At 40.6% G+C, this 215,979-nt stretch overlaps 11 protein-coding genes and 3 long non-coding RNA genes across 27 annotated transcripts; 9 read left to right on the top strand and 5 right to left on the bottom strand.

The window, feature by feature from the left end:
- The first annotated feature begins 8,755 nt into the window (after positions 1-8,755).
- Positions 8,756-20,447, top strand: nexn (nexilin (F actin binding protein)). 4 transcript variants are annotated; one of them, XM_034700171.1, is made up of 15 exons: positions 8,757-8,945; positions 10,697-11,146; positions 11,259-11,456; positions 13,406-13,490; positions 13,599-13,747; positions 16,291-16,491; positions 16,626-16,799; positions 16,935-17,123; positions 17,251-17,442; positions 17,881-17,925; positions 18,246-18,440; positions 18,558-18,779; positions 18,896-19,084; positions 19,205-19,568; positions 19,719-20,447. In XM_034700171.1, the coding sequence occupies exons 2-15, from the start codon at positions 10,745-10,747 to the stop codon at positions 19,730-19,732; spliced, it is 2,619 nt and encodes an 872-aa protein (XP_034556062.1). In that variant the 5' UTR covers positions 8,757-8,945; positions 10,697-10,744; the 3' UTR covers positions 19,733-20,447. The 4 variants fall into 4 exon arrangements, with proteins under 4 accessions (XP_034556055.1, XP_034556062.1, XP_034556069.1 ...); XM_034700164.1 differs by having other exon boundaries at positions 8,756-8,945; positions 19,205-20,447; XM_034700186.1 differs by lacking the exon at positions 17,881-17,925 and having other exon boundaries at positions 8,763-8,945; positions 11,259-11,527.
- A 1,862-nt stretch (positions 20,448-22,309) lies between these two features.
- mindy4 (MINDY lysine 48 deubiquitinase 4) lies at positions 22,310-32,717 on the top strand. Its single transcript, XM_034712314.1, is given in 20 exon segments — positions 22,310-22,402; positions 22,613-22,732; positions 22,838-23,061; positions 23,135-23,408; positions 24,737-24,827; positions 24,830-24,989; positions 25,094-25,152; positions 25,248-25,361; positions 25,458-25,519; positions 25,521-25,571; positions 25,673-25,763; positions 25,967-26,069; positions 26,315-26,378; positions 26,734-26,799; positions 26,901-26,968; positions 27,080-27,143; positions 28,512-28,673; positions 31,989-32,169; positions 32,353-32,431; positions 32,562-32,717. Coding segments are annotated over 20 exon segments (2,175 nt in total). The 3' UTR covers positions 32,611-32,717.
- Positions 32,718-35,018: 2,301 nt separating this feature from the next.
- On the top strand, positions 35,019-36,910 carry LOC117832990. Its single transcript, XR_004635303.1, has 3 exons — positions 35,019-35,353; positions 36,087-36,177; positions 36,288-36,910. It is a non-coding gene; the product is annotated as an uncharacterized LOC117832990 (long non-coding RNA).
- A 1,134-nt stretch (positions 36,911-38,044) lies between these two features.
- On the bottom strand, positions 38,045-47,186 carry LOC117808160. The gene is made up of 4 exons (XR_004630171.1): positions 47,131-47,186; positions 46,420-46,503; positions 41,874-41,968; positions 38,045-38,537 (listed from the first exon to the last, which is right to left on the bottom strand). It is a non-coding gene; the product is annotated as an uncharacterized LOC117808160 (long non-coding RNA).
- Positions 47,187-51,057: 3,871 nt separating this feature from the next.
- zgc:153738 (uncharacterized protein LOC558115 homolog) lies at positions 51,058-57,095 on the top strand. Its single transcript, XM_034677695.1, is given in 24 exon segments — positions 51,058-51,250; positions 51,592-51,919; positions 52,075-52,194; positions 52,430-52,612; positions 52,714-52,785; positions 53,056-53,261; positions 53,378-53,462; positions 53,739-53,852; positions 54,028-54,103; positions 54,298-54,404; positions 54,585-54,668; positions 54,741-54,768; positions 54,771-54,801; positions 54,875-54,957; positions 55,303-55,410; positions 55,496-55,690; positions 56,024-56,071; positions 56,074-56,129; positions 56,218-56,272; positions 56,275-56,352; positions 56,355-56,393; positions 56,497-56,705; positions 56,707-56,733; positions 56,871-57,095. Coding segments are annotated over 24 exon segments (2,457 nt in total). The 5' UTR covers positions 51,058-51,239; the 3' UTR covers positions 56,985-57,095.
- A 3,216-nt stretch (positions 57,096-60,311) lies between these two features.
- Positions 60,312-104,225, top strand: obscna (obscurin, cytoskeletal calmodulin and titin-interacting RhoGEF a). The gene is given in 84 exon segments (XM_034706163.1): positions 60,312-60,351; positions 60,449-60,715; positions 62,004-62,165; positions 62,562-62,623; positions 62,625-62,673; positions 62,676-62,828; positions 63,056-63,324; positions 63,519-63,783; positions 63,872-64,135; positions 64,242-64,508; positions 64,602-64,871; positions 64,995-65,261; positions 65,360-65,626; positions 66,676-66,948; positions 67,033-67,296; positions 67,452-67,718; positions 68,110-68,376; positions 68,471-68,740; positions 68,983-69,249; positions 69,385-69,660; positions 70,008-70,274; positions 70,391-70,417; positions 71,202-71,432; positions 71,992-72,258; positions 72,356-72,622; positions 72,820-73,086; positions 73,168-73,434; positions 73,563-73,829; positions 75,613-75,882; positions 76,041-76,319; positions 76,440-76,697; positions 76,800-77,066; positions 77,150-77,416; positions 77,590-77,856; positions 78,071-78,337; positions 78,505-78,771; positions 79,001-79,267; positions 79,512-79,778; positions 79,989-80,255; positions 80,502-80,768; positions 81,002-81,268; positions 81,953-82,219; positions 82,469-82,735; positions 82,816-85,197; positions 85,636-85,705; positions 85,812-85,909; positions 86,009-86,121; positions 86,219-86,419; positions 86,583-86,665; positions 86,867-87,040; positions 87,131-87,290; positions 87,382-87,483; positions 87,741-87,905; positions 88,243-88,383; positions 88,575-88,752; positions 88,945-89,058; positions 89,228-89,395; positions 90,497-90,599; positions 90,685-90,814; positions 90,911-91,016; positions 92,572-92,701; positions 93,443-93,573; positions 93,669-93,781; positions 93,888-94,056; positions 94,269-94,356; positions 94,440-94,640; positions 94,750-94,810; positions 94,904-94,981; positions 95,068-95,240; positions 95,333-95,359; positions 95,444-95,596; positions 96,393-96,438; positions 96,530-96,607; positions 96,749-98,498; positions 98,659-98,787; positions 99,342-99,464; positions 99,922-100,089; positions 100,284-100,389; positions 100,600-100,839; positions 101,575-101,798; positions 101,907-101,921; positions 102,171-102,267; positions 102,954-103,103; positions 103,260-104,225. Coding segments are annotated over 84 exon segments (19,476 nt in total). The 3' UTR covers positions 103,441-104,225.
- Positions 103,960-109,253, bottom strand: guk1b (guanylate kinase 1b). Its single transcript, XM_034677394.1, has 8 exons — positions 109,206-109,253; positions 107,892-108,012; positions 107,624-107,665; positions 105,926-106,022; positions 105,212-105,350; positions 104,901-104,985; positions 104,731-104,816; positions 103,960-104,651 (listed from the first exon to the last, which is right to left on the bottom strand). The coding sequence occupies exons 2-8, from the start codon at positions 108,001-108,003 to the stop codon at positions 104,619-104,621; spliced, it is 594 nt and encodes a 197-aa protein (XP_034533285.1). The 5' UTR covers positions 108,004-108,012; positions 109,206-109,253; the 3' UTR covers positions 103,960-104,618.
- A 1,012-nt stretch (positions 109,254-110,265) lies between these two features.
- On the bottom strand, positions 110,266-143,962 carry rnf220b (ring finger protein 220b). Of its 4 annotated transcripts, XM_034700713.1 has the most exons (18): positions 143,932-143,962; positions 143,796-143,861; positions 141,014-141,209; positions 139,200-139,811; positions 121,349-121,475; positions 120,403-120,445; positions 120,210-120,302; positions 119,322-119,364; positions 118,906-118,995; positions 115,160-115,203; positions 114,717-114,804; positions 114,191-114,287; positions 113,798-113,857; positions 113,642-113,703; positions 113,475-113,559; positions 112,742-112,850; positions 111,030-111,104; positions 110,266-110,925 (listed from the first exon to the last, which is right to left on the bottom strand). In XM_034700713.1, exons 4-18 carry the CDS (start codon positions 139,789-139,791, stop codon positions 110,854-110,856), a joined length of 1,680 nt encoding a protein of 559 aa, XP_034556604.1. In that variant the 5' UTR covers positions 139,792-139,811; positions 141,014-141,209; positions 143,796-143,861; positions 143,932-143,962; the 3' UTR covers positions 110,266-110,853. The 4 variants fall into 4 exon arrangements, with proteins under 4 accessions (XP_034556604.1, XP_034556596.1, XP_034556609.1 ...); XM_034700705.1 differs by lacking the exons at positions 143,796-143,861; positions 143,932-143,962 and having other exon boundaries at positions 141,014-141,320; XM_034700718.1 differs by lacking the exons at positions 143,796-143,861; positions 143,932-143,962 and having other exon boundaries at positions 113,642-113,700; positions 141,014-141,320.
- A 15,708-nt stretch (positions 143,963-159,670) lies between these two features.
- On the top strand, positions 159,671-161,127 carry LOC117828800 (serine/threonine-protein kinase pim-1-like). Its single transcript, XM_034706121.1, is given in 4 exon segments — positions 159,671-159,827; positions 159,973-160,150; positions 160,152-160,570; positions 160,573-161,127. Coding segments are annotated over 4 exon segments (1,044 nt in total). The 3' UTR covers positions 160,863-161,127.
- A 7,232-nt stretch (positions 161,128-168,359) lies between these two features.
- On the top strand, positions 168,360-170,227 carry LOC117825066 (transcription factor Sox-9-like). The gene has a single exon (XM_034700693.1). It carries the CDS (start codon positions 168,413-168,415, stop codon positions 169,904-169,906), a length of 1,494 nt encoding a protein of 497 aa, XP_034556584.1. The 5' UTR covers positions 168,360-168,412; the 3' UTR covers positions 169,907-170,227.
- Positions 170,228-184,138: 13,911 nt separating this feature from the next.
- dmap1 (DNA methyltransferase 1 associated protein 1) lies at positions 184,139-190,377 on the bottom strand. Its single transcript, XM_034709090.1, has 10 exons — positions 189,923-190,377; positions 189,059-189,150; positions 188,762-188,957; positions 188,401-188,559; positions 188,109-188,276; positions 187,679-187,864; positions 187,421-187,492; positions 186,697-186,769; positions 185,901-186,253; positions 184,139-184,887 (listed from the first exon to the last, which is right to left on the bottom strand). The coding sequence occupies exons 1-10, from the start codon at positions 190,016-190,018 to the stop codon at positions 184,828-184,830; spliced, it is 1,455 nt and encodes a 484-aa protein (XP_034564981.1). The 5' UTR covers positions 190,019-190,377; the 3' UTR covers positions 184,139-184,827.
- Positions 190,378-192,360: 1,983 nt separating this feature from the next.
- Positions 192,361-199,541, top strand: hnrnpm (heterogeneous nuclear ribonucleoprotein M). 7 transcript variants are annotated; one of them, XM_034704857.1, is made up of 16 exons: positions 192,361-192,632; positions 193,395-193,576; positions 195,198-195,250; positions 195,971-195,978; positions 196,134-196,227; positions 196,319-196,552; positions 196,683-196,836; positions 196,953-197,002; positions 197,083-197,140; positions 197,426-197,545; positions 197,627-197,683; positions 197,995-198,066; positions 198,162-198,263; positions 198,383-198,966; positions 199,057-199,108; positions 199,197-199,541. In XM_034704857.1, exons 1-16 carry the CDS (start codon positions 192,544-192,546, stop codon positions 199,358-199,360), a joined length of 2,073 nt encoding a protein of 690 aa, XP_034560748.1. In that variant the 5' UTR covers positions 192,361-192,543; the 3' UTR covers positions 199,361-199,541. The 7 variants fall into 7 exon arrangements, with proteins under 7 accessions (XP_034560748.1, XP_034560738.1, XP_034560756.1 ...); XM_034704847.1 differs by having other exon boundaries at positions 197,627-197,692; XM_034704865.1 differs by lacking the exon at positions 197,627-197,683.
- A 441-nt stretch (positions 199,542-199,982) lies between these two features.
- Positions 199,983-210,064, top strand: timm44 (translocase of inner mitochondrial membrane 44 homolog (yeast)). 2 transcript variants are annotated; one of them, XM_034673640.1, is made up of 13 exons: positions 199,983-200,106; positions 200,560-200,664; positions 202,127-202,330; positions 202,424-202,504; positions 202,616-202,765; positions 202,893-203,029; positions 203,261-203,346; positions 204,916-205,008; positions 205,293-205,417; positions 205,687-205,737; positions 205,953-206,042; positions 206,591-206,701; positions 209,243-210,064. In XM_034673640.1, the coding sequence occupies exons 1-13, from the start codon at positions 200,077-200,079 to the stop codon at positions 209,360-209,362; spliced, it is 1,383 nt and encodes a 460-aa protein (XP_034529531.1). In that variant the 5' UTR covers positions 199,983-200,076; the 3' UTR covers positions 209,363-210,064. The 2 variants fall into 2 exon arrangements, with proteins under 2 accessions (XP_034529531.1, XP_034529540.1); XM_034673649.1 differs by lacking the exon at positions 199,983-200,106 and adding an exon at positions 200,136-200,295.
- A 1,935-nt stretch (positions 210,065-211,999) lies between these two features.
- On the bottom strand, positions 212,000-215,414 carry LOC117806314. Its single transcript, XR_004629642.1, has 2 exons — positions 215,371-215,414; positions 212,000-212,706 (listed from the first exon to the last, which is right to left on the bottom strand). It is a non-coding gene; the product is annotated as an uncharacterized LOC117806314 (long non-coding RNA).
- Between the last annotated feature and the right edge of the window lie 565 nt (positions 215,415-215,979).

The raw sequence follows: 215,979 nt of genomic DNA, 5'->3' as shown, positions 1-215,979 counted from the left end.
TGAAAACATTAGAAGACTCAATAAAACAAGCGCTAAGGAAACAATGGAGGTACTATAAAAATGTTAAAAATGTAAATAGAAAGCTAAGACAAATAAATTCAGGCAATAAATAAGATAATTAATCAAGACAACTCACAAGATAAAAGTTAAATAAGTAAATAATACACTTTTTAAACAAAAATATTAAATACCATAGTAATAAGATTAAAATAAGACAGTGTGTGAGGCAGTAAAACACACTCAAATGTAAACTGAATAAAAGTAATACAACAGGCACATAAGATCAATTAAACTTTGTTAAAATAGAGAATAAAGAGGTAGGTCATGAGTTTACATTTATAAATGTTTATATATCCTCTTAATCATCTCCTATGTTTTTCAGGATAGGCCTGGTTGTTAGGATGGAATATAAAACATATAAAACGCAAAAGTAGAAATCATCTGACCTCACCTGTAATTCAAGTTAATCATTTCCAGTTAAGATGCATAAACACTCACGTGTTTAACATCAAACTAACTTACCACAATAAATGTCCCCAACAATGCCATGTGTCATATGCCATAAACTTCACATGCTCATGTTAGCCAACAGTCTGAATTAGTAACAGTAGAGATCATTCATCTGTTCTAAATTATTTTGGCATGACTTGATAATTGGGTCTGGCATGCTGACATGAACTTATAATCATAATGATAAAAGTTGAGAGAAACCCATCAAAGTATTATGGAAGATGTAGTGTTAACACCATAGACTGTATTTTGTATTTTGATTTTTATATTTCTATCTCCAGTCAAAGGTTATCGCTCAACCTCTACCTCTTTAGTTTATTATTTAAAACAATATAGAACCAGAAAACAATCAAGGATCTAACCCTGGTACAGCTTTTAGCTGCAATGGGGGGTCAACAAGACATACAGTATGATTGAATCTTCAACTTTGGTTGTCAAGTCAGGATTTTTGTCAGAGGCATTTGTGAGTGTTCTTTTCACTAGAGGGCAGTGAGAGATCCTTGTATTCTGCAGAAAAACAATTTCCCTCTCAATCACAGGAAGGAACTTGGATTAGATTTTTTCAAGGAAAATGTGCATAATGGTTTAAGTACTGTGCTTATAACCATTAAGAACACACAACACAGGTATATTTCTTTATCACTGAGAAAGATATGGTTGTTGGTGGTGTTGGTTCAGAGAACAAATTATCTTGCATGCACATTAAACACAACATCCAGTTCTGTTTCAACAGTTAATTTGGTTTACTGTCAACACGTAGACATGGTGGATGATTTTATCTATGTATGTACTAAACAATAGGAAAAGAGAGGAATGCTGAAATGAATAGACAATGTTAAATAATGATAATATGGATATAGCTTGTTAGTATTATAAAACGTACATTATTCATGCATCCAATTCTGACTTCCTTTCTCTCAAACAATAGGGTGAACATGATAGGAATCTAGCAAAGTGCAGATAAAACAATGACTATTGAAAATAATACTCATTGTTTAGTATTGATATGGAAATTCATTGTATGTCATCTAAACAGAATAAGTTGAAATGAAATGTTAATTTAATACTCACAGATATGTTCTCTTCGTTCTCTGTCTACAAAGCCACATACAAGTTTTGGTTCATAGTGAAAGAGAAACAAATGTGTGCATTATGTTGAACTCGGCAAGCCCTGTTGATATTTTTGCATACACTTTGTCATTATGTCTCCAACTCTTGCTTCATAATTTGCAAGCAAGGCCTGCACCATGTCGCCAGTCCACCAGTCTACTCCCGCCCAAATGCAGGGTCAGGGTAAAATTAAAAAATAATCACTGCAGCATGCAGTTGCAGTCTTTTAAACATGCCAGGTACAATGAAAACACTTAAGAGTACCAGATTGATCAGAAACATTCAGCTTTCAGACCCTGCCCCCAAAAGTTCCCGGACCTGTGGAAAGTATTACAGCCCAGGCAGGGCCTTTTCCAGGGGTTGATGAATTACAGCAGATCTAAATGAAGACCTAGGTTCCTATGGGTCAAAAATATAGACTGTATAAATAATGGACGTAGTATCTGTGACGTCACCCATCTGTTCCTGAGCGCTGTTTTGATGCCTATCGTCGGCGGAAGCCATATTGGAAATGCGGAACTCAACCAGGCATAGTGTGATGTAAAGAGGAGGGGTTTGAGCATCCTAGCCAACCGCTATGTGTTCCCGTCGGAGAGTCAAGTCAGTCATGTCCTTGTTTGGGCAAAAACTCGCAATCTTAATATCTTCTGAACCGTCGCGTTCGATAGAGAAATTAGTTACGCAGAGCCAAGCTGTTTTTTGAACCAGGCTGTAAACATGTTTATTAATACTACAAAGATCGTCTTTTTTGAATTGCTGTCGATGTGGTTTCCGGTGTTTCTGCAGCCAGCTTCAAGCGGATTCTCGATGAATTGCAGTTTATAACACTTCTGCATGGGCTTTATATTTTGAGACCGGAGGTTACCGCTTGGTCGAAAAGCACATAGTTTCTCCCTAGTTCCTGGGTAAAGTTCCTGCAGTCAAAAAGCACCATAAAGCCTTAGAATAGGCTCTTACATTGTTTGGGGAGTGGCTTGGTCAGGGGTGGCATAGTGAAGTGTGATGGTGCAGGAAGAATGGAGACTTGTTATAATAATTTAATCCATAAAGTCTATGACTGATGACTGCAACACTGTGATCGTTAACAATTCAGTTAGGAGAGTGTGCTTAATAAAGGATAACAACACTGCTGAAAATGTGTTGGGTTATCAGCAATCCATTGTAGTAGTGTATTCTGATTAAGCTAATGATTGTTAGCTGACAAGAAAAAAGTTTTGGACTTACTGCAAAGTGAAAAGACTCAAGCATGAAATAGGAGAAGTTCCGACAGCGCCCACTCTGGACCAAGTGTGCTATTTTAATTTATGAGTTTTATTGTAATTCACCGTTAAGAAAGTATTGATGCATTCATGTCATTTATAGCTCATTGCCTCTAAACAAGAAATATTGGATATCAGAACACCTATTAATGTGAATGCTGTCATTTCTAGCTGAATTGAGGCATGATTATACCTCCAACAGCACATGCCTTATGATCCACATTACACCTGGAATCCAGGTAGCCTGTAATAAAATGTTTATGTTGAATTCTATTATGAGCTTTTAGTTATATTGTGTGTGTCTGTTTTGTTGTTGACACTTTGTGTTGTTGCCATATGTGGCTAGAGTCTCTGATCTCAGTGGGACTAACCTGGCTAAAAAAACAACAACCTACAGTTGAATATTGCTTCTCTGGTTTGAAGTCTGCAATTATTCACTTGTTTCAGCAGCTGATCTAACCTTGACAAAAACTGTAAAATTATTGATAACCCAAACATATCACCACACCACATCCCCTACTTTTACCTCCCTACCTCTAAATATAAAGAGAAAGAAAATAATTTAAAAACTTAAATAATTTGTAAGCTCCTGAACAGATATGTGAACTTCACCAAATTTAGTAGTGAAATCACCACTTAGGCAACATCACTTCATTTAAACACTCTTATTGAACTCAATCAACGGGTCGAAGCGCCCTCTGGTGGCCAAACAATCAAAATTTCAACACGTGCGCAGACACATTCAAATGGCTACAGAATGAGCAGGTGGAAACAAGACCTGAGGGGAAAGTGAGAAGCACGACCGGTGTCCAAGCTCAAGTTAAAAACATGGTTACAAGGTAAATGTATGTCTGTGTGTTATAAATGGGACTTACCAATGTTTAGTTCAGCTGGAGATTTTAAAAGTTTAAAACTGCAACTGCAGCTGTACAATTTTACCTAATGTTAGGTCGTGGAATTTTGATCATTCTAAATGTGTGATTTATTTTATGTAAAGCGACTTTTGAGTATTATGAAAAGCGCTATATAAATCCTATGAATTATTATTATTATTATTATTATTATTATTATTATTATTATTATTATTATTATTATTATGTGGTTTTGTGGAATCGTCTGATAATTGGGAGTATCAAGGTAAAGTAGAACATATAATTGTTGATTATTTATTTTATCACAGTCAGTTCTATGTATATCTCATGCCTGGAGTGTAACAAACCGATTTAAAACCAGTGAATCAAAAAAAGTTCTGTGATCTGTGGAAGTTGGATGAAAATTGCATTAAGCTGTTGTCCAGATCTTTGTGATAATCCAAACATTTCTCCTTTTATTTGCAGACTATGTCTAATAATGTGATTTCAATGCAATCCGTCAGTGTCTTAGAGCAACTCAGAACAGAGGGCTGACAGAGCCCCACTCTTCCTGGATGCTTAAAGCGAAGAGCTACGAGGTACACATGTTGAACTTTTGATATGGTTCAGTCAAGTTGGCTATCTGTCTGACACTGAGGATCTCAGAGTGACGCAAGTGTGAAGTTGGTGACGGTTGTAGAGACTTCCAAAGGCCAGACGGAAGGTGGGACAATATCATCAGGTGATAGATACTATGCAGACCTTCATTCCCATAGGGGCTGTGATTCGAGGAATGCCTTTCTGTAGTTGTTGAAATGTTTTATGATATTTATTGCTTTTCCTTCTTCCTTCTCGTGTGATGGTGTGAAATTATCTGGTTTCTCTTGGTGAAGTGGCCATTCTCCTTGTCAGCTTATCAAATTGGATACTTTGGAGCAGATAGGTTGGATCATAGGACATGCAGGATGTAAAATGTCAAGGTCAAAGAAAAAAAAGCTTAACTGGCTTGCCACTGTTCAGTCCTGTCCTCACATATCTTTCACCATTCTTTCCATGAAAAAAATATCCTCCACTATAGCTCAAACTACCCTGTTCTAAAGTTAAAATAGACACTCAAATAGAGTACACCCTGGCGATCTGTCCAGGGTGTACCCTGTCTTCTGCCTGATGCCAGCTGGGATAGGCTCCACCCCGTGACCCCTATCGCTTATATATAAGCGGTCAAGATAATGGATGGATGGATAGACACTCAAATATTGAATAATTAATCCAATGGTATCAAACTTAATGTCACATTTGATTACTAAACAAAAGTATAGGACACAATTATAGTCAACAAACATTTTATTTAATAAACAAAAGGACAAGATGTACAAACAAAAAAGTACTTCACAAAGTCCCAAATCAAATGTCTGAAAGACAATCCAATAAAACTCTAGAGAAAGGAATGCACAAATAATAGGGAACATGCACAGGGAGCACTGGGAAGAAGACACAATGATCCAACACACAAAGGAGGAAACACAGAGACTAAATACACACTGGGTAACGAGCAACAGGTGTGAACACAGGACACAGGTGAAACTAATAGGTTCCAATCAAAGTGGATGGAAACACAGGAGGGCATGAGGTAAAACTAAGACACACTGCACACACACTGCACACATATACATACACATACACACGCACACACACACACACACACACAGAAATATATATAAAAATATATAATAAATAACAACAACTAAGTAACTCAATACTTGATGGCTGTGCTATTTGAGCCCTCAGGTGGCACTGCATTCAAATCAGTCAACTCTGTAGTGAAAATCACTGCATGGTTTAAAAATCACCAACAAAAAACTCTGTCTACAAATTCAATTAGTTACCACATCCATAAATGCAGAATTAAAAATTACCATGCAAATAGGAAGCAATACACAAACATGAGCCAGAAATACCTCCATGGATCAAAGCCCATTTAAGATGGACTTTGGCAAAGTGGAAAACTGTCCTGCCCTCCGACAAAGAAAAATGTGTCCTTCTTTCGGAAATCATGGCCACTGCCCTAAAGAGGAGAAGGACAACCTGACTTGTTAACAGCATACAATTGAAAGCTATCAACTGTGATTGTATGGGGATCCATAAGTGCACACAGCATGGGTAGCTTACTCATCTGTGAAGGCACCATTTATGCTGAACAATATATACTGGTTTTGGAGCAAAATATGCTTTCATCTAGACAATGCCATTTTTAGAAAATATTGCAGCAAGACAATGCTTATCACATTCTGCATGTATCAAAATGGCACGACGCCTTCTAGGTGCTAAATTATTTGCAAACCATCAAACTGTATTTATCAACATTTTACTCAGTGTCACAACTTTTTGGGAAATTGGTGTTGTATAAAAGTCAGAGATTTATGAGTAGGATTTTTAATCGATGTAGGGGCATATCCTCCTACCCTGTATGAATTGTTTACAATTTATGCAGGGTCAGCTCATTATGTGTCCTTACACTAACAGATTGTATAGTTTTGACCTGCTGAGCTAGTCTACTGCAGTTTCAGCAGGGGGGCATGGGTTGTACCACCACATAGACATTCAAGGGGGTGGCAGGGCTTAGCTGCAGCAGCTGTGGCTATAAGGCCCGGTCTGACTCAGGTTAGCTGTCCAAACTGTGTTGACAAGTTGCCACAACTGTGGGGCTATTTTAAGCAGTCCCCTTGTTGTCCCTAATGCCCCGCAGGACTCAGAACACAGGCAGGTGGAGCCCCTTTGCCCTTAGAGTTCACAGAACAGACCCCCATTTAACAAATGCCTGAATCGGGGCAGGAAGTGAATAAAGCACGGGTGAAAAACACCTTCCAGCTTTCTATAGGAAGAACAACATGCCATGCCAGCTTCTAGGGTATACTCTGAGCTTGAGGTACATTTGCATCATATGAACATTTATCTATTCCTATTTGAGCTTTGACCCAAGGGTTGCATTATGTGCAGTAGCATTTTTTTTTTTTTTTTACAAAGACCTTCTGTTTATCTCTTTGACCCTTCTCTTCCAATGACGCTCTTGCACTCGGGTTTCACTTCTCAGTACAGTATTAGCCCGAGCTTTGGCCTTACTGCTGGGGGAATCCCAAACCCTTGACAACGCCAACTGAAGACAGTGTGTGGTGCAGTTATGTAACAATTGCTATTCATCCTGACTTCTACCTTTAACCTGTCATTGAAACATGGTTTACAGTAAATGATGTATACTTTGATTTTTAAGTGAGCTACAAAGGCTTTTGTTTTCCACCTCCCAAAAATCTCTATAACATTCCTTGAATTGCAGAATGGGGACTTTGCTTGCTGGGTTTTCTTATGGGGTCTGTGCGTGGCTGTGAGTCAGCAGCTGTGCTTGGGGCCATTATGGTAGACAAAATGTGTCTGCTGCAGGGTTTCTATTTACATCCATTCACAGTGAGAAAACCACTTTCTTAGTTTAGTTTAAAGTAATACTCACCCATACAGTTGTGTTTCTGACTCGAGAGGGTATATTTCCAAAAATGGTTTCACCTCAAGGAGTTTAAAGTTGACCTAATATATGAATGGCTCTTTGAGTGTGTTCCAACTGACAGTGCATAGCCAGGTGACCTAAACATCTAGGTTAGGCGGGAATAACAAAGGACCAGCTGATGTTGCCCCTTACTGATAAGTCAGGAATCTTGGCTCTAAGAGGACAACAGGCAGATAATGATAATGTCTGTCTGCATTTAGACTTTAGGCCTCCGAAATGGTCCTAATGAGACAAGTGTCCTACACAACATCACTTTTCTTTTGTGTGTAAGCATTTATTGGTCTAGGTTCAGAAAACTGTTAGTAATAGTGTCAGGACTGTTAAATCATCAGAATTATAGCTGACTAACTAGTAACAAAGGCCCTGTGGGTCATGGATCAGATGAGCTCATCACCCCCCTGTTAGCCTCAAATTTACTAACATCTTTTATCCTTGGGGTCAATTTGACCCCAGCAATTTAAACCTAAAGAAACTCATTGTTACCCAGGTTTATGTGTCAGGTACTTAATGTTTCTTTGTTGACTACCTAATAGTCCTTTGAATAAAATATATTTCAAGCATAAACATTATTTAAAGCATTTAGAAGGACTTTATTTGTAAAACAGAACATCAAACTGCTGTGAGTTTGTCATGCTCTTGTCGGCCCTGCCTTGTTTCTATGTTATCAAAATGTACGACACAGGACACATCACTGAATGTCTTCAGAGACATGGTGGCTGGAAATATTACATGTCCGTCCAAAGGTTTGCGGTTCGATTCCAGCTCCTGCAGTCACACGTGGAAGTGTCCTTGGTTATAGTGACCTCAATATAACCCAAAACAACCAAAACAAATGTGTTTAAAATGTTGATATTTCTTATGTTATAAAGCTAAAACAAATCGGGGTCAAATCGACCCAAAAGAACACCGATGCGTCCTTTTTTTTTATAGGAAACTGGAACATATCAACATTTAAATTTTATGTTTTCCCAGTTGTCCCCACTAAAAAAGGAAAGGCCATGAAATATGAAGCCAAAAAAATGATAGCCATCAATTTAGAGACGTTAAACATTGAATGGGGTCCAATTGACCCCAAGGATAGGAGGGTTAACAACTACAGGACAAATGGGAGGGATCATTGAAAACTAACTGAAAGCCACGGCCATACATGTTAAATTATAATTTAATCTAAAAAACGGCAGGGACTCAACGAAACGTTGCATTAATAGTGAAGTGGCGACAGAATGATAAAGCAGTATTGTAAGTTGTAAAGTAGTACAGTTCAGGACGTTAAACCAATTTGATCCCCCTTTTCAATAAATAAAAACAAACAACCTTTGAAACAACAAAAATGTCTGTTATTATCGCTACATAAGTCTTTTGAGGCAATTATTAGCAGTTTCCTATTTATTTTTGCAGCTGTGGCTGCAGACGACCAAGATGAGACTGTGTGTGTGCGCGCGCACATGAGGCAACAGCTGAACCTTCGGCAGGCGCGTGCGGAATGCGGTATCCGGTAGAAAGTCACCACGGTACTTTTATGGAAACGGCAACCAGCAGACAGTCGAGTTTGTTCACCGAGTGGTCGCATCTCGGACGGTCCTGCGTTTTGCTTCTTGATTCATATCTACTAAAAGGATTTGTGACTCAATCGAAGGAGGACGACAGAGTGCTGAAGAGGTAAAATTCTGTTTTATTGGTTATGTGGGGCAATGAGGTCTGTGAAATCGTTAAATAGTCTGTCCAGTATCATTTAGCAAGGGCAAAGCTACACGAGTTTAAAGTTTCTTGCAGTTTAGATAACATCTTCATGTTCAAATCAGACATAAATTAATTCATTATCACAATACGGGAACAGGTGAATAAGATTGATTGAGAAGTTAGAATGATATATTCACACACAAGTCTGTGACAAACTCTTATTTCCTCAGACAAAAATTGGCTGAAGACATATATATATATATATTACAAGTGTTGATTTATCTGATGTGGTTTGTTTAGAAGAACTTTGACCTGATTCCAGATTAGCCTGCTAGATTATGGAAGATGGAAGTGCACAGGCTTCACGTAAAAAAATGTGAGAATGGCAGGTGAGCATCTAAAATAGGTGACAGTCGGCTTGTGAAGCTCCTGACATGCTTTTCCTTGTTTCAGAATTGGGATGAGGGAATCCTAAATGATGGTACTGATGTGCAGCCTTTGGTTTTTTAAATAAGCAATTTGTTGTCAAAATGGATTTCAGTATTTGATTAACTGAGGCTACTTATAAAAGAGCATATTTAATGTTATGAGTCAGAACAGACTGCCTCGTTTATTTGTGTGTGTATGAAATATAGTTTAATGCTAAATATCATCACACAGTGAATTGTTATTAGTATTCTTTCAGTTGTAGAAAGGAGCTTAAACAAGTGATGATTGAGTGTAAATTGAAAAATCTCTGTATTTGACTTTTGGCTAAGATACAAACAAACTGTGGCAGATTTATTTTCCTTTAGCATTGATTTGTTTGTATACATTTATTAAAAGCAGCATGTGGCTCTCTGTGGTCTTCATACCTTAATATAAAGGGAATTTAAGGAGACTGATAAACAGCGACAGTTTCAGTGTTTGATGACTAACAGTCCAAACAGCTCTGTCTCTCATCCAGTTGTCTAGCTCTCAGTCTCTCCATTTTGTCAAGGGTCTGTGGGGCGACATGTGGGTGCCAACCTGAGCTCTGTCCAACTGCCTATCACTCATCAGAAATAGCCATGATCACATGTCCCAGAAACGACAGGGTGGGATATAAATAGAGGTCAGCAATCCATGGCCCTCTTTCTCAACATACTGGAGCAGATTTCTTTGCCCCTAACTTTGTACTCAGTAGGGCCTGTAGAACTTTTAAAACCCATCACAAGACTAAAAAAAAGGTCAGGCAATGCAATAGAAACATCAAATCAAAGAAGTTGGTTGCTGGATATTCAACAGATAAAACAGGAAGATACAGAAGGGTCTATAAAAACATACAGATTCACCCACTGATCACTGAAAGACTTTCAAAAAGTTTGTTAAAAGAGGAGAATCATATTTTCCATTGTAATTGTTTAAAGGTGGTATATATTAAAGTATAGACTACAACACATTTCAGATACAAGTCAATAAAGGCAACTGTTACATCAATAAACACGTTAACACGACAGAATGTATCAGTGCCATTCATTTAAAAGCATGCGTTTAAAATATGCTTTGGTTTTAATTTTGGCAACATCTCGAAGGGGGCAATGATACTGTATTAAAAATAACCTTTAATTGAAAGTGTTTTTTCTTTCTTTCATATGATTACAGTTCTGATGCAAACTGATGTGAACTGATGTGATTTGTAAAAGTGATTAGGAGTCAATCAAGTGAACGCATTGCAACAAGACTAACAACCATTTCCCCTCACTTTGCAGGTCAAATTTATCAGAGCCTGTTGGTCAACTTGTCATTGTGGAGCAAATATGACTGAAGTGGCGCTGCATGCAACTGTAGACTTGGAGGATGTTGCAAATGAAAATGAACAAAACATGAGCGACGAAGAAGACAAGGAGGATGAGACGGTGCACAATGAGGATGATGAAGAAGTTTGTGATGACGACGAAGCGGAGGAGAAAAGTGACGAGAGGTCACAGGCGGAGGACAAAAAGCCTCGCCACACAACGGATAAAGACAGTGAGGAGACTGACAAGACACAGATGAACGGGGTGGATGACAAGGACAACAATGAAGACAACAATGAAGAAAACAAAGAAAACAAAAGATCAGGTGTTAATGGTGTAGCAAAGGACAATGAGAAGAAGGAGGATGCAGAACCTGACACAAATGAAGACCAGAACATTTCAGATTTTGCATTTAAGAAAGAGGTAAGTGTCATGATCCTAGTTGAAATGGACTTTCCCCCTCACTCGCACACTTGACAACTCCTGCAGGACATTTTTTAACTCATCTTCACACTATTAAACTTTTAAACCACAGAAACTCCTGCGGTCCAGAAAGCCGGTGGCCAGAAGCTACGTGCCCAAGCTGAACAAAGAGAAGGGAGAAGTGACAGGAAAGTTTGAAGCCATGCAGAAGGCTAGAGAGGAGCGCAGCAGGCAAAGGAACAAGGACGAGCAGGAGAAGAGGAAGGAGCAGTACGTCAAGGAGAGGGAGTGGAACCGCAGGAAGCAGCAGGTCAAAGACTGATAACATCACTAACCCTGACTGTGACCTGCATGGCATGATGAAGCATGACCAGTGACAAGGTTTGAGTGAGAGTTCACAATCCTCTATACACCACACAGGATTTTATCAAAATAATAAATCAATAATGACCATTCCCTTGCAATGTTTATTATGAAATGGGATTAAATTGATTTAAAAAAATTATAATGTTGCAATTTTAACAAAATGTATGTCCATAAGAAGAATCGATCCTCCTAGCTTGTTAAAATTTCATAATGCATGATTTGTAACTAAGCCTCGTTCAACTAACTTTATTTTAATTCTTAAAAATATGCGGACACAATTTACAGAATTATACTTTTCCTTTTTTAGTTATTAAGTGCTGATTAATTAATTCAGTTAAATCAAATGGTAAGTTTGCAGAAACTAACCTGCCAACTCCAGATTGTAACACTTTATACCTGATTAAATATTTTGGGGACACTACTTTAATATACGAAAAACATTTTTTAACCCTCCTGTTATGTTCGTTTCTCTGGAACAGCAATAATGTTCCTGGGTGAATTTGACCCGGGGCATATTCAATTATTCAAAAGTGTCAGAACCCCCAAAAAATCCCAATACACATTGTTTTAATCTAATTTTTTACTCCATTAATTACCATTTAAATTAAGATTTAGTCCATTGATGTACTTTAATTCTCACAGATCATAGTTCATTGAGGATAACTCACTTGTTTTTCATTAAAATGAATGTTAAAACTTTTTTCAGTGTACATTGGAAAGACCTAAATATAAATACAATAGTTTTACATGACAGAGATTTTTGTTTATTTTATTTTAAATTTAGAATTTTTTAATTTTTTATGAAGTGATGTTGATAAATTAAAATAACATCTTTGTCACATGCTGCCCAGGTTTGTATGCCGCATTTAGCTGGTTTGGAAGGCAAATATTGCCTAAAATAGACTTTAAAAAGGGTCAATTTGACCCACAACATAACAGGAGGGTTAACAGCCGTTTGTGGTTAAAAACTTCTCCCAGGTGAGCTCTGCGTTATGGGTAATGTAGGCACCACATGGCAATAGTGTAGAACATCATAAATAGACAACAACCTTAGGAATCTTGTAGGCAGTATTTAAGGGTTAAAAATATGAGATAGTTATGCTTGCTGCTTTTTCAATGATAGGATTGTTTACTTATCTCGGTTAATGTCACTTAAACAATGCATTTGAGGACTCAAATAGGATTTATGTAACAAAACATCAAAAGAATGAAAATAAATAGAACATCAAGTGTCAATACGTTAAATTTAGAGAGCCAGTGTCTAAATAACAAACAAGCTAATTGTAAAACTTCTTTTTTCAAGCATTTTATGGAAGAGATATTTTTCCTTTTTATTCTCTTTATGTGGTTTTAGATTTATCAGTACTCAAATGACAACTATTAACAATATTATGAAAGATATTTTTGTAGTATATGACAAGCCATGTTAAAAGGATGAATTCCTTTTTAGTATTTGATCAGAAAACACCGATATATATACTTCATGTTTGGAGTAATTATTTTAGTGTTTCGGAGGCACATGGGAGGAAATAAAAAGGGAGAGCAAGAGATTAAGATTTTCAGGTTAAGACAGTTTATGTTGAAGATTGACGAGTTAAATAAACACAGTTGATACAGTGTTTTGTGAGTGGATTATCATTGATACTCAGACAGAACAACCTTCCCGTGTACAGCCATGCCATAGCTGGCCAGGTTTGGACACCTGCACTCATCTCCTTGCTGTGCAACAATACCCTGCCCCAATCAGAGACCAGCCTGTTAGTCACATGACCAGGCTATTAGCTGGGATTAGGCCCATGTTCTCGCTGGGGCCAGCATGGTGCCTGAGTGGCAAAAGAGATGATCCCAGCTAAACTGTAACCTCACCACGACTCTCCATTTGATCTGACACAGATAAAAGAACTGCTTGCTTCCAGTGATGAGGAGGAAGACGTGAAACCAGCAAAGGTGGAAAAATCCTACGTCCCCAAAATCACAGGTGAGACACGAATAGAGATGCAAACGGGGAAAAAAATGCTTGTTTGAGAAGAGATCAGGGAGGACGAGGAGGCTAAAAGGCTTTTGTTGTGATCCGTGAAATCCTCAGGTAGTGTGAAGGGGAAGTTTGCAGAGATGGAAAAACAAAGACAAGAAGGAGAGAGAAAAAAGACGGAAGGGGAGAGGAAGAGGAGGGAAGCCCAGGACTACATGGAAAAGACCAAAATAAAGAAAGAGTTGGCTAAGAAAGCAGCTGAGGTAAGTAAACATACGCTGAACTCCTTTTGCAATGTCTCACTAGAAAGTGGGACAGCTTGTCTAGATGCTTCAGTTCTGCATTTCAGATAAGAGCGGCTCACTTGTGTCTGTAATGATTCAGGTAATCCTCAGCTGCCACTTGGATAAGTTATTTTAAGTGGCATTCGAGATCCAAGCATTTGGCAGAGGCTGGATATAGGTCTTAAGCATACAGAAGCATTGTTTACATGACTAGTGTGCAAAGTCACATACTGCATATTTTATCTGACCCTCTGAGACTTGTGGTTGTCTGTAAAGTTATTAAGTGTAAATCTGTACAATACTTCCAATACAAGAGATCAGCAAGTAAAAAGGTTATGAGGACTTTAACATAGTCATAAAGTGCAGTTCTTGGGAATAATTATATAAGTATTCTTGAGCTAGAACAGCAATTACAGGCAATTACCTGCTACTTCTTTGCTGCTCTTGGACAGTGAAATCAGTCAAACTCATGGTTACAATGCTTAGTTAGTTTAACATACAGGACATTTTTAACACTTAACCAACAGCAGGGATTTTATTTAGGATGTATTAAGTCATTAATGCTAAGGTACACAGCTGCCACAGAAGTCATTTATTTTTGTGTATTCAGCAAATGGAAAATAAACACATGAAGTAATTATAAAGTGAGATACCATTTAGACTGATTTCACTGAAGGCTGATTTGTACCAGTAATCAGTATCCCACCAGTATTGTTACTTGTAGACTAAAGAGAGCTTTAGAAATGAGCTGTAAAGATGTATTGTATTCGTCCTAACTTTATCATGACTATGTAAAAATTGATAATGGAAAGAAAGCTATTAAAAAGATGTTCATATCAGTCAGTTGTCTTTAGAAGCTCTTATTCTCTACAAGCAATTATGAAGTTTCAGGGAATTTGCTTTACAGACATTTCTCAATTTAAATGAACCTCCAGCACTTGTACAATGTTAACTAAAGTCACACTACTGCGATTGCTCGAAAGCAGAAAAGAACCATAACCCCCCAGGACTGTGTAAAGGTTGACTCATTGATAGTAAAACTCCTTCAATTACATGAACTGGGGTGTTTTTATGTTATATTGTATTATGTATTTACTTTGTAACTGTTGCATGTAGCAGGTCCCCTTTATGTAATACTTCTTTTAAAAAATATTATTTATCCTTAAGATTTTGAGTTGAACTGGAGTTCTGTCTAATGTCTTCAGTGTTTCTGCTCCTGTTCTAGAAACAACTGGAACAGCACGTGTCTCAGGCTGCCAGGTGTAGACAGCATATGACTGGCAACTGTTTCCCACACCTCCCAGTGACTAAATTAGCCCCAGACCTCCTTACAGAGACCGATTTAGACTCTGCTATCTCAGTCTAACACCCATACTCTGACCCACTGCAAATGGTGATATTAGGCCAATATAGTCACCTCATGTCGTTACACATGCTCTTAGTACCAGCATGTTTGTGTGTGTTTAGTGAGGACTGGGATCAACCTGGATGTGTTTTTTTTCCCTGAGAAAAAAAAGGGTAATGTGTTAAACTTTGTTTATTGTGAGTTTTTGAGACTTCTATTGTAAAAAGTTACCAAATTGCCAACTGCAAAGTTTTACAGGGACTTTTCCCACACACAGACAGTTATCAACTCTACTATCAAGATCCCACTAGGCACAGTTTGGTTGGTAAATCTGATTTGTTAATAACAATATTAGTAATTGATGTTACTTTTGAGTCCAGGGGGGGCAGAAGTACCCACAGCCTGTTTTCAAGTAGAAGTACAGGAACTAGTAATAATAAAAAGACTGACTGGAAAATAATTATTCAAGTTCTTCACTGAAGTAAAACTGGAAAAGTACTGGCATCGAGGTGCACATCCAGTAAAAAAAAGTAACAACAAGCTTTGAGCTCTGAAGGATATTTGTAACAGCTTTTATTGCGCAAAAATAATTAAACCTGTTGTCACGTCATATGGTTCAATTGAACTCTCTTGTCTGTTATGCCTTGATACATCTAGATATGTATTTAGTGTTTGATGTGTCACATCTGTCATATTTGATTTGCACTAATGGACTTTTTTTATTTTTTTATTTCCCTGTTGTGGGACTAATAAAGGAATATCTTATATCGTATGCCAAGGATTAAAGTTTTTTCTGTGCCCCATCCAAAACATGTTGCTTGCAATGTTGCAAAATAATGAATATGTCTCTGCAAATGAATTATTGAACAGTAAATAGCCTGTTTTGAAAATGTACAATGTATTACAGACATTTGTGTTGAAAATTAGGGGGAAAATAAATGCAAAAATTAATAAGTATTGAGTTAAGTTCTGATACCTGATAACGATACATAAGTACAAAAACAAAGTCCTCCTATTCAGTAGTACTACTATGTACTACTTTGTTACCACTGTTGTCCAACTCTCACTTGTGCTTTCCGTCTGATTTTTCTAAAAACACTGAATATACTGGGGCTGTTCTCTGTCCCATCATAGTATCCTAGTCTTACATTATTATCAAACACCTTTAATCTTTCAGGAAGGAGATGACACCATACTGGTACGGGTGGTTCCAGCGAAGTCATCACGAAATCCGGGCAGAATCAAGATGAACTTTGAAGACATTGAGAAGAACCGAGACGAGGAACTGAAGAAGAAGGCAGAGGAAGAGAAGAAGAGACGATATGACGAAAACCGGCGCTCCTTCAGGGATGCCAAGAGATGCTCCGTTATCGAACAGGTAGAAAGAGATCAACATTTCTGTTAACATGCAGCTAAAATAAAAGGGTTGTGGGGGCTTTTTTAATTTCTGTAGAAAATGTAAAATTACTTCTGAAGAATAATCACTGCATTCTGGAACTCATTTGTATTTAGGATGATGAAGAGAAGCCAACAGAGAAGGCGCCGGTGACCCCTGGGAAGCTAAAGATGACATTTGAGGAGCTGGAAAAGGAAAGGCAGGAGCACAGAAAGAAGCAGGCTGAGGAAGAAGCTAAACGCCGTCTGCTGGACGAGAAGAAAGCTTTTGAGGAGGCCAGGCTGGAAATGGTACGTCGACAAAACTCTAGTACAACAGAAAGTGTCTCCCTTTTATCTTAAGACTAACAAGTAGCTGTCTACGAAAAATAAACTCCCTCATATGTAATTGTCAATCATTGTGGTAATTTTCTTGTGTGCTCTCAGGGAGAAGATGAGGGGGACACAAAGGCATCTCAAGATGACAAGGAGGAGGTCCGACCTGGGAGACTGAGGCTGAGCTTTGAAGAGCTAGAAAGGCAAAGGGTGGAAGAAGTACGCAAGAAAGCAGAGGAGGAGGCCAAGAGACGGATGGAGGAGGAGAGAAGAGCTTTCGCTGAAGCCAGGAAGAGCATGGTCATTATTCTCCCTATAAATCAATATTTGTTATAAGCGCAAAGATGTAATATAATTACATCTTTGCGCTGAGCCAAGAAGAGCCTCATTTTGACGTTGTGGCTTACCTTGCTTTGTTGCTCCTCAGCTTGTAGATGAGGATGATGAGGTTCTGATGGCCCTACTCAACCTGGAGGGCAGTAAACCCGGGAAGATATGTGCCAGTTTTGAGGACCTGGAACGCCAGAGAAGAGAGGAGGAGCAGAAGAAGGCGGAGGAAGAGGCCAAGAGGAGACTGGAGGAGGAGAAGAGGCTCTTTGCTGAGGCCCGCAAGAGCATGGTAAGTCACAGTAATGTATGACAAAAAATTATTCTTTGCTTGTGTTTTAACATACCATCAGCATGTTAGAAGAAGCTTGTTATTGTTGCTAAAGGCTTTGACTTCATTTGCGGCTGCTCAGCTGCTCAGCTTTGGCTTTCAAAAGAACAGATAAACCTGCACTAAAGAGGTCAACATAAAAACATCACTGCATGCAGCTGATACATTTATTCATTATAATGAAAAGATTCTAACTTCATGAATCAAAAAATATAAATGTGCATGTCAATTTTAAGAAATTTCACTTGACTAACACCAATATGAACTTTTCACACTGACCCGGTCCTCACTAAATTCTAATTGGAAGGAAATAAAAAAAAATTGTGCATGTTTTTTTGTAAAATTCTGATGGGCTCTACTGGTACACATGCATTGCTATTCCCTTGTCCAAATTATTAGAGCCCAGGCCTGGATCAGGAAAGATCTGCATATGGAGATGAAACAGTAAGATATTTTACTTTCAAAAGTATATCTGTCACAGAAAAAAAGGATACATTTTCTGATTCAGCACAATATAATAAAATATACACGAAATGTACACAGACAAAAACGTTCACAGGCTGTGATATAAGTGATGTATGTTGTTGTTTTTTCCTTGCATGTTGTCTTTATGTGCAATAAACAATAAGAACTGCTATTGCTTAGTCAATGCTGGTTGCATGACATAATGTAATGCCAGGTAAGTAGAAAGAGTTGAATTGTTTTGCTCCTTTATAAAGAATTTTATAAAATGAAGTGCCTTTGTGTTCACAAATTGTGCACAGGCAGTTGATGAGGATGAGGGGATGGTTAAGAGTGCATCTCAAGAAGCACTGCACCCCAGAAGACTGGAGATGAACTTTGAAGAGTTACTGAAAGAGAAGGAAGAGGCTGAGAGGAGGCGCAAGGCAGAGGAACGTAAAAAGAAAATGGAGCAGGAGAAGCAGGAATTTGAACAACTCAGACAAGAGATGGGGGAGGTGAGTCGGAATTAGACGAGTAGCACATGCCCAGATACAGAACTTGTTTCTAAAATTACAGTGTCACTTACATGATCTTATTGCTGTAATGATTATAACCTGACTATTATCTCGCAGGATGTAGTGAATGAAAGCTCAGATGTTGTTAACAAAGAGTATGAAGAACTGACCAAGCTAAAGAGGACTGGCTCCATCCAGGCCAAGAACCTCAAGTCCAAGTTCGAGAAGATCAAGCAGCTGTCCGAAGAGGAAATCCAGAAAAAGATTGAGATGGAGAGAGCGCGACGGAAGGCCGTCGATGACGAAATCAAAGAGAGAGAAGCTGAAAGGTTCCAGGAGGTAGGACAGGATAACAGTAGTTCAGGATAACACAAACAAAACGTGTAAGTTCTATTTGTTGAAGCCCTTACTTCTTTATTTACACAGATGAGTATCTTAATGTCACTGTGTTTCAGGAGGATGAAGAAGGAGAAATGACACAAGCAAAGGCAGAGGAGACACCCTTCAAACAGAAGGTGGATATGAAAGCCCGGTTTGAACAGATGGCCAAAGCCAGAGAGGATGAGGAGAAGAGGAGAATAGAGGAGCAGAAGCTGCAGAGGATGCAGTTTGAGCAGCAAGAGATTGATGCTGCCCTCCAAAAAGTAAATTCTCCATGTTTATGATCATATCAGCCTGATCATTCTTTGTGTTTGACAGCACAACAGGTGTATGTTGCTTTGACCCTTTGCAATAGTTATTTTATTTACATCCCCTGTTTGCAGAAAAAGGACGATGACGTGGAAGAAGAGGGTAGCATCATCAATGGCTCTGCTGCATTTGAAGATGAGGAGGATCACGCTAGATCGGGTGCACCTTGGTTTAAAAAGCCCCTTAAAAATCAGTCAGTGGTGGACTCAGAGCCTGTGCGGTTCACGGTTAAGATCACCGGGGAGCCAAAGCCAGAAGTGACCTGGTGGTTTGAGGGAGAGATGCTCCAGGACTGTGAGGACTATCAGTATATAGAGAGAGGAGAGACATACTGCCTCTACCTGCCAGAGACCTTCCCAGAGGATGAGGGGGAGTATATGTGCAAGGCTGTGAACAGCAGAGGCACAGCAGCAAGTACCTGTATCCTCACAATAGAAAGTAAGACCACCTTGGTGTGATTGCATGCCTGCATGATACCTCCAAACCGGATTTCAACCTCTCTCGCTCTCTCTTTGAAGTGGATCGCATGTTCCCCTTCCTGATGAAGATGCAGCTGTCTGTAACTGTTGTTCTGTCTCTCTCTTGCAGCTTATGACTACTGATGCCCTTCCATGCCCTGGAAACTTTCCCTGTTGTCTCTCGCTCCTTTTTTTAAAACTATGTCCCTCATGGTATGGTCAAACAGCAGAGGGAAGAAATAGCAGTATGCCTGGCATTCCTAAGGGAGGGATATACAACACATAAAAAAATGTTGAAAAAGATTTTGTTTACGTACTGTTTAATTGTAAAGCTGCACTCCCAGCTAGCGTAGGATGATACCTGTGCCAAAACCAGACATAATTCTTGTTTGTTCTTGTTTTAAATATATTTGCTGTGATGCCCTTGCAATATTTAAGATACCAGCAGTTTCTAAGTTTATAGTACTGTGTTGTAAATATCACACTTAATGGTCCATACATGGAAAACTCTTAGCTTGAGGCATTGAAATGAATGAAGAAGTAAGTGTGTACTGGTGACAATGAATGAAAAACACAGTACAGGAAAATCAACTCTTGGGTATGTATCACATTATAGTTCAATGCACTCTTTGCTATATTACTTAAAGGTGATGCAATACTTGCTTAGAATTATGTCAAATGCTATGGTAATCATTTCACCCAATATGCACAGTGAACAAGACATTGTGATGATAGCATATGTTATTGACACAACCATTTGAAATCACATGAGATCGTATTCATTTTCAATGAAACTCATTTGGAACTTTTCCAGTGTTTTGATTCTGCTGCATATAAAGAGTTAATTTATCATCTTCAACCCCTCTATTTCTTTTTGAGCTCAATCTAATTCTCATGTTTCAGTTTTGCTGGACAGTAGATCACTGTGTCATGGTTTGATAATGAATCATAGGCTAGCCTGAGTATTTGTCAAATATTACAAATGACCATGTTTTAATAAAATGACAAAAAATAAATAACCTGGTGTCATTTGTTGGTGGATTAGAAACACTTGAATCATTGTTACTTAGTGCTTGATCTGTTAGATGTTTTTCTTTTCACTTAAATGAACTGCTCCTTTACATTTCAAAGTGGATATAACTTATTTATGAAACAGTCTGACTTAAATTAAAAAACAAGTAGAACTTTCATAATTATACATTATTTTAATCATTACTTGCAACCTGACCTTATTTTACAATATAATAGAGCTTTATTTTAGACTTTTGGCTTACACTAGGTTCAAATTCTGCATTTTTTTTGTTATAAGTTCTTTATTCAAACTAAGTACCAGAAAGTTCTCCTAATTGGATATTATTAGTGCATAGTAGTCATGAGTGTTAAGAACTTAACGAGATAAAGGAGGTGTCAGAGTAAACTACTCGTTGCTCAGGGATAACTGGGTAAAATGGGCCCAGCTGTAAATGCTCTGCCTTGGCTCCAATGATGCTCTATGGATTTCATTATTGTATCATAGTTACAACTAAAGATTTCAAATTAGCAAGTCTAAAAAAGGGAAAAAACACAAAAGGTTGCGGTACTCGTCGAAGTATAGAATCAGAAATTGGGCACTATTTCATATAGATACCTTACATAGTGAAGCTGAAAACCAATGAACTACTGAGTTGCTGTTTCTGGTCTTTTTTTCTCTCCTCTTCCTTTTTCTTTTCCACTCTGCTCTATTATTTCTCCACTTGTTAATGCTTTTTGACAATCGATTGTATTGTGTTGTCCATTTTGTCTCTTGTGGTGTGAATGAGTGTGATTGAATGAGTTGAGCACTGCAAAAAGTCCACATCGTTTGAATTTTGAAGTTCAAGAGTTTATTTTTCTGTCTAACTCAACTCAACTCACCTTTATTTATATAGCACCTTTCATACATAAAAACATGCAGCCCAAAGTGCTTCACAGAATAACAGATACAGAAAACAACAGCAATGGTTATAAATTATAAAAGCCATGGTTATACATTTTTAAAAAATAAAATCAAATCAATACAATATTAATAAAATAAGTAATAGTGGAAAGAAAAGTAATAATTAATTACTAATTACTAATTTAATAAGTAAATAAGGTAGTGTTAACAAGATCAGATGAATACAATAAATCAATAGATAAATAAATAATTTAATAAGATAAATTATGTTAAAGCAATGATTCAAATAATAATGGTAAGAATAATAATACAAATAATAAAATAATAAAAATACTGACTGATCAAACAGTACCATATTTTTATCTTTAATATTTATTTATTTATTTTGTGACATCGTTTGTATTTATACAATAGCTAGAATACTACAGAAAAAGGCAAGCTAGCTAAACTGTGCTTCTTTAACAAAGTATTTATAGTCTTTGCAAAGTACCCGTGTTTTAGTTTAGGCTGCTAGTGAGCCACGGGCAACTGCGCGTGCGCGGAGCGAGCTACTGTATAAACTTCCGCCTTGTGAGCGCCGAGAGAAGAAACAAGCATCGCCATGGAAACGCATCTCACTGAACCACAACCATGAAGAAGAGAAGCGCAGTTACACTTTACTGTTTGCAAATACGGTCGGTCTCTGGAGATTCTACAGCCCCGGTCACTTATGCACAGATGTTCGTTTAGAGAAAGCACCATACAACCTGTCATAGTTAGCTGTAAGCTAACGCCACCAAAGGAGCTGTAAGAGGAGATACTTCTGGATGTAGGAAAAGGCCAGACACGTACCCGTCACTATGGATGTCTCTGTTGAAGAGGTTTCTTCATCGCTTGTGAGGGAATATTTGAGTCGAAAGGTGAGTTAAGAACGCTACACGGAGAAGTGGACTCTGTGTTGGCCTTACATGTGTGAACTGCACATCAGTAGCTAGCTAAATTTAGCCCCTGTTCACCAATTCAAAACATTGTCTTCTTACTTAAATGTTAAAGCGATGATGTTCAAAACTGTACAAGTATTTATGCAGTTAAGTTACAACTAGACGTAACCCTGCATCTATCTTGTTCAGGGACTCAGGAGAACGATTGCCTGTATGGATGAGGAGCACCCACGCACAGAGGCCAGCATCAACAACAGGTCTATTCTAAGGCAGATTCTCAACATAGAGGGTCTCTATAAGAAGAATAAGGTAAGAACCTTTACAAACAAGGTAAACCTTGCACATTGCAAACCGTGGTGCTGGGAAGTGGATGGCATAGTGAAAACAAGTAACATGATTTCTCTGTCATTGCAGCTTCAAAACTCCCCTCTAAAGACATTATTGGAAATAATTGTTAAGCATCACACCAGGGGCCTTAAGAATGACATAATTACCAGCAATGAGAGTGACCACACACAGTCTCCTTCGGATATTACTTCAATTGCTAATTCTCCAGTAGTAACACCAGCAGGGATGAATGGATCAAAGACAGAAGACGGCATCACAGCTTGTACTAGAAGCCAACAAATCAAATTAAGGTATGTCCCATTTTAAGTTCTTCATGCATTGTTTTGTGTTGTGTTATTCATATGTGACTTTTCTCTCTCATAGGTCTGATATAGAAGACAGTTTCTTGTCCCAGCCCATATGTACTTCCTCATTGCCTGAGATAGACATATTGTCAAGTCACACTTCAACTGGTTTCCAGGCTTATGAATCAGAAGACAAAGAAACACAGGCACTGTTTTCTTCCCTCCCAGAGAATGAGAGCGTCATTAGGAAAGACCTCGAAAAAAAGACCTCTGCTGCTGAGAGCACCCAGAGGAGTAGAAATAATCGAATTAGACGTGGTATGATGGCTGGTCCAGTAGCTAGCACACCTCAGGTACCAAACTTCTCACCCACCTCTTAAAAGGAACCCCGGCTACCAAAACGTATTTTCCTATATGATCAATGTTTGTATCAGCTATAAAAAAATGATAATAAAACCTCTCAAAATATCTTAGTTGTATAAAACTGGAAAAAATGTTTTCCGCTTGTAGGCCGCCATTGTTCTTTGCGTCGCAATGATGTTTGGGTAGTGACGTCATTTGGTTGCAACAGACTGTTCTTCATGCTTGTCAGCTGAAGCATGTGATTCCTGGGTGCTCTGTGAAGGCTCTGATGAACTTATGTTATATTTCGGATCAGACTGTCTGTACAGTGGCTGACTGCCCTCGCTGGAAAAAGTCATCATCTGAGAGGAAAAGATCCAGGGACTTCACAATTAGCAGCATAAACGTGGTCTTGAGTAATAAGTTGGTGCGCATCAGCTGGCCACTGTACCGCTGCATCAGATGTGTGTTTTTCCATCTGAGTTGCGACATCACTCTTATTTGGACAACACTGTACACTTACGGACTGCTGTGTTGACTGATCGGGGGAATCGTCGTCAGCTTCCTCCGTGATTGTGGTAGTGGTCGTGGTCATGATGGTGCCCGATGGTTCGCCATCAGAGGCTACATCTGCAGGTGCGGGATGTTGACATCCCTGCAGGAGCACATCCAGCGTCTCCTGCTTATGGCGTTTCCTCGAGTGGACTTCACTCTTTTCACATGGGCGTTTTGTCTGTTTATGAATGAAAACTGACGGCACAGCATTTGGCTTCAGTCTCTGTTTATAACTAGCAGCACCTGTGAGCTCTTTCACCAGCGTGGGTCGGCTAAATGCATCAAATGCATCTGGAGTGAAGTGGCGAGAACATAGCCGCCGGTCCTTTGGAAGTTGTGTACGTCCACAAGCAATTTCCCCTTGGAAAGCTGTGTAGACTTACATCAGTCCCCTTGTTTCCCTTCGACTGGAAATTACACCCAAACGCAGCACAGTGTGGCATTATTATGGTTTTTACGCTCCTGAAAGCCAGCGTGTAAACACGGTGAAAACCAGAGGCTTGGCAAGACGCAACCATTACACGTCATCAACCCAGCTTGCATTGCGCTGGTAAAACAATGCTGCACCCATAGGTTAGAATATGTGTTATAAATTTCGCTCTTTAAAGAAATAACAATTCTTCATGTCTATTTAACAAAGCATTCTAGTATGAGACAAACATTAAAGCAGATTTATACCTATTAGTCCCCACAGCCGGGGTTCCTTTTAAATATTATTAGCCCGTATTCTTCACAGTCCATAGTCCATATCTGTTTTAAAACTGAGATGTGTTTTTCTTTAAAGGAATCAAACAAAAAAAGGCAGAATCGAAGACAAGAGGTGCCACAGCTGCTCCTCAGAAAAGAAGAAGAAAACAGCCAGTCCAGGATGGACCTGTAGGGACTGACTCATATCAGAAAAGCTTAGAGCGTGGCCTCTGTAAAATCAGCCCAACTGACTGCAGAGATCGGCTAAGAGACTTGCAAAGCGCACCAGAGAGGCTGCAGAGGGAAAACAGCTTTGAAACATTGGGACAAGACATACTGAAGATAAAAAAGTAAATAATTTCAAGCTTCTAGCAGTAATATGTCTGTGACATCTCCACAGTTTTACTCTGTTTTTTTTCTTTGCCGATGTATTTAAATGATGTCTGTTTCTTAGAGTAAGGTCTTTGCTCAGGACAACTGTAGCTGATTTGGACATGTCTGAGATGGTTTTAGGTGAGTGCTATGTAAAAAAGAATAGGCTGCACTGATTGTCCTCATTTGTTTTGTTTCCATGTATTAAAGCTGATGATGTGTTACTACAATTACAGATGATATTGATGATGATGAAAATATGCAAGACCTACCCAAAGTACCATTTCAGAGAACCATCACAGAGCACACCTCTGCTGCCTGCCCCATGGACCAGCACACAGCTATGGTTTGTAGTTCACGTAATGTTTCTCAAGATTTTTTGGGAGATTTTCTGTGGTTGCCTTTGATCTCCACTTTTGTTTTCTGCTTTTGTGTCTTTCCAGGAGTTAAAAGCGGTTCTCTTGGTTCCAGCCAAAGTTATTTCAGTGTTGAGTGGAGGAATCAGGGTTTTCACTTTCTCAGAAACACACGACCTGAGATATGGAATTGTGCAGAAAAAGGTGACTTCTCTGCGATATCCTGCAAAAATTCATAAAGCCAATTATCTGGTTGTCAAATGATTTATTTGTTGTATTTTTTCCTCTGTGTATTTGTTTTCCAGGGTGGCCCTTGTGGAGTTCTAGCATCAGTCCAAGCCTTTGTTCTGAAGAATCTGCTGCATGAAAACATCCAAGCAGTGATTCTGGCCTTCAGTAAGTTATCCTATAATTGAAAACTTTGGCCCATACATCAACATCTGTGGCTCTGTTGTAGTCCCCTGGATACCTTTACAGCCATTCATTCACATCAATATGTGCTGTGTAACCTCTGTTAAGTACTGGCCTGTGTATTGTGGTATTAACTGTATTATTACCTAGTTGACCTGCCTTTTCACTTGAATGCCACTTGTTCTCAGGAGGTTAAGAACCTTCCAACACTACCAGAAGAAAGTGTCTCATTTCAGCTGTGGCTGAAATTCTGTGGAGGGCCGGTGAGGAAAAACAAGCAAAAGTTGCGATGTAATTCAACCTTTATTGGTTTAATTCTCCTCATCCACACACATTCACCTGTGCACATAACCTCATACACAGCTTTTTAAATGGGAGGAATGCATGTGAATGCCTGGCTCAGGTGTTGGTAGGAAAGCTGGTTGCGTATGTCGGTGTAATGTAATCTACATACAACACAGCATGCCCGATAAACCTGCTGGTTAGGCGGAGTATTGATTTCAACAGTTTGAGTATTGTGTTAATTATTTTAACAGAAATTCTGGAAGAAACCATTTTACCCCATCTGGACGCTACAAATCTGAAGGAGTGCTTGAAAAGGTTTGACTTACAAATGTGTACACCTGCTAAGGTTTTAGTGGTTACAGGATTATTGACTTCATTATTTTAAAGATCCTCAGTATTTTAGTCAGACATTGTATAATGTTATTTGTCTTAACTGTTATTGAAGAAGACATTTTGTTGTTATTATTAACATAAATTATCTAACACTATTAGTACAGCAAACCAAGTGTGCCATTGTTGTCACTGTCAGATCCAAAACAACATTTTTACTTCAAATCTGAAACTTTTCAGTTATTCTGCAATATGTGTTGTTTCGACCTATATCAATATGAGACTTTGGTTTTAACTTGCACTCCAGTGGGAGGTTTTAAACCATTGTCTTTTCTTTTAGATAACATGTGTCACTGTTAACACCTTGAAGGACCTGCAGTTGCTTCTGGAGCAGCATATAGAGCAGGTGAGGGACTTCATTTCAACTTCCTTTGCTTAATATTGACTCTAACTTTGCAAGAATTTTGTAACCCTTTAGACCTTAATGTTTATTTATTTTTTTTACAGTTTGAGACAGGGCAGTCAGGATGCATGCTGCTGACCATCTCTGCTGTCCTTTCTCGATCCATCGACAAGTACGTCATGCCTTTTCTATGTTCTGTATCTAACCAAGACGTGTTAATATAAAATCCCTATAAACTGAATGATGCAACATGACCTTTATTGTACTTTCTCTTTGTCTTTAGAGTAAGAGAGGATATGGATGTGCCCACTACTACACTTATTGGGGCCCATGGCTACTGCACTCAGGTTTGGATTAAAAGTAATCCAGATTCCTCCCACAGTCCTAAAACATGCTCTCTAGATTAATTTGTCACTCTGAATCAGCCATAGATATTACTGTGAGTGTGTGGTTACTTTTCTCTATATGTTAGTTCTGGGAGTGACTGTTAACCTCACCAATTGGCGACCCTGAACAGGATACGCTGTATAGATAACGGATGGATGGTAAAGGTTGTTGATCTTGATGACATTGGTTTAGGGACAATGATTCAAAGTCCTTTCAAAGCGTTCAAAGGTAATGCTTAAGATGGTATTAAAAACTGCCTTAAAATCAATGTCTGCTCTGAAAGTGATCAAGTATCTTCCACACCACACTTAAAAAAATGTACCCAGGAAGACATTGTTATGAATAAACAATTATTTTACAAGTAAATAAAAATATGAGAATAATATTTTTTAACAAGTGTAGAAAATATGAGTCAACACACTGCACACCCACATTTTATGACCTATATTGAGTAATACATGTTGAAACTAGAATATCAACTGTTACAAAGCTGTTTCATCAACACTCACAAGTATAAAACTGCTTTTTCAAAGTAATTATTTCTTTTTTCAAGCATGAATTTTTATTTTCAATGAAACAAAAGAAAAAATGTACTACTGTATATTAACAGTTGGAAACAGAACTGTAAACTGACACTTAATATTTAAACATTTAAAATTTCAGACCGTTTCAAACAGAAATAATTACATTCAGATAAGTTCTTCCAAATTACAAGGCAGAAAATCCTACATAATGAGAAATATATTCTTAACTTTTGTTTCCATCAGGAAAAGTAAATTAGTTTTTAGTATAACTTTGCTGGTTTCAAGAAATTTTCTTGTTCTGTGGCAGACAATTTTGCTTACTTTAAGTAATATACCCCCAATTTTTGTATATATTATTCTTGTTTTTCAAGGCTGGCTTTTTGCAGTGCAGTTATTTTGTTAAGTTTTTTAGACAATGTAAGAGTCGATTATTCTTTATAAGATTACAAGGTAAGAACGTTTTTGTTTGTTTTGTTTGTCTTCAATTAGACCTCACTGGGATGCCATCCCATTGACTGAAAGCAGAAGAGAGAGAACAGACTTAAACAATTTCCAACAACATGATGATTGGTCAAAAAGGAGTCGTGGCAAATCTGGTTGGATAGGCTCTTAAAAGAATGCCCACAATCAGCTGATCACCTTAGCATGAAAGAGAGGGAGCAACGTGAATGAATGAATGATGAATAAATGAATGAGACTTACCAGTCTTTTAATGTATACATTTCTTACTTTACATTTCTTACTTACTGTTTACATTTCTTTATATATTATGCCTGCTAACATTACTTCCTTTGTGATCACAAGGAGCTGGTCAACCTGTTGCTCTGTGGCAGAGCTGTTTCTAACGTCTTTGACAATGACATGGAGTTGGACTCTGGCAATGGCAGCATGACTCTACTCAAAGGGATCAAAGGGCACTGTGATGTCGGCCTGCTGTCCTTGTTTGAACATTATAACATCTGTAAGGTGAGTGACTATGCTACCTGACCAGATATTGGTCCGGATAAAGTAAAACAAAAGACTTCATTGGGCATCTTCACTATAATCAGTGGGCAGATGTAGCCCTAAAAGTCTATTATGGGATTTACTGTATATATTCCTATATCCAAATTTCACTTCAAGGATTTCACATTATCTGAAGCAAACAACATCATCTCCTTGTTCCCTACAGAGAGAGAACAAGGAGATGAAATGGTAGACTTGTATGGTTGGCAGAGTCAAACTACCTAGTAGAAGTGTATTTGTTATGAATAAAATAAAATGGTCAAGAAACACAAACTAAGTTAAATCAAATCATAACAAACAAGTGCAAAAGAATCTCAGAGGGTTTGGGAATGGGAGGCAGAGTACCTATTTAATGCAAATCATGGGGTAGAAGCATAGACTGTATAAATAATGGACGTAGTATCCGTGACGTCACCCATCTGTTCCTGAGCGCTGTTTTGAAGCCAATCGTTGGTGGGAGCCATATTGGAAGTGCAGAACTCATCCAAACTAGTGTGACGTAAAGGATGGAGTTTGAGCCTCCTAGCCAACAGCTATGTGTTCAAGTCATTCATGTCCTTACTTGTGCAAAAACTCGTAATCTTAATATCTTCTAAACCGGTGCGTTAGAAAAAAATTCACCCCCTGTACAGTGTGTGCTGATAGAGAAATTAGCTACTTAGACCTATACCATTTTTTGAACCAGGCTGTAAACATGTTTATTAATGCTGCAGGATCGTCTTTTTTGAATTGGTGTCTATGTAGTTTCCGGTGTTTCTGCAGCCAGCCTCAAGCAGAGTCTTGATGAATTGCAGTTTATAACACTTACGCATGGGCTTCATATTTTGAGACCAGAGGTTGCCGCTTGGGAAGTAGTAGTATATCATCTTCTTTTTCCTTTTTTCGGGGGGGGGGGGGGTTTGCCTTCAATGGATAGCTGAAGAGAGACAGGAAATGCGGGGGCAGAGAGCGGGAGAAGACATGCAGCAAATGGTCGAGGCCGGGAGTCGAACCTGCAAAGAGGGCTATAGTCTCTGTAAATGGGGTGCATGCTTAGGCCGCTAGGACAATGGCCCCCCCAGATGTATATCTTTTTAAAAAGTCTCATGGTAAAAGTTAATTTACAGGTTAAAAAGTTTTTCTCTCATTCATATAGTGAGTTCAAGTAGATTTTTCCTACTTGCTTTATGTCCCTCACTCTTACTTTATTCAAGAGGTGCATGTCAGCTGATTTTAACTTTCTTATTAGAGTTCTATCCAAAATATCTTCTTACCTCTTCTAAATGTTGGTGAGATAAGAAATTACATGCATCATGGGCATGAAATGCTTATGTAGGCATTTTTTTTCTAATGGTCTTTTTTACTTATTACTTCCAATCACCTCATTGTAAAAACAAAGAGGAGAGAGAGCATCACACTGCCTCCTTTCACCATTAATATTCTAGACACTACATCAAATGTTTTTTTCACTCTCGAAAATCCGGTTACAGTAAATGATTTGTAGCCATAAGCTACATTTCTTGTCTTATCTGAAGATCTCAAACATTAAAGGTCTACTCTAAATCAAAGTTCTTTGTATCAAATGTTAAAACCAGAGGCTCTTCATTTTGCTTTCAAGCATAAACCATAAAATTTATTGTTTTACCCAATGGTGTCTGCCAGACGCCTTCTTGGAAAAAATCCACACGGATCTGTGTGGATTATATCTTTAATAAAGGATTTGAATCTATTCGCTCTTACTGCTAGTATTATTTTATTTTCTGTGCTAAGCAGCGACATGAGAGCATATGAGCAACACTTCTGACGTCTTTTCATCTTTATAGCTGAGTGATTATACATCATTGCTGTGTCTGTGCCAGGGTTCCTGTTCCTAATGCGTTTTTGTACTTTGATTGTAAATTTGTCATTTCCTTGAGGTTATCCTGTGTTTGGTCCCTTTTGTTGAACAGTTTGATGTTATACATTTCTATGTCTTTGTAACCTGACATCATCTGTGTGTTTTATGAGCCAAAATTCTAGATTTTCGTCATTTTTACGTCGTCTAACGTCATAAAAGTAGTCATCTTATCTGCTATAAACTTATTATCTCAATTAGACACAGAATTTCCTTCCGATCTTGGTGAATCATTCTCCATGGTCATACAGGGACAGTCTCTGCATGCTCTCATCAAGATGCCTTCATTTTATTTTGCTCAGTGTGTTTGCATTAGAGTCTAGCTTTGGATTCACTATCAGATTTGCCTGTGGTGTTTAAGACAATATATTGTTTAAATCAGATTATGTTTTTTTCCTATTGTATTGTTGCTCTTACTGACGTCCACAGGAAGTTAACTTGACCGCATGTTTCCAGGCTTTGGGGAAATCTCACTGCTTTCCTCAATATTTGGGGTTTTGCAGATTGCAGTTCATGCTGCCTCGGCCATTGACCTCTTACCCGGATCCCTAAAAACAACGTGTCATTGGGAGCAGTGTTGCAGTAACAAATAAAACTGACCAGTTAAAAGAATACATACATGTATTTTAGCCCCCAGAACTACTTTCCCCGGAACTAAAAGGTTCCTGTGCCCCCATTGTCTGCGTTTCGTCTGCGGGCTGAAGTCCCAGGCGGATGTGCAAATCAGGCTAGTGACGTACGGGGAAAAAAATTATATAAAATAGTATTTTAAAATCTTAATAAAAAACGAAACTAGTATGCATTCCCGGGAACTCCATCTGTGTTTCAACAACTGTGTAAACTCCACAAACACCGTTACCTTCAGCCAAAAGTCCCAGGACCTTTGAAAAGTACTACCCCCCAAGCAGGAGCTTTTCAGGGGGGAGATTAACTACCCCTGAACTAAATTTAGACCCTGGTTCCTCCAGTCGAAATGCACGTAGTTCAGGGGTAAAGTCCCTAGTTCTGAGGTAAAGTCCCTGCGGTCGAAAAATGCCTTTCCCTCAAGATGCTGTGCAAAATTGGCATCCCTGCAGCTCAACCTGAAGAGAGCAAAAATGGTTCAGTCACTTTTGCAGTTGCCTGGGATTGAGTTGACTTCGGCCCTATGTTGCTCATCATTTCTTCTTTTCCTCTTCTTTTCTGTCTCTCATCAGCATTAACTATCAAATGAAAGGAAAAACTGACCAAAAATAACATCTGAAAATAAAAAAGGAGGTTGTGTTCAACGCATTTCAAAACCCTTAAAAAATATATTTTAAAATATAGCTGCTGGATTTCATTTTGCTGCTTTGGTTTCAAGGTCATGGTTTTAACTTCTCCTCCTCTCTATTGATTTTTACTTCTTTCTTCTTCTTTTGAAGGTGGGAGATTACTTGAAGACTCCCCATTTCCCCATCTGGGTAGTGTGCAGTGAAAGCCACTTCAGTGTGCTTTTTGGTCTCCAGAGGGAGCTGTTGACCTATCAGGACCAAGGTCTGGAGTTTGACCTCTACTATTATGACGGCCTGGCCAATCAAAACGAAGAGATTCGCCTCACCGTGTGTATGTAACATTATTTGTCCATCAAATCTCAGGACTCATCACCTTTTTTTTAGTAATTCTTATTTAAGTTATGTGTGTGTGATTTCTGTCAATGTGATGTAACTATTTTTAACAACAGTCATAGATCTGTGAACTTTCACGTTATTCTTTGTGCAGAGGTTATATATATGTTTGTTTTTTTAGCTGTTGCTACATTGGTCCAGAGCAGTCAAGATGTTGACACTGACCTCATACCACCGCTGGAGCTCTGCATTCGGACAAGGTGAGGATGTTTTGCAACGTAAATCAAAGACAGTTGTACTTATCACTGTAATATCTGCAGATCCTGACAATAACAAACCAAAATGTGTTGTCAAAATGTTCAGATTTATTTATTTATTTTATTCTTTCAGGTGGAAAGATGCATCTGTCAATTGGAACGACACAGAGCCTATTCTTTGACCGTCACGTGGCTTAATGTTATTTAAATCATGACAAGGAGCAGTGATCAACTATACTGTATCACCAGTACAGGTACTTTAATATCATGAGTTCTCCAGTTATCTCCATACGTGTCCTTAAATTCATTAGTCTCTCTTATCAGTGGGACATGATGTCCAGCCTTTTGTTTACATGACATGATAGTTTTGATGTTTCTGTATCACACAAAGTGCAGCTGAAAGGGTTTATATACACTATAGTGGTCAGCCATCAGTGCTTTTTTCCACAATATGATATTTAAAAGAAAAAATATTACTTTTTAGTTGAAAAATTTAGCAAAAAGAAAGATGCAACTCATTATGAGAATATAACTGGAGGGGAACTTATGATACATTGGTGCAAGATACACCACAGCGGCCTTTAACTCATTCATATATAAAACACTGCAATCCATATTTTACCTTAAATTATAATGTTTTTCATTACCAAAAATGTGATCTGATATTTGCAAATTATTTAAACCCTACTTATAACTGAAAATAGTGCAAAGACAACAAATCTAATGTTCACTGATTTATTTTTGTCTGTTTTATGAAGTATGTACTCATTTTAAATTTGCTTTCAGTAACACATTTCATAACATTTCGGCCAGGAGCATGTTAACCAATGTGTTGAATTATCTCTTCATGTTACATGTAACATCTTCAGGAATGAGGAGACCAGATTATGGAGTTTCAGTCAAATGCTTCCTGACTTTAGAAATTGTATGCAATGGTGTTGCACCGCCCGGTCACTGCCAAGTTGCTATGTTTGGTTCCACCTGTGGCTTCCTGTTTGCTGTTTTACATGCAGCAATCTCAGCAAAGATAGTAAGAGTGCAAGATGTCTCACTCCTCAGTTATTCAAATCTGGGTCTGATCTTATTTTGAGCGTGTTGGCAAATTGTTGCACCCCTAATATTAAGTGGTTTTTGGCCCATGATTTGTGATTTCCACTACAGAGTTATTCATGTATGATCAAAAGCAATGAAGCCTGAGAGAGTGATGATCATGGTCATCCACTGCTGGGTTTTTGGCCTTGTCCATGTAGTACAGTGATTTCTCCAAGTTCCCTGAATATTTTGATGATGTTGTTTACTGTAGGTCATGAAGTCCCGAAATTCTTTGCCATTTTACACTGACAAGATTACTCTAAGATTGTTGCACTCTTTGCTCATATCGTCTCTCACAGAGTGAACACAGTGAAGCTCTTCCCATTTTCACTTCTGAGAGACTCAGCCTCTCTGAAGTGCCTTTTTTATACTGGATCATGTCACTAACCTGTTGCAAATTAACCTAATTAGTTCTTCCAGGTTTTTTATTTTAATTTAGCATGACACAACTTTTTTGTTTCTGTGTCCCTGTCTCAACTTTTTTCCAAATGTGTTGCTGGCATCAAATTTGCACATGTAAATTAAAATGTTTCAGTGCTTGCTGATGGGATTTATTGATTTAGTTTTTTCTTCTTTTTCTACTTATGTTTTTTATGTTTGTTTTTAATTTACATTTCCAAAATAAAGACATCAAATCAAATCAAATTTAAAATGAGCATACATTTTCATAAAACTATAAAATGTCAGTTTCACCATTTGATGTATTTTCTTTGCATATTTAAGTTTTAAGTTATTTTTGGGGCTTTTACACCTTTATTTGATAGAGGAGAGGACAGTGGATAGTGTGGGAAACCGGGAGAGAGTGGGGGGTTGACATGCAGGAAGGAGACCGCAGGCTGGATTTGAACCCGGATCACTGCTACATGGGTGTGCAACTTAACCATTAGGCCAAGTCTGCGCCCTTCTTTGCACTACTTTTTATTAAATGTAGGGATAAAATGATTTGTAAACCATCATAATCTGTTTTTATCAACATTTCACACAGTGTAACAACTTTTTTTGAAATTAGGGTTGGAAATGAATATCAAGTTGTTAATTAAATTTTAGACACTAAAAAAAATGTGTCTTAACTGCTTTAAGCATCTAAAGGATGAATAAAGTACACAAATTCTGGTGTGCTACTGTCAGAAAATAAGATGAAATTAAAGCAGAATAGTCCATGCAAATAGATGCAATAGATCAAATACTGAATATAGCTAATTATTGCCTCGGTGAAATTCTACTTTTGTCTGACTTCACATTTGGAATGAAAGATAAAAAACGACGTGTACAGTAGAGTATTCTCTGTCTAGTCTTGGGCTTTGACAAAAAAAAATGCATTTTCAGTTTTCACAAACTACAGTTTGGTTTACCAAGAATGAAAAATAAATAAATACAGCTTGAAGAAAACGTTTCCTTTCTAAACTGACATTACAGATTACTATGGTGCATGGTGGATGGTGTTGCAGCTTGTGTGAGTCTATAATATGTGTTTTAAACTTATTAAATCATTATTTATCAAACTTGAAGCTAAATTTAATGAACTTGTTACTATGTGTCATGTCAGGTTGAAGAAGCAATCGGGCTTGAAGATGCCTTGCAGTTAATCAATGCGTTTGGTATTAGCCATGGCAGCGTCAGAGAGCACACAGTGTGGGGCATGCAGAGGGGGTGGAAGGGAGACCTCTGCCAACACCTCAAGCACACGGATCAAAGACACACAGCTGGCACAAAGGCAGAGCTGCAGCAACTCATTTCCCATTGATTTGTCTCATTCAACATGGACCTGAGTCCATTTAAAATCTTCTAGTACAACATGAGGGTCAACACATATCTAATCCCCCAAATGACACAGTGAGAGATAGAAGCTGCTTTATTCTGTTCGATCTGTAAAAGTCCATCACGTTTAAAGAATTTGGATTTTTTTTATACACAGGGAGTGCTGAAGAGGAATTGTTAGTGATGATGTTTATGATAATGACTTCATCTGTTAGCTGTCAAATTCCTAATGGACGTTGTGTTATTTGAACATATATTGTTGGTGACTCATATAGGGATTTATCTATCCTACAAAAGACATAAGAAGAGCCATGAATTAATCATGAGACATGGAGAGAATCGATGAGCCCTTTACAACATTTTTACAGCCATCAAGGCTACTGCAGTCACTATAAATAAGGTGGTTTGCTTGTATGAGGCCTTGGGGTCCAAGAAATTGGATTAAAGTGTTCACTTTTGCTATAAATTTTTTCTATGGATGGGGGGAGTTTGATATACGTCATAGGAGCCATGTTTAGGTTTTAGGTTATATGCTACTCATGATTTTCCCTGAATAGTTAGGGCTTGAATCATTTTGGTCAGTGCCAAAGGGCTAATGAAATAAAATGAATACATTCTGCTGAAGACAGGAAAAGGGCCAAATTATTCACTTGATGAGCTGGCATCAATCTTGAGCTGAAGTCTGCTGCAAGACTGATTTTATTAATGGTCCTAATCACAGCTGATAATCTGTGTTTCTCAAGACTGATGCATTGAAGGCAACTAACACATAGTTAAAACATCGGGGTGTTTCTTTTCTCTGCTATAGAGCTGTGGTGCAGCAGGGTGCAGCCTGACAGGAAGGACTTGGCCCGGCTTTGGTCTCTATTTACTATTTATCACAGCAACATTTCTCAAAGGTATCAGAGGAGGGATTTGGTGCTTGTGTGTAATTGTGTTAGAGCCCTCCCACATGCTGTCCCCAGTGCATCTTCTGTCTCCTCTCCTAATCTGTGCTGTTTGTCTCCAGATAAGTGATATCCTCCTCAGATCAGGATCCGGTGTCCCCCGCTCTGCCCACCCGGAGGGAAAGGGATCCCCAGTGCATCCCCAGGAGGTGCAAGCTTTATTTTTAGCAGCCTAATCCCTTTATAACTGGGGCAGAAAACATCACTCTTTCCATTAATTGTCCGAAGTAATCATTATATCATTCACCAGAAAGGAAGTGCTTGGTTTTGCCAATTTTTGGAATCATTAATTTCTTTTTGGACTCTTCTGTTTGTGAGGAAGCTGAGATTTATGGCAGCAGGAAACAGGTTGCATTGATTGAGATAACACTGACTTGATTTAAACATCTTCAAGAGAACCAGTCTTTCAATGCCGTTTCAGTTCACAACCTTTTGAACTGCCAGCTTCCGTGTATGACTTCTTAATGATCCCACAACAGGCCAAACTTTGTTGAGTAATACATGATCCATCGTAACAAACTGTTCTTGCTCAGTATAAAGAGACATGCTGGCGTGAGAACTGAGCTGTTGTAATCTTTGGCTTAGCATTTGTTTTCTTCAGAACCTTGTCTATCAGCATCCCAATGTGTGCCTGGCTCAATATTTATTTCACTACCCCAATAAAAACAGAAGACAATCACTGTAACTCCTCCCCAGGCGCATATCTCACTACACGATGATACAACATGACAGGAAGGAGAATGTTTGATCCTGTTTATTTAGTTAGGAATTTACAGCACTGTGTTTCTGTAAGGGTAGGTAATTTAAACCTCAAGCAGAAACACACAATGATTAAGAAGAGTTCATTCTAAAGGCAGCTCTAATGCCTTTATCTTATATTAGAAGTTATTTTTTGGGATTTTCAGCTCTGCTTGTTTTCATCTCTTCATGTTCTCATACATGTTTACTGTTTTCCATAAACACAGCCTTATAGGCAAATAAGCAGGGTCCTCTGAGAAAAAATACTCTTTTTTTTGTCTGGAATGAAGAAAAGTCAAGTTGGACATGACTTAATGTCCACTGATTGTCAGATTTTGTCCACTTCACTCAAAAACTTGGCCCCAGCTCCAGGGCTGTAATGCCAGGCACACTTCATTAATTGGATTACTCGGGTTGGGAACGAGTTTGTGACCTAAACTGCATTTGTCAACTGTACAAAAACCTTCGTCACAGCAATTTCCCAAGCCTTCTGATAGGCAAACGCTTGCTTTTCAAGAATTAATAAAATAAGGATCATCCAGCTACATCAAAATAAAGCCACAGAATTCAATTATCTTCCCAGGAAGCTGAGCAACATCTTGCACATGTGGGGGCACTAAGCTTCTTGATACTCTTATAAAAAGTATATTTGGTTCGGTTGAACTTGAGTTGCTGAACATCCTGTTGGGTCCAAGGATGCAAGATATCTGACAGGTATGATTGAGTGTGTAATAGCCGGAGATGCAAACTCGAAAAGCTGCCAAAGATCATGCAATGTTATCCGGTGATTGGAGGGGAATCAGCTATGGTAACACCTTTTCAAAGGAGCAGGGACATGAGCAGAGTGCTGAAAATCAAAACAGAAATGGAATCCAGTTTAGTTCAGTGTTGTTGTTTTTTTGCAATTTCAGATGACACCAAGGAGAGGACAAAAGTGTCAAGACTTGGCCTCTAACACTTTTTATTTTTTCAACAATGCGCAGGTCGCCACTCCTGAGCTTGTTTTTCAGTCAAACTGATCCAACCCTCAATCCTCTTTATTTCCCCTTTTCACCTTGTTTCCAATAATAGAAAAATATACTGTGCTTCAATATTCTTTATTGTTCAATACTGCAGTGCATCATCACCACTGTAGTCATTCCATATGTTCTCATTGTCAGCAATCACTCAAGTGCCAAATGAATCTAATGAAGACAACGACAGAGCATGACAAATCATTCAGAGCCTAGTGGGGGAGGAATCCTTATAGAAGAGGAAAAATAATAATAAAAAGCTTTCTCTCAGTTAGATATAACTTTAATAACCAAATAATCAGATTTTGAATGATTGTGAAATCATTATATACATAACCTTTCAATAAATAGGTGTTTTTAATATTAAATTAATGTTTTCATACAAATATATGGTACATACAGGTACATTGAAATAAAAAACAAACCATTCAAAACAAACCAAAAATGTCTATTGGCATTTTCAGGAATGACAAGAAAATAAAAAATACTATGAACAGAACGATGTTCATCTGACTGCTGCGGATTTGAAGGCACTTCTGATCCCTCTTTCATTTTTGGGACCTGAAATGAGACAAAAAAAACATTTATTAGAGTTTAACTTCTTCAGTCTCTGCAGGTTTTTTCAAGCTTTATTTCAAATACAAATTCTTCTGTCCAGTGTCGAGGAAGACATCTTGACATCCTGGCTTTTAAAGAGGAAGCCATGTTGTCGGCTTCTAAAGAGGGTCATTACTGACCTGCCATCACTGGTGTTCCTTGATGTTATGACTAAGCTCGTTCAAAAATGATCAGGAATAATGAATCACTTAACTACCCCTCAAAAAGCTCTCAGGTTGTGATATACCTTTGGCATATTTCTTAGAACTGTGCCGACAGGATCTATTTTCTGATTCACTTGAGAAACTGAATACCTAAGAATTAGTCTGCCGCTTCAGTTTGATCATCAGAAGTCCTATACCACGAAAAACTCAAATGAACTTAAGTGGCTACTTGTGAAGATGAACTCTCTTGCAGCCATCACTCACCACATCGACCTAATTGCATTCACTGCGAGCACGTACCGGACTAGACGACAGTGAACACATCAGACCTGCTGTCATCCAAGATCACATTAACAAAGGGATGTCTGACTTTGTGCAACATTAAAGCACTGATGACATTCTCATTCCATCTACGTCTTGAGAACAGCTATGTGTGTTAGAGGTTAGCTTAGCATAAAGAGTGATTTCAGGCTAGTAGTCCTTCCTAATGCAGTGAATCTAACTTCCTGTAAAGCAGAGTCAGTGATGTCAGGACTTTGAAAGAGCTTCTCAAATTTACATTTACCAGCAACAGTTTAGATACATCAAATCTCATAAAACCCCTTTATAAAAACAAACACAAATAATAACAAAGAGGTAGTGGAAAAAAACAAAAATAAGTATCTGTATCTGCCCTGATTTTGGTAACCAGGGCATCTCTCATAGAAATATGTGTAGAAGAGTCATGTTAGCTATTCCGTGCATCTTTTCACACAAGTCTATCCTTTGAAAGTTGTGACGTTTTCAAAAACAGTAACAGAGCTGTTTCACCCGTCAACATTGAAAAGCAACTTATAGGTCATTTTTCTATGGACAACCAGTGGAAGAGGACCAGCTGTACCAAGTGAGCAAGCTGAGCAAACTATTCTCAAAATGTGCTCTAAACATGTAGTAAACACAGTAATAACATTAATACTCTTCTCATGCTCACTCATGGAGCATTATTCTTTGTTTCAATGCTAACCGTTTCAACACTAACAGTTTTCATGCAATAAAACTGAAACACACTAAGTCCTCAAAGTCCTATTGTCATCTTGCCCTGAATGACTAATTCAATTTCCCATATTTGAATGGCAGCCATTTTGCTCTGACATCATGCTCAGGCTGGTAAGCTGAAATTCTGTAGGAGCAAAATACTATTGTGTTCGAGGTTATGAGTTTTATAGACACAATAATCGATCTGGGACTAAATTGAATTGGCATTCTGGCATTTACCGTAGTTCCTTCTATTGCTTACTAGAGAGTGGCTGAATGCTAATGTTACTGATGTAATGTGTTGGACAGCAAGATAGAAAAGCTGTTCACTTCTAGGCAACGGTAACAAAGAGGTTAAATGTTAACAATAGCCTGATGATAACGTGAGAGCTCATTTTAGCTGTTGCTTGGGTTAGCATACATATTGCTTTCCTTTAGAATTTGATGTCCTATCAGAATTTCAGTTGCTGATGAATACAAACATTTTAAAATTATTACAATTGTCACATATATTTGATTTATAGAATTTTAAACCTGAAAAAAGTTATTTTAGCTTACCACCCTTCAGACTACTGCTGCTGGCTGTTGTGAGAACATTTATTAGCAAATGTTGATGACCAAGGGGTATTATTTCAATTGAACATCAATAATTGTGTTGAGGTGCACTATAAAGTATTTTTGTGGGTAGTAAATATAATCCATACAAATTGGCTGAATTATGCTAAAAAAATGTAGGTCAGCAGGTGAACTGCATTATAAAGGGTATATATGACCTTCTTTACCTATTTTTAAACAATTTCTACAAGAAAAAAAACCTAAATAATATATACCCAAAGATATTGGGTGTGCACTGAAGGGTGCGCATACGTCATCACGTCTTCTTTGCTGAAGACAGTTTCGGTTGGCGGGACTCTCTGGTTGTGGCTTGGCATCATGGCGGAAGGTAGGATTGATATTAGGGTTGCCACCTTCCAAGCAGAAAAATAAAGGACACCCCCGTCAGCAGGGGGTGCCACTCTGCAGGGGCCTGACTACCAATGGCGTAATAGTGGGGTGGGGCACCAGTTGTGGTAAATCATAATAAAGACATTGTTTTAATAATGTGTTGCCTTAGCTGTTAGCTTGTTTGCTGGTCACATAGTGCCTGTAAGCTGATTGTATAATCAGGGTGGCTGTGGCTCAGTGGGTAGAGTTGGTTGTCTATCAATTGGTAGGCTAGTGGTTTGATCCCAGCTCCAGCATTCATTAGCTTATTTTGAAGTTGTGAAATGTATTTAAAAAAATATGAGTAGCTTTTACCTAAATCATTTTAGTATTTCATCCTAGTAAAATATAGATAGTCTCCAGGTTGTTTCTTATAGTGTGCAGGTTTGGTCTTGCGGTTGAGTCGCGCATTTAATGTACAGGGGGTATTGTACTCAAAGCAGCCATTCTGACCGTTAGGCCCTTTGCAACATGCCATTCCCAACTCTCTCCCATTTTCCTACTCCATACTTTGTCCTGTCCTCTTAATGAAGGCATAAAAGCCCACAAATTAACAAACAAAAAAAAAGCTTTTGCTCCTTATCAACTTAATAATCAACAAAAATAATCAAAAAATAAAAAGTTTGCAATATGCAAACAATGGCTCTTGCAGCTTGCAGCTATTCCAGTCTTTGATGTCCTTGAATCGGGATTGGTTGAAACATATTTATATTTGCCAAAAAGGAGTGAAATGCCTTGAAATGATCTCCTGATTGTAATGGAATAGATTTGTGTACTCGTGCCAACCAGCACTTAGTTTAAATAAAACCTGCAGTTCAGATTAAAGACTGAGAGCGTGTATTTGACAGTTAAATGCTTCAACATGTCCAACACCAAAAGAAAAATTTCTTCAAATATACAAATATTGAACAGATGCAAAACATATAACATATGTTTCTGATTAAATGAGCTTCACTTTTTATCCAATTTCAAATCAGGCATATTGGAAGAAATATGAACATATGCATCAAAGAGATATGTATCACTCAAAGCTAAAAAATATTAATTCAAACCCATATTAAAAAAATGTCTTGATGGACTCTTTCATGTGGAAAATATTAACTAGGATTCAAAGTAGTCATGTATGGACTGTACACACCTCAAGAGTAGAAAAACTTACATGCATTTTCTAGGATTGCATGCAGAGTGGACTCATCGCTAATCGTGTTAGCAATCTTGCACATCTTTTGTAATCTGTAAAAGAAAAACAGTGGGAAAAGGACATGAATAAGAATAATAACGTAAGCCTGCAAATTAAATTGTCCTCTTTACATAGCCGTATTCTTGAATATGAAAAAAAAAACAACCTTATATCATAACAGTCAAAGTAACATTGACCAGTTCTGCCTTAAATTATAACACAGGGTAGGTATTTTTTTATGTTTGGTGTCTAAAATAACAGGGTATTACTGCCAGGGCTTTCACAACATTGTATACAGTTTATTAAAATAATTGTAAACATGATTGATCAATCAAAGTGAGAAAGAAGAGAATGTTCACACCACTGAAAAAGACATTATTGGTAGTGCTGACATCAGAGGAGTCACATAAGCTTCTTTCTAACTGGGCATTTAAAGCTGCTATGCTCCTTCAACAGAGCCACTCTGCCTGCAAAGTTACCATCATGTTTACAAATACCACCCACAGCAAAAATAAACATGAGAAATGAACCCTAAATGTTGCAGTAAACAATACTCCCTGCGTCATCTGAATCAAACAGACAGATAAATGAAGCCTGCTGGTCCTCTGTCTGTTTCTGTCTTTCTTGCATTGCTGTCTGGTTTTAACTAAACTTCTTCCTGTGTATTAAAACAGGACATTAATTTATTGCTTTCAGTCCGGCTTCATGCTCACTTGAATTCATCATTGATGTAAATGGCAGCACAAACAGACTCTGTCCACAACAAAGGAGAGTCCTGCTAACCAGATATTTATCTGCAGCAGGAGAGCATCGTCTGGAATCACTCTCTGACGCCTTTTTGACGTCATCTTCCTAATTTCTTAATGTGAACTTCCCGAGGGGTCTTTTGCAGCACAAATTTAGTTTATATTCCTGTTCTTATCCTTTTAAAAGTTTCAAATATTGGATAAGCTTAATAATCTTATAAGGATACACAACTGTTTGGGAGAAGTCAATTTTAAATCAAAGAAATATACAAGCCCTCTCAAGGCTGGGGTGTGACATGTATTCCTCCTTTAGAGGGCCTTTTACCAAACAGTGTAAACCACTGATCCAAGCTTTGTCTTGTTATACATCCATATCAATTTAGAAAAAATAAAATATTGCTTTATAAGACGTTCTCAGAATATCTAACCCTGCAAAACATTTCAGCCTGCATGCTGTGGTATCATTTGAGAAACCTAAACATTTTAGTTATGAACATCAATCTGCAAATCAAAATACTTTTTTGTGATTATACCAAACTTTTGAGTAAGAAAGTTGAAGATTAGTAATTATGAAGTAAATTAAAAGTTAATATCTTCTTACAAATAAGTAAACAGAGTTCTGAATTCTACATATATTGCAAAACATGTAGGTGTGGGACTAGATATTTGTATCATAAGTGTCCTGGTTTCTTTTTGTAGTCTGGGTGGTATCATCTACTCCCATGTCAGCAGGCTTTGATATGCGGAATGAAAATAGTCCATATTGAGAGAAAAATGCCATAAAGCAATCTTTGAACCTTTTCATCTAACTTTGGGTTACTTAACGGAATCTGTGGTTCTTTGATAACAGAGTGAGGTGTTTCAGTATGGGAATCGCTTGAGCATGAGCTACCATGGAAGCTCCCATGACACCAAGGCTGTTTTCAAAACGGTCTGCTACATACTACCTACAAATGTAGTAGTCAGTAGGTATTGCCTACTACATACTGCGTTTGAATTTAGTATGTAGTATGACTGTTCTGTTTGATCTGTGTTGCAGTATGCTGAGCCAGACGTCACTGACTTTCCAGTTTCGGAAAGCGGAAGTAAACAACGACCAAGCCGATAGAGAAACTGCTTCGTTAGCATCACATATGATTTAAAAAGTTAAGAAGTGGTTTATATGTAATTTAATAACTTTCACAGCACCAAAAAACTGAGTTCCCCCGTCAAAAAAAGAAGAGAAAAGAAAAAATGGAACGAGCGCTATGCATTGTGAAACAGTATGCGAGGCAGACTGGTCCGATGCATACTGTGGAATTTTCCCAAATCAGTAGACATCCAGGGAGTTTTTGCGTACTGCAGATTTTGCTCTTGTTCATATACTACTTACTACATACTGAATTTTTGCCAAATCAGTACGTACTGCTAGTATAGTACGCAGTTTTGAAAAAGCAGCCCAAGTCTGTCAGTGACAGACGGGTCAGACTGTGCTAGGGCCACACCCCTCATAATAATACAGCTGACCCGAAACAAACAAAACAAACGGTTTCACCTTCCATAGTATGTCACACACAAGCGATTCCCTTTAATATTTACATTTAAACACAGATAAGGGAGAACGGCGTTGGTTGTCACACGGGTTGGTTGGAACACTCGTTATATCTTGCCACCAGAGGGCACTGTCTCTCAAATTGGGGTATGGACATTTCCAGAATTAGGATCAGAGCTCACCTACATAGTCTTCTCTGGAGTATGACAGCTGAACTTGAGGTGAGAGGACTTTTGTGTTTTTCATGTCAAATTGTAATATTCAGCTCTCAGTATTTTCTTCTAGTCTTTTAAACGATGGGTTTATAACAAAACAAGTGTTACCCTTACAAAGTGTGTGCAGAAAGCTATAGTTTAGATTTTTATTAGCTAGCTAACTAGTTGTTAGCTGGTAGTTAGCCTTGATGCTAGCAAAAAAATCCACTTGGGTTTGGTTGTCACATTCTCTTTGGGGTTGGTTGTCACAGGTAACAACCAACCCCTATGTTGGCAAAATCATGCATGGTGAAATTAGTTGGAGTGCGCAGACCCTACATTTGCCATCACTGTAACTCAGACAGTGACTGCATGTAGCCTAGTTGAGTAGGCCATTATTGTTAGGCCTATTTGTTTTGTTCTTTATGTTGTTATATAGGCTGGCCTAAAGATGTGTTTCCTGTTCATGTTCCTTTATCATTTTATGTTAAAATGCATTAAGTTATGTAGGCCTATCACTTGTCAGTGTAATTAAACTTTCAAATTTAGTTCTGCCTTCTTGCCTTTTTTAAAAGATTTTTCCCATTAAAATACCATTGTTACAACCAACCCCATAGTGTGTGACAACCAACACCATAGTGTGTGACAACCATCCCCGTGATGGGGTTGGTTGTCACAATGTGTCACAGTGTCATTGATAGTTAATTGCCTCTTTGTTACAATGAGTTGAAAATTGAGAGGGATACACATTTCAAGCCAACACCTTAAGCTTCAATTTAATGTAGGAAAGACTATTGAAAGATGTTTTGATGATAAGCAATCATCAAAACTGTAAAAAGTGTGACAACCAACCCCATTCTCCCCTACCAATAGCTTTAAGATTTTGTTTCTCAAGATCCACTTCATTCACACTTCTCGTGTTGCCGTAAGTGATGCAACACGTGAAAAGGGAAGTCCTGTCCAGAAGTCATTTATTGATATTTTTCTATTTTCATCCGAAGCCCTGAAAAATGTGCATGTATTGTCTTTAAGTGATCGATGGGTTCAGAGATTGGCACAAATGCTGTAAATTTCTCATCCAGTATATTCTGTCCTTGGTGGTTTTAAGTGGCAGTTGTGTCTCCATAGATTTGCTCTTGTTTTTGATGGTTCTTTGTCTGTAGTCATTAGTATTTTCTCTGTATGTATAGCAATGATAACAGTCCACCTCCAACTCGGCAGATAAAGAAGAAAACGCAAACTACTTCCTCCTTTCTCTGCACAATAACCACTGCTATAAAAGCTGATTGTAATACTTCCTAGAAATGCAGACTTGACATCCAACTTGAAATACCAAAAGTTACTGCCCATCCAAGGATTTTCAATTGCAGGCTGAATTACCATTATAGCTTTTCTGAAAATTCATTAAGAAAATTAATTATCCAATATTCCATGATCAAAGTTCAAATGTGAAAAAACAATAATCTAGCATTGCATGTGAGATCTGATTAGTTGGGACTATGTGGGTATGGGTTAAACAATTTTGTGGACAGCCAATAAATTGTCATTGGATTTCCAGGGGCTCAGCAGTTAAATCTTGTGCTCCGAGAACAGTGTCGTCAGTCGTAGGGGCAGCGGCCTGGGTTTGACTCCTAACTGTTGCTATTCGCCACGGTCACGCTATTTCCTAAACATCAGCGTGAAAAGCACAAAAATAGCTATAAAAAAGTCAATAAAAATGGCTAAATTCTGATTGCTTAGCAGTAGTATTGGACATCAAGTTTTCTGTTAAGCTCTGCTCATGCTCGTAACACCAGTAAAAGAGCACAAATAAAGAATAAACCAAAAAAAAAGAGAAAAAGAAAAATAGTTTTCTTAATTCAAATTTCCAACTTGTTGACAAACAGCAGCTGTTTCTCATGCTTGAACAAATTACACACAGTAAGAAGCAGATTGGAAACAGACTCGTATGAGTGTGCACAGCATTAAAAGTTGTGATGATTTAAGATGGCACCACAAAGCTTTACAAGAAAGGATAAAAGGAGCATACGTACATGCTGGTGTGGAACAATCCCTTGTGTTGTGATAAAGTCTATGAAAGTGTGTTCTGCACTCCGATGAGAACTTGACTGGTCCTGCTTAATGGAAAAATGTGAAATCAGGCAAGAAGAAAAAGATTTCAATTGCTTCATTATTTTACCTTTATCCATTTTGCTAACAAACATGCCTAAACACTGTGAGTTTTCAGATGTAGTATTCCAAAGTGAAAGTGAGCAGCACATGGTCCAGGAGTCAAGGTTCAACAGGACTTAGCACGGAACTTGAGTCTCAAAATATAATCACCTCAGAGGTTTTTTTAACCAACATTTAAAATTGCAGATTTTCACACCAATAATGAAGTGTACTCCTAAGTCCTGAGACAAATAATCAGCTTAACCTTGTACTGCCTTCAACTTAATTCTGTCAGCTTCAGACCATGTGCTGTTTCCCTGCAGCCTGGCCCTATAGCTAAGCCAGCAACACTCTCTTGGTCTACAGCAGTGCCTAAGTTCACAAAGCTTTCTAGGCTCCAGGCATACAGTATGCAGGATTAAAAATATGAAACATTATTTTCTCAAGGGGATAGAACTAGGAATTAAGTGCCAAACCTCCCTAAAAGACTTTTATGAAGTAAAACAGTTGTTCAATATTTGGGAAGGAACACAGAAAAATGTCAACAGTGCTTATTTTAGCTCCCATGATGTTTTTGATAACATTTTTCTTACCTGTGAAATGCTGAATGAATTTGCCTTTCATGTCTACATCTCTAGGAACAATTTCTGAAAAAGAAAAGCACTGTTAGTCTGCAAACTTTTTGCAAGTGGGTATTTTTAAAGACAAATAACCGTATTGATCTTAGTATTTTTGTTTCTGTGCATGTTATATAATCATGATTAAAATCACAGCATTCCAATGCACTTTATACACTGTGAATATTGCTTGTGTGTAGTGCAGCTAGTGTTGTATTTATGTGATAAATCTTAACATGTACATTATTCTCTGAGGGATCTGGGGCCAGCTGACATATTTCATACGCATACCCCTCGACTCATCCATGTATGTGTCTGATAACACTTTAGCCATAACAAGATAAAAGGATTACTGTATTTGAGCTTAATGCTCATCAGAATAAGTCCATGCTACTGGTCACTGGGCTAACATCACATTGGCCCCCAGACCCAAGAGTCTGCTGGAGTTGCAAAAGGAGTATGAAAGCTAAAACAATCTACCCCTTTCATGTTGATTGATAATTAACACACCCTTGTATTTGACTGTTTTAAGATGGTATCAAATATATAGGAGCAACCTCTGCCATTGGTCAGAACCAAGATGTAAAGAGCACAAATGGCAGCCTGGATTACACAAAGTCAGCTGATATAGTTGGGTAGCTTAAGGCCTGTGTACAACAATTCATCTGGTGTTAATAAAAGCATAGCAATACAAAATAATAATGAGAGAAATAAATATTCAAAATACATCAAAAAAACGCTTGTGCCACATAGACAAATAAATACCATAACTGACAGAATCAGTAGTAAATAACACTGTTCCCTCAACTCGTATCCTCTGGGCACAGCTGTATTTCAGAAGCACGCATAAATACAAGGACCACACATTAAACTGGCCGACAGATGTTTCTGTCTTCCTTGTCATTCCCAAAATCTATCCCTTGCGTGACCATGGATCTTTGGTAGTGTCACACGCACCAGTTGCTAATATGCTGCTTTTAATAACCTCAAAAGATAAATTCCACCCAGCCAGTGGTCTGAGAAAGGTACTTTTCCAATTGCATAAGCTTTGGCCCATACTTTGAGCTTTGTGAGGCCTGGTTTAACCTCGCAAAGACATGATCTAAATGATAGAGAAGTTATGAGTACCATTTGAATGAATGAACACATTGTGATTAGATAGCATTTGATTGATTATGGAGGAGTAGACTGTGGCACTCAAAGTTATTATTCTGTAACTTTAATTTCATGAAAAACAATTTCTAAGTAGAATGGCTCTGGCAAAACTTCTTGGATCTTCTCAGATTTGAAAAATTGAATGTATGTTTCACGGTCAGGGTTACTCTGATTCATCACTAACTCCTGTCATGACATAATGCTTATTTTTAAGCCAATAAACTGCACTTTCCACCTGTCAGAGGGACACTCTTGTCCATTTACCTCAGATAAAATGATCAATTTCAGTGAGAATATTAAAAAAAAAGAGAGATTATTTGTTCAGCAGTAAAACCAGGACGCTTCCAGTCTCAGATGAACAAAGCACAAGTTTTCTTGTTGTCTCCTCACTCCAAAATTACAGTGTAAAGAGTGTTTGACAATCACTGACTCCAGTGGGTAGCTGAAAATTACTCCACTGTGACACAACCCACCAGTCTTGCATGATATTAATTTGTGGAAATGCTCTCTGTGACAACATTGTGTGTTCATGAGCATGTATGCTCACCATCATTCATGTTTCAGACTCCACGATAATGAATGAATCATTCACAAATTTGGCAAGACACTCCTCCAGCATGAGTTACCTTTACACATATGTGTCCATCAGTCATTTACAGTTTGAATGAAAGACTTAAACTGTGTATCTAAAAAGTAGAGAAAGATGGCTCTTGGAAATAAAAAACGCACCTTCAGTAACACACCTTATTGTTGTCCACGAATGAAGCATGACTATATTAGTAACCACTCTACATTAAGTGTAATATTTGATGAGAACAGCTATGGACACTTTACCCTGTGTCTCAAGTTTGCATTGACCAACATCCTAATTTTCTTTTCTTTATAACTTATAAAAGACGCAGACACTTACTTCCATCAAGCCAAACTAAAGAAAGCTCATAAATAAGATGCACAGCTCATACCAGACTGATGACAGCTGTCTCACCCAGAGAAATGAGGATTATGCTTTCATGATCAGGACCTAAAATAAATCGTATCAGCTTACTACGAGTCTACTGTTATCCACCCTAGGAACATAGAAAGGCTTTTCCCGGGAGGAGAACTTCATGTCTTGGGCTGAAGTGAAGAGTCCACTGCTACAGCGTCTGGAGACGCCTTTGTCCCGGTACTGGCTGTCTCTGATAACCTGTAAGATTAGATCCAACAGGGTCCTTCTTCTTTCTGCTTCACATCCTTGCTGTTCATGCACTGGCCCGAGGTGATAAGCAAAAGAAGACAGACAACAGTATGTGCCATGTCCTCTCCACCTGCATGACTTCACTGTCTGAAACAGAAGAAACAAGTTGGTTACACATGTTTCAGTATTTATGTGATTCTAACAACCAAAAAGATAGTTGTTCACTTTGCAAAATGCTTAAAGTCAAAAGATTTATAAACAGAAGTCGCCATCTGAGATCCTTCACATCCATTAAAAATACTAAAAAGCTTCTCTATCGAATACACAGCCTTACAGAGTGGAATCACTCGCCAGAAATAGTTGGTGATGCATCACTTTACGCAGTGGAGAAATTACCCCCAGTGTAATCTAGGATACCATTTTTCTTTTTTCAAATTAACATTACACTTACCCAGTTTCAGGAGTAAATAAGCTTATGTACGTGGTGTGGACACGAGTTTTCCTGAGCAAATTCTTCCAGGCGTTTTTCTGTGGGTCGCGAGAGAAAGAGAGGAGAGAGGATACAGCCAGCAGATTCGTGCGCACCACACCGTCTTTCTTCAAATAATGCGTCCCTATTTATACGAGGAGCCACCTTCTTGAAGGTAATACAATCGATTTCGAGTGGGTGGTAAAGCAATGTTGACATCTTTGGTGCATTTCTTCCAGTGGCATTCGCTCACTTTGGCATGCGCCCCGCCTTTACGCACTCAAACATCATAACTTTTACTTTAACAGAATTATTCAAATCCAATTTTTTAAAAATCCATGCCAGACTGAGTAATGGTTTAAGATTACAAAAGTTTCCCACTGAAACTTCCGTTAACAATATAAACGTCTTGGAGCGTGGCGCGGTAGCGCGCATGAAAGTAGTTTTCCAAATGGATCAACTTGTTGGATGTTGGACGTAGAGAAGAGCGTGGCGAGGTGTTTGTCAACCGAGTTGTGTGGCCTAAGCGGTAGAGAATGCCTCCAGGAGCAGCAGTTTTCCACCCTTTTTGGGTAGACTTCTATAATTGTGATAAGCTTTTAGAAAAATAGGCTATGTAATTCAAGGGTGCATTTAAAAAACATAGCAAAGGGAGACCAAACAGTAAGCGAACCATTGGCAAAGCTATTTCAATTAGAAATCCACCTATATAAAAACCAAACACTGCAGGCTACACTGTAAAGTTTAAGACCCAAACTGTTTCTTTTTTACACTTGAATCCAAATGACGGCGTTAACATGGTGTTTCTCATTTGTTGTGCCTATCGTTAAAAGGCATTGTTATATTTTAATAAATATTCTTCTGAAAAAAATACAACAGCAAACGCAAACTGGCTTATTATTTATTATTATTATTATTATTATTATTATTATTATTATTATCCATCCATCCCCATTATCTTGACCGCTTATCCCGTTGGGGGGTTATATTATTATTATTATTATTATTATTATATTATTATTATTATTATTATTATTATTTGTACAAGATGTTACATGAGCACAGGTTCCATGATTTCCATTGATCAAACACAGTGGACAAAACCATGTGACTTACTTCCGGGATGACTGTTCCTATGGATACTCTAAACAAAGGAAGGCTGACCTCTTGTCTTGTACATTGACGTTTCGTTTGTTAAGTCTTAAAAGTTTAAACGGTGTTATACTTAATTGGTTATGTGAAGAGAAATGGAAGATATTCTCTTTTCTCCCTGAAGACAGAGACATGTCGCAAAGGTAAACTTTTTAACGTTAACTCTCGTTAGTGAAATAAACATTAGCCAGCTCGCCAACATCAGCTTGATTTAATGCAACCCCAGCAAAGTTGTAGCAAAGTTGTAGGCCCTACTTTCATTCTGTATGTTAACGTAGAAGAAATAAATACAGTCAAAGTACATTCCAGCAACAACTGAATTCCCCCTCAGGAGATCTTACAGTGTTTTCTTTTTTGTCTTAGCTTAAAATAAAAAAAATACACAACTTCTGATACATTTATTCTCGATTATCACATACTTACTGTCAATAATGCCATGTATCCTGCCATTTCTTTGCTCATCACATTGTTTACACTGTTGCAGGACTTACAACCAGCTGTGGGCAGATGCCCAGTCAGAGTTGAGCCGTCTGCTGGCTGAGGAGCTTCCTGCTGAGCCTCCTCGCCCAGAAACGGACAGGGTGGTGTTCTTCCAGCGCCTGGCCACGCTGTATGTGCGGTACATTCAGATTTTCAGACAGCTGGGGAAGGTCTATGACCAGGTTTTCCACCCTCAGAAGAGACGTTTCATCCGGGCCTTGGTTGATGGGGTGATGGGCAGGATTTTAGAGTTGAAGAATGAAATGGTGGAAAAGGAGTTTTCAGAGTACCACTACATGGATGATGTCCTTCATGACTTAAAGCTTTCACCTGTGAGTGTCATTTTGTTGCAGCAAATATGATGAAAATGGTATTGTTGAAATAACTTGATCAAAATTAAACTGACTCACTCAAGGGGAACAATTCACTGTGTGATGCTTGACCCTTTGAAATGAGATAAGAGTTGTTTTCTTTGTGTGCACTCTAGGCAGACCTTGAGATTCCTATCCCTCGCTATTTCATCAGTGATCGCAGCAGAGAACTCAATGAACGAAAGACGATGCTGATGGAAATTCTTAAAATGGTGCAGTCCACTGGATGCCCTAAAGTGAGTGAAAAAAGTTACCACCATCTAAGTTAAAGCATGTAATTGTCCAACTTGATTCTTTTAACTTTGGTTCTTAATTTAACTTATGATTAATTTAATGACATACAAATTCTTACACATATGAGGTGTGAGAAATACAACTGATAAAGTCGTATACAATTATTTGTTTTATACAATGATTCAGTGAGATGAAGAAAGCTAATACAAGTATTTTGTCTACATATGGTCTGTACAGCCTCCAATGACCAAGGACATGAGTCAAGAGGAGGCCATTAAGATCATTCAGATGTTGGAGAGGGCCCATCAAGGACGCCAGAGGGCAAAGTTGAATGAAGAAAGCACAAAGACGAACAGGATGTACAGAACCAAGGACCCTGGAACAGCTGAAATAGAGTTGGCTGCAGTCTGCATTCAAAAGGTTCTGTGTTGTCACATAACTCTGAACACCTATTCTACCTTATTTATGTTTGGCTTCTGTCATCTTCTGTGTTGTTGGACGTAATTGAATGTCATCTGCAGGTTTGGAGGGGCCACATACAGAGAGTGAGGGCAAAGATTGCCCGGGAGGAAGAAATGATTTTTCTGGGAATGGTGAGTAAAATGAATGTTGCAAATTTTCACAAGATATGTAAAAATGCATCCACAAACTTATCAAAAAACACCAAAGTGATATGAAGCCAGACACAACTTTATGAAAACTGTACTGCTCTTATTTGAATGTGTTCATATTACACTAATCCAAGTGATGTTTTCCCTTAAACTCTCCTTTTCCTTTGTAGTATTTTCCTTCTGATAGCTTGCAATGAATGATGGAATGCATATTTGTAACATTATAAAATATTTTCGTCACACCCATGATAGGCCATGGATCCAAAATACCAGGTACCCTGCCCTGCAGAAATCACAGCTGAGGCCAGTGAGGCTTGTTCCCGCATTAAACAGGAGGAGTACGAAGAAGACTATCTGAAGTCTCTTGCAGACATCACAAACCAGCTCAGGGATGTGGAGGGTCATGACATGAGCAAGACTATGAAAGAGCAAATCAGACAGTGGTTCATTGAATGCCGGTAAGGTGGCACAGATGTGTTTGTCATGCGTTTTTTTACTTCGGTGAATCATTTTCACATTCCTTGGACTTAATCATCATAGTTTTGTTCGCTGTATGTCTATTTTTTTAAAATAGTGACGCTACAGGATCATTTCCAGACTACCCAGATGAAGAGGACGGAGGCTCAGCTCTAATCTTTTCTGAAATGGACCCTCAGCAGGTAAAATACACTCTGTACCAAAATTGTAATTTATTGCGCCTTTGCTATACTTAGGTAAACTTGAGACACAGGATACAGTGTCCATACCAGTTTCTCATCAAATGTTACACTTAATGTATAGTGGTTACTAATATAGTCATGCTTCATTTGTGGAAAACTGTAAGGTGTGTTACTGAAGGTGCATTTTTATTTCCAAGAGCCATCTTTAGACACAGTTTCACTCTTTCATAGGTGTGCAGAAAATTAAAAAAGATTGATGTACAAACATGTATTCAGTTAAGGGAAGAAATTGCTGCAAAGGAGGAGGAGGAGGAGTCCAACAACAAACCAAAAGGAAAGGAGGAGAAGAAGGACAAGGGAAAGAAAGACATGGGGAAACATGAAGAAGAAGTAAGGACTGAGCTGTATTAAATTAACTCAATTGATGAATACAAAACACAATGATTGACAATAAAGTCAGCTTATATTAAGTTAATTCAAATATGGGGTAAATTAGATTTCAGTGTTTTTAAACTGATTCCTGTTGTTTCGGGTGATGAACACATGATTAATTTCTCCACTGCAGGAAGAGGAAGCCGGGTTGAAGATGCTTCCTTCAGCTTTTCTGTCAGACTTGGACATTGAAAGCAAAACATTTTCAGGTGTGTTTGAATTAAAAAAAGGTCAAGCTGTCCTGTGTTCACATTACATTTTTTGAATTGGTAACAATTTCGACAGACTGATGCTGAGATAATAAGTTTGCATTTATTTCAGTCAAAAAATATCCTGTATACAAAATGTGAAAATAGTTACTCATTCAAATAAAAAAGCCTAAAATGTGTTCTGTCATCCTCAGATTTTTGGAAAAACCGCGATGAGTCCCAGAATTTTAGCCAGAGACATGAGGTGGAGCTGCTCAAAGAACAAACAAGGAAAGATATTGAAGCAGAGATTCGGCTGAAGGTGGTGCAGACTTAAGCATACAACACTTTAAAGCATTAAATGTGCCAATCATCACATTCAAGGGATCCAACACGGGGACAGATTCTGTGATTTGAAAACTCAAGTTTCAGCCCTAAGTGTGTAAAACTGATGACAGCACCACCTGCAGCTGTACTCATTCCTCTGTTTTGTTTGTATCAGGTAGACGAGCAGATGAGACAAGAGCTGGCTGAATGGAAACTAGCTGTTAAAGACAAGGGTGGTAAAACTAAAGGAAATGCAAAGGTAAGAAGTGAAAGACAGCAAAAAAAACACACGCCTTGAGCTGTGACCTGACAACCGAATTTTACTTCACAGAAGAAGAAAGGATCTAAGAGTGGGAAGAAGAAAAAAAGGAGAAAGATTTGACGTCTGATAGGTGAGGTCACAGAGAGGATGCACTGATGAATGATCAGTCAGATTCAATAACATAATTTATCCATGTCGGCTAGGACTCTTGAGTCTCTTTGTCAGGAGCTGGTGGAACAGGGCTTGTTGAAAAAGGCAAATGAGGTTAGACTGCAGGATTACTTGGGTAAGACTTGTACACTGTGTAACTTGCATGCTATCTTTCAGAATCCATTGCTCTCTCATGATTTTTAATTCAAATTTGGATTCTGACTGCTCACAGTCTGGAGAAGTATCTGTTGTGCAGAGCCCTGACAATATAGCTCTTGCAACTGTTTTGTGGTGATGTGCTGCCCTCTCCTGGTTAACAAACACCAAAACACCATAATCACAGTGACATGTTTCTAAACGGCACATTCATCTTTTTTGTCATAATAAATTATTAAAAATGTAATTTTAATTCCCAGTATAACATGCAAATGAATATCTATCTGTATCTGTTGTTCTAACAGTTGTTCCTTTATCTTACCAGGTGACTACAGCTACCTTGGGACCACCCTGAGGCAAAATGACATCGAGCCCATGCCCTCTATGTCAGATGTCCGGCAGGTCTTATCTCTGTATGCAATTTTACCGTTAGGTATTACATTTTTAAGTTTACATTTGAGATCGATAAAACTTTTCATATCCTTTATGGCTTGGTTTGAAGTTGTGTGTTTCTACAGGCTCTCAGGTGTGCATGAGAAGGCTCCCTGATAAAGCCATCCTACTGGCAGGGCCGGCAGGTGTGGGGAAGAATATGTTGATCCATGCCATCTGCCATGAGACCGTGCAACCTTTTGATCTGTCACCGTCTGAACACAGTTGAAAATACCCAGGCAAGAATGGCCTCGCCATGATGCTCCACAGGGTGTTTAAGGGTAACACGATGCCACTGCAGTTTAACCACATTATTTTTCTAAAGTTCTCACGGTAACTGATGTAAAATAGAAATCATAGCCCCCTCATACAAAACCATACATAAGTGTAAGCTCAAAAAAACCTATTTGTGTAAGTATAACTAATTTTGTGATTAGTTCCATCCAGTTAGTTTTTCTATTAAAAAAGAAAAGAAAAACGTGAATATATCCATGATATAGCTTGGTGTCAGGCACCAAGTGCTAGCAATAAAGACAAATAATTTGCTAGAGACCTGGTGGAACAAGAGGAATCTAAATAAGTGCCTCTTGCTAATATTTGACTCTGCTTGAAAGAACATATCATCTTCACACAGGTTGCAAGATTGCTGCAACCTTCTGTAATATGATTGAAGATGCAGAGAAAATGTTCTACAAGAAAGTTCCCAAGGAAGAAAAAGAGGTATTTTTAGCAAGATAAGATCTGAATGAAATTTAAATCTTAATGAAATATTTATGTAGAATTTAAATCTCTCTGTTTGTGCACACAGTTGGATCCCAAACGCTTGAAAAAAGACTTGCCAAAATCTCTCAAGTTAATCAAAGGGATGATCGTGTTCTGATAATTGGAACAACTAAAGACCCGCTAAGTGCTGATATAAAGACGTTGTGTAAAATGTACAGCAAATCATCTTGATCCCCAGACCTGACTACGGCTCAAGATACAGTAAGAACACACACATTGAGAAAAGGGTTTTATTTTTTGTGTTATCATAATGAAACCTCTGGTTGTTGAATTAAATACTACCATTTCCTCTGCCTGCTTTCAGTCTTGTGGAAGCAGCTGATCCAAAACAGGGAGGTGTGATAACAGGGCTCTGATCTCAGCTCCCTTGCAAAGATTTCAGATGGCTACACGCCAGGTCACATGGTAAAGGTGATTCAGAGCATTGTCACTAAGCACCGCATCATACGCCAGGCAAACAGACCGCTGACTGCTGCAGAGTTTGTTGCTCCCTTAGCCAAGATTGACCCCGTGGTTTCAGGAGGAAGAAGAGGCCCTTAAGGTACAGTACAAATATGATATCTGCTTTTCATTGCCTTTTATGATTGTCTAACCGCAGTGTTTAAGTACATCAGGATTGTATTATATTTTTGAAAGTTTGAGCTTCCATTGCTTATTATTTTTTTCTGATGTTGAAAGAATTGGTATGCAAAGACCCCCCTGGGAAAGAAGAGAATTAAAGCTGCAACGGGAAAGGAAGAAGAGAAGGTACCAGCTAAAGGCAAAGGTGCAAAGAAGAGAGGAAAAAAATAATTTGTCACTATATTTTTATTACATCTGAATGGAGATGATTGTATGCCAATTGTCTTCCAATGGCTTTCCTAATGGACTCCCTACAAAATAAATGGATGCACTTCAAGCAAACATGTGTTTGTTTTTTTATTTTACTGTGTTAGCTGGGTGTCATTAAGTTGAATACACATTCTGACTGGTTGTTAAAACTTAGTGTAACTGAGGGCCATATTTGAAGCTTCAAGTAGGACTTTGTGTGGTCTATAATGAAAGGTGCTAACCCCTCTCGTGACTATCATAATAAGAGCTTTAAGTAGGACACAATCTATTTTTTTCAAAGATATGAACACAAATAACTTCCTATATTTTGAACCTTGCATTTTATCATGTATGAGCTGAACCTTTGGATGAATGGTTGAAATATTTCCAATCCAACCAAATACTGTACTCTGTGATCTGAAATGATATCAGTGGGCTGAGTGTGATGGACAGACTCCCGAGGCTATAGTTCTCAGACCCAAGGACAGGCTGCATTTAGACATGCCAAGACTGTATTGTAAAGACCTTCTAATATACCTCTACTGTATGGGTACGGCTGCTTTGACAAATGGTTTTGAATTCTGTATTTGAGATTATGCTAACAGACATAACACATATAACTTGTTTTTTTTGTATCCATAAACATGAAATACTTTGTTCTTATATATAAAAATAAACGTTGTTGAACATTTCTGTTTTCCTCTGTATTGACTGCTTTCATGCTTAGAGAGTCTGAACCAGAGGAAATCTGACACACAGGACAGAGGGTGTCTCCAAACAAGGATCCAGAGGCTTAAGTGGAGTGTTCAGCTGTTTTGTCGAGTTCTAAATTCACTCAACACATCCTCACATTGCCTTGGTTCCTTAACATCCAGCTATTTTTAGCCTTTGTGCACCACCGATAGGATGCTGCACACGTGAAGTCCTACATTTCAATATCCCAAGTTGATTTTTTTGAACGTCTTTATAGCAACACAACACAATTCAGTACCCTTTCTTACATTTTTCTGTAGACACATATTCTGTGTGCAATACATAAGCAAAACGTCTTCATGTGTGCCTGAATGGACTCCTTGTGTTTCACTCAAATGTCCACCAAGCTTTGTGGTAAATGAGCCATCATTCCTCTTCCAGTGACGACAACTTGTTTTTTGTGTCCCAACGGGGCTGCACAAAGATGATCCTGTCAAGTTTCACTGGACTAGTGACACATGGAGCTGTCTATCAAACTCAGGCAAACACAATACTAGTGCTGGCTTTTTGTTTTTTTAACTGTCTTGGTAAGAAAACCCTACAGGTAAAAAGTTTTAACAAACGTCTTAGGGAAAGGTCTTGTAGAAGGAGCTTAAGGGAGTTTTGTTAGCTCTCTCCAGCAATGTGCAGTTGTGATCTGCTTTGGATAGTTGCTCTTAACATATACTTAATATATTTTTGGATGAGGGTTTCCTACTCTGGCATCCTTTGATGAGCCCTTTGTATAGAGAAATCAGCCATCACGGGGTCTCAAACTTACTCTGATGTCAAGGGAATGGGATATGATGATTATTCTTTAGTGACCTTTCAACTGCAGGAGTGGTGAGAACTCCCTGTGGAGATTTCTGGACTTAATCTCTCTAACCTGATGTTTAGGACACTGGCAGACATGACAAATGGCATGTGATTAAACTAATCAGCCTTTTAATGCAATAAAAGTTCTGTTTCTGTCTAGGACCAGTGAGTTTGGTGTAAGGTCAACAATGTATGTTGACCCACATTCTCTTACTGCATTAAGGTGACTTAACTTTCACTCACTGAGATGCTTTCCAGTAATTTGCTTCTCTCCATCATTCATGCACTTCAGAAAACCATCAAACCCACTAAGCTTATTGTACACATCTTGATTGTTATTGATTGTTCCATTGATGCCATGCATGCACCACCTCTCATCATTGAAGCCACAGCTATCTTTGTGCTCATACTGACAGAAGGCTATTTTGGAGGTTAGTATGCAGGAGAGATATGTCAGCTGTTCAGCACCAGCCTCAATCAAAGAGGGTGAAAAAAAAGGGAAAGCGCCATAGGCTGTCTGCTTTGGGGACTTGGGCACTACTTGGGCATGCGGTCTTTTGGCTAAATGTTTGTTGTTAATCTGGAAAGCTTTGTGAGAAACAAGACAAGACTGGGGCAGATCTAATGCCATGGTGGATGTTTCATCAAGCTCTTTTTTCAGGTGAAGGTGTTTTGTTTTCTGCCATCATCTGTGAGACAAAAGGGCATGCAAGGTTTTACTAGAAAGTACCTGTTTAAGTTGAAGGTAAGTGCATTACTGGCATTTGATCTGACGTCTTTGTGTTATTTTGACGTTTTGGTAGTCACAATTTCTTTGCGTTTCTATAAGAATACTGTATGTTTGTTTCATAAAAGGTCAAAGTAGTATCAGGTGTCTACTGTATTTCACTTTCACCTCCTAACACTATGATGACCTCATCTCAAAGGAGATATTCCATTGTTTTTTTATTCCTTTAACACCTTGGAGAGGATCTCTCTTCTCTTTTCATAACTAGGCCTCGAGAGTCAATGTAAATGTTTGGAAAACTCAGCGTTGTTGTGTAACGCATTATGAAATGACATTTAAGCAGCAGATAATTGGAGCTACAATGACCATCCTCTTGAAGTACATAGACAACTATCCCTTAGGATAGTGGGAGGGGCCAGCTTCTGAAAAGCATTTCCAGATCTCGAATGTCCTAATCAATCAGCAAAGTATTCAGCAGTCTCATTTGGCCCATCTTTTATTTTTTAAAACTACCCCCCTGTTAGTTCAGTGCATGTAGCCTGATGCGGGTGGCACACAGCGGAGTCTATATTGGTGCTGCTGAGCTCAGCCAGTGAGGTGACAGAGATTATTCTGCTCTTCATCACTGTGGAGGACTGGCATGCCATCACAGGGATCAACCGGTTGAGGGCGATGCTATGCGTATACATTTTGACAATATTACCATTTTGGAAGTGAAGGTCTATATTTTTTGCAGCCTGAGAGGAATTCGTTTCACACATACAGTTTCGTCCCAAACAAACACAGGGCATATTCTGCAAATAAGCAATATTCTGCTTATTACAGAACAGTATCTAATGAGTGTAACTAATGGATGTTAAAAAGCAGTAAGTGTTTATGAGGTGAAAAAGGTTTCATAGAAGATGATGGTTTTATGGCAAGACATGGTACAGCTTTATAACCATGATACAACACTTCATTACAGTTGTAGCCCTTCTGTGATTACTGTGGTAAAGAGGCAACAACGCCCCTGAACACACTGAGAAGAGCGAGCCATGGGAGACGGTGTACCTGGAGGAATAGTTGCAGCTGCAAGCAAGTTACTTGTTAAAAGACTTTTTAATTTTCGAATAGTTATGAAATGGAGAAGAGCTCTTGATTCACTATTGCCGTGTGTGCTTCTGTGTGCCAGAGAACCGTCTGCAGGTGGTGAAGGGATTGGAGGATGTGGAGGTGTCTGAGTGTGAGGGCTGCCCCTTTGAGGTGACCCTCAACCTTGCCTACATCGAGGGCGTGTGGACCAGAGATGGGGTGCAGCTTAAGTCCAAGCCAAACTGCCGTATCAGCATGCATGGGAAGAAACACTCCCTCATACTGAAGAGGGTGGCTCTGGGTGACGCAGGCTTGTTCTCTTTTCAAGCCAATGGCATTCAGACATCAGGAAGACTTAGTGTCAGAGGTAAAGAAGTGCAATAATTATAGTCTTATACAAGACCAAACTTTTCAAAAAAATCTCTCCACATCATAACATTCAAATAACAGGATATCAGTCTGTTGACCGATTGTGTGTCCACCTGCGATCCAGACCAGATTGTGTTGAAATTCATGGTCACCTGAGGATAAATCCTTGTGACATTTTATCTTGCACAGAGCAGAAGTTGACACTGATGGTTGTAATGAAATATCGAAACCACAATCGAATGGAAAGCTACATTTTTAAAAAGTATTTTTCCCAGGGGATAAAACTTAAAATTTGAATTCCCACACTTTCAATCAGCATTATCACCAGGTTCAAATTTCCGTTTGTCCTGTGCATTGGTTTATTAATAAACAATACTTAGGACATTCCCCGCAACTTTAGCTGTACTTTGTTTTTTGCTAATTATGAAATGTTCCCAATGCTAATGTGCTAAGTAAGCAGACATGAAAAGCACAAGTAAATGTAGTTAAGTAAAGGAGCATGCTGCTTCAAGGGTTAAACTTGAACCATTAAGTGCTAAATACAGTCATACTCCTTCTTACCCGGGAAGTCCACAGGATGCGTGTGCGCCACGTTACGGCTGCGCAGCGTGTTCGAGGGCTCGCGCCTGGTCCAAAGGACGCGAGTTGAGAGCGTAGCGCAGCGCAGAGCAGGCACGATCAGTTGGATCCAGCATAGAGAGAACCACATACAAACAACAGGTCACAGAGCCTTTCTGTGGTTGAGTTCATTTGGAGAGTATTCCATTACTTTTGTGCTTTAATCATCACTGAGTATGCTGCAGTGACAGTGAGTTTAATAATAATAATTATGATGTTTTATTTTTAAATTGGCGGATGTTGCATGCGATCCTCGTGCCTGACTTCCTGTCCAGGTCGTTCTTTTCTGTGCGTATTGACGCGTTCTGGGCGCCGGCACCGTTGAAAATAGGCTTGAAGCGGCGCGGGGGCATGCTCCCGAGACGGAGCCGTAACGTAACGCCACGCGCCCTGTGGACCCTAGAGCATTGACTAGAATGGGAACGTATCGGCTGCGCAGTGCGCGGTGCAGCCGTAACGTAACGCCACGCATCCTGTGGACCCTTTAAACTTGAAGTTTTGGACAGTTTAATGAAACCTCATCACCTATTTAATTTAAAACCAACACTCAAGTTCTAGTGAAAATTAAATCCTGGGTTATCATTCAGGGATCTGACAAAAAGATTTCTGAAGCTCCCATAGGTTGTTTTCAGTCACTTTACATGCATTGTTTGGGTCCTTTCTGTCAGCTAGGGACATCCACATAGTGAAGGAGCTGGAGGATGTCGACACAATGGAGCGCCAGGCTGTGAACTTCCTGTGCGAAGTCAACCAGGTAGATGTGGATGGACGTTGGTACAGGGACGACAGCCGGATTCGTCATGGGGACAACATCAAAATAAGACACCAGGGTAAGAATCCAGACACAATGTTCTCATAAAAACTAAAGCCTACACAGAATAAATAAACTTAACTTTTTAGAAGCTGCGTTTGAGTGGTCATAAGGGACACAACAGGTGATCAATAAAGAAAAAGGTAATCTTGAAAATTTCTAAATACAATAAATAAAATAAAACATATTTTTTAAATCTGACTTCAGGTAAATGTCACACCCTGGCTTATAAATCAGTGAGGCCAGAGCATGCAGGAGAGATAAGATTCACTGCAGAGCGTGTCTCATCCTATGCAATCTCACAGTTCAAGGTGAGTCACAGTAAAGTTTATGTCAGATTTATGCAGATTTATGCAGGAAAACATGTATCATGCCATCGGCCCCTTCTGTTTAAATTCAATGTGTCCTCCTACAGAGCTCCCAGTCCAAATACTGCGTCCGCTGAGGGTCAAGATAGCCATGTATCGCCATCGGGGTCCTGCTGGAGTGTCAGGTGTCCCGACCCAATGCTCAGGTCAGGTGGTACAAGACTGCAGGGAGCTCCTGCCTAGTAAGAAGTACCAACTAATCAGCCAGGACGTCTACAGGCAGCTCATCATTGATGACGTCTGCTCTTCAGACGAGGACAACTACACCTGTGATGCAGGAGATGATGAAACCTCCTGTCAGCTTCTGGTGGAGGGTGAGATGCCTGCTGTCACTTTCATCACATCAGTCTCAATGTTGAACTTATGGACTGTCTTATGCTTTATGTACCCACAATTTTGAAAAACGTAATGTATCAAGAGGAATGCTGATGTACACATAAGTTTCTGAAGTGCAAAGTATACTATGAAGAATGTGTTTTGTATAATATTGCAAGTCTGGAGCTGTGTCATCACTGGTAGTATGTGTATTGCTGTATTGCAGAGCAGGCTATCAAAATAGTGCGAGGAATGAGCTCATTGGAGGTGATGGAGCCAGAACCAGCTCTTTTCCAAGTGGAGACAAGTCTGAAATCAGGCAGACCCCCCCGATGGACCCTTAACGGTGAGGTGCTGGAACCCAATGCGGCAGTGAACATTGACAGGGAGGGAACCCTGCACAGCCTCATGCTCACCTCCACAGAAAGCTCCATGTCTGGGCCTGTGCTCTTTATGGCTGGCAAGAGTCGTTCCACTGCAAAGCTGACCGTCAGGGTGAGTGGCCTAAAAAAAACTTGTTGATAAGGCAACTTCAAAGTCAGGGAATTGGATTTTCATAATGTTAAGCTAAATTAGGCATTGCAACAGAGGTTTAAGTCATCATCTACAATGTCAAATGATGGGGTTATGAATAATTAAGATTAATCATGAGTGTCCCATTTAACTGCTTTATGTTGTCCCGTCTAGAGCGTCCTCTTCAAGTTACTCAACACTTGGAAGACATAGAGGTGAAGGAGAACAGCTCAGTGACTCTGAGCTGTAGGTTTGCTCCGTCTCCCAGGGTGGTGCGGTGGTTTAAAGGTCGCACAGCCCTAAAGACCTCAAACAAATACAGCATGAGGAGAGAAGGGAAACGAGCAGAGCTGACCATTCATGGCTTGATAGGGATGGATGCGGGACAGTACCGCTGCATGGCTGGAGGTTCACAGAGCACAGCACATGTCAATGTAGAAGGTAGGATCACCAAGGTAAAACACTTCATATTATTTTTTATCATATTGGTTGAGTTGGTTTGGATTCATCAGTTTCCTTCTTGTAACAGTGAAAACCCTGAAGTTAGTTAAACATCTTGAGCCAGTGGAAATTGAGGAGAACGGTGTCGCTACATTCTCATGTGAGCTCAACTACGTGGTCGCCAATGTTGAGTGGGTTGTCAACAACATCCGCCTCTATTCTAATGCAATCAACCGGATCCAGCACATGGGCACTATGCACAGCCTCATAATCAAGAAGCTGCGGCCGCAGCAGAGTAAAGTCACATTCAAAGCGGGCCTTCTCTCTGAGACAACCACCCTAAAGGTTAAAGGTCAGCTGGGAGAAAAATTAGAGCGTATGGGCAGGGGTTTTCTTACACTAGCATATCCCTGTGTTTATTTCTGAGAGACATGTGTGGTGTATAATCTTGGCTCTAGAGCGCCCGGCAGTGTTCCTGAGATCTCTGGAGGATGCAACGGGAGAAGAGCAAGGAGAGGTCTGCCTTCAGTGTGAAGTTTCCAAAGAGACAGTGACCCCTGTTTGGAGGAAGGATGGTATAGTCCTGACTGCTGATGATAAACACGAGTTACTTCAGTTTGGCAAATCTATGGCGCTGATAATTCATTCACTGAGCAAGGAAGACGCTGGACAGTACACTTGTGACCTGGGCACCAGTCAGACCAAGGCGAAAGTTACTGTACATGGTGAGTCATCTGGAAATCTTTGTTATTTGAGAGGAGCTCTACAAGATATATCTTCTGTAATAACGCTACCTTTGTGATTCTATTTACCTGCAGACTTACATATTACAATCATTCAGCGTATAAAGACAACATCTGTCTTGGAGGGCGAAAGCTGCACTTTTGACTGTCAGCTCTCTCATGATCTCGATGATGAGCCTTCCTGGACCATTAATGGCGAGGTGGCTGTCACCAACAGCCGTATCCAGGTCATCAACAACGGCCGCAAATATAAGCTGACCATCAGAGATGCTATTTTAACCGACGCTGGAGACGTGGTCTTCACAGTCAAAGCCCTTAGCTGCAGGACCATGCTCTTTGTTAAAGGTGACTGAGATGAAATAATTAGCACTGTTTTTCTTTGCATGATATTCTTAAATAAGCAATGTGGTGAACACATTTATCAGAAGAAAAGCTTAAATATGACTCAATGCATGTCCTATTCTGTAGAGAAGCCGGTACATATTTTCAGGGAGCTGTTGAATGTCAAGGCGGTGCCGGGCGAGGATGCAGAGCTGAGCTGTGAGATCACCAAACCAGATGCTACGGTCCGTTGGCTGAAAAATGGCCATTTGATCAGAGAAAGCCCAAAGTATGAGATGAGTGTGGAAAAACACTTAGCACGATTGGTGATCAAGAATACCACAATCAGAGACTCTGGAGAGTACTGCTGCGAAGCTGAAGGTATAGCTTCACGAGCTAAGCTGGAGGTCAGAGGTAAGTTATCTCTTGTTCTTTTTAACCAATGAGATCTGCAACTGCATCACTAAATCTTAAACGTAACTCAACTTTTTACACTTTGTTATCCTTTTCAGACCTCCAGCACACGTTTGCTAGGGAGTTAAGAGAAACACAAGCAGAGGAGAAGGGTAAAGTGACCCTGGAGTGTGAGACTAGGCGGCCAGCCAAGCGTGTGATCTGGCTGAAGGGAATGGTGGAGCTGCGGGCTGGTAGGAAGTATGTCATCAGGCAAAAAGGGGTAGTGCTGTCCCTGACCATCACCTGCCTGGAGAAATCAGACACGGATATTTACATATGTGATGTTGGCACCATGCAGAGCCGGGCACAGCTGACTGTGCAGGGTGAGGACAGAGTGAAGGGAAGAGTTTACATCATGGTTGTTTACTGTGTTCATTGTAATTCTGCTGGGACCAAATGTAAGTGAACCCTCCTGTTATGTTCCTTTCTCTGGAACAGCAATAATGTTCCTGGGTCAATTTGACCCGAGGCATATTCAATTATCCAAAAAACACATTTTTTTAATCTAATTTTTAACTCCATTACTAACCATTTAAAACGAGATTTAGTCCATTGGTGTTCTTTAATTCTCACAGATAATGGTTCAATGAGGATAACTCACTCGTTTTTCATTAAAATTAATGTTAAAACTTTTTTAAATGTACTTTGGAAAGCCCTAAATATAAATTTAATACTTTTAAATGACATTGATTTTTGTTTATTTTATTTTACATTTTGAGTTTTTTTTTTTATGAAGTGATGTTGATAAATCAACACGACACCTCTTCTGTCACACGCTGCCCAGATTTTTATGCTGCATTTAGCTGGTTTGGAAGGCATATATTGCCTAAAATAGACTTTTATAAGGGTTAATTTGACCCGCAACATAACAGGAGGGTTAAAGGCATACGATTCATCAGGAATAGATGTTTAAATCGATTTTCGAGTTAGTTGCATTAAAAAATCTGGTGTTTTTTATTGGCTTTGAACAATAAATTGATTCACAAAGTAAATTCTAAGTTGCCGTGTTAAATCATGTAGTGGGTAGAAACTCTGCTGCAAGGAAGACAATCACGTTTAATACTTGAAGATAAATATAAAACAACTAAAAGGCGACTTACTTACCATTTATTTTTTTTAAGGGTCTTAAGTACACAACTGACATCTTATATTTACCGAGATAGTTGCAATATTATAATATTAATACTGCATGTTATCGAATAGTATATGCTTAACCTGTTATTTAAGCTGTTCTTAAATTCTTAGCCAAAATGTGTCCAAAGTTTCATCATTATTGAGTATAAAAAAACTGTGTTCAATTTTGCTTCGAGTAAAACTCCACATGTTTCTAATGGGATTTTTCACTCATCCATCTTCTCCATATTTCTCACAGGACAGAGGGTTCTGATCCTGGATGAATTGGAGGATGTTGAGTGCCTCGAGGGAGACACGGTCACATTCAAGTGTCGAATTTGTCCCAGTGACTACATCGGGGTCAAGTGGTATCTGGATGAGACTCTGCTGTACACCAATGAGCTCAATGAGATCCAGATGCTGCCTGGAGGCTACCACAGCCTCACTTTTCGGCAGCTGGCCCGCAAAGACACTGGCACTATTTCATTTTCAGCAGGGGACAAGAGATCGTACGCCTCACTGCTGGTTAGAGGTAAGGTCTTAATCCGCCAGAGTTTTGTTGTGTGTATTTTTATGTCACATCTGGTTCTGAATTCCTGTCTCTTTATGCTACCAGAGAGGCGCCCCACCATCATTACAGCACTGGAAGACTGTGAAGCTATTGAAAGAGGTGGTTTGGTTTTGTCTTGTGTGACCTCCAAGCCGTGTCACATCCTGTGGTACAAAGATGGCTGTCTTATGTGGAACTCCTCAAGGTATTTTGCCACTCGCTCAGGCTGCGAGGCCCGACTGACGATTCGGGAGGTCTGCAACGGTGATGCAGGAGTCTATGAGTGCAGTGCTGGATCTGTTACAACAAGGGCTGTTGTAACTGTCAAAGGTATAAATATTAAATTATTTTATTGTTATCCCTAACTTTTGGGTTAGGATTAGGATAGTATTGCACTAATATAATTTGTTATAACAATATTTTTTCTCCTTGTTGTTGAACCAGTGGTATAACTTTGGTTTTTCCTCTTTTTCTGTCTTCATTAGCCATCCCGGCAGAATTCATACAGCCTCTAAAGAACGTGGAGGCCAAAGAAGGGGAGACGGTGACCCTGACCTGTGAGTACTCTCTGCCTGGGGTGCAGTTCCACTGGTGGAGAGGTTTCGAGAGCATCAGGGCCGGAGACAAGTACATGATGAAACAGAGAAAGACAATTAATTCCCTCATCATCAAATCTGTGAAGCCTGTGGACTCAGGAGAATATTCTTGTCAATGCAGAGATCACCGCACCACAGCAAGCATCAGAGTACAGGGTATGTCATGAACTCTCCCTGACCTTTATGTTCCTTTTTTAAAACTAAATTTACCATGGTCATTGCTCTCTTTTGTAATCTTGATACATTTTTTGGGGACCACAGTTTATAAAACTACAGCAGTGTGTTTGAAGGTTGGGTTAGCATTTAAAGGGACTGAGCTGTCACAGATTTGTTGTTGATACACAGCAGATATCACACTTGGTTATTTGTCATGAATAGCAGAAAACAAGGCAAGCCAAAAAAAATAATTACAACCACTAGAAAAGGTTTTTTACCCTCCAAAATAAAATACAACATTGTCACTATATAAGATGTCTGTCCATGGCTTAACCAATTCACCTCAATCCTGATTGTATTTCCTAATAGAAGGTTTCCTGTTGTTTTCCAGCTATTCCCATTACTTTTGTACTGCATTTGAAGAACATGCAAGCAGAGGAGGGAGTCAATGTCTTACTGCGCTGTGAACTGTCTAAACCTGGACTGCCAGTAGAATGGAGGAAGGGACAGGAGCAGTTGTGGAACGGGGTTAAGCACCAGATAAAGAAAAGAGACACCACCCAAGAGCTTCTTATATGGAAGCCTGTGCCTGAGGATAGTGGTCTCTACAGCTGTGTGTGTGCTGATCAATTTACATCTTCCACTGTCAAAATCAATGGTAAGTTGATGGCAGTTGTTTTTATTCACTAAAGTAAAAAAGTAAGGTTAATAATTGTCAATATATTAATTGCTGATCATTATCTCACCACCAGCGCTGCCAGTAACCTTCAAACAGAAGCTGAGAAATGTGCTGATTGAGGAGGGCAACACTGCTACTTTACGGTGTGAGCTGTCCAAATCTGGGCACAGCGTGGAGTGGAGGAAGAAGGGGGATGAACTCATCAGGAATGGAGAAAAATATCAAATGAGGCAGAGAGATATGCTGATTGAACTGAGGATCTTTGGTGTAACACCTGAGGACAGCAATATCTACACATGCATCTGTGGAAACATAGAGAGCACTGCAACACTGACTGTGAATGGTAGGTAACTGTTATTAAAGTGTGTCATTAAAACTGCCTTAAATGTTATTTGTGATAGGATAAGATCTGAACACAAGTGATGTGACGTGTAACCCTAACCCAAACCCCAACCCTAACCCTGTACGATATCTAGGTGGTTCCCAAAAACCTATACCAAGAATAAAAAAATGACATCCTCAGACAACAATACTTGTTGTATTACTAATTTCCTCTAACTACCTCACTTTGTCTTTACCTTCTAGCTCTACCCATCTCTTTCAAGCAAAAATTAAAGAACCTCCAGGTGGAGGAAGGACACAACATCACTCTTCATTGTGAGATTTCTAAACCTGGAATCCCAGTGGAGTGGATACTTGGAGGTGAGCTGTTGGAGAATGGAGAGAAGTACCACATCAAGCAGAGGGATACCACCTTGGAGCTGATCATCAGAGATGCTGATCCAGAGGACAGCGGGGTGTACACCTGTGTGTGCAGAGAGCAGAGGACTAAAGCCACTGTTAAAGTTATTGGTATGATAAATATTGCAAACTCCCTTTTTTCTTTGTGTATTGATTGTTGTAGAAGTTTACTGAGCTGCATGTACAGTGCTCCTTTAATCTCTTTGCTTGTATTCGGCTGTTTGGTAATTGTTATATGGCCAACAGCTGTTCCTGCCACATTCAAAGTGAGCCTGAAAAGCCAGGAGGCTGAAGAAGGGAAGAGTCTGACATTACGCTGTGAGCTGTCTAAGAAGGGAGTCCCTGTGCAGTGGCAGAGAGCTGGCCAGGTGTTGTCTTCAGAGATATCCCGAGGGAAATATCAGATGGAGCAGGACGGAAAGATAGCTCAGCTGACCATTCTCAGTGTCCAATCAGAGGATGCTGGGAAATACAGCTGTGTTACAGGAGATGAGAAAACCACTTCTGAAGTCAAAGTCAAATGTAAGTCAAAGTATGCCATGAGACCACATCAGTCAGAGGAATCACGTAGCTCTTTCCTTAATGAAAGTTTTCATTTTAAAAGATTGTATTCTTCTAACATAATCTGTAGATTTAAAAGGGTATGTATATTTTGTGCGATAGAATCCATGTTCCATACCTGATAATAAATCTTGAGATTTTATTGGCTTTGAAGAGAACAAAGGCAGAAGAGCATGCATATCTTCTCCTTATTTGTAACCTGAAGAAAAAGTATAAGTGAGGGTAAATTTCAGTTTAGCTATTGAAAATGTCACATTACAAATCAATCCAACCAATAATAATAAGAGTATCAAATATACCCACAACAGCACTTCCTGTGACATTCAAACGAGAGCTCCAGTGCATGGAGGTGAAGGAGGGAGACTGTGGAGTTTTTAGCTGTGAGGTCTCCAAACAAGGAGCTCCAGTGGAGTGGAGGAAAGGCAGAGCGATCCTAAAGCCTGGAGAGAAATATGAGATAAAGCAGGAGGGACGCCTCATAAAACTGATCATCAACAACATAGAGGAGAGTGATGCTGGGATATATACCTGCAAGACTGGAGACCGCCAATCAACTGCTGAGCTGACTGTGCAAGGTAAGAAAACAACCAAGCGGTATCCCCAATACCTTATATATCTGATTCATTCTTCCGTTCTGCATATCTCTTCCTCTCTTCTTTCTCTTTTTGAACTTTGTTAATGTTTTCAACAGAATCAGCTGAGCGCAGACGCCAACGAGGTCAGCTCTGATGTAGTACAATAAAATCAAAGTAGACTTAGTGGGTGTTAGCACTGCTTGAACCCCATTATGTCATTTCACTTCAGTAGCTCTTCAGAGAGATTACTGCCCCATTGTCACTTTGTTTGTTGTCTGGCTTATGGCCAAATGTCACAGTACAGTGTGTGCTGTACATTTCTGCTCATAAACTGGGTAAAAATGTGGAGTCATGTTACAAACATACATCCCAAACAACCTTGACTTGTTAGTTAAGCACTCATGTTTTGACATCAGGATAGAAAATCAAACCTATAATGGATTATATTATGATCCATTCAGCAGCTTGTTAGAGAAAAAGATTACTGGCATGACAGATTTTCTTGTCAAAACATTCTGCAATGTAACTTCCATTTCAGTTCATTGTCATTTTGAAGACGACGATTGTTAATGTGATTTATTTTTTGTTGTTTTGGTAGTTATCCTGTCTAAGGATAACTCAGTCTATTTCGACCCTTGGTTTAATTTTTGGTATTTACAAGATATCCAAGGAGTTGAAATGTTCATATGCTGACTATTAATTCTAATCTGATACTTTGTTCTTAGTAACTAGTTATGATCCTTAGGATTTCACTTTTATTCCACTTAGCTTATTTTAAGTTTTACTTGTACCCTCAGTAATCTAAGTTTGATTGTGTGGTGCTGTTCCAGCAGAGTGTTGTTGCTTCAGAGCAAGTTTAATTAAAGGGTTGGTACTTCAATCCCAAGCCATTCCTTGAAATGTCAAAAACTGTCTTCAATTTTCCAGGTTTACCACCAAGCTTCAAGTTTCCACTAGTCAACCAAGAGGTGACTGAAGGCAACAGTGTGGTCCTGCGGTGCGAGCTTGACAAACCTTCCCCTTCAGTGGAGTGGAGGAGAGGAGCAGAGCTGCTGAGGAATGGAGACAAGTACCAGATGAGGAAAAAGGATCTCCAGGTAGAGATGAAGATATCAGACCTCTGTCTGGACGACACTGGAGATTATACCTGCTTCTGTGGTGAACAAAGGACAAGAGCAACCGTGAGAGTAAATGGTTAGTACTTCAAATAACATGCATTGGGAGCAGGCAGTTATTAATTGAATACAAAGTATATCAAAGGGCCACTTATCCTCAGTACGTAGAGCATGTGCTTCATGTGCAGATGCTACATTCCCTGCTGCAGTGGTCCTGGGTTTGACTTTGGCCCTCAGCCCTCGGCTGCATTTCATAACCCGTTCTCTCTTTTTTAGATTTCCTGCCTCTCTTTAACTTGTACAATAACAACAAAATTGGCCAAAAACGACCTTGAAACACTTCTACATTTTTTTTGGGCAATAACTCCACATGTAATACTGAGATGTTGTTTAAAAGAAGCACGCACAAACAAACACTTGCATGAGATCGAGATGGTTAAAATGAGGCGTGGAAGCTAGTACAGAACACAGAGTTCTCTGAAAGTTCAGATCCACTGATATTGTTTTGTTTTATGATGACATCACTGCCTCTGTACTTGCCAGAACTTTAAAACAAGGTGTTCCTCCCAGTCATAATCATATTTCTGCTCTTCTTTCTCCAGAGCGGCCAATCAGATTCCTCCAGGAACTGAAGAATATTCAGGTTCAGGAGGGCAATGGGGTGACACTGAGCTGTGAGCTCTCCAAACCTGGCACTCCAGTTCTGTGGAAGAAGGGAGACAAAGTGCTGACCAATGGGGAGAAGTACCAGATGAAGCAGAGCAGCTCCGCCCTGGAGCTTCTCATTAGGAAAAGCCAGCCTGAGGACAGTGGCACATACAGCTGCTTTTGTGATGACATAAAAACTACTTCTACCGTAATCATCACAGGTGAGAGCCAGTACTTGTATTTAACAGAAATATCATGCTTTCATCATATAAACCTTATGCAGCATACTTTGTGTCTCTCTGGTTCATTACTCTGCAGCAATCCCAGTAACTTTTAAACAAAAGTTGAAGAACCAGGAAGCTGTGGAGGAGAACAGCGTGACGCTGCGATGTGAGCTTTCCAAAGCTGGGGTCCCGGTGGAGTGGAGGAAAGATGCTCAACTCCTGAATGAAGGAGAAAAATATCAGATGAGGCAGGAGGGCAGGATGGCTGAGATGGTGATCAGGAATTTAACTCTAAAAGATGCCGGGGAGTTCAGCTGCTTTGTTGGCTGTGTTGTGACTTCAGCAGACATCAAAGTAAGAGGTAAGTGGAGCCAAATGGAAAGACACTAAAGCTGGGGGTTTGTTACTCACAGTGAAACGCATGGTTCTCTCACAAGTTACCATGGTGGATGCATTAGTGAAACTAACAAAATGAATTCATATGTATGAAAACATTTTGAGTAAGGTAGAGCTATTCCAATTTGTCAGCCTTTGCTTGATATGTTTTTATATTCCCAGCTATTCCTGTAACATTTAAGAAAGAGGTTTCAAATTTGGAGGTGAAGGAGGGAGACAGCGGAGTGTTCTGCTGTGAGCTCTCCAAACCAGGAGCACCGGTGACCTGGAGGAAAGGCAGAGAGGTCCTCAAAGCTGGATACAAATATGAGATGAAACAGGAGGGTCGTCTCACCAAACTAATCATCAACAACATGGAAGAAAGTGATGCCGGAAGATATACCTGCAAGACTGATGACAGCCAATCAACTGCTGAACTCATTGTCAAAGGTAGGATAGAGTTCCAACTGAAAACATGATCTAACGCCTTTGGTTTATCAGAATAACCACTCTTTGGTTCCGCTCTTGCAGCTCCTCCCATCACATTCAAGACTAAGTTGAAGAACCAGCAGGTTGAGGAGGAGAACAGTGTGACGCTGAACTGTGAGTTGTCAAAGCCTGGCCTTTCTGTGGAGTGGAAGAAAGGACAAGAGCTGTTGAAAAATAATTTCAAGTATCAGATTAAAAATAGAAACTGCATCATGGAGATGACCATCAAGAACTCACAGCTTGAGGACAGCGGGCTTTACAGCTGTAACCACGGTGATGTCAAGACCACAGCCAACATCACCATTACACGTAAGGGGAGATTGAAAATAAAAGCATGGCTTTATGACTTTTTAGATTTTTTCAGGGAAATAGCAAAAGGCTCAACCACAAGATAACTTAACATAAAATAACACAGCATGTAATTGGTTTCTCTGCAGCTATCCCCCTCACCTTTAAAATGGGTCTGAAGAACCAGGAAGCTCCTGAAGGAGGCAATGTGTCTCTTCACTGTGAGCTGTCCAGGGCCGGGGTGCCTGTGCAGTGGTGGAAGGCAGAGGACCAGCTCTATCATGGGGGAAGATATCAGATGACGCAGAAAGGTCAAATAGCTGAACTGCACATCAAAAACATCCAGCCGGAGGATGTTGGGGAGTACAGCTGTGTCCTGGGAGAGCAGAGGACAACGGCAGAAGTCAACGTGAGAGGTAAGTGACGTGATGCCAACTTACAAGTGGCTATGAACACGGGAATTCTGTGACACCTGTGAGTAACTTGAGGGTCAGGTATTAAGGTATGTAATGAAGATCACAATGCATTGCTCTCTTTTACTCTCACAGTACTGGTTGTCAAGACATAACTGCTGTTTATATGGCAGAAGACGCAGGAGTCATTTTTAAAGAACGTTTTTTATTTTTTATTTTACCCAAACGAAATTCACAAACTAAAATGAAAAAAAGGAGTCAACTTAACGGAACTCAAATTAACACGACAAAATATGAGGTGTGAACTAAACAAACAGAGCTCACACAATGTGACAAAGGGACAACTTCAATGTTTTTCAAAACTTATATATTGGTTTGGCCTGACCAAGTTAACACAAGGGGGGAAAAAAGGATGCTAAGTTACTATCACCTTAAGAATATATCAAGGATTAAAGGACTTATGTGTCAGCAGGATGTAGAAAAACTTGTCCATGCATTTATCTTTAGCAGACTACACTATTGTAACGGGGTCTTTACAGATGTCCCTAAAAAGTCCATCAGACGATGCAGAATGCTGCTGCTCGAGTCCTAACAAGGACCAAAAAAGCAGATCACATCACTCCAGCTCTTAGATCCCTACTCTGGCTTCCTGTCTGTCAGAGAATAGACTTTAAAATCCTGCTGATGGTTTATAAAGCACTGAATGGTTTAGGCCCAAAATACATTGCTGATCTGCTCCTACTTTATGAACCATCTCGACCTCTGAGGTCATCAGGTACTGGTCTGCTTTCAGTCCCGAGAGTCAGAACGAAACATGGTGAAGCGGCGTTAGTCATTTTGCACCACACATCTGGAACAAACTCCCTGAAAGCTGTAGGTCTGCTCCAACTCTCACCTCTTTTAAATCAAAGACTAAGACTTTTTTATTTGCCACTGCCTTCCTATCTTAGCTTATTTTAACTTGCTTTAAATGCAAATTTTAATTTAACTTTTAATATATTTCTAATTCTCCTTTTCTTTTCTGTTTTATTATATTTGTCATTTTAACTGTGCTCTTTTATGCTTGTCTGAATGTTTCCAATGCTTTGCCCTCATGTATGAAATGTGCTATGCAAATAAAGTTTCCTTGAATTAAATTCAAAGCAATACTAGCTACACCTAAATGCCCCTGTGGCTCAGAGCACAAGGTCTGCCCCCACAAGCTGGCCTCAGCACTTGAGGCTTGTCTGCCCTTGGCCATGCTTTTTGTTCAGACCAGGAAGTGCGATCCCCCACAGCCAGGTAGCTCAAAGAAATAAAAAAACATAATAATATAACATCAATATGTATAAAATCTTATAGTATGAAAAAACATACATGCTTAACTTAAACAATGTGCAATTTGATTAAAAAAAACCAACAACTAATATTAAATCAAACCAAGTGTGTTAATTGTGTGATTGACTGCAAATTAAAACAGGTTTTGGAACTACGTAATGTTGGTAAAACTAATGAGGTGAGAGTGTGGCTTGGGTGGTATTATGGTATAACCCTTGTTTGTCTGCAGCCATCACAATAGTATTAGAGACCCTCATATGCCCACTTGTAGGCTCTTATTCAATATGTCTCTTTAGGGAGCATCGTCATTCTCAAATATCCACTTCTAAAATTAATCCATAGTAAATTTGTTACACAAGAGTCAGCTGACCAAACAGTAATTTAGAGCACATGTCCTTTCCTTCTAGATCCGATGTGTTTCAAAATCATAACTATTTTAACGTGTTGTTTCCTTTCCTTCTTTTTCCAGCGGCAGCATCCGTGTTCTTTGAGAAGGAACTGGAAAACCAAGCCGTGATAGAGGGGAAATCTGTGCTGCTGTCTTGTGAGGTTTCCAGTGCTAATGTCCCTGTCACTTGGAAGAAGGACAACACAGCGATAGAAGAAGGAAGGAGATGCATTATAAAGAAGAAAGGCCCCACACATACTCTGGAGATCAAGAAACTGTGTCTGGAGGATGCTGGAGAGTACTGCTGTATCAGCAGAGGCAAGAAGACCACTGCCAAGCTGATAGTGAGGGGTAGGTGGTACAACAGAAGATTTTCATCCTTTTTTATTGATTTGTTTGGTAAAATCATTCACATCACTAACCAAGTGTAAGTTTTCATGTAATTTGTTATAAATACATACCATTCCATCTCTAAAAAGCCAGCTGTATAGCTCCCTCTCCCTCCACAGAGCGCGTGCGGATTGTCACAAATCTGCTCGACATAACAGTGACAGCGGGCGAGGATGCAGCGTTTGTGTGTGAGCTAAGCCACGCGGATGTGACTGAAGGCGTCTGGTGGCTTGGCTCCAGCCCTCTGCAGAAGAACGAGATGAACCAGATGACATGCCGGGGTCGTGAGCACCGACTGGTCCTCACTATGACCACACCTGAGGAGACGGGCACCGTGGCATTTGTGATTGGGGAAGAGAGGACTTCTGCAAGTTTGCTAGTTGTGTCTAAGCCCAAAGGTGAGCAGAAACATAAAAAGTAGAGGGTATAGTATGTGGAAAAAAAACGATAATGTATAATGTGGGCAAATAATCTTCTGAACCACAACTATTTATTTGATGTTTCATTTTACATTCCAGTTTTGTTTGAGGAGAATCCTAAAGATGTTCTGATCATGGAAGGAGAGACAGCAACTTTGTCCTGCAAGATCTCTGATGTAACCTCCCTGGTTACATGGAGGCGGAACCACATCCCCCTCCGACATGGTGATAAATATGAGCTACGCAAGGAGGGTAAAATCAACCTACTGCTGATCCGTGATGTGGATCCCCTGGATACTGGCACATACTCCTGTGATACCGGAGATGTGCAGAGCAATGCCAAACTGACTGTAACAGGTGAAAGATAAACGTCATGTTGCTTGGATAGAAATTTTTCTATGAAATATTCTAATAACACCAAAAAGCTCAATTCCTCTTCTTTTTCCCATATTTCCAAAGAACTCCCTCCATTCTTCCAAGAGGAGCTGCAGAGTCTTGAAGTTGAAGAGGGAGGTTCAGCTTCTCTGTACTGTGAGCTCTCTAAACTTGGAGTGTCAATACAGTGGAAGAAAAACAAGCTGTCATTAAAAGACAGCAGGAAATATGAGATTAAACAGGATGGCTGCCTCCTCCAGCTCCACATCAAGGATCTCAAACTTGAGGACAGTGGCAGCTACGCCTGTCAAGCGGGGAATGCAGAGACCACTGCATCTGTAACAGTAAAAGGTTTGTGATTTTTGGTTTAGCATGTCACTCATTGTTCCTTTTGTGTTAACATTGTATAACATCCCCTTCCCTCCTTTTCTTAGAGCTTCCTCCATTCTTCAAGAAAGAGCTAAGAACTGTGGAGGCTGAGGAAGGTAGTGCAGCCACCCTGTGCTGTGAGCTCTCCAAGCCTTTTGTGTCTGTGCAATGGAAGAAGAACAGATTACCTTTGAAGGCTAGCAGAAAGTATGAAATGAAGCAAGATGGCGGCGTCCTGCAGCTTTACATCAAGGATCTTATACCTGAAGATCGTGGCAGCTACACATGTCAAGCAGGAAGTGCAGAGACCACTGCGACTGTCTCAGTGAAAGGTGTGTGCATTTACAGATTTGCTTGGCATGCAGCTTTAACTTGTACACTACATAAACATTATCTGTTATTTCTAACATTTACTATAGCCTTACATGTTACTTCTGTCAAACCTACAACTATTTAATGTAAAATATTCAATGTATCAAACTCTAATCTTCTTGGTCTGTTCTAGAGCTCCCACCATTTTTCAAAACTGAGTTGCATAATGTGAGAGCAGAGGAGGGAGGTAAAGCGACCTTGTGCTGTGAGCTGTCAAAGGCTGGAGTGTCAGTCCAATGGAAGAAGAACAAGCTGCCACTAAGAGCCAGCAGGAAGTATGAGATGGAGCAGGATGGCAGTCTCATTCAGCTCCATATACAAGATCTCAAACCTGAGGACAGTGGCAGCTACACATGTCAAGTAGAAAGTGCTGAAACAACAGCAACTGTGTCAGTCAAAGGTTTGTACACTTAAAAACCTGCTCATCAAATTTAAAGTACCCTGCAAACCTGATTAATGGAGAATCATCAAATTATCATCCTTCCTTGCATAAACTCATATTTAAGTAATATTGTAATCATTTCATTCATACTTATCTTTTAAATAACTTTCATTTAGTACGAGAATTAAAATTTGTAAGTCTTGTTTTTTTTCTTAAACAATACATTTTACAGAGCTCCCACCATTTTTCAAAGAGGAATTACAGAATTTGAAGGCAGAGGAGGGAGGCACAGCCACCCTGTACTGTGAGTTGTCCAAGCCTGGAGTGTCGGTCCAATGGAAGAAGAACAAGTTAACACTGAGAGCTAACAAGAAGTATGAGATTCAGCAGGATGGCTGCATCAACCAGCTTCACATCAAAGAGCTCACACCTGAGGACGGTGGCAGCTACACATGTCAGGCAGCAGGGGAAGAAACCACAGCAACCGTGAGAGTGAAAGGTTTGTGCAGCAGAGGATTCTGACTTTAACAGAGCTTTTGAGTGAATGCATTTTACTGTACAGTACATATGTCATTTGTCTTTCTGTTAGTCTTTTTCAAAAGCTAAAAAGAACAGTATGATAAATATGAATGCACAATTTTGCTAATTCTGCATTTTTTGGTCCAGAACTCCCTACATTCTTCAGCAAAGACTTGGAAAGTGTAGAGGCTGATGAGGGAGGTGCAGCCTCCCTCTGCTGTGAGCTGTCTAAGCCTGGAGTATCGGTTCAGTGGAAGAAGAACAGGCTGCCACTGAGAGCAAACAGGAAGTATGAGATAAAGCAGGATGGCTGCATCCACCAGCTGCATATAAAGGAGCTCACACCTGAGGACAGGGGCAGCTACACGTGCCAGGCAGGGAGTGCAGAGACCACTACAACTGTAACAGTGAAAGGTGCATGCATTTGGCATTGAACAATCCAGTGTGTGTTCTTCATGCATTAATCTACTCAACAGTACATGTCTTTTTTCCCTATCTTAACCTCTACACTGTAACTAAGTTAGAAGTCTTAAAATTGTCTGCATCACAAAACACATTATCTCCTTTTTCTGTAGGTTCAGAAATACTTAGGATTAAGGTTCAGATGAATAAACTTTTCTCCAATACTTACCTATTTTTTCAGAGCTTGCACCATCCTTTGACAAAGAATTACAAAGTGTGGAAGCTGATGAGGAAGATTCAGCCATCTTCTGCTGTGAGCTGTCTAAGCCTGTAGTGTCAGTAATGTGGAAAAAGAACAGGCTGCCACTGAGAGCTGGCAGAAAGTATGAGATGAAGCAAGATGGCTGTGTCCTCCAGCTCCAGATCAAGGATCTCAAACCTGAAGACAGTGGCAGCTACACATGCCAAGCAGAAAGTGTGGAGACCACTGCGACTTTATCAGTGAAAGGTGCGTGCAAGTGTGACAATGAAGAATTCAGATTATCTCTAAGCACAAACCCACACACTATAACTTATTGTCACTAAGATACTGCCACTTGAGTTGAACCCCCAACATTGTTAGATGCTCGAATAGCCTCGAAAATGTCTGTTTTCGAAAGAGGGATTTCGGTATCATACTTGCTAAAAGCATTCTCTGGTTCCACTGAACATGTGTGTTCTTTATCTTTCCCAATCCCTTCCAATTTTTGCAGAACATGCACCATACTTTTACAAAGAACTACAAAGTTTTGAGGCTGATGAGGGAGGTATAGCCTCCTTGTGCTGTGAGCTGTCTAAGCCTGGAGTGTCAGTCCAATGGAAGAAGAACAAGCTGCCTTTGAGAGCCAACAGAAAGTATGAGATGAAGCAGGATGGCTGTGTCCTCCAGCTCCAGATCAAAGACCTCATACCCGAGGACAGTGGCAGCTACACTTGTCAGACAGGAAGTGTGGAGACCACTGCAACTTTGTCAGTTAAAGGTGTGTAAATGTGCTGAAGCAGAATTCAATCTTTGTAATTTGGGCACTTCATCATTGAGTGAAACTTGAAGAATAGAGGATTGTTCTTAGGTTGTTGCTGAAAGGTCCTGTTTCAACAAGTATGCTCAGAGACATTTGTAGCTCTCTTTTTTTATTTTTAAGAATGTTTTATTATACTTAAGTTCATCAAATCTTTATCTACTATACCAGAGCTTCAAACATTCTTCAAGGAAGACCTATGTAGTGTGGAGGTGGAAGAGGGTGGTACAGCTTGTCTGAACTGTGAGCTGTCTAAAGCTGGAGTATCAGTGCAATGGAAGAAGAACAAGCTTCCACTAAGAGCCAACAGGAAGTACGAGATGAAGCAGGATGGCTGCCTCCTCCAGCTGCACATCAAGGATCTTAAACCTGAGGACAGTGGCAGCTACACATGTCAAGCAGGAAGTGAAGAGACCTCTGGAACTCTATCAGTGAAAGGTGTGTGCATTTGGTTTAAATAATATGAATGTTAGCATAGCATGCATTTATCTATTCAGTGAGATTTACAGAAGGGAACATTTCTGTTAAACAACAATCTTCTATTTATTACATTTTAATTCACATATTATGTTTGCAAATGATTCCTCATTACCATCCAAGATAATTCCACCCTGCTCTTAGTTAGCATTCAATAATCTCTGATCACTCAAATACTTATTTTATCGTTCCTTTTTCTTCCCCCAGAGCTCTTACCATTTTTCAAGAAAGACCTATGTAGCCTGGAGGTGGAGGAGGGCGGTACAGCCTCTTTGAACTGTGAGCTGTCTAAACCTGGAGTGTCAGTGCAATGGAAGAAGAATAAGCTGCCACTTAGAGCAAATAGGAAGTATGAGATGACGCAGGATGGCTGCATCCACCAACTGCATATCAAGGAGCTCACACCTGAGGACAGTGGCAGCTACACGTGTCAAGCAGGGAGTGCAGAAACCACCGCAACTGTGACAGTGAAAGGTTTGTGCATTTCACAGTGAAGAATAAAAGGTTTTCTCTGGATGCATTTAACAAAAAAACCCTGACCATTATTGCTAACTTTCTAATTTTGCAGAATAACCCTTTATATTGTACTTCTTTCATAACACTTAGTAAACTAGCAAATTTTTTCCATTTTTTATGTGAAAACATTCCCTGATTCTACCAAAAATTGACAAAGAGGTTTGGAAATCATTTCTCTTCTTATGTTTCAGAACTTGCACCATTCTTTAAGAAAGAACTACAGAGCTTAGAGGTTGAGGAAGGAGGTGTAACTTCCCTCTGCTGTGAGCTGTCTAAGCCTGGAGCATCAGTACAATGGAAAAAGAACAAGACTCTACTAAGAGCCAACAGGAAGTATGAAATGAACCAAGATGTCTGCCTTCTTCAGCTCCAGATCAAGGACCTTAAACTTGAGGACAGTGGCAGCTACTCATGTCATGCAGGAAGTGAAGAGACCACTGCGAATTTATCAGTGAAAGGTTTGTGCATTGGTTGAAGATTATGTCAGTTTAAGCAATGCATGTATTTAACCCTCCTGTTATGTTCGTTTCTCTGGAACAGCAATAATTTTTCCTGGGTCAATTTGACCCGGGGTATATTAAATTATCCAAAAGTGTCAGAACCTCAAAAAAATCCCAATACATTTTTTAAATCTAATTTTTAACTCCATTACTAACCATTTAAATCAAGATTTAGTCCATTGGTTTTCTTTAATTCTCACAGAACATGGTTCAATGAGGATAACTCACTCGTTTTTCATTAAAATTAATGTTTAAACTTTTTTAATGTACATTGGAAAACCCTAAATATAAACACAATAGTTTTACATGACAGATTTTTGTTTCTTTTATTTTACATTTTGAATGTATTTATTTTCTTATGAAGAGATGTTGATAAATTAACATGACACCTCTTCTGGCACATGCTGCCCAGATTTGTATGCTGCATTTAGCTGGTTTGGAAGGCATATATTGCCTAAAATAGACTTTAAAAAGGGTCAATTTGACCCGCAACATAACAGGAGGGTTAAACATACTGTGAATTAGAACGGCTTTCTACATTGACATTTTTTCCAGCAAGTTGATATGACAGTTTTCGTTCAAGCCAGATTTGAACCATTTTCAGTTCCATTAAACTTTGTCGAATAATAACATATTTTCCAGAGCCCCCACCATTCTTCAAGGAAAACTTATGTAATGTGGAGGTGGAAGAAGGAGGTACAGCATATATGTATTGTCAGTTGTCTAAGGCTGGAGTATCAGTTCAGTGGAAGAAGAACAAGCTGCCACTGAGAGCCAACAGGAAGTATGAGATGAAGCAGGATGGCTGCATCCTCCAGCTGCATATCAAGGAGCTCAAACCTGAGGACAGTGGCAGCTACATGTGTCAAGCAGGGAGTGCAGAAACTACTGCAACTGTGACAGTGAAAGGTGTGTGGACATAGGTGTTGTGGTTTATGCTTATAATATCCCAAGTTGTAAAATACAGAGAGGTATACTTTTACTGAATACACTCAAATGGGATTGAAACTTGTAAGAAAAACCCAATCTCCTAGTGTAGCAAACTCCATCTAAGGGCACACTCACCTTAAGGGTAGACTAACATTATTTATAATCCTATTATGACTCATATCTAGTGCTGACTCAAACATTTTGCTCTACTCTGTCCTATCTACCTAGAGCCATCACTGTTCTTCAACAAAGAATTACTGAGTATGGAAGCTGACGAGGGAACTACAGCTTCCCTCTGCTGTGAGGTGTCTAAGCCTGGAGTGTCAATGCAGTGGAAGAAGAACAGGCTGCCACTGAGAGCCAACAGGAAGTATGAAATGAAGCAGGATGGCTGCCTCCACCAGCTCCACATCAAGGAACTTACACCTGAAGACTGTGGAAGTTACACATGTCATGCAGGAAGTGTGGAGACCTCTGCAACAGTGACAGTGAAAGGTGTGTGCATGGTAAAGTTACAGATACGAAATGATCACATTATCACATACACCAGTTACATTTTTCCTTCTCTTATCTAGCTCTACAACCAACTCCTGCAAAAGCAGAGCCTTCCATGGCACAGCCTTTGGCAAAGAACACTGTTTCCAAACCAAGTCCATCTCCAGAGGATGAGAGGCCTGTTATCCCAGAGGCTAAACCTGTTCCTCCTGAGCCCAAGAAGAGAACTAGGAAGGCGTCTATGACAAATTCAGAACATGAACAGGAGGCCATGTTTAACCTAAAACAGACTATCCAGAGGGAGAATAGGGAAGACCAAAAAGACATCATACCTGCAAAGTCTATAGAGAAAGATGTTAATGTTGCACAGAATGTAAAACATGAGAAGAATAAGGAGAAAGACAGCGAGGTGCACAAGAAAGTTGACAAGACAATGCGACCTCTCGAGAAAGACGAGGGAGTTGACAGAGCTTTCGAGAAGCCAGAAAAGCCTTTGGCAACAGAAAAAGAAGCTTTAATGGAAAGAAGACAGCCAGAAAGAATTAAAGAGAATAAACTTGAGGTTGAACATAAGGAAAGTCAGTCAGACAGAGCTGTGCTTGAACAAAATAAAAAGGAGTTGCTGGACAAAGAAAATGAAATTGATCAGAGGCCAAAACAACAAGGGAAGTCTCTAGAGAGGATAAGGGAAGTTGACAGAAGAGGAAAGCTTCCAGAGCCAGAACTGTCGAAGAACAGTGAGGAAGAAAATCAATATCTGAAACCATCTGAAAAATATACAGAGAAAGAACAAACAAAGGAACCAGAGAAGTATGCTGCAATGGAGGAGGAACCTTTGAAACCACCTCTAAGATCTAAAGGAAAGGTGACAGGTGGGAAAGAACCTCTTAAAAGTATTGTTAAGGAAGCAGAGGAGATCAATGTGCCATCAGTGAAGTTGACAGTGTATGATTCGGAAGAAGACCACAAACAGATAAGCAAAGTGAAACAAGTGTCGACAGAGGCAGATAAGGCGAAGAGACCACTGAAAGAACCAGAACAGATGGAAAAGGAGGCTGAAATTGCTGCTCCAAAACCACCTGCAAGGATGAAAGGCAAAGGAAAGGGAGGAATGGATAAACAGTACTCACGGGACACAGAGACTGATCAGGATGAGCAGCAGCCGACAAGAGTTGTGGTAAAAATATCAGATGATGATAAGCCAATGAAACCATCTTTTGATATTTTGAAAAAGGAAGTTAAGGAAAAACCAGGATTCGAGAGGAAAATATCCGTTACGACAGACACTGAGATCGATGAGAAGTCTGAGCAGACTGTAAGAGCTCCAGAGAAGGACGCAAAAATCAAACAGCAAATCAAAAAACCAGTAACAACAGACACTGAAATCGCGAAAATTAAGCAGCCTGTGAAAGCGCCAGAGGAGGACACAAACGTGAAACAGCAAATCAAAAAAACAGTAACAACAGACACTGAAATCGCGAGAACTAAGCAGCCTGTGAAAGCGCCAGAGGAGGACACAAACGTGAAACAGCCAATCAAACAACCTGTTAAACCCATGAGAAAAGAACCTGAAGTGGACCAGGAAATAAAGCTGGTAGTCGAGCCAATGAGAAGAGTGGAGGAACAACAAACAACAAAGACAACAGAAGAAATCCCACTCCTCTACATTTCTGAGGATGAAACCTTCTCAGAGGCTTTGACTGAGATTCCAGCACACTTCAACAATGACAGCACCCCTGATATTTACACTGACAGGTCAACACAACCGTCTGATCTTCTTCTTGCTAATGTACAGACAGCACAAAAACCAAATGAAGAAACACAAGAGTTTGACATCAGCATCGAGGATGAACCACAACTGCAAGAGGCTGCAGTCAAAATCCAGGCTGCATTTAAAGGCTATAAAACCCGTAAAGACATGCGTCCCGTCTTTAAAGAGGTGTTTAAGAATCAGAGTTCAGAACTTCATGGTACACTTACTCTAGAGTGTGTTGTAGAAGGAAAACCCAGCTCGGTGCGCTGGCTCAGAAACAACCAACAAATCACCATCGACCATCGCTGCCGCATTGAGACCACAGAGAGCGGTGTTTGTACTCTGATGATCAAAAACCTGACGGCACATGACAGTGGAATCTATACATGTGAGGTGGTGAATAAGTTTGGTGTGACCTCCTATAATGGAAACATAACAGTCGTACAGGCTCAGAAGCCCACCCCTGACGCTCAGAGGCCTGTACACCCACCTCTCGCAGCTATAACTCCCCTGCAACTCGCTCCACAAAAGCCTGAAGTCCAGGCCACAACACAGACTCAAACCCAGGTACCTGCCTCTGCTACTGATGATGCAAACTATGTAGAGGGTGTCACTGAATCCCTGTGGGAGGCCTACAATCTGACGGAGCAGGACGCTCAGTTGAGACTGCAGGAGAGGAGAGGATCCTCACTCATTGCTGCCAGCTCAGGTGAGTTTATACTCTAAAGCAGGGGTTCCCAAACTTTTCAACCCACGACCCCCAAAATATAGGTGCCAAAGACTCGCAACCCCCACTGTCCCTCAAAGTGATTTAATGTAGCCAAACCTACTGCTACTGATTCTTTTGATAATTCACTGTTCACTTACCATACACTTAGGAGTCATGTGGCAAAAAGAAAGGCAGAAAACTCATTACATTTTCTATTTTCAAGGTATTATTTCAAGTTTAGCTAATATTTTTGTTGATATTTTTTTACTTTAAATAAAAAAAACATTCTGGAAGACATCTCACAACCCCCATTTGTGTCTGCGACCCATCAGGGGGTCCCAACCCACACTTTGGGAACCCCTGCTCTAAAGTGTTAAATGTGGCTTCCCTTGGCTTTTTATTTTCAGAGTAGTAAATCTTTCTTTCTACTTTCAACAGTATCAAGTCCCTCTGATTATGAAACAGCTCCAGATATGGAACCTGTTGAGACTGGTCCAGCTGTACTGAGGTTGGAGAGCAAAATCAGGACACATTTTATTTCATCTGGATTTTGTTGCTACTTCTTAATATCATGTTTATACAGATACTTAAAGTTTATATGAATACTATTACAGGGAAGTGACAAAAGCAGTGGACCAAGTGCCCCCACCAAAAGATGAAAACGAACAGACACCTCCCCCACAACCTCCTAAGAGACTACTGAGTGTCAAAGGCAAGCATCTTGATTTCTGTCATCAGTGTTATGAGATTCTCTCCTGTTGGTTTTATCGAGTTTTCTCAGGCTTTTCATGGCTTCTTTCTTTATCTGTAGGGGCTCATGAAGGTAAAATGAGAACGCCCTCTCCCAAACACCACCGTGCTCACACACCCTTAACTAGTACTGTCTCTGGATCAGAGTCAGAAGGGGAGCAGGATAGACGAGAGGTAAGCTTGAAAGAATGATTTAATTTTATTAGACAACAGTAATGTGAAAAAGGAAATGTTGTTAACTCATCTTTCATTTCCTTTTTTTTCACTGGAGACGTTTGAAATGTACGTGGCTCGAGCTGACTGCAGTCCCGACAGTGGAAATAAGGATAGCTTTGTTCTGAAGGAGGGTCAGTTTGTGGAGGTCCTGGACTCTGTTCATCCTGATCGATGGCTGGTGAGGACCAAGCCCACCAAAACCAACCCTGCTCGACAGGGATGGGTGTGTCCGGCCTACCTGGAAAAGAAGAGGAAGGTAGGATTAATTAGCAGAGAAGTCAATTCTGAATTAAAAGATAATACTCTGAAATCTTGATCCAATACTTTGCAAAAATGTTTGCACTCATCAGTTTGTTTCATCAAGCAATGAAAAATCCAAAAGGCCATTAATCATACGTACACCTCATTCTTTGAAACAGGAGACCTTCTCACAGTTAAGAGCACCTCAAGAGGACCTCGATGGGATTGGGTCTACAGGAGAAGAGTACAGAAGAGCTCTAAGGTCTGCCATTATGCTATAACTATAGACAGGGGACTATAATTTTAATTAGTATGTATTATTATTTGATAATTGTATTTTATTATTATTTCTTTATTTAAAATGAATAGAGGTTATAGAAATAGAATAGAGAAACAAGAATAAGATATAATAGAGAAAATACTGCAACACAACTAATCTTCTTTAAATTCTCTTCATCTTTAGCCAACTGATCCAAGGCCTCATTGATGGAGAGGAGGAGTTTGTAAAGGAGATGAAGATGTTCATCTCTCACCAGTTAAATTATTTGGACTCTAGCCGAAACGTCCCCATTAATGTCCTCAACCAGAAAGAGATCGTTTTCAGGAATATCAAAGACATTGTGCTTCTGCATGAGAGGTAATGCATGAACACAAAAGCAAAACTGTATTGTATTAAACAGAGCTAATCATCAATCACATATAATCATTCAATACATGTTTCTCTCAGGTGTGTCCTTCCTGGTCTGAGAGCGTGTGCCACAGATGATGATGTGGCCATGCATCTGATCAAACACACAGAGGACTTTGAGAAGTATCTCCACTACATGGATGGACAAGCACAAGCAGAGGCCTGCATCAATGACAAGGCCATCCAACAGTTTTTCAAAGTATTCATGAAATCTGTTTAATTTATCAGTAACATTGTAGTAAGTAATGAGAAGAAAAGCAACTTTATCAATGTTTCTGTTTTCACTTCAGGAGTTGGCACAATCTGGTAAGCCTGATGCTCCAATCATGGACGTCCTGACCTTCCTCCAAAGACCAGTGGAGAGGATTCAAACATACCAGGCTTTACTGAAGGTAAGCTCCTCTTACACAGCTTCACAAATTCACTTTATGTGAAACCTTGATCTTTATTTTCTGCATGAGAGTGCTAATGATTGTTTCCTTATCCTGCAACTCTTGATCCCACTGTTGATATAAAAGAAGGTAAAGTTGCTCATTGGGTATTCATTTTAACTCAAACTAAGCACTCAAGTTGGTGATGTTGTTGTAACTTCATAAAAAACTGTCTCAGCTGAGTGGCTGGGATGTAAATACATTTTTTTTAAAATTAGGAATTGATAAAGAACAAAGCCAAAAGTGGCCAGAGCTGCTGTCTTTTGGAGGATGCTTTCTCCACGGTGTCCTGTCTACCCTGGAGGTCTGACAACCTGCACCAGGTGTCCCTCATCGAGAACTACCCTGCTCCTCTGACCGCTCTGGGCGAGCCTGTGCGACAGGTAACCACAGACGAATTAAATGCATATAAGGAGGTTTAAGCAAAAATATGTCTCCCAAATATTTTTTTTGTGACAACTGTTGGAAATGCTTAGAGAAGCTGGTATTTTTTTTACTTTTTAATGCCAAGTTTATGATTAATATTGTTATTTTTCATGCAACCCTTTCTTGAAGTTGCAGCATCACTTTCATCAACTTTTTTCAATCACAGAAGTTCTGTAAAAATACCCAGATAATAATATTTGAAGGATTACAAGCCTTCATTTTGTATTCTGATAAACAATACATACGATCACATACATGTAATATAGTGTATTGTATTGTTCTCACTTCCTTCAGGGAGTCTTCACAGTGTGGGAGGAATCTCCAGAAAGTAAAACGGCCTCTAGAGGGCATCAGAGACAAGTCTTTCTCTTTAAGGAATGTATCATACTGTGTAAACTCAAAGGTGATACATACTCTTTCAAGAACAAAATGAAGGTAAGAGATGATTTCCTGTTTCACCAATTATCCCACTTCTCTTGAATAAACTAATCAATACACAGAAGAATCTTTTTAAGAACACATTTGGTTATGAGTAATGAAATCCTGAGCATCATAGCTTTTTCCATCCTTGGCCACATCCTCTCTATTATATCTCTTTCTCATTTTCCCTCTCTCAACCTACCCAGCTGAATGATGTGGAAATAAAGGAGAGCCTAGGTGGAGAGGAAAAGTCTTGGGGGTTGTGGCATGAGCACAGGGGCTCGATGCGGCGGTACACCCTGCAGGGTCGCTCCTCTTTGATCAAACTCTCCTGGCTCAAGGATCTGAAGGAGTTACAGCAACGGGCCAGCCAGCCTACTAATTGTACGTACTTTCTTTGCGTGGCAGGTTTAATTATGAAACATTAGGCCATTGAATACCTTAACTCTAATTGTTATGTTCTATTTCTACAATAACAGTGGAACTGCTTTTTCTCAACTCCTGCTGTTGTGTCAGGTGGACTGAAGGTCTGACTTGGTGAGGGATTTATGTATTAATGTTCAATCTCTCCCCCAGGTCCACCTGTATTTGAGTCACTTTTGTCTGACTGTAAAACAAAGATAGGACAGACAATCAAACTGACCTGTAAAGTCACAGGATCACCAAAACCAGTGGTTAGCTGGCTCAAAGGTCAGTATACTCTATTATTTTGTTAGTGTTAAAATGTGTTAAAATAAGAAGTTTAGTCTGCCGTTTTACTCTGTATTCATCCTGAAATATAAAAGATCGACTTCCTGACCATACGCGTGGTTTATAAATTGTTCAATCCATACACAATAACCTGATGTCCACCTCACAGACGGCCTTCCTTTAGAAGATGACCCTCGTCACATCATCTCAGCAGACCGCTCAGGTACCTGCAGTCTGATTCTGGACAGCCTCACTGCAGAGGACTCTGGACAGTATTCATGCTATGCTACCAGCCCCATGGGCAGCACTGGTACTCTAGCAAAGGTGGTGGTGCAGGGTGAGTCTATGGAGGCGTCTAAAACCCTGCAGTGTTATTCCAGAGTGGTGTTTGTGTTTGAAGATGAATATTGTATATGCTTTAAATGAACTACTCCAGAAAGAACAGATACAAAATTTATGAGAATCTTGGACTTGTACCTCATTATATTTGCACCACTGTATGGCTACGATTACAATAAGTAAAACTGCTACAAAAACTATAATAGCTTATAATAGAACAACATAACTACTTTCATCACTGAACTTTCCCTCCAACAGTAGTCAATCAATCAATCAATCAATCAATCAATCAATCAATCAATCAATCAATCAATCAATCAGTCAATCAATCTTTATTTGCATAGCGCCCAATCACAACAAACGTTATCTCAAGACGCTTTTACAAACATAGCAGGTCTAGACCACTCTATGTCAAATTATGAACAGAGACCCAACTTCAAAACAGGGTAAGACTCAGTCTTACCCCACTGTAATCCATCATGAGCATTGCACATCGCAATATTTAGCTAATTACAGTGGTGAGGAAAAACTTCCTTTTAACAGGCAGACACCTCAGGTAGAACCAGACTCATGTTAGAAAGCCATCATGCCTAGTATCACTCTTATCACAGTTGTCAGTCCTCTACATGTGCTACTTCAACTAGTACTCCTGCTACTTTGGGGTCAAATACTAATTTTAAAATATTTGCTTTTTTAAAGATTTTCGTGTCAGACGAAAAAAAACTTTTTTTTTTTGTGATTTTCATGTTTGACTGAAGATTTTACATTTCTTTATGATTTCATGTTTGGATGACAAATTGACACTTTTGTCATGATTTTGGCGTCAGAAGTAACTAGTTGTTATCTCTACCAACAAGAGACACTACTATCAATACCCTGTTCATATTTAATTGAATCAGATCACTTACAACCGCTGTAACATTTAATCTTGTGTTGGTTACATTTGTTAGAATAGATCTATTTATATACGCCATTAACTACTATTTTTAACTTGTTAATTCTGATGGTAGTTTCATTACTCACTCGTAATTGCTTGTAGTATAACTGCAACTGAATGTTTATTTTGAATAAGGGTATTGGTATTTTTCCTTTTGTTCAGCTCCACCAAGATTTGTGTCCCGACTGGAGAGCGCCTGTCTAATAGATGGAGAAGATATACAGTTTATCTGCTCCACACTTACTACTCCTTTACCACGGATCAGGTATGGAGTGACTGGAACCCTGGTAGCTGGTCATTGTTTTCTGTTTGCTTTGTGTGTCAAACTCCTTCATCTTTGGGTTCTGCAGATGGTTGAAAGACGGCAAGGAGTTGACTGGCCAGCAAAAATACTTCATCCAGAATGATGCTCGCAGTGGGATCTTGTGTCTGACAGTCATCAGTGCTACAGAGGCAGATATTGGACAATATGAGTGTGAGGTATAAAACATCTATCATTAAGGTCCAAATACATCAAGTTTATCAGTATTGTTTATTGTATGTATTAGAGACATTAAATATTATGTTTTCTTTTAGCTTTGGAATGAGTTTGGCTGCGTTAAGTGTAAGGCAGGGCTGTGCCCAGCTTATGTACCAACGATTGACATTGAGAACGACCAACCACAGGACCTGCCTTCCAAAGGTATGACAGTCAGACCTGCTGAAGGTAAATATTCCTCACACAGGACTACAACCCAGGACTGGGTTTTCAGATGGATACCCCACACTTTCACACGTCCAGCTTTGTTTTAGAAGGGATGAAGCACATGCCATTGTCCAGTTTTACTGTAGTCCACATCACCTCTGACCCTTTTTCCCATTACATTATCTCACATCTGTCCACTATCAAACAAACTGCAACAAGTTACATCGATTTCCCCTTTCAACCACTACCATTCATCCATTTGATCCAGTCAAAGCCATTTCAAGATTTCACTCACATTTACTTTTTCCCATTTCAAACACACTCACTTCATAAGTAGTTTCAACTACCATACCAGTTATCACGAGATCCTCTGAGATTTTGCATGGATGGCAGTCGATGCATGAGTGGATAGTGAATGAATGGTTAATCACTACAAGAAATGTGGACTCACAGGAATTAAATGTTCTATATGATGGTATGCAATACCTAAAAACAACGCACATAAGAATTTTCGATTTCTAATACTTACATTTTGTCCATGTTTTTGAAATTAAAAGGCAGCATGTTAGAAAATGTTACTCACTTCATTCCAAAATAAGTCCATACTTCATAAATATTTGTGTCTTTGCGTTATCGCTAGATAACCCCTCTCATAACGACAACATTACACCTCATTACCTCAACTTAACCATACATGACTGAATACTTACATATTAACAGTTTCAACAATTCTTTTCTGGTCTTTCATCCATTTCACACACTTCTTCCATCTTTTTGTAACACTAGTTTATAGTTTAAAGCTTGTTAACCACTGTATATAATTAGCAGTTTGCGAGTTTTTAAATGACATGAAAAATAATGTGAAGTAAAAACTAACAACTCTTTCTAACAGCCATCCAATGCCATTGTCCAGCTGGATCTTGTGGCTACCATTCAACATAAACACCCTGCATCCTCATTCATGAAAGGCATCTGAAATTTTTTTCACATGAGATGTTTTTGTGTGTTTGTCATCATGTTTCCACTTTTAAAATAGACTGTTTACCTCCTTTTAGATGATCATTAGGGACAAAAACTGTCGGCCAAACCTTAGGATTCTGTAAACATTAGTGATTTTGAAGATACCACCTGTTCAGTTCCATAAAATTGATCTCCAACTGTGCTACTATCTATTCTATACCACAGTTACCATAATGGGGGGGTCAGCAATGTCAGCATTAAAAGTATTATTATGGCATAGAGTAGAATTCAGCAGTACTCACTGAAACTCTTTAGTTTAGGTGAACACCAACTCCAGGTTTGCTATATGATCTTCTTAACAGGTAATATAAAGCAATATGACTCATTTAGTTCTATTTCTTCTGTCTTTCTGACACCGGTTCATCATGTTTGGCCTCTCATTGTCCATAACCTTCATGTTTTTCCATCTCCTCTTGACAAGCCGCAAAGCAGGTGATACCTCACATGGACCGTTCCATGTAAGTCATCATTTTCATGATAACAAAATCACCATTCAACATTTCCCTTTCTCCTACTGCCAACGCATGTCCAGCTAACTCTTCACTCCTACGAACACAAGATGGTCATGTGCTGGACAGGTGGCACCTACATGCAGGAGTGGGCATGTGCCCTTATCCTGGTTGTTGTGTTGCGTTAATGGGGTTAAACCCTCAAGTACGGAGGTAAGAAATGTAATATAACTGCTACTGGTATGTACGGTAATGTACTTTTAACTTTTTGCTATTCCAATGATTCCATATACTTAGATTAAAGTAAACATGATCATTTATTTATTTAAAAATAAACATATTAAATTCCCTTTCCCTAAAGCTCCTGCTTAGCATCATTTTGGTTTTCATAGATGCAGACTCAGAGGGCTGGTCCACTGTCTTTGTTAAGAAGTGGTTACAGACTGATTTTAGCCCAACCTCGATCGCTAAGATGCTCTTCCCTCCTGGAGACACTGAACAGTAAGTTTGTTACCACCAGCATTACTGACTGGACCTTCCTTTTTTTTCTCCTCTAGATATTATGAGTCATATTTTCATGAAGTAGATTTTTGAATGGATTGAAAATCATTCTCTGCATGCTTTTATGTAGTTACTCACAAATAATTTTTATACTTCTACACCAACATTGTGGAACGCTCCTGTTAATATTTGTTCAGCTGTCTCTGTTTTCGCCTTTAAAAAACTCTTAAAGACACATTTATTTAAACAGACCTTGGACTCACCTTGTGCAGACTAAAGTTTTAATTATGCTATTGTCTGTTTTTTTAATGTTTTATGATTTCATTTTTTTTATGATTTCATTTTAAATTGAATATTTTTTCAGTGAAGCACTTTGTGATATTATTCTATGAAAGGTGCTATACTAAATAGAATGTACTTACTTACTTACTTCTAATTTATCTGAATCTCCAGAGCTGAATATAGCACTGAGGAGGTTGTTCCTACAACAGCATCAGTGGATCAGGCACAACAGCAGCCGGTGTATTACCTGGAGGAAGAGGAGGAGGAGATCTATATGTCAGAGTCAATGCAGGAGATGACAGGTTGTTTAGTTGTCTCTTTAACATAAGGACTGACATGAATAACTATATTGAAACTTTTTATGATTGATCAGTCATCTTATGTGTTGTCCGTGCAGCTCCACCCTCCATCCAGGTGCCTGCTGAGGACCTGTGTGTAGAGCCCGGCCAACCAGCTACATTTACTGCTATTGTCACCGGAAGACCAACTCCTACAATACAGTGGTACAAGGTAGGCAATTGCAATGTCTTAAGTGGTCACTGGAGAAAAGTTTTATCAGACTTTTGAGACCTAGAAGATGTCCTGATCAAGACTTTACTTTTTTGTGTGATTGGAGGATGGAGAAGAACTTGCATCTGATGAGAATGTGGAGATAGTGCAGCATGGTGCCCGCTGCTCACTGAACATAATGTGCCCTGAGGGAGAGGACAGTGGCATATACACCTGCTTTGCCTACAATGACTCTGGCCATGCCTCATGTCAGGCTCAGCTGACCGTGGACGAAGGTGAGGCAACACCCATGCTGCTTTGAATCATTATTCTAGTTTTAGAGACATGGATTAATTTATCTCTATTCCAAAGCTTATCAAAGGAAAAACGGCTGCAGTATAATGCAAAGGAATTTATGTAATTGCAAAGAAGGTAAGACAAATATTGTGTTTTTGTGAGTCCAAGTGGACTTTTTTCTTATTTGCAGGTTTGTTTTTTTTGTCTGCAGGTCCGCTGGAGCGTCAGGAGAGAGAGGTGGAGCTGGGCAAGAGAAGGAAGTTATTCTCTGTCTATGATGTCCATGAGGAAATTGGAAGGTGAACCTTTTCTTTATCTTGGTGTGGTTCTATCCCCATGAGCCCTGTTCAGATGTCAAATGATGATGTTATTTGTTTTTTAGGGGAACATTCGGGGTAGTGAAGCGTGTGGTTCACAGAGGGACAAGTGAAGTGTTTGCCTCCAAGTTTCTGCCTCTGCGCAGCAACACCCGAACCAGAGCCTTCCAAGAGAGGGATCTGCTGTCCCGTCTGGCTCACCCCAGAGTGGCCTGTTTGCTGGACTTCTTTTGCACCAGACGCACGCTGGTGCTGATCACAGAAATGTATCCTTCTATTTAAAGACTAGTTTATGATCCCTTTTTTTATCATGGAGGGTTTAATTTTTTGTGCTTGATGTGTACTAAGTTAAGAATTCTTTAACAAAGTCTATAGGTGTTGCTCTCATGGACTTCTGGACCACTTGTTCGTGAAAGGATCTGTCTCAGAGAAAGAGGTACTTTTATTCTACATGCAATGTTTCTTTGCTCAAAAACTTGATGTACGGTTTATGCTTCAGTGTATGGCAATAATCTGTGCTTTGCTTCAGGTTCAGTCCTACATCCAACAAATCCTTGAAGGCGTGGGTCACATTCACAGCATGAACATTATGCATCTGGACATCAAAGTGAGCCCATTTAACCTGGTATTATTGACCCTGACATTATTTTCGGTGCAGCTCTTGACCTTTTTTTTTTTTTTTACTCATTTCAGCCTGATAATATCCTCATGGTGTATCCGCCCAGAGATGAAATCAAGATCTGCGACTTTGGCTTCTCACAAGAAATAGACACATCCAGACACCAGTACAGCATGACTGGTACACCAGAGTTTGTTGCCCCTGAGATTGTTCACCAGGAACCAGTCACTGTGGCGTCTGATATTTGGTGAGTGTAAACAACCATCTGGTGACTTGCTTTTTAATTCAATTTTCAAAGTTACTAGAAATAAACAATGTCTCTCTAATTCTCTATTTCAGGTCTGTAGGTGTTGTAGCCTACATATGGTATGTATCAATTTATGGTACATAAAAAAATTGCTCCTGAGTTATGATGATGATTCACATCAATCTTTGTATTTACCTTGACAGTCTGGTGGGCCGATGTCCTTTCGTGGGTGAGACGGATCGTGCTACACTGCTGAGGGTGGGAGAAGGCACTCTGAACTGGGATGCCCCTGATGTCACCTACAGGAGCCAAGAGGCCCAGAAGTTTCTCTACATGCTCCTCCAGCCAGATCCAGAGTAATTTACCTGCTTGTTTATTGCATACACTGCCAAAGCTATCCAATCACTCACAACAACTGCAACTCCAGCATTGATGTTTATAGAAACGTAAAACAAAATGTATAAACTTTGCTTGTGTCAAGGCTTCACCCAGCTGAATATAAATCCACTAGAAAAACGTAATCAAACTTCTTGCTGCTTCGATTTGGGGAATCTGATGTGCAGAGCTGCCATAGTTCCTGGGCACAACAATTCCCAAAGCAAAATTGGTCTGGCCCGGCTCTGGCCAACAATACACTTAGAATCGGCCAACATACCGCAAAGAATGAAGGCCCTTAAGTGGCCCAGATATAGTTCGCCAGAGACGGCCCACACATTGGCCAGCTTAATCACAAGCTCAACCTTAATCGGGCCAGATGCGGCATGGACAGATCTGGGCCACATAAACCAAGCCACAATCTGGCCAGATGTGGCATGCCATCATAATACAATGCCATCATTGCCAGTACTGGTCCACATCCGGTTGACATACCACTTGCCATGCCAGCAGTCAGCCAGCAGTGCCGGCTTGATGCCGGATCTGTCCCAGACCTATCTGACCAATTTTGCAATTTTATGTGGGAAAGCTGCTAAGAGAAAGAAATACAGAAAAGGGGAGAGAGGGAAGAGTGTGTCATGCAAGAAAAAAAAGATAAAGGAGATGAAGAGGTTTTAATATGAAAGAGTACCCTAAGAGGTGTGGTGCAGCTCCTGGAAGTTTTGCAACATAGCATCACTTCAAACATCTGACAATTTCCAATTTTCCTTTACTCAGGAAGCGACCATCTGCCTTTGAGTGCTTGAGCCATGAATGGTTCCAGGTGAGAGGATATACAACTTAATAGGTTGTTTTTAAGCATACAACTGTTCTGTGAGTGATCAATGCGTTAAATGTAAAATATATGTTTCCAGGATGAAAATGCAGGCGAGGATACTGATGAAATCAACACAAAGATTTTGAAAATCTTCATCTCCAAAAGAAAGTGGCAGGTTGGTTAACTATTTTACAATGTGTCATAAATTAGTAAATTAGCTAACTAAAAAAAAAGGAAGAACTGGTTAATTGGTTGATATTTTATCCATTAAAAACAACAAAATATCCTCACCAGTATTTTCTATCTATCTCTCCAGCGCTCTTTGACTTGCATTGGGTCAGTTCTCACGTTGAGGCCCATCCCTGAGCTGCTGGATGCTCCACTCAGAGACACTGCGGTCACAGTTCCTCGAGAGCCTCAGGAGCACAGCAGCACCTCTCTGAGCAGCGGCTCCTCCTCAGAGTATGATGAAGCTGACTCCTGGGACTTCTTCCAGCACTACAGCCAGACTGAAGAGGAGGAGGAAGAAACAGAGGAGGACTATGATCCTTTAACAGAGAGAGCGCGCATCCCAGAGCCTGTCACCAAGCTCCACCTGGATGCAGAGGAGGAAGAAGAGATGACACCAGGGGAGGAGGAAGAGGCAGAGATGTTAGGAAGGAGAAGTGTAATAGAGCGGAGTATTAGTAGACAGTCAGTGGCGTCATCTGAAGCCTCGTTACAACATACGCCTCAAAGAGAGCGTAGGTTCAGTAAAGACAGTAGTCCGTCCCTCTATATGTCTGATGGGGAAGAGGGTTCAGGGAGTGATGGAGGTCGTATCCCTCGTGGGAGCGTCATTCGAAGCACTTTCTACAACACCTCTCATCAGCTGTCACCCATGTCCGCCAGACACATGACTTTAAGGGACAAATTCCAGGCTAAAAAACAGGAAAGAGGCCGCAAACCACTCCGCAGGAGCTTTTCGGGACGTCTAAATGAGCCTCTTATTGAATACGTGGAGGATGACACAGAGACAAATCGTGCCCAGAGACGGGCTTCTATTCAAACTTCAATGCAGAAGTCCTGTTCCTTTGACAGCGGTGTTAGCCTCGCCCACGCCAATCTACCCCCTCACAGGAGGAGCAGGTCTCTTGATGAGTCTTCTCGGCGGTCTCCAAGCTCACCAACACGCACAAAGTCTGCTGAGGAGGAAGGCTCTCAAAGTGTGAAGGAGGATTTTACAGATGACGAAGTGGCAGGGAGAAACTTGTTGGCCATCCCAGGTCCACCTCGCAGACCCACGAGAAGAAGAGGCTCTGTTGCTCCAGTACAAGGAAGTAATGTGCTGGGTGGATCTTCGGTTCCATCGAGCTTCCTTGCTGGAGACAGAAGGAGCCCCAGGATGGAGCAGGAGCGAGCCGAGGGTGACACCTTTGCTGGCTCCCAGGGCTCTCTAGCTGAGTCGTCTATTTTGGAGCATGGTGGCTCCGAGTCTTCAAGTCGAGTCGGCTCCTATGAGGAGCTGAGTCATGGTCATCTCAGAGAAAGATACAGATCAGGAGAGAGTGATGGTTATGATGAACAGGGAGAGCCTCTGATTACTTCATCTCCTTCCTCGTTCCACGAAGTCAAACCTAGACGTTTGTTACCCCAGGCCCCGCCACGTACCCGCACTCGCTCCAACCCCAACTTATCAATAAACAGCAGAGCCCAGTCAGGGACCTCGCTGTCGGCAAGCCCAAGTCCAAGTCTCTCATCACTCCAGGCTCCAGAAAGGCCTCCTAGAGCCAGGGACAAGAAGGAGGCACATGGGCTCCAAAGGCATGCATCTGCTCCTGCCCTCGAAGTCCGGCCACCTACTGGTAGGTCACCCAAGCTGGGACTGCTAAAAATCTTTCGCAGGCAGTCCTGGACCGGTCATTCGTACTCTGAGCTTGATAACGTGGAGCTAGGACCCACGCTGGGAGAGATCATGAAGCCGGATACACCCACCATGTCTTTGAGGAAGAAGATGAGAGCTTCAGCTTCCAGCCTGACCAAGCTGTTTTCAAGGTCTTCTAGTAAAGAGGACGTGAGTAAAGGAGGTGAGAGACTGCAAATTGTGCTCATTTTATTTCATTGTCAACAGAAAATATGTTAAGAGTAATATTAGTATGGAAACTAAAAACTACTTTTATGTCTGTACCTTCCATTTGAGTGTAATTTGCTTCAATATAGTGTTTTTTGTTATTCTTTGTCTTTTAGGGCCTATAGTTAAAGGATCAGCTCCCATTCCACCAGAAAGGCACAGAGGCAGCAGTCATGAGAGTTCAAAAAAGAGGACGTCTAAACTCTTACCCTCTTTCAAAGTACCTGGATTCTTAAAGACAAAAGGTAACTTGAATAGACAACTGTTGTTTGTTTGTTTGTTTGTTTGTTTGTTTGTTTGTTTGTTTGTTTGTTGACTTGGTCAACTTACAAAACTTAAATCTCAAATCAAAAACCGGCCATGGGGCACAGGGAGTGGATCTTACATGGTGTCCAAGAAAGTGTCAATGTCCAGCCAAGTATTCAGTCTTTTGGTGGTTTATTGTATAACCAAAAAGCTTCGCTCAAACAAAGGGTAGCTTCTCTTTCAAATCTCCTGGTAAAAAAGCATTCACCATCCCCGGTGTCGGCCCCTCTTATCTTACCAGCCCATAAATGTATATATAGACGTCACCCGGTACAAAAGTATCAACCTATAAAAGTGAGTAACGAAATATACTAATACCCCTATGGCATCAAAGTGAATTACCTTAGATTAAATAACAATGAATAAATCAATTGATTAAAGTAAAAATAATCAAATAAACGAAACAATGTAAATAGCTCCCACAGTTTGTTTGTTTGTTTGCTTGTTTCGCTGATTTTGCTGTCATCACTGTCCTCTAAAACTTGTTTTCCAGATCTGCCAATCCGTCCAAACAAGGCTGAAGTCTTCCAGTTAGATGGAGGTGGAGTCCTGCTTACTTGGAAACCAGTCCAGTCCGGTGACTCTGTCACCTACTGTGTTCAGTACTGTACAGATGGTGAGTTCACAGAGATTACACAGCAGAACAGACATTAAATGGTGGTTTGTGTGAATGGGAGATCAAATTTAACACCCTACTTTTTTTCGTGAAGCATTTTGATCTTGATATCTTACTATTACATTTCTTATCATAGAATCATAGAAAATTAAACTCCTTTGATTTTTGCATTTGTAACAAGTTTTTGTCAATACTGAAATGAGTACATTTTCTTTTTTTCATGCATGGAAATACTAAAATATAACTCCTCAGCCAGTTAGGGTCCAGAAAGAACTTCCAAGTTTTTGTCTGAAGTCTGTATGATTCTTCTTTCCCTGCAACTCAAAACAAACATTTTGTTTCTTAAATAAAAATATTGCTGACATTATTGTTGTTTTACTCAAATGAAACAAAAGTAAAATCTGCATTCAACATATTTGTGAAAGAATAACTCGTGTGCCATGTGTTGTGCTGTCAGGAGGGGACTGGACGGTCCTGTCAGAGGAAGTCACTGATAGCTGTTATGTGGTGAAGGATTTACCCAGAGGAGCTTCTTATGTGTTCAGGATGGGCTGCATCACCAAGACAGGAGCAGGACCCTTCAGTGATGCCTCAGCACCTGTTGTCATGTCTACTCATCCTGAGGGCAAGAACAATACTTGATGTTGCATTTTTACGACTGCATGACTGAAATCTTTTCTTACGTTTTCACATTTTCTATTTTGAAATCAGATCAGGCCTTTTTGAATGTCACATAAGATTTACTTCATTGTTTGATTGTATTATACATAAAGCCTTACAGCACAGTGTAAGAGTTGTCAATTGTACTCTGTTGTACAGAAATTCACATTCCTCTCATCCAGACTGAGTCACTGGGGTCAAAGGTCAAGGGGTCAGAGAGACAAACAACACACAAGAATTACAATTTCCTGTCAGAGATCAACAGGTGAGATCTTTCACTTCTTTTATTACCAAAAATAATCTGGATGTAATTTTAAAGGAAAGTTTTTCTTCTGTTTCAACATTTAAATTAATCAATATTTTGGTATGTTTTGCATTAGTTTTGAAACATCCTTGTAACTTTAAAGTTTCTAGTTTCCTGCAAAACATGAACTTGCTCAATATTTCCCCATCTATTCTTCTTCTTCTCTCTCAGAGGTCGTTTCAGCGTCGTAACCCTGTGCAGGGATGCTGACACCAGCCAAGTGTTCGCTGCAAAGATCACTCCTTACCATGCAGAGCAGAGACTGCTGGTCCTGAGGGAATACCAGCTACTGAAGAGACTTCATCACCCTCATCTGGTGCAGCTGCACACAGCCTACATCACCCCACGCTACCTGGTGTTAGTGGAGGAGCTGTGCCCGGGCAAGGAGCTGCTCTACAGTCTGTCAGTGAGGTACAGGACAGCTGGAGGAACATGTGATACAAATAGCTGGATGTTTGGATTTTGTTAAAAATTTACAACAATATTGAGCATTTTATTTTGAATAAAATGCATTGATATCCAAAGAAATATATATTTTGCATCCCTGAAAAACCTTCACCAGTTTGACATGTGTTATTTATTTTAACATGCTACCAGATGTCACTGAGAGTGGGTAGGTGTTTGTATCTGGCTTTCATACATTTTGTACTCCAGCTCACCATCTGGCCATAAAATGTGGTCTTCTTATTTTTTTAATTTAGGAGGATGTTTTCCTGATGACTGTGAATGAGTCCTAGTCCCTTGCTTTATAGCAAACATCTGCATTAAGTACTCTGTCAAGGGACTTCGGCCATTACAGAGAAAAACCACCAATTTACAACTACTACTAATTTTTTCCTTGGAGTCCTGTTGGAGAAACGATCCAGGGAGAACTGATTACTAAATAAAATGAAACACTCTTCAAAGTCTAAGACAGAAAACAACTTAAATGGTGTTACAGGCAATGATTGAAGTCATCTAATGGATTATTTAAACATGCATTAATGGAGTGACTTCTGATATAAAAAAGAAATTGGCCACAAGGTTATTTCAGTCCAGCACCATCAGTCTGTGGCAATCCTTCACACAATAGAATAAGTGTTTTATCCCAAACAAACTGTGGTTGAGCTAAGAAGGCCTCTCTTTCTTATTTTTCTACTTTCTCAGAGATCTGTATTCAGAGACTCAAGTGGCAGAGCTGCTGGTTCAGATCCTGAGTGCAGTTGACTACCTTCACAGCCGCCGAGTCATCCACCTGGACCTGAAGTCTGACAACATGCTTGTGGATGATGGCAACCACCTAAAGATAATTGACTTTGGCTCGGCCCAGTCCTTCACGCCCGGTCAGCCTCTCCAAATAGAGCACATTCACGGCCTGTCGGACAACAAAGGTAATGATGCATCTTTAATCAACAAAAACAAACTAAGAGATTTGAATGCCTGCATCGTTGTAGAATCTTCTAATGTACTAAACCTTTGACTGTCATGACCTCCAACAGACTGCCGCAGCAAAGGTACACACACTTTAATGGAGGACAACTTGATGGATGGAAATAATTCAACCTAACCTCATCTTCATCAGCAGACCCTAGCTACCATAGCCTAACAAACACAAGTCCATGTCCTTGTCGTTTTTAGAATATGTTGGTCTCAAGTTTGTGAATTTTTCCCAATTCAAACAAATAAGCATGAACGTGGATGTGGTTTGCCAGTAACAGCACAACACTTTGTGAATGGTATCCTGTGTCTGTCTGTTTTGTCAGTTTATATTGTCCTCCCTAAAGCTCCGGAAATCCTGGAAGGTCAGGGCGTCGGGCCTGAGACTGACATTTGGGCCATAGGAGTCCTGTCATTCATCATGTAAGTACAAAGGAAAAGCTTTGTTGTTTAAAATTGTGATGGTTAACAAATCAAATAATAATTATGTTAATAATTTTGCTTTTCCAGCAGCATAAACCTGTATCTTACATTTTTCTAAAGGTAAAGCAGTGGCCACTGGATGAAAATATACTTTCTCAAAAGACTGAGATCTTAGTTTTTTTCTTTTTTACTAGATACAAATTAAATATGTAGAAAAATTTTCTTATAAAAAGTAAAAGACACAAGTGTTTGAAGTCTTTGGTAATGTCAACCAAGGTAAAGTATTTATCTACTCAGTTTTATTGATATTTTTAGCCTTAGTTTTTTTATTTTTCAACTCTTATCCTTACTCTTTATAAATCTATTTATTTTAACTATTTGTATTCTTAATTTTGATGCTTTAACTTATTTTAATTACATATATTTTATTTTGGTTGTGAATAAGTCTCTATTTAATTTTAATTGTAATTATTATTTGTACTGTCTTCCCTTGATATGTCTTGCCATTGTTTTATTTCTGCTTCTTTCTTGTTTTTCAATTGCTGTAAAGCCCTTTAGGATGCATTTGATTTGTATGAAAGGTGCTACATAAATAAAGCTTGATTGATTGATTGAACAAAGCGGCTGTCTGAATCTTCTGTACATGTATTTAATTCTAAAGAATTAATTATTTTTTCCTGCACTAGGTTGAGTGCAGACAGCCCGTTTCATGCAGAGCACAGCTGGGATCAAGACAAAAATATCAAAAAGGGGAAGATCCAGTTTGGATGCTGTTATCCTGGTCTGTCCGAGGGAGCCTTAAACTTCATGAAGAGCAGTCTGAATAATAAATCCTGGTGAGGTTTACATGTGATCTGCATTCACAAGATTCAAACTGTACTCTTTTTCTTCATGTAAACTCAGTGAGAAGAACAAGATCCATGTCCCTGATTATTTGTGTGACAGATTTGTGACTCAAGAACTTTAAACTGTTTTCTCTGACATGAACATAGGGGGAGACCCACCGCAGCAGAGTGTCTTCAGATCCCTTGGCTGCGTGCACATCGTACCCCACACAAAGCCAGACCCTCCAAAGTGTGTTTCTCCACGGACAAGCTTAAAGATTACCTCAAGCAGAAGGAGGAGAAACGAGACCAGGTTCACACCAAGCTTCAGGGTCCCTTCTTTCAGTAAGGACGCACTGTAGAGGTTTTGTTTCACCAGCACAAGAAGCTTTCCTGTGTGTCTCTTTTAAATCACTGTAGATCCTCTGATTTTGAAAATGTGATCTGTCTTAATACCTTTCTTTTTGTGTATCTATCCATTAGTGTGTATAAGTGAGTGTGTTAGTTTTGCATTGGTTTATATGAGAACATATCAGGGATAAGGTTAAGTCCAAGCAGTGAGTGCATGAGTTGTAAAATGTTGATTTTTGTGACATGTCTCAGAATCAGGCATGAGCAGGTTTGGCTTAGAGGAAAAAAATTGAAGCAGCAATTTTTCAGAGTGATACATTAATGATATATATATAAAAAGATGCCATGTTTTGCCCTTGAGTTATACTTTAACTTAACTAGAGAAAAGGATTTATTGAAAATCTCTTCATACTTAAATTTTGAATGATTTAGAGAATAAAAAGATACATTATATGGCTCAAAGATGGTCATTTTCTGACATTCTTTATTCAGACTTATATGTATACAAACACCAAAACATACACACAAGTCATTCAAATATAATACTTCCGGTCACAGTACTTCAGATGAACAGATTTCATTCTTCATGTGAGCCGTTATTTGATCAACATTAAATTAATCACACAGATAAATCACAGAGGTTTTGAAAATTCTCTCAACTATGACTGAAAATATTTCTACTGTATGTTAACTCAACAAAACAACTAAATGCAGAAGAGACTGTTTTGAGTGTGTGAATTAGAAACAGACTTGTGAGGCATCTCACATGTTGAAAAAAAATGCAGTGCCAAACTTTGTGTTACATAAACCAAACTTTGCACTGCGTTCAGCAGCTGTGTCAAATGTTTTTCTTCCCGATTGCAGCTGAGCCAGCTGGGCCGTGACTTTGAAACCTAGATATCAACTACTGGTATGACTAACTGTGTTGGTAAATCTAACACAACCCCACCCCCCTTATTTTAGTTTGTTATCAGATATTTGTCTTAAAAGTCCCTTTTGTTTACCTGATCGTCACTGAGTGTGAGACGGCCCTGAGCAATACTCTGACCATTTGAAGGTAAAAGAAAAACAAAGTTTTTCACCCAATGACTCGGTGAAGGTGGACTAAGTCAGGCCAGAGTCAAAAGGATTGCTTCTTCTTTCAAGCAGCAGAAAGAGCATGTCTTTGTTTTCTTCTTAAGATTGGGCCTCCAGAACTTTCTTGATTTCCTGTGCAAGAAGAAAGATGATGAAATAATGTCTTTGCAACAGCCTATGCAGATCATTGCATATTTTATGTATTACTCACTTCATTAAGAATGTCTTTCAGCTCCTCGTAAGCTCTCTCTAAGTCATCATTGATGATGACAACATCAAACACTCCGGGCTCCTTGCCTTATGAAAGAGAGAAGTAAATGAGCTGCTGTTGGGTGTCTATATTTCAGCGTCACTTCCGTAAAGAACTGTTGAGAAACTTACTGAGCTCCATGTCAATGCGTGCTGCCTCCAGCCGTTTCTGTAAACTCTCCTCTGTTTCAGTCTGCCTGTCTCTCAGACGCGTTTCCTGAGAGACGAGAGAAAAGAAACAAGACGTCATGTTTGAAATAAGAGCTCCTGTGCTTTAGTTTGCTGGATTATTTTAGCAACAAACATGAAGCTGTAGATCAAATTTTGCAATCTCAGAGTACAACATTTGCATGTCTTAAATAGCCTATATTTCACAAGAGCTGAATATCAAATGCATAAAAGAACATTTTAATATTGCAGTGTATAGCAATTTGGACAATTACCAGGATGTCCATGGAGGGCGGCTGGATGGAGATGTAGATGGGGTTCAGGTCGGTCTCTTTAATCCTCCTCACACCCTGGATGTCCACATCTAAGATGCAGATTAGGTTTTGGGCCTGAACGTCTTCTATGGCTGATTTACTAGAGAATCAATGCAACGATACATTATAAGATTAGCATTCAAATTTCTAAATACATAGTTAAAATGAAGTATTTCTTTCAAAGTCAAAAGGATACCACATCTAAACAATGGCCGTTCACAATGTTGGATCATATACTTAGTGTGAACACCTGTAATATTGTTGGTAGTGACTAAGTTAAGAGGATCTCTGCATCGATCCCAGCTGCTCAGCCTTGTGCTTCAGTGAGTGTGTGTTATCTTAGAAAAAGAGGAAGAGATTACACGTAACACTCGAGGTGCTGAGCCACAGTGCTGCTCTTTTTGACGTAATGCGGCTACAGCTCCATCTGTGACCTGAATGTTATATATCCTGTTGATCTCTCCGACTAATCCTAAGGGTACTCTCTTATATGAGGCCTGAGGCTCTATATCTTTAAAGTGGCGTTCGCAGATCTATGATACAGTACTTAGACCACAAAAAACAACAACAGCAACAATATAGATGCGGTTTTAGACAATGTATAATTTTCAAAGGAGATAAAGTAGAATAAATCCATAATGGATCTAATTGTATAGCAGGGATTAAAGTGTTTACCTTGTTCCATACAGGTTTCCTGAGAACTCAGCGTTTTCTATGAAGTCTCCGTTTGCAATTCCCTCCTGCATGGCCTCTCTCGTTGTGTAGTGATAGTCTGTAAGATGCAATTTTATAAGGAACCTGTCACTGTCAGGAAAACATGCACAGTGAAACAAAATCAAAGCAACACTCACTACAGTTTTTAACACAGTTAGCAGTAAAATTACAGCTGTAACAGGCCGAATGGATGATGCCATAAACAATGTTTTGTTTGGTCGCTGATGTACATTCAAGCATATGATGTCCTTGGAGCTAAATTTAAAACTGTGTGTTGAATTTATTTAAAAAGAAACAGGCAAGTATGCAGTCGTTCTCCAAGAGAGAAGCAAAGATGAGAAACATGTTTTTTTGTCAGCTACTTTCTAATGATGTCATTAGTGTAACTGTCACAGCACACATTATTTCGACACATCAAAACCTCTGGGGATCTAAAACAGCTGAGTTTTAGAGACAAACACGTTACTACAACCAGCACCACTAATGGGCACTGCGATGGCACACAATCATTAGCATGACAACATGAAGGAGTCTGCTCAGACTGGAGTAACAATCTGAAGAGAAAAGCTGGATAGGAAGTGGCTGTGCTGTAAACAAATCGATAATACGCCTGAAAAAAGGCTGGGTTACTTTTAAACAGCACTCTGAGAAACAGCAGTACAAATAAAAATCTAATTCTTGTCCATGGTGAGCAGAATGCACTGTTGTTTTATTTTATTAATGGGGCATATGCAAGATTAATAACAAGCCGTTAATTGTTCAAAACTGTCAGCACAAAAAAAAACCATGAACAGCTTTTTGAGCTGCTTACAAATGAAGGACTTTTCATCAGAGTATTTTCTCTGAATTTTTATCCCATGGAAGCAGTGTTGGAAACTTTACTTTTTGGATCTTTCTCCAGAGATGCTAATGGTTGGTTACAAATAATCATGCTCGATCAGCTACAGAGGAGATGGGACAGGTTTTTTTTGGAGATAGAACTTCACAGGACTGGAAACAGGGGGGAGTCACTACCGAGGCATCACAGGGGGCTATTTTCAAGAGCTTTTTACTCCAAAGTGCAGACTGTCTGATTCTGAATCCATACATCTTTTCTGTTTTTTAAATTTGTTGTCTTTTTTAAATTTAAATTATCACGCCACTAGTTCCTACAAATCCAATGAGAGCGTGCCAGGATGATGAAAGTAACCCCCATCCCTCTGCCTTTAAAAACTGTGATCAGGAATCACACTTAGGGTCACCTTTATCTGTGGTTTCTGATTCGTTTGGACACGAAAATGAGCTCGACATTTCTAAGTCCTCAGAGGATAAGACGTCTGCTACGGGCAGTAAAGCAGCCCCCAGAAGCAAGGGGAGCTTGTTCAGCCCTATGGAGAAAGCAAAAAAGGCACAGAGAGGTTTATCCCTTTAAACCAAGGGAGCTACACAGGGGGACAAAACCATTTGTGCAGTTCACTTGGGAGTAAGAAGTGTTGTTGGCGTTATTTTCTTTTTTGAGCGGGGCAGGTAGGGTAGAGGGCTGGGGATGTTGGCTTAGAATCAAAACAGCAAAGAGGTGTAACAATGTGAATCCATGTCCGGGGCTTCTGCATGTTCAATCAGTGTGTAGGGACTACAAAGTTTCACCAACAAGTCTTTTTTGAGATGGAACTACTGTACCTTTGCCATCTTCCTCTCCTGGTCGTGGGTTCCTCGTTGTGTCTTTGAAGAGAAGACTTCATTTTAAAAACACACCCAGAATTAAGGTAATACATCATTAGCTAAAAAGCTTTTTATGATATCTAAAGTTCTGCAATAAAACAAATCACTGGCTGGTGCAGAAATAGACCATCAGACTGAGACACTGAGTGACTCTTTTGTCCTACTTCTTCCACAGACAGGATGTTTTTGTTGCTGATGCCGAATAGCAATTGGCAAACGGACATACGTGAGACGCTGAATCCAAAGACGCCCTCATGCTCCTTCATCAGCCTCTTCATCAGAGTGCTCTTCCCTGCTCCGGAGGGGCCACTCAGCACCACGGGCCTTGGTCCTGACATGCTCTGAGACTAACAGACAGACGGACGGACAGACAGACAAACAGACAGACAGGTGGGAGGAGAGAACGTGACCAAGGAAGCTCAGGTTTGTGCCAATTGCAGATTAAATTAAGATCTTTTGACCTGGAGATACTCAAGTGTGAATGATGTACAGAAGACATCGGGATGTGAGTTTTTTTTAAGTTGGAAAGCTTTCAACGGGGTGATGTTTTTGGTTAAAACACCTCTTTTCTTAATGATTTAAATCTCTGCCCCTCCTCCTGCAGAGTTGGCACAGCTCACCATCTGTCCTGTTAACAGTCTAATGAGAAGTAGGACTAATCCTTTGATCTGAGCTCCCTTTAACCATAACACCGTCAGGAGGAAACGTCCCAACATGCACACAGAAGGTATGGAGTACACGTTTTGCTCTTGTGGTTTGAAACTTCACAATTACTTAATTGACAGTTAGGAAATCATACTTCCTATTTCCTCAATTAAAATACTTAAACATGTCTTAGTCCTAATTGCAGACTCGTTAGACAGCCAGAGGCCCCAGGGTTAATGTTAAGAATGCCTATTAATGAAGTCATGGCAGGTCGGTCAGCAGGATTAATTGGATCTGTGCCAGGCGGCACAAAGGGTCCTGGACAGGTGACCTGTTTACCTTCTGAACTGAGACAAGATAATGTTTCAGGGACACTTTTAAATATATTCAATTACTCTCTTCATTGATATAATTACTCAAAGTCTATGACAGCAAAAAAACATGCCCTACATCTCCATTACCTTTGATGACTTGATTTTTATTAGCTTCAACTGCAATGTCAGTAATAACTGTTAAAGAGATTCACAGAATCCCATTAATATTTGTCACCTTCTCCTAAGTTTTTAATCTTTTACACTTATACAAACAGTGTTTGACAATTAAAAAATATTTGTTATCACATTAAGGAGCCAATCTGCTAAAGAGCCTCAATGACTTTAGAATTATGACAAAGAAAATGTAGTCCCAAATGCAGATGTATTGAAATATTTAAACAGCTTGCACACACTGCATAAACTGTCCTAGCTCTACAGTACAGTGCAATAATACGGCTGCTTTTTTAGTTTACGTTTTACATTCAACCCATGAAATCAAACGTAATTGTTTTAGGATTTTGCAGATAAATCTAGTAATTCAACAACTTCCTGTTTATAGCAATGCAAAAGTTCCAGCTTACCTTCTCTTACGACTCCTGTGCAGACTGTGTTGTTTGATAGCAGACTCCTTAATGTACTCTGTAAGATGAATGTGTGAGTGTGTGTATGTGTGTGTGTGTGTGCCTCACTGACTCACTGAAGCAGCTCACTGTCAATCTGAATTACCACCACCTCTCTTCAGCTCACCAACCAATCACATGCGAGCATGCTGGCCTGTGTTTATCCACTTCCTCATGCAATTTGCAAAACAGGTAAAGGTGGGAGTTCCGTACACAGGGGGAGGGTACATCTGTTTATAGATTTGAGAATTGATACTAGAGCACCAGATTTCTTTTACATTTTGACTTTGAAACCAAAAGCAATAATTCAGCTGTGATTTCTTTGTATGTAACAAAATTCAAACAAAGCTTAAATGTCACCAAAGTTGAATTTAAATTTTTAACCTTCATTGATCTAGGATAATTGGCCTAGATATTTGTCCTTTTCTGATTAGAAAAGTTACTGCTATTTATAGGTGAAAACAGTGCAGTATAGCTAAACTATGTTAGGCAGCTCCACTTGAGCACTTGTAACTTTAAGTGGTTTAAATGAGGGATGTTTACTCTCTGTTTGTTTCACCTTCCCCACATAATTTTGAAAACTGATCCAAAAAAACAGCTCTTCAGTTTTACTCCACCTGCTGTTGTTCTCTGTATCGCTTTATGGTGCTTCAAACTAAATGATGCACTTATGTTAGTGATGTTTTACCCTCTGTGATGTATTTGACCGCTGTAGTGTCATGCCCTTAGTGGTCTCCTGTCCTCCACACAGTTAATGCTCAGAATAGCAGGGTTTAGTGTTCCTTGACTCCATATGAGCTGTGATGGACTCTGCCTGGCTAATCCTGCTCCGACCCACTTCTTAAAGGTTAAAGACACCACAGTGTTATTATAAAAGGCCGCAGACCAGCCTGAACAGCATGACATGTTGCTGCATTCACACGCTCAACAGGTGATTATTCATGCTATTGTCACAGAATACACAGAGAAAATGACAGCTTTTAGACAGACATTTTATTTTAGTAACATTGATAAAATTAGATTTAATGATTCTATACAAAGAAACACAAAAAAGATAAAGACAAAAGGAGTCCTAATGAGATGAGTTAACTGTAAATGTATCAGAACTACAGGAGCTAAATTAAAAATAATAATAAATGACATAGGCAAGACAAACTGTACAGTACATACAGTCTGGTTGTTCTGCTATAGTCAACATGTACACACACCAATCCAAACATACACAAATTATATACATGTGCTTTGAATGAGATTCAACTGAATTGTTTTCCTCATAAAACAGAAACAAGGATTAGAAAAAAATCTCTATATTTATCCCAAAGCATTTATTCCTCTTGTTTTTAGTGCCTGAGCTCTCAATTGGTGTTAGATGTTTCAGGAATTGGGTTATTGTACATAGATGTGGGGGAGGGTCAAAGGTCACACTAGCTGTTCTTCAAATTGTCAGAGATAAGTGGTTGTTAGGAGTACATTGATGAACAGGTCGGACCAAGAAAGGAGGAGGAGGAAGAGGAGGTGTTAGTCTATGACAGGCCAGCTGCCCACAAGTCCACCCCTGATTGGTCAAAACAGAAGAAGTCCCTCCCCTCTTTTTGAGTGAATGGCTGCATTACAGGAAGACCCGCCTCAGGTCTCCAGGTGAGGTGATGGTGTTGCACTGAGGACACAACTTCTTTGCTCCCTGAAAGAAAAGAAAAAGGAAAAATGAAAACCAGATCACACAATCTTAATTAACTTTTCTACATTTTCATGTTTATCTGAATTTTTTTTAAAAGTGATGTTTACCAGTGTTCGTAGCCAACACTCCTCACAGTGAACATGCCAGCACTGGATGGAGGTGAGTGGAGTTGTGTATGTGTCCTGTAGAGAGAAAATACAGATACTGATGATCCTCAACTGTAGTACCAACAGCTGCCAGAAGATGTCCATGTGGAACAACAGTTATAGAAGTAAAAGGTGTAATTTGAAGCCCCTTTTTTAAGTATTCAGAGAGGTTTTTCATGCCTTTAGTTAAATGATAGAACAGTGGATGAAGTAGGAAAAGAGAGTGAGGAATGACATGCAGCAAACCCAGGCCACTATCCTTGAGGACTAAAGCTTCTGTACATGGAGCATACACTCTAGCCCCTGTGCTGAACTTTATTGAACAGCCGTTATTGAAGCCAAACAGGTGGGTTCCATGGTGTATTACATATTATGTGTTATTATTATAATATTATCAGCATGTATTTGAGTTTTGATAAATGATCGATTGATGTTGCTTCACAATTATATTTTAATATCAAAACCTAAAGGTCATTCAATCATATTAAAACACCATTATGCCTATTAAGTGCAAGTCTGAATGCAACATTAGCACATTAAATTATGAAGCTGTAAGAGGTCTGTTACAGTAGAATAATCTTAATAATAATAATAATAATAACTTTATTTATATAGCGCTTTTCATAACAAATTACAAAGCCCTTTACAAACTATTTTAAAAAGCAGTAGGCAGTAGTTAAAACCATGTCATTATCCAGCAGAAGTAATAAAACAAGGAACAAAGCAATAAACCATAAAATCAATAAATCAATAAAAAGCAAGTCTAAAATAGTGAGTTTTTAAAAGCGACTTATAAGACGACAGTGTGTCGGCTTCCCTGATATCCTCCGGCAGGTCATTCCACAGCTTAGGGGCACGAACAGAAAATGCCCGATCACCCTTGTTTTTTCTGTTTGAGCGTGGAATAGTTAGTAAAGACCAACAGGAGGATCTGAGGTTACATGATGGCTCGTAGGGAGTCAAGAGGTCAGCAAGTCCAGCCAGTGAAGTGATTTTAAAATGGGTGTAATGTGTTCTCTCTTAAGGTTTTTTTTTTTGTATCCTATCCTCTACAAAACATGTGAAAGCTGAGAATAAATTGGGCAATAACTCAATGTTTAATTTATTTTGAACATAACTTTTGCAACTAATCAGTAAATAATTCCATTAATAAAAAACATTTCAAGTACTCAGAGACCATGAAACACATTTTATCCCTCCAACATGATATAAACTGAAGTAAATAAATTAATTTTGGAATAAAAATGAGGGGAGTGTTTAATCTCTTAATGACATTTATAAATTTTTGATTATTGAATATTTTCATTTCGATAGATTAACATTTGAGGAAAATGACAGATCATTGTAAAAGTAGTCTTTTTTTTCTATAAGTCAAATCAGTTTTCAAGTCTGTCTATGTTAATTTTACAGAAACAGAAGAGGTGAAATAATCTGTGTAAAAAAATATGTCGACTTCCCTGCAAAGAAAGTAAAAAAAAAATAGATATAAATAAGTTAAATCATAATGTATTAAAATATAATTACCATGATATTTATATTCCAGTAATTAAGCATGGTTAATAACTCTGACTGTGTGCTGGTCCCAACAGGACTATCAGGAGTCCCTGCATTACTGCGCTGTTATCTCTGTTTAGAGTGTCTACTCTGTCTATTTAATTTGTCTTCATACTCACCATGCAGATGAGGCATTTAAATCTGTCTCCTTTGGACAACTGTTTCTCCAAATCCCGTATCCGAGCTTTAAGCGTATCCAGAGTTGTCAGCGTGGAATCCTCCGAGAGCCTGCACACACATACACACACACACACCACACACAAACACGCATACACACACACACGGTAACAGGAGGGGAGATGGGAGCGTGCATGAGTTAGGCAGACACTGGAGAGTCATTTATAAATCGAAGACAGATTAAATTATTCGCTGGCCAACATGGACACTGAGCATGAAATTTATCAGCAATCACATTGGCTGCATTCGCTGTCTCATTTATCATGGAGGGGGGGGGCGAAGTGTCAGGGTCCTCACAGAGATAGACATCCACACAAACACATGTGCTATTACTGGATAGACTACACATACGATGTACAAACATAATGTACATCCAGGCAGACAGACTACGAGGCGTTAAGTGTGATGAAATATGTGGACATGTGTGTTTCGTCTGCTGGAACCTTGATTGATGACGTCATCACTGATCATTGATACTGAATTGTGTAGGCCTCCAAATTATACTTAGTGTTCACTTATTTCTGCTCTGATTGGTGAATCCAAACCTGTAACATTTTCCCTGCCCCATTACCCCATTGCATGCTGGGATTCGGAGGTGAAAACTTGCTCCTAACTGTATGCCTCTGATTTTTCAACAACATCATCTTGAATAATATGTTACAGGTACAAACGTACGTCTCTATGTCAGTGTTTTTGCAGGCTTTGGGGAGACCAGCTGTACTGCCGTCCACTTTCTCTCCACTGCTGGTTGATGGACACCCTGTGTGCACAAAAACAAAACAAAAATCATAAAAATCCTGCTTATCTTCTTATTTAATGAAGTCAGTCTTTCAGAAACTTACCATCATTTGGCCATTTGGAGAATTGTAGGTTCACTCTGGAGTCTGACAACGTAATGCTGCTTCTTAAAAAAAGAGATTTTTTTTTTTTAAAAGAAGAAAAAAAAATCAGGTGAATTTTATATCTAACTGATATCCACTGTCAGGTAAGATACATACTTCACTGTGGTCTCCTTAGAGCTTTCTCCTGAGCAGGGGATTACATCTGTCTCTGTGTATCTGTGCTCAAAGGTCAGGAAATTTAGAACAACACAAGCCTATGATAAAAAGTAACACATTCTCTGACCTCTGAAAAGCAAAACAGTAATACATACTTTGATAGAGTCTAAAAGTTAGTTATAAAGTACTTTAAAACACAATACTTAATTTTTTTATAAACACTTATTCACATTATTAAGGTCTCCTCTCTCAAGACAGAGCCAACTCTTTTCCTCTTTTCCTGACGGCCTCACAGCCTATTTCAAAGTGTGAGAAGTTCCCTTCAAACTGCATTCTTCTCACTAAACAAGTAAATTGAATCATTGGTGATGTTGTCTTTAGAGTATAGGATACTGCGCTCTGCCGTACTCCAAAGTATCGTCTCCATCCACGTCCAGGTCTGCGTCGCTGTCTCTGCACTCTTTGGAAGTGGTGCTCACCAGCACTGCAGCTGAGGAGACATTTTTAGACAAAGTTTGTTGGTTTATTGCTAAAAAAGAAATCCCACTCTGGTATAAAGTTGTTTGAATAAGGAGAAAGTAGAGAACTTCAGATGTTATTTGAGGTCACAGTACAATGAACCTTTGAATCACAAAAAGTTATGTTTCCTGTCTTTCTCCCTCTCTCCTTGTGTTTGTCAGTCATTGTGTAACACGCTTGCAAGTCAGAGATTCTTCCTCGGGTAAAGGAAACTGTTACTTTTAAGTTCACCTTCAAGGCATCATTCTCAACTGTAATCTGGACTGAAAAGTTCAGTGATTTTCATCTGCCACTCAGTCACATCATTCACCCTCCACTGAACAAGATCATATACACGGGGACCTCCACAGCACACACGCATATACTCATGACACACACACTGACACAGAATCAACCTTACCTTTAAACCCTCCAACTAAAGATGTCATCTGTATCCTCCTCTTCTCGTTCCAGTCGTCCTCTAGCGGCACCAACTCTGCTGAACCCTCCTACAGACGACACACACACACAAACACGCACACTTTAAATCCATCTGTCTCTGTGAATCTGTCCATATGTCTCCCACAGCCTGGGGCTACAGATCGGCTCCTGTGTTTTCATAGCTGTGTGTTCACATGGATACACAGTAAGCCGGCTGTGATCCTGATCCTACGTGAACAGAAGCAGTCAACAGTGTCAGGGTGGGGTGGACCATTGTCATCCCCTCAACCTGAGATCTGCTTCACCGTGTATTTTTATATCAGATAACAAAAAATGTCAAGGAAAGTTTTTCATGCAATTTCTAGAAAAACACACACACACACACACACACACACACACACACACACACACACACACACGTACCTGTCCCTCTTCTGGTTTCCTCCTCTTCAGCTTTCCAATCCTGACTGTGAAATGGACAGATGACAGAGATAGATGAGGTATAGACAGACACTTTAAAGTCACCTTTACTTTACTATGTCCCTTTATGATCCAGTTTGATGAGGTCATGGACTTTTGTCTTCTTCAACCTCTGAAACTTTATCAGAAGTCACTGTACTCCTGACGGTATGCAGCTTTTTCTCAAGAAATTAACATTCGCTCTGTGACTGGCTGTTTCTGTTTCAGGGTTTGATTAAGGTCTAAGTTAAAGCAACATTTTTAATTTAAACATTTTAATGTTTGTTTTTAAGTCACTAAATGGTGTGGCACCTCAGTACATCTCTGACCTCATACACATCTACGCCCCCTCCAGAGCACTGAGGTCTGCTGATCAGATGCGTCTCAAAAAGACGACAAAAGACGAGGGGTGACCGAGCTTTTTCAGTGGTAGCTCCTAAACTGTGGAATGAACTACCCCCCCAAGTCAAAATGGCCCCCACCCTTGATTCTTTTACATCACGTCTTAAAACAAAGTTTTACGCCTTGGCTTTTAATACAGTATGAGAGTTTATGATGGTCTCTGTTTGTCTTTTAATTTACTGTATTTTAAATTTTACTATTATTTATTTCTACTGTTTGTATTTGTTGTGCAGCACTTTGGTAACCTTGTTTTTTTTAAATGTGCTATATAGATAAAATGGATTGGATTGGATTGAACATAATGTAATTTTTTATTATTTTTGCATTTTGTCAGGATTTAATTCCAGTTTTTCGTCAGTCAAGATGGGGGATTGCAGGAACACATTAACAACCCTGTGAATACAAATCAAAAGCCCCCCTTGCCACCACAGGGTTAATTGTATGGGGTCTGATCAGTAGTAGAGACACCGAAGTTATGCTAGTTATTTTCATTTTAAGACACTGTCAATGTGACAAACTAGAGCTGTCAGCATCAACCCGTTAATCATGATGTCTGAAATTAAAGTGTTATTTTCTTCATTACATGCTATTTTGTCCACTCTGCACACTGTACTTAAGCTGCCACAGCATCTTCCTGCCTGATGATGCTGCTGTGATGGAAAACGACACCGCTGTGCTTTTGAAAGGCACATTTCCCTTTAAAAAACTCCCAGACGGCTCAGTTGATGATTCAAAAGTAATATGCACTCTGTGTTTAGCAGAATCAAAATATCACCAAAGTAATTTGAATTTGAGCTACCACATACGAGATAAGCAGACAAGCACTGACTGATGTCAGTGGGCAACCACATTACTCAAATCAACAGAGCACTATTTTAGAGGCTGGTAATCTCCACAGACCTGTAAATCAAACTAAATCAAAGAGTTAACTACAGAACTTGTTAAATGGGTGGCAACTGACTGCAGTCAAAACTGTGGAAGACTTGTCCTCAAGAGTGTGTGCTGTGATTAGTCATATACCATGCAGTTGCGGGGGACAATAGTTTCACACATATACGACCTGAATGAAACATAGAAGGCCACCAAACTGGAACTCCTGAAAAGTGCAAATGCTTTTGCATTAACGGGGGATAACTGGATATCAGCAAGCAATCAATTTTATCCACACTGGTGCGAGTTGCTTCAAATTGTGAAAATGGACTTTGTTTCATGTTTTGAAATTCAAATTAAAGAGATTTTAAACATGCAATTAAAAATGAGATTATTTATGATTTATTATTGAAAATCAGGAGTTGAATTCACATTGATAGCCCCATGACAAACTTTTTTTTTCTTTCAAAAGATCAACATTTGATGTGATATGTTATAACAACTTGGTTCAGGTGATAACAAAAAAAGTTATTTTAAATGTACCAAAACATCCAGTTTCCTCCTGTAATCTGCTTTTGCCTTGTGTTAGTTTTGTGCAAGTAGTTTATTTTTATTTTTATCATGTCCTTTCTAATTTGACAGTCATATATTTCACACTAAGATAATCATTTAAATGAAAAATACTCCCCAAAAAATGTCTGTTTGTGCAGCATGTTGTCATGTGATACCTTCCCCCTGCCTGTCACTAGCTTCAAGTTTTAAAATTAATTGTGCATTAAGACTCAATCTGTACACTGATGAGCTAGATATTTATTTATTTTTCCTCATAAAAAGGTAACACTATGGATTTTAGTCTGGTTCGTAACAAGCTAGAAACTAACAAGAGCTTCAACACAACAATAACAGCATAATAGCACAAAAACAAAACTCAGAAAATGTACTGATAAACTGTTCACAATATAAGCCTAAAAAGGTCAATTCCTAATTATAAAATCTTGTATTTAAAGAAAAAATGCAAAAATTCCTTTTAACAGCATTAGTGTGTAAAATCAAATTTAAAAGTGTTTAATATAAACACATGAGGAGGTGTGCACCATATGATGAGCTCATCCGACAGACAAAATATTTAACATACAAACTTTCATGTTCAAGATCTTTTTTCCTTCTATCCAGAGAGCACACGTGAATTTTTCTATATACAACAACTATGTTTCCCCCATCCCCATCCTGTCATCCCATAACAATCCCTCCTCCCCTCAAAATCTCCTCTTAGATATAAAAGTTAACATGGCAGAACACCAACTGCACCTCCTCTCTGTCTGTGACCCGACTGACTGCAGATTGCTCGGGGTACATTAAGTTTTAGGGGCCTCTAATTCCCACTCTGGATGACAGCAGAATATGATGGGAAAGGATCTCTCTCACACACACACACACACACACGCACACACACACACACACACACACACACACACACACACACACACACACACACTCACACACACACGCACACATGCACACATGCACACACGCACACATGCACACATGCACACACACAGAGCTGGTGGCCATGACCTGAGTGCCACCATCATAGCGCACATAATGAGGGTTAAAGAGACGGTCATAGACGAGGAAGAGCTCATCAAACAGAGAGAGAGAGAGAGAGAGAGAGAGAGAGAGAGAGAGAGAGAGAGAGAGAGAGAGAGAGAGAGAGAGAGAGAGAGAGAGAGAGGTTGATGAATCAACAGAGGACCCCCCTCCTCATCCTCCCTTCTTCTTCTTCTTCTTTCCCCCCTGACATGTATTTAGAAGCTCATTATGCTGTCCTGTTAGAAGGTCCAATAAAGGCTAACTGAGCTCGACAGCAGAGGCAGTTTGAAGAATCAGCCAAGAGCCTGAGAATCTCAGCGGTAATAACAACAGGAGTAAGATGTCAGCCAAAGCTGTAAGGACCTAATACAGGTCTGACTGTCTCAGTGCAGGAAGACATGGAACATATTATGATCTGTTTATAAGTAGTTAAAGAAGGGCTTATAAGTAGTTCCTAAACTATCAGCTTTGTGTCATAGATCATTTTAGAGACATTAATAGGAACAGTTTCACCTCAATACATTGTGCAAAATTCCTGGTGTTGAATCCAGATTTTAACACTTGACAAATGACACAGAAACTTTTAAAACTTCATTTTTGGATGAGCATCAGGTCATTAGAGGTCAAACACAAGTGCACTAGTTTGAGGCAAAAACATGTTTATATTTCATAAAAAATATGCATTAAGAGCGACATGGTTTTTATTCAAACTGGACCTTCTTTGAGGATTTATCAACAGTTGATAAAAGCTTCAAGGTACAACCTCTAAAATCAAATATTTGTTTTTTCAAATATCTGTTTGTTTTGGTTAAACTTGGTTATGAACAAAGTGCTTCTGTGTGTCTTACCAGCTTGTGTGCAGTCTAGGTGGGCTCCTGCGCTGTGGGGGCGTAAGGGGGCAGATTTGACGTAGCACCTGCACCAGCAGAGGTCATCGACTGTTAACATATCAAGAGGTCAAAGTTGAAAGGTTAATAGCTCCTCTGCTCGTGTGGGCGCTAGGCCGGTATAGATGTGGCAAGAGAAGAAAAAAAAAAAGGTTGATATATCTGAACGACTGGAGGGGGGAGGGAGGGGGAGGACTGGACTGAAAACATACGTGGTGGCATTGTGGTGAACAAGGGAAAGCCTGACTCTTTGCTCTTTAAACACGTAAAAGCTGCAGACCTGACACAGGCTACTGTACTGAGCTCCCTCTTTACGACACACTGAGTCAGCGGCAATGAAACACAACAGGTAGTCCTCTCTGCATGCATCAACGTACCATTTAGTCTGGTGTGTCTGTTTGCCCGCACACGGAGAAATGTCTGCAACACACACACACACAACAGCATCAGAGTACAACATCATTTAAATAGTTCACCGTCATGAAAAAAAAAACAGCAAAGTAACAGCGGTAAGATGTCAGCACAACAGATGTCTCATTTTCCTATGATGATCATAGGCTACGCTTGTTACCATGGTTAGAGGGTAAACTTGATCATCTTTTCATGATATCCCTTCAACTTTTCATATTTGAAATAAACTTAAATCTAAATAATTGTACTCATGCTTTCAGTCTGTTTCTTTTTTATTCCCTGAGTGTCTGATCTTCTGTTCTTCTGCCATACTCTGACTTTTCACTTGGTTTTACATTTTCTGCACCATCTAAGGTGTAAGGACTTAAAAATGCCAGTTTATTTATAGAGTGTTAAGTCCTCTAAATACAGTCTTGGTTTTAGAGATATTCAAGTAAATCTGACTTCATTAAGCTATTTATCATTCGACCAGCTTTGGTCCATAAAGCTTGTGAGTCACTGGCACCAAACATAGACAAAAACAGTTTTATACAACGTTACTCATTGCTAGTTATCCAGTGCTATTTAGTATGCTCTACTCTGTCGTATGAGTATACACATTCAGAAGTGACACATGCTTAATGTTGGGAAAAACGCCGGAAAATTTGACAAATTCATCTTGTTATTACTGCCGTACAAACCTGAAAATAACATCTGTAGTTTAAAAAAATGGAATATCACTGTGCATTCATGTCATTCTAACCAAACCTCACAGCTTTTTAACAAATACTTTTAACATTGAGATCTATGGGGTACTCTACTTTCCTCTTTATTGAATTTTTGTCCTAACAATCTGACAGGGGTGTTTTTTTTACCTGGTATCTGTCAGAGTGGGCGTCCTCAGACTGTCGAGGCGGTGACGTTGGAGAGCCACCTTCACGTTTGATGTGAAGAGACAGCGAGAAAGACTGGACATAAAAATAGGAGAGAACAGTGAGAAAGAGAGTCAAAAGGCTGGATGAAATGTACTGTGCTGTCTTAAAACTCTGAAACATTGCATTCTTTTACCTTTGGTGTCCGTAAGCGGTGGTCGTGCTGCATCGAAGTGGCACTGTAAAAAAAAAGGGTGAAAAACAATGAAGCTCATAAATTTAACAAGCTTAGAAAAAGAAGTCAATACAATGCATGCTCACTTTAAGATGTACGAAACAAATACTGTCTTTAAATGTTGTTTTTCTAGACTAAATTGTGCTTTCATCTTGTCTAAATTCTTACCGGGTATGTATAACCTGGTTGTACACTTTTTGTCTGTCACACTGATACTGTACACACAACTTTACACACATACGCCGGATACACACACATATACACAGTGTCCCCGTGGGCCAAGTTCAATTTGAAAGCATTATTCTCCACGGAGCGGTCGTTAAGCAGATTTGGAGTGTAATGTCTTTATTGGAGGAATCATTCTTCTGGTCTAAGCAGCAGGTAATGTGTTTGTGTGTGTGTGCGTGTGTGTATATGTGTGTCTACATATATGTGTCTGTGCACCCCTGGACCTCTTGTGTATGTTTAACACTGTGACTGTGTGTGCATGTGTGTTTGTGTGTAAGGCTCAGAGCAGCCATTAGCAGGACATTATCCTCCCGCTGTATGATTTGTCGCCTGGAGGCCGCAGGCTGTAATATGAAATATGTAGGAAACAATGAGGCGACTTGTAAACACGGCACGCAGGTGACAGAGAAGACGGGAGATACCACCTGAGGAAAAGCGTCGGGGTAGGAGGGGGGGCCTTTAGATACTAAATCTGTCAACATTAATTATCGCTCGAAAGCTGAACAGAATAGAACGTCTGTCGCAAAACAGGAAGAATATGATGAATGGATAAACAGGGTGGATGAAAGAGGGAAGAACATAGAAAATGGTTTAGAGGAGGATTTGAAGACATTTTTGGATGAAACGCCCTAAGACAGTGGAAAAGATAAAAAAAAAAATACATGTTTAGATGACTTACCTGATCTGTATCTGTGTGAGTTTGTTCAGCTCCTGCTCCATGTGGTCCTGCAGCTCTCCTGGTCTCAGAACAGCCTGGCAGACGGGACACATAGGGGCCTGAGCGTCGTAAAGAGCCTTCACCTTACCTGGAGGATAGGAGATAACACAATTAAAAGAGGTGTTGCAGGAAGGAACCTATCATCTCTGCAATTAGAGGTTATGAAAAAGGAGTTCAAGAGTTTACTATGGACAGGTAATGTTTTCTTTTCTGCTAAGTTTTTTTGTCTTCTTCTTTCATTTATTTTGCAGATTGGCTTTCTTTGGGTAATTTGTTAATACTGAAGTGTAAGTCACTACACAGAAGGTGATTTATTTTTGTAGAAGGAAGAAAAAATGACGAAATAGTTAAGAAAAACGTGCATTAAATATACAGATTTGTATTAAATATAAGGCTGTTTTAGATAGCAGTCAGTAAATAGAAGAAGAAATAAGGTGAACGGAGGAGACAGCCTGACTTTAACTGGAGTCACCTCCATGACACCTCTGCTCATTAATTTCTAACTCACAGGATTTTTAGCTGAGGAGAGATTCCTCAGTTTGTTTGTGAGTGTGTGTGCGTGTGTGTGTGTGTGTGTGTGTGTGTGTGTGTGTTGCTACACCCCTCCATACTATTGACAGACAGTGACAGTGAGAGTAAAATCAGGTTGCACACACACACACACACACACACACACACACACATATAAACACACAGACACCCTGCCGTGGCCCCCTGCTGTCAGTGTGTTGACATCATAGGCTGTCAATAGGAACATTACCTAGGAGGGCCGCTCGGCCCATTGGGCCCCACTGATGGATTACTGCCATAAGCAGCCAGCTGGGAGCCGGCGGAGCTCCACTATATCAAGATTTTACCTAGTAGATGAGGTGATTTACTCCTGAAAGCCATCAATCACATACAGGGGGCTCGCAGGCAAGATGCACCTAATTTCCCACAGTCAAGAGAAAACTAATGACAGGGCTGGGAAACACAACTTGACACATTTTAATGTAGAAAATTAAAAACAGATTAGTGTTTCTGACCGTTTCTGACCACCTCCCTGAGAAAAATTCCATGTGGACTCTGTTACTTAAACACAGGGCTAACACTTTTCCCGAGCTTCACTCCAAATGACCAAAGACATGACAAGCTCCTAAACCGGTGTCTGTGTGAAGGTGCCGTCTCCTGACATCAGTGCAGCTATGAGCCCTCATAATGAGGAACCAAATAGGACAAAATGGCCTCTAAATAAAACATGGGGTGGAAAATAGAAAGGAGTCAGGTGTCCTTGGGAGAGAGTGACAGCTCTCCTGTTTTCACACCCCACACCCTCCCATCTCTCTCGCCTTTTTTGCATCCCCTCGTGGAGGCCTAAATGACTTTTCCCGACACGCATCGAGCGTTCCCGGGCTTTCTGCGCTCTGCCGCCCGGAACACGCAGGCATCAGTAAACAATGAAATCTCTGGGCTGAAATTGAATTTATAACCACATTACCTGCACAGATAACGTCTCTGAATGGCGCCGCGATAAGAGCAATGGGATTTGATTTTCAGGTGTTTTATTGGTCCACTTTTTGGATAAGCCCCCCCCCCCTCTTGGACCATTCACCTCTGCTCCAAACAAACATCAGATTTAATGGCTCATGTTTGGATGTATGCATGCATGCATGTGTGTGTGTGTGTGTGTGTGTGTTGCTGTGTGTGTGCATGCTGTAGCAGAGGCTTGACTCTCTTGTAAGTGACAGTTGTTGGTTCATGACCACCTTTTTACACGTCTCCATCCCCCCCTCTACACCCTGCGCCCCCGCCCACATAAACTCTGTCAGTGTGAGTCAGCCTCAGCCCCTCTTCAGCCTGGGGGGTCTCAGACACACAACAGGGGGCTGTAAAAAGCTGCCTGTGGGGCTTGTTAACTGTTCCCTCACTACGGCAACTGGCAGGGATGGATCTTCCCTCTTTGCGCTGAGTTTGACTGGCCCGTCTCCACATGGATTCACTGTCTGTGTCTCTGATTGTTTCCTTTTTCTGTCTTTGTGTCTCGCCAGTTCAAGACCTTCATTCCTGGATGTCTAGCCTTTGTCCAGCTGCCTTTTACTCTCCTCACTCACTCATACCACTGGGGAAAAGCTTCTTCTTCTTCTGCTATCCTTAAGTCTTGCTCTGATGAAAAAAAAAAAGGAATAAACCAAAGTAGCAGAATCTGTTCATTCCTTCTTTTGTGGTCTCCTAAAATGTAACCAACCTAACTAACCTAGTTCACAGGGGTGTAGCACAATATTAGGGGCCTTCTATGGGCACCCTTTAAATCCACTTCTTTTTTCGCAGTCCAACATCCATTTATATTAATCTATAATCAGTTTAGGATCCCGCTTTTAAGTGCTGTAGGACAACTTTTAAAAAAACAACATAAATATAAAAGGAATCCAGGAGATGAGTATAAAAATACATGCCTGAATACAATCTCAATCTTATCTGCCAGGTGGATTTGAAGAGACGCACACCTGGGGCAAACAACCTCTGATATGTCTCCACCCCATCCCTAAGATCATGAGCGTTACAAGATAGTAAAGTTCATGTCTTGCAACAAAAACAATATATCTGTCCTCCTGATCCCCCGGTATGATTGATGGTCAAATACAGCATCTGTTGTTCTGCATCAAAGACTAAACTCTGGCTGGTCGGTGCTCAGCACTGCACGCTTGAAACAGAGAGATCAGAATCCCACTGACAAATCCTCAAAGCATGAAGTCCCCCCTGAGGGCCCGGGTAATGGCCGATGCCAGCGCCCATATGACGGCTGCCAGTTCTGCTGATGCAGACGGAGCAGAGATGCCTAACGTGACCTTTAGTGAATGCCACATCACATCAGACCTGGATGTCACCCGCTGACATTATGCCGGGGCATGAAAAGGCTGTTCTGCAGGGAAGACATGGTGACGAACGTCCCCCCGGTGACAGACCTGTGGACGTGGTCTAATTCTGATTGACGTGAGGGGGATTAGATGGCTTTGAATGGCAGGAGGACGTACGAGGGAGCATCCAGGGGAGGATCTTAGAGGATGTGGAGCTTGTTCTGCGTCAGCTGGGTCTGTTTTTCTCAGTGCTTGCTGGCAATAAAGTGCTGAGACGACTCACTCCAACTGGCATCATTATTCCAATCATCAAACAATTCTCTAAGCACATCAGAAATCCCTCCATAAAGTCATAACAAGCACAGACTCTATATAACCAGTAGGCATGTAGAGTTGGGCGGGGGGAGTGAAGTTAACGCTTGGCGGCGAACACTGCAGCGGTGGGTTTGTGTAGGCAGGTCCTTGGCACATTTTCAGAGGAGATGGAGGGCTATAAAAGCCATTGGCTCCTGCCACACCTGTACCCCACCCTATCCCGCGGCCTGCTTCCTATTTAAAAGCATCACATGCAGGATATTAGTCAGGCTTTTTCGCCGTCTGTGAGGTAGAAGTAACCTCTGAAGCAGAGGGGGAGAGGGGAAAGTATGCAGGCCGCCGTTTGTTTTTTATTGGGGAAATAATGGCCTATTGAGAGGTTGGGTATTTAATGAGCAACATAATAGGCCCTGTAGTAACACATCTGCTATGAGCAGAGTCATTTCCTCGGTTTTCAAAGGCTGCTGCTCCAAGCCTTTGAAACAGCAAGTCCACTTGCCTTTGACTTCTAGATATCTGCTTTTTATTAATTGCAGTATTGCTACACCGGTAATACATAAAAGACAAATGTGCTGCTGAAGGCTCTATGTTCAATCCTAACAACATTCAGCCGCTGCCGATGAACGTTTACTTCCTCTCCTGGCGTGACCTGAAATCTTTCACTGTCCAATCTCATTCCAGCATTCTTCAAAACCATCCCTCCTGCTCTGCAATCAATTGTGTTTAATGTATTAAAGACACTCACCACAACCACCGCAACCTTTGGCCCTAGCAGGAATCAATGGCTCGTTAGACCACTAATGATCATTCATTGACTAATAAGATCTGTATCAACCTCTTGTAGAGCATTGATTGGCCTTTGGCCTCTGTAGTGCTCTGTGCATTACGCAGACAACAGAAGACAGCAGCTGTAAGTCCCGGGGAGTCCGATGATGAAAAAGCTCCTGGTGGGAACAGACAGGAATCCTAAACCCCAAATAGACTCATTCAGAAGCACCTCAGGCCAGAAACCTTTTCTTCTGCCCTGCAGATCAATGGACATAACCTCTGTGACCACAGGTCAATCAGCACACAACACCCCTCATCTCTCTCCCTCTCTTTCTCTCTCCTCCTCTCACTCATCTTCTCCATTAGTCACCACGATTGTTCCATCAGGTGCGGGCATGGAGCCGCATGTATGTGTCCAATCATCTCGTTGATGGAGAGTGGACTGTGTAGCTGTGTGTCTGTGTCCCAACGACCACATTTCCCTTCTGAGGACCGGAGGGCAAAGATCGAACCCTGCCTCTGCTCTGCTCCAACCAATCAATCAGGCCCTCATTGAGATGCATGGCTCAATGATCTTTGATAGTGACTTACAGATGGGGGAGAGGGAGTGGAAGTTAGGACTGTCCTTGGGTATTTGTAGCACTATGAGGCTACTTACAGGCCACCTCATGAGTAAATATCTGCTGATCTCTCTGAAGAGATCTAAAATATCTGCCAACAGAAAAACATGATCTGATGACTCAAGTTTTTCTTGATGCAGCTCTTTTTTAAATGAGCTGTTTGGGTGACTTTTCTTCAGGTATCATATCAGGATTTCAGGACAGTAAGAAAAGCACCCAAGCATTTATGATCCTCCAAAAGCAGAAAAGTAATGGAGCTCGTATCTGGGCAGCAAACGCCAAATACACACTCTGACAAACGCTTGCAGACGGCTGTCAGTCAAAGACGGTGCAGTCGCTTTAAATCAAGAAGCTGCTGAGAGGGGACAGCGATAGAGCTGTTCACCGGTGGCCTGTCACTCACTCTGATGCCGTCAACCTGCGCTCACCAGACAGACAGGAATATATGGATATCCAGCTGTGTCACTCTGTATCATTCTGCCAGGACATGAAGCTCTGCAACACACTTCAGGCCAAGGCTTCACAATAAGTGGAATATCATCTGAAGTGCAATATGACTGAGTGTGATAAATGAATCACATGAGCTTGATATTTTTAATAAAAGGTCAAATATGACCTTGAACAGCATTATAAAAATGTGACTGCTATAATGGCCAGGTAAAGAGGGGGTTGTTTGTTTTAGACAGACCCTAAAAATGCAACCACATTAGGGGTTTTATTCCCTCCCAGTTTAAGATTTGTCCAAATCCTGCAATCTAACTTTTGGCAGAAAACTTCAATATTTGTTTTGTGTTATGCTTGAGTTTTTTTTATCTAAGAGGAGTTGTGCTCAAATTTGCTTATTCTTCATCCTTCACTTAACTGAAGCCTTTACTACACTACATATTCATTTTATTTGGGGGATTATACCGTCTTCAGGAAATCTACCATACATTGTTTTTTTAAACACTTCTGGACCAACAAGTCGTGATAAACCTGAAGATCAAGAAACTGGTCGGCTCAAAAAGAAGTTTACATTTAGCCGATTATTATGGCAATGATAGCCTATTTAAGTAACTTGTTTCCAGTTGGATGATGTGTGCCGTCACCTGGATAAAAGTGACTCATGATAATGTATAATAAACCTGATGTGAGGTCTCTGTAGCTTCTGTACCAACGCCTGCATTATCTTTTCTTTTTTGTGTAAGGGCACGTGAGGTTGAGTGAGTGGTCAGAGGATATTATTGCAGTTGTGACCTTCAAACACACACTGTAATGGATATGTGAATGTGTGAGAGAGAAAGACATCCAGAAGCTAATAAACAGATCACAATCCCTCATTAGAGGATAATTAGATTGGCTCTTAAAATACAGATCACTATTACCCAGACCACTGATTAATACACATTTATACTCGCTTTCTCTCTCTTTCTCTGTTATTATTCCATCGTCTCCTCATCACGTCCCTCTCATTTTCCTTTCCCTGCTTGCTCTTTCTCTCAATTAGTGGTTAATAAGGAGAAAATGAGACGATCGCTCCGTTGCTGGCATGAAGTACTCAACTTTTCTAAACAGCTCTGGTCAAACAGTGAGTCAGTGTGAGTGGAGCTCGCTGAAGAGTTTAATTAGAACAATACTCATCAGCTCTCCAGAACATTTAAAATGACTGCAACAACCAAACTGACAACATAAAAGAGGTCTTGATGTCCAGTATGTTGGAGTGGAGTTTTCTGACAGAGGGGATCATGAAGATAATCACGCATACTGCTTCAGTGTTGCAGTGTGTTTAGTTTCAGTGCTCTGTCTACTTCACCATCAGTTTGAGATTTATTATATTTCTCCAAATACTTTGGAAAAAACTTTGGGATTGTGCCTAAAATCATTGCATCAAGTAAGGGACTCTAGTGCCAACTCTGACACGTTCAGCTCTGTGGGCACACACGCTGCAGGCTCTGTCTCACACTCTGAAACTCTCATCAAACATCACGCACATGTCTTAGTCAATTTTAAAACAGCAACACTTCAAAAGAGCAATTTATTTTCTCTAATCACATCTAACAGCAGTTCATTTTTAAAAGAGTTATTAATACAGCTGTAATCGGGTGCATGAAGCTCATTCCTTAAATTCAGATGGGGTTCCCAGATGTGGCGAGAGGTTTAAGGAACAGTTATAGGCATAGTTATAGCATGTGACCAAAAAGGCACTGAACAGAACCAAGTAAAGCATCAGTCCTGTTGTTTTAATATTACTTTGCTTTGAAAAAAGAAGGAGAAAGACTGATAGACTTCACTGAACAAGAGTGGATTTAATCATTTTTCGACAACGCAAGAGAACTTTTTAGTGAAAGTTTCGCCAAATGACTCATTGTTGTAAGAACAAGGTTTCTCCAAATATAAAATCGATTTACTTGAGGATTTCAGGCATTAAATTGGATAGAATTTATATGTCACTCTTATCCAATAGCTCTTACAAGATTAGAGCAACGATTTGCTCTTAACACACAAATACAAGCACACACACTTGCTCTAACAAAGAAAACACACACCTCCTCTCCCCTCACACACCTGTCCCACATATACTGTCAAAGCAAGGACGGGTCCTCAAGACGAGCATACTCTTCAAACAAAATCTACACTGACATGTTTCTGACTAAAAAATAATAAAAGACCCGCACTGGACCTTAATAACCCTAAAAGCAGGCCTCTAGTCAAACTTGAGCGGGCATTATAGATACCCATCAGTCCCTCCCTTCTTTCCTCTCCTCTTCTCTAGATAACATCTGATACTGTCAGAAACAGCGTGCAGACTGCTGCTGGTACCAGAGCACTACTAGCACCTGGCGCTCTGTGATACACCTGTGTTTTGGTTAGTCACACTTCCTAAAGGATGTTATTGTGTCTGCCTGGATGAGCAAACAATTAAAGCAGATAACGATGTTGTTTTATCTTCAAACAGTGGAAAGACACAGGTGATTGGGTGACTTATCTTCAGTGGAAAGATGAATCAGGGACACTTCAGGGTCACTTAGGTTGAACGGTTACTTGATATCAAAAGGTGATAAAAAAACAGAAGAGGAAGAAAACTGTTTGATGAATATCTATTGAGGATGAGAGTTGTGTTGGTGTTAATATAATTTCTTTTAATTACAGAGTATAATGTATTATGAGTAAAAAACACAGAACTTCAGCGTGAGGAAAAAGGTTAAATTGTGTGTGATAAAAGCCTGGAAATGAAACTTTCTTGAAGCTGCCATCAGTCTCTGGGACTTTTTTAAAGCTACTGAGAGGAGTTTACAGTGGCTTATGAAATGCACTGAAATGAATACTGATGCCTCTGTATGATCTACAAAAGCAGATTAGACCATCAGTGTAAGATCAATCATGTCTTTCCTGTCATTTTGAATGCCTGAAGCTGCTGCTGCAGGATAGGCGTCAGACAAAGTGAGCCACAGCATGCTACAAAAACAACATTTTCCACTGCAAAGATTGACAGAGTGATATGTTTGACAGGTAAAAAAAAAAAACAGAATACGATTTTTTTGTAATAAAGCACTACTTACACATGTACAGCACAGAGATAAGAGGAACCACTCTGTCCGCAAGAGGCACAAAAATCAGCACAAACCAAATATGTCTAACAGGAGCTTTAAGTAAACCAAAAACAAGAACTTGTCAACCTAAGCCTCTTAAAATGAGTATACAGTGTCTTATAAACCCACGAGGGCCCTACGAACATCTTGGGCTGGCCTAGTGACCGTCCCAAGAGTCAGAACAAAACATGGAGAAGCAGCATTTTATTATAATGCTGCACAGACCTGGAATAATCTCCACTGCTCAATAATGGATGCAAAGCCATTTTTAAACCTTAGTTTTTATTTCTGTAACTACAAACTTTTAATTTATTTTATAAAATCTGACTTTTAATGAAGTTTCGTAACTAATTTTACTTTCTTTCTTTCTTTCTTTCTTTCTTGATCTTAGATTTTAAAATATTTTATGTTTTCATGCTTATGTTTGCTTAATGTCATATTTTAAATTGGGTATTTTCTATCAAGGTAAAGCGTTATGGAATGAACCTGATACTGGATCTATTAGATGTTGGGCATACGGGCATCCTGCGGGGGTGCCAAGAGGTCTGAGCTAGCTTCGGGCTGCGACACAGAAAAGATTCAATGTGTTAGTCTTAATCCTTGAGAAGAAGTTCTGAGATGAATCAAATAATTAAGGGTTAATTTCGGTTAAGACAAAACCAGTTGTGATTCTGTGTCCAGCGGGACAGTAAGACTCTGCAAGTTATGGACTTCAGAGCAGTGAAGGGGGCTGATTATTTATAATAATCCCTCCTAATTTAAATAAATAATAAGACCCAACACTATTTACTATGTATATTAAGTTACATAAGTACAGACAGAGAGAGAGAGAGAGTAGATCAAACATAACAGGCCGCATATAAAATGTAAATATTCGAAGTGTTTGCTGTGTGTTTTTGTTGATTGTTACTGTTCTGGTTTTTGTTTTAACTCTGTAAAGCACTTTGAATTGCTCTTTGTATGAATGGTGCTTTATAAATAAACCTGCCATGCCATGCCTTGCCTACAGCAGAATAATATGTACAACAAAAAAAATCATCATTCAGTTCTGAGATGTTAAAAAGATGTTGTGTCCTCGCATGTAGTGAAAATACTTTGATTACTGCATTCAAACAATAAAGTATGTGCAAGCATGTTGCTAACTTTGAAATTCATCCTATGTTTGAAGAATAACACCTCAAACAAAAGTGAGCAGTAAATAAAGCTTTTAAAGCGGCTGAAGTTGTTTTCTTTAGAGGATAAAGGGCAACAACATCCCTGCATGCTGTGTGCGGTTACCCAGCACCAGACTGAAGCGACTCTCCGACCCTGAGGCCTTGTAAGAAGAAAGATTTATTCAGCTTTAATAGGATGCTCTTAAGTAGACGGATGAAATCACTTCAGTCGAGTTTTATTGTGGATGTGTGTGTGTGCGGGAGATTAGTGCAAAGAGCAAGTGCTAAGTGAAACCAAGTAAGGATGCCAAATTGTTTGTGTGTGAGCAAGGTAGAAATGTGCATAAAGCAACATCCTGAGTTTGTGTTTGTGCGTGTGCATATCATGAACACACACAAACACTTTCGTGTAGCCGTGGTGAGCGCAGCGCAGTGTGAGCCCCCATCAATACGCCCCTCCGATCTCCCCTGTCAGCAAACAGTGGGGAACAAAGAAGCCTGTGGCAGCGCCCGTGGGTATAGATCTTCTCTCCTGTGTTCTGGCTCAACGGGGTCACACAGGAGCAGCTCCCACTTCAATCTCCTCTACTCGACTGACTGGGTGCTGCAGGCTGCTGCTAATGAGACTGGATCCTCTCCAGTCTGCAGAACCCAGAACCAGCCCGCCCAGAGAAAGACTACAGAGTCCAAGAGTCAACCCAGATACTTGCAACGATTTCAAACTGTAAATCCAGGCAGAGGTGGTTAAGGTTCTAAACAACACTAGTCAAGGCTCCCTAGAGACAAAAGTTAGTGTAAATTCAGAGGTACTAGTTTAGTGTGCTTGAATATTTTCGAAATATATCAGTTTCAGAAAGAAAAAGAGGCCTTTGAAAAACCAGGATGTACCAGCAAAAAGAGCACCATAGACTTCAAATCACGTAATAATACCTCTTTAAACTGTGGCTTGTGTAAAGCATTACTTTTGGTACTGAAGATGATAAACTTCAGTCAGAGATTTCATAACTGATTTGATTATTTTCATGCCGAAAGGAGGAGCATGTTTTTTGAGCATGGACATTTCTCATATTAGATTTGTCTGAAAATTTTGATTTATTCTGAGATTGCATGGTGAGAAAAAAAATCAAAATAAAAACGAAATATGCATAAATAATTACATTTACAGCTCTGTGATACTGACGGAAATCAGATCTTTAAATAAGAGATCAACAATATCTGCAAATAATCTAAAAAAAGTCTCATCTAACTTTTAAATGTGACAAAAAAATATCCTTGTGCTGGGTTTGATCTTCATTAACATACATAAAATGATCAGAAAGTATTTCTGAGGAAGAAGTTTTCACAGCTGTTGACAAAGAAAAATAGTCTTGAGCGCCAGTGACGTTCTCACGACAGGGAGGATTAAAATAAAACTGTTCTGGAAACTTCTTTGATCATATCACTGAACACATTTTCAACTCCCTTTGACCTGGACAGTCGGGTGGATTTTGTCCACATTCTATACATTAAACAGATAATTACCATAGATTGAACTTTGATACAAAAGCACAGCCACTTGACTTTCTATAATGGTGTCATTTACATCGAAACAATCCCCACCATGCATCCCATGATCATTCAGTGATTGATTTGTAATTGCACTAATGGGGTCGCGACCGAGACAATAGGATGTGTAAAGCAGAGTCACTGCTCTCACTTGGACTCACACACTCACAGCGGGCCCGCCAAGCTCTGCATGTGTGGTCTTTGGGGACAATTAGCACAATCTCCATACTAATAGCAGCCTGTAATGGACACTGCTGAGCCTGCCAGCCAATCTGTGTGTGTGTGTGTGTGTTTGCATATGCATGTGTGTGTGTGTGAGGGAATGTTTGCATACGCGCATATCCTCCAGTGTAAGTGCCTTCCTGTGTGGAGTTGAGCGTCTGCTTGGCCTCTGGTGTGTGCACTCTGAGTTCCTGTGTTGAAGTATTTATTTGTGTGTGTGTGTGTGTGTGTTTGTGTGTGTGTGTGTGTGTGTGTGTGACTGCCTCACCAGTATATGTGTATAAGAACCAGTGGCCTGTATTTTACTGAGGTAACCCCCCCCCCCCATCCCCTTTTCTCTGGCAGCTCTAACCCTAGTCCGCAGCCACTCATTAGCACCATAATAAAGAGTTGAGACGACACGTAAAAGGTTATATACTGCTGGACTGCTGTTTTCCTATCAATTATCAGGCCTGTGATTTATGGCTCAGGCCCAACGCTATTCTCTGAGGAGAACTAGGGGAGTGTTTACACCCCTACACAGCGGGGGTGAAGGGTCAATCCTGACAAACTTTGACCTTTGAGGCAGGGGTGCACCAGTGCTGATGGGAGTTTGTGAACTGCTTAGAAGTGACTGAATCGATGCTTTTAAGTATGCATGTGTAAGTAATCTGCACTGTTTAATGCATGTGCATAGTCTTAAAACCCCGCTAATCATCACTCTTTCTCATACGCTGTGCTCCATAATGCTGCCAGTTTACGGTTCAATTTTTCTGATATTCCCCTGCAACTTTTCTGTAGCCTACTCCTCAAATAACAGAAAAAAGTGCACATTTTTTAACCTTTAAAGTCTGCCGTTCCTTCTTGTGAAGCCACTGAATGATGTCAGGATGTCATGTATCCGCTAATGCTATCACTTCTTACGTTTCTTTGACACGTTGTTCTTTTGTCAAGCTCCTGCAAGCACAGGTGACATGCTGTAATGAGGTTTGTGTGTGAAACAAGGCAAGCACACACATGTACTTTATATGATATATATGTGAGTCTGTGTGTGTGTGTGTGTGCTTCCTGGCTGCCATCCAGGCGAGCAGTGTTGGTGTGGTCTTGCTTGTCTGTCTGCCTGCGCTGCTCCTCTACAGCATGTGTTTAACCCGAGCGTTTGGCCTCTCTGCCCTTCTATCTGCCTGACTGATTTGTTAGACTCCGGGGACATGACGGAGGATGTGAGTTAAGCTCTGTGTGTGTGTGCAATATGTGTGTGAACCACTTCTTCAGAATGAGCGATTCAATCTACAGAAATACCCACTCCGCCTATATGGATACACGCACACACAAACCGGGTCTTTGATGTGAGATCAGAGGCAGCCATGATGCAAGTCGATCAGGTGCGTAGAGAGAGAAGTTGAATAAGGGAAAACAGAGAGAGGGGAAGAAGGAAAGATGTCTTCTGTTAAAACAAGGCTGTTGTTTTAACGACCCCTGGGCCCTGCACTCATTATGACCCTCTCTCACTCTCTCTCTTTCTCTGTCACACACACACAGCAGCAGTGCTGTTGGTGTGGGCCGATCACAGCAGGCGATAGAGGCATCTGCAGCAACTACAAGATGTGTTATGACTCATGTTTCAGCTGAGCATTCTCCTGACCGTCTAACAGGTGCTGATGGTCGCCACACACACTCACACACACACTCACAGATTTCCCCCAGCTACTGTAAAGGCTACTACCAGACTTATAGAAATCCTGTCTGTCTCCGACAAGCCGTGTGGTCCCACAGCCTGACACCCTGAAACTTCTGAAGATACATCGACCTGCATGGAAGTTTTAACACACATAAACACATGCTGCATTCACAATCACACGGAGAGCTCAAAAGGAGAAGCTCAGAAGCAGAGAAGAGTTTCCCCTCCTGCCAGGATGAAAGCCTCTTTTACTTGGGAGAACATTAGGAGAACAAACTGCCGTCACAACAGGAGGGGGAACAGTCGACCGCGGCGTGTTCTCACTTCAAACAGAACCACCATTAATATTGTAATGCTTCCTCCCCGACTGTTTGAAATCAAGAGCAGGACTACCAGTGTGGTCAGTGAGAGGGATGGCTGCAGATGTTTCATATTGTGGGACAATTTAAGAATTAAAAAACTGAACAAAAACTCTATGGATGCAGAGTAGTGTGTCACTGTTAGGTAAAAGTGGGACCCAAGAGAATTCTATCTTTACTTTTCATTTCTTATTGATGAGTTTTTCAAAGGACTAATCCCTGTTTAAACTTAATTAATTATGAAAAAACTTATTGCACAAAGTGTTTTTATATGATGCGATCTTCTGCTGTTAATTTCACTTCTGATTTCATTCTCAGTCACTTTGGAAGTTTGCACTTCTCATCTTTTTCCTTCTCTCCATCTTTCCGCCAACACAGCTATGCTGTTCATGCTCACACTTTCCTATTTCCACATTAGTTCAGTTTTCTTGCTAAACTTGGTTCGTGACCATTAAACGCCAACATGAAATCACAGCGATAGAAAAAAAAAGTCGAGCACATGGCCAGTGTGGCTGTCGATGCGTGGAGTGCACATGCAAGTGCGCCTGATAAGGAGCAAACACCCTGGGAATAATAGCGGGCAGAGGATATTATGTGTATGCATGAGCATCGAGTGGTTGCTATTGATCTCCTGTGGTCTGCCAGTGGGGTGTAAACATGGTGTCTTTCAACAGGACGCTCCACTCGATACGAGCAGCCGTCAACGACTGCTGCACAGAAAACACGACGCACGGACGTCCTCCCTGTTATCAAATCAGCACACACAGCGGGAGTAATACAGCCTAGTGTGTATTTGTGAGTGTGTGTCTGTGTTTGTGTGTTAGAGAGGTCAAGAGGAGAAACAAAAAATGTTCTGTTGGTGGACAGGACAGCATCATTTGGATGTTTTCTGTAATATTGTGACAAAAATGCAACAAATGTTGGTTATTTTTGAAAAAAATGCTAAAACCGTCTGAATACTCATCCAAACAGTGGTGCTGCAGGTTATAATAACACTTCTTTTGACTTACAGTCTTTAGGGTCTACATGTTTTAAGTATGGTCTTTAACTGGCAGTATTAATATCATAAATCTAAATCCCAAACACAAAGCATGTAAGCTGTACCTATAACATGCTTACAGCGCAGACATAATCCATGTGCCAAATCCAAGATGAATCTGTGTTCTATTGATTCTGTCCGAGCATCGCACTCGTCCGCTAACAGCCCATGAATAAGCGAGGTGGAGGACACTCAGACTCTGACACATCTGGTGGAGGATCCTCAGTGTGCATTACTTGTACGCGTTTCCCCTCTATTAACTTCCTGCAGGATTTCTTTCCACTCAGGTGAAGACTTGATAAGTCTCTAAGCGCCCTCCCAGGAGAGGTCTTTGATGGTGTGTGTCTGATTAAAAGGCCTGATGCTTAGATTTCCTCATGATGTTTTGAATGTTGAATACCTGTTATCAGATGTAGCTGCCATGAGGAAAAGCTGCTTCAGCTTGAATTCACCTTAATAATTTAGTTACATACAGACTCAAATAGTCAGTGTCACGCACTTTCACTTTAATTATGTGATTATGTGATTATGTGCAAGCAATTATGAGCCAGCACATAATTTGTTGACTCATAATATTGATCTGAGAATTTAAACTACCATTGATTGAATTGGAAGTTTTGACAAGAAGACAGTCACTAATATGAGAAGGCACCTGTGATGTTGACGTGCATGAATTTCTTTGAAATAATCATATCACCACAAATTGAGAATATGTCAGGCTTGTTTTTTTGCATTGGTGTTGTCAGGATGACTTTTTTGAACGTGCATGTTTTACACCCACAGCACATTTGCATCAAATTTTGCAAAACACATGCAAGCTAAACTGTGAAACAGGAGCTGTGACCATTTGCAGTACAAGCAGTTCTCATAGATCAGCATGAGGTAGCTGGCACAGGTTTGCCTGGTGATATGTTTAAAAGTGAAACACACTGGAACTACACCGCCAGAATGACAACTATCTTTTCTGTTTCGTTGCCTCTAATTTGTCCACTCTGAAGTTAAAAGTTAACTCTCCTCCGACACACACATCCAGGAGTTTACTTGTTACAAGTATCACAACACAGAAAGCTCTCAAACATCTGGCTCTAGTTATCACAGCTCCCACTCTGCTTCCCCACCACACACACATATTCACTAACGCCACTCCATTGTCATCTGGCCATGGTGTGTTTTGCCACTCCTGTCCTCCAGTTTTCCAACCCGTGTTTCTGGTAAATGGAAAATAAGCAGGACTCACTTCAGTGAAGACATCTGCCCTTTGAAAGCGAGCGTGGCTGTTTGAACAGCTGTCAGAGCACACTGTGCGTCTCAGACCGTCCCTGATAAAACAGAGGCGAGCCTGAGAGGGGGAAATCGACAGGAGAGAGACACTACATGGACGGGCTGATGGGGTACACCTGCATGTTGTGTTGACTGAGAGGAAGATACTAGACAAATTCCAGTTCGGTGTCTTCTGCTGGGATGATGTACACAATGCTTTGCGTGACTTTTCATCCTCTTGAACTTGTGCAAATTTTACACAGTTATAACCTGATATTCTTACAAACCTATTTGTGCTGTTAACAGTTTGATTGAAATAAAGAGCAGTCCAAAAACAAAAGATCTTCTGGATGCACAAATCGGGTCACCGCAAAGGACCGAAAGTGTAACATATTATACATTTCATTATACATTATTTTGAATGGCATGTCATTTCCACTTCCCACTTTAAAATCATGGACTGTTTTGTGTTGTTCCATTACATTAAACCTCAGTTAAATCTATTTAAATGTGCAGGTGTAACATGACAACATCACAAAAGGTTTAAGGGTATGTAAGTGTGAGGTACTCCACCTGACATAACTATAAAAAGTCAAAGTTGAGTCCAATGCCTTGCTTTCATTGTGTCATTGTGGGTTTCTTGAAGGGTAAGACCAATTCTCAAAAAGAGAGTACAAACTCATTTGAGTAGATAATTTCAAAAATAAGGAAAACTTAAAAAAATATGAGGGTTTCATGGATTGGTTTGTTCTTTGCACTTACTCTGAGTATTTGCATTCCTGCAGCAGTCTGCGAACCGCTCAGTCACAGATTTCAAGCTTAACACTTAAGACTTTTGCTCCTGAAGTGACTGTCTGTTACCCAGTCAAGAGGAACAAGTGTATGTCAGACTTACAAAAGTGCTGGGAGCTCAATTGCATTAAAGCTCTTAGTTTGCCTGAGCTGCAATCTAATTGGATAAAGCTGGAAAAGCAGCTTCCAATGTGCTCAAATCCATTTTTTTTTCTCACCCCCATTCTCTCCTTTTTTGTTCCGGGGGAGATGTTCCCCGTGTTCTATCCTATCCCAATCTTTTGTCCTTGTCAACATTCCCCAAATGAGATTCCCGAAATCAGGAGGTGAGAGGAGCACGCATGCTCGAGTGCACCGAACAAACATTGTCAGACAGACACACCTCTCACACCAGCATGCTGCCTGGCATCTCTTTCCTTTCCTGTCCTTATTAAAATTCCATATTGAGATTCCTCGCTGCCACTCCGCCTCCCTGGTCCTGTCACTCAGCCACGGAGCGGTGACAAAAAACCAGCAAGTTTCAACAAAGACTCACACACATATGCACAGAGAAAGACACAATCCAAACTTTTCTTAAGACAACTCCCTGCTCCCGCCCCTTTATGTGTGGGATGAAAGTTTCCTTTAGGTGCCGTGTGTGTGAGAGAGCGTGTTTCAGCATCTCCATCTCTGCCCCCCCTTCTCATTGTCATTATTTTCGATGGTGTCCCCCTCTGATCTGCCGAGCCTTTGGGTGCTCTCTCTCCTCTCTCTCCCTCTCTGTCTTCCTATGGTCCTTTTCATCTGTCAGGCGCTCCCCTTGGCGACCGCCACTGAGGGGGTTTGATTTCCCATCATGCCTAGCATTGCCTTCCTTGACTCCGGCTGCCTCCATCTATCTCTCTCCCCACCCACCCCCTCTCTCTCTCTCTCTCCCTCTGTTGTGCCCCCGCGTCGTCGGGCAATTATTCCCGGGAGTAATGAGGAGCGTCTCTCCCTCTGCGGCCTCGCTGACTGACACCTCTCCCACTCATTTGTCAACAAATCAGACGGCTGGTGTGGGCGGCCATATTGAGCTGAGGGTTGTCGTCGGGGAGCTCAGGCTTCATCGTCGCATCGCCGCATCTCTCTCTCTCTCTCCTCCTCCATCTTTTCCTCTCTATCTCTGCCACCTCGTTATCTCTGACAGGGTGTCACTCGTTCCAACTCTCACTCCTCCTGTGTCAACCCCTCCACACACTCGCATGTATTTGTGTTCCTAAGCCGCTGAGAAAAAGTCTGACTTCCAATAGGCCTTAATGGTCATATGTGGCTAATGATCACTAAGCTGAACAAGTGACACTATTCAATTTATTTGTGTCAAAGTCAGCAGCAGCCTGCCACTGTAAACACTTTGTCCAACTAGAAGAGAAAGACGAGAGTGCATAGGGGAAATATTTTCAGATATGCTCACAAAGGCTGCTTTCAATTTGTCCACATTATTCTTTGCAGTTTTAGAGGAAATTTAAATGTCATCTACAGTGTCATATCAGGGTGAGAAAGGTCTTTGAGATGCCAATTAAACTCTGTTGATTCCCCTGAATGCTTTAGGGCTGCGACATGAGTGACAGTTTGTGAGCTTCAGATGTAAGCAGTGCATGTTTACAAATCAGAACATGCATCAGATGTGTATTTCTGTGATCGAGGGTGTACTCACTGTGTTCCTTTTGCTCCTCTGGACTTGATGAAGCCTCTCCGTCAGACAGCAGGCCAGACATGGAGAAAAGCTTCCTCCCTGAGTCCTCCCCACCTTTCAGGGATCCTCCAGGAGAGCCAAAGTCAAACTCCTTCCCCTCCACGTCCGGGAAGCAGCTTTTCAGCCTCTTGGCTGGGGTGAAAGCGGAATGGTAGACCCCAGACTCCCTCTCTTCTTGTGGGGAGGAGAAAGGTCGAAAGGCGCCGACCCCACTGTGGTTGAGCATGCTTAGAGTGGAGCAGTCCAGATTTGGTGGGGTGAATTGTGGATGCAGGTGGAGCAGGGAGGTTGGGAAGTCTCGGGAGGGGAAGGTGCCTGACATGGGGCCCTGACGCTGGTACATGGAGGTGAAGGTGTAAGAGGCAGAGGGGAAAGGGAGGTGGAGTTCTTTCTCCACCGAGACAGGGACACCAAAGGGCCGGGACGCCTGGCAGGGGACGGAGGCATCTCGGCCGGCCTCAGCCGTGGAGGCGAGGACCATGAGGGCAGGGGAGGCCAGAGGAGCTGGCAGGTAGGAGGGGCTGTCCATCTTGAAAGGGCGGTGGAGGTCCATTCACCTCCTTGTTGGTGGTCCTGAGGAGAGGGAGAGGACACAGAGAATCAGAGGAGGGGGATGAGACAGAGCGTGAAGGCTGGGGCAAAACAGGACAAGGACATTACAAATTTTGTTCTTGCTTTTAATTTCATCAAATGTTCTTTCTTAAAGTGATTATTTCCTCTAAAGCTCAGTGGAATTTAAAAATTGGTCAAAGCTACATTTTGAAGAAATCTTGAGACAAACCATGACATTTAATGATTCAAAAGGCAAATTCTTAATCTTCTCATTTTAGAAAGCAAAACCAATTGCAAATCCAGAGGCATTTTAACAATCCAAAACAACAGTTTTGGATTAATTTCAGTCACAAAGGTTGGAGGAGGCCTTCTGTGCCTGTAAATAATTACGACGGAATAAATAGCCAATAAAACACACACGTAGCTGAAGGCTGCTTAAGATCTATTTTTATAGTGAGAAACAAACAAGTAGATTTGGGGAAGTCCTCCAAACAACTTCGGGAAGACGAAATACTCCTGATTTTTTCCATATGTGAGAAATGAACTGTTTCAGTGATTCGATTAAATATGAATGAAGCTGAGGTGGACAAAAAATGTGTGGCCTGTTTTATATTGTCCCAAATCATAAGTTTGTCATACTTACAAAAAATATGCTCAAATAGATATCAGATATTTAACTGTTTATTTGAATTATAGTTTCTTTAGAATTATACGAAATGATGAACACTTACAAAGTTCAGTATAATGTGAAAAACGGATTCATCAGCAGTTGTTAGAGCAGACCGAATTAAGAAACTGAAAACAACCTTTTTTTTTTTTTTTTTTTTTTACTTCAGTCGCCTTTTTTTCTTTTAAAGAAAACAGAACATAACAATTTTATTGAAACGTTTGCGCGCTAAGTGTAAGACGTAAGATTCTCTACCAAAAACACGTATCCTCAATACATTTTACTTGAACAATCAAATTCAGTGACATTATATTGTTGTCATTACTTTTCACGTAATATAAAAGCGAAAGCGAAAACATGTCACCTTGCTTTATCCCCAAATTACAATTTCTCACTCTTTACATCAAACCCGTGAACACTTTTTCAGCGCGAGCGCACGTTCCTTCACTTTCAAACTTCCACAATTCCCTGTCAAACACATGGCAACCAAAGAGCCAATCAAACCAATAAAAACAAATGAAGCTGTAAACACTTGAGCTGTCACTTCACTACTTACCTTGGACTAAAGGCGCGAGTGTTTTCACCGTCAAAAAAAAAACTCTCCTTCTTCGCCAACAACTTCTGATCACAGGACGCGCGGCACTTTCTCCCGGTCGCGCAGGAAAGAGAGAAAAAGTGGAGAAACAAGCAGCTGTGGGCAGCTTTGTCGATCTATCTCCAGATGTTGCGAGCGCTGAACAGTGAGCTTAACGCTGAAGGGGAGAGGAGTTCAGAGAGGTGTGTAGTCGCTGCGTTTGTGCGCACGATCAGGACATAAGTGAGTGGACTGGCTGGCTGCGGGTCGCTCCGTCTCTGTTGGTCTCTACTCCCCGTGCGCTCCGTGTGACAAACACCCCCACCCACCCCTTACCCTCCCACCCTCTTCGATTCCCCCCTTTTCCCTGCCCTCACTCTCTCTGTAGCCTGCCCCTCTTTTACCCTGCGCACTGCCAGAGATGGACACCTTCATTCCTTAACCTGGCGAGAAGTATGTTGGACTGAAAGTGAGTGAAAAAATAAATAAAGCGTTTTTGGAAAGGGAAAAACGACGAAAGCCTTTTGCCACGAGAGTGCCCCAGCATTTCACTCTTAAAAAATAAGAGTGAAATGCTGGGGCACTCTCGTGAGCAATAACAATTCCACCTGAAAATCTAACCCAACTAATCCACCATAGCATTAGCTAGCAAGGACACTGTAAAAGTAACTTCTTCATAAGAGATAAGAGTTAGTGGGTTGTTAGTGTACAAGTTAACCCTTCACTTAAACTGTGTTGGCACCACTGCTTTGTTTCAGTGAATGGCAGGTGACAGAGTCATCCTTTCTTCTCTGAGCCTCTTCCCTCTCCAGTCTGTGTGATTGACACTTGGGAACATTCCCTTTTGATGAGACACAATGCAAACCAATGGTATTATTTGTCACTGATAATCTGCTTTCAACTCCAACACATTACACACGGCGTAATATCTACATTATTCATATCTGATTTCCAGCACATTGTCAGAAAACACAGCTCAGAGCACCACAAATCAGCCCAAATCACTCTTAATTTGTTTTTATCGGTATTGGTATTGCTTAAAGACTTTTTGAAATAATGTAATTGAAATAATTCCTTATTCCCCCAAGCCAATCCAGAGGCTTTACACTCCTAATCTAATGTGACACGCAATTTCCGTCTCTCAGACGATTGCTTCCCCTCAGGTCCCTGTCTTTAATGAACAGCCATTTGGCTGTGAGCCTGTGTGCGTGCATGTGTGTGTGAGTGAGTGAGTGTGTGTAATCAGAGAGTAAGAAAGAGTCCTGAGATAGGAAATGAGTGAATTGGGAATTTCAGAGTTGAGAAGAAGAAGAAGAAGAAGAAGAAGAAGAAGAAGAAGAAGAAGAAGAAGAAGAAGAAGAAGAAGGAGAAGAAGAAGAAGAAGAAGAAGAAGAAGAAGAAGAAGAAGAAGAAGAAGAAGACACAAGGAGGAGGCTTGTGGGGTGTTGGAAATCGGGGGGTTCACTGTGCTGAGAACACTCTGGATAACAGAGATCTAATACTGACTCTTTGGTTTACATTAGCAAAGACTGAGGAGAAGCATATTTTCTGCTGGACAGTGATCCCTTAAACAGAGCTCCCCATGTCTGCCTTAAGACAGCCACTCAGAAAGGAAGAGGAGGTCCAGACAACAGATGCAGACTTTTAAAGAGTCCAGACTGACTGTGTTACAGTCCTGCCCTCGGACCAATATGGGAGCGTGCAACACATGCATTCCTTGTGACAAGGCAAGGTCATTACTCCACCTAGACACCTCCCTCTCCCTCACACATTGTTTTGGGGCCAGAGAAATAGATGCCATCACACACAGTGTCAAATTGCAGACAAACTCTGGACTAATACCTGCTCGGGGCAAGGATAACTTCTGATCATAAGAAATTAACAATGAAAAGTAATCTGGGAGGCTGGTTTATAATCCCTATAAAGGAAATGTAAAAAAAACATATACCCTAATTGCCCAGCTGATCAGTGAACACTCTCTCCACAAGTGGATTCATTGACATTATGATTATTATTTCTACCCTGTCCCCCCAATTTGGCCAGTGTGCTATTGGCTGTGGGTGGTGTACAGTGGATGATGGGTGTGTGTGTGTCCTGCAGGACCAGTGAAGTGTTAATGATGTCCCCGCTGCCTCAGCCAGGTTATGGCACAGGGGCCGTTAGCCGCCCTGGGTAAACTGCGCAGCTCCCAGAATAAATTGCCACCCGGAGCCACGCAGGCTGGTCAGCCAGCCAATTACAGGCCTGCCCGCTCAGCTGAGGATGATGGGATACGATGTTAATTGTATGTCTTCATTTTCTGGCAGGAGGTGAGTCACTTGGCCGTCTTCTTGACTGTCAAGCACATACACATGCACACATGGAGCATAACATTTTAATGCACACCATTTGTGCTCTGATTTCCTCTCATTTAGCTGTTGTTTGCTCTGTTAAGCAGAATCTCCATATTAGAGCTTTGAAACAGTTTCAAACAATATTAAACACTGACATGTTCATTTTAGCACCTATGGTTGTTATGATTCCAACAAGTGAGGGATGTTTGAAGCAAATGAAATTAACATGATGAGAGCTCGTCACTTCTTTTATTATGATGCCAGGGGTCATCAGTAGAGTCTTTTAACTTCTTACAATGCATAATTAGAGTGGGGAACATTAAATAGTCCTGTCTTTATTTTTCCTACTCTCCTGTATTCCTGTTTTTGGGGCATGGAGTAAACTAAGTTACTCCTGTGATCATTTCCACAGACCAATTAGAGACAATTACCTTTTTGCTGTGGGACTCACAAGCTCCAATTGTAGCAAATTGCTTTCAGAATTCTTATGGTTTCCCCTAATGAAAAACAAAGGAGAATGAAAATACGGAAAAGGGAAATATCCACATCTTTCAAAGTGTTTTATACCTGCTGGAACAGCTGAAAGAGCTGTGTCGGAGTGCCCATGCAGTGGCAGCGGTGGAGATGAAGAGTGCTCAGTTCTGTGGAGTCAGTTGGGTAGTAGTTGTGTGTCAGAGTGCTCCACACTCTCCTCAGTATATCAACATAGAGACAGTCTGGTAGCAGTGCTATGGAGAGAGAGGTTAGCTACTATATTAACATAGGGAGAGACAGCGCCAGAGCAGCGCAGTCTGCCAAACACTGAGCAGAGGAAGTGAGACAGAGAGAGAGGCCATCGACCAGACAGCTACAAGATGGAGTGGAAGGGAACGTGTGAGAGATGAGCTGTCGAACATGTGACAATGTGTGTGTGCGTGTGAGGGAAAGTGGAAGTGTGTGTGTTAATGTGCGTGTGAGACAGCTCCCCATAGCAGCCAGTGAGCGTGAATGTGAGGAGGAATACAGAGAGGTGCATTATGGTCTCAATCATTGATCGCTTCCTCCCAAGGGGGCCAGTGACTGACCCCCACCAGACCCACACACACAAACACACACCAGTATCCTGTATGTTTATACATTCACAGCACACTCGTAGTGGCCGGCCGATACTGTTTGCAGGTACTAAACTTTGTATCGACACAGCTGAAGTTACATTTCCTGAACTGGATACAGTTTTATCAGCAGAGCGCTTCGGGTGGAAGTGCTTGTCACAGAGGCAACATATTCAATGAAGTATACAGAGCATGCAATGCATGCATCGTGACTTCAGGGAACATACTGTCCAATTATGTCATGACTTAAGGAATACATTTTTCCAACTGTCACAAACCCCTTGAAAAGAGAAAAAACATCAGTATGGAAGTTTTCATGCCCTGTCTGTAACACTCAGTCCAATGTCTGTTTATTCATGCTGAAGACACAAAGAATAAGGGTCACAAACAGAGCTGTTATACAAATGTGTTTTTTTACTGTGATTTATTGCTGAATATTAATAATTAATTGTATCAATTGCACTTTTTAATAATATGTTTCAAATCCTTTATTTTGTATCTAAAACAGTTTTTAATTCAATATTAACAATGTATGGGTATGGGTCTTACCTGTGTTAAAATGGAAGAGAATGAATGCAATGATTTATTCAAATAAATGCTGCATTCCTACACCACTGTGGTCTTAAACCATCTCTCAGAGGTAGAAGACAGCTCCAAAGTAGTTCTTCTGTGAAATGCAGTGCTTATTTTTTATCCTATAAAGCAAATCAGTACAATGTCCAATATGGTGAGCAGTGATGTCCAGTGATCCCTGTTTAATGTGAAAACAAGCACACTTTTCAGGAGTTCCAGTTTGGTTCCTTTCTTTATTTCAAACAGGTCCTGCATGCATGAAACTGTTGTTTCAGGTCAGCATATGACTGACCAAAATATGCCAACCTGAGGATGTTCCTTTGATCTGAGTCTTCCACAGTGTTGACTGGCCTGCAGTCAGTTTCCACTCACCGCACTGTATTAACCTTATCGGTTTAATGTCTTCTACAGATCAGTGGCGATTTTCAAACAAGCTGCACCTGTATGCTTAGCTCATACTCAAAGTTCCTCTGCGATATTATATTTCTGTTTGTCATAAAGTGCACATTACTTTTGACTTGTCAACTGAGGCATCTGGGAGTTTTTTAAATGAAATGTGCCACTTAAAAGAAAAGTGATATCATTACTTTCCATCACAGCTGCGGCAGGAAGACACTGCAGCAGCTTAACTACGGTGTGCCAAAAGGGTCAAAATAGCACACGATTTAAAAAAAAGAACGTGTTAAGATCGGACCTTAATCTCACTCAGTGTCATTTAATAGAAAGTGCTGTCTAAAAAAAACTAAAAAAACTGTTGTTTGTAAAGAAAGAGAATAATTAGAATAGCTGACTGACAACATGAATAAAGGAGCAGATCAAAGTATTTGGACTGCATGCAAAAGCATGAGAACTAGATGTGCATGATTCTCATTGACTATACATAAACATCTGTCATATCTGTGATTTACTCCTTGGATCCTCCTTGGAAGTTGTTTGTCCTTTGCTGCAAGGATTATACATGCAACCAAAAAAAGTACAATAATAAAAACAGTTTGTAATAACTTTAATTGTTGCAGAACGGTGGGAAGTTCCCCATTACCTAAGTTTTAATATTGTGTGCAAGCCCGAAGCAACAAGCAGAAGGTGGCAGACTGAGTCTTTAGACGTGCATGTTCATTTAAAGCAAGAGGACAATAAATGCTGAACTGACTTGGTATCAACTTGAATGTCCATGTTTTCTGAAGGAGTGTTAGAGCTTTTATATGTTATGCTGACAGCAATAAAAAAAAAAGTATTCTACCACCTTGGTCCTTTTAAGAGAAATATGTGTGTAATGTCACTGTGTCTTTTCAGGAAAGAAACAGGAGTGAAAAGCAGCCTTTCCTTTTTCTTCCACTCACTTCTAACCTTTATCTTTAGTCTCATGTACCCAAGAGGCAAAAGTAAAGAGCAGTGACAGCCTGTGTCCTCAACCCACCGCCACTTTTTTTTCAATCCACACACATGTACACACATAAACACAACGCTGCCCACCACCAAACATCACACCCTGTCCCCTCCCCTAGCATATCCAGCCAGCCGGGGCCCAGCGTCCCCTCTCCTCTCTCACCGCCATGAGGCTGACACTAATGTGACACTCTGGAAAATAATTACCAACAAACGCACTGCTGACTGCAAACAGCTCGCTCCCCTCAGTGGACTGTCACTAGTCATTAGTCTGAACCCTGCAAGAGGACAGGACCACCGAAAGGAGGGGGTTGCAGGCGGCTGTGGATGATGAGGAGGAGCGTACCATGTGAGGAAGGAGGAAATAAAGAGGAGGAAGAGGAGAGCTGACAGGTGAGATGGAAATAATCTGCTTTACAATTGTAAAACATGTAAAACAGTGTTGTGTGTTTGCATGTTTGCTTGAGTTGCAGCCCTTTCTTCATCATTGGCCCCCTCTGGTGGCTCATATTATATTTACTGGGGTACGGCAGCAGCACCAGGCCCACTTAGTAAAGAAGAGTTCTAACACACTTTCAGTATATTTTCAGGCAGAGCCCCTCTGACTTCTATCTGAAGCAGTTTAAAAGATTTTAATCAGTCAGTTTTTATTCATATAGCCCCTTATCCCTGTAAAAGTTATCTTTCAACACACAATACACTCAATAGAGAGCAGTTTTACACTTTGCTTTTTGTAATGTTATTTTAATCCACCAACGAGAAAGCACTTGGTGACAATGACAAAAAAAATTAAAACTTCCTTCTAAGAGTCAGAAAACAGAACCAAGCTCAATGGCGGACAGCCACCTGCCTCAACCGGATGGCACTGGATTCAAGACGATATCACATAGACTGTGTTAAAAGATGGACCACATGACGGCTCCCCCAAAGTGGATCCAAAAGAGTTGGAGCTCCCTCTGCTGACACAGTATGGGTCATAAAGTCCTCCATGTCAATAGATTGGTCAAACATTAAAATCAAATTATATGGCAAAGGAATTTTTCTGACAACTTTGTTTCTGTCATTATCATTAGTTCTCATCCAGCTAATATTTGTCAAAATGTTAATTTTTTCAAGAAGTGCAAATCCAAAATAGTGATTGACGGCCCTGTTGACAAATACCACAACTGCAACCCTGTGCGCACCAGATCAGCAGAGGAAAGGGGGTATGGTAAGAGGACTGTAACAGATACACACAAATGTCACTTAACTTTCCATGACCATGAGCATCTACTTTACACTGACATAAGAAGCTGTTACGCCATCAGTTGTGCTGACCTGAGGGATCGTTACCATGTTATCGGTAAGTTAAATGTGTGTTTGGTTAGCAGCTTTAAAAATAGATCCAAATGTTGTATCTGTTGGTGCCATTTTCAAGCTGTAATTTGGCATCCCCTTTATACTGTGGGAGAGTCATCGTCCATATGGAGCCAATGGGAAATCCCAAATTTTAAGGTTGAAGTAACATAAAATTCTGCAGTCCAGGTAAGCAAAGAGGTAAATGAACAAAGCGCACTCAGCCTGCAAACTATTCGAGGAGGCAGCAATTCCAACACAATTACCCAAATGCCACAGGGTACATCAATTCTTTGAATACCAACCCCCCTCCTCAAGACCCTTATTTGTGTTGCCTTCAGGGGGAGCTGTGCCAGAAAGAGATTACATTTTTTTAGAGTTTCCACGATGGCCAATATTAAAATGTCTCAATACATCTGCCTGGCTATTTTGATTGGTAACTTAACCCCTGACTCCTGAGTGAAGAAAGGCCTCTCTGAGCTATTGTCAGAGAGGCTGGGATGATTCAGGCTAATGAGCTAGTAATAGGTGCTGTGTGTGTGTGTGTGTGTGTGTGTGTGTGTGTGTGTGTGTGTGTGTGTGTGTGTGTGTGTGTGTGTGTGTGTGTGTGTGTGAGGAGAACATTACAGAGGAGTAGAGAGAGGAGTAGGAGGAGGAGGAGGAGGAGGAGGGCAGGGGTGGAGTGAGAATGAGAATGGAGGGTTCTTATTGTTCAATAATCAGAGAGTACAAGGTTTAATCTGTGAGCTAGAAACTGTTTCTCCTCTTTAGAAACTAACTAAAATATATTTAGTTTCCACATAAACAGCCTGACTTAGTTGAAAGTGTGTGTTTTTTTTCCTTCTGAGTTCAAGACGGAGCCAGAGAGCGAGAGACAAGGAGTTAGAGAGAAAGTTGAAGAGCGTCTGTCTGTGTGTCATCCAGCCAATGGCTTTATCCAGCCTTATCCTGAACCATGAAACCATAGTGCATGACACCCTTCTATGCTCTGCACAGATATGGCTATTCACTGTTAGCACAGAGATTTGACAAGCCAGGCTGCGCTCACTCAACAGCCTGGGTCAAATGGATGACTGTCACAATCTTTTTTTATCTTTCTCTTCCTCTCTATTCCAGTCGCTGCACCCTCCTTTTACTCCCCACTTGCCACCAATCTCCCAACTTTGCCTGTTCAAATTGACAAATTCAACCAGCTACAAAAGAATAAATGAAAGCGAGAGGGAGAGAGGAGGTGTCTGAAGGGGGATAATCTTTGCAGAGGGAAAGATCTGGTTGACCGGGAGACGGGCAGGTGAACACATTCATGGGTTATTCACAAAGTCAACATTCAAATGCAAATGTTTCTCAAAACCATAAAAAATGTGTCCGGGGTTAAAAACTGAGAAATTCTTCAGTAAAAATGGTCTGTCTCCTTTTTGAAAATGGTTAAGAAAAATGGTTGTGAGATCACGTCTGCAGTTGGCTGTACTAATGCATGCTTTGTTTTAGTGTTCACTGACTGGAGAAAGTGTCATCCTCTGTCATTTGAACAAGGCATCTCAGTTCTATTCTTGATTTTTAAATGAACACCATTCATTTTGAATCCTAAAGGACTGAATAATTTGACACATTTCAAGGACTGATGCAATATTTCTTTAAGGCTTACCATCCCTGGTTGAAAAATACTCTGATATTTTACATCAAAGCTCCAGATGTGGGGAGCTTTCTGTTTGTGTTGCTTTTGGCGCCCACTGTGGACAAATTAATACCCCATGTCTTTGCTGATCTTTTTTGCTGTACATGCTTGGATCCTCTCTAAAAAAAAAAAAGTCATCCAGTTATTTTTTTAAAAAGCTAAATGTATCAGTCTCAGTTAGCATTGCTGTTGCTGTGAAAATAGTTTTAAAAGGCTTTGTTCTGCACGTTGTCTCTGAGAAATCTTGTTGCTCATGGACAGTGGTGGACAAAGTACATGACCTCATTACTTCAAAGTATAGATACTCCAGGTCAAATACTCCAATACAAGTGAATGGTGCTCAGTCTAATAATTTATTCAGTTAAAGTAGAGTATTTGCTTTTTAAAATACTTAAGTATTCAAAACGTTGTATTTACAAAATGCATGAGTGCAGTCAATAATACATCTGTGTAAATTCTGCTGTTATGTTATCCAGAGAACATTATCAACATTTTTAAACTCATATAATTGGTGTGCTGTTGACCTAGTGGTCCAAAAGCGCCATGTTCAGAGGCTATTGTCTGCATAGCAGCGGTCACAGGTTCAACTCTCAGCCTCTACCATTTGCTACATGTCTTCCCCCACTATCTTTTCACCACATTTCCTGTCTCTCTCCAGCTTTCCTATCCAATAAAGGCAAAAATGCCCAAAAAGGTAACTTAAAAGAAAAAAAACTCTCTTGCAATAGATTTCTAGATTTTCAGCTCCAAACCAATTGGAGAAATAATGATAACAACCAGCCATAGAATAAAAATAGCAGCATTACAACAATCACGGACAACTTGGTGTAAAATATGAATCTGTAATAAAACAATGTTTAGCTGAATACCATGACAAACTTTCTCAGGCTGGACCAAACGGCAACCTCCGGTCTAAAAATAGGAGTCACCACTGCACTTTTATCATATTATTTTAGTCTGTACATACTAGTCATGCCTATTTGTTGTTCTTTTGTATTTATAGCTGATGTTATTGTTATTATTTTTATTTATATTTTTATTCTTATGCCTTGTACGAAGAGAGCACAGTTTACCTAAGTCAAATTCCATGTGTTCAAGCATACCTGGCCAATAAAGCTGATTCTGATTCTGATTCTGAATGTGGAAGTGCTAAAAACTGCAGTTCATTGAGGATCCGCATGAGGCTGGCTCCGGAAGTACCGAAAAACACATACACACTAATTCAAAAAAGATGATCTTTACAGCAGAAAAACATGTTTACAGCCTGGTACAAAACACAAGTGTAGTGTGGATAGCTCATTTCTCGGTCGGCACACACTGAGGGGGGTGATTTTTTTTCTAACGTGGTATACTTTCAAAGGTATGGAGATTACATGTCTTCCAATGAGAGGCACAGCTGACGTGATTGACAGGCGGGAACAATGTAGCTGTTGGCTAGGAGGCTCAAAGCCCGCCTCTTTACGTCACACTCGCTCGACAGAAGGAATATGGCTGCCGCTGCCGATTTGCTTCAAAACAGCGCTTCAGAAACAGATGGGTGACGCCACGGATACTACGTCCATTATTTATACAGTCTATGGGTTGGACAGGACTTTTTTGTAGGCAGTGATGAAGTATGTGAACAGTAAACACAGTGAAAATTTAAAACAGTATGAGTTATATTTATTTTATTTAACCTTTATTCAACCAGGAGAAACTCATTGAGATTAAAAATATATTTTTTAATAGTGTCTTAAGGTGGCTGACAAGGACAATCTGCAACGGCCTAATCGATCATCATCAAGAGAAACCTGCTGCAAGTGCACAATGTGCAACAACAATGTGCCTTTCAAAACACATAAAAAAGACCAAAGCAAATCTACGTGCTGAAGAGCACCGCACATTTAAAAGATAAAAGCAAAAGCAAAAACCACAAGTAAAACATCCCAGGAACAAATTGTTTTCTATCACAGCTTTTTGAGTTGCATTTGATTTATATGAGAGGTGCCATATAAATAAAGCATGCTTGATTGCTTAATTTATAGAAATCGGTTTGCCAAACCTGGAGAAAGTGTGCCTTGTTTGGCATCTCTCTGGTGCCCTTACCTAAATCGCAATCAGATATAATCTCCTTTGTTACTTTATTGGCTTGACGCCTCATTCTAATGAGGTGGAAATCAGCAACTCCCCCTTCCCACACCCTTCTTTGTTTATGCAGAAAATATTATTTTCCCACTTGTTCCTGAATAGGATCCTGCTCTGTCCTGCTGCTGGCCTCTGTTTGTCAATTAAATTAAGTCTTGTAATTATTGTATGATGTATGTTCTTCTTTAGTGTCTCTTCTTTTGTCTTCCCTCTCCTACTCTGCTTTGAGGACAGAGATTACTATTCATACCAACAGCCATGATCCATAGTATGACCAGACTGACCACCATGTTCTAATGTTGTCTGTTTTTGTTTGTTGATGTAAATCTCTCAAAACTGTCACTCATAAGTACTGTAAACCTATTACCTCTTTGTGTACAAAAATGTAATAAACAAAACTGTTAAAAAAAAAGAAAAGAAATCAGTTTGTTGCTGTGTTACAAAAGCCAAACAACATTCAGATTTCCAGACTTCCCAGAATGCATCAGGAATGATAGATCTGTCCTCTGTTCAACAAACAGGCAGTTTAGAATTAGTTGTCTTTTTGTCTGAAGGACAGACCTTAAAAAGTTTGCACTTTTGTATATCACATGATGTTAGTTCAGCAATCATAAGACCTGTAAATTGTCTGTAAATGGCAAGACAATGAGATTTTTTTTTGATGAACAGGCTCTATCATGGAGGGTGGAATAGACCAAATGACAGAGTTAAGTTGCAGACGTAAATGCAGAATGGAAAAGGAAATCTTGACTGGGAGTTGTTAAAAACTACACCTGCTACATTGAACTGTTCCCTAAGGTATATCGCACATAGCATGTCAGACAATGGCAGACAATGGTCCTGACATTGCCTTCTTCTTTTTTGGGGGTGTGTAAGTGGTATGTGAATAACTTCCTGTGAACTCACGTGTTTTCTTGTATCACACTGATATAAAGCTCTTCATTTATCCATTCACTCAGTATTCTTTTGAAACAGCATTATTCAAAACTCACCCCTGACTATGTTCCCATTGTCTCTGCTGCCATGTGTCACCTCTGTGTACGTCTGTCTACCTCTAAGCCCCATGAGGCCCTTTTACGCAGCCTGTGGTTTTGTGTGTAAATCCTAATCATCACACACACAGCCACACACACTCTATCGGTGTTCAGTCAGGTAAAGGTCTCTCAGTCGTGCTCTGTGAGTGGCCTCTGCTCAAACAGATCAATAGACACTGGCACGTCCCTCCACCAACCAAGAGAAAACAATTAAAAGCCATCGATCCTGTGCCAGGCTCCTCCATGAATATGCATGTGTCCTTGACCTTCCCTTGGAGAGGAGAAGGGAGAGAGACAGATAGACTGACAGACAGGTGTACAAGCTCTCTCTCTCTCTCTCTCATTTCTTCCTTTCAGTTATCACGCTTCCAGGTTTGCTTTGTGCCTTTTGCAGCCCTGTGTTGCTCTTTCTTCTGTGAATCTGCTCACATTAGATCTCAGACATGCCTCCTAAGCATCCATGAGGCAACTCGTCGCATTAAGAGCCTGTGAAACTGGTTGCTCTTTTATAAGCCCATTTCAGGCGCAGATTGCTCTTTTCCGAGATCAAATGGTCCCGCAACAACTGTCCCCTCCAGCTCCCTCCGCTGCCTGCATCTTTTCTAATTACGGATGTGTGACATGCACATTGGGACGTCTCCATGTTAGCACATCACTGTGCCTGTCCTGACACATCCTGTGGTCACAACATCGGGGGGCTGCGAGGGACAGCCTTGCCCTGTCCCCCGTCACTGGGGATTAGCATTAGCATGCTAACAGGACCCCTGGGGGGAGTGCTGCGCTAAGGGTCACACTGACAACTGTCAACAGCCGGCTTTAATTAGCCAAGCCTGGTCATCAAGGAGCAACGCTAAGGCTGATGCTACATTTAAATGTCTTTTACTCAAAACATTTTCTGCACTGTAGCAAATGTAGATGTTTTTTGTGATAACTGAAAGGATTCGAGCATGACATTTAAAAAAAAACAACAAGTCTTACCCCTGTATTTCCTCGTATCTATCATTCATCATCAATCCCAGCATCCTCCTACCCTGCTATTGCTTTACATCAGGAGTCAACAGTGTGAGAGCTAACATGTCACACAGGCTGGCTCCTAACCTGACAGTATCAAGATGGCGTTGTCATCGGCCCAGAGACAAGGTGAGAAGTGTGAGAGTTAGAGTGTATCGTCAGTCAGACAGTGCATTATCCAGCTGTTCGGTGGCTGTCTACCTTTTTTCTGTGGCGGGGTAATGGGAGTGTCACACACTGGCAGACAGCTGGGAGTCTCACTATTCAGCTGAGAGGCCACGTCCATATACACACCGCCTGCTAACTGACTGCCAAACCAACGCTGCCGAGGCTGCCCCACAATGACTGTCAGTGGCAACCTGGGGGCTGGCGTGACTGTCAGCGACCGGTCAAAAAGCATTTACCTGCTGACAGAATTGCAATTAGTCCCGGGAATGTTGTTACTGGGAGCAAAGAAAAAAGGGAGACAGAGAGGGGGAGGCAGGAGGGACAGGTAAAGGAAAGGGTGGATAGACGAGAGATAAAGAGGGAGAGAAGGAGTACTTTGGGGGGAGGTGGGGGCTGTTGGGAAGAGATGCGGAGACAGCAGAGATGGAGAGTGAGAGGTGAGTAGATAGAGGACGGTGAAAGAGGACTGTGAGGAGTGGACAGGTTTGATCTCAGAAGCAGCCTTCATTGTGTGCAAGAGTGTGCAGGAGATTGGTTGGTAGCATCGTATCAGAAGAGCGTGTCAGCCTGTGGCCTGGGTCAACTCACATTTACTTAGAGACACAATACTTATAAATGTAACCACAAAACAAACAAATAAACACTCAACTTCACACACTGATGACCTCCTGGAACAAATGGCATCTAATGTTTGAGGTAGAGACAGAAGAAAAAAAGGCTTGTCTTTTGATATGTGACCTCCTTTCAGCACCACGGACAGCTCTGTGTATGTTGTCTATGTGTCACTGTATTTGCAACACATCCACAGTTTTCCAACACTAACATTTGCACTGAAGGAATAAATGGAAATGGCAAGAAGTACTTTGACCTCACACGGAACCTGCAATGCACTGCTTTCTCCTCAGACTCTGGACCTCATCACCATCTGCTAATGACCTCTCTCTCTTTTTCTCTTCAAGCTGGCGGTGCTCTCCTCTCGCTTCTCACTCCCCATCTTTCTCCATCCCACACAGTTCTTTGTATGTGTGCTCTCGGCCTGATAAGAGAGTGGCAGGGGCTCCTCCCTGGCCCCTAAGGGAGAGACGGAGCGTGACTGAAACTGTAGTCCCAAACCAAACACAAGTGGAAATTGGTCCATGGGCCAGGATCAATAGTGAATTAGCCAGTACGCTGGTTCTATGGAGGGCTGCTCAGCTCTGATCTGATGATCCATAGTAAAAGGCCGTGAGTGGAGACTTGAAACGAGAACAGAGGAAAAGAGGACTTTGAGGTTGTGACATTGGCCGTGACTACAGTGGAGACTGACTTGAACTGAAATGTCTCTACAAGCAACTTTGTACGTAAAGCAAAGACAATGAGGACAATGACAACAAAAGTAATTCACCAATAATATTACTTCCAAATAGGGCAATATACCAATAATGACCACTGCCTTTAAAGAAAGGAAATATTGACATAATGTGCAAATAATCATATTGTATTATCGTGCAACTAATTGGTTCATAGAGAGTAGTGCTTCTGTATTCTGGTTGCCCCCCGCCATAAAATGTTCATGATATGTGATATCATGTCAGCCCTACTTTCAAATAAGTGCAGGCAAAATGACTTCCATTTGGGGTTGATATTAGCATGGATGGATTAACAAATGGAAGTCATTTTGTTATAATTCACACAGGAGACTGTAGTTTGTGTCATGTTTCTAATAAACCATTCCCTTAAACTAACAAAAAAATGGTTTGGGTGCCATTCTACAATAAATTTGCATCATAAAAATAGATCTGGATGATGCTAAGAAAAGAAAAATCATCCTACAGGTAAGATCATAAAATGTTTTTAATGCCTTATAAAAAGGGTTTCCAAAGTGTGGGTCGGGACCGCCTGAGGGGTCGCGAGACACCAATGGAGGGTCGCGAGATGTCTTCCAGATTTTTTTTAACTTTTAAAATAATCTAAATTTGCTTATTTTACCCATTATTGTAAAAATATAGAAAAAAAATGTATTTACATTTTTAAAAAAACCTGCAAATAAGTACTGTAGGAGCCATATGTGTGTGTTTTATATGTGACGTGTTGGTAAGTGCTGTATATTGATGTGAGGGGGGTGTGTGCACTCTGCTGGCACTTGAGTGGTGGGTACGTCACTGTGGGTGTGTGCGTGGTGGTTACAAATAATTCCACGCACCTGTAGTCTGTTGGTTTTGTTAACGAGGAAGGGTGAGTCGGGAGTGACACTTTCTGTTGACCGCTACACTTAACACCACATTAGTTTTGCCGTTCTGTACTTTGTCTTGTATTGTATGAAGCATCTGTTCAAGTTGCGCATCGCTAGAAATAAAGAGCATTAACGAGCATTAGAAGTGGATGTGTGTTTCTGTGAGTGCGCGTCACAGGTAAACTCCCGTGCTTAGCCATCTGCGGCGTGTCGGTTTTTGTTTGGTTAAATCGTCAGTCAGCCGCAACAAGTACATTTCGTTAGTTTTCTGCCTCTCTTTGTTGCCAGATGACTCCTGAAGTTAGGGTTAGGGTTAGCTAGCAGTTAATTATGTAGGTAAACTACTTTTGAAGTTGAAGTAAATGAGGTATGAAGCAACATTTAACCACATTTTGGGGGTCGCGGGCTGAAAAGTTTGGGAACCCCTGCTTTATAAGACATCGATGGCTAGATTATGATTTCAGGATTTACTGGAATGGCTGATGTTAGCAGTGTAATTGAGAAGCCTTATTGACTTCACACAACTTAGAGAGAATAATTTAAGAAAGAAGTCTGAAATTTAGTGCAGAAGACATTGAGATATTGTGACTTTTTGGTCCATAATTTAGGTCTTGCTAAAACAATGCTACAATAAACCTGTTTTCATCTGACAGACTTTTCTGTCTGACTGTCTCTGCTTGCTGTGTCTTCAACAGAAGACATCACACAGCTGGTTTCAAGAGCTTATTATTCACACAGGGACTTACACATTTTAACTAAAGTAATCAAATCAAATCAGAAGAACTGATGATTTAAAAAGAAATCACAGTAAGTTCTTTTAGTCTCAGGATTTTGTCTCTTGGTTGTCTTCGAGAGGTCACTTAAGGCTGTGGTCGTGGCTACAGATGTGTTTGTGGTGCAGGTGAGAGTGCTTCACTAAACTCACACTGCTGTTCATCACTGCCTGCCCCAATCCTGATGGTGTGTGTGTGTGTGTGTGTGTGTGTGTGTGTGTGTGTGTGTGTGTGTGTGTGTGTGTGTGTGGTGATTAATGAGCAGCAAGGCCTGATGGATTGTTCTGATCACAGGATGGACACTATGTTTGGAACACACTCATAGCAAGAGGGGATAAAGGCTGCTGTCCAGCATGTACACACAACCACACACACACACACACACACACACACACACACTCACACACACACACACATACCCACTCACACACACACACACATACCCACTCACACACACACACATACCCCCCCACACACACACACACAAATACTTCTTTATCCTCGAGCTGCTAAGCAAACAGGTAAGAGAAAAAAACTGCATCTAAACATCAAATTGCAAACTCTCTGTTACAAGTCAATGTCCTGCGTTCAAATATTACTTACCATTACTTACTATGTAAAACACATTATAGTATCCTGAAATACCAACAACAGATTTGCACATTGGAAGTTTGGTATAATTCTGAGATATTTCTACTTGACTCAAGCATTTATATTATTATTATTATTATTATTATTATTATTATTATTATTATGTGATAATTTGACTTAATTTGACTAATTTGTTAATATCTTATAGCCTATAGAAATAGTTATATACTTTATGGAGATATTATAGCCAGTAAAGGCCTTATGTCACCTCAAGGTGTACTGTACGTGGTTATCAGCTCTGCTTCAAGGATAGCTGAGTGCCGAGAAACAACACACACACACACACACACACACCATATTTATAAAGACGTGTATCATTTGGTAAATACATGCTACAAATTAGGGCCAAGTAGGAGACGGCTGCGTACTGACACCCAACTCTGGGCTCATATTGCTGACTTCCTGCAGGAGCTCTGTCATTTTGAGACCAGCGCTGTACTTCTTTACCTGTGACCACAATAAATGCTATCTGAGACCTGAACGAATTCTCCGGTGTTCATTCTCGATCTGCCAACAAAAGAATTGGGGCTAACAATTACATGTCATTTTATTCTCTTAATCTACAATACTAACAATAAGGAAAACTTTGGCTCCATTTACCAATTCAGATTTACAACTTAATTTCAAAACAGATGACGACTTTACATAAAATGTAATGTTATCAATGTAATTAAAGCCAAAATTGAATACAGTCTAAAACATAAACTTTTAGGAGACATGTTAGGTGCAGGACTCTTGCTAGTAGGGGTGCAACGGATCAAACAACTCACGGTTCGGATCGGATCACGGTTTTGAGTCACGGATCGGATCATTTTTTGGATCAGCAAAAAAAAAAAAAAAAAAAAAGACAAAACAAATATAACTTTGTCCTCCATTTATTTGTAAAACTCTTGTAAACTTTTGCCCATTAAATAAAAACAAGATTCAACTCAAAATGTACTGCTTGTGTAAAGCACCCCATCTGTGGGCCCAGTCCTGCCTCATTCACTGCATTTCATGGCATGGCAAGTGAAGGAGCAGAGGAACTTCAGAAGTTTCACTCCATTCTTCTTTCATTTGCTGATTTTCACCGTCCACTTTTCTTTGAGCTGCAAACTTGGAACACACCGTTTTCGTGCATTCTAGGGTCCTACAGCTGGCAAAGTGCCAATATGTGAAATGCTCCATAAACGAAAGTGAAAGTTAAAAATTGCACTCGCAGCAGTGGACTTTAAGTGACCCAGTAACAGCCTGTCTGCGTATCTGACATGGAGACAAGTCCCGGTAAACACACGGTGACCCGACCAAAACACAGAGTGAAGGGATAACAGTTCGGGGGCCATAAATAGGCGGCCGGATGCGGCTCGCGGGCCGCGTATTGACGGCCTCTGGTCTAGTGGGTGCGCAACGGAGTTTCATAACGTGGCTTAATCACATTCAGCATTCACTGTATTTCACAGGGAAACCAAAATGCTCCCATACATGTGACTTAAGAGATGCAGGAGGTTTTTCAAGTTCCTCAGCTCCTTCACTTACCATGACTACCGCTGCGCTTGACGAGTGAGAGTGGATTGAACATGTGGTCATCACGTGAACACGCGCAACTTTTTTCATCAACCGATCCGCGGACCACGTCCGTGCCGAACCGTGGAGAGGCATCCGTACGGATCACGGATCAACGATGATCCGTTGCACCACTACTTGCTAGTAGAGACGTTTTTTATATATTTTTTAAATCATTGCAGTAAAGTATTTGTATGCTTCTTCCATTTGTGTCTAAAACAAGAGGATGTTTTGTGTAAATATGTCGAGAAAGCAGCTCTTTACTGCAACTGTCAATGAATATGAATATAGTGGGACCTTAACATCATTGATCTCCACAGCACATGAGTAGGCTAAATGCACTAAGTTATTTTCCAACACCAAGTTCCTCCAAACATGTTATCTAATACTAATTGTGTTAAAGTGAAAAGCAATGCACAGATTATACTGTTTTATTTTAGCTCCCTGAAACACATTTTTAATACATCCTTCTTAATATTTGTCCTCCTTTTTAGAATGTAGCAGCAACAGTAGCAGCGGCAACAGCAGCAACAGCAGCAACGGCTTCAAAAGAACAGATGCAGCAACAGCAGCAGCATCAAAAGAAGCATATGCAGCAACAGAAGTAGCTGCATCAAAAGAGGAAGATGCAGCAACAGCAGCAACAGCATAAAAAGAAGCAGATGCAGCAGCAGCAGCAGCATCAAAAGAAGCAGATGCAGCAGCTAAAGTAGCTGCATCAAAAGAAGCCGATGCAGCAACATCAGCAACAGCATCAAAAGAAGCAGATGCAGCAGCAGAAGCATCAAAAGAAGCAGATGCAGAAGCAGCAGCATCAAAAGAAGCAGATGCAGCAGCAACAGCAGCAACAGCATCAAAAGAAGCAGATGCAGCAGCAGAAGCAGCAGTGTCAAAATAAGCAGATGTAGCAATAAACAGAGCGATGGCATCTTTGTAAACACACGAGCCAGAAAGAGGAAAGATGATGATCAAGAGGGTGCCAGGAAGAGGCAGAGCACATCTACCCCTGACCGCCCACGATTGACTCCAAAAGTTATAGGGATCAAGAGGAAAGCATCAGAGGGAGAAAATGGACCTTGTAAAAGACAGAGGCAAGAGGACAGCCCATCATCCCCAACAACAAACAGTACCACCACAAAGGAGGAAACAGGCAGACTGGAGTTTGAGGCTAAATACAAAGAACTGAGCCCACTGGGTGAAGGAGGGTTTGGCTGTTTATTCTGGTCTGAGAAGAGCAGACAATCTGCCAGTGGCAATCAAACATATCCCCAAGGACAAGGTAACCTACGAAGGAGTTGGTGTAAAAGGCCCTTGCAAAGTGGCTGTTATGATGCGGATCACAAAACTAGCAATAGGGAAGTCTGCATCCATTTCACTCCTGGACTTTTATGATCTGGACCAGGAGCTAATTTTTGTCGTGGAGCGTCCAGACCCATCAGTTGACCTCTTAAGCTACATGAAGGACAGAGGAGGTAGGCTGCAGGAGAAGGAGGTGAAAGATATCATGAGGCAGCTGGTCAAAGCAGCCCAAGAGCTTCTTCGGATGAAAATCTTCCATCGGGACATCAAGCTGGAAAATATTCTCTTGGAAACAGGAACTGAAGTCCCCCGAGTAAGGGTGATTGACTTTGGTGTCAGTCACATTATGAAATGTTTTATGGAACCCCACATCACATCCCACCTGAATGGTACCACACCTGCATATACAGAGCTGGGTCTACCACAGTGTGGCAGCTGGGCGTGGCCCTTTTTGAGATGCTGCATGGGGGCACATTTGAAACACTCTACTTCATCAACAACCTAATGAAAATCAAGAAGTTGTCCAAAGGTTGCAAGGACATTCTGAATCTTTATTTAAATGAAAACCCTCAACAGCGCCCCTCTCTGGAGCAGCTTCTTCTACATCCATGGCTGCAACAATAATCAAGGCCCTCACCCTCTTGACCCCCAATTTCATATCACTAAAACTGTGTGTGCATTTGTACATGTGTGGGTTTACTCCAGGTTCTCCAGTTCCCCCCCTCAGTCAAAGACCAATAAGGAAAGTTTAAGCAGCAGTAGTATTTGTGGATGCTTTTTATTATTATTATTAAGTACCCAGTAGCATTATATTACTCTTGAATGTTTTATTGTGTTGCATTGCTGGGACTATTGATCCCTGTGTTAAATATTTAATTAAAACAGAACTTACATGGTGTGAAACATGTGTTTACCATCTACCATCTACTGTCCTTCAACAGGATCAATTTTAATCAATCAAATGCCTTTTATTTTTGACCTTCAAGTTAACAGATGGAACAAACCAAAATTAGAATACAGATAAAAAAAACTATTCTCAAACATATTTTCTCTCATTATAGTTGTTTTTTTTATCATGCTGATTCATTTTGAAGTGTCCTTTTTTCTGATAAGTTCAGCTATAACTAGAGGTGGACAGAGTACACAGATAATTATAACCATCATTGCCACCTCTAAATGAACTGCCTGATCTGAGTGAAATTTGCTCTGTGTTTGCTCCAAGTTCAACCATGGAGACGCACGATATACAGGTACGACTAAACCACTGAGACAAACAGAAGTACACAAACAAATTTTACTGTCTTAGGGGTCAGATTTCCGAAAAGAGAAGGAAACTCATAAGCTGACTTCAAAGTAAAAGTAGTGAGTAACTAGAGCACTGATAGAAATGTAGTGGAGTAAAAAGTACACTAATTGTCATCTAAATGTAGTGGAGTAAAAGTAATACGTTTCCCCAAAAAATTATACTCAAGTAAAGTAAAGATACTCAAAAAATGTACTTAAGTACTGTACTCAAGTCAATTTACTTTGTCACTGCCCACTACTGGCTATAACTAGTTATTTGATTTTAATAAGATGATTAATTGACAGCTCTGTTGAAAACTGTGACTTCCTGCAGCGTTCTGTAACGGATAAGCAAAGTAGAAGAGGAACAGTGAGAGAAAGAATAACAAACATTAATACAAAAGAGTCATTGAACTTTCCACAGCAATAAGTGTGTGCTTCAACCGAACACAATTATCTGTTCTCCTGTGGATTGTACATACCTGAGAGACGTTTGATGTTTTATCGGTAAGTAGGATTGCCTGTTATTTGGTTTGCAGAAAGGGTGTGACCTCAGACATGCAGCTGTACTAGCCAGGTTGCTCCTGCGAATGTCTTTGCTCCACCAGCCCAATATGTCAGCGCCATTCAAAGAGGTCTCTTGGCTTCATATCTCACAATGGGCAGAAATGAAGGCACATTTTCCATTTTTTTAACAGTCAATGGTGTTGCTGCAGTGATGCAAAACATGAACCTACCATCAAGAGAGTTAAAATGTCACTACAATATACAGATAATTTATCAGGGTCCAAGGAGCTCATTAAAGCATTTCATTTGTGAGGTCCACAGAAGTAAAAAAGTCTTATAAAGAAAGATTGTCCATTAAGAGTTGGTCCTCACAGGTATACACAGATACGCACTAAGACACAGACACACACTAAGACACACACAGACACACACACACACACACACAAACACACACAAACACACACAAACACACACACACGTGGTCCAGCTGACTGTTTTTTGGAGGTAAAAACATGACCTGAGTATAGAGACCCTACAGCCATCATCTCATCTCTCTCAAAGCTTGTGATGATGATGTGATGAGAGGAATCTCTACACCTGCAGGCCAGAAAGCACACACACATGATCCCATACACACATTTAAACCAAGGTGGCTCCTTCCCTCAGGCCTCAACAGAGAACAGATGTAACAACGCACCCCATGCTGCCTTTGCCCAGTGAGGTGGGTTATTGTGATCTGAATCCACTTTGCAATGCTCACTGTTTGACTGAGTTCTTAAGGTGATTTACATCGATAGTTGGGCTTTCTTGGGTCCAATGAATCACATTTTGAATATCCCATTTTGCAACACAAACACATGCAAAGGTGCAGATGCGTACACATACATGCACAGTCTCCCCCCAGCAGTCTGATAAGGTTGTCTTATCAGAAAAGAGGGGAGGGTGAAAAGGGGTGCTAGCTGTGTGATAATGGCTTTCACCAAATCCCTCCTCTGTCACAGATTAAAATGCCTGCTTGGAGAGCATTAGCAATCTTTCTTTTCATCTGTCTCCTCCTTTTTCCCTCCCTGTCGGCGAGTGCCATCGGATTTCTGGGCCAATCTATTGTCACAGGCCTGCCACACATACAAGGAGAAGTCAACCTCAATCTGATAGGCCATTGTCTTATTCTCCCCATCGCTGATTCCTGCTCATGGTATTGATCGCAAAGCTGTCCCTCTTCCGTCTCATCACATTGTGTGTGTGTGTGTGTGTGTGTGTGTGTGTGTGTGTGTGCCTATGTCAGTCAGTCTGATGGAAGATGTGGTCAGTGTCCCATTGGAAGAATCTTCCCGTTGGGAGAAAACGCCCAAATTAGAACTCTTATTTTGTAATTACACTCATCTATAGGTGGTTGGAGTGTTCGCTGAAACTCTGTGGCGTTAGACCCAGCGGACTCTCACCTAATCCGGTCACTCTGGGTATCAAGAGATCACAGAAGTGGAGGAGGAGAAGAGGAAGCCACTCGCAGCTAACTGTGACACCGCTCAGCTACTCCCCCAATAACACCCCTCCTCCTCATCCTTTCTCCTCACTCTCGCGCCTCCTCCACCATGCCTCACAGGCCCGTCTGTCACCCCTCTATAATTATGAGGAGTGAGAGTAATGTGTTGCAGTATGAATAGGATTGTCGGCCTGATTGTGATGTATAGGCTTTCATTACCATGTCCAGGCCTGTGCCCTTCGCCATGTAGGAAATCCTATTTAGGCCCTAATTTGGGAGCCTCCCCGACCGTCCCGCCTGATAGCAATCACACACAGTAATTGTGTGCTGGGGCAACTGACAAGAGTAGAGGCTCAGACACGGAGGGAGAGAAAGAAAGAAGGATAGGAAGAGGAGGAGGGAGGAGGAGGAGGAGCTGACAATGATATATCTGCATAGTTTGGTACATTATTTCTGTCATCCACTGCAGAATATGCATGTTTATTTTGTATATATGCTTATTTTAAGGCTGTTTGTGAGCATGCACATCTTTTAAGAGGAACTTGAAATATTCAGGATCTGATGTGAATTTAATATTGACAATTGGAGGGCTTCCTCTTTTCCCTTCTCTCATTCGACTTCAACAATGCTACACAGCTAATTGGGAGGAGAGATCATGCTAACTCGATAATTATGATTTATGAGACAATCTCCAGTTGATATATCGCACACTCTCCCTTGATTCCACGACAACACAAAACCAGCCCTCTAGCAATCAATATTTGTGCATTTTCCATGTCCAACTTGTTAACTTTTTTTAATATTTCATTAGTTCCTTTTTAGTGGGGAGTGATGCTCTGCACCAACGTTTATGCAGATTTGACTCCACTTATAGGCCTGTAGATAATGAATGTCTAATTGACTCATTTAAATACTGTTTGCCTGCAGGAGGGCCTTTGCATTAAATGTTTGATTGCCCTCATATTAACTGTCATTAATCCCCTCTGCTCTTAATAAGGACTTTATGAGGCTTTCTTAAAACTTCTCGTCTACCTCACCGTTCTCTTTGCATAATTAAGTAGAATATTCAAAAATATGGAAATGAAGGGCCTCTCAGGCTTCGACTAATGGTCTTTGTGCCACAGAACTCTAAATATAGAAAAACCATTGCATTTTCTGTACTGTATTCGGGCCCTGGTTCATTAGCTCTGGTCAATGTGGGTCGTTACACTAAAGGCTTTTGTTTAATATCCAACTCAGGCCTGCTTTTCACACCTCATACAGCATGTAACTCAAACCAGAAAAACTTCTTTTACCTGTTTGGAAAAAGAAGTATGGCACATTCAGGCTCTGCCGTGTCCTTTTAAAGGAAGATGTACGGTGCACAGAGAACTTTTGACAGCCATTACAAACTGTCACTGCGCCAGAGTGGGTGAGAGAGACAAACTTGTCTGTGTTTATAGCTTAACTGATCCTCTTATTCCTGCTACTCCTCCAGTCTCTCTGCTCTGCCCTAATCTCTCCGGGGGTCTTACTGGCCCAGGATGACAAATGGGAAGGAGAGGCCAGCCAAGCGTGGGCTCTGTGGAGAGGCTCAGGCCGGGGGTCTCACTAAGCCCCCCTCGGCTCTGCCCTGGATCATCTCTGACACGGCCTGCAGTAACCCCTAGGATGAAGAGGCCACACATGACACACAAGTACAGGTATAGATACAGAATATTCTCTATAAATATGTGGAGAAATAGCGCAAGTATCAAGCCTCTGATCAGCTCTCTGCACCCGATTGATACATCTCATGGCTCCTACTGTTTATCACATGTTTCTGCAACTTTTCACACTTCTCAGCTACTCCGAAAATCCTGTGTGGGTATGTGAACATCAGCTCAGAATTGGTGACACGAGATAAAATCCACCAAACTCTATTTAAGAGTACACAGTCCAGCTCAATAAAACCATGTACTAAATGACTGCAGTGTAATGAGCGGCTGTGTGGCTTCACTCTGACAGCCCCTGAGAATGTAATGCGCTCTTCCCCCCCTCTTCTCTCTCTTTCACTCCATGCTCCTCTGCGCCCCGCTGCCTCTCAGCCACGGGATCAGCTGCAGCCGCTAATGAAACGTCAGTCAGGTAATTGAGGCTCTGGCGGTGGCGGACCAGCCAGGCAAGCAGTCAAGCCTGTGTGGGTGATGACACCGGGACACTAGCTAGCAGCTACAGGAACTCAGCAACCCCCATGAAACATCACAGGAACTGCTCCAGGAACCAGCAGGGTGGAAAGCAGTGCATTTACGCTGACATTTCCCCCACACTTTTCTGTTTGTGTTAGAGGGAATCTGAGCGATGAGGAGCAGGTATGGTGTGTACCAAGAAGTAGGGTCATCAAATCAACTCAGATTGTTAACTCAAATACATTGTCTGTTTGCTTATTTGTTTGTCATGGAAATCACTATAACAAGTTTGTATATGAATACAATCTGAAGTTTTGGTTGTTTGCAATAACGTCATGCCAGTGACGTGTGGAATTCAAATGGGGGTCAGGAAGTAAATTTCCGAATGGATGCAACTGAGGAAAGCCCGTACAGTACTGCTCTAGAAACTGTAATAATACAGCGATACCGGAAAAAAATCTGGATTATATCAGAAGAGATCCTCCTCTCATGAGGACTTCCGATTTTTTAACTGACCCGAGCTTATTTCCAAATGTGTCTGCCGTTGACATCACTAACTACCTCGTCCTCCAGACTTCATTTTACACCACCGAGCAAATGAAGTCGTTCAAAATCCTCGAGGCTCACAATTTTTTTGAGTGGTTGGGTCCATGGTGTTTCTGCAGCCAGCGGATTCTCGATGAATTGCAGTTTATAACACTTCCGCATAGGCTTCATAGTTTGAGACTGGAGGTTGCCGCTTGGTATCAAGGTGCTCAACACTGATTGTTGTTAGGTTTTCGCCAGGGTGAGTATTTTAAATTAATTACCATATGAATTGTCCTCCTAGCCATGATGCTATCAACACTAAAGCCTCGGGTCCACAGGATGCATGGATCCGATACGTTCCCATTCTAGTCAGTGCTGCAGGGTCCACAGGGCGCACTGCGGTGCGTCTCAGCTCTCTCGGGAGCGTGCCCCCGCGCCGCTCCGCCAGAGATACGCTTCAAGTCTATTTTCGAGGCAGCTCGCGCCCAGCATGTGTCAATATGCACAGAAAAGGACGACCTGGACAGGAAGTCAGGCACCAGGATCGCATGCAACATCCGCCAATCTCAAAATAAAAACACCATGCACGGACTCCCGACCGTTTAAAGATTGTTTAGATCAGAAATACTCATCGATTCTGGATGTAAGCTAGAAACAGCCACATATATGTGATCCAGGTCAACCACAACAGGACAACAAATTAGAGCCAAATTATTATTGTTAAACTCACTGTTAAACTGTTAAGTTTCGTTTTTGCAGGTTCTGACCTGCAAAAACGAAACTTAACAGTTCTGCAGCATACTCAGTGATGATAGAAGCACAAAAGTAATGGAATACTATCCAAATGAGCAGAAATTCAACCACAGAAAGGCTCTGTGACCTGTTGTTTGTATGTGGTTCTCTCTCTGCTGGACCCAGCTGATCCTGCCTGCTCTGAGCTGCACTACACTCCAAACACACGTCCTGTGGACCAGGGCGTACGCCCTCGGACGGAGCAAAGCCGTGTCGCAGCCCTAACGCGGCGCACACGTATCCTGTGGACTCCCCAGGTAACGCGCCGCACATGCATCCTGTGCACTCCCCGGGTAACGTTTGTTTACTTACCGAAGGTTAACCACGCTAAACGGTCCAGTCAACGGTAGTTTGCAGCAAGTAAAATAATAACTTAAATCAGCTTTCTGGCTAGCATTACCAATTACTACCTATTGTTTGTCGTTAATTGTTAAAAACTCCAACAGAACAAAGATGGGAAAAACGTAACATTACAAAGTATGGAAGGATTTAGCTACTTAAACATGGATATATATATACAGCATACATACATTACTTTAACTTACCCTGGAAAAAGCGGTCACCACACACACAGGCATAATCTGATTCTGCTTCTCCTGACCATAAATGAAAGGTTTGCTATCCACTGTTTCTTGTTTTTCAGAGAGATATTTTCATTTTCCCCCTTGAGAACCACTCCTTTTGGACACAATAAATACTTCTCGACTTCTCTCTGTTTTATCTGTAAGGGAAACCGTAAAAAATGTAAACCGTAGTCATTTTTCCTGTGTTTATGTCACTGCTGCAAATCACTTCCTGACCTCCCATCTGCATTTTGCGCCATTGCCACGGCAACGGAAAATGTAGCATATAACAACTATGACACAACAATAGCAACATTCTACAGAGGTTCATACCAGAGTCAGAAAACCAAATTAAACTCATTTCAGCTTGAGACTTCAGCCAGTGAGCCACAGTCGTACTGAGAGAGAATTGCAACCAGAAAGCCACGTCTACCTTCGAGATGGAGTTCAGTTATTCTTTTGACCAACTGGTCCAAGAGATTGAATTCGTGGAGCTCGGTAATTGGCAAAGTGATATGGAGGACAGACTGGTGGATGATTATGATTTTGACCTATTTGAATCAGCACAATCTGATGTGCCCCCAAACATTGGTGCAACAAACGCTCTATCCAGTAAGCTGGCCATCAATGAGTTAATCGAGGGTGTAGATTTTCAACCTCCCACACCCGCTTCACCTTCATCTCCGCCTCCACCTCCCTTGGTCCATGCTGGGCTTGAGCAAAGCACTAGTTATTGGTCCAGTGAAATTGAGGAAAGACTTTTGGAGGATTTTGACCTCTTTGAATCAGCACTTGAGCTGTCTAACCTAGAAAACCGCACTGGCAGATTCTGCCTCAGTGTTCGAAACACTAAGAGAAGAGGACATTAATATGGCACCAGGTTATAACCAGGCCAATAAGCAGTGCCTGCCCTATCAGTGGTCCGGAGATGATCATACCGTATCATCAGCTGCCAGTCAGCCTGCTGCTGCTCCTCCACAACAATTCAACAAGGAACCAATGAGGATCTCCAGAGACTTCCAGGAATACCTGCATCCTGTTCCAGTGCTTAATGGAGATGTGTTTTACAAAATCCCCGTAGCAGATTATATTCCACCTGTGTCCACTGCTGCTCCTCTCAACACCTCCGTCTCAAGGAAGAGGAAGTGTGAGAGCTTGCAGGATCAAGACAAGCCATATATAAAGAAGCCACTCAACGCCTATATGCTATTCACGAAGGAACAAAGACCAAAAGTTGTGGTTGACATAGCTAGAAGAGGGAGTGCAGCAGTGGCTCAGCACCTGGGGACGATGTGGAAATCACTGGGAGAAGAGGGGCAGGCAAAGTATTTCGCTCAAGCACATGAGTTAAAAAGGCTCCATGATCAGCAATACCCTCAGTGGTCCCCTCTGGACAACTTTAATAGAAAAAGGCAAAGGATCCGAGGGAACGCTACTTCCACGACCGCAGATGTGATGAAGCCCAGCCACACGCAGACACAATCTGATGTGCCCCCAAACATTGGTGCAACAAACACTCTATCCAGTAAGCTGGCCATCAATGAGTTAATCGAGGGTGTACATTTTCAACCTCCCACACCCGCTTCACCTTCATCTCCGCCTCCACCTCCCTTGGTCCATGCTGGGCTTGAGCAAAGCACTAGTTATTGGTCCAGTGAAATTGAGGAAAGACTTTTGGAGGATTTTGACCTCTTTGAATCAGCACTTGAGCTGTCTAACCTAGAAACCGCACTTGCAGATTCTGCCTCAGTGTTCGAAACACTAAGAGAGGAGGACATTGATATGGCACCAGGTTATAACCAGGCCAATAAGCAGTGCCTGCCCTATCAGTGGTCCGGAGATGATCATACCGTATCATCAGCTGCCAGTCAGCCTGCTGCTGCGCCTCCACAACAATTCAACAAGGAACCAATGAGGATCTCCGGAGACTTCCAGGAATACCTGCATCCTGTTCCAGTGTTTAATGGAGATGTGTTTTACAAAATCCCAGCAGCAGATTATATTCCACCTGTGTCCGCTGCTGCTCCTCTCAACACCTCCGTCTCAAGGAAGAGGAAGTGTGAGAGCTTGCATGATCAAGACAAGCCATATATAAAGAAGCCACTCAACGCCTATATGCTATTCACGAAGGAACAAAGACCAAAAGTTGTGGTTGACATAGCTAGAAGAGGGAGTGCAGCAGTGGCTCAACACCTGGGGACGATGTGGAAATCACTGGGAGAAGAGGGGCAGGCAAAGTATTTCGCTCAAGCACATGAGTTAAAAAGGCTCCATGATCAGCAATACCCTCAGTGGTCCCCTCTGGACAACTTTAACAGAAAAAAGAAAAGGATCAGAGGGAACGCTACTTCCACGACCCCATGATGTGCCCCCAAAACCTTGGTGCAACAAACACTCTACATTCATATGTTGGGGAAGCGACAAACCTGTCCTCTTCTCTACATAAACTGCTCTTTGAAAAAATAAATAAAAATGCAAACATATAATATGTCTTTGAAGTCATGATAATTCAAAGTTAATCTGTAAGGCAACTGGACTTGGTGGAGGGTCTTGAGGACATTTCACCTCTTTGCTGAAGCTTCCTCAGTTCTGAACAAACTTTTCGGTGATTCTTTGAATTGAAATATTTTGAGTTGTTTTCCTTGTTTCTACTGAGTGACAATGTCAAATAAAACTGAAACCACATCTTTTTTTGTTGTTACTGTTAACCGATTAACCAAATATTGTGTTCAAGATGTCAGTAAAGTGACATCAAACTCAATAAAAGCCATAACTTAAAAAACAGATAAAGAAAAAGAAAATAGACACCGACTGTTAGCTTTCAATTAAAGGTTATGTTGACATTTGGATTGAGACCAGTCAGCAGTTTCCCCTGCTTCTAGTCTTTATGTAAAGCTAAGTGAACTGTTTCCTAGTTATAGTTATAACATAAATAATATATACCTGTGTTTTCTCTTTTTTCTAACCTTCATTATGGATGTGAAAATAAGCCTAATACACAGGTTAACCCCTTTAATAAGACAACTAGCATGAACTAAGAAAAAGTAGCTTACATTTAGCAAAGTTAGCTTGCAAAGTTTCTAATCTCTGGATCTGTCACTGGATTTAGGTGTTAGCTGGCAACATGACTACAGTCTCCATTTTTGGATTCTGATATCTCAGAAGGGGGAAAATATGTCCGTCCATTGTTGTGGTGCAATATGCAGTTCCTCCAGGAAGTTGCGATTTCGCAATCGCAACTATCAACGCAAATTCAACCAATCAGCGCGATTTTTTCGCGGCCTTGTAAATTTATACAATCACCGCAACTTTCCCGCAAATTTGACCAATTACCTTAACCTCAGCCCCTGTGCGTCATCGGTTTTGTCTTCAATTTCACTTCCTTAAACGTAAGTCCTCACTTGATCGGCACTTTTGAACAGCAAAACATGCACAGAGAACGGGTGAAGAGAGGGGACAGCAGGCGGGACAAGTGACGATGACAACGTTATTATTTATAGATTGAGGGGCTCAGTGTTCGCTTGGTCACCTACCTGCAGCAGGTGTGCTTTATGAACCAGCTCTCCCTCCTCCATGCATCTGTCTCATCTTCATTGATGATTTTACCCCCGGTGTGTGTTAGTGACACAGACACATCCACGGGGCGTCTGTTTACTATTTAAGGTACTACTATTTGAGGTTTGACATTGTTGCCGCCATTACCGTAAAAAGCTCTGCGTCTACAGCTTGATTTATCCTAGTTTGGTGATACATCAGACACATTTAGTAATTTTTGATCAACTCCTTGTAGTCAAAGATGCAGATTAATTTCAGAGTGCTGTGAACTGCCTGTCAAGTGCCCGTCACTACGAGGTGCATTCAGGGACCGTCGTAAATGTGAAATACAGCCCTTTCATGGCATTTTTCTGTGAATCAAGAGAATCAAAATACAGTCACAGTGGTCACATCAAGAATGTTTTTTAAAAACAACTGTAATTTAGCGTATTTACTTGCCCCTGAGATGTTATTGGGGGAAAAAAGCAAAAAAAAAAATCGCAACTTTCACCGCAATTTTTTCAAAAAGCTGCCGCAAAATCAGGCTTTTTGGGCCGCAACAATCACAAAAAAATCCCGCGAAATCCTGGAGGGCTGAATATGGGTTTCTAAGTTTTTTTTGTTTGTATTAAATCTCATTGCATCAGAGCTGTGTGGCTAAATTTCAGCATTAAAGGTGACATATCATGCAAAATGGACTTTTAAATGGTTCTCTACCTGAAATATGTTTCCCTGGCATGTCTACAAACCCCCCGAGAATGAAAAAAATCCATTCTGCCCCTGTTTTGATTTCTCCATCTTTCTGTAAATGTGTGTGAAACGAGCCGTTTCAGACTTCCGTGATTTTGTTACGTCACAACAATATCCGGTCTGTCACGGAGTCAGAACTCGGAGCTTGTTCAGCCCATAGACTGTATTAAATAATACTGAATCCCTCCCCCGTTTTTCATTACCTGCACAAATGTGTGCTAACAAGGAACTTAGGAGGGAGGCATGCTAGTTGTAGGCTGTCTTAATAAACACAAAGGACTTCCGGTTGACAGGCAGATGGAGTAGACGTGCTGCTTAGGTGCTCCGGTGAACTCTCAACTTTCCACACCACCCAGCCCTCTAATCCCCTACAAATCTGGGAATAATTCGAAAGTGTATTGTTTTTTCCCCTCAATTTACCATAAATTCTTATTTAATGGCTTCCAAATCCACAAAGTCGAGCAAGAAGGACGAGGCTAGCCTCACGCTGGATGCCATTACCACGCTGCTTGAAAATCACCGAGAGGAGATCGCTGCTGAATTTAGAACCTCGTTCTCTCAACTTGACTCCAAACTCGACCAGACACGAGTCGCGGTGGAAGAAAATGGTCAACGTGTCTCCTCTCTTGAGCTCGCCAGTGAAGACCTCAGCCAGCGGGTCATGGACCTCGAAGGCCTCTGTTCAACCCTGCGCGAGGACAACGTGAAGCTGAAAGCGAAAGTGACAGACCTGGAAAGCCGCAGCAGACGCCAAAATTTACGCATCCTTGGCCTCCCAGAGTCGATTGAAAGCGGACACCCCTCTGAATACTTCTCTAAAGTGCTTTGCGAGATCTTTGGACCTGAGACGCTGCCATCCCCCCCTGACATTGACAGAGCCCATCGTTCGCTGGCCGCTAAACCGGCCCCCGGACAGCGACCGCGCCCGGTCATCCTACGGTTACACCGGTACCAGACGAAGGAGCTCCTCATCAGAGAAGCGCGGCGGAGAGGGAAACTCGAATTCCGTGGCCAATCAGTTCGTGTTGTGGAAGACTTCAGTCCAGAAATCATCAACCAGCGAGCAGAATATAAGGTCGTCATGGCAGAACTTTACAAGCGTGGTCTGAAGCCTGCTCTACTCTTCCCGGCGCGGCTACGCCTCACGCTGCAGAGCGGAACCAGAAAGTGGATCGGCTCCGTTGTGGAGGCACAAAAATACATCGACGGTCTTCCTCAGCCACCGTTATCTACCTGAACGGGCAAACCGGTCATTCTGGACACTTACATAGGTTTAATGGATGGTGCTTGACACTTGCAGCATTAGTCTGCACGTTTTACATTCACATAAACATGTCATTCATTCAGCCCGCACGTGAGTAACTCTGTTCTGCGTTCTCTGTTGATATTAACATGCGGTTTATAACTAAGTCTGGTTCTAGAAATATATGTTTATGTATACCTTCTTCTTGTGTCAGTATTATCACAGATTACTACTGTGTTCAGTTCCCACTAGTCTTCAGTTCCGTTATGGTGGACCAGCATTTACTTGTTCATATTCAATTTACCTATTAGTGTGACTCTGATTGCTCGCTTAATTCCCGACGCCCTATGATGGGGCTGTCTGTTCTTTTTTTACCCCTCTTTTGGTATTTCGCCACAACTATGAAAAATGTAAGAACATAATTTTATGAGGGCATTTATGCACGATTCTTTTTTTTTTTTTCTCTTTTACTGGAGCAACACCTTAGCTAGTGTAAAATAGGAAGTGTGTGTGTTTTGACGTTGGTTGTGAAGAGCTTGCTGCTTTCCTTTTTAGCAGCTTTCTTTTTTGGGGAGGGAAGGGAGGTAAGGGGTAATGTCACTGCCAGTGGACATTTAGTACTCTATATTCCAACTTTTGGTACCAGTCTCATAATACCAGTTCTCACCTTTTTCAGTTTCAATAGAAAACTGCTCCATGGTCTACCATTTTTACATTTCAACCTTCTTTGTCAAGTTGTATGGATAGGCTCCTAACATTTCTAAGTTGGAATGTCAAAGGCCTAAATCATCCTATTAAAAGAAGAAAGGTTTTCTCACACCTCAAACAGCTTAAGGCTGAAATAGTGTTCCTCCAGGAAACTCACATTCGTAGCTCAGATAATGATCGCCTTTTACAGTGTTGGAGAGGACAACGTTTTCACTCCTCCTTTCAAGCCAAAGCCAGGGGGGTCTCAATACTTATTAATCAAAATATCTCTTTTCACCCTCATAATGTAGTCTCTGACAAGTTTGGTCGTTATGTCATCGTCTCTGGAAAACTGTTTAATACACATGTTGTTTTTGTAAATGTCTATGCCCCTAATTCTGATGACACCTCGTTTTTTGAGAAACTGTTTTCACAACTCCCAGACCTCAACACATACTCTGTCATATTCGGAGGCGATTTCAACTGTTGGTTAGACCCAGTTCTAGATCGATCCTCTTCCAATAATACTACGATAAGTAAATCAGCCTCCCTTATTCAAATATTCCTCTCTAAATACGGAGTCCGTGACGTGTGGCGCTTCTTGCACCCCAGCGATAGAGAATATTCCTTCTTTTCGCACGTCCATCACACCTATTCCAGAATCGATTATTTTTTCCTTGATAGCCAGCTTCTTCCGCTTGTCCATTCCTGTGCTTATGAGAGTATAATTATCTCTGACCATGCTCCTGTCACTATGACCTTATCCCTGCCTGGCCTCCCACAAAGAAGCAGGCAGTGGCAACTTAACACAACTTTGCTGTCAGACGACAAATTTGTCAAATTTATGGAGGTAGAGATTGCCTTTTTTCTTGCCACAAATACATCGCCTGAAATGTCTTGTTCAATTGTGTGGGATGCGCTTAAAGCTTACCTCAGGGGACAGATCATATCATACTCCGCCCAACTAAAAAGAAGGACCTGTAGAGAGCGATCAGAGCTGGCTGACCAAATTAAAGACATCGATAAACATTACGCCCAAACTCGAAACCCAGACCTCTATAAAACACGTGTAGAACTCCAAACCAAATTAGATCTTCTCACAACTCATTATACTGAAAATTTACTTTTAAAAAGTAAGACCATGTTCTACATACATGGTGACAAGCCTGAAAAACTGCTCGCCAACCAACTCAAAGGGTACAGAGTTAAACAAAGTATCCCTGAGATACGGCTGTCCAATGGTCTCAAAACCTCAGACCACTTAGAAATAAATGATGCTTTCGAAGACTTCTACTCGCAGCTCTACGTCTCAGAGTCTCATGTTAACCATGATGCTACGGTTGACTTCCTAAGAAATCTTTTAATTCCCAAACTTTCACCAGACTGCAGAAAGAGGCTGGAAGAGCCTATAACCCAAGCAGAAGTCATCTCAGCCATTTCTTCAATGCAGTCTGGCAAATGTCCTGGCCCTGATGGCTTTCCAGTCGATTTTTTCAAAAAATTTTCCTCTTTACTCTCTCCACAGTTATGTGCAGTTCTGTCTGAATCCCACACAAAGCGCTCTCTCCCTCCATCATTCAATGAGGCTAATATTACTCTCATGGCAAAGAAAGGAAAGGACCCGCTGGATTGTGCTTCTTATAGACCCATCTCTCTCTTAAATACAGACTATAAAATCCTAACCAAGATCTTAGCTCGCAGATTAGAAAATACACTTCCCACTGTCATTTCAGAAGACCAAACTGGATTTATAAAAAACAGACAATCTTATTTTAACATACGGCGTTTACTTGACATTATCTATACGTCCTCCGAAGAGACCCCTGAGTGTGTTGTTTCCCTGGACGCTGAGAAAGCTTTCGACCGCGTTGAATGGAAGTATTTATTTGCCACCTTAGATGAGTTCGGCTTTGGTCCGACTTTTACTTCATGGATTAAGTTGTTATACTCTAATCCCTCTGCTTCCATCCGTACAAACTCCCAGCGGTCAAAACCATTTAATCTACATCGCGGAACCCGTCAGGGCTGTCCTCTGAGCCCAATGCTGTTTGATTTAGCTATTGAGCCACTAGCTATTGCCCTCCGTAGTTGCAAAGACATATCTGGTGTTAAGAGAGATGGCAGAGAACACAAGGTCTCTCTTTATGCGGACGACCTCTTGCTGTTCATCTCTGACCCGACTACCTCACTACCCCATGTCCTATCTCTGCTCAGTCAGTTCGGTCAACACTCTGGGTACAAATTAAATCTCCATAAAAGTGAAATATTCCCCATCAACAATATAGCACGTTCATTAGACTTCAGTAACTTCCCTTTGAAAGTTCAGAATAACAAATTCTCTTATTTAGGTATTTCAGTCACTCGTAAATATAAAGATTTATTCAAGGAGAACCTTGTCAAAATGATGGACCAAACAAAACTAAAACTCTCACAGTGGTCCCCTTTGTCCATATCTCTAATGGGACGTATCAACGCTGTGAAAATGAACATCCAACCAAAATTTCTGTACTTATTTCAGGCCTTACCGATCTTTGTCCCTAAAGCGTTTTTTGTCAAACTTGATTCACTCATTTCATCATATTTATGGCAGGGTAAACATCCTCGTCTTAATAAGATCCATCTTCAGAAAACCAAAGCTAGCGGCGGCCTAGCTCTCCCAAATCTCCGTTTCTATTACTGGGCTGTGAACTTGCGTTGCCTCTCATTCTGGTCTTTCTTTTTGAACCAGCCCAACTGCCCTGACTGGGTGGGAATGGAGCTAAACCCCAACAAAAACATGTCTATTCCTGCGCTGTTAGGATCTTCGCTTCCTCTCCCTCCGTTCAATTCCATTAAAAATCCAGTGGTTAAACACTCTCTCAGAATATGGGCCCAATTCAGGAAATTCTTTAGGCTAGACAGATTTTCTCTTCTAAGCCCTGTTAAAACAAACCACCTTTTTGAACCTTCTATGCATGACTCTGTTTTTCGTGAATGGCACAGGAAGGGTATTATACACTTTAAAGATCTGTTTGTGGACAACAACTTAGCATCGTTTGAGCAGTTAAGCAAAAAGTTTAATCTACCAAAGTCGGACTTCTTTAGATATTTACAAGCAAGACAGTTTCTCATCTCAAAGTTTTCCCATATCCCATTGTCAGCAGAAACCACCATTGTTGATTCGGTTCTGTCCCTGAACCCAACTCGGAAAAGACTCATTTCAGTGCTGTATAGCATGGTGGCAGACCTAAAGCAGGACACTACAGACATTCTTAAAAGATCATGGGAGGAAGACTTGGGCCTGTCTTTATCTGAAGACACTTGGGGCTCTATACTTAAGCGTGTTAACACAACTTCTCTATGTGCTCGCCATTGCTTAATCCAGTTTAAAGTGGTACACAGAGCTCATATCTCTAAAGCTAAACTGTCTCGTTTCTATCCCGACATCGACCCGTACTGTGACAAATGCAAGAATGCAGAAGCATCACTGGTTCATATGTACTGGCAATGCCCAAGTCTTAATAAATACTGGACAGAGGTATTTCACACTATATCCAAGATAATCAATGTTGAATTGAAACCCAATCCTCTTGTTGCTGTGTTTGGGGTCACTGGAGGAGTGGTACAGTTATCGGCACAAAAACGGCGGACTCTGGCCTTTGTTTCCCTCCTGGCCAGGCGTGCCGTGCTGCTCAGATGGAGAGATGCTACCCCGCCCACGCATGCACAATGGTTGGCAGATGTTATGGCTTGCTTAAAGCTTGAGAAAATAAGATTCTCACTCCAACATTCAAATGCACAGTTTATTGAAATTTGGGGACCCTTTCTGAACTCTGTACACAAACCTTTAAAACCATGATTCAGATGCAGATTAATCATCTCTCTCTTTCTGATGTAGAATTAGGTCTTTAATGGGACTGGGAAAAGTATTTCAAGATACCACTGGCAGTGACAGGGTAGGGATTGTTTTATAATTAGGGATTGTTTTATAATGGTTGTTGTTGTTGTTTCTGTTTGTTTATTGTTTTGTTTTTTTTGTTTACCTTTGTATTTTCTTTAACCTAAAAAGCAAAAAAGTAACACAAGCTGTTGTTGTCCATGCCTCATTTACTTACCATGTGCATTTACTGGTTCGTTCCCTTTGCATATGTCTCTCACTTTTCCCATGTAGACGTTACTGCTAACTGCATTTGGTGTTTATTTATAACATCCTCTAATATCATTGGCTGATCAACACTGCACTTAATGTACACCCTGTTTGTGTCTCAATAAAAAGATTTTGATGAAAATAAACACAAAGGTCAGTTTTACTCCCCACGTCTGCAGATTTGAAGATCTAGTGGATGATTTTTATTTGTCATGGATAAGTGCTAGCGCTAATTAGCATAGCTACATGTTCATAGCTGTAGCTGTAGCTGTAGCTGTGTACCAAGACACACGTCGACATACTGACAAATAAAACAACAAGAAACAATAAATCTGTGACCAATCCTTTAGAAAGGTCCTGCTGCCTTTCTGGTAGAGGTCGGTTTTACTCCCCACGTCTGCAGATTTGAAGATGTAGTGGATGATTTTTACTTATCATGGATAAGTGCTAGCGCTAGTTAGCATAGCCACATAGCTACATGTTCGTAGCTGTGTACCAAGACACACTTCGACATACTGACAAATAAAACAACAAGAAACACTAAATCTGTGACCAATGGTTCAGAAAGGTCCTGCTACAGGCGCCTCTCCGTCAGGATCAGATTCTGGATCAGATTCAGAGGGTTGAAGTAACGTGATCTCTGAGCAGCCATGAATATTCAGCCAACATGTAAACATTAGATCAACGTGCCTGAAAGCCGAGGCACATCCACTTCCTGAGGGGGCTAGGTCAGAGAGTGTTCTGAGGAGGGCTGAAGAAGAGGGTTTTACAGGCATGCCAAAATCTGATTTCAAAGTGTTTTTTTGAGCATAAACTTTAAAGACATGTTTTGGGGACCTCTTAGACCAATATATATTGATGAAAAAAGCGTGATATGTCACCTTTAACATTTGAAGTTTTTGAAGCCTGGCAAATTGCAATAAAGCTCTATTAAGCTTAGAGAAAATGCAGGGTCAGGTAAAAATGTCTTCGACTTAATCAGTCATATGATGGTGATATAAGAGTATTAATATAGTCACTTCCGAGTTTGAAATAAATAAATAAATAACTCAGAAATACAGTACTTTTTTTTAATTTACCAGACACATTAAGTGTATTTGCACAAAGTATCAGTATTGGACAGGTATTGCCAATACCACCCTGAATTTTACTCAGTATCGGATCGGAAGGAAATCGGGGGTATTGAACATCACTACCATCAATGCAAGAAGGAACTAGCAGGAGAGAGAGAAACATTTAAAAAGACAGCAGAGAGTTGATAGGCTGATGATAAGGGCGTGCCGCTGAGCTATTGGATGACAGCCCCTGCTGATTAACCAGTGACAGCTCCGGAACATGCAGCTGGAAGCGGGTGAGCTATTGAATGAGGGAGAAGAGAGTTAAACAACTGCTGTGATTGCTTTATAGTCTTCCTGTCTGAACTTTCGCTAGAGCTACAATCAAGCGGCAGGCCGTATTAAACGGTCTCTGGCCCGGGGGCCGGGAGTTTGAGACCCCTGCAGTCTACAAGATGTTTGTGGCCTAACTTAGCAAAACATCAGTGAAGGGACGTGCCTACTTGATTACCCTAGTGGTGCACTGGCTCTCACTGCACACCTGTCCTGTCTCTCTTTGGCTTTGGAGACACGTGGAGCCATGTTGTTGGCGACTAAACTTATCAGAGGGTGTAGTCGGCTGGGTGTCTTCTCTGAGTGCTCATCCTTTCTCAAAGCACAAGTACCTTGTGTTTAACCAGCTTGGGGAAAGCTGGTCTCAGTGAGGAGGATGTTCTGCCAGCAGCTCAAGTAAAGAAGTCAGAGGTTAAAATCCTTTGTTATTGCACCCCAGAGTGATGTTACCATCCCTGCCATGCACTGACCTGCTCAGCAACCCCAGTGAGTTATGGGTAATGTTTAATTCCCCTGCCGTCAGTGCCGTGACAGCTGTGGATCCGCATGGCAAATTGGATTTTTTTTCTTTGTTAGAGTTGTGCTTGTGCAGGTGAAGACAGGGACATTCTCCACTCTGGTTTGTCGAGGTAACTCTGTCACATATTGTTCAGAGGCCTCTCTATCTCTCGGTGACAAATCAAGTCAAACTGTTTCATTTCTGAGGGCTGCTGGTGGAACAGAGCGAAGCTGATCCGTCCAACCTGATCTCGTTTATGGTCAGCATGCAATCACAGCACTGACCTAAGCAGACCAAACTGCTTGTCCCATTGTGGCCCACTTTCTTCATCACGTTAGCTAAGATGTTTGTGTCAGATAATAAAAGTCCACACAGACACAAAGAAAATATAAAGACTGGTTAACTTACATACTTTTGTTTCATCAGCATTGTGTATTTTTCTGATAGAAAAATAATTCTCTATATTTCTGACATGTTCTGTAACAGAGCTGTTTTACAGCCCTGTGAAAAGAGTTATGCTTTTGATACAGAGAATTTCCATATTAGTTCTTTTCAGCACTTTGTCACCTTTTAGCATCAATTTTTGGTTGTTTGGTCAGGAACCATAATGAATTTCTTCCAGCACTGTAAGCAGGCATTTCAAAATATACTGTAACCACTTTCTTAACCCTCCTGTTATTTTGCGGGTCAAATTGACCCTTTTTAAAGTCTATTTTAGGCAATATATGCCTTCCAAACCAGCTAAATGCAGCATAAAAATCTGGGAAGCATGTGAGAGAAGAGATGTCTTGTGTTAACTTATCAACATCACTTCATAAAAATAAACAAATTCAAAATGTAAAATAAAATAAACAAAAATCTGTTGTAAAAACTATTGTATTTATATTTAGAGCTTTCCAATGTACATTAAACAAAGTTTTTAACATTCATTTCAATGAAAAACGAGTGAGTTATCCTCTTAGAACCATGATCTGTGAGAATTAGTGAACACCCATGGACTTAATCTTGATTCAAATTGTTGGTAATGGAGTTCAAAATTAGATTTAAAACAACGGGTATTGCAATTTTTGGGGGGTTCTGACACTTGGATAATTGAATATGCTCCAGGTCAAATTGACCCAGGAACATTATTGCTGGTCCAGAGAAATGAACATAACAGGAGGGTTAATCCTGATGTACACTATCTGCTCAGCACAAGACGGAAGAGAAATAAATCATTGGTTACTTGCCAATTAACATGGTAAACCATGAAGCAGGTAAAGAGCTAGATGACGGGGACTTGGTGAAGACTAAAACAGAGTTCAAAGAAGACATTTATCCTGTTTCAGCTACATAGAGTTGACTTTAAAGCTCCTGTAAGAAACTTTCAGTTTGTAACAATTTTGGTGCCCCCATAAGGTGGTCACTCATATCTTTTTACTGATTTTGTTAGTATTTTTATCCTCTCTTTACTTGAAGTGCAAATCACAACGGCAATTCAGAAAACACAACAGCAAATCAGAAAACACAACGGCAAATCAGAAAACACAACGGCAAATCCCCCAAGGGTACCTACTTCTTCCGGTTTGGTTAATTGTAGTGTTTTCTGAATTGCCATTGTGATTTGCATTTCAGGGCCACCGTAGATTTCTTTGTTTTATTTTCTCAAGAGATTAAACGAAATAAGAGCCCACATCTATCACCTGCACCCACTGATATATCTTTTGTACATTCCTTTTTTTTTCTGTAAAAAGGAAATCTCTCCTACTGAGGTGGTTTTACTTTTCCTCACCACCCCACCCTTTTTCTTCCTCCCAAGTAAGGACACCTTGAAAGACAACACCACCTGACCAGGGATGTTCCAGAGAGCAGCAGAGTGCCAGGGAATAGGAAGTCCAGATTTAGTCCAACTCTCTCTGCTCCACTCCACTTCACTCTCCTCCTCCTCCGCAGGGCTTTAATGTGGAGGGTGGACAGAGGGGTTAATGCCTAGCTGTAAGCACTGCTTAGCGCCAGTGATTGGGTTTGTGTTGTAGCAGGACTTCCCCCACCCGCAAAAAAAAATCCAGTGGAAATGACTTCCACTGTCCAGCCCTGTGGGCGATTGAGATTTTCCAACCTGCGGTTTCAACTCCTCTCCCCTTTGTTGCAACTCAAGTGTCCCAGGGGGCACAGGTGAACTTGATGCGGAACAATGATTAAAAGTTTGTCCCTCAAGGTGACCTGAATACAGCAGGAGGTGAAAGTCAAAGTGAGGACATGGAGATGAGAGCAGGGCAGATATGAATTCTGATTTGGACATAGAGTTAAGTGCTGGACCCTCAGATAAAGAAAGAAATCATCTTACCTCTGTACCAAAACTCCTATTATACCATTCCTACCTCTCTCCCTTGAAGTAATCAGTGATTGTGTGTGACATGATGGGCATAAAAAGCTGTGCCACAGCAAGGAGGCATTGACAATCTAATCATTGTCACATCAGCGATTACCTCCGGGCGTGATGTATTTGAACAGGCTTCTATCACATCTGCCATTACCTGCCTCTTCCTGCCTTATGTCCCTCAGTACACATCTTTTCTCTTAACTGTGTGTTCAATCACCACCACCAGTTTCGTGTGCCTGTGCTGCAGAGCAACCTCTCGACAGTGACGTATGCCAGCGATTAGCCTGGATACAGTTCAATTATGATAAACAGCCAGCGCACCTCTTACACCGTGATTAAAGCCTCAGCCTGGTCTTGATAAAGAGATCCCATCTCGATGCCATCACAACCACATTATAAGACACTCGGCCGCTGTGTTCTGCATCATGCTTTTCACATCAGTGTTGCAGAACATACACTGTAGCCTGGATGAAGCTCATGGCAGATGCAGCAAGATGGGGTCTTTATCATTCACACATGGCTGCTGATGCATCCCTGCCCACCTTCTCTTTTTTTTCTTTTTTTTTTTCAATTTAGACCAGTATTTATTAATAACCTCCACTTTCTTGAAGCCTATCTCACAAGATACCTGCCATATAACTTAAGATGGGTTAAGATATAGAGAGATAAGAGTGGAAGAGCAGAGCCCCCGTTTTGATAAATGGACGAGCGGTGATGAAAAGCAGATATCAGAGGAGCATGAAAGGAGTGAGGGGAAGAGAGGAGAGCATTAATCCAACAGCAAGCCAGAGTAAGGAGGGAACGGGAATGAGAGACAGAGAGAAAAAAGGGGAGAGAGAGGGGAGGAGGAAGCAAAAGAAAGATAGCCTTTCGGCTGTGTTCTGTCAAGGGAGAAATTACACATTTACGGAGGTTTTTTCAAGCAACGACGGGTTCCATAGATCAAACCACTGGATTTATGAGCCAATTTCCAACATGAAATATAGACACAGAGAATCCATTTTACCCATGTTTACTTGCCTTCTCCCCCCCCTCTCCTCTCTCAATCATAGCCTCCAATGTGTGGATTTGATCACCAGTGTAAACTTAACAGTGATGATTACAGCCATAATTGAAGATGTTATTGTTTTTAAACGGGCAAAATAGTTCAGGAAAAAATTTCCTGTAGTTTGGGAAATTAAAGACTTATTTTTTAAAGTGTCTTATTTGTTTAATCGTGATTATTTTCTTCATTTATTTATATATTTTACAATTGTATATGTTCTGTGTGTTTTATCTTATTTTGCTGTGCAGCAATTTGGTAAACTATTGTTTTTTAAATGTGCTATATCAATAAAGTAGATTGGATTAGATTGGACTTCAAAAAAGGAATGTTTTTTGTAAAAAAAAAAAATCTTGCTTTTTTTCTTGCTTTTAAGTAAATGATTAGATACAAATTCAGTAACATCACACTTAGATAGAGCTTTTAAAACGTAATTTCTAATCTGTGAGACTTGGTTTGTTTTCAGTTTCAGAACACAATATGAAATGAGAAAATAAGCTATTTGGAATCACCTGAGTTAATCTGAATTTTGCATTCTAGCTACTGAAATACTTAAATTGTAGTAAAGCATACCTCTATGTGGAAATATACATAGCCACAGAACGCCCTGATCACAGTACTCTCCTCTTGTAGGAGAGCGTTTTTTTTAAATTTGCATAGAAATTAATGTCTAAGTGGGCTAAACGACATAATTGACATGCAATTAGCAATATTATGGGGAGGCAGCCTAATGAAGTTTCAGTGGCGCTTCAAACCTAAGAATGATCACTGCTTAATTATCATATTAATGAAGTCATTAGTTGTCACTTAACTTGGATGACAGGTAAAATAACAATGTCATGATCTTACAATTTCCCTGGCAAATGTGTATTCAACTCTAATTGCCTCCAAGTTAAGATCTCATCTGAGAACATCCTTGAAATTTGAAAAGGGACCATCATGGCATAAACACACAGGACAAGAAGCAGGATTGAAAAAAACAAAACACTGAGGTTTATTGAATCATTGACTGAAGGATCTTCAAGGCCACCTGAGGACAAATATACACAAGTCAGCTCCACCAGTCCAACAGAAAGTGAAGGCCGCAGACGGAGCGAACATCAATGAGGGAGCAAGGAGCACTCCAGGTCGAGATGGAGCTTCACAGGTACTAACGGCTAACACCAAAACACATTTTCAGTAAACACTATGGCATGATTAGGCTACCAAAATAAAAAGTCATTGGCTTGAGGTGCTCCCACTCCCAGAGTCTCTCCTTTCATTCCAATTCATTTCAATTACCCCGTCATTCCCACCTTCCTCCTCGTCTCGATTAGCTCAGCCTGGCAATTTACAGTTGATCTTACCTCATCTGAGGCTGAGCAACGGTGGAGGCAGGGAGACGTGCAGTAATGGAATGAAATGTCACTCAGTTGTTGCCTTTGTCACAAAGATGCAGGCTGGACCAGATGGGGATGGGTGGGAGAGGTGTTGTAGGTGGAAAGTTGTGTGTGTATACATGTGTGTGTAGACAGTGGTGATTCTACTTTAATGGAGCGATATGGTGTCCTCCTTCCCCGTGTTTCCCTCTTGTCCAACGGGCTCCACTGTGACCAGAGTAACAAACACAATCCCCTGCCCTCCACCGTGTTAACAGCAAGTGCTCCGGTCCTCGTTAAGGCTTCTTCACCTTTTTTACTGAAGATGAGCTGGATGCCGACTCTCTCCGCTTGCGCTGTAAAGAAACACAAAACAATCACATCAGGGGATTTTAACAGTTTCCAATCAACAGCATTGGATATAATGTGTTTTGTGATATTCAAGGCAAAGTGACCATTCATATTAAATGTCATCAAAGAATCCCCCAAAAAGTGGGACAGCTTAAAGAGTATCCACTTCTGAATCTTTTCACCCAGCACTCTGGTTTGAAAAGGTGTGCCTAGTCTTGTTTTGCAGTTACGACTGCATGAAAGAACTGATAATCTTTGTATAAAACTTCTTCAGGATTACATTGATCATTCATACATTGATGGAATGACTTTAGATACACATTATATGTAAAATGCAGCTGCTATAAGTAGATCAGAATGCATCAGACTCCAGACTTGATGCTTTAACTTGAGCAAAACTTAATTAGTGTGGTGGGAAGCCCCACTAACTTGTAATTCTAAAGCCTTGAGACTTGACCTGACTTCAGACATCAGGGCAAAAAGGTTTAACTTGCTGAACCATAAATGTGAGGCAGAAGAATTGTATTGCTGTATGAAGCTCTTACAAACTAATTCTAACATATTCTGAATTTATAACCTAATAAAAAGCTCTAAGTTAAAACAAAGAAAGTGTGTAATTCATTTATTAATCAGCTATTACTAGCCTGCTCTATTGTTGTTGTAGACATTGCAGTGTCCATGGTTTTTCTAATTGTTATAGGTTAAGCATAAGACTTATGTACACTAAAATTGCAGTTACGATAGGTGTTGATCCAAAAAAAGGATTAGCTGTCATGCATGGGGCTGGTTAGGGTTTAAATACAGTGTTATGATGGCACAGCACCCTGGGGTGCCTGTAAACCATGTGAAGGCAATGTTTTTCAATCAGTCCAACCCAAATGACTGCTGCTTCCCCCCTTGATATTTTATGTCAGGTCAGGAGATTTGACTCAGACTTTTAGGATTAAAACTTTGTCTTCTTCTCTGTCTTAAACTGTATTCTTAAAAACAAAACTAGGTCCAAGCTGAGCGGACTTACTGAGTTGGGGGTAAGCGGCGCTCCAACAACATCAATAATTTGCTCTTTAGCTTCCACCTTGATGTCATCGGCACAGGGCCAGGACTGAGATTCACCGACTGGAGTGGATGCTGAATTGCTGTTGGCGGCGTTGAGTTCTCCACCCTGTCCTGTAGAGGCTGGGCCGGCCCCTAGGGTTATTCCGCACACGCCCCCGCTGCCAGTCTTCAGTAAGGCCTCATAACGGTGACGCAGCATCTGCTGTTCATATTCACAGTTGCTGTGGGCCTGCTTCAGCTCGTACAGCAGGACGAGGTCGCTACGCAGCTCATTGAACATCTGAACAATCTCTTCTGTGGGCATTGGGTTCAGATCTGGATTTACAGACAGATACACAAGCAAAGATGAATGAAGATATGATTGAAACATACAAAAGATATCGTTTTAAAGTACTTATGTTCTGCTAAATAGATGATAATGATGTAACCAATATTTGCTACCCAAGCCATTACAGTCCCCTTGGTATAGAAGATGCAGCTAAGAGGCAATGTCTTTAAAACCATTACACTGTATGTTGTAAGACAATTGAAAGCTTCAAGATGAGGACCTTTGAGATGCTGCTGGCAGCCACTGCATTCAGGTGGTGTTGTTCAAGAAATAGGTCCTAGGTGGCGACCTACTGTTGTTTAACCATTATGTTTTCTTCATTTTTACACATAACAAAAAAGTCAAAGTGTTCCACTATGTGGTAAAAATAAAAACTCATGTGCAGAGGAGAGTTGAATCCTTTAACATTTGACTATCTCTTCACACTTACCCACTCCTTGTTCTATCAGGATCTGCTCAATGGCCTTGATCTTCTTCTGGCCAACTGAGCTTGGCAGTTTCATCTGAAACACACACGAACACACAGAGTGATTTAAGGTGCTGGAGATATTAGGATAAACAGCTCCACCTCTGGGCCTTTAATTCGTATGAAATGCACTTCAGTGGGCCAGATCAAAATGTCTTTATCCACTGAACTCTGTCTGACTGATGGGCTGAGGCGGTACTCTACTCCTTTAGCTGTGCTAATGCCTTTTCCATAGAGAGTAGCTGCTCCTCATCAGTCTTGAAGATGAATAAGAGTACCCCTGCTAAGTCTTACAGATATTAGATAGTCGCTTCCAGAATTAATCATCTCAGTGCTAATGAGAGATAGCCAGCTCAAGTACGACACTCTGGCTTCTCACATACATCAACTACAGGGTCAAGTTTTGCTAAAATTGTTTTAATACTAATGGAAGTTCAAGGAACAGTTTTAAAAATTTTACTTTAAAAATTTTATTTTTGTATCCAATACATTAAACTTCAGCTTTGTATTTAAAAGTTCCTCACACAGAACTTTTAGATTGCTTCTACTATTGTAGATTCTGTTTGTTATTTTTCAGATGTTTTTTTAAGCTCTTCACTGGGAGTTTAAGGGAAACCTGACGTTGTAGATTGGAGATTTAGAACACTATTTGTAGTTTTGCACCTCAATCACATCAAACTTTACTCACCCTCTGACTGCGCAGAGTGACTCCCGCTGATTTGAAGTCAGGGAACTTGATGCCTGCTGTCTCTGGAACGGCCTAAATGAAAGAAAAGAAACATAAACTGATAAAAAACGACTTACGAGACTACTCTGGAATTAAAAACAAAAACATGAATGAAACTACTTATAATGGGAAAAATCAAACACTGAATCTCTCATTCTTATGTATTTTTGCAGGCTTTCTTCACCAGCATTGCTCCTATAGCGTTGTTGCATTTCTTACCGGTTTTTCAGTTTCTCTTTTTTGTGGGAGCTTCTTCTTAGAAACCCTCTTTTCCGCTCGCCTTAACTCTGTGGTTGTGTCGGCTGCTTTAATGAGCTTTTGTAGATCCTGGGCCTTCTTCTCCCGCTCCCTCTTTCTAGTCTCAATCTTCCTTAGCTCCTGAATAAGATATTCCTCTTCTGCCACCTGCAGGAAAACCAAGAGAAGTGCAATCTCAAGATCCAAAAGGTTGGCAAACATCTTACCAGCTTTGTCAATAATGTTTGAAATTCTCTTACATTATTCCGAAAAGGAAATAACGGATTAACGATAACATTTATATGTGGTTTGTTGGCATGCCTCTTACATTGGCTGGACAATATTAAAACTATGATACCACTAAAAAACTACCACTGAAAAATAATCAAGCTTAAATGAGAATATTACTTACTTGTTCAGGTGTGCGATTGAACAGCTTTTCCAGTTGTTCTTTCCGACGTCTTTCATGGCCAGCATCAAAAATATAGATCTTTGGCTCCGTCCCTGTTGCTGCTCGAACCTTTGTCAGCTTTCCACAAATATTATAATAGCGTTCCTTCAGGTCCTCCACTGAGCGTTTCTGAAAGCGTTATAGGAGAAATTTACGCTGAGGATATGAACTTCTATTTACCATTTTATCAATTTGAAACACTTCTACTCTGAAGGAGGCGGTGTGCATTTTTGATAAGTGACTCTGTAATTACTCTGTACTGCTGGTAATCGTAGCGATCATGGACAACTACGAAGCGCAGGTCGAAGCGTTTGCACAGGTCAAACAGGTGGTCTGTCTCTGCTTTAGTCCAACCATCGTCATGCAGATGCATCTGATACTCCTGCTCCGAATAAACCGGTACCTGCACTGTCTATTAAAACCAATGAGAGAAATAAAGAGAATCAGGGTTGGTTAACTAAAAAGAGTACACAAGCATTACATCAAATAGACATAAATGACAGAAGACTGGTTGCCAAAAATAAACCTGACCAAATTGCTTGTTTTCTGTAAGTGTTTAGTTCAATGAAGCAAAATTGTAACACTATCACAGGACCAGGAGGAGTCATTAATACCTTATTGAAACGGGCAAAAGGGTAGTCTTTGCCCTCCTCTGCCACTCGTCTCCAGTGGTGGAAAACAGCTCCATCCCTGCGAGCTGGATTGGTGAAGGGCATCCATTTCCAGGGACGAACTTTTTTACAGCCCAGCTTGGCTTTGACTGTCCTGTAGCCCTGAGTGGTATCACTTGGCAGCAAAGGGGGTGCATCTCTGGTAACCATGAGAAAACAAAACACAAGTCTTTGAGAGGGCAGGGATACAAAAGAATGAGTGCGTTCAGGAATACAGTGAGAAAACACAAACACACATACTTTTTATCTGAGTAGAGCAGAGCGTAGACCTCTCTGTGCATCCCCTCTGGTCTTTTAAAGGTCAGTGTTTCTGTTGACTTCTTGGATTTTTTCTAAGACAGGTGATGGAGAAATTGGTGAACACTTCAGGACATCATTATCATTTCAAGTTCTTGTTGTGAGAATGACGTGGGCTTATGATTTTGAACACAGTTTAAGATCTAAGATATCTTTATTGTCATTGTTACGGTGTAACAGTGAAATTTGTAAGGAGCAGTCCTCCAGATGCCTCAAAAAGAAATAGTCTAACGTAATGTATATAACTATAAGAAAGTAACCAATAGAATTAAACTTATAATTCTAAACATTTACACAAATAAACTATATAAAATGTACAATAGGATAAATTATAAAGCTATATAGAAAAAAATATATACATAAGAGTTCAAACTTATTTTTTGTAATTAGTATTTTATTGATTTTTACATTAGACTTATCACATTTGGGTGAACAACCAATATCTATTTTTTTTACATGAAACAAAATATATAAATGAAATAATAATAAATAAATGAACAGTTAAATAGAAATAAACACATTTAATTAATAATAATTGAAACCAAAACCCACGGTTAAAAAAAACAGAAAACAAACATGCACCATCATCTACTCCACTTTAATAGCAGCAGTACAATTCTATACAGCATGTATGCCTCAGTTCAAGCTCAATCCACATTACCAATGTATACCAAACAGTCTCCCCACTTTGCCACATATTTCTCCACCACATCCTGACAGCTGAACGAAATCTGTTCGTATGATTCTACCTTCTGATAACTTCTGAACACAAACACAAGCATCGTTATTGTGAATCTTATCTCTCACCTTATCTGAGTTGATGAGATCTTTCTTGCTGATGGGACCGTCATTGTCCCCACCCGTCAGCTCCAGAATATCCCTCACATCAGCACCAGTAGTCATGACTGCAGTGTGTTGCTAATTAACGCTGTTTACGTCCTCTTAAAGCCAGATACTTTTCATTAATTCTCCTTCGTACTGTCAGTAATGAACTATCGCTCCGAGCTAAAGGCTAATGCCGACGTGACCATTTCAAAGCAACGTAACCTTTACACAGGGCCGTAGGTGGCCAGTTTGGGATTTAGTGAAATATATTATTATAATATTACACTGGACGTTCTGTACTGTTGGTAAAAGCGGCACAGATTGTTAATAAGAAAATATACAGGCCATTGTTCGTGCTACGTGAGCTAAAGTAGCACTACATCCGTCCCGCTGTCGTCGCTGCGCATGCGCTGCTCCTCTCATCATCTTCTTCTTTGTGTTTAATGGCGGATCGCAAACAGCTTTTAGGTGCATACCGCCACCTACTGCACAAGTGTGTATCATCATGTCAATTCCTCATTAAATTCTTCCTATCAGTCGTGTGTCCGATAGGAAAACAAAGAGCGCCCTCCTGACTGCTCTTACACCTTCTGCCTCTCCCTCTGTCCCCAGCAGTCCGGTGAGACTCCACTATGGTCCTGCTGCTCTAACCCCCTCCTAGAACTGCTCTCAATCAGCTGCATACCTGCTACAGTTCAAAATCACATGCTCAACATTCTCACTCACTCCACACCTTTCACACCAATCATTACTCCTTTTTCCTAATATGTACAAAGTGTCATTTAGTCCTGTATGCCAGTCAGGGACCTGAACCCAGGATCCTTGCACGAAAATGCAACAGTCATATCCACAACACCACAGAGCTTCCTAGCAGTGCATGCCTTTTTTGTCCTTTTAATTCCACCATTTTGTTGAGGAGGTTTACAAGCACTGGTCAACCACATTGTGATGAAACTGTTTTATTTTCATCTTACATTGGAAGTCTTAGTGGAATTTGAATCCAGAACCATCAGATTGAAAGGTAGCAGGCCTATCTTTTAAACCACAGGGCTGCTTGGATGAACCTACTTTTGTAGGTATTTTCATTTCTCCAGTTCTATTTAGTAGTTCAAAAGCAGAGCTCATGGACAGTGTGTGAGGAAAGTGTTTCATTTCCATCTCCTATGGAAAGTACATGGGGGGAATCGAAACCTTGGAAGTGCTTGTCTGTTTAGGTCTTTTCATTCCACCACTCTGTTATAGTTAAAAGTACAGCTCAACCACATTGTGAGGAAACTGTTCCCTTTTCATCGCACATTGGAAGCCCTTAGTGGGATTCACACCCATAACATTTAGATTGAAATAGCTGCTTGGATGAATTCACTTTTGTAGGTTTTTTCATTCCACCATTTGAATAATGTATTTGTTGTGTTTTTCCCTTCAGGGCCACCCTACAAATGCAACTTCTTTATATAAAGATATAAGTGATCAAATTTGATTGGTCCCCATTATGATATTATTTAAAGAGACAGCAAAGGATGTGGGTTTTCACAAAACCTTTTCTGTACCCCCTTATAATGATCCCCACTAATTACACTTCAATCCATCAATCCTTCCTAATACCTTAGTAGGCTTATAGGACAACTGGGCTACACAAAATAATTTTGAGATTAAGCACTTTCTTTTTTTTTGAAAGGACAAAAAAAAGTCTCCACAAGGCATTTCCCCCTATTAATAACAGTTCTATGTATTGGGTTTTGGAAATCCCTAGAAATCAGACTAAAAAAAAGCTGGAGGTATGAGTTCAGAATCCAAAGGAAGTGTGTGCTTTTACGTTATATTAACCCTCCTGTTATGTTGCAGGTAAAATTGACCCATTTGAAAGTTCAAAAATCTAAAATGTTAAAATTATTTTTTTACTATGAGACTTCTTCTGCTTGGCTTAGTTAGCGTGAACAACATATACAATGAAAATAGTTAATTTCACACATTTGCAACCACCCCTGTGTGTTTATAAATAGATACTGATCGTGGGTCAATTTGACCCTGCAGTCAAAGTGGAGGCTAAAAGGGGTCAAAAGTGTCAAATACAAAATGTTTCTTTGCAACTGTGTTACACCCTTTTTATTTGTAGTCTATGGTTACACCCCAATCACTTTCAAATGTACATAAAAAAAAGTTTTAACATGAATTTTCATAAAAGAAATGAGTGAATTATCCTCATTGAACTATGATCTGTGAGAACTAAAGAACACCAATTCACTAAATATTGATTTAAATTGTTAGTAATGGAGTTAATAATGAGATTTAAAAAATCTCATGTACATGTATCTGATCAGGAAATCACTACAGAGGTCAGGCACTGTTGTTTTGAATACACCATTAGAACTGTTACTTTGAAAGGGGACACCGGAAGTGGATCCTGGTTTAAAAACCACTGGTTTCATTGTACGTGATCGCAGATTGCTCCCTCCGCCATTTTCCTTAACCGGAGTTAAAGAAGTGGTCGCTGTCGTGCGTAAAAGTTGGTCCCAGGGGTAGACGATTCGCGCGTCTTTTTAATCAAATATTATTTGCGACTACTCTTATTTTATTCAGCAAAAAACACCGAACCACGCAGAAAGATGTCCAGCGAGCAGGTCGAGATCCCCACCGAGACAGCAGGCCAGCAGCCTCCTCCTCAGCAGCAGCAGCAGCCGCCGCAGCAGCAGGGGTGAGTCCATTCATCCCATAGATTCCTTTGTTGGCACCTTGTAGCCAGCTAATGCTAACTGTTATCTAACAATAGCAAACATGGCCAAATATCTGCTCCCGGGAATTTCACATGTTGGCCAGCGACTTGCAATGTTAACTGGGATAAATTATGATCATGCAAATATAACACAATTTGATTAAACTGTGTTTGTTAGATGTTAGGTGCCGAGGAGTGTGTAGGCCTCGTCTGTGTTTAGGGATGAGGATTCCCTTTACTTAACTGAAAGTAATATAACTTTCCTAGCTTTATTGGCAAACTTTCTAATGACTAATAATTTGTTTTGCATACGTAATCAATATTAGATATGTAGTTAACGTGGGGATATATTTTAGAGCAACGTAGAACCACGGTGTCCAAGAAGCGGCCTTGCCATGCGGCTACACTGTGCGTAATGTGTTAGCAGACAAACCCAAGCTCTCAGTTATGGACTTTGTTTACTTAAGTACTCTCGACCAAATTTGAAAAGCTTTACCAAAATGTGTATTAACAACTTAAAGTTATCTAAAATTGTAGTGCATTAGTATTTGAGATTGCATTTAAAATGCTTTAGCAATACGTGGAGACTTTCGCTTCAGTCGTCCCTGCTTGCCGCCTTTAAGTTTAGACACACCAGAATGAATGTGTGCTCTAGCCTTTATGCCTGGGTTTAATTGGAAAAGCACATTAACATAAGTCTATTCGAATATTAATAATTTCCAATTCATTTATTTCTATACTCAGAGAGGTGAACGGGAAAGCCAAGCATGAGCCCAACTCGAGTAGGAAGGAGAGGCCCCAGAAGAGAGGTGGAGGAGGGCGCTACGAACCCTATGGAAACGCCAACAGAAGATACCGTGTGTTTGTCAGCAACATCCCATACGATGTGAAATGGCAAGCCCTCAAGGATCTGATGAAAGAAAAAGGTAACATGTTTGTAAAAGGGATTCATTCAGCTATGGGTGTAAAAGTGAGAGCACCCAGGGCAATTTGGTTTTGACCACTGCAGCTCTGAAGTGCTTATGGTTATTTGCGCAGGGTCTTAAGTGGAAGCTCAATGGTTGTAATCTTGTGGGAGTTATTTGGAACGATAGTTTTGGATGAGGTCCCTCCTACTTGTCCGTCAACTAAGGTGCTGCTGCAGATTTGCACGAATTGCTTCAGATTCGGAGGTCGGACTGAAAATTCATATGCCACTGGGATCAAAGCACCTTTTGTGTATTTGGGAAGTGGAGGTTGTGCATGAGCAAAGCCAGTCCACTAATGTGAAAATGCAATGACTGGTGACCATAACTGATCTAATGACACCAAGAAACACATGAAAGAATATGTCACTGTGTTTTACTTTTGCCCAGAAATGGGGAATATTCTTCTTCGTCTATATCTAATTAACAGTAATGTCCGAGCTCTTGTGATTCATGATCCAGTCAAAATTTTGGAGACCTGTCCAGAGAGGTCGAAGGGGATGCATCAACTTTGACTGTCATGTTTTTGCCAAAAGCTCTCTTTTGTATATGAACTGTGTGGATTTTCATGTGCTGTCCCTCGTGTGAAAGTTCTAGAAGGTATGGTGTATTGGAAGTGATTGATGTATCATACGTAAATCACTAAAGTGGCATTAACTGTAAGTTTAAGCATGACAGTAAAAAGGTACAGTCCTTTCATAGGAGTGCCTGGTATTTGTTTTCTGACAACTGACTGTGAGTTAAATTGCATTTTTCTTTTTTAGGAGTGTCCTTGACAAGCAAATATTTTCTCAGCAGATCTCCATGTTGTGCCAGTCACAGCTGTGCGTTGGGGATGTCTTTGGGGTACAGGTCTACAAAATATAGCAACTTCTCATGCACTGTCCTTGTCTCTAGAGGTTTGGTCTGTGATGTCTAGTGGAACAGACACATGATCTGGGAAGGAGACACGGCTGTGGTCAACACGTGATCTAAATTCTGACATTGTTTGTTTCAGGAATAGGTCAACTTCAAGAACATGTTTGCAGCTGGGGAAGTTTCTTATCCACAAGAGTGTGCCAACATTAAGAATTTGAATATCTGTAAATGCAGGCTTCCTCTTGGGCTCAGATGATGAGTGAATGATGTATCAGCCTGAGGTTTAAAGGGGAATACTTGATTAAGTAAGCACAGGTTTGACTGTAAACTGGGTTGAGGAATTGAACTTGTCTCCTACTTGTAACTACTAAGGCAAACATCTAGAGGTTCAAGGTGGTGTTCACGGCATTCTATCCAAAAAGGAGGGCTGATGGCCGTTACAGCAGTTTTTGTCGTCCCAAGCCCACTACCTTTGGTGTGTGGGTGTTTCCAACAAGGACAGGCTGAGAAGTGCAATTTTCTTAAAAAAAAAAACAACCCCTAGCTTGCTTTTTGTAGACCTGTACCATATTGTGCTGCTGCAGAGGTGCTGGGAGAAGGCTCAGGACTGGCGGTCTGAGCTCACTGCCACCGGCCACCTTACTCGTGTTTCTGCTCTAAACCCCAATTGTTCTCTCGGCTTCTCTCCCCTTGGTGTGTGTCGTCTCTGGAATCTGATTTGTAGTGGGTGATGTTACGTACGTGGAACACTTAATGGACGCAGAAGGCAAATCAAGGGTAAGTGCAAATACATACAAATAAAACTCATGACTATTCCTTGACAAACCTGTGTTTGTCAGCTTTGGTTCCTTAATTTTCATTGTTGGAACTTTTTTGATTCACAAACCTGGTGGAGTGTGCGTGTGAGAAGGTGACTTCGCAGGAGTTGTGTTTTATTTGGTGTCGTTGAGGCACTGACTTCAGGTCCTTTTATGAGGGTTGGTGCTTTTTATAACAGGTCGTCAGCTTTCTATGTAGCCAATCCGGTGGGATTGCAGTAGCTGAACATGTCCTTTTTGATGCTGAATTTGCTCCTCATGAACCAAAGGAGTTCAGCCTGCAAGAGGTTGTTAGAAGGCTGTAAGATGTTGGTTAAAAATTACTCATCCGTAGCACCGCTTCACCGAAAAGTTACCTCCAATACCTTAGTGTGGAATCCTGTCTTACTGTGGATATTCTGCCCCTTTGGTGTTGGAAAAGTACCGTAATACTCCAGTCCCGATGGCATTGTGTTAGTGACGGTGGAAATTGTGACATCTTGAAACTGCATTTTTATTTGCAAGCAAAGTTGTGGCTAAGTTTGTAGGCTTGTGTGATGTACAACATTTTGTTATGCATGCAAATACATTTTGTAAACTATCTTTTAAATAAGACGCCTATAAAAACTATTGCTTAAACTAATTTGATTTTTCTCTACTCCTCTCGTGCGGCTTATTGTGCCATCTTCAATCAACAAAGGGTTGTGCGTAAGTACCCTGTTATTAATTTCCATTGTTTGGGTTGTGGTATCTCAGATTGATTCTTTGACATCCTATAGAAGTTAACCCTAGTATAATCCAATCAGAGTTTTCTAAATTATAAAAAGGCAGACGGTTAACTTTATACTGTGTATTATTGTCAGTGTCGTTGAGTTTAGGAGTGAGGAGCTGATGAAGAAAGCTGTGGAAAAGGTCAACAAGCACAATCTCAATGGCAGGCCCCTGAAAGTTAAAGAGGTAAGTTACAACAAGAATGATCAGATTAACAAAAAAAGGAGTTTAAAAACAAAGTGTTGCATACGAGTTACATTTTCATGCTTTTTGTCAGGACCCTGATGGTGTGATCGCTCAGAGAGAAATCAACAAGGGGCAAGGCGGAGGCCCCCCAGGAGGCCCTGGAGGAATGGGTGGAATGGATCGCATGAATATGGAACGAATGGGCCCAGGACCAAATGGCCCAGTCAACATCCCTCCAAGTCTGATGAACAACCCCAACATTCCCAACGAGATCATCCATGGGCTTCAGGCGGGCAGGATTGGGAGCACTGTATTTGTGGCCAATGTGAGGCTTAGAAAAAGTTTCTTATGTTTTTATTTCTACGTGATGCTTTTTTTTTTATACACCCGGAAATAATATAAACTGCTTCCATGATAGCTAATAACCTTTTCTGAAATCCGTCTTTTACTTACAGCTTGACTATAAAGTGGGCTGGAAGAAGCTGAAAGAGGTCTTCGGCATGGCAGGCATGGTGGTGAGGGCTGACATCCTGGAGGACAAGGATGGGAAAAGCAGAGGCATGGGCACCGTGACATTTGACATGCCACTTGAAGCAGTCCAAGCAGTCTGTATCCTTAAAACACTTAGCTGAATGGAACAATTTGGAGTGTCTGAATGATGTTAACTCAGTAGAATGATAATGTTTAAAATTGTCTGAAGTGTGCTTTCCTTAATGATGCCAAAGCCATGTTCAATGGGCAGCTGTTATTCAACAGAGTGATGCACGTCAAACTGGTATGTATCCAAAACTACCCCAGACATCAGCTCAGTGATAAGGGAGCATAGTCTGAATCTTTTTATTTGGTCTTTTGTAGGATGAAAAATCCATGCCCAAAGATTTTGGACCACCTGACAGATCTGCAGCTCTTCCTCGTAAGTATACTTCAATATTTTTCAATTGTATACAATTGTTAGTTTATAACAAGTGTCTTTTGAATACATCGACTGGCATAAACATTTAACTTACATGATCGTTGGGTGGCCTGTCAGTACATGGCAATGAATCCTCTGAAATATGATGAGCATTTCATTTCTAAACTAATTATTCTGGGTTCATGTGACATGAGTGTTTCTCTGGAGTTATGATTACAGGACTTAATCCACTGTCTCCCTCTGCTTGCACACCATTTCTTCAAATTGTGTATATTCTCTCACCAGGTGGCCTGAGTGGCATTGGTTTGGGCCTTGGACCGGGTGGTCAGCCCATTGATGCTGGTCAACTCAACAGAGGTGGAGGTGGAGGTGGTAGTGGAGGAATGGGCAACATGGGCCCTGGAGGTAAATGGCTCAGATTTTTTTAGTTCAATGTTTGCTAAAATGTTTGAAATATTTGGCTAATCATCACCCTTGCACTTTTAGGAATGGATGGAATGGGCTTTGGCAACATGGGAGGTCGCATGGGTGGAGGTGGTGGAGGTGGTGGAGGTATGAAACAATTGTGACTGGGGGCAAAAATGAAATCACTTCCATTGATAGACATACAACAACAGGATTGTGCAAATTAACTTTTTGGTTGGCAAAGCCTCTGCCAATAGAAATACACTACATGGCACTCCTAGTAATGCAAGTTTTCATTTATTTTTTTATGTAACTTAGAAAAGATATGGATATGTAAACAAATGATGAACATTTTGAAAGTCTTGTCCAAGGCGTACGCAAAGACACATTTCCATGCTTGGCCTCTCTCTTATTCCTTCTGGCATCAAGACTTTCTTCTTGTCTTCTAGGGGGAATGGACAACTTTGGAGGCATGAACAACATGGAGCGTTTCAGTTCTTCAGGAATGGGCAGAATGAATGGTAAGGAGATGTTTGAGGTGTTACTCAAAGGCAAGCGTGGAACACTTTCGCGTTTTGCTGGACATTTCTAATGGTTTCATCTCTTGCATTGTCAGAGATGGACCGTGGGATTGGTGGTGCTTTTGACAGGGAGTTTGGGCGGAATGAAATGGGAATGTCTCGCAATAATTTTGGAGAGTCGTTTGAAAGAGGAATGGGTTAGTATTTGTCTGTGATAACTAATCTAAGGAGCCTTATAAGATCGAATGCAAAACTCATCTTAAACAGTGATTACAATTATTTTTTCATGTTTGTATTTTTTTGTTTTGTTTTATAGGAAACAACATGGGCATGGACCGCATGAGCTCTGGAATGGACCGCTTGGGATCCAGCATGGACCGTATGGGAGGGATGGACCGCATGGGCATGGAAAGGATGGACCGTGTGTCTGACCTGGATAGGCTTGGTTCAGGGTTTGACCGTATGGGCTCTGGGATCGACAGGCTGGGGCCCAGCATGGACAGGCTTGGACCAGGCTTGGAACGTATGAGCTCCAGCATGGACCGTCTTGGCCCAGCTGGGTTTGACCGCTTAGGCACATCTGGTATGGATCGCATGGGCTCTGGCATGGACTTTGGCACCCCAATGGGTATGGATCGCATGGGCAACACTGGGCTAGACAGAATGAACAGCAGCTTCGACCGCATAGGCTCAACTGGAGGACTGGACCGCTTCCCCTCAGGTGGCCTCGACCGCATGGGCTCTGGCATGGATCGAATGGGATCCGGAAGTGTTGGTGGTCAGTTTGATCGCTCTGCTGACATGGACCGTGGATTTGGTGGAAATTCCTTTGGGGGTGCTGGAGGGCCTGGAACTGGGGGAAGCAATATCAGGAAGGGATGCCAGATCTTTGTCAGAAATGTAAGTGTTTCTCCAGAAGTTTGTTAAACATAAAATAATAATTGTCCTTCCACAAATGATGATAATCAATCTTGAATGGATGTTTTTCAGCTGCCTTTCGATTTTGGCTGGAAGATGCTCAAGGAAACCTTCAACGCTTGCGGTAAGACTACTTTGTCCAATTCAAAACCATTAACCAATGTATGTCATGTCATAAACATTTGTACTTACCCTCTCTTTGTCTTCTACAGGCATGGTTCAGTATGCAGATATTAAGATGGAAAACGGCAAGTCCAAAGGCTGTGGTGTTGTTCGCTTCGACAGCCCTGAAACCGCAGAGCGCGCCTGCAGGACCATGAATGGCTATCGCCTGAATGGAAGAGAGATTGATGTCAGGATTGATAGGAATGCATAAGTTGTTCGTCTGTTAACAGATAGCATTTCATAAAGTCTTTGATGTCAAAAATGCTCTATCAGTTGAATTGCTCTAAGGCAAATTCACTCTGTGTTCATATTCACTTGGTTTGTCAGATATGTGTAACAGTGGAAATGTTATTTTAGTTAGTGATTTGTTACTGATGGTGTTTTAGTTTTTTGCTTAAATTTTACTTTTTTTAGAGACCAAATTTTAATTTTCTTTTCCTGTCATGCTTCAAGTCATTGCCTTTGTTCTGTATGATGGTTTTGATAAATAAACCTCGATATTTGAATTCCGTCTTTGGATTTATTTTGTCTTAATTGCCTGTCTATATTTTTAGAAAGGAGTATGAGGAAATCGTATAGAATAGCCTTTATTTGTCATTGTCAGGTGTACAGTGCATGAGATAAATACAAATAAAATAAAAACAGGTAGAAAATAAGTATAAAAGACATTAGACATCTATAATATAAATATATATACAAATATATAAAATATGTATACATAGAAGTATAAACTAAATTTTTTCTTTTAAATTATATGCTACATACATTCTATTTCCACAATACAATGAGCATACAGCAATATAAGTAGTGAAATTGAGCAATACATGGTTGAAAAACTGGGAGAAATATAAAGCATGCACGTGAAGTCCCTCCCTCGTGGAAATAGAAGGTCACAACCGGAAGAAGGTCATAGACATTATATTCAAGATGGCGGCCCCCTTGTGTCAGTGTTATCAGGTGAGTGCTTGGGAAGTTTAGACTAAAGTACATTAATTTAAAGCTATAACAAAAGAGTAGGGAGTGTTTTTGAACTACCACTTTAACTTCTGTCTGTAAATGTGACTTTTGTTCTCCCGCTGTTGACAAAACGTATGCTAGCTGAGTTAGCTCTATGAATAATGAGATATTCACCCGGTGTTTTAACACGTAAGTGCTAACCCCAGTCTATTTACAAGTGAAGAGTAAACTCTTATCTTGCCGCATAGTTAAACTTTGATTCAGCCTTTTTAATTATGAGACTGTTGAAATGTTGGTCATCAATGCATCAACTTTTGCGAAGTGCCTTGTCTTCCAACACAGTCCCTATAACGGCGAGCCTCCCTGCAGACTTAACATGACAAACTACCCAAAGTTTCCTTGGATGTGAACGTCAATGGTGATTTCGTCTGTCTGTGTCCATAACATGTCCAGGTATGTGCAAGAAGAGGCATTGTGGCGTTCCCTTCCTCTTACATGCTGCTTCACAACAGACCAAATGTCTACAGGATACGTGGACTCATCACATGCTCCTCACAGGTAGCAACGCTTTCCATGATCCTTGGTCTTTCTGTACTTCTGTCTCTCTAGGTGCTAGGAATGTGTTAGTCTGTCGATGAGTCTTCTGCAGTCAGTTTGTTATATGTTCAACTAGGGTTGCCAACTTTCTGACTACTGAAAAAGGGACGGGTGTACGGTGCCATGGTGGTGTGAGCATGATGTGTGAATTCAGCATATACACATCTTCTGATTTAACTGGAAATGAAAGTGTGTATATTCCCTTTAATCCTTACTGTATCATTATGTAACCTCATATGAGTAAACTTCAAAGAAACCACAATTTGGCTCTTTACATCAAAAAACAGGCAAAAGAAAAATTAAATGCAGAAGAGGAGTATGACTCACCAAATTTACTTTTTTCATGGATACTTTTTGCTGCTCTTGACTGACTCAAGCAGTCGTTTGTCCTTTTGCACAGCCAGAGAGAAGTCCTTACATGACAAGTCACAGTTTACAGATATTTGAAGTATATTTCTGATCAGCTCTGTGCTGCAGCTGTTTCTTGAGTCTGACCATTTAATGGCAATCAGAGAGAAAATCCTCTCCACACTTTAATGCAGGACTTGGTGTATTTGTGCTGTACACAACTGATAAGCGTGAGGGGGCCTGTAATTGGATGACAGGCGGTGTGATTGGCACATGATCTGCCACTGCCGTTTTATCTGATCTAGGATCTGTAGAGTTCAGTCTGCTGTATTTACAAGAGTTAATAGTTAATATACGGAACAATTAAGGTCCTGTATGTAACAAATCAGTTTAGCCCAATATACGGGATGTCCCGGCTAATACGGTACAGTTGGCAACCCTATGTTCAACCAATTACACAGTTTTATTGGATAAAGATAAATAGTATTCCTTTCTTTTATAAAGTATTAGTAAGATATCAATGTGAATACACATTTTACCAAAGTATGTACACCAAGCTCAAACTAATGCAGCGTAATACAAGTCTTGTTACAAAACTGTATCCCCTCCCACCCTTCCCCCAAAAGGTCATAATATTCATATAAGTCAACACACATTAATGCATTAGATAAAGAATGGTTCATATAATATATTGTACCATGATTGATGGTGCTAAAGGATTAAATAACACACACAGTGTACACCATCTAAAATGATGATAATACATGTTTGAGTAAGCGCCTCTACTTGAAGCCAAGGGTGTAACTATTAGAAAGAAAGGATTCATGGCATAGAAAGGAAGCACCCTGTAGCAGCTGTTTTAAAGTCGCCACACTGTGGAGGGAAAAGGCTGCATATCCATCTTTTTTTTTGCTGTCAGTTGCAAAAGATCAGTGTCTTACAAACCAAAAGTTTATTAGAACATCTTAAGATGAAGAGCAGACCTCCTATTCAGAAAACATCCATACCTGTCAGTGTGATTTAACTGTTTCAGGCATGCTTGGGGTAAATGATTTGTTGTGTTTGTATCAACAAGGTGCTTCAGTCACCCCGTCCACAGGTGAGGTATATGTCATCAGATAGAGGTGGTGGAAGAAAAGGTTTCCTGGGGGAGTTTCTGGACAATCTGAAACAGGAGCTGAACAAGAACAAGGAAATGAAAGACAACATTAAGAAGTTCCGGGAAGAGGCCAAAAAACTGGAGGAGTCAGATGCATTGAAGCAAGCTCGAAGGAAATATGTTAGTACCTGTCCCCGCATACCCACAGCATTTTTTATTTCACATTTTCATACCTGATAATGTCATTTAAGCTCACTGTCTTCTCTACCTCAGAAAACGATAGAGTCTGAAACGGTAAAGACCTCTGAAGTTTTTAAGAAGAAACTGGAAAACATCTCTGAGACAGTGAAAGAGGTAAATATGATGGGTGTCTCAATCTGCTGGGTCTGTTCTATGACATATATGCTATCTTTGTTGATCCAACCATGCCTACAAGTTGTGTGTCTGTATGTTGTGTGTGGACAGGGGCTTGAGGAAGTCAGTCGTACAGACATTGGGAAGAAAATCAAGGAGGGAATGGAGGAAGCAGCCAAAACTGCGAAGACTTCAGCAGAGAGTGTCACGAAGGGTGGAGAGAAGTTTGGGAAGACTGGTGCATTCAGAGCAATATCACAGGTATGGAATCACTGTTCTCTGAACAAATCTTTTGAACAAGTTAATTAATAAAAATAAAAAAACAATTTGAAATTACATTTTTGGTAGTTGGAGTTAAAATTCCCTCTTGTTTTTTGTGTAATATCAGGGCATGGAAAGTGTCAAGAAAGAAATTGGCGACCTGGGTCACACTGGTCCTTATCGGCCTCCCCCCAAACTAAGGAAGAGAACAGAGTTCTCCTCGAAAGGGGCAGGGGACGACAGCAAAGTTTTTGAAGCTAACGAGTACGTGAGTTCTTTTTCTTTGACCTGACACTGGTAGGGGACACCTCTCAGTTTCAGCTTAAGATTGTAAAACATTTAAGGAATCATACAGGCTGTTCCTTTTGATTAAATAAAGAGGAAATAAAAAACAACAACTGTGAATCTTGACAATCCCATCTGGTCAGGTAGCTCAAGGACAGTTTAATTTCTTTTACTGCAATCAGCTTTACAATTGTGTTTGTGTTTTTTCAGGGAGGCTATGGGTGTGGTGCTGCATAAGGACTCAAAATGGTACCAGCAGTGGAAAGAATTCAAAGACAACAACATGGTCTTCAACAGTAAGGAACAACTTACCGCTTCTTCTTTTTGATGAGACAGCTTTTGATGCATACAAGGTTACTCGTAGTTTTCTATTGCTCTTAAGAGAGATGGAGTCCAAGTAAAACCAAAGGGCCCTTATCTGCATTTTATTTTAGTCCAACAGTCATCAAAAGAATGAAGAAAGATTAATTAATTTATAAGAAAAGTTGTTCAAGTCATAACACTTGGGTAAGACATTTAAGAGAAAGAGGCTCCAATAAGAAGAACTTGCTCTAAGATCCAGGTAGCACTGCTGCTGGATAAGGCTGTGATAGTGTACAGAAGGGGTTCTTAAAGTGTGGGTCGGGGTCCCCTGGGGGGCCGCAATACACAAAGGATGGATCTTGAGATGTCTTCCAGATTTTTTTTTAAGTTATCTAAAAATAGTACTTTTTACCCAGTATAGTAAAACATATCTACACTAAAAATAGTAGCTAAATTTGAAATAAAACCTTGAAAATAGAAAATGTAATGAGTTTTCTGCCTTTCTTTTTGCCAGATGACCTCTAAGTTTATGGTTTGTGAACAGTTAATTATCAAAAGCATCAGTAGCAGTAAGTTAATTCAAAAGGCACAGGAAACACAGACACATGCTCATATAGGTAGGCTGATTTTCTGCAGACTGGCTAAATGAAGCCACATTAAATCACTTTGAGGGACAGAGGGGGTCACGAGTCTTTGGCACCAATATTTTGGGGGTCACGGGCAGAAAAGTTTGGGAACCTCTGGTGTACAGCACTCTGCTGATGTAGGGGATATTATGCATATTATGAAGAGAAAAGTTACAGAACAACAAATTACACAAGATCTACAGATTTGCATCTATGTAGATTTCTATATAAAGTAATGCAACATCAACATATTTCACTCTTCTCTTAATACAAAGACTGGGCTGTGAAGCAGTTGGCTGTAAGAGGCTGAATCTGCAGCAGATGTTACTTTATTCTGATGATTTAAGTCAGCAGAATAATTGCACTCTAGCTCATCAAGAACCTGCAACGTGGGACTTAATTTCTGATTTTGTGCTTGTACAATGTCCTACACTAGATAAATCAATCCTCCCACAGTTACATTGGTTGCCTGTTGGTGCTGTCAAATGTTTGATTTAAAATTCTTTATATTGAATACAGTGGGAGACCTCGGATGCAGAGGAGCATTAGTCACCTGTTTATACTATGCCCACTGCAGGATTAGATTTACAATGAGGTAGTTTTACTCCATCTGTTTGTCTGCTTGTGTGAGTGTGTGTGTGTGTGTGTTTAGGTGCTGGGGTATTGGAGAGATGGGGGAGCATGTTTCTGCACATGTATTGGAATAATCAGATGATTAATAAATCAGATACAAACATGGGGCCATCTTCTGCTCTGTGGAATTCATTCAGTTCAATATAGGACATGAAAAAGCATGTCCTCTTGCCGTACATGGACCTTTGATGAATTGGAAACATGTTGCTGATCCAAGAAAAAAAATTCCCAACCCAAACACACATGGAAGCCTGAAAAGATAAAAGCTCCACATCTCAACGTCTTGTCGTCTGTTCACTGCAGGGTTCTTCGAGATGAAGATGAAGTACGATGAGAGTGACAACGCCCTCATCAGAGCATCTCGTGCCGTCACAGACAAGATGACTGACCTCATAGGTGAGGGATCTCTGTTTGGTAATCTGCATTAATAACACTGGGAGGTTTTTATTCAAGCTAAGGTGACAAAGATAACTCTTTGGTCATTTTATATCTCACACTTCTGTTCAAAAGTTTGTAATCAACTGGTGTATTGAACAGATTTTACTTGTTGATTCACTTGTTTACTTATACATTTGAAACCAACTACTAAATCTAAATATTTCTTCAATCATTAGAGCTCTGCTATACGGTTTCAACTACTTATGCATAGGTGTTGCTCGTCTGTGTCCATATGCGTATAGGTGGGCTGTTCTCCAAGACAGAGATGTCTGAAGTATTAACAGAGATCCTGAAGGTGGATCCATCCTTTGACAAAGACTCTTTCCTCAAGCAGTGTGAACTAGATATCATCCCTAATATACTGGAGGTATGTCTGCCTGTGAATAATGTTACTCAAAGTGTCTATGCATTTATTTTTTTTGATCCTTCTGAGATCAGTATTACATGTGGGTAATTTAAGGACTTGTTTAATTTTAGTATATGTGATAGGAGTTTTGTGACATAGTTAAATTTGAAAGTAAAATCAGACAAAGGAAGTATAGAGATAAAACACAAGTAGGCCAGATATTTCTGTATCGATTTACCCTTTCAGGTGTATCCAGGATGTTGTTAATGCTAATGTTTGCTCTGTTTCAGGCGATGATCAGAGGGGAGCTGGAGATTCTGAAGGACTGGTGTTATGAAGCGGTACACATTTTCCTTAACTTACTTTCACTTAGCCTGAGCTTGCAGTGTCGATACACAGACACCGTTCTTTTTTGTTGCTTTTGATATGGAAAGACAGAAATAGGACCCTCTACAGAGCTCATTGGTGCATATATTTCTTTCAAGTAGTTGGCTGTGCATGAATGGTGTAGTCATAATGTTATCTCATCTTTGCTTTCTCCACTATGGGTGTGTAGACTTACAGCCAGCTGGCACATCCTATTCAGCAAGCCAAGGCCATGGGACTTCAGTTTCACTCTAAGATCCTGGACATTGACAATATTGATGTAAGTGACTCCAGACTGTATAACTCAAGCTTATTGATACAGCCTTAACGCACTCCGAGATGTTGTAGAACATACTCATTTGATAGTTTGAAATTAATGCACGAGTTTTTTTGAGCATTGGAAATAGTAAAATGAAGTGCAATGATATAATATGGTAATAACAATGATTATTATCTGATTTGGTTACAGGAATAGTGATTATAAAAAGTTTTCATAGTGCAAATATTGACCTGCAGTAAAGACATCATAAGCACATTAAAGCATAACCTTGTATGACTTGGCATTGTTCTCCTGCAGGACAGCAAACTGATAGATGTTTAACAAGTGTTTTGCTTGAAGTCAAGGAGTGTATTGTTTGTGTACAGTTTTTGATAATCTGCAGGGACACATTCAAAGCATCAGTGCAACTACAACCCTACAGCTTAACTCTGTGTTGGGCTGATTCTTTTCTCAAACAGTCTTTCAGCCATGACTTTAGTGTATATTTCAGTCTTAAAATCCCAAGTGTAGTTCAGCAAAGTAAATACTGCATGCATTCTCTTCTACAGTTGGCCATGGGGAAGATGATGGACCAGGGTCCAGTGCTGATCATCACCTTCCAGGCTCAGTTAGTCATGGTTATCCGAAATACTAAAGGAGAGGTGGTGGAGGGAGACCCTGTAAGTAATACATGCACATGCACACACACACACACACACACACACACACACACACACACACACACACACACACACACACACACACACACACACACACCATCATCCCCGGAACTTCTACTGTTATGGGCCGTAATTTCTTTCGTTTTGCAGCAGCTAACAACTGGAATAACTTACAAAAACCCTCAAACTTTCAACTTTGACTCCACTCACTTTTTTACACCTTGCGCACAATGCTTGCTACTTGTTCACTTTTGTTCTTTTTTCTATTTTTATATGTCTATTTGTGTGTATGTGTTCCTGTTGGCGCCTCTTGTCCACATAGACAAATATAGACTAGACGCCGCATTGGCTGCTTGGGCGCAAGAAATACGGCCGCCATCTTGGTCCGGTCATCCTACCCATGATCCTACCTGTAAACGTAAACTGAAGCAGCAGAGACTTCAAGACGCCAGAGCCCTGTGCAGCAAAATACCTATCATACATCACATGTATCACATATCAGAATATTCTATTACTGTTAAGCCCACTATGAATATTAAGAATATGCCGAACCATGAGTCCTGTATCGTACCTACATGTATGACGTTTGCAGAAGAAAAAAAACACATGCAAATCAGTTTAGTATTTAGCAAGTTATGATTGATTAAATGCGCTGACACTTAATTGCGCCTGCCAAACAGATTACACTGAGTGGCCCCACGGCTTGTCAGCACCAATAGGTAGTAGCGGTCAATGCAGCATCTACTCTATATATGTCTATGCTTGGCCAGGTCATGTTTGTAAATGAGAACTGGTTCTCAAACATTTTTTACCTGGTAAAAATAAAACAGAAAACAGTCTTCGTTGGACTATGAATAAAGAGAATCTTAAAACACAAACATTGTAAATTCACATGTTTGTTCTGTGCAATATAGAGCAGTTTGAAAGCATTATGTTGTTATCACAAATGAACACAAAACACTTAGAAACAGTGCAAATAAAATGTTATATGACATCAAAGAGAGGGTTCATTACTTGGGCATGGATTATATAGCTTTACACCCGACACCCAGACTAGAGCTTAAATGGTTGTTTGTCTACTGTACCATTCTTTTAAGGCTTTTAAGGGTCACCTGTGATTGGTTAAGAGGTCACAGAATCCACTAAGTACTAAGCAGCTGGCATCGTCCCAGCATTTAGATTAAGACTCTTTCAGGAGGATTAACGGTGGATGTACTGTTCTTCTGTGTTTTATCAGTTAAATCCATGTGTCCGGACATTAAACGACAGACTCCATCCACAGGGACTATAGTATTCTCACTGTTTCTCTTCTCAAACTTTCTTGGCCTTTAAGACAAATGGGACATTGGGATTATTGACTCAGCAGAGCTTACTTAAGTACAATGTGTGCAATAACTCTAGGTCGCAGAAGGAGTCATTGTTACCTGTTCACTCTCTGTAAGTGGTCTCAGAGAGAGATGATTATATACAGGTGCATCTCTGGAAATGAGAGTATAGACTCATGTCATGTAAACTAAAATGTTTGAAAAATTGTTCTATATCAACTTTGATAATTATGGCCAACAGTTCAAAATTGTAAAAAAAAAAAAACATATCTCAAATATTTGAATATTTAATTTTGAGTTTGAGTATTTCACTATTCAAACAGTAAATACATTGAATCTCTTAGTCTAGTTCAGAACATGCATCCACAAGACTGCTGGCTTGACAGTTCGATCTTGAGAGACAATCATCAACACCCCCAACAAGGAGGGTATGCTGTAGCAGGTCATGGCTTAAAGGCTGGCTTTTTGCAGAGTGCTGTGTCAAAGCATATTAAGAAAGTGGACTGTGAGGGAAAGTGTGGCAAAGGTTCAGAATCAACAGGGATGACGTGAGCCTTGAGACGATTGACAAGAAAAGTTGATTCAAGAACCTGGGAGAACTTCTCTAGAAGTGGACTTCTTCAGGAGAGGGTACAACCAGTCAGATCAATTAGACTTTATTTATGAAGTGCTTTTCATGCAATGATATTGTAACACAAAGGGCTGTACGTAAAAACAACCTAAAAAAGAATAAATTGACTGGCCAGCCAACAGGTCTGAACTGAATCCTCTGGAGAATCTGTGGAACAGATGAGAAACCCCCAAAATACAGAGATAAGATGTTACTAAGAATGTTACTATCAAAGCAGCCTGGGCTTCAAGAACACCTCAGCAGTGCAACAGGCTGAGTCTATACAAAATGTTGCTCAGAAGTTGGACATTTGGGGCGCTGGTCCAACGTACAGAGGCTATAGTCCTCGTCGCAGAGGTCACCGGTTCGACTCTCGGCCGTCGTTAAATGAAATTACTCTTTTTTTACAATACTCTAATTTTTCAAGATGCATATGTGAAACCCAACACATTTTGCATCATGCTAGTGCAGTCCCAACAGTGGTGTGAATATTTGGTTACTCCCAAAATAGATTTTAAGCTTGTACCTACTACCTGTGTTTAACACTGGTTTAAGAATAACTGCAGGTTAAGAAATTAATGTGCTTCTCTGTTTTTGTCCCTCCAGGATAAAGTACTGAGGATGATGTATGTGTGGGCTCTGTGTCGAGACCAGGAGGAGCTCAACTCTAATGCAGCATGGAGACTACTCGACATCTCAGCCTCAAGCACAGAACAGATCCTCTGAGACTCTTTGATACACACACAAAAACACTCACAACTCAGGAGAGAATTACTGTACCTGAAGAGGCCCTGGAGCCGGCTGGGAAGGAAGAGAGGGAGAGAGGAAGGACAGAGGAAATGAAAGGCTGACTGGTGGAATATGAGCTCACTTTTAAACAGAAAGATTAAGAAGTAGTGATAAAAGTTCTGCTTCACTCTTTCTGTTTTTTAATATCACATTGGCTTCAGGTTATGTTACTGCCATCCAGAAAGCTCCTCTGATTTACACTAGGGGGTGGTAGACTACCAACAACTCTCACCCAGTGTTCTTTCTGCAGTGCTCTGAATGGCTGTACAGTTTTTCAATCCCTACAGTGAAGGGCAACGGTTGTTGTCCTTTCACTGATGAATTTAGCGATTTCGTTTCCAGGTTTAGCTTTCTATTTAAAAAACAAACAAACAAGACAGATGATTTGTAAGTTCAGTCCTGAACATCTTGTGGGTGTCAGTCTCTCTTTCTTCCTCTCTGAGATCATGTCATGTTGTTGGTAGATGGTTTTGTGGCCCATCACCACTCTCCTAGATACCCGTTTGTATGATAATTGTCCAATGTGATTGTTAAACTGTGAGAAAGTTTATATTTATTATGACAAATAAAGATGAACCCTGTTTTTAACACTAGCCAACATTTTTGAAAATAAATTTCTATCAATTTTTTTCACCCTCACTGCAAATAGTTGTTTTTCTTTTGAATATATGTTTGTCATGTGACTCCATCAAGTGGCTGATTAATGTTTTTAAGTTAAATCCTAAAGTGAGGTTTCCACATTTGCTGAAATAACTCCATTAGGAAAAATGCTAATTATGAATGAAATGTTACAGTTATGTTTCCTGGAGCACTTGTTTGCTTTGAGAGAACTCAAGCTGCCTTTATAAAACAGACTACACACAACATTGACCAGGAGCATTGAAGCAGCATTCATTTGACACCTTTTTCCTTTTTTCTGCTTTTGCGTTACATGATGCTTCCATCCTCCTTACCTGCAGTATGATGGAGGGCCCTAATCAATAACCCATACCTCTTCTATGATAGAAACATTAGGTGAATGCAAGGGCTAAATCAATACTGTCATTAGATCCATAATCACATAATAGTTAGAGATGCACAATTTTATCGGCATAACACCGGTATCACCGGTAGCTCAAAAAGTTCCTTATCGGAATCAGTAGATATGCACATTTCTGCAGATAGTGTATATATCGGTATCGGCCAAAATGACTGAAAATATTGGCATGTTTGATAAAAATCTAATATAGTATATGCCTAATAATGGGGACAGAGGTTGCCTTTGCAGGAGACAGCATGGATTTAAACATCAACTGCTGGCTGTGTGGGTAAATGCCACACATTGGCACACTTTTACTGTGTCTTCCTCCATTGAGAAATCATGAAATCATAACAGAGAACACCTTGTAATAATCTGTTTTATCTTGTATGTAAAATGTATAATGTAAAATTGTAAATAAAGCTGCATCACAATTATACTTTGCTTCTGTAAAGCCAAAAGGAAAACCTTGATGCATTTTCCTTCTCTGCATTATGCCAATTTCCATTGTGTAAGACATCACCACCTCAACTGCAGTTTTTTTTTTTTTTTTTTTAAGTTATATTTTGGGGGCTTTTGCACCTTTATAAGACAGGGGAGGCCAGTGGATAAAGCTGGAAACAGGGAGAGAGTGGGGGAATGACATGCAGGAAAGAGGCTGCAGGCTGGAATCAAACCCAGGCCAACCGCTTCATTGGTGCACGATTTAGCCATTAGGCCAAATCTGCGCCCAACTACAGTGTTTAAACTAAACGACAACCATGCTGAACCTGGTTCCATTTTTAAAAGTATCTTTTATAATGTTTTGCCCTGCTTTTGTTCTCAAAAGGGAATAATATCTGGTTTGGAGCCCCTTCTCCATTTAGGACATGTGCTTCACTTCCTTTATATCTGAGATGCTTTTGGACACAGGATGCAGATGAAACGGTGTAACATTCATGGTCCTTGGCAGCAGTTGGACAGCTCAGTGCAGATGGTTGGATGCAGAGCAGCATGAAGGGTTGCATCCATTTGGACTTGCCTGCTCTCACACAGCAGGATTGATTGCAGCGGCCTTGTGTTTGAAGGTATGTGCAGCTCTTGTAAAACAGCATTCATGTGGTGTATGCCTCAATGTGGCCATATGTTCATCTGTTCATGTAGACCAGAGGCTCCTCCACTGTCTTGGATGATGGATCCTCTCTGTCGCTGAGCTGTGCTGAGGTTGCAGCTCCCCAACGTGGTGCTCATCGCTCAGGATGCAGCCCCTCCCCACAACCTATACACAGAGCTCTTAACGTAGGTATTCATGAGAGCCACTCTGGAGATGCTTAATGCTGGGAAATGTTGTATCCTATCAAACACTCACAGACCAAGAGTGAGCTGATATACAGCCTTTTAGATTTTGTACATTTTCATGAATGTTGAAGAAGCGTGATGATCAGCTTGCAAAATGTTTTTTAAATAGGTTGCTGAAAGTAATTCATTACACTAATATAAATGTACTGTTAGTTTTTTTTTAATGTACACTGTGACCCTGTAGAAAATGCAGACACCAAAATCAGAAACATAAGATGGAAAGCATAACACAGAAATGTGTTTATTGCCTGTAAAAGGTTGTCCAAGCAGATATGTATCTACATGAGAACACCTAAATGCCTCAGTAGTAAAATTGGTTTACTGAAATTGGAAATGTTTGAGCCTGAACCAGTGTCACAACAAAATACAAAGATTCTCTGAAAATTAAGGCCTTATAGGTTCTCCTGACAAGGTACCATACACTGCTCCTGTAATCTGAACATAAGTGGGTGTTTTGTAGGTACAAAATTAGTCTCTACAGTAAACTCCTATGTAAATGGATTAGGCAGATTGGAAAACTAAACCCTGCAACCTCAAAACGAACTGAAAGTGTAGACTGTAGTCTCAGACCTGGCAGGGACCCTTAGAATTAACCTCTGCTAGCATAACAGTTGCCTCTTAAGAGGTCTTACTCATCACTACTCACTATCCCTCCTTGCACATTACACAGTACGGACATCACTGTCTGAAGGGCAGAAGAGGCAACAGCCGTGCAGCTGGTCAGCCAGGGGCCGTTCTCACATGTGTACGTCCTTCCCCAGATACACTCACAAAGAGAAGTGCTGCCAGGTCAAGTCCCAAGGAAGTGGGGCAGAAGTGTCACATAGGCTCTCTCACTTGACGGGTGAGTGCTGACATCTCTGTTGTGGCCTGGGATCCAGGTTGGCAGCCGCAGATGGACTAACAAGTTCTGTGACAACAGCTCCTAAAGAAAAAAGTTAGGCAACAGAAAAAAATTGAATTCCATGAAATATGATAATTAAGGACTCCAAAGGTTTCCAAATTAAGTTAACAAAAATCCCCCTGGGCCCTTTTTAAAACACAAAACAACAGTGACATAAAACATTTAAAGGAATACACAAGTATGCTTTGAAGGGGAAGCCATTAAGGTAAGTGACTGTAGTGTTCAGTTCCTCACCACCCTGAGCTCTTATATTCCACAGCCTTTGTATTGACTATTCATTTTAAACCACGGTAGTTTTTCAACACATGCAAAGCCTCTCTTGTCTGACACTCATCTTTTTATTAAACATCCATCCCATTTCCTTTCTTCACTGTCATGTGCTTGATGCCCCATTAACTAGGCTGTCCTTGAGCTCCCCTGGCACCCAGTCTCCTTACGGGTGATTTAACCAAAGCCATCCTTTTTCTCTAGTCTCTCTTCATCTAATTATCTATTTTAATAGATTTGGAGTGGAGGCAAAGCATACAGGTTAGGCATATAGTTTCAGTGTATTGTACTACCAAAGAGTGCAAGCAATATTGTTGTAAGCTATAATGTCAACCCTGAAAGCCCAAATGAAGGTCACCAAAGTCTGTAAGCGTGTGCGTATGAGAGCACAGGGGCTAACTCTGACCTAGATTCACCAGGGCATTGGGGCACCGTGCCAACATGTCAGTTCTATGTGTTCTATGAACACACAGGAAAGAGCTGTGTTTGTACAGGCGGTCAGAAAACAGTGAAATAAAGGTCAGGAAGCTGATCCGCTGAGAGATGGGTGGTTGTACAGAGTAAAGGTGAGGCCCTTGGCAACCACATTCCTGCCCTTTAATCATGTATGGAAAATAATAAGTGAGAAAAAGTACCAAATACCTTTTCCAGTGAGAGATGCAGCAACACAGATCAATTCCTCAGGATCTTTTGATTAAAAAATATAATTTTATTTGTAGCCTAGCACACTTATTTGTAATGTCCATATACATTTTTTAATATTAACCTATGCCGTGTTAGCTGAGAAGATTATGGAGAGTCAAACTTAATCTTTATTATTGTTGGGGTCCTTGGAGAACATGGTATTTGTTAGCAGAGCTGCAGGGCGAGGCGAGGATACACCACCTAAAGAACTACATACACTGGAGAAACAAGCTGTTCAATTTTTGAGCTGTAAGAACATTTATCTTGAGAGAGAGCACATTTCAGTCTGTCTCACTCTTCCATGAAAGGATAACAGAGCAAAACCAACAGCTGTGACCGCTACCTAGCTTCCCAGGTTCAATGTCAGAAACAAGTATGTACACCCCATTGGATTTTAGTATTCGTCAAATCCAGCCCATCTTAAAAAGCTGCTGAATTGGCCTCGCCAGGGGGGGTTCAATGTCTTGAAATAACTCAACATTTTGTCTTCTGTGTGTTTCACTGTTCCTTTGTGTTTTTGTGTTCTTTTGTGAGTGTTTGTCCCCGCACCAGAAACAGGCAGCCTGCTAAACCCCACAGGACTTCAGCTCTCTTGTATTCTTGTCTTGGCTTGTAACAGTTTCACAATCACATTCTCCATCATTTCTCTCTGGATGCTGCCTCCTCTCAGAGACCACAGTGGCAGCTGATACAGAACATCAGTTAATGTAATAACTGAGTGCATGTAAACCATATACTTGAGTATAAGACTGGCACACTTAATTGACAAAAAGTACTTCTTGTAACTTCTCTTGTGATGGTTCACAGTCTCTTTGGTTTGTTAACCTCTTTGAAATTAAAGTTTCTTCTTGTTATTCAAGTTTTAAATGTCAGGTACATTAACACGGTGTGTGCTTTTCCCCTTTACCTCTTTTTTATTGGAGTTAGGACCAACATTAAAGACAATGCTAAATACCCCCACAGCTATGTGAATACATGTATTCTTGTATGTATGTATTCCTGCTCTGCAATATTTAAAATTTTCCAGATTTATGTGACAAAAGGCAGAGTAGCTTATGACCCTTCTGTCGTGGGCAGTCCAGTAAAAGATCTTTTTTGGGGGGGATATTGCCTCACATTCAAATTGCACTTTTCTTCCAGAGGTTATCCTCTTCATCTTTTCATAACGCTCCCCTTGTTATTGCACCACACTGTTACTGCTATCAGTGTTCTGGATCTAATACACCTGAGCTCTGTGTCTTCCTAGGAAAGTCTGTGGTTAATATGTGCTTATCTCATTTTCATATATCGCTACAGTCCCACGAGATAAGACCATATAATCAAAACAGAGCGGAGCTAACATAGGACATGTGTGACAAAAAAAAAAAAAATCTCCTATTTAATGAAAAAGAAGAGGAAGGAGAGGTGTGATCAGTGGGAGAGAAAACGACAGAAAAAGAGGTAATGACTGACATAACAGCAAACAGTACTCGTTTAGCATTGTAAATGAGTGGCAAAGCAAGCAGCAAATTTATGGGGGGTCAGGTATGTCTGTTCAGCAGTAATGGGCACTGAGAGCACCCTAACCAGCATCCCGTCTCATGCAAGCATGCACGTCCAGAGAGCAGCAGGACATGGCGGACGTGCTGGAACTCCCAGGCCTGAAATTACAGAAACGTGGGATGGTGGCTCGTATAGCTTTGTCAGACACAGCTCTGTGTGTGCCTGCATGCGTTGGTGCTGATAAATACTCACTCAAGGCTGGATCGGGGCTCAGCAAAGGCACAGAGAGGTCAGCTCAGGTTCTCCTTTTACTTCCCTCCAAGCACAATGCTTTTTCCTCTTCAGGGGGGGTTAAACTGCACATGGGGAAAACTGTATAAGCCTTTTATGTTTTCAGGTGGGGCTTGACAAAATGTGATGAATAGCCTCAATTGATGTCATTTGAGTCAGCATCTGTTTGGCCAACAGACTGCAAGTTTCGAAACTCACCGTGGAGGTGTGACTAATTTAGCTTACCAGACTTCTTAGGCCCACTGCTAATTTCTGGTTGAGGCTACTGGCTTTGGGCAACAGCATATCATGTACAAAATTTGAATGGAAATGATCATATGAAGAAACACTTAAAGTTTGCAGTTTTACAAGTTCACATCAAGCGGCAACCTCTGGTCTAAAAATATGAGTCCAATGCGGAAGTGCTAAAAACTGCAGTTCATCGAAGATCTGCTTGAGGCTGGCTCCGGAAGTACCGGAAACCACATACACACCAATTGAGAAAAGATGATGGTTACAGCAGAAATAAACATGTTTACATCCTGGATCAAAAGACGAGTGTAGTCTGGATAGCTCATGTCTCGATCGGCA

This window comes from Notolabrus celidotus, chromosome 2 (genome assembly GCF_009762535.1).
Source record: "Notolabrus celidotus isolate fNotCel1 chromosome 2, fNotCel1.pri, whole genome shotgun sequence".
NCBI classification, from domain to species: Eukaryota; Metazoa; Chordata; class Actinopteri; order Labriformes; family Labridae; genus Notolabrus; species Notolabrus celidotus.
This window is presented reverse-complemented; position numbering and strand designations above follow the sequence as displayed.

Excerpts from the sequence above, each read along its gene's own strand:
- hnrnpm (XM_034704847.1), top strand. The coding sequence starts at position 192,544 with ATGTCCAGCGAGCAGGTCGAGATCCCCACCGAGACAGCAGGCCAGCAG. Across the intron at positions 193,577-195,197 it reads GGATCTGATGAAAGAAAAAG|TGGGTGATGTTACGTACGTG; the intron begins GTAACATGTTTG and ends TCTGATTTGTAG. Across the intron at positions 197,546-197,626 it reads GGGCAACATGGGCCCTGGAG|GAATGGATGGAATGGGCTTT; the intron begins GTAAATGGCTCA and ends TTGCACTTTTAG.
- LOC117825066 (XM_034700693.1), top strand. The coding sequence starts at position 168,413 with ATGGCACCAGGTTATAACCAGGCCAATAAGCAGTGCCTGCCCTATCAG.
- rnf220b (XM_034700713.1), bottom strand. The coding sequence starts at position 139,791 with ATGGACCTCCACCGCCCTTTCAAGATGGACAGCCCCTCCTACCTGCCA. Across the intron at positions 114,805-115,159 it reads GGAAACCAGAAGAGGGACAG|GAGGGTTCAGCAGAGTTGGT; the intron begins GTACGTGTGTGT and ends TGTCGTCTGTAG. Across the intron at positions 112,851-113,474 it reads AAAAACACTGACATAGAGAC|GCTCTCGGAGGATTCCACGC; the intron begins GTACGTTTGTAC and ends ATGTGTGTGCAG.
- timm44 (XM_034673640.1), top strand. The coding sequence starts at position 200,077 with ATGGCGGCCCCCTTGTGTCAGTGTTATCAG. Across the intron at positions 202,505-202,615 it reads TCTCTGAGACAGTGAAAGAG|GGGCTTGAGGAAGTCAGTCG; the intron begins GTAAATATGATG and ends GTGTGTGGACAG. Across the intron at positions 203,030-203,260 it reads AAAGTTTTTGAAGCTAACGA|GGAGGCTATGGGTGTGGTGC; the intron begins GTACGTGAGTTC and ends GTGTTTTTTCAG.
- nexn (XM_034700164.1), top strand. The coding sequence starts at position 10,745 with ATGACTGAAGTGGCGCTGCATGCAACTGTAGACTTGGAGGATGTTGCA. Across the intron at positions 17,443-17,880 it reads CTGAGGCCCGCAAGAGCATG|AGCCCAGGCCTGGATCAGGA; the intron begins GTAAGTCACAGT and ends CCAAATTATTAG. Across the intron at positions 17,926-18,245 it reads CTGCATATGGAGATGAAACA|GCAGTTGATGAGGATGAGGG; the intron begins GTAAGATATTTT and ends AATTGTGCACAG.
- guk1b (XM_034677394.1), bottom strand. The coding sequence starts at position 108,003 with ATGTCAGGACCAAGGCCCGTGGTGCTGAGTGGCCCCTCCGGAGCAGGG. Across the intron at positions 106,023-107,623 it reads AGGAGAGGAAGATGGCAAAG|ACTATCACTACACAACGAGA; the intron begins GTACAGTAGTTC and ends TGCATCTTACAG. Across the intron at positions 104,986-105,211 it reads CGCCCTCCATGGACATCCTG|GAAACGCGTCTGAGAGACAG; the intron begins GTAATTGTCCAA and ends CTCGTCTCTCAG.
- dmap1 (XM_034709090.1), bottom strand. The coding sequence starts at position 190,018 with ATGACTACTGGTGCTGATGTGAGGGATATTCTGGAGCTGACGGGTGGG. Across the intron at positions 186,770-187,420 it reads TCACTCTGCGCAGTCAGAGG|ATGAAACTGCCAAGCTCAGT; the intron begins GTGAGTAAAGTT and ends TGTGTGTTTCAG. Across the intron at positions 186,254-186,696 it reads CCTGATAGAACAAGGAGTGG|ATCTGAACCCAATGCCCACA; the intron begins GTAAGTGTGAAG and ends CTGTAAATCCAG.